The sequence below is a fragment of the Falco rusticolus genome, chromosome 2 (genome assembly GCF_015220075.1).
Source record: "Falco rusticolus isolate bFalRus1 chromosome 2, bFalRus1.pri, whole genome shotgun sequence".
Classification (NCBI taxonomy): domain Eukaryota; kingdom Metazoa; phylum Chordata; class Aves; order Falconiformes; family Falconidae; genus Falco; species Falco rusticolus.
The window spans coordinates 15,984,724-16,273,081 of record NC_051188.1 but is presented as its reverse complement, the minus strand read 5'-3'; the positions used below and the strand labels follow the sequence as shown (position 1 = coordinate 16,273,081).

The 288,358-nt window shown below is 40.4% G+C and overlaps 1 protein-coding gene and 1 long non-coding RNA gene across 4 annotated transcripts; both read left to right on the top strand.

The window, feature by feature from the left end:
- Nucleotides 1-102,769: 102,769 nt before the first annotated feature.
- LOC119142639 lies at nucleotides 102,770-115,165 on the top strand. Its single transcript, XR_005102365.1, has 3 exons — nucleotides 102,770-102,781; nucleotides 107,886-107,889; nucleotides 114,895-115,165. It is a non-coding gene; the product is annotated as an uncharacterized LOC119142639 (long non-coding RNA).
- Nucleotides 115,166-136,161: 20,996 nt separating this feature from the next.
- PDGFD (platelet derived growth factor D) lies at nucleotides 136,162-281,906 on the top strand. 3 transcript variants are annotated; one of them, XM_037378356.1, is made up of 7 exons: nucleotides 136,162-136,436; nucleotides 222,227-222,431; nucleotides 226,528-226,708; nucleotides 251,410-251,469; nucleotides 256,122-256,323; nucleotides 267,783-267,997; nucleotides 280,382-281,906. In XM_037378356.1, the coding sequence occupies exons 1-7, from the start codon at nucleotides 136,307-136,309 to the stop codon at nucleotides 280,514-280,516; spliced, it is 1,128 nt and encodes a 375-aa protein (XP_037234253.1). In that variant the 5' UTR covers nucleotides 136,162-136,306; the 3' UTR covers nucleotides 280,517-281,906. The 3 variants fall into 3 exon arrangements, with proteins under 3 accessions (XP_037234253.1, XP_037234254.1, XP_037234255.1); XM_037378357.1 differs by having other exon boundaries at nucleotides 136,169-136,436; nucleotides 222,245-222,431; XM_037378358.1 differs by lacking the exon at nucleotides 251,410-251,469 and having other exon boundaries at nucleotides 136,169-136,436.
- Nucleotides 281,907-288,358: the final 6,452 nt, after the last annotated feature.

Sequence of the window (288,358 nt, the reverse complement as noted above, 5' to 3'; positions counted from 1 at the left end):
TCTCCAGCAGCTTTGCACCCTTGGTCCATCAGAGGAGGGCTGTACCCCATGTACTCCTCTAGCAAAACATTCCTGCCACCGTGATCGGGGTGGGGGCTGGCATGAGAGTTGGTGTCTCTAGAGGTGAGAGGGGCTCTGTTGAGGGTCAGCCCTGAACTGGCTCCAGCCACCTCCACCAAAACTTGCATCTGCCAGAGTGTAGGACATCCTGCTGGGGTCCAGCAGAGCAGCACCATGATGCCAAAAGCAATCTTTGCTCCTGTAAAGCCACTCTCTGTGCAGTCTCCAGCCATGGGGACTTTCCCCTAATTTCAGTAGGAATGATTTCAAGCCTCAGTGCCACAGTGAGATGATGAGAAAAGGAGAATTTATGAACACCCAATCTATGTGCATTGTGCTGAAACCTGTAATTACACTGAAGCATTTCAAGGAATTTGGCAACATAAAAGTCAAACTGTGTAATAAAGGTGCATTAAAGATCTTTGGGTATTCATTCACAGCCATCATCAGGGCTTAACAAATTTTATTGAAGTCAACAACAAAAATCCAGAATGTGATGACTTCACTCACATGCATGAAAACATACTAAAACATTAAAAAAAAAAATAAATATTAGATTTTCTGTCCTGTATCTTTTGGCTGGTGTGCTCATGAGCTAGAAGACATGAAAAAGATGGTCGTATCTTCAGAAAATGTATCCAATGAGGGAAAGAAAGAAAGAATGGCATGCTAGCTTTCTCAAAATAAATCTTCTCATTACATTTTTTTAGCTCAGGTTTTGCAGATCCAAAACATTTTGACTCTCCTAACAACTAGGAACAGAAACAAACCCAGGAAAAGTGATCAAGTCAAAATATATGTGCAGTAAACCAACTTTGTTTCTTTTGTACTACTTAGCTAGATCCAAAAATCTGAAAAAGGACTTTTTTCAACAATCAAAATCAGAAATTTAAGAAAGTGTTTCTGTGTGTTACTGCTGCTGCCAAATAATTTGCTTTCCAAGTAAGATGTTTTTGGAAGTTTTCAGTCTGAGTAGAAGCTGCAACCACAGCCAATACAAGGCTGAGAGTTAAAAAAATAATCATTGTCCAACAACTATTGATAAGAATTTCATAATTAAACACAAATTAATTTGTATATAACATATTTTTAATGGTTTTAGTCTTTAAATAAATATTTAGCAACTATGGGCTATTTAGAATAGGGACTATTCATTAATTTATGTTACCTATTTATATTTCATTAATTTCAGTAGAGCTCTAATTTCTTGCTTTAAAATAGAAAATACATATCAGTATTTAAATATTAACAATTTTCTTTAAATATTAGTGTTCCTCCTGTGATTCTTACACCACTTTTAAAGCCTATTTTAAATAAATACATAAGTAGTCTCCATCTAGCCTTAAGACCAGTTTAAAGTTTTGACAGAAATCATAATGATTTAGTATTTATGCTATATATTTAATTTTAATGCCTAAAATTCCTTTTGTGATTGTTAAACCAGTTCATTAGCTGGATTAGTGTGGGATATTTGAATTTAAAATATCAAAAATTCATGTTAAATATGTGGTGGCAGGCTGTACATTTAAACACAAAGATAAAGAAGATAAAAATTTCAGATAGTTACTTGAAACACCAGTATCTCAGTCAAGCTGCCTTCTGTGCATATACATCTTTCTGGGTTAAAATACATGCACTTACAAATGCTTAAATTCAAAAAGAACTTTGCATCACTCCAGAAACATAAAGATTATCAAGGACCACTTGTCCTCTAAGCAAGGATAAATCTCTGCTGTTAATGAACTAGGATTTGCATGTACTGACAAATCATAGGATAGCACATAAGACATTGAGCTGCTGTGCTCATAAGGGTTGTAACCAGCATTAATTATTAGGCTGACCTACTAGACATGCTCTCTCTGCTCCGAGTGCTGTGTATTACACCAACTCAGAATGCTTCTGAAGCATATTTCAAAGAGCCATTGCTGAAGCCAGTGATAATTCTGGACTGAAAAAATACAAGAACAATCATAAATTTTCAGTAGCTACCAATCATTTCTAAGTGCTGTTTTTCCAACTTTTCCCAGTGTTTCCCTTTCACCATTGAAACTTTATATACCTATTTTTTCTTTTAAAATTGGTATTGCCTAACTACCAGCTTTTAATATATGGAATCACCCAAGCTCCAAGCATTATTATAATATTGAATATTTTTAGCAAATCTTAGAAGAAGCAAAAAGATACTTACTTATAACTAGGTTAACAGAGTTCAAGTTTGGTTATATTTCCACAATTGTATTTCAAATGAAGTCCCAAAGTAATAAGAATAAAAAGAAGAAATTCTACTAAAGCTAATTGTATAAAATTAATAAGGGTCTGGATTTATCAGTGTTAACCTCAATGTATTTGATAGATTCCCTGATCAACCTGAGCTAAGGCTCACAAGTGTCTGGAAGAACATATTATGAAAATACTTGTCTCTGCTATAAACCACAAAGCTTGTTCATGCATAGCAGGAAAAAAAAAAAAGAAAAAAAAAAAAAAAAAAGAATGCTGAGGTTCAATTAGAAGCACAGCGTACCTCCACAGAGACACTACAAACTGCAGAAGGAGGCTGCAAGTGCTGCCTGGTTAAAAGCCATTTACTTTCTATGGTCTTTTTGCAGTAGTGATATTCCTTTCAGAGTTAAATTAATAAATGCTCTGGAGCTGCTGCATGGAAAGAATATATGTACTACCGACTTGATACACTGTAAGGACTCTTAACAATTTCTGGCCACAAATGACGGTGTGCATGAAAGGTCTTCTGGAAGCTGCAGCCTCAGAGGTGACCCTTTTCAACCCTGCTCTTCTTATGAAGACACAGTAATTTGGAGTGAGATCAGAGCAGCTGTGAATTGTGTGCTACATTCCTGGCAGGAGCTGGCATGCCAAACAGAAATGCACTGTTTAGACTTAGACAGGTAAAAAAAAAAAAAGTTGCTATATTTATCTGTACCTTCTGCCTTTCTTGTTCCTCAAGCAAATAAAGACATAATCTCAAAACATTTATGAAAACCTGTACACTGTAAGATTCCTGCCAGTGTAGCTTAGATATTTAAAGCGTGTAAAGGCAAAATCTTTACAGAAATAATTTATAAAGAGATAATAGGTTGGAATATTTTTGCCTGGTTTCTAAGGAAATGAAGCTTTTACAGTCTCTCTTCCTATCAGTTCTCCCACAGCTCTCATAACTTCTAAAGCTGTCAGCCAGCTTCAACCACATTCAGTAGGTACAGATGCCTCGCATTTAAGAACATAAGAAATACCCTCCCTGCTCCCAGCAGTGGCACATGTACCCACTGGGATACTGCCTTGGTCAGTGGCAGTGGGAGAGGCAGTTTAGGGAGAGCTCATGAATCCCTTCTCCCCAAATCCACTACTGCAGGAACGTTAGAGGGCTCATCCCTGCCTGTACCTTTTAGCAATTACTATATAATTTCTTACACATTTTGGTAGAACATGCAGGAGGGCAAGAGATAGACACCCATATTAGTGCCCCCTCTAACATGCTTCTGTGCAGTTAAATTTGATTATACCTTCCTGGCAGCAGTCAGCTAATCAATATATGTGTACTGGTCGCCAGCTGGCATGTGTGTGTTTTGTGACGAGTCAAAGCAATGCCTCTGTCAAACTGGCAAAGCGGTGAAAGAGCTGATGGAAGGATTGATGGTGGACAAAAGCCATAGGAAAGTACTACCACTCTGGGGGAATTTGCCATGTTTATTTGAGCTTCCTATGTTACTCTTCTAACACACATATTTGGCTAATGTTCAGAGTTTGAGGTATTTTTTCTGCATTAAGAGAAACTAATGATAAATCTTGGAAAATTTTTCATGCAATTTTGGTTATTTGTCTACTTAAGCTGACTGTTTCTCTGGATACACTGAGGAAGCAGCCTCTCTTCTCACAGTCCTAAGCCTTTTCTTCCGGACGTAGGAGAAAGAAGCACTCTTTAATTCTTGCCATGAGAATTTATTGCTCCATTTTCTATTTGTTATTTGAATTTTCAGCTGTGTCTGTCATACACATGCAGTTGCAACCTATGCCTATACTGGTCAACTCCTAAACAACTTTGCATATTGTTGAGCAAATTCAACAGTTGAACTGTCTTCACTACTTCAGTTACTTCTCATGCAAGAAAAACTGCTTCCTTCAAACCCTGGTTTGTGTAGAAAACCAAGCCTGCTTGTAGATGCCTACTTTCTCCAGAGCAACATCAATCAAAGATTGAGCTGACTTTCTTTACTTTCTAACAAAGCTGAGCAGAACATCCAGAACAATTGCAAAAAATACCTTTTTAACTAGGTAAGGGTGGACCCTTCAGAAGCCAATCCATTTTGCAGTAGGAAATCCCCTCCCCTCCAATTAAAAACAAAAGACAACAAAGCCAGAGCACAGCAAAATATCTATTTTGAAAAATGTCTTCTAACCCATTTGTCTGAACACTTACTTTCACCAAGCACCAAGAAAATGAAACCAAAGAAAGATTAAAAGCAGCAGGTATGTATAACTTAGCTGTGAGTTGACTCAAGGGATAAGGTAGATGAGAACAGTCTGGAAACTTGGACAACAGAGGAAATCTTGGTGTGAAGAGGGAAGGTAGAAATCTAAGGAAGACAAATTATGTTGTTAGAATCCCCTTTTGGGATTTATCTTACAAACTGTCTCTTTGTGGAGTAGAAGAAGAAACCTTGAGGCTTCAGACATGTAAGTGAAATGGCAGAAAATATGGAAACCCAGACAGGAGATAACACTCCAACAAAGATAAAGAGATGCTATGGGTGTACATGTTTCAACTTCTCTTATCAGTGATTTTCCAGGTCTTTTTTTCCATATGTATTGGCATTCTTTTAAAGAGATAACTTAGAAAAATCTTGTACTCACACAGTAAGAGGGAAGACATGAAAATTGCAAAAGGACATTCACCTTCAGTTAAATGCATCTTTCTGTTGATTAAGAGGAAGAGGGAGTTGTGATTTGGATTGCAAAAATCAGTCATCAGCCAAAGTGACCCATGTCATCTGCCATGACAGCTGATGAGGGTGGGCATGATAGCTGATGCACATGGACAGACGTGCTATCTTTGAATGTAAATAAAGCCTGTTTCACAGATGTGCATCCATGCCTGATCTCACTTCCCAGCTGCCCTGTGCAACCTCTCTGCATAGTCAGATGCTGCATTGCCTTATCACTTTTCCTTTCGTATCCCCTGCCAGACAACAGAGGTCCAGGAAGAGGGGATGGAAGGAGCTACACTGACCACAGATTCACCACAGTTCATGCTGACACCTGTGATAACTCAGACCTCGGACAGAAATAGCTCAAATCTTTCAGCAAGGAGCAGTGCTTCTGCTTTTTTTCTAACAGTTTAAAAATACTGGTTGCATACATGTGACTGTAGGCAGACAAGAATAGTGTTCTCAGCAAGTTATTAATTAAACACCAATTATTTATGTAAATAAGAAGGTACTGGATTTGTGAATTGTTTTACCTGCCGTTTAAAAATGACACCTAAAATTTGGTACTTGAATTCCCTCCCCAAGGATATGGCTGAGTCCCCTGGTGTTTTTGATGAACACAGCATAACTGATTAGGAGAACATTTTCCTGTTTCCTGCCAAGTACCCTTTTTTTTCCTCAAATGCAATGCACCAATTACCAGGTCAAGGCAAGAATCACATTGACTGGATCTATTAATCTATATTACATTAAGCCAGTACAGTAATTTTTATCTACAATGACCCTCAAAGCTGCTCAGAGGCATGCACTGGCCAGGTGGGAGTGATGTAACCGTTCTGTGGCATTCCTCACCATTGCTGTGGGAACTAGTACTGTGTACTGGGTGGACAAAGACCCTTTTTTTTTTCTAGGTGCAGTTTGGGTGGCTGGTTATGAACTTTGAGGTCCAAAATGACATGAGAATCATTGATTTAAGTGAGTACCTCCCTATCGATAGCAAATATGAGAGGTGATTTTTGGAGGCATTGAAAGTGCCATTCCCTTGCTCTTATTGCCATTATTTATTTTTTTGCACCACCACAGCACCAGAGACTCTTGGTCTGAGGTGGTCAACTGATTTAAGAGATTAAGAACTGCCTGTGGGTTATTTACTGGGCAGAGGAAATCTCTCTCCACCTGGACGAAAGCAGATCTTTCCCCAAAACCACTAGCATCAGGACTGAGTCCTAGCCTCAGACTTAAAAAGAGATCCCTGAGTGTCTGGGAAAATTATCATTTGTAAGTAAAATGACAGGCTGTCTGTTTATTATAGGTTTTTTACGAGGTCTGTGGAAAGTTCTGCTTGTACCACAGTGGAAATGTATATGAAAAAATGCTGCTGCATTTTGGCATGTTAAAGGCAGTTAGATATGCAGATACTTGGGTACTTATGCATAATTTGTAAATAAATGTCTTCCACACAGTAAGTAAGCATATAAGCAAAGTGCCACTGAAAAAATACACACTGCATTAATGTAATCTCTGATGAAATAACATTTTTCCATCTGTCACAAAATTTGAATGGGAGCTCTGTGGAAGCTTTATTTTAATGTATGATTTAGCACAAGGCTTTTTATGTTGTAAACAGTTAGTAAAACCAGTCTTTCAATGAATTTTTATTGACCATTTATTTCAACGTGTAAGCTTTAATAATATCTGTTTCCTCTTTCAGAAAGACTGAGGCAGCAGTTGCTCTAGTTGGCATGACACCAAACAAGCCTCCTCTGTGCTCTTCCATGGCAGATATGGTCTTGGCAGAGGTTCAGTCATCACGACTTCCCTTGAGAAAGCATGAAGGAATACGGGGGGCAAAGAGGCTCCTGTCTTTGGTCATTCTGGGTGGGAGCTGAAACGGGAAGGCAGGCTGTCACTGTATGCAACGTCTCCGATTCCCACTCATCACTGTGCTGGAGTGGACGTCCCCCTCCAGCCTCTATAGCAGTATCTTAATGTGTTAAAACAGGAATCATTGTGCTTTGAGAGGCCGCCGTGAGCTGTCTTAATAAGACACCAAGTCCTTCCTTGGTTGTGTTCAAACACTTTTTCCAGGAGTTTTGGCATATTTCTGCTGGTTTTGCCTTACAGGAAAGCACTAAGATCTACTGCTGCACTACAGGCTTAGTGCATCCTTCACCCAAGTTACACCAGGAATGGGCTTAACCTCTTACCTTTTAGGTGAGGATGACGAAAACAGATTCATTGCCAAGAATATTTTGGTATTTGTGGTTAGACTATGACCTGGCCAGTGACAGTATGGCCAACAGCCCAAATCCTAGAACTTCAAAATCTGAAAGAAAACCTAAAGATGAACAATAAATAGAGAGAAAACACAACACTGCAGCAGTGTCACCAGGGTTCAGTTTTACCAGGAGTAAAACTCTCTTTGGCTCATTGGGTTAGAAATTCTGCTACATGTGCAGACTGTGTAATGAACAGGCTGTTGGCCTGGCTGCTAATTCAATCTGTACAGAGGCAAAGAAAGTTAAAATCTAGGATTAAAGGGTATATTTAATGACATAGAGTTGCACTTGAACCTCTTCTGGAATTTAAGTTGGAGAATTGCAGTGAGTTCCAGATTGAGATGATGAGAAAAAAAACCCCGTGCATTATGTTTTTTTCTCTCTCTTTTATATATCTTAAATATTTTAAATATTTTAAGCAGTGACCTTTTTCTGTAATTAAATGTAGTACTTCTTTGCTAATGTCCATTGAATTTGCTCTTTAAGTTTACATAGTAAGTTTCTGACTCTATCAGGGAGGCTACAAATTCAGTATATTCCGTTTTTTGAATGCCTTTACACTCCTGTAAAAAGTAAATTTCTTGAGAAATCTGGAAGGTCTAAAAATAACACTAGATTATATAAAGATATTTTAAGAACTTAAAGAAAGATGTCTATTCTAGACACTGGAAAAACTTTGTGAAGAAACATGTAGATTCATATGAGGGACCTGCTGAAGGATAAAAATAGTTGACTCAGCCCACCGGTGAGTTCTGAACTGAAGGATACAGAGTGAAGAGCTGAAAGGGAAGAAAGCCAATTCTCAGCTAGGGAGAAAGCTTTTTCAGTAGTATGAACAGATCTAATAATGCCAATGGAAGACAAACGTGTGGAACTGCTGCAGAAGCAGTTTTAGTCTAATTACAGACAGAAACAGATACCAGAAAATCTAACAGGTGAGATCTTTAAGGGAGAGTTCCATTTTCTTTGCTTGTGTTTGCTGAAGGTCTTCTTGTTACTGCAAAATCATCATTTTTCTTCCTGCTTCTGGGTGGTATGCGTTGAAAATTGTTCCTGGGTTGTAACTGTACTCCAAACCTTTGTTCTACACTCTTCTCTAGGCACTTAGCATTGGCTATTTTCAGAGCCAGGCTTTTAGACTAGACCTCAAGTCTGACATCTTTCAGCTGTTCCTACATACTTTTATTTCATTCCATCATCACATTTTATTGAGGCCCTATCCAGGAGACATATTGAGGAAAGAGAATCAGACTGAACTTGATACGATCTGCAGTGTGCATTGCAGACCCAGTCCTGCACTGGGCTGTGCCATGGCCTCTCCCTGCTGCGTACCCCACAGGACCTCTTGCAAGGAAGCGAAGATGCTGGGCAAGACCTCGTGAACAGCCAGTCCCATCCTGGTCTGCTCTTGGGACACAGCCATAGCACAAAGCCAGAACTGGGAGCTGAAAATCACTCCTGGGTTTCACAAGATGATTGTTTCTTAACACCACTGCCAGTGATTTTAAGCAGCAGATTGCTGTAAAGACTCCTTAAAAAGCTTAGCTCTGAAACGAGAGGTCTTCTAGAGGTGAGGTGTCAGAATGCATTTTATATTGGTCCCTGGGACAAAAAGACAATGAGCTACATACTCTGCATCCATCTTTGCCATTACTTTTGCTGTTGCGATGGTTAAAAACTCCAGTACTCAATTCAGAGATGTTTTCTGGGCCATTTGTGCATATAAGAGATGAGATCACCAGCTGAGTGAACAAGTGAACACCTACTGGAGAAAGAAACAGGCTGGCATGTGAAGTAAAACAGTCCTGTTAATATGGCATGGTGAATAAAACAATTTTGTTAACACAGCCCTGGTGACATTTGCACAATACATACAGTGACACACAATGCGGATGACTCATTCCTACACTCCTTGAACTCTTACAGAAGCAGTTATTCCCTTCATTAAGCTGATATACTTGATTCTTCCTTATCTTAAGGCCAGAACTTTCTATTTGCCCTTAGCAAATGTTATTTTTTTATTATTATTTTTATACATACTGCAGTTTATATTATTTGGGTTCTGACTCTGCCCTTCAAAAGTTTACAAACCTTTTAAGTTGGTATCATACAAACATTATGCAACTTTCTGAGTAAGTAATTTCTTGAGGCAGTGAATGGGAGTGGTCCTAGGACAGATTCTTCCTGAAGACCCCAAGAATTCCCAGGAAAATAAGCCATTGATACCTGTACATTGAATTACAGATCCATGAGAAGTAGCATCACAGATGCAGGAAGGATGATAGCAATGATTCAACAGCAGCCACAAAAGGCAATAGCTGCAGCAGCAACAGGCTACAGAAGGCTTTAATGATAAATAGCTTTTATTTAACAGTGGGTAGCATATGTGGAGAGGGACTCACTGCTTGGGGATGAATGTGACACACTAAGAAAATTATCTTTCCAGCAACAAAGCAAAGCAAGTCCAGAACAAGAAGAGACTGTGCAGAAGTCAAGTCAAAAGGACACAATATAGTTGCATGAGGGTTAAAGTGTTTAGAAAGAAAAAAGTCTAGCTACTTGAGATACTAGATAAGGTAAAACTGTAAGATTTACTCACTGCCTAGATGTAAAGTAATACCTTGGACAAAGCAGCCAGCTCTCTACATGTGTTTTGCTATAAACTCTTCATTAATGATACCCAACCCAATTCCAGATGAGTGTTCAATCATCACAGTAACATTCAGAGATATCATCTCTAAACCAAAATAATTTTGCAGCAATGTTTACCAAGACTGTACCCCAGAGAACTAAAACACCCATACTGTCCCTGTCCACTTCTAGCAGAACCACTACTAACCCTGGCCTCTATCAAAAGGGGGAATGCAATTGCTTCTTTAACAGGTAAACTACAAAAAGGTTTTGCAATGCTGGCAATACAAAGCCCATCTGCCAATTTAATCTGGGAAGGGAATGCAGGGCAGTAAGAAAGTTTTCTATAGGTACGTCAGCAGCAAAAGGAAGACAAGGGAGATGGTAGGTCCGTTGCTGAGTGGGAATGGGGATCTGGTGGCAAAGGACACAGAAAAGGCCAAGGTAGTCAATGCCTACTGTCCTTACTGGTAAGACCGGACATGAATTTCAGGCCCCTAAGGCCAGAGGGAAAGTCTGGAGCAAGGAATACTCCTTCTCAGTGAAGGAAGATCAGGTTAGGGAACACTTAAACTGAAAAGACACAGATCCATAGGACCTAATAGGATGTACCCAGGAGTGCAGACGCTGCTGATCTGTGTCACTGACAGGCCACCCTGGATTACCTTTGAAAGGCCTGATGGTAGATTCTTGAGGAGTAGAAGAAAGTAAATGTCACTCCTATCTTCAGGACAGAGAAGGAGGAGGATCTGGGGAAAACAGGTCAGTTAGCCTCAACTGAGTCCTTGAGAAGGTGATGGAGCAAATAATTGTAGAAGCCATTTCCATATGTTTAAAGGACAAGAAGGTGATTGCAGGTAGCCAGCACATATTTATGAAAGGAAAACCATGCCATACCAGCCTGATAGCCTTCTCAGCAGAGGTGACTGGCTTGGTAGGTCAGAGGAGAGCTGTGGATATTTTTTATCTTGACTTTAGCAAGGCTTTCAACACTGTCTCCCATCACATTCTCATTGACAAACTAATGAACTGTGGACTAGACAAATGGACACTGAGGTGGACTGAAAACTGGAGTAACTCCTGAGCTCAAATGGTTGTGATCAGCAGCACAAAGTCTAGTTGGGATACACTAGTGGTGTACCCCAGAGGCTGAAACGGGCCAGTATGGTTGAACATCTTTATCAATGACCTGAATGATGGGACAGGGTGCACCCTCAGCAAGTTTGCAGGTGATAGAAAATTGGGAGGAGTGACTGATACACCAGATGGTCATAATGACATTGAGAGGGACCTCAAGAGGCTGAAGAAATGGGCTGACAATGGCCTCATAATGTTCAACAAACAGAAATACGAAGTCCCAGGCATGAGGACAGTCTACAGGCAAGTGGCTGGCAAGTAGCTTTGTAGGAAAGGACCTGGGGGTCCTGGTGGACGTCAAGTTGGCAGCAAGGCAACAATGCACCTTCACAGCAAAGAAGGCTAAGAACTTCCCAAGCTCTATCAGGCAAAGGCATTATCAGGTCAAGGAGGTGATCCTTCTCAGCACTGCTGAGACACACCTGAAGTACTGTGCCCTGTGCTGGGCTCCCCAGTACAAAAGACATGGACAAACTAGATCAAGTCTAGAGAAAGTCCATGCAGATGATTACAGAGTGGGAGCATCTGTCATACAAAGAGAGGCTGAGAAACCTGGGACTGCTCAGCCTGGGGAAAAGAAACCTCAGGCACATTTTATTGAGGTTTATAACTACCTGGTCGTGGGAGTAAAGAGCTTGGAGCTGGAGTCTTATTAGTGGTGCCCATTGACAGGACAAGAGAAACAGGCAGAAGCAAAATATATATATACATACATACATATATATGTATGTATGTATGTATGTATTGCCATGAGAGTGTTCAGACACTAAAACTAGTTTCCCAGGGAGGTGCTGGATTTTCCATCATCCCTGGAGGAATATTTCCTAGCTTCATGACTTCTGACACTGAGCTGGAGTTTTCTTCTTTTCTTGGGGAATGTTACAAAGCTGATCACCCAAGCTGGTTCTGAAACTGAGCTGAACAGGAGGAAGCTAGAGTTCTTGGGAGACCAATCAGTCTGGGGATTGAAAGCCAGGTGTATTTTGCATGCACCAATTATTTATGCACTACAACTTTGACTGTAGATTTGAATAACCAACTATTGTTAAGTATATCTAGCTTTATTCTTCACAATTTTTCATTTCTCACTATTCCTAGGATTAGTAGTACAGTAAGTGCTTACTCTTAACCTCATTTCTCCTGTTAAAGAAAAAATCTTCAGTATCCTATTTATCACTGATTCTTTGTATGTGATTGATGGGTTACCTCAAATTGCAATGGCTTCATCTTTGATATCTCACTGCTGTTAGTGCCAGAAAGGCGTTAGAAAATGCAGTGACCGGTACAGTGATTAGGTTGCAAAAAGAAAATGCAGTGACTGGTACAGTGATTAGGTTGCAAAAGATGTCAGACTTCCTCAGCTCCTAAGTATCTGAAGTATTTTTAATTGTCTGAGCAGACACAGCCAGATGTAAAGTCATTCTTGGTTACTGTGAGTTAAACATAATGCAACTTCACTGAAGGCTTTCATTTATGATGCTGTAACACAACATTGACTATGACCTCTGCACTAGTAAAGCCAAACTGTTCATCTGAAAAAATGTTGCCAAGCATTGCATGGGAAACATTTCCAAATCAATACTCTTTGTAACATTACTGCCACTTAACAAATCATACCAGGCCTCACACACACAAACCAGCCCTAAATAGGCTAACATATAACTTTTATGGCAGAAAACATGTAATATAAAGGAACTGCAGAAACAGAACTGTTGCTGGTAAGTTTAAATGTGAATATAATTTCATTGTTACCATTTTTCTACACACTCTTTCAGTGTTACTTGGATGCAAAGATCCAAAACTGCAATGTCTTGATTTTAAAAGTAATTTGTTAAAAAAAATATTGAATCAAATAGCTTCTTTAGCCTTTACTACTTTTGCTGTAGAGCTCAAATCTAACAGAATTTATTGAGGAACCAGGTAATAGTACAGCATGGCACACTCACAAAGCATATAAATATGGAAACCTAGGGACTTAGGCTTTATCTGGACGCATAGATCATTTGGATGCATAAAATTGGCAATATACAGATGTAAGGTTTAGGGAACGAGTTTAAAATTTTTTAGTCTTGCTGGCTTCGTAACTAACCTTAAAGCTGCATGCCAGTTTTATAACTGTGCTGGATATACCTTCTAGTGCATACAGAGTATGTGCTAACTGTACTTAGTAGTGTTTACAAAGGTGTAGATTGTGGCAGATGAGAAAACTGGGCAACACGGCTTGGAAACACCAAGTGGGTCACTGCATATTTCCTGCTCCCCCTCTGGAGAATTTCCATCTGCCTGGCTGGCTGCCCCGCTGCTGCCCACCCAGGAGCAGAAGAGCCAGGACAGCTATTGCAAAAGGTGGAGAGAGCTCCAACCTTTTCTCCCATGAGCCTGTTCTTAAAGAAAAAAAGAAGAGGAAACAGAAAGCATCTAGCAACACAACTTAACTCCTTCATAGTGGCACCCAGCAATGGATGGGGACGTCACAGCAGGAAGCAGGAGGAACATCCAGGACCACAACTGATGCTGAGGCTGAAGGACTGTTTGAGTTGAGGCAAGAGGAAAGATGCAGTTGCATGCTGGTAAGATAAGTAAATGCAGTGATGGTGATGGATCCTCATGCACATTTTCCAGGCTACTTTAAACACAGAGTAAGCCCCTTAAAACATACACTCAGCCTTCTTATCCTCCTCCCCCACCCCGAATTTTCTCTCTAGAATAGTAAATAAGTACTCCTATTAGGAGCTGTGGGAAACAGATCTCTTCCCTGTGATTGTTATCAAGGTAGCTGAACACCACCTTCAAAAGCTGTGTGAGTTTGTTTCATACTCAGTCTCTTCAGTTTTTCCTCTGGTCCCTATGCAATGTTTTACTTAATCTGATTTTCTGTCTTAGTGATTTTTATTGATGTTATATTTTACATCAGGACTGCCATAGTTAGATACTGGTAGTCCTCAGTTTATGCAAGGGAAGCAGAGGCTTACTGTTCAGGTATCCCAGTAATTATATGATGGGCTAAATTATGCCCTGAATTAGTGAAAATGCATGTCTGCAAACAAGTAGAAAGTCTGTCTTTACATTCAGAATGTAGGGGGCTGTTGATTTCTACTGGTAAATGAGGCAGCATGATACACAGCCCCCCAGTAGGATGAGACAAATCCCTAAATGCAAACTATAGCTCCTAATGGATCCCCAAATGCTTGGGAATTAGGAAGATACTGGATGGTTTTATATTTCTGTTGCTGCAGGGTATTTGAATTTATATCATTCCTAGTGTAATGGAAGCAAAGTTAGTTTGAGAGATGGACTTCACTCAAAGAATTCTGAAAACTCAGGAGACTACCCAGGGATTTTATCTGCTATCTGAAGCCTTGTACTGACAGGCTACACTTAGTTTCTTTTTACTAACATTTCTGTAGGTGGCATACAATACAAATAAAATTACCCTCAATTAACCTGCTTTAGAATTTATCTTGAGACTTCCTGTATTATTGAAAAATTGCCTGAATACACATTACATATATGCTAAGATGTAGTGCAATACATAATTTGAATATTTCATAAAGTACATGGAAGTTGATGTTTAATTTAGTTTCTGCTTGTCACACAAAGTAAAGATATATTTATTTTATTTAAAAAGATTCTCTGCTAACCAGGTAAGTCAGCTGAAATTGGTCATTTATTTTTAAAGTAAAACCAGTGCTCCTTCTGCCCCTGTTTATTCTTTATTTATAGATACAGATATAATTATACATATGTGTGTGGATGAAACTAACTGCATTTTCCTGTGATTGTGAGCTTTAAAATTCTGCCATCTATATTTTGCTTCTGTGATGTCACTTCTGGGATATTTTATGCTTTCAGTAAACATTGCCTTGAGGTTTTTGAAAATACACTGCTTCTTTAAACCAAGATAGAACAGATGGAAACTTCATTGCTTAAACAAATGGCTACAATTTTCTTCAGGGCACAAAATAGTATCATGAACTTCACTGAGAGCTTAGGAAGCTTCCAGAAGCTTTTAATCTTTCTTCACTGGCAAGAGGATTGAATCCACAAATTTTGTTCAAGAGCCATTTTACAGAAATCCCTTTGTCCTTTTCCTTTGTCTTTTTTTTTTTCTTTTGTCTTTTTTTTTTTTCCCTCAGTTTTGTTTCCCTGCTTTGAAGCAAAGTACTGGAATTCCTGAATCCAATGACCTTTTGGATTAAATTGTTATGAGAGAGATTTTGCATGACTATCCATTTTCTTGTTAGCTGTTGAAATTTCAGTGCAGGCACAACAACCTAGACTATTTCAACATTCACATTACTCACTTAACAACTCTTGCAATTTAATCTGATGAAAAAGTGCTGTGAAAGTGATATGAACTACCAAACAAATGCTGCATTTTTGTAGTATTTTTCATTCTTGAAAGAATGCATAGAGCTAATTCTTGGCAATCCTAAACCAGGGAGAAGCAGGACTATCATTTTCCCATAATGTACATTAACGTAAATCGCAACACATCCTCTGAGTCAGGGTCTTTATTGATTTCAGTTCAGAACATGCTTGTATCTTTGTGAAAGAGAGAGAGAGAATAATCCTAGTGCTTTTACAGCTGTTTTAATTTAAACTCCACTGATAAAAAACATCTATAATAAGGTCTGTTGGAAGAGTTCCCAGCACTGACAGTTATCTATAAATTAATGGGAGTCATATACTTCTGCTTGTTTGGAAAATATGAATAGACTGAAGCAGATAACAGAAGTCACATCTGCTGGAGTATGTTTAGGGAATGTATAGACAAAGGTGATCCTTTTTATGAGTCTTTTGTTCTGGTGACACAGTCAAGGTGCTACTAATACAGGTAAGAATAAGGTATGGTGTTTAATTGAAAAAATAAGCTCAATAGGTTTTCTGGGATGCAACCTTAATGAGACTAATTACCTATGGCCCAATCTCTAAGTTGCTTTTTCTAGCACTGTACATATTAACTTTATTTTGGCAAAAAGTCCAGACTTGCATTTGTTGCACCCACTAAATCCACTAAAGGTGTGCACAGTTCATTCCCTTGGCATTGCTTCAGCATCTGCAAATAACTCAAACACAGATGAGTCCTTAGCATCATTCATGTAGAGCAGATTGACCTGGTGAGACTAAACCTTATGCACCAAAGGGGGTTTTTTTCCCTTGATTAATAAGCTTTGGTGGTGGAGAGGGCAACAGATATACCACCTGTGTTTGGATCCTGCTCATTTCTTAGAATTGACAAAGCCAAGACAGCCATGCAGTGCCTCAGCTTTGCTTATAAACCAGGATCTCAGTGAAGTGCAAAAACAGAGCAAGATGACTGCCTGCAAATCTTTACACATCTGGACAGAAGACCACAGGAAGGCACAAAAGAAAAAGGGAGTACAGAGCCAGTGTGGCAGTGCAGGTATGCGTGGTGAGGAGTAGTCAGAACATGGCTGCAATCCAGTCCAAGTCAAAGATGTGATTTTGGTAAGCATCTCCACAGGGTTCGGAGGAGGGACTAGAAGAAAGATAATGAGGCAGCTTTCTTTAAAGGGAGCTGCTTGCAGGCATGAAAGGCAAAATGGAGGAAAAGATATATAAGCTTGTTTGGAAAAGTAAACAATGGAAAAGGGAGGCTGCTAGCATAAATTGACTGACAATGAGAATTTGGCCTCCCAGCACCCATAGGATTAGGGAAGGCAAATCTGGGAGGGACTGTGAATGTGAGGGAGGTTAAGTTACCTACGTTTAATGAAGTGTTTGTAAACCATTGGAAGGGCTATTATAGCTAAATATCAGGCTGTTGTTGCAACAGCATTCTGTATGGATAGCAAAAGGATAAACTTCATTTATTCAGGGCAAGAGAAAAGGATATTGCAAAAATAGAGTCCTAAAATCATGTTAGTCTAGATTAATTTCAGCTGTGAAGATGCCTATTTATCCAGAAAAAAAATACATCAGGAAATAACGGAGCATGAACACTAAAGATCTACAGATAAATCAGTCTGTGACAGTGCCGCAGCTGTGAGTCCAGGTGACAGGCAGGTTGATGATTTCCATACTGACCAAGAAGACAGTAAGAAAAATGTTATGTTGATTAAAGACAGATTAATGTGAGTTTAGCTATTTTTGAGCTTTGGGCTTTGACTATTTTTCCAGTCAGACTTGAGAAGGGGGCAGATATTTTTATTTCATTAGATTTGTGCTTATTTATACTAGGTGATTAGCTGGCTCATTACAATATAAATTGGATAGTGTTAAATCATTCTTTGAAGTGCCTACACATAAGTTCTGTACCACATGAACAACAGTTCAATCCAGACATTGAAATATACTAATACACACACACTTGTGTGCATGTATGTGTATGTTTGCACATATAATGAATGGTATATATTTCTCAATGAAGGCTGTGCTATGCATATCATCTTCACATGTATCTCTGAGCATTCCTTTAAAATGCCTCACTAAATTTTCATTTACAGTTAAATCAACTTCAGTTTTTCTTGAACTCAAGGAGGACTTATTTCCAATCCTCGTTTCTCTAAAAGCTTATTGGATAATCCTGAGTACATTTTGTCTCCATTTCCCTTAGTCTGTAAAAAGACAATAATAATACTGGCCTCACTTGTAGAACATTTTGAAAATAGATGAAAAGCACTATGCAATACATAGGCTCAGCAGCAGCTTTTTCCACACATCACAACTGCATTTGCACATAAGGGGAATGTCACAGAATATGAGTTTGTTTCTCATCTATTTAATAATCTCAAAATGGAGAACAGAAAGGAGAGTTTATATTGCAGTTTTGCCACAAAAAGAGGTCTTATTCTAGTGCACATACTTATTTCCTGAAGTGCAGCCAGTCCTCATACTAAACTATCTTGCTTACCAAAGCCAAGTCTCAGTCATTCAAAAAATCTTCAGTAGGCAATGTTCTAGTGAAAACTTCACATACACCCTGAAATGCTGTCATTTTCTCTTTCTCGTCTATCACAATTTCCCAAACTTCAGGACCAGGCTCTCCATTGCCTGTGTACAGTTTCAAGTGAAATAAGCATTTTGGGTTGTCCAGGTTGTATGATTGAGGCCTTATGGGATAAACATTTATCCCTTCAAAATCTAAACAAATTAATGGCTTCAACAGACATACTGCCTGAAATGGCATGCCAAAGAATGAATAATAATGTATGATATATTCATTCTCTTTCAGTCTGCTGTCTGCATGAGAGAGCACTGGAAACGGAACCAGCAGAGTCGTGTGTGTAGGTGGTGATGACAGAAGGGATAGAAAGGTGGCAAAAAAACACCAACCATTTTTTCATGTTTTTAATTTAAATAACAATCCAAATTACATCTTTAGGCAATAGTCACAATTCATTATACTGCCTGTAATTTGTGAAAAATACTAAATGCGTCTCAGAGAGAATTATGGGGTTTATCCAAGACCAATGAAGTCAATGAAAGGACAAATGGGGGTGGGGGGGTGGAGTGGGGTTGCCCATTTGCCAAAATATTCAGAGCTTTCATATTCTTCAAACAAGCCATTTCAAGAATGAACAAAACAAAACAAAACAAAAAAAAAGAGGCAAAAAAGTCCAGATTCTCTGCAGAGGGTAAAGAAAGTAATACCATCAAAGCCTCAAACTAGCTCCCCTGGTTACAGGAAATAAAAAGTAACTTCCATTATATTTGTATAAAAGCTTGTCAATACCACAGTTACACAACTGCCAGAGCCTAATAAAGCCTAACTAGTATTTCCACATTATCTGTCGCATGTGGATGTATTGATCCACTCAACATTAATACAAAGTCTTCCTCACAGTACAAACAAGCTCATTACTCCCCAAACTCATTCTCCTGTAGAAATAGGACCAAAATAGAACTTTTACTCCTTAAGAAAGGATGAGTTAGGAAAGCCCAAAGCCCATTACATCTCTACAGCATGGAAGTGTACTTACAGCTTTATCTTGCTATCTATCACCCTAGGTAACACATGCAAACACCTATCTAAAAGCAACAGCAGCAGTGATCCCCAGGGCATTTCTGACCACTCTCTTTGCATTAAGTCAAATGTGTGTTGTTGGGAGACCTTCTTTAGAAAGAGAGGTCAAGGGTGCTTGCTCTGGGACTGCCAATTGGAATAAGAATTCCTTCATTCTTTATGAAATGCAAAGGACTAATTTTGGCCCCTTCTCTTCCACTGTGGCATACAAAATGCTGGAAGCACAATGACTTGCTTCACTGGAGCAAAAACAGGAGGCAAGTTTAGGACCTCTCTTTGAACAACTGTCACTTGTTTTGGAGGCAGGGGTTGGGTAGGAATATTCCAGTGTTTATCTTGTTATTAAATACCAATACATGTTTTTTCTTTATAGTATTAGAAATTGTGAATATAAAGTTTTTCATTTTATGTTGCATTTGTAATAATCCCCTGCATTGCTCATCAGCCAGCACAGGACTCAAGTTAATCAAAGAAGGAAGTAAATAATAACAATTAATCTGTCCAATGTTACTTCATAATAACATGAACTACTCCATGGAGCCAGGAGTAATCACCACTAAGTGTATTATACAGCAGCTGAGGAAAACTGATTTATAAACCCAGCTGTCAGGCTGCAATCTAATGGTGACTGCATCATGTTGTACAAAGCTGCAGTAATTTTGGAAATGACCCCACTGAATATTCCGGAGGAGACCCTGCTGTTATCAGTAGCTACATCTACACTGCTCTCTAGGCGACTCTCAGAAACTGCCCCCCCCCCCTCCAACACCGGCTGATGCTCTTCATTTCTGCTTCACACATGCAACTCAAAATGAAATGTCCTTGGGGGTCTCAGCTCTTCTGAAAGATTTTGCCTGCTACCAGTTTGCTGCGCAGAAACTGTATCTGCCAGAGACTCTCTAATAACTATCACTTTCTTTGATCCAGAGCTATAGAAAAGGGCATCTTTTGGCATCCTTTCTAACATGGCATGATGACATCCACACTGGACTAGTCCAGTTTGCTCAAACTGGTTTTGAATCTTTAAGGTGCAGTAGAAATCCCACTCTGTCCTGGTCTGTGATAGTAGGAAACCTCTTGTCTAGAGCAAGACTGTAATTTGAAGTGTGGCAGAGCGTGAATAGCGTCACTTGGGAACTACCCATGCTACACCCTCAGATGACATGACATTACCACCAAATGCTCCCTCTCTGCCTTTGCCTGGCCCTCTCACTGGCACCTCTGTGCTAGGTGATAATTTGGGTTCTTTGGCCAGCTGACTGTGCCTGCATCTTCCTGGCTGCTGTCACTGGTAGTAGCTCTTCTTTGGCATCACAGTCACTTTGCATTGGCACCTTCCTCAACTCTCCTTAGACAGGCTGAGGATTCTCCTCTCTGGGGTGTCACTCTGCCCTTGGCAAGATGTGCAGCTGCACAAGCACGATCACCCACATTTTCTTTATCGTCTTTTGTCATGCTTCTAGATCAGAATGCAATTTCTTTGGAGAGAGCCTATAGGTCTGCCAGGGAAATGGCAGGTGCGTGTCTGCCCAGACAGAGCCTTCCTGGCCAGAACACGCTGAGCACATACATACAGCTCCTGGAAGTCAGCAGGTGTTAGAGATAACAGTACTTTTGGTGGCTTACATATAGAGAGACATGCTATCCTGTGCATCCAGCGTACTGTCAAGGACCAAGGTCTGACAGCTAAGCCTGGGCTAGAAGAGGTTCTTTTGGGTAGCAGCAGTCTCCCATCAGCCTCAGGGCAGAGGAACCACTTCATTCTCCTCAAACAGTAGCCTGTTGGCTGGCCTAGGCCATCCATGCCTCTGTCTGATATGCCTCTCACAGTAAGCAGTGTCCTGACAGCGTGCATCTTGGCCATCTGGGAAGAAGAGGTAATGTATAGTTACTGACTCAGCTATAGCCTCCCTGTAGAGGGTCTCCAGAAGATGGGTGTTCCAGTAGGACTGGCTGGCTGTGAGGGGCATGAGAGCACTTTTTAACAGTGTGTTTGAAATCTTGTAGGCTTATCAAGGTGCAAATTATTGCATCATTTTTACAGACATGAATGTGCAGGCTACAAGCAATATGTCATCCTTGCAGAGCAGTCAGGTCTTCAGTGGTGCAGCTGGCATCTTTCCTGGCTGCTGGGAGTCAGTATATGACAGCACATGAACAGTATAATATCTGCAGCTTCTGAAGAGTAACAAAATACAATTTGGCATTGTGTCCTGGTTAGGTGGACTGAAAAATCCATGAGCATCTGTCTGGGAGCTCCTTGTCAGAAAGTCAGGCCAAGCACACTCAGGGTGAACATGACAGCTGAGCATCTGAACAGAAGCTTGGAAGGTACTCCTGCGGCTAACTGGCATGAGCAGTTGGCAAACTTGAGGCTGTTCCTGCAAAATAATGCGAATGCTTCCGTTTGAAGGTGGTATTACAAGGAACTGATGAAAGACTACTGTGCCATTGTTAATGACTAAAAATAGGTAAGCATAGATCTCTTAGCTTATGGTGACAGAATATACAGACAGTGCAGTCTCTGCAATGTGACGCATGTGTGGTAATAAGGAAAAGAATAACATACTTTTCAGACAATCCATCCTAATTGCTGGTATTCTCAAACAAAAGCAAAGTTTCTTACATTTAATTTGGGAAGGAGGAAGTTTCTTGTTTTGCTGCATCACCATGAAAAGGGGAGGGGGTGGGGGAAGGTTGATATCTATCAGCCTGAATGGATAACATGGTATCTCTCTCTGTGGCTGTTTTGCAAAGGTCTTACTGACTATTTCACTGACCTTTTGTTTCTTCCTTCAGTTGTTTCTTGCTAATGGTGCCTTTTGCTCCAGTTGAAATCTATTTTTTCTCCACTGGAGTATCTGTCTGTGCTAAGTCCATGCTGTCTAAGACAGCAGCGTATGGTGTATTGGCAGGAAGTCAGGAGATCTCGTTTTCATCCCACCGATAGCCAGCTATATGACCCAAAACACCAGCTCCCACATTCCCTCTCACATTCAGTCTTTAATGGAAAGTTTATAATGTTAGACATAGTGCTTTTTTTGTCTCTAGTATTTGCAAGTATTTATATACTACTAATCCAATACAACTTGGAATATGGTTAAAGGATGTCTGCCCTCAGCATCTTCCTTTTTTCAATGCCAATCAAGAGATGTCATAGACATTCAGATCCCCCAGTTTTCTATATGTGATTTCATTTATCAGAGTATGCGTTGTATATGTCTATTGACATTACCTATCTCTTATCAATTGCTCCCTCATGTGGGCATCTGTTAATATTAAGAATAGTTAATATAAAGCTTTTTTACATAACGCACACAAAATCAAGAGTTTGCTGGCTAAGGATCCATTTTGCATACAAATACATGAGTAGTGGGGTCTCATAAATATAACTGCTAACTCCTCAAGTGAGCCATCCTGTTCCACCACAGAAGAGATGCTTTGCAGTACTGGTCTGTCTGGGAAATCTGCAAAACAAGCAGCAATGACTATTTGTGGGCCACAGTGTCTGCTGCTGTGTTTAAAAATGGATGTTTTGTGTAGATGTGGCAACAAATTGTGGGTGCTGCAGTGAAAGTTCCTGGCCTTGTCATTCCCATCACATGCACATATCTGATAATGAACAATAGCTGCTATGACTTTTTTGTAGTCCAGGGTTGTTATCTTGGTATATATAAGAGAGCTTGTCAAATTTCAAAGGAAAAAAAAAAAACAACAAACAAAACCCAAAAAACGAAAAAGCCACATCTATAACACTTGCTCTAAGCTGTAACAGCATGTCTCATGAGCAGGTAGGATAAACAAGATGGCTGGGATGACAGGCCAGGAGACCGGTATAATGTAGTTGTCATTTCTGATCAGTGTTGCTCTGTGCCCACTGGATCAAGTCCTCCCAGAGTCACATCTGACTGCTAGCCCAGACCCACCCTCCGTCATACCCCTGTGACAACAGCCAACCAAAAATGGGCTAATCCTACCAGTGATGATGTCTCAGAAGATTTATTAGTTCCTCTTCTGCAGACATAAGACTCCAACTTCAAAAAATTTAGCTCTTGTCTCACCTAATGGATCAAATTATCAGGCATATATATGCTTTGAATCAAAGTAGGTGATACGAGTGTTTTAAACTGTATTGGAAAAAGGCCATTTCCATGCTTGCTCTTTTCTCTTTTGAAATTCTATTTTTAGATTCTTTTTTTAATCACTAGGTAAATCTCCGACTTGTAGGCTCAATCCCATTGAGGCTTTGCTTTTCTATAAGTGATATTTATTTACAGAAGATTTGGCAAAAATTAACAAAGGCCTTTTATGTACAGCTTTATACCATTGCGTGAAACGTCAGCTTTAATAAAGCAAGTCTAGTGAGAGATTAGTAAGAAAACGTTGAGTATTGAGGTGAACTCCCATAAGTATAGAAAAAATACGAAATTTTGGCTTATAGTCAAGGTTACTGAGAGGAGACCATGTCCTATAAGAAGAATATATTTGGTACAGCAATATTTTTATACATCTCATTTTCTTGTACACACTGGCATGCAATTAGTAAATTCTATACTGTTAATATATATGTATTATTTTATATATAAAGACATAAAGTAAACTAGAGATTTTGTTTATATTAAATAACTTCGATCCTGCTCTTTGGTTGGTTTGTTTGGTTGGTTGGGGGTTTTTTTTCGGGTTTGTTTTCGTTGTTTTTTTTAAATCAGATCTATATTTTTTCCACCTGGCATGATGTGTTACATTGACACACTGCATGGGACATTTCAGGTGTATCTATGTGATGGACAGCTTGTATGAAAATTTCTTTCACAGATCCAATCTGTACATTTTATTGCTCAAGTAGGAAGGAAAAAAACCCAGAATGACCTTTGAGTATCATATCTTCTTTTAAAGTTAGACTGATGGCTTCTTTTCTTTTCACTCTCCTGTGTCTTTTTTGCAGTAATGCATAAAAGCCTGGAATAAAATCTCCAGTGTGTAATGCATAGCTAATTTTATTTTTTTTACTCCAAACCCTAGCAATTCAAAGCCAAGTAAACACCAGCAGGCTGCATTCACTTTCACTATGCATGTTGATGCTAATTGCAGTTCCCTAAGCATTTTACATTGTTTGCACAAAATAGCATTGCTTTGCCTTCAAACAGTCAGTTCAATGACAGCTGGAATGAGTTTATCTCATACTGCTTAGTGTCAGGTGCATTCTTACAGCTTTCCTGTCTCCTTTTGAGGGCTAATTAAGGCATTCTTCTCTCTTGTTTAATATTTACATTTAAACAGCTGCATCTCATTTGGATATAATGCAACGACTGCACCTGGCTTTCTTTCCCTGAGTTAATTCTGGGAGTTCTTTTTCTTCCCCCTCCCTTCAGTAAAGATCCAAAGCGGTTATTTTTGTGCTTATGTAGGGAAATGAACCGAAGCGGCTGTAAATGGAAAGAGCTGCTATTCATTCACAAACAGGGTGCATCTTCCCAGGATCCTTCACAGCTAGTCTCCTTAGGATACCCAGGATGAGAGCAGAATGCAAAGCAGAGTCCTTGAGGTTTTCATCAGGCTGCTGCCTTTGTCGGGCCCTGGTCTCCGCAGGGGCTTGTGCATTGTTCCAGTTCTTTTTGTGTTTTGGGTTGTTTGTTTGGGGTTTGTTTTTTTTTCCCCACATGAACAAAGAGTTTACAGGAAAAAGAAAAAAGAAAAGCCTAAACATTATAGCACTAGGAGCATATGGCAAATGTACACATAGCAATTCCATAAAAGCTCTTACATGTTAGTTAGCATCAGGGGGTGCAGAGGTGCAGCCCACTCTGCCTTCAGAGGTCCACAAGGCCCAATTAGAATATCTATGCTCAGAGATGTGGTCAGGACTGCAGCCCAGCCTTAAGGCACTAAGCGTTTTGGCAGATTCAGCAACACCATTCACAAGAATCTTGGTGCAAGGTAAGAACCTGTCAGATGTACCAACTTCTGTTGTTCTTTCCATGTTTGCAGATCTCCATCTTTAACTAGGTGACTTCTTAACATTATGAAAAACAATGAAATAATCTTCCCAAAAAGCTTTGGAAGATCCAAGGGCAAAGGTCTAGCTCCATACATCTCTATGTGACAATCATCATCTTTGATCAATTTTTTATAAATTTTTGTCAGTAAAGACAATAGACAAAAAGACAATAGAGAAACTCTGTGCTTTAAAGCAATAGCGCACTGGACTGGGATAATCCAGACAATCAATACTAATGGTATAAATACCTATGAGATAATTCATGAAATGGGAAAACATACTGTGATCATAGGTTTAAAGGCCATACATTTACTGTTAATTATGTCATTTTCTTATTTCTGTGCAATTGATTTTCATTTCTCAAAAGGGAGGGGAAGAGAAGAGCCTTTACTTCACAGAAACCATCATAATGGGAAGCAAATGAATTCAGGAGGCATGTCCCATCTGTCCTGCCAGGGGCCAGCAGGACGCAGCACTGCTGCTACAGCCTTCCCCACTTGAGGATTCAGAGTAACTGAGGGCAGCAACAGACCCTCACTCCGGCTGCGAACCGCTGGAAGGCAGTGAGGCACACACTTTGCCAAGGAGCCTCACAGACACTGGATGACAAAAAAGCAGGTTTGGGCAGTTGGTGCTATCCCTGGGGATTATTTCTTTCCCTGCCAGGAAAGGATTCGCCTGCAGCTTGGTCTCTGTTTGTGTTGTACCATGTCTATCTCTGCCTTTCATCCTTGCCCTGGACGAACCAGAATTGAAAACCCCTTTCCATCCTTCTCCCATTCCCATACTTCTCACCCTGATACCCACCTCCTGCTTCATCAACTCTAATTCTCCCCCCATATGATGGCTCCTCGGAAAGCCTCTTTTCCCCGGCTAACACCTTCTGCCCGATGGCTTCACTTTGTCAGTCCATCCATACCTTCCTCCCTTTCTACATCCTTCTGCCAACCTACAGGCTGCTTGTGCTGGTATGCACCTCCTAACCACACCTCATGCTCTTCTGATTTCAGTGAAATAACTTCTTGCTTGCTTGCCAGGCATCAGTTTAAAGAGCTTTAAGAGAACAGGAACAGGGACTTCAGCAGGACTGGATCTCTAGCAAGAAAAACTGGAGGGGAAAAAAAGAGGAGTCCTGCCTGAATTACACTCCATATAGGATAGTACACAGGACAGGACTTTGCAGAAGACTTAATTGTGAAGCTATAGCAAGTCTCAGTTTATGTAAATTGTATTTTTTCCCAAAAGGCTTGTAAGTGGGCAGGTTTTCAAAAATGACAAATGGCACATCTGGTTTGGAGGCCAGACCCCTCCAATCCAAATTTCAACTCTATGTATGAAATTACAGGCCACTAGAGCCTCTGAAGAGGAAGGGCACCAAGGGAGCATTCATGTGACTACATATGAATGTCTTCTTCTGAGCTTGCAGTCAATGAACATTGAAAGTACTATGCAGAAATAGACAGGTACTTCTAAGTCAGGCTACTAAACCAGCCCAAGCACTCATTATAAAGGTCTCCTAGGAGGATTATCTCACATACAAATCTCTAGAGTGTAGATATTTAAAATTAGGTGAAACGGATATCAACATTCAACCTGAGCAACATCCATTCTAACCTCCCACTCAAAAACACACAATGGATATTTACTGAACCATTCTATGCACAGCAATGTGAGCCCTGAATATAAAACATTACCAAAGCATTGTATACGGAAAGTGGCAGGCAATCCTAAGAATACAAGCTGTTTCTTACTACATAGAATTTTACTATTCATCCTTTCACCTGGAAAACATCACCCTTTTATGTTACAGCAGAAGTACACTGTCTCTGAGGGACTTCACTGGAGACTGTCTGTTGGTTCTAATAACCCATTCTGCATACCGAAGTTTGTTGTTTCCTCAAAAATATTAATGATATAACCACAGGGGAACAATTTACATTGTCCATTATGTAAAAACTGAAGCTTTTTTAAAAGCCTATCCTTGCACAAAGGCTTATGAGCAGTAACTGGACAGTACTGCAAAGTTTGGAACAAGGAGTTCGTGTCACTGTCAGCTTTTATCATGAAAAAAAAAATGAAGAATAGATGAGGTGGTTGTCATCTTGTTCTGGTTTTAATGGAAATTTTTTTCCACTGGAAGTCAGCTCCTTCAGAACCTAAACTTGCCTCAGGAACATATTGATTCTAACAAACAAGTACCAAAAGACAGCCTTTAAATCTCTCAGTTTAATTCAAGTGATGTTAAAATGCTTCATTGAGAGTAACTGAATAATTTCATTGAATTTGAGTAATTGCATTCAATAAATGTTTCTCTGAGAATGTAAAAGCATTTTACCTGGGTTTGTAAATTTTGCTCCATTTCAGCTTCAGAATTATAGTTTTCATACTGTGGCTGTGCATTACATTTTGTCTATCCAGGTTGGCTGACGTCTTTCACTGCAAGTTCCTCTATTTATTATTAATAATGGATCTTGACCTGTTCTCTCTTTCTGAAACAGTTCAGCCTGCATCAAGGCTGAAACTGGAGGAAATAATACATGGTTTGACCGTGTTAAAAAATCACAGTGACATTTTCTTTGAGCAGCATAAAGCTATTCTGTGGGGCAAGAGCTTACATCCCGTATTAAAATTTAACCAAAAAGAACTTTTGCAAATTGTTTTTCACACACAATAAAAGACATAATCCTGAATTTATTTCAGCTCCTGATGCCATCTGAACCCTGTATCTTCTCCTCACATAGCAAAGTTCATTCCTCTCACCAGCCACAGGGCACAAGGGATGTCAGTGTCAGAACCACAGAGCAGCTGAACATACATAGTACCAGAAAGGGATGGTCTCTGAGCTTGAGAGGTGCCTGCTCCGCTTTGTTACTATCCTTCAGGTACCCTGGTTATGGAGAGGGAGAAGCAGGCTTTGTGAATACACAACAGCAAAAGCAAGATGAGGTAAAAGGAAACAAGCAGAAGGATATTCAAGTGTGAAGAGAAACAGCAACTTGGCTATGAAAGAAGCTACTGTTACGACTTGCAGGGGAGGATTTTGGGCAAAGAGAGAGGAAGATTAAATAATTGATATGCAAACTGGAACTAAAACCTGTGGAGTTATTCTACAGCTAGCAGCTGATAAAGGTAGCAGGATATATGTGTGGTAGTGGGGACATGGGCTCAAATCTCTGGCAGTTCATCCTTTACGATAAAATACATGGGCAAATCAGCAGAAAGCACCAAGGAGGTTCATCAAAGCCACAGGAGAAACAAGAGAGCAGATGAAGAGTCTATGGTGGAGAAAGACAATTACAGGGCTGGGGCTGTGTGAAGGGAAGAAGATACTAAAGTCAGTGATAACACTGACATAGCACCCTGAGAGGAAGATGAAAGTTGCTTGAGCCAGGAGACCTATGCTGGGATTAGGAATTTCTCCAGGGTTATATCATGATCGTCTGTAAGGACAACTGATAGATTGTGTGGAGGCAGGCCCCTTACCTGAAATCACGTGCTGAGTTCTGGTTGTCATGCAGCAAAAAAGACACAACAGAGAAAAGGTGGTTCCAGAGAAAATGACTTTCAGGAAGTGAGAAAAAAATGAAAAATAAATGTGACACTATTTCACTGTAAGATAAAGAGAAGATAAATAATAAGGTGCAAAATAGAGACATGCAAACTAATGAGGAGCAGTCAGGTGGTAAATTGAACACTCCTGTGTACTTTCTCCATTACTTTGTCGTAACAGGGGGACATCTGGGGAAGCAGAAAGGCAGCAGATGTAAAACCAGTAAAAGGAAATGTGCTTTTCCTGCCTAGCCTATAGAACATCTTCTCATGAGGCAGCAACACAGCCAGGAGCTCAGCATGACTCAAAAAGGGATTGAACATTTGAATGGATGAGACCATGCAAAGTTACAGGCTTATAAACTGTGAACAAATCTAAAAATTTGGAAAGGATGGAAGCACTCTGCCTTAGGACATTTACCAGCTTATAAACAAAACAATGAGAAAGAAGCCTCTTCCTTACAAACAGCTTGTGAAATTTCCAGCCTCCTATAACTCAAGGCAACTTCATCATATAATAACATTAAATTAGCTCTTCTCTCTTTTTGGTGGCTGCCTATATTTATTGTCAATAATTACACATTCTTTTTTGCAGGCTGTCTGTCCCTTATATGCACATTTCTGTCTGTGTTTGGACAATTCGCATAATGTGCTGTCACTGACTGACAACTCTTGTCTAGACAGATGTCTACAAATGACCTCTGACACACCATTCAAACCTGGTTTGTACCAAAAGTGAGAACTGCTATTGTTAGCACTCTGGAATAGGTGTTAAGCATCCTTTAGTTCAAAATCTGGTCTCTCTTTCACTTAAGCTAGGACTAGAGACCTCATGCTGGGGACAGACTGTTACACAGCCATCTACTGCAGTGGGTGCCTCTGCCTTACTCTGGGAAAAGTTTAACACTGCTGCAGACAGCACGCTGGCCTAGCAGGCTCCATGTTGGTATCCATATGGCAACATATGGCAAAATTCATGGTAGGAATTGATATTTGAGGATTATCACAGGAAAACATTGAATCATAGAGTGGTTTGGGTTGGAAGGGACCTTGAGTTCATGTAGTTCAATCCCCTGCCATCAGCAAGGACACCTTCCACTGCACCAGGTTGCTCAAAGCCCCATCCAGCCTGGCCTTGAACCTTATAATATACCCCAGTCTTTTCAAGCATAAATTTTCAGGGGCTCAGATTCAGCAAAGAACTAAACAATGTGAGCTGTAGGAACTGTTCATGCCTAAACACTTTATTAAATTAGTGAATCACTGTCCTTCATTCCAGCTCTCCCACCTCTATTTCTAGGTACTGCTTACAAACCGTACTGAAAGATGAATATTCCTTCCTGCCCTCCCCCCCCCCCCAAAAAAAAAAAAAGGTCCAGCCAGTGCTTCAAAATAATATATAGGCTCCTCAGCATGTGTCAGTACAGGATCTTCTGTTGAGTTGGAGACTGTACATTCCATCCGAGTCCCAGAGGGGTGCCTATGTTAGTGTTTCAGTTTAGAGGAAGAGTGAGATTTTGAAACAAATTTCCTATTATCTCTATATGCCGTACTTGGATTTGCACCATGGATGGTCTCAAGAGTGCATGACCTCGATTCCTTCTGGATGAAAGTAACCTGGAAGATGTGCTCCTGGGAGTGTACTTAATGTACTCCAGCTGTAAAGGGCACTCAGGTCATGGGACCAGTTTAGTCCTAATATAAAACTATGCAATGTGCATATTGTGGATGTCAGGCCCTAAACATCAACTGTTACTTCTATGGATCTTATTTGTCCACATGACTTAGTAATATAGACATAGAAAAAGTCACCAAATGACACAGACGAGTGTAAGCAAAATGACTACGTAAAAACTATTCCCCTGTTGCTTTTTCAGATCCAATGTTCCTAGGAGCTTAGAAAAAATCACCACATACTGATGGTCTATTTTACTTCAGAGGTACCAAGGCATTTATTAACATGATATCTAACCACTGTAAAAAAGGAAAAAATAAAAGCCCTCTAAAATTGTGGGCACTATTTTAATTATCTAGTTTTTCTTTTCCTTTTTTTTTTTTCTTTATCTCTCACTCTCTCTTTTTTTTTATTTATTTATTTATTTATTTATTTATTTTTACTTCAAGACACTTGGTACTGATGACGCTATCAGCACTCCTTTAGCAGGTAGTTAAATGCCTAACTACTAAATAGGATCCTTAATTTTGATACAGTGCTTGGGGGATGCAAACCATTATGTGACTGCTAACTATTATTAAGCTGAAGAGAAGGCTGATTAATGAGGAAGGCATTCTGCCTTTTAGCTCTGGGATGGAAGGGGCTGTGTTAGCTTTTCATGTAAATCCTTGTAGGGAAATCCTGCTTTTGTGAACACACAAGCTCCTGCTAATTTGTTTGTGTAATGCCATTAGAACTAAAACACCTGCCCTGTTCACCTTTAAGTGAATATACAGGTTACAAGGTGCTGAGACAGATGGATGGCATAGTAGTTTATAAGACAAACAGAACAGAAAGTACTGATTCTCTGGAAAATAAAGAGCAGAGCCTTGGCTTGACCTTGTTTCAGTATCGATGACACTTAGGATTTTTGTTACCAATGTTGAAGTTTTTCTTAAATTCCCTGTTCCTTTATGCTCTACTTTATTAATAAGAAATTCTAACATTCACAGTAGCAAATACAATTAGTTCAAAAGACTTAAAATGTAAGTAGCAAATAAGAAAAAGAAAATTCCTTTTAAACTTTGTGATTTTGATGACATTCCAAAGATGTTTTGGGCCAAACTCTTTGTGAACAACACTCTACTGTCAGATGGCTGTAAGAAAAGCATTTGAATTAACTTCTCACCTTCTACCTTTTGATTTCTAGAAATGAAAGCTCTGCTGTAGCTCAGTGCTCAGCCACTTCTCACCACCTTTACAAAAGTACAGCTGGGCACTGTCTCAAGTGGCAGGTCAGAACCAGATCTGTGAGGGACTGATTCCCTACCACTGTTCCAGTTTGATCCTAACACTTTCACTGGCAATGTGGAACCTGGCATAGACTGAAAATCCCAGGAGGGTTCAGGAAGAGATAGACTGCACTATACTTTTAAATTACGCTTATTCTGCACTGACAGAAGAAATATGAATATATACCTAAAATATAAGCCTATATTTACTTCAATTATATTATTGAAAAAATATAATTGAAAAATATATATTATATTGAAGACAACTTCACGATGTTAAACTGAACTAAAAAGTTCTCCAGATGCAGACAGAGCTATGGAAAGCAATTATTCATGAGTTACCCCGCATGCAAACATGTTTATTCAGCATGGAATATGTTACACAGAGATTTTATCCCTAAGTACCTTTATGTTGGTAAGCTTTTAATGAAAACAAGATGAAAGTCCCAGTATCTAAAAGGCAGAAAGTACCAGTGTCTAAATGTAATAAATTAATTTCAGCTCAGTGCTATTGGGTTTGAAAACCCAAACCCAAAGAATCCTTCTTTAGAAAGAGCAACAACGTGTTATTTGAAATGTGTGTGTGTGTGTACTCACATATTGTAAGGCCAGAAGAGGTTCTTTTGACACAGTCCTTCATTAATACAGATCTCAGGATTTTCCAAAGATATTCTTGCATTACCCCTTTGACTTCCAATATTATCCTCACTGCTAACAATGGATTGAACAATCTCAGTCTGAATTGATCTGACTTCACCCCAATGGGAACATTTAAACTCTGATACCAAGTTGTCCTTAAAATTTCTCTTGGATAGGCTAAATAGGGTGAGTTTACTATGATTCTCACCGGAAAAAAAAAGCCTCACTGGAATCACACTCTGGGTCGTTCATGGAGCCCTTTTCCAAGTGCACCTCCTTGGAGTTCTCGGCCACAAAACAGACTGTGGGCCCCCCATGCCTCATTGCTTCTCTACAGAGTAGCAATACCAGGCCTGCACTCCTTGTCAGTCATACTCTCCCTATGCATGTTAACTTCCTCAGCCATAACATCACACTGACTGCTCCTTAATCAGATGAGTCTTTTTCCAGGCTGCTGCTTTCCACAGCGAGTCTCCCGTGCTGCAAGTACAATCTGTGCTGCTTACAGATGTGTGATCTAGCACTACATTGCTACAAGTTTTCTAAACTAATAAAAGTTTCCTAGCAAGGGCTTTTATATCTTCTTCTAGAAGATATAACTCTGTGAATATTTAATAGGTATTAATTTTTAAATGGAATTTAATTAGTTTTTCCTTAAAAAAGTTCTGTATGATCTCTGACCTAAAAAAATTGTCACTGTAGAAATTAGTTTGGAAGCAGAGAATTTGTGGTAATGTCCCTCTAATACTGCCAAGAAATATATCCTTAAATAAATACAGGTTTCATTCCAAACCTTGCTTTGGGACCTCAGACAGTCGTGACTCAGATTTTCCATATTACTAACACTGATGCTGTTCCAGGGGTGCAAAGCTTGGATGCTGCTTTGCAGCTCAAGGACTAAGTCATAAAGTTTGCATTTTTCAATTGGACCAGTGCTATACCATTTCCTACAACTGTCCATTAGACAGGCTTCCTACCTGCTACAGTGCTAGTATGGGTTTTGTGTCATTGTTGCTATGCTTTTTCAAGAGACTCGTTACTACATAGTGTAGCTTCTGATTTTGCAGGCTCGATAAAGCTTGCCATTGTGTTCTACAAATGGCTGCTTCTGGCAGCTGCTGCTATCAGTTCTTAACAGCTCTGGCATTCAATTAGGCAATGAGAAAAAACATTTTCCATCACTCACATTAACACAGCAAGGTATTTCAGCAGCGGTAAGTTCTTTTGGGCCTTCCAAGTGATAATACAAAAGAAATATCAGCAATTTTCTTTGGGCATTAATTGAATTGATCTAGTTCTGATTACCAGGACCTGCAAACAGCTTCTCCAATGTATGGAGGATCTAATTATTCCCAGAAGAAACAGTCCTGTAAATCTGAGGTAAAGTATGTGTAGGGTTTAAATATTCCTGCAGTTCATAACCGTGTAGGTGTTTCTCTTATTTGCAGAAAAGCAAACAGAAACATCAGAGACATAAGCAGAAAGAACACTGAAGAAATAAGGCTGTATTTGGCAGACAAACGTACACCACGTGCTTCTCTTTGAAGCCTAAAGATGTGAGAGAAACTGAGATTTTAAGGAGAGCCAGAACAAGGACACTGGAGCGTCTCACAAGGCTTCAGCAAAGAACAGATGGATAAAAAAAGAGGTTCCAGATTATCTCCTGCTTGACAAAGACAAGACTGTTTTATAAAGGCAGCATCTAATGCTCTGTGGCTGAGAATAAAAGAACAGCAAGTGTAATTACCACAAGTAGCAACTCATCAGCTTTCTCATATGCATGTCCAATCCTTTAATCATTATTCAGATACTACATGCATACATCTTAATGGGAATTCTGCCGAAGTATAAAATGTTAGATTAACTACTACAAAATCTTGAAAAATTACAGCAAATGGCCTATGCAGGAATGGTAATGCATAAACAATATCAATAACATTTGCATTGTTAGCTGAGCCAGAAAAGCTGTGAACAAGGAAACAATAGGGAAGCCACTTGATTGTGCCATTTACTTCCTTAATACATTCACTGTTGCATGGAAAATTTTCTGAGATGGTTCAACTGTGTTACCCTACTAAAAGAAACCTACCATAAAAGTCCTGGGCACAATGTCAGTACTGAAAAGGAACAGGTTCTTGAACTTGTCAGGGTTTGATTAAGCAATCAAAATGATTTCTGTTTCATGGTTTAATAGCATGTTACTGGCATTGTTTCTATGGTAGAGCTTATATAAACCAGCATTGCATTTCTGAATTCATCAGGTACTCTGTAATGCAGGAGTGACTCTACTGCTGACTCACAAACCTCATATCAAAACCTTAGGTGTCTGAGATACACACCTCTCCAAGGCCTGACAAGAAGAGACATCTGGAAGCACTTCACAAGTGGATGATGACAAATGCTTCCCAGACTCTAACTCTCTGTTGCAGAATAGGAACAGGCTGAACATTCAGCTGAGATCCCATTAACAACCACCTCATCACATCTTCTAGCCTGCTGCTTCCCACATCTGGATTTGCTCCCATGTCCCATAGGTTACATGGTTCGAAAACCTAACTTAGTAAGCCTACAAAAAGACAAAACAATGTTCCTATTTTATGAGCTTCCTCACAAAGCTTAAAATAAATTATACCAATATTAATACTGCTACTAGTAATTAATAATTGCCAAAGGGACTAGGATCACATACCATCTATAAAATGTCAATAATTAAACTGCTGTGAGCCCACTCTTCTCTGTGCTCTTCTGTGATCAACAGCAAAGAGAACATTGGTTTCCTGAAGCATGTGTAGGGAGAACCTAGCTACCCATGGCAGGCTGATTCTGAGCATCTGGCCTCCCTTTATAATCGGTGAAAGCAAACAAACACTTTCAGGAGCAACTGGTAGAATTTAGACAACTAGTTTAGGCTTGGTGAATTGTAGTCTGGAGGTGGATTTTTCTGTCTACTGACTTGATCCTGGAATAGTGCCATGGAGCAGCACCTTACCTTCTTTCCCTTATGCACTGATAGGCTGTTTTGAAACTGTCAAAGTCTCATTCTCACTTCCAGCTGAGTTAGAAGAGGACATTTGACAATGTGTTGACTGGTGTATGTCTTGGTAAGCTTGGATAACAGTTAGAGGTCAGTTTAGAGAACCTTTGCTCACAGCTAGAACTCCTTACAGCCTGCTCTCTCTCGTATTCCAAAAATAGCAGTCAAGTGTTTGCTTAGAGTTTAATAACTAACCTTAAAATAAGCTATAGAAAGAATCATTGGGTGAGGAAGGGGCATTAAATTGTTTCACTCCTGGGATTTTGGTAGTCCATTATTCAGTGCAAAATCAAACCTTATAATAATGTTGATCTGTTCTATTCATAACAATGGCTGGTGTGCTTTTAGTTCAATTTATGTACATCATAGCAGTCTCAATAAACACACAAACTATAAATAATTTCCTGTATTTTCTGTACTGCAGCAAGGTGTCTTATTCTGTAAATAAAGACTCATGGCAGTGATCACAATGGTTTCAACAGGATTTCCTGAAACAGTGAGAGCACACAGAACCATCTTTTAAGGGTAAACACATGACTTCAATTTGGCTACCAACTATGCCTTCCCACCCAATATTTCACAGCCTGTCTGACAGGGAGAGACATGCAATTTTTACAATCCCCACCCCTACCCCGAGGCCAAAGGATGATGATGTAAGCTATTTTTACAACCTTTTTTTGAAGGTTACTCTTCCTTTAGGTAGTAACACAGTAGTATGATTGGTACAATTTGATCTGTTTCTACAGCTTTTCTTTGCTTTTCACTTACCTGTGTCTCTGCAATATAGTCACAGCCCTTCATAGGTTTCCCATAGGTAAACATAAATGCCAAAGTTACATATCTGATGGATGCAAACCCAATTAGGATCATTATCTTCCCAAACACTTGTTCCTGGACAAAAGCAATCACATTCAAAGGAAACCAAACAATTTATTCCTTTACAGGTGTTTGTCTCACATATTGCATAACCAAGGTCCAAACAATGATTTCTTACAACAATATAACCCTAAAATTGGTAAGAGAAGGAAGTTGTAGAAAGGAAATTATTGCTTGCATTTTTTCCTGCAAATAGGACAACTTGAATGGAAAACCAAGTCCAAACGGGACAAAATCAGGATACTAAAACAGGTAGCGTGGATTTCAGCCTTTCTGCATTGAAATGACAAACCTGACCCATTCCGAAGCGACAGGAGGGGAAGAGAGGATTGGAGAAGCCCACACTTGTGATATGTGCCATTGTGAAAGAGATTCTGAAGTGTCTGGTCTCACACTGAACTTGAGAATGCAAAGAATCTCTCCTGACATGTCCTCTCACCTTTCAGGGAAGTGTGAACCGAGCGTTTTGCAGCAAAATCTTGTACTGGGTCCTAGTCATTAGGAAGCATTCAGGGCTAGATTTGCTCATGTCCTGGCTAGAAACAAGCCACCAGGCTGGGGGGACAGAACTGCTGCCACTTTTGCTGGCCCAGGGACATTAGTTTCTCCCCCAGGTTTCTCATCCTGTGGGCTTGCCTCCTCCCCTTGGAGACTTCTCCTATGTTTATGGAGGGTATTTTCTTACCCGGCTACCCCGTTCTGCCTTGCTTTCCCTTCGGTAAGCTCTGCAGTGCAGGCTTGGATGGGAACACGGCCTCTGTCAGCAGCACCAAGGTTGAGCAGTCCTCACACCTTGCAAATAGGAAGTCAAAGACAACAACATCAAGGCCTTCTTCACATCAGGAGACCTTTCTCACCCTAGAAAAGCACAAACATAGATATGATTAGTTATACATATATGCAATTCCTGCTAAGTTCAGCTTTTCTTCTTCTGTATCACTCAAAAAAGTTTTACTTTCTCCATCACGCCCAGTCAGTGCTTGCTTTTTGGTGTCCAGGCAGATGTGGTCTCCAATTCCTAATGTTCTTGCTTTTTTATTTCTACAGTGACAACATTTAAGATGAGAAGATTAGCCTGAATTCTAAAAGCAACATAAAGAGCAGATGAATTCCCAAAGGTGCAAAAGGAGGCAGAGGGAAAAACAAAAAGGAGGAATATCTGGGTCCGCAGCAGCATCAGCAGCACGCTTTTATTTGTTGAAGAAGTGTTTCTCTTTAAAGTGTTCAAAAGCATTTAATAGTGGTCTAATGGAATTTCAGTCTTACCTTTGAAGTCCTCAAATATACTCTGAAGCAGAGCCAACTTTCTTTATATATGAAGTATCAAAATAAATGTCGTGTGGCTTGGTTTTTTGTTGTGTTTGGGGTTTTTGTTGTGTTTTGGGTTTTTTTTTAATATGAACATCAACTGTCAGTGTACAAAGAGTTCTGAGACAGGGCCTCACGACATGCTGCTCTCTGCTACTGGAAATTTTGTTTAGAGCTATGTTCTCCAGATTAATTTTCCAAAGTTGAATTGACCTTTAAAAGACTCTGTTAACTGTCCTTGCCATTTGATCAAAGAGGCTTTCCCTCTGTCTGGACAAGCAGAAATTCCATAGTATTCCTTTCCCACAATAGATTTTTCAGGTGTTTTTTCTGGGAAGTTCCACCCTAAATTTTCATTCCTTGCCTTCATAGGCAAAAACTGGTGTCTGGATTCTAACTGTTGACACCAGTCTTCACATCACTTCTGAAATTTATTCAGCTAATTGTGCCTTTTCAGTTAATACACTTACATGGAACTAATGACATAATCAAATTAAAACACTGAGAAATTCCGTGTAATAAAATATACCCTTGCCTCACTGCGTTTTTAGACTGACCTTGACAGTATTTTGCTTAAAGCAATTAGTTAGATGGCTACTGTTACCTCCAGAAATTCAGTTGTCTTTTGTGATCTGAGGGATGTGTGAAATATTGCTTCAGTGTTTTGCCAGTCTGTGTAAATCATTGCCAGACTTATTTTTCTTTTCTTCATCGATACTAGTGGAAGGACAAATACCTAATGCAGATGAAAGCTGCTGGGTGAGGTGGGCAGGATCTATGTCAGTGGTCACCAGGAAGATAAAGTTATAAAGAACCTGGACATCTGAACTGCAGAAGCAGCACAGATGCATCCAAATAAAAAACAAACAAACAAACAAAAACACAAAAAAACCCAAACAAAAAAACAACCAAGAACCTGAGACATGATTACGAATGAAAAATTAGAACTTTCCCCATGGAAGCTTTCTTTTAGCCAAAACTCAAAAACAATTATGCTGGCTAAAAAAACCAGACTACAGATATTAAGTTATGAAGGTTCTTATGGCTATTCAAGGCCATTACAGGGAAATGAGTCACAGTCCCATTCTCTCCTACAGTCTGAACCTCCAAATAGGACCACACTTCCCTTGAGGCACCATGAGGGAAGACGGTTGCTTGCAGCCATCATATTGTGCCTCAGAGGCACTGAACTGGTGAGGCTGCCAGGGAATGCAGATAGGGGTAACAAAACCTCCACCCTGAGGTTCTGTGGCCACAAATGATTTCAATTCATCTATGCATCTCTATCAAGGGATTACTTCCCCCCCCCCCCCCCCCCCCAGTGGGAAACAGCAACATTATCCATGCCAAAACCTATTCTGCTGTTTAAACAGTTTCACCATATTTTTGCCTCCCTGCGTTGCTCCTTCTTCCTCTACTCAAGTTTCTCAGGGGGGAGTAGCCTTGAGAAGGAGAAGATTAGCAAGACTCCTAGCAGCTGTATGTCATTGATAGTACCCTGATCATATTCTCTTATTTTGTGCAATAGATCTTGATACTCTTTTCCATTTTCTTCAGCAGCTGCTACTCCTTTCAGCTGAGAGTCTTTTAGAATTATGTTAGGCCTCAAACAAGCTATATGTCCACATGTAAACTCAATATTTTACACTCTTGCAGAGAAATTTGCAAAACATCCATTGTCAAAAAGGACATCCTCCAGAAAATCTGATTTATGAAGCATTGAGCTTTAAACTGAAGCCCCAAAATGTGATATTTTAGAAAATCCTAGCAGGCTGGACTTAGAAAAGAAGCAGTACCTTCAGTCTGACAACCTTAGGGCTAGAAAAGTACACCTCATTCTTTTTTTCCTTCTTTATAAACCTTTTTATTTTTAGAATAGCTCCTAATGTGTGACCCCACCATCTAATATTACATAACCTGAAACTAGCCCTCCTTGATATTGATCGTCTCTAGCCAAGGACTTGAGGAGTGCTTTCTGCTGTTGGATCTGCAAGGTAAATGACCTTTTTTCTCTTCCTGTGCTGAATTTCTGATACAGCTGGTGTATGTTCAGTGCAGACAGGAGAATAGCAATCTGTTCTTACAGAAAAGAGAAAAAGGTGCTGAGAAATGAAAAATGTTTTCCTTATCATTATTTTACATTAAAATGCTATGATAACAGGATATGTTAACATGCACAAAGACTCCAACACCTTTAGAATCTTCCTTTTACAAAAACATTTTTATGAAAGATGTTCTCCACCACTAAGACTTTTTGAAAGGATATTTAGAAAAGAAATCTTGAAGAGAGTTTGATCATGCATTTCAGAGAATATAAGGGTGAACAAAATTCCACATGCTGTTATTTCAAAAAGGTAATAAAATCCAGCTCATTTCCCATATTTCATTTAAAATATATAGAAACAAATGACACTTCAGATTTATATAAAGTTTGTGCCAGTAAAGCTTTCTTTCTACCTTGCTCCTCACTTATTCTATATAGGTCATATATCTTACAAAGGAAAAAAAAATTTGGAAATGTGTCTGTTCTTAAAACATTTATCAAGTCTTTTCATATACTGCTTCATATCCAGACATACCTGGTACCCTAGGTTTGCCTAGGTACACCTCTGAGAGAGGGAGAGAGAAAACAAAATTACAATTAGCATGTTTTTAAAATTGTGAACATCTATCAAAAGCCTGGGTTTTCCAAGTAACATATGCATTTAACTTTATTACAGACTTTTATGAGATAATTGTAGCATTGGGAAGTTTTTTGAGGTGTTTCATTAAACTGAAAACAACCACAACTTAAAAAAAACCCAAACTGATACAGGCAAATGTTGTCTGTTGTTGCTACAGCATTCACAATATGTAGCAATATTCATGCTTCACATTGCTGTGGTTAATGCTGGAGCACAGTGACTGAACAAAACAGTCTAAAACTAAAGCTAAGGGTAATGACAAAACCTTTTTCATGTGAGACTGAAATCTCTGGGGAGGCCAACGTGGCAAAATTTTATGAAAGGCAGAATACCCCAAACTGTTGCTCTCCAAGAGGATTTCAGTTTGTTTCAGAAATTCCACAACTTCATAAATATGCTTTGTGGAGCTTGTGTGATTAACAGCTTTGATTTAGTTTTATGCACAGGTTCACTTTCCAGCCTGACAGTCTATTATCAACATATAAAATATTAACCAGCTACTTGGTTTTGGTATAGTTACTGGCTAAGGACCTCTTCTGAAAATACTCTTGCTGTCTCATTCGGTATATAAAGAGCAACTTACACAGGTCCATGGACAACTGAAAAGTTCACAATACCATAAACAGGGAGTGTATCTCAAAGGTCTTACAAATGACTTGAACTTCAAAAATGAAAAAAAAACCAACCCCCCCCCAAAAAAAAACCCAAACAAAAAACAACCCAAATGTCTAAATGTCCTAAAAGAAACTCTGCAGACAAGCTGACACATTTTATTTCACAGATGGTGTTGCCTCTGCCCTAGCTCTCAGTCATCCATTTTCTTGTGTTGTACGTGATCTGTAATTATTTATGTTACAGAAACATACAGATAGTCCAAAAATAAATTCCAGATTTGGTGAAGTATTCATCTATTTGAAAAGGTACTCCTGCTCCCCTGCTTTCCTCCCCACCCCCAATTTCAAATTTCAATTATTAACACAGACAGATTGGTCAATCAGAAAGATCATTCTCATGAGAACTGAAGCAGCATGGCTGAACAAAGCTAGGAGCCAAAACCAGCTATCTTCTAGCACAGGTTTGTGCCTGCATGACAAAATTATCTTCCCTCTCTGACATGGGATGTGAGGTGAAGTGGCCTCTGCTGTGTTGTCAAGCTCTGATTAATTAGCTTGTGAATTTTGTAATTCCAGGGGCTTGAGCAAGTTTGTGTAATTTGTACATAGTGTACCTAGTAAAGAGAGAGCACTCTGAGCTCATGAGCAGGGTTCTGTTATTGTTGCATAAAGCTATGTGAATAGAGTGTTTATTTTTCAGTGCAGCATTATTAATGCCTTCCCTACTATTGCGTGGCGTGAGGAACAGAACGCCCTTATCTCCCTTACTGGCTGCAGGCTTTCAGCAGAGTTCAAACCCATACCCTGCTCTGCAAGTGCAGTCTGGTTCAAACCTAAATGCAAACAAGTGTGGGTTGAAAAATGTTTTCTTGAAAAGAAACTTTCTATATCAACTATCCTGCTCCCATAGATCAGTTCCCAGTTAGGACCGACTGGTCTTCACATACCATCATGAATGTTGGAGTCTGATCTTCCTCTGCCTCACTATTTTCTGTCACTATGCAGATACAAGGTTTCCTTTCCAGACACATCCTAGTATTGCTCTCCTCCCACCAAACCTAGTACAAGGCAACCAGAAGCTCCATGCCCCCAACCCTTCCCATGACCCTAGGCAGCCCCAGATCCAGTGCCACTGTCCCTGTCCCCCAGCAGGCTGTCTCTATTAGTGCAGTACTGGAGAAGTGGTACTGATGGATGAAAGGATAGCAAGGTTATAGCATTTTAGGCCTCCTGCAGACATGTAGGCTTGAGGGAAGGCTTTCTGGGTTGCTCAGAAAAGGGCAAACAGGAGTAATCCAGCCAGCTTGGCAAAACAGGAGTGGAGAAAGATGCACAAATTATTTTGGGGAATAATATAGGAAAAGAAATTCCATTCCTTCACAGAATCCCTCCCCTGGAGGCTTTAATGTTGAAGAATATCTGGATTCAAAGTTCAATCCACAGTGGCATTTTAGCCAATTGACCTTTGCACATCTCATCCAGAATCCTGCTAGTTGGGGGAGCCTTGTGTTGCTCTGATGGGTAAGTAAAATTAAGTGGCATTGGCAGTGAACCTGGAGTGACTGAAGATACCAGTAGCATATGTGAAAATGCACATTAAATTAATGGTAACCAGTGACCCTGCCCTTTCTCAATGAGATCTCTCACTCTTCTCAATGAGGTATGCGTCCAGAAAAATCTGCAACAAACCAACGTATCTGTTTAACCAGACAAAAGGTATAGGAATTAAACACCAATAGACATTTTCCCTCGGGCCACAAGCATAAACATCCCACTCTTTACCCTGAAATATATACTTTAATTCTGTATTTGGTAAGAACAGATGACAGTCTTTGCTGTAAGGACTGGGAATCATGTTGGTAACGTAATGCTCCTGAATACCAGGAAGCTGCCTTCTGTTCTGTACTGGTGAGGAAAGGACTCAGTGGGCTGACATACATTTCACAGCTTTTGCATATTATAATTTCAGATTTTATTTATCACTTTAGATACACATGAATGAGAAGAGAGGGCAGAATTGTAATGGAAAGCTCTTACAGGCATAACTTGTGCTTCTTAATGTGCTTGATTGTGAAAGAGAAATGCAAACGACGTGCACAATACCATTTAGCAAATAAGAGACTAAAAAGTAGGTGTGGTGATTTGCTCTTGGTCTTCTAGCAAAGAAAAATATATATTACTCTATTCTTGCATATTTTTTCCCTAACATTGCCAAGCTGTATGGAAGATTTAGGTCAACAATTATACTTGAACTAACCTTATGTCATGGATGACTACCACCTTTCAGTTTGTTGACCATCAAAATCAAAGTTCAGTATCTTGTGCAAACCAGGTGGAGTACAGAAGCAGGCCCAAACCATTTTCAGTGTTACTTCCTTTGCATTTCTAATGCTTTGATCCACAGATATGCTGTAATCATTGATCAAACAACTTGCCAAACTCCACATTTGAGAACAAGCATATAGACTTTCAAGGGAACTTTCTCACTCAAAAAATGAGTGGTGGTAGGTACGATGAATAAATATATGCATATTTCAAAGGGAGGGAATAGTTTGAACATATCTTTTGAAAATTTGAAGTTTGCCTTGCTTCTTTCCACATGGTGAGATTAGAAGTCTTTCTTGTTTCCATGTGACTTCTGTCATATCACGAAACAAGAATTCTGGACTAATTTTCTGTTCTTTGGTGTTTGTAAAAATAATGAAATGTGATCTCATAAAAACTGGTTTCCCTTTTCCCTTTACTTCTGCTTCATCCTACATGCACTATGAACTGAAACCCTTAAAAAGCCAGCTGTTGAATAGTTTGAGCTTACAATACAGGCTGCCAGAGCAAATAAGCAAATCAAATGAGAGGAGGAACTGCTGGTATACCTCATTGTTTTTCATCAGTTTGACATGACTTTGTTGGTGCTACACATTTTTATTCCTCACCTGAACAACAGTTACACAGCTGGCTCCCCATCCTTCAGCAAATGCATTGATATTAGCTGTGATTTGCCTGACTCATTCTGGATGTTCACAGTGCAGACATGCACATCTGAACTAGTCACCACAGATCTTTTACTGTCAATAGCCATCCAGTTAATTCAGGCAGTGGCGTTTACATGTGATTCATTGCTTGCTGAGGTAGTCAGTAAAGTTTCTTTGATTAGACCTTCATTATTAAAGGAGAGAAGGATGATTACTTCGGATACAGATCCCCAGTGCAGTTGCCTAAGTATAGATGTCTAGTGTCATTTTAGGTGCTGTGGTATATCCCCTTGACCCTCTTACAGCCATTTCAGAGAGTCTTTTGTACTCTTGGCTCAAACACATGGCTTCTGTTCCTACCTCTTTTCCACCAATTTCCTATCCTTACCCTTTTCCTGCCCACCCCGCCAGTGAAACAGCAACAACGACTTAGGCCCATTCTTCTAATTTTCCTAACTTTCTTTCCTGGCACTAGCTGTGCGTATACACCCACTTCTTGTTTTCAGGCTGGGACACGTTTTTTTTTGTGAAGTCACCCAGCTCTCCCTCAGCACTAAGCCCTTCCTGGCTGCCTGCTGCTGTGTTTGCCTATAAAGCGCACACTTCCCTGCTGCGAGTCCCAGCAGGCTAACTGCTGGCACAGATTTTCACATTTTCTCTATTGGATAATTACATGGGAGGACTCCACACAGCTAAAATTGCCTGTCTGTAAAGATCCTGTTTTTCCTGGGGTGCTGCAGCTTGAGCTGGACTTCCAGCTAGGATCCCACAGACCAAACACTGGGATCTTTTCCAGTCCCTGCCCTTCTGCAACCAGGCTCCTACAGCTGCATGTTGGGCTGGCTCCTGCTGCTCTAGGTCATCCCCTGGCACACTTGATAAGAGCACCCTCAGACACGCTCTGCTCCCTCTCTACATGAAAAGAAACCTTCTTTCTTGAATGAAATTGAGAAATCCACCCAAGCATTGGAAAACATTTATTGGAAATCCCTGGGAGCACCTACATGGGAACTACACACCTCCCCCACTCCAAATTTTGATGTCTCTCACTGTCACAGCTGATCTCCTTGCTGCAGCAATGCACACAGATGAGAGCATCCTCAGAATTATGGTGGTAGCACACGGTAAAATCATTGGACTGATACAAAGTGGCATTAATTGGTTTTATATTCACAGATTAGCCCGTGCCCCCTAATCGATACAGCCACTGTGATGTTCAGAGGTTCATGGAAAATAGGGGGGAATGAATGTTAGGGAAGAGTTACTCTGGAGAACTTCCCATCCCAGAAGTGAAGCTGAAGCACTGGAGATACTAACAATCACAGTATAAAGAAGAACAAAAATAAATAGAACAGAGAACTACTTATGAACTGTGCCTCTGTAAAGGCACAGAGTATCCAAGAGAAAGAGGGACTATCCTACTTGTCTTTAGAAATCACCTCTGTTTCTGAGTGCACTTTGGTAGTGCAAGGAGCAACAGAGGACAACACAGAACTGTACATGAAAGCAGAACAGGAATGAGAGACGAAGATGTTGAAATATTTTGTGGCCACCTTCATTTCACATCTCACCCGAAACATGACCTCTGGATGTGCACAACTTCCCCAGTAATGCACTAAATGGATCTGAGCCAAAAATTTTCAGTCCCAGAGGCAGAAGGCTATCTACTATGTCACAGTGACACTAAAGCCCTTCATTAGAACCCAAGATTTAAAAAACGTAGGGATTGTTCTCTTCCAAAGTACACTGTACCCAATTTTTAAATGCTTCCCATTACCTCAGTGCACTCTTTCTTAATCTTTATTGCCATTTTCAAAGACTTCTCAATTGTTGTTTTTTTTATGCTTTTCAGTGGATATCTAACAAAGACAATTTTGTTTGTCACAACAGAATACACACACAAGATGTCTTGTGTTGCATAATGCATGCCAATAGGTCACCTGATTGATAATTTTTAAATAACTTTGTTGTTAAATAATCCTCTTTTGGGTTTTCTGTAGAGTAGATTTAGACATCACATGTGGAACAATGATATTAAAAAGGTGACCAAGGAATAAAGTATCAGGAATACTGGGATATTTTTTTTATTAAAAAAAGAAGAAAATCTATCCACTTACCCTTCTCTTGTGATGCCTCAGGTAGCTACCTTCAATATGAGTTCCATTGTTTAAAACAAGCTGTGTGAGCCTGAGTTATATTAATCCAAGCATCCCATGGTTTCCTTCCACCCTTTTTATTCTTGCTTTTTGCAGCACTGTTTGGTCCTGCCTGGCTGCCAGATCAGTGGGGTCAGAAGGCCATAGCTGAAGTCACCAAAGACTGGAGCTCTTGGCAGGGCTCCTCTACTTCAGCATTTCTTTCTGTACACGTTATAAGGGCATGATGCAAAACATAATACACTGGCTATCACCGTAATAATAACTCTGATACAATCTGACATTAGATACATTCAGAATCATGATACGGTGCCTGTTCTTATCATATTGCTCATTGTCATATGAGGCTTTCACTTTCCAGTTTACTGAAATGTAATTATTTATCAAGAAGTATTTCTGTTAGCTACAAAGGCTCTGCAGCCTCTGAATAGGGAACAGGGTCCTGATCAGACTCTTCATGTAGAGATGGGTGGAGGGGCCTCACCACATGGATACACTAGCCACTCTGCACTCCCAACAGCTGTTAGGCAAACAGAAGACATCACCACCAGCATCTCAGTCTTCTAAATATTTCACTTCCATATCTGTTTGGTTTTGGTTTTTTTAGTTGTGGTGGTTGGTGTCCTGTCCTGTCCCCGTCCCCCGCCCCTGCAGGTCTCTCAATTAATCCTCATTGATCAACTTGTTTCATTTAACTTAGAATGATTGAAGAAAACCCCATTTTTACAGTTTCTTCTTTGCAACAAGGAAGAAAACCAGTGTTTGGTTCAGTGCAAACTGCTTACCCCCCCGGCCCCCACCCCCCCATCCCCAATTAATTTATGCTACTTTGCTTAGATCTTTGGCAGGTAAACCAGAAAAAGTGGGCAGTTTGCACAACTCTAGCCATTAGTTAATGAGTGAAGCATACAAGTTAATGAGCTTATGATGCAGCATGGATGACCTCGGATGTGGGGGTAAATGAAACCAACAGAACAGACAGACAATCTAAGAGGATATGGTATAAAACACCAGTATGATGCAGATTCATGTCAGTAGCTGAATCTCCTCCAGCTACACTTTTCTTCACCCACCTGGAGTTAATTTCTGTACACAGTTTATGTTCATGGCAAAACAAATTTCGATTTCATGCATGTAAATTTGCTTCTGTAACTGTTTATTTGATAAGCGCACACATACTTATCCAATCAGAGAACAAATACAGCCTTATATCATTTCCTTTCGGTCTATGAAATTAAATCATGTGGCCTAAATAACCAAGATGAACTAGTTTCAGATCCGTAGTCCTGATATATTTTGAGTTAGGTATATTAAAGTGAAAAATGAATACAATAAAATAAGATGTCCAGAGATGCTGTGAGGAAAAAAAAATGAATGTTGGCTAACATCATACAAATTGTGTGCAAATAACTCAGTCCTTTTTAATAAAAACTGCAGTTCAGCTATTCACAGACAGAACAGAATCACTGTGATACCATAGAGGTGAGGATTAACTACTTAGCAATCCCTCATGTTTCAGTCAATACAAAGGACAGTACAGATGTCCTGCAAAAAAGCCCTTTCAGTATCAGCTGTTTGGTGACTAAAAAAATGCACAAGAGACTCATGTCAACATGAGAATCTACTCTAAGGGATTAGAATAATGTCATGCCTTTTTGCTTTATCTTTTTGACAATGTATTAAAAATGTGGCTTAGAGATGGAATGATGGAGTCTATATAATGTTTAGTTCCGCAATGAAAAACACAACCTTCTCCTAATTTAAATTGAAAACAGAGCATACACAGATTGAAGAGAGATGCGGTAAAGCATGTTGAATCATCATCAGTTTCTTAGACACTAAAAAAGGAATAGTAGCTAGTCACTAGTCTGGAAAGCAGTAGTTTCGTTGTGATGTTACCAGCAATGATTAAGAATTTTCATGGAAGTAATTTGACTTTTTTTCCTAGCTATTTTTGCACATTAAAAGACCAAGCATTCTTTTAACTTTCTTATTCTTGGAAGATTTATTCAATGCTTTGGATTTTATAAAAGCCCATATAGATTCTTCTGCACCATTAGAGATTTCACGAGTATCTATGGATCCAAATGCATAAGGTATGCTGAGTGTTACAACACACAGGACACAGAAATCCAAGGGAAACACCATAATTTCATATACAGAAAGTGGGGAAAGCCAGACACCAAAGGGATTGCCAATGTCAGCTTTCTGTGATCTAGTAAGAAATGAGAGATTTCCTTTTTTTCTTTCTTTCAGACCCTATGAGAGAGAATTACAGCCTGAAAATCCTTCCTGAATTTACACATCCCTTCGCACTAGCTTACCTTTCTCTAACAGCTAGCCACAGGAACAAGCAATTTACTGCCACAGCTTAAGCTCATAGCTCCTGTGCTTCACATCAACACTCTTGTAGAAGGCCTGTAGGCAAAAACAACTGGTCTATTGTCTATTCGGAAGTGGGGATCGAGGCCAAAACCCAAGGAGTCTGATTTTGTTAGTTTGTAAGGATGACACCACTTTCTTTCAGAAAGGAACTCTCTTTACCCCCACACTACTTCAGGATGCAAAGCTTTAACCCCATCAGCCAAACAAATGCATCAGCCCCTTGTCTGTAGCCAGGAGCTTCAACCATCCTTCTGCCTTCAAGGAGACTTGGAAGGTCACTCAGTGCAGTGTCAGATTCTAGGGGAAAACAAAGGGAGCGGCAGGAAAGGAGGTGCACTGAGGGACTTCAAATGTAATGTAAGCTTTTTCCACCAAGGCAGAAATTACATCTACCCTGATAACAATGCTAAAAATATAAAGCTGGAACTGATGCAAGGGAAACACAAAATTCTGAATGTTTTTGCACATTTCCAGGTCTATAAGACAATTTGCTTAATAAAGAAAGGGTTACAAGAACTTCCAAGGAATTGTGATCCAGTCTAGCATCTATTTCAGCTGTACTCAAGAAAGAACTTAGCTTTCCTAAGAGATTTAAACTATTTTTTGGACTATTGGAGTTTGGACTGTTATTCTTTTCCAGAATAATTTTCTTCAACTGTTCAAATTCTGCAGCGTGTCTTTGTGAGTGGTTAAGGCTGGATAGCCGTCATGGTTCCCAGTGGCCTTGAAATGTGTGAAGTTCAGCCTTTCTCTCATCAATTTCAAAGATGTGTAAAGGCTGTTTCCAGCCTTATCTGTATTTTGGTCAACACTTGCGGGTTTACTTGATATGGCAGTTATTATATAGCATTATTATCTGTAGCAGTTGTTCCTCGGCTTCTACATTTCAAACATTTCCAGTGTAATGGTATGACAAATGACTAATCTGAAACGGTTAAAACTCTTGGAATGAGACTGTTCAACTGGAACCAACTGGAATTTGGTACTTACAGCAAATCTTGACCTGACTGTATTAGCAAAGAAAGATAGTCCACGACCTGGTGTCATGGTCAGGGAATCAGAAGGTAGCCTTAGACTTTGATTGATTTTGGCATATCACCATCCTCTGTCACACTCTTCTGCCAACAAAAGGAATGGTGATCGCTGCCTTCAGAGAAAAACAACATTGTAAAGTGCCAGATATTTAAGCCTGTACCTGAGAACCACAAAAACAGCTAGTGTAGGTTGTTAAGAAAACTTCCTCATGAGGAAAACACAGCTGTCATTAGTTCTTTCCTAACTCTTTCCTAACTTCCAAGTAAGCTTGGAGTTTATATAAGCATGAAGGAAAACTAGACAGTGTTAGCAGTGTGAAATATCTGGAAAAATCTGACAAAAGTGTCAGAGAAAGAATCTAATGTTATTTGCTATCTGAAGACAAGCAAGGTCTGGAGAGGTATATCTTTCATTAGACTACCTCACGTAGTCACAAAAAAGCGAAGATATTTGATTTTGGGCACCTAACATGTTCTTCATATCTAAAAAAAACCCCACCAAAACCCCAACGTGAAACTTCACAGCTGCAGAGTGGCTAAGACCAACTGCTCTGAATCAAAGAAGGTATGTCAATCAGGTAGAACATCTGAGGGAAAGGGAGCCTCAACAAATAACAGCAAGGCAAGAGGTTATTATGGCCTAATGGCCATAATTAATATGGCATAAAAAGCTGCTGATAAAAGTCTTCTATACTATTGAAAGGAGTGTTCAAATACAGGAAAACAAGGTTCTCTTCTGTACAAGTGTGTTTTCCAAATGCAGTAGCAAAGCAAGCTTTTCTAGACTGACCGACAGTGTCTGCAGCCGTAAAGAAGAGGAATTAAAATATTTTGATCTTGGACGCTACTCATATTGGATGTGATAGATTTAGTTATAGAGTGTGATCTGGAAACTAGGTAATAATTTTTGAATTTGGGATTGGACATCAAAAATACTTTTCTCCATCTCTTTCCTAGTGTAATCATACTGGAAATGTAATAAATAAATAAATAAATAAGTCTCCAATGAGATGTCTGGTTACATCCTTATTAACTAATAAAGACAACCCAAGAATCAGCTTTACAATTAGTACGCTAATTCATTTTCTCCTGGAAAAAGCACACAAACTGTTAAAACTATTTTTTTAACAGCTGTGCAAGAGATTTGGTTTTAGTTTCCTTATCTGTAAAGATCTTATATTTTTATTTTCTTACTGGCTTGCTCACTATCGGAATGCCACTATTTTGTAAACATCCACCTCCATAACGTATTATTACCATCATCACTATCATCATCATCTCATAGCATAAGATCTTCCAGTCCCAAACATACCTATAAGGAGTCCTTCCCCCTCAATGCAATTCAACAATAAAAGTTACTGAAATAAGAGGGTGTCTGTCAAGTAAATGATTCTAACAGTATGGGTCAGGTAAGCAATTCTAGTTACTATAGCAAAATATCAGCACAAAGTAAGAGCACGTTTAAATGTCAGGGAATGAGATCTGAAGAAGACAGAGAAATCTTGTATATGCATAGAATCACAGAATCATTTAGGTTGGAAAAGACCTTTAAAATCATCGAGTCCACAGCTCTAGTCTGTGTCAAAACTCTAAGAAACTCTGCTATGAAGTAGGGAGACAAAGTCTCTACTCAAAAGAATTATGAAGCAGACAAATTTCTATGAATTTAGTAGCATATACTCTTCCACATTCAAAGGCAACTCCTACCTCAAAGCAATCTCAAAATTTATTGAGTATTATTCCTTTGAGTTTTTTTAATACACTTAACTTTGTTCCTGACTGGTGTGTTTTGGCTGTGCCAAAAGATTCACACTCTGGATTATAAATACTGGATGCCGATAATACCTGATCCCTACTAGCATTCTGCATAATTTACACTGGTTTAAGACAGACAAAATAAGAAGTGTTCATACTTGTATAAAAATTGGTGAGAGTCATCTGGCCTTGATTTTCTTGTTCAGAAGCTTCTGTTTTTCCCCTTATGCCTCCATGAGCTTAATAAGACAAAGGCAATGTAACTAAATGGTGTTATCAGGTCAAACAGAATACATATGATTATCCATGGACCAGACAATTGTTCTGAAAAAATTTCATTGACTTCTAAGCCTGGGAGCATTTACATACCATTTTATTGACTTCTGTTTTGCATAGAAGGGAATGAATGTTACATATCGGCAGAAAGAGCCATTGAAACACTGTGGCATGGCATCCTTTTTCACAGAAATATCATTGGAAAAGACACAAGGTAACTGATAGCCCTACATACCTGAGGCATCGTGTCTCTAAACCAGCAGGTTACAAGTTCAGGATGCAACCTGGATAGGCAGCAATAAGCTAGAACTACCTTACCCAGCTCTGGCAGCTACTGCATCAGGACGCAGTCTGGAAGAAGGCGGAAACCCCCGAAGTTTCACTGCAAATCCCTGCCTAGTTTAGCAGCTGTGAAGAAGGGGGAGGAGCATTACCTGTAAGTTTGCATAATAAGAAAAGGAAGATCCCACGCATCTTCACCCTGCTTTCTTCTGTTCTCAGATAGGAAAGCATTACTTGCCTATGCAAAGCCACAGCACTTTGTACCCAGACCCCTCCCACAGTCCAACACCGTTCCTAAGCAAGAATGCATGGTGCGGACATCAGAAACTGCATTATCCTGAAATAGTTACACTTTTAATCATCCTACCCTTGCATTTTTTGTCTGCCTTAACTGCTTCAACCAAAACTGCTCTTAGGAAGAAGCAGCAGCTAGACAAAAGGTACTTTACAAGATTTAGGTCCTTCTGTTCCCTCCCACACAATGTAAGCGGAGGCAATTAGATGGCTGTCTATGAACAGAACATCTGTGTATTACCTGACATTATCTTCTACTTTGTGATCAAAACACAACTGTTTAGGTTTTGGGGTTTTTTTTATTCCCAACGCTTTAAAGAATTCTCCTTTCCCGTGAATTTTACATTTTAAAAGTGAGCTACCATTCCCTTAGGTCAGGAAAAGGAATCTTTGATAGCCAGAGACAGCTGCAACACAGCTGATATAGTATGGTCATTATGAGTTTGTTTTAGCCATGCATTAAAATTCTGTTGATTTAAGTATTCATGTGTGTCTAATTCTGCTGCATAAGAGCCAGAGAGTTTTCAGGCATCTGTGTGCAATATCAATATAACTTTCTATTTACATTCCATGTGAAAATGAGGGAACAGTTTGTCAGTCTTGATGCTGACTTTCTTTTTTCCCCCGTAGTGCTCTGTTTTGCCTTTTGCCATGTGCTCATCCCTACATCCCACTTTTCAACGTTACTTTATTTTGGCAAGGAAATCACCTCAACTGTCATTTACAGAAGCTAAAAGGACTATAGGCACTAGAAAAATTTCAATTCACATCACATAAGGCTCCTGGAAGCTTTACAATTCCAACTTAATTTGAATCACATTTCCTAGATAGTGAGTAAAATTACATGTTAATCAAGGGGGGTTCTCAGCTCCTGTTAAGCCCAAGCAACTCTGATAAAGCCAAAGCAGCTGCCCTAAATTTAAATCAGCTGAAACCTCGATCCTGACTTTTTCTTTTACTAAGAGCTACGAAATGGATAAAAGACACATAAGAACAGATTTCTTGCACAAACAGATGGAATTTTTAACCTTTAATCTGTCCAGGCATTGAGTAAATCCGCCTTAACTCACATAATGTACCTATTTAAGTAGGAGCAGTGGCTGGAAGTAACAGCACTGGTATTGCAAAGTACATTACAGGATTCACCATATCATCCAGCTGTATGCTGGACCACTGCCACTTGAGAAAAAAATGAACTTACCCGCATACCTAAGATTTCATGCTAAATTTCATTGTATTCCCCAGGAAATCAGTGCAATTATTTGCTTTGATAACTGCACAATGGGCTTTTATAGAAGCAATAGTTGTAACTTGGTAGCATGCAGCATAGACACGTCTATCAGATGTCTGTTGGCTGAATAACACCTGTGGATATCCAATTAGTAATTAACTAACTATATTTAACACAGCACCTTACATATCAATGGACCAGTGACCTATAGTAAGGCTATGAAAACTGAGCAATGAACTAAGCAAAAACATTTCTAACATAGTATTATATATGATTCCACATATGTTAGAAAGGAGTTTCAGGTAATAAAAGTGTGAAAATATGAAGAAGAGAAGGTAAAAAAAGAAATAATTATTCTAATCATCACTGTTTGTGATAGAGATTCTTTACTTAGCAGGAATTGAAAAGGAAAAAAAAAATAATCACACCAGATATGAAAAGGCTATGGAGAAAAATCCTGAGGTGCATGTTAGATATACAAAATGAAGTGAAAAGGAAATGAAAAGACAGAACAAGTGCATATAGCACCTGATACTTCCTTCAATACATTGCAGTTGAACCCTCTCATGCTAAACTAGTATCTTGCTATGGATGCTAAATATAGACTTAAAAGAGGCAAACATGAAGCTAGAGGTCTTCCTTTTCTTACTGTAAAAGAAGAGACTCAAACTCTGGTGGGTTACTCTGGGTTTGCAGTTTTAATCGGTACAGCAGCGTTGGGTCACCTCCGCAGAGAGTGACAAGGTTACAGGATTTTTAGCTCTACATTTATAGTCTCTACAAAGCATTACCTAATCTACTGGTTTCAAACAAGTCTTTTATTAGTCATTATCTTGACAGTCGGTTTCACAAGTTGTTCTATATCTTGACCACTTCGCCATTTTACTTTTTCTTTCAAGGATGATCGCTTCAGGTTCTGCACGTCTCAGTTCTGAGTAATCACAATAGACAATCTCCACCATCTCAGCCTCCTAGAGGTTAGGGTCTTCTGTTCTTAGAAACTTCTTTGAACTGTCAGGTACAGTCTTACTAATATTAAACTTTCATTTTCTAGCATCTATTTACTGAGCGCACTTGCAGTCCTGGTCTGGGGCTATACAGGGGACAAAGCTGAGGTGTACAGCCTACAGTAGCACTGATCTGGCATTTTCCTCCAACACTTACACAGCTTTTGCATTTTTTTAATAACATTTTAAATTCACTTTGACTTCATATTGTCTGGAACTTCCATGTCTCAAGTGATTTTTTTCTACAGAAGCTGCAGCTGTGAAAGAATAGTTTAAAATCACAGAATGCCCTTCCAAGAATATCCATCACATAGAAAGATCACTGCCTTTTATTTAGGAGACGGTCCGTCCAACAAGGGCTTGGGTTTTACTTCCTTTTCCTCATTTGTGGAATGAAAGTAGAGCTGAAACACATACAGTATGAGAGCTGGCCACTTCAACAGTATCAAACAGTGCATAACTTAGAGATGTCTTGAATATTCTGCTAAGGTAATACAATAATACCGGACTGTGTTCATACGATGCAACTGTCTGTAGCAGTTTCTTGCTATACCATCATTGCCTGCAACTTAGGAATACCACCACCCGTAGGGCTACTTTGTACATTCATTTCAAGAGCCTGAGAAAATTTTCAGTCAGGGGTTGTATTTTGATTGCTAAGCATAAATGACAGCAGAGGGAAAAACCCCAAAATTGTACCAGTACTAGAAATGCACATTAAACCCTGAAAAAATAAAGAGCAGTCTCTTTAAAAGTTACTGTAGGAAGTATCTTCCCTGATTCAAGACAAAGTCACGTAAGCATAGCTGTGAGCAAATGGGATTGCACATAGCTCAATTCTGTCAGCACAGTAACATAAAAGGATTGTTTTCCACATGCCATTTGGAAAGAGAACTATAGCTTCTGCCTTCATATTCTCTCAAGAACTGCTGCACCAGAAGATAAAACCTTAGAAGGTCAATCTGGTCCCAGGAACAGGTCTCCATCCCTCAAATGAATAAAGGACTTTAAGGAATCAAGCTTTTAAGCAGAAATTTCAAATAAACATGAGACTTTCATTTATTTCTTAAAAACTTTGGTAATTTTCTGGCTGCTTGATTTCCTGCATGCAGGGCTGTACAGATATGTATGACATCTGGTGATGTGTTAGAGTGCACTTACCTTTTATATTGTTCTTTAACAAGTGCTCAGAATATGGCCTGCTTCCAAATAATAAGGTCAATGTTTAAATTATGGGGTAACTATATTTATTTTTTTTAATAAATTTAATTTATAACCTTTAAAGTTAAGATATATTTTAGTATGCAGAGCTATTTGGGGTGGCCAGTAGAATTTTCTGCATCCATCCAGAAGAGCTGGAAATTGATTTTCTACTTGAACTCCCCAGGTTGCTCAGTAATTGTAAACTATTATAGAAAGATAATTTCCGTTATACTTCCAAGGATGTCAGTAAACAAGAAATTTGGATTTGACATCTTCTTGCCCCTCACTTTCGATAAGCATTCTGTGAATTTTCTACTGTATTTTTAAAAATGTAAATAATATAACAATAATTTAGAATTTTTGTGTGTACACATATACACGCAACAGCGTGTGTAAGGGTAGAAATTAATGACTCCAAAGATACAGTTTCCTATTGAACTTAAATGAGTTAAATATGGATCACAGAACTGGATTCATAATTCTGTGTGAAACTTGGCTCAGCGTTTTGCATTCCCAGCACTTAGCTGACATTGTTAACTTTGTGTCAATTTGCATCTTCCTTTTTGGGTTCTCTTTTTCTAAATTTGCTACAGTCAAAACAGCATTAGACAAACTGTTACCTATCTTCCTTGCAGCACCTTCAGGCAAACACGCAGACTCCCACACTTAGAAACAAAACTAGTGCAACATAACCAAACTGCTTCTTCAGATGAGAAAGCAGCAAGAGAGCTTCATGGCAAATGTATTATTAAATATTTCAAAGGCATGGGGAGAGTCTGGTAAGTGATGCCAAGCCATTGTCTTTTAGGACAGAGAGTGTGCAGAGATACCAAAACAATTCTGAATGAAGGACTGTACGCAAACAGCTCATTGCAGCACAGTTCTCTGTGCAATGCTTTTCCCTTGCATTAATCAGTCTGGATGCAGCCATATGCTTCCTTGGCTAGACTGCTTTCAGTTAGCCAGACTAGCTCAGTCTGATGCTCAGGCACCTCTAGCCTGGGCAGCAATGTGTGGTGCAGTCCACCTTTAGAAGAACCAGACAGATTGAAAACTAAAAGGAGCCATGGGATTAATCTAGTTAGGTGATTTTTAAAAGCTCGCCATAATTAAATTATTGTATGAATTATTTCATATATTTGAAATGCAGCTATGCAACTGTGGTTTTATTTTTTTTACACTTTCAAGGAAAAATGTTATTTATATTCAGAGATATCTGAAATAATTTCTGTGTTGAAATTATGCAGCTATTATTAAAAAAAGGAAAAGATCATTACTAAACAGACTACACCCTGCAATGATTATTTTGTCATTTAGGTGACTCCAAGGTAAAATCTATACATTTTCTCTCCCCTCCCCTGCCTTTTTATATAATTATTCTGTCAAGGTAACTTTCCTTAAAGTCTGATCCACCTAAAGTTTTTATTTGCAAAAGTAAAACAATTTAATTTTAATGCTCTGGAAAATTACCTTCATAACAGTCTCACAGCTAAAAAAGCCTTCTATTTAAGATTTGCCTTTGTATTAATCAGTATTTTCTATTTTTTTCCCTCCTCTTGCTTTTAATATAATTTTGTTATTGCTACTAAATGTTTTAAAATATGGTTCTGCATGCAGGCTGTCCACTTAAAGCAACGATTCTACAACTGATAGTAAATAATTCAAGTATGTACTGCCAAAGTCCTGGGCAATTTGTATGCAATGTAAATCAACACAATCACTTGCAATAGTCTGTCATGGGAAAAAGTAGAAGTCTAGCAGCTATTCAGAAGCCTTTTTATCTATCCATCTACCTATCTATCTATATCTACATAGTAATTTTAGTTTACAGCAGTGCTCAGTAGGTTTGCAATTGTTCAGTCTGCATCTAAGCTCCTATTTTAAATCATAGTCTTAAAGGGATGAGAACTCAGATATAAAAATTCCCTCCAGGCTGGTTTGACATAGGGTTTCTGACAATACTGCAAGTGCAGCATGGTGGAAGAAAGAACAGTTAAAATAACTTTCAGGCTGAATCTTGTACACACCTAATCCCATCTAGGACTCCCAAGTCCCTATTGGTAATGACTAAAGTAATTAGTCTTGTACTATTTGCATTGCAGTGCATGTCCCTGCTGGAGTCTCAGACATAGGCCACAACTTCATGATGGGAAAAACAGTGCAAACCTGGAAGGAAGGGAAATGAGGAAAAGAAGTCTTTGTGTACCTCAGGGTTTTCAGCTCAGTCCCTTGGAATTTGCCACTGTAAAGAAAACTGCTTCCTAAACGCATACAAAGCCCCTTTTTTGGAGGATGGTGGCAGGAGAGAAAGAGGAGACAGTGGAAAGACAACAGCAGCACAGCACAGAAAATAAGGAATTGAGTCTTAGATTGTGGTTCTATCTTGGCAGGACTGATTTTCAAAATTATGCTGGTGCTTACACACAACAGCTGGGATAGCATATGGCTAGCCTTAGTAGGGCTAGCCATGAACTCTGTATCATTGCTGGGACAGCCTTTCCCTTTCCACCTATGGCATTCTTGGCTTTGCCCAAAGCCTATGAAAATCTTAGTCCTCAAGGAAGGCAAGATACCTATACCTTTGCGCAAATCTTGCATGTTCTTTTTCCTCCATGTGGCTGGTCTTTGTAACACTCTCTCTCTTGCATCAAAGTGTTCATTTTCCAGATGCTCCAAGACTCTTTCTCACTACATTTTCAGATAAGCATTTTCATGCCTTCTCCATGTCTGCCATCCATTTTAGAAAGTTTCCTGTGATCATCAAAGCTACTTACTTATTCTTCATAGTCTTGCATGAAAATACTTGACAATGCCTAGGCATCTGCTGACAATCATTGGGAAATTTTACAGCTTCCTTGCACTCTTACACTTTGACTGTCTATTACAATGCTATGACATAGAGCTCTTTGGAGCCAGAGCACTCTTCTGTGGTGACACAGCAGTTGGGATCTGGAGCCATGACCAGGTGTTTAAGTAACAGCATGAGCAAAAACATCTTTTTCAGTGCTGAAGCATTGTGGTGGAGTTTCTAAGGCTTCTAGCAAATAGCGTGAGGTCCTCTAATCCTTCACAGGCAGAGAAATGTCACCGAAAATTTACCTTAACTGCCAATCCTAGTCAGAGCAAACATGCACTTTGCTCCCTGTATCTCACAGTTAAGTTGGCCCAAATATATGACCTATTCTGTGTATTTAATGCATTAGGAGAAGCCTGGTTTAGCCAGATGAAACTATAGAAGGCTGAAAAGCAACAGTTAAATCATCAGTAATTACAACCTCCTATCTCATTTACCCTAGAATAACAAATGACTACTCGGTCTCATGTAGCCTAACAAGCCTTCAAGTTGACTCCTTCTGAGCCAAACCGTGACTTTTGTTTCCAGTATAATTTTTAACTTGAACCTTAGTTTTGAATTATACCTGGAACATCACCAAAAATGGTTATTGTTTCAGTAATCATAATACTGTAGTCATCAGTATTTTCTTACTATATCACCTCAAAAATCTCACTGAAATACTGAGTTCTCCCTAATTCAAAAAATAATGAGATCACTTCACTGCCCTAAAGAACTTTCAAGGCAAGTGTCAGAAAGCAGACACCAGCCACAGCAGGACAAAGCAAACAAGCAAACTTTAGGAGCAGCTCACTTACCCACTCTTTTGGACAACATGTTTTGTAAAGTTGACAGAGCTGTACAGAGACTGATCAGGCTGGAAGCCAAATAATGTACTGTTTGATATTTTACCTCCAAAGTTTTGTTTTTTTAAAAAAAATTGTCATGGTTTAACCCCAGCCAACAACTAAACCCCACACAGCCATTCACTTCCCCTGGTGGGATGTGGGAGAGAACTGGAAGAGTAAAGGTAAGAAAACTCATGGGTTGAAATAAAGACAGTTTAATAGGTAAAGCAAAAGCCACACTCACAAGCAAAGCAAAACAGGGAATTCATTCACCACTTTCTATCGTCAAGCAGGTGTTCAGCCACCCCTAGGAAAGCATAGCTCCATCATGCATAACACTTACTTGGAAAAAACAGCACCATAACTCCAAACATCCCCCATTCCTTCTCCTTCCCCCAGCTTTTATTGCTGAATATGACATCATATGGTATGGGATATCCCTTTGGTCAGTTGGGGTCAGCTGTCCCAGCTGTGCCCCCTCCCAACTCCTTGTGCACCCCTAGCCTGCTTGCTGGTGGGGTTGTGTGAGAGTCAGAAAAGGCCTTTGGCTCTGTGTAAGCACTGCTCAGCAATAACAGATATATCCCTGTGTTATCAACATTGTTATCAGCACAAATGCAAAACATAATCCATACTAGCTACTATGAAGAAAATTAACTTTATCCCAGCCAAAACCAGCACATTAACCAAAGGAAATAATTTCCCTTCCTCCCCAAATTTTTTTTCACTTGACCACCAATGGGAAAAGTAGATAAAAGTACAATTAACACCACCACCCCCATTTTCCATATTTAACCATACAAAAACTAATGAAGTTGTAGCTATGAGAAACCATTCCACACAGTATAATTCTACTAAGATGTTCTCCACACATCAAAAAACTGTTCAAAACCACATGGGTCTGATTGCCATTTGCACAAAAGCCACTAATCGCCACTTTGGCAGTATAAAGGAGCTTTGAAGTGCGTATAAATTCTTTTTCTGCATTCTTATTAAGGCTCCTTTCATCTGTCAGAAATGTCTAAAAAAAGACAATGGTTATGTCTCCACAAACCTCCCACCTCACTGTAAAACACACTCAAACTCATATTAGCTATTTATCACAGTGTAAAATTCAGGGTACTTACAATTCAAGAAACTGCATCAAAGTAACTGTCTTGCATCCTCTGGCATTTTACACTGAAGTATCTGCCTATGACAAACAGTGAAAATCTATTAACAGTGAAAATCTAGTTTTCACGTAAGGATACAAAATCTTGCATCTTATTAATTCTATTAGATTTGGATGGGGTTCCAAGCTGTTATCCTTGGGTCTGGCAGCAATGATCACTCCACAGTACAATGTCAGGCTCTTTAATAGGAAAGGGGTCTAGCAATTCACCCTCATTTTAATCCTTCTGGCCCTTTTCAGAGAACTTATATGTCTCAAAGAGGAACATGTGATTAAATCTTTCTGAAGCAGTTGTGAATCAGAAATATTACTAAAGGGCTTCTTGGTCTATGACGTAAGTTGTCGGTGAGGAGCATGTATGTATCTGCATCTACAGATATCGAGGCACACACCTACATATATCAAAACTCTTTCAGATGAGGTAGGGCATACAGGTGAATAGAAGCTGTTTGTCACTAGAAATAATCTGAATGTACAAGGGCAAATAAATGCTCTTGCAAGAATCACAGGGCTGACTGTGCTCTGACTCTTCTCTCCTCCATTTTCATTATATCATCTCCTTGGCCTATGTTCACCTCTAATCACCCTGGAAAGTCCGTAGGACACAATGCTCAGTGCTGCTTCTGAATGTCCATCACCACCCAGAGGAACCTTTGCTAGTTGGACTGAAGCACTCCACCTCTACTCATTCACAGCTGAGACACCACTAAAAGAAGAAAAGAATGAAAAGGTGGGGAAAAAAAATTATTTCTCCTGTACTTCAGCAGTAAAGCAGGCTTGGAAAAAGTCTGCAATGCACTGGCCTAAGACTTTACCAGGATGCCATATAGCAAATCCCACCTATTCAAAATGGCTTGAATATCCTAGCATCACTTATCAAAAACATAGAATCAATCCATTCAGTTAACAACAACAAACAAAAAAAATTCCTGCACAACAGAACCACAAAACAAAAGGTAAACTTAAACAGCAGTCATATTTGAATGAATCTTGACAAATGTTCCCAGTGGATAAGTTAGTCCATGACTGCAGTGTTTGAGAGCATTCTGTCTTTGTACAGTTGCACAATGAATGGTTTTACTGTGCCTGTTTCGGACGGTAGGGTGGGGTGTTCATAAAGTCTAACTGTAGCTGGGGACAATGCCACTGGCCAACAGAATCTAGGGAGAAACAAAACAGGTTACCCAATTGAGAGCAATTCTGAGCATTTTAGTTTCTGCCTCCTGGACTAGTCTGGCTGGCTGTGTTTTCCCCCCACCCTTGGCTGAAGATGGAGCTTCCTTAGGCTAATTCTAGCGTTTTCTGGTGACCCTTCCCTATGTGTTCATCGATTACTGCTTTCAGTATCATCTACTCACAGCTGGCTACTTGCTCTGTAATACCTAGCCGCTTGCTATTGCTTCTGTCTGCGCAATGGATGCTTTTGAATTCTGAACAAAAAAAAGATTTTTTTAAACTGATTTTTAGCTGTTGCCAATACAAGGAGAGTATCCAGGCACACAAATGATACGGTCTATGTATGGGAATGCTCTGATGTGAATATTCTATGAACTTGCTTGTCAAGGAAATTGGTTTTGCATGAATCTTAATTTTAAGTGACTAAAGGGATTGCAAATATCATCTTGATGATTGGCTTTGTATCATTCTTGCAGCTGTATTTCTAGTTATAGGTCCCTGGATAACAGTGAACAATTCATCTCCTTCCTAGGAACATATGCTCCTCAAATAATACTTGTAGATCGTTATTAAAGGCAGAGTAATTGTAATTTAACCAAGCAATATGTATAAAGTTATTTTAATCTTTTCTTATAAATAATTTATCCTAACCAGTTAATCAATTAGGTAGAACTCCACTAAAGACCTGCTAATTTGAGAAAAACTTGCTGATACAGAGACAATTGGTGCTTCAAAGTGTCCTCCAGATATCTCTTTAGCAGAGGCAGGTTGAAAACAAGGGCTGACCCCAAGCAGGAATGCTTCTCTGTATTACTTTCTAGAGAATCTGGTTGAATAGCTCACAGCTACATCACAGCAAAAGAAAGTGAGGGGAACTGGAACAACACAGACAAACTAGGAACTGTCGTCTTCCAATGCTAGTCATGAATATACAGTATATCCCAACTGTACCTCACTAGCCATGAGCACTGTGAATTTTAATTCCTGATCCAAAACCAGTTAAACTAATACTGTACCTACGTGTTCTACACATTAGCAAGAATATAATCTTATTCTTGGAAAATATTTTGTCAAGATATACTACACAAAATTAAATTACTATTTAGACTATTTACCCATCTTTTCTAAATTTTGACAGGCTATTCTTTATTCAGAGATTTATTAATGTAACATGACAACTCTCATCACTGTGAGGGTAAGTTCCTTTTAACAACAATGTTGAGCTACTCAGGAGAGAAAACTTTAGTCCATAATTAGGGAAACAGAATGCTGTCATAGCAGCCCTGGAACATCTCACATCTTCAGTTTAAACAAATGCACGCCACTTATGTCATAGGAAATTTGTCTTTCAATTTGATTCTTCTGGACGTTTGCCAGCATGGAACTTAGGGCTAAAAAAGCACATCTTTTAGTGGTACATAATCCTGGCACCTGGTGTCTTTAAAACCATTGCCTGTCAAATCAGCACAAACAGATGTTCCTGTCTGTTTGGCAGTGCTGTTGTAGCAGGTTAAGCTGTCTGTATCTGTCTTTATAGGAAAGAAAAATCTTTATCATTTTTCTGATCATTATTTTTCCAAGAATCATTAATCTGCTTGGCAGTTTATGTAATACAGAGCAATACACAATCTCTTCTCCTTGACCACCCATGTCTTATAATGTAGATAAATGTGCTGCACATCACTTACATTAATTATCTTGGCTGCTTATAAGGCGAACAGACTTCAAAGAGTATTCCACTCTCTCCCTCATTCTCTTTCTTCTTTTTTTTTTTTTCCCCCCTAGTGGCATGGAGATGGACTTTCTACAACTTGTTGGCTCAGCCAGGGTTGTCAGTCTTATGAACTGTAGGCTCAAGCAATCACAATGGCAAAATTCATAAATTTCCACCTCTGGATAATCAAAAGCATCTGTCCTAGCATTATTAGTCCTAACAATATAAGTATTAGCTATAATCACGGTGACCCATGCACTCCTGTTAGACAGATGTTCCATTCCCCTGATCACACCAGTAACTCTTTCCTGGGCATGGTCCTATGAATGAAGAGAATTGCATCGTAAGATTTGAGGGTAGCCACAGCTTTAACACTTCCTTGCTGCTGCAAAACCAGAATCAAACCTGAATTGCTATGTTCTAGATGCACAATTGCATTTTTATAGTGCCTTCAATTAGGAATACAGACTCATCCTGGTATCATTTTCTGAGATCCACTAACCCCAGCCAGCACCCAGCTTCTACTAAAATTTTGAATTAAACCCAAATTCATTGCATCTGATAAAATTAATTCTAGAACACCTAACAAAATGGCTGAAGCAATCTCAGAGCTCTTCATCATTACCTCTAAGAACTGACAAAGGGAAAACGCAGGAAAGTACTAGGAATGTGAAAGACAGACTGAATATAGTGCTGATTTTAAAATAAGGAACAAAATAAAGATGGTGAACTATACACTGATGACTTTAAATTCGAACAAATTACGTAATAAATAATTAATCTAGATATTGGTAAATGGCTAGAAAAAGAGATGAAAAAATGGCCGTCACATAAGAACACCTTGTTTTAAATCAGTCTAATTGTCTTCTACAGGCAAGAATACAGAGATAGTATGTTCATGTCTAGGCATGAGCTATCTGTTGTTTACACATTTTGACTCCAGGTAGCTCAAACAATCCTTTCACAATCAAGTTATACACATATGATCTACATTAAAATATCATAGTCTGGGGTTTTTAACAATTTCTTGAAAATAGTTAACAGTGATCAAATAGAAGAGTGTCTAGCATGAAGTTTTACCTGATTCTGGGTTTATGTTTTCCTTCAAGGTATAAATTATGGAATAGAATTTATGCTTATAAAATTTGCAAGAAATGTGAAAGTGGGAGTGACTGCAAGTATAACAGAGGACAGGATAAGAATTTGAAGTAGTTTTGACAAAGTGGACACATGGAGTAGAAACATTAAACGAAATTCAAAGGGGGCTAAGGGCCAAGATCTACACTTGTGCAGGAATAATCCACCTAAATACAGAATAAAGAACAACTGGTTAGGAAATGCATCTTCAGAGAAGGGTCTGAGGTTACAACAGATGACAGCTGGACACGAGTCAACAGTGCCACACTTATGAAAAAAGTAACATCCCCCCGGGACACGCAGAAAGGACAACACTCCACATGACACGAAGCATTCCTTTCATGCTGAGGCAGCTGCAACGCTGGGACAAGTTTTGAGCAAAACATTTTAAATTAATAAAGTTCAAGGGAGAATGACAATAATGATGAAAGGACAGGAAAACTCTACTAAACCAGGAAGACTGAAAAAAATTAAATTGTTTGGCCTAAAGAGAAGATCAAGGAGGTACCTGGTCACAAAGGATTGCTGCAAAACAGAGAAGGGAATAATCTGTCTTTCATGTTAATGACAGGTAGCACAACAGACACAGAGTTGAAAATATATCAAGAAAACCTCAAGGAGGATTTAAAAGGCATTTTTCCCTTGGCAAAGATAGTGAAATACTGGAATAAACTGTAAGGAGGAAAGGGAGAAGTTGTTTAAGAACGAGCTAAATGAGCATGTGTCAAGGTCCATCTTTCTTAGAGGAGAGAATGAACTACATTCCCCCCCCAAGAATACCTTCTAGTCCTACATTTCTGTTGTACTTTCCCCTTGTTTTATTACATTTCTTCCAATTTTAATTGCTCCAGTCTTCCAACAATTCTATCCACACGTATTTTATATTCACCGTGATTATTACCTTTATGTGATCACCAAAAATGATCTCAGTGTTTCTGTACCAATTTTGTTAACAGCAAAATTATTTATAAAGGTTAACCAAGATCAGTTGCAAGACCAAACACCCTCTGTCATCCAGAGATATTAACTATGACTATAACCAAAGGAATGACACCTTGATGATATACAATTTGTTTCTGAAAGGATATATTTATTTTCATATATTACCTAGGCCAACAAGAGCTGTTTGGGTGACAGTCAGTGCCAGATAAAGATATAGCGACTGAGGCAGTGTGAGCTAAACAGCTCCCATTATAACCAGCTGAGATCTATGGCGCAAGTCAGTGACCACAGGAGGCAGCTACAGTCATCTAAGACACCTTAAGGTGATGGAGCTCTTTGCACAGGGCTTGCAGGTGTGCCAACAAAGTTACAGTAGACCTGCACCCCTAGCTGGCAGCCAAGGCTGCCTGGTGTACTAGGCCACCCTAAAAACTATGAGGTTCTTGTATATGAACCAAGAGGCTTCTGGTAGAATCTGTGGTGGATGGAGGGGATGGGAGGGGGAAAACACCTTCTGAGAGTCATTTATTATTAGAAACATTGACGGTGGAGTAAATCGTATTCTGGAGATACCTGTCCACAGCTCAGAGCGGGGGCCTACAGAACTAGGTTAGATTGAAAAAAACAGTTTTCAGGTACCTGAAGGTAAGAGAAAGGATGTAAGTTAAGAAGTGTTGATTTGGTAGAGCTGACCAGGGTTTTGAAAATAAAGATGGCAAACTTGAACTTTATCTGAAAAAGCAAGTCAAGAGCAGATTTAAATCTCCGGCCTTTGTGCCAAAGGTCTGTGAAGAAAACAAGTCTTATGACCCCTGGATTCATACCATTAAGAATCATCTCAGAATGAAAAAAACTATGAAATAAAAGGAACACAGATACTTCTGTTCCTTGGCATTACAGGGGAAGAAACCATCTAAAAAGAAGGCTGACAAAAGAAATACAAAACATTGCTTTGTTTTAGTGTTTTCCTCCTTCCCATCCTTTCTTTTGTGTGTATATGGATTAGACTATTTTTTCATGTGATACAGAAATGTTTTATGATATTAGCTAAATCCCATTAAATCATCCCTTAGAATGGGTTATCAATATCAGCATCAGCTTCTGCAAAGTTAAAAAACCCGCCCATTTTCTTTCAGAGATGTCATTTCAGCTTTGCAGTTAACTACCCTATTTTTGAGCACTAGTGAGCTATTTACTGTTGTATCTTTAGGATTTGATAGTTTTTATTTGATAGAGGGTGATTTATTCTTTCAGCATCTCAATGTTACTCATTTAACTGGAATAATACTATGGGCATGAGTTAAAATATCAACACCTTATACTGCTGCATGGATGAACTAATACTTTCTAGCAAACCACATTCTTGATGTAAATAGGGTAAGTTATTAATATCAGTTCCAAGTTTACTAATAATTTACAGAATATATTGCCTTAAAATTTATAGGGAGTAACTCTAACAAGTTTTCAGTATCTTATAACCATTTATAAGTAAACAATAAACTACTAAATGTAGTTCATATTGTGCAATAGAAATACCATGCTGGAAAAATACCTACTTTAAACAAGAATTTTAAAACCAGATCTCCCATTTCTGCAAATGTTTCTGATTTAGAATAATTGCAGACTCAGTTTTGCTTCTTGCACAGATCACTCCTTTCAATATCTGTTGTCTGTTTTATTGGTACAATCACACATCAATGCAGAAAGGCAATGATGCCATCAGTTACCTATGCCTATAAACACATTGCTGTAATGACTTTATAAAGGGCTACATATTGGTCTCTAGGGAAAGCTGCAGATTACGTAGTCCAGCATGTAGGACACAGGCATGAGTGGCCTTTAGATATCTTGCTTAAAGAAAATGTGACCCAAAAGCCTACCTGTTGGTGGCTGCATCACTTATCACACACAACATTAAACTTCCTTTTGAAGGCTCCCTTAAGATGGGACGATTGTGCACGTGTGGCATTACTCTTCACTCCCTAAAATGGCGTGGCCACATCAGGTGATCCCTGGCCCCTGCTGACTCCAAGACTATTCCCGGCCTCTGTCTGGAAGATTCCTACTAATCACAGGCCTGGACTACAAGGAGTCCATGCTAAATTGCACAGACTGATAGCCTTGGGATAGTGCTTGAACCAATGCCTAGTAGTCCTTACCCCGTCTTCCATGGCACAAGTCAGGACCTGGCCTCTGATCTCTGGATTGAATCTAGCTTAAACTAGGTATTCACTGAAACACAGAAAATGAACAGAGGTGCCTTAGGTACAGTTGTATGTGCTAATATACACTCCAGAACATGAGAGTCCAGAGACTACTGTACTACTACCATTTCCTTTTACTCACCCGAAGAAAGCCTCCAAACACACAGGATCTCCTCTGAAACCCTCAAATGTTCAGCACTGACTACAAAGGAAGGTTAAGATTGTATTATTGATCCTCTATATTGTCTTACTATGCAATGCCCGAGTTGGAGGTGCTTGAGAAAACACTTTAGGTCTTGCCTTAGCAAATTATGTAAGAATAGTTATTTAACAGCTCTGAAGCAGCAGGGGAAATTTTGCTTTCAGGATTACTCTCTAGAGTCATGAAGCCATGGCATTGTTGTTTACTGCAGCTGAAATATTATAGTGAAACATTACCAAACTGTTACTTGTATGCCAAATCATGCAGTCCTTCCTCATTTCAATGAGTACAGGCTTAACACTTCGGCAGATAAAGCTAACCTAAAATGTGCTTAAACACTTCCTAAACAGGGATACTTCTTCAAATACAGATCACATTTCACTGCTCTGATATCACACATCCAGACTTATGATGCATACATGCACCTACATAAAATCTTTTAACTTTTAGATGGTCAAAGCAAAGTGAGATTAATGTTCCCCATCTGTATAAAGTCAAGCACCCTGGCAAAGCTAGTCATCAACATGCTGCTGACAGTCAGTGGCGGGAATATAAGTTACACATGGACTGAACTGCTGAGTGACCCTAGTAGCCTGACAAGCCACATCAAGGACTTGAGGTGAGCTGCAGTTCCTGGATCCTTCATCATGGATCTGGGACACAGAGCATGGCTTGCACATGTTTATCACCTCATATGGTGCTAGGGGACAGCCAGAGAAAGCACTAGGCCTGAGAAAATGGGAACACTTCCAGTATGCAGACATAGCCACAGGAACTCACTGGATGGAGGTGGTCCATCCCATTTGAGCAGAAGATAGCTGAGAAACTGAAACACCCATCCCCTGGATGTACTTCTCTGTTTGCAATAACGACAGAATGAGACTACAAAACTTCAGACCACGCAGCTTTTAAATCTCTATTTCAGGTTAAATCTGTCCAATTTTAAGGAACAAAATAAATAGTAAGTTTATTCAATACACTAAGGCCTTGTTCTCCCCATTGTCTCTGTACAACCCCCATCTGACATCCCTGGCAGATTTATTATGGACTCAAAGGAATATGAAGAACAGAAATGCAACCTGTTCTTCTGAATCAGTGTGAAACCCGTACATTAATAACATACTTCCAGTTTTCCCCTAAAATACTCTGACTTTGCTCAGTTGATTTCAGTGGAGTTATACCTGATTCACTTCAGCACTTGAGAGATGAAGTGCCATTTCTGAGCACTTCATAGTACAGGTTCAGTACTGCAAACCTCACACTTTCCAATCCAATCTTATTTTACATACTGCTGAACATAACATTTCATCACCCAGTTACTAATAACCCACAAAGAATCACCCGCTATTACTTTGTTTTCAAAATGGGAAAGAAATTATTTTAAATCTATCTTTTCTTTGTATGCCTCTCCTTTAGTCAACACTCACATGCAGATGATATTAAACTTCATCATGTTATCCTTCCAGACTGCATTACCCATGGGTATGTACAAAGGAGAACTACTTTAGTATGAAAAATGAATGTAATATACAGCAAGAATCATCTCTGAATCTCAATTAACTTGGCTTCTGAAGAATCCCAGAGAAATAAAATAAAATTGTATTTACTTATTTATTGCCTACAGTTAGCATGTGCTGTTCCCATATGCCCTGGAATTGTTATCAATAAGAAATCAAAAATCTGTTTGTATGAGGTTCTATTAGGAAATAGCATGCATGTTAGGGCAGAGTTTTTTGCTGCAAAGATGGTCACACTGGCAAATTAATCTTCTAGCTTTCTGAATGATCAGGCAGCCAATAAAAATATTAAGGGGAAACTGATAATCTGATTATATCCATTCTGTTGTTCCCCTTCCTGACACTGCTATAAGCCTAGTTTCCACTTCTTCAGATGGACTCTGAATCAAAGTGACTCACGATCATGTTTGCAGAAATCACACAATTACTTAGGTGTAGAATTATTCAAGGAATGAACCTCTCATTGAAAATGCGTAAGGCTCTAAAAATACAACAGACACCATCACTAACAATTTTATGCGCTATATCAATATGATATGGCACAAAACAGCCTTGTAGAGAAGATTCACTACTGATTGGTTTTAGATACCTCAACACCAGGTTTGCAAATAGGCCTGGATGCAGTACCAGCACACGTGAGACAGTGCCAGCAGCTTTTTGTTTTCATTATTTGTTTGATGAAGTTCAAAGATGACAGCAATAACTCTAAAATGCAAAATGATAACAGCCACATGGAAACAATCTGAATTGTATGTATAATGTGCTAAACAGATTTGAACTCACTTGAATACTCTAGCAAACTGTTGAAAGACTGCTGGGAGTGGAAAGACAACATGATAAAATGCACATTTTGTTGCCCTGTTGATCCACCCTCATCCTACCTGTTAAGTCTTCCAGTTCTTCAGTTGTGTCTGTGAATCCGTGTATACCTTTTTATAAAGTTGAAGGTAGGGATTTTTTCAAGATCAATTTATCATGCAATAGAGTGTGAAGCATCGTGTCTTTCCTAGGAATTTATAGCTGGGTGACTAAGAACTTTTTGTTTTCAATGGCCAGTTCAAACTCAGCCAAGATAGGAACATGGTTAAGCTATGACCACTTGAAAGCTGGATATGAAACTTCAAAAATGCGTCGATGGTTTCAGTGGTCTACTAAGAATTGTGCTGTTCTCAGCAAACCCCATTACAATAGACACTAATAATTCAAAGATTAGACTGGGATAGCAAAACCATTCCCCTTTAAATAGCCTTAAGATCCCACATCAAAGAGATTCTACACTAGTTCTATAGATCTGACAGAATAAATGGTTCAGGTTTCATGGAAGTCATATGAAGATGCCATCTTATAAACACCGAGCTTTTTCAGGAGCAATACTTGTCAAAACTAAAGTAAATGCTGTCTTAATGTTTTTAACACTGATATTATTCTTCTGCCTGAAAGCAGAATTATGAAGAGTTCCATGGTCTTGACAATAGCCAGATATTATTTCCTTGACTAACGTAATATGTAATATGCTAGTATGTACTATCTGTGCTTAACATCTACAGTATTGCATGTACTCTTAGGGGTGGCTAAACCTTTGTTGTGCAGTACTCAATGCTTGTACAGTCCTTCACAGAGTTATACCAAAAATATTTTAACTGTCTTATGTTTAACTGTAACTACCAACTAGGTTAACTAAACCTGATAGGTAGCAGATTGAATTTTGGCTCACACTCCAATTAGTAAATGGCATTTAGATCTCGGAGACATGGGTTGTACTCCTGACTCTGCTTTTGAATCTGTGGTTTTGGACAATATTTCTTGATGTATAGTCTTCATGAGTGAAATAATTACAGAAATCTAACTGCATATGTAGGCTTTAACTTTAAGGGGCAGTGGCTTCAGCTGGCTGCAAGTTCTTCTTATAGTAGGTGCTCTTTGCAGCAGAATTGTGTAACTCCAGAAACTATCTCACTATATCCCATTAGAGCTACAGTAGTCAGTAAGAAAAATAAAATGGAGCATTGAGGAGAAATAGTGTAAGAAAAGGCAGGACACTTACAAAGGTTAGATTTTTATCAGCAATTGCACTCTTAAAAGATGCACGATTTCAGCTAATTTAATAATTTCAGTGCGATTTCTAATATTTAGGGGTTTTTAACTCTTTTGCCAATATGTTTGGTTTGGAATCTGTTCAGTTTCACAGATGAAAACTTAGATATCTTTTTTTTTCTTATAATTGAAAACTTGCTTGATATAATTTTTGTTCTTTAGAGAGACTAAGAATAGTCACCTTTTTTCTTCCTTCAGTCTCATTCACTAGATCAAATGTTTTGCAGAAAACTAGCACAAAACCGAAAGAAGCACCAAGTTGTCCAAAGTGCAGGTATTAAGGGCTTATGTGCAAGAGAGCTTGACAACTTTTCCCATGTCTCCTACAATACTGCTTATTTGTATATGGCTTATCAGGAAACCAGGCTTTCTGAAGGTGCTTGAAATTCTGCTACCAAAGACAGGCAACAGCTGACATCAACCAAACTGACAGATCCTTTGCTTAGAGTGTAAGAGACAGCTTCCCAGCTGAATGATGTAGGTACATGGTTCCAAAGTTAGCCTAGGATTCTTTCCACCTCAGCACAATGCTTTAGCTTGATTCTCTGCTGTGAAGTAGGAGGAAATGCAGGAATCAAGCTACATATTGATTGCCAGAGAATGCTCCAACTGCAATGCTCTTCTGCAAAAAACAGGCAGCAACTTGCTCTCCCCTACTGCACGCAAAACAAGATGACTTTTCACACTCATGCTTCCAGCTGTAGTGGCATGGAAATCCAGGAGAAAGGTGGTTTATTGGATAGCCTTTCCTTTGGCACTCCCTATTTGATGGTTTAGCCATTCCCTGCTTTTGCAAGCCCCATTCTTTGGCATCCACCTGTCCCCATTCACTGTATTTCAGCTTCGTATGAATTGCATTCTTGAATCCAGGCCCCTGCATCTTCGGTGCTGTAACCCTGACTGCCATGGCAGGTAAGTCCCTCTGGGGGGACCATGCTTATGCAACTGCATTGTCTGCATTTGTGTTTCTCCCTTTTCACCCCAACACTTTTTCCATTCCACTGACTAGTTTCAACCATATTTCATGGAAAGATGGACATCTTAAAAATATCTGTACATACAATACTTGTAGGAGTGATCAAGCAGAAGAATAAGCAGAGGAGAGAGAGCCTATAAACATCCCAAGTAAACACTATGGTGCTGCACGAGCTGAAGATGTGATAGATGCTGGAGAATGTAAGGGGGGCAAACTTCCTCCTTCTCTCTCTCCTTTCCCCCAGCATACTAACTGTGGGAAAGCTTCACTTGGATCTCACATTTTCTTAGACACCAAAATCAATTGGTCATGGGATACACATCTGCAGGAAGCCAAGATTTTTTTAGTTTCCTATACTCAGAATATTACTTGTAACACTCTATTCTTAATAATACCTCTACATCAGGACATCTGAAGTGGCCATCACATAAGTAGAAGGAATAATAATCCACAGATAGTTTATGGGAAAGATTTGTATTCTCTCTGCTCACACACTGTCAACCCACAGCCAGATTCCTACTAACCAGGTTATTCACCAGGTATTTTTCACTCTTTAAAAGTGTGTACAGGACACACACATTCACACTTTAAGAAATTAAAGGGTTGTATCTGTTAACCCAGTTAACTGTAGTGGCTTGTTGGGATAGAACAGAATCATTCCTGATACAACATGTTTTTACAGTGGGTAAAAAAAGTTCCCAAGGTTGTAATGAGTGATCTGAAAATGTCTCACTGAATATTTTCTCTTTTTCTACCTTAGAGCTACTGTGACAGGATGTTCTCACATAGAGATGGGAGGATGATGGCCAACACTTGTACCTTTGTGTTCTGGTCCCTTAAAAACAGGTGTTATAAAAAGATGTATGCAGCTTTATAATCCCAGAGATTATCAGCATGATCAGAAAGCAACAAATGTTGAGAAAAGTTGTAGCATATGTAGTAACAACTTCTGTTTTCTCTCTGGAAGAAAAATTAGACTTATTTATGAACTCAAGGATAAGAACAGAATGAGATTTTTGACAGCAAAGTGAAAGAATGTTACCTAGTTCCCACAGGAGAAGAAAAAAGAAAAGAAAAGAAAGAAAGAAAGAAAGAAAGAAAAAAAAAGAGAAAAAAATAAAATTATGTCATAAGGAGCCAGGGTAAGAAATACTGGAGAAACAAAGACGGAACATATAAGTTTGTTGCAGGAGTCTTTTGATTTATAGATTTGAGGCCAGACATGTGGTAGAAGATGAACAAAGATAACACTGAGGAACCAAGGAGTCGTGCAGCTATCCCTGGAAGTCCAAAGGCTTGACTAGGTTGGCCAGATAGATAAACTAATGAAAGGAAAGACTTAAGCAAGATATACTTAATGTAAACCCTAACAAACTGATTTACAAATAGACTGAAAATTTATTTTCAGCCTTGACCAATGGAAAGCACAATTTTGATAGAGAAGGTGATCCATTTTCTTGCTTTGCACATGAACATGTGTAGGAATTATGTACCCTACCTCAGATTCACATGAAATATCTTTGTTTGGTTTTCTCAACTATGACAATAAATATGTATTGAAAAGAAATATGTTTGTACTCAGTACTTGGGAGTTTTTCACCTTTATGCACTAGCTGGTACTATGTAGGAACTCATCACCGTATCCCTGTAAAGATAGGAAACCAGGTCTTTAAATGTCTCCTTTCAGCCATTGTCCTTGCCACTACACTGAATTTTCTGGAAAGACACCAGTAGCACAGGCTGATTTTTCATGTAAACAGAGCAGTATAAAAAAATCAAGGAATTACTCAACTGACTGAGGTACTGTCCATGTAGAGTAACACTTGCCTGCAATGCTTTCTTTAAAGATGCATCTTTGCAAATGCTTCCAAATGTTCAAAATACAACTCTTTTTATTATTGTTTAAATTACAGCAGGACATGCAGTACCACATTTTCTTCCAAAGACAGAGGAAAGCATGGTTGTGCCTATAAGAAATTTAGAAAAATAAACAAAACTAGGTTCCTCTGATACTAATTACATTGCACTGGTATTATTATTGCTGTTACTATGAATGAGTAAACAGACAGTGCATAATGTGATGACCATTCACGATGCTTAAGCAGAGGGTGGAAACAAAAGAGCAGGCTGCTAGTTGGTGTGCTGCTCTCAGAGGTCAGAGACCAGCATCCAGCTCTGCTCTGCCCCAGACTGAGATACAGTAAAACACTTAATCTCTCTGTCCATATCTAGTGCCCAGCTGAAAAGATCCAGGCACTGGTTCAGATCTTGAAGACAGTGCCTCTAACCAACTCATATGAACATTGTTTACGGCCAGCCTTCTATATTTATGTAGGAGCAAAGCAGTAGAAATAGTACAAAACTGGGCCATGGAAAGAGCAAACAATGAAGCAGTACAGCTAATCAGGGTCCCAGTGCTTCAAATAATTTTCTGGCTTGCTTATTTAGTATTACCAGTACATGTCTTTGTACTTCCATCGCTGTAGGTACAACACCTATACATTCCTATAGTAGAATAGTGGCATTAAAAATGAAAGGGACAATGAAGCCATCAGCTGTTAGACATAATGGCGTATGGGTCCATATGAATGACTTAGATGAGTAGTCCTTGCGTTACTTTGACCCTGATGTAACAACACCAGACACACTACCATCATGTTTTGCTCTCCCTATCAGCTTCAGCTGTAACCTCCTACAGCTACAGCAGAATTGGGAGCTCTTACATGCAGCGTATTGCTTATAAGCAGAGGCTAGAAACAATTGCCTTAGGCAAAAGTCACACCTTTTTCAACACGCACACTGAGAACAACCTGTGGTCTGCAGGCAAAACAGCAAGAGCAGATGCATGACTAGGTACTATACCTTAATGCTGTGTTACTACTGAAAACAAATATTTTTATTTTATTTCTTCCAAACCTCCTTTCCAAGGGAGTTATGCCTACCATATTGGCTGTAAGGAAAGACAGCAGGTCTACTAGCCTTTGATAACCAAGTGACCTACTGAAAGGGTGGGAAGAATGGAGAAAAACCTGTTTTCCACATCTGTTTTATCAATTTACACTCACTGCTGCAGAATAAAAAACTGCCTGTTTTCTATATCAGGCATCCCTCACCCATAAATTGTTCCAAAGCTAAACTCAATAAACACAAATGATGCAAAAGATGCGCAGGCAGGATTTCAGGCTCATGAGTTTGAAGTGGAAAGTTTGAACCCCACTGCATTTATGCCTTGATTTTGGGGTCCCAAGGTAAAGCTCTGGCAAGGGAAGCTCTGGCTCCCTCAGGAGAGAAGCAGCTCCCTTCCCCAAGAGCCCTCACCTCGGTGTTGCTGGGGAATCCCAGTTCCTTTTCAAGATCTGCTGTACAACACCGAGGTCATCTTATCTCAGCTCTCCATCTAAAATAACACAGGAATAGCAGTATGACTGTAACTCAGAAGGGCAACAGAAAGAACAGGCATTGTGAAGCATCCAGATCCTAGGTGATCACATAGAGAAAGGAGGGAAATAAATTTTGGCCTTTGTTGTCAAAAAACTGGAGGGGAGCAGAACTATTTTTTTTTTTGACAAAACATCTGGAAAACAAAGCATTTGGAAAGTGCTTTGTCCAAATTTTTAGGAAAACAAAGCAAAGGAAAACCAAGACAGTCTTTCCAATGCCACAGCTAGACAAGTTCAAAGTTGGTAAAAACATCAACCTGTGTAAAAATCAACTGTGTCTTTTCTCTATTAGAATTTCACAGTGAAGCAAGTCATGTGAGCAATGACCTTACTGATAAAACACACTTTTCTGACAGTTGAATACATAGCCTTTGAACTTTCAGTTTTAAACCGCTTGTCACTGTTCTGCCATGTTTTTCATCTTGGATGGAGAGGGGCACATATTTCTAAAAAAAGATGTGGCTGAAGATGGCCAAGGTAGTGGAGGTGAGAGATAGCTGAATTCAGCTGGACTTGTGGAGAAACAATCCCTTTGTGGGTGTCACAGCACAGCTGAAAAATACCACTGGTCATATAGCTTAGATATAGCTTCTCAGCATGCCTTTCTGCCTATGCAAACTAACATAGCAGACCCATTTTTTTCATGCCAGAAGTTCACCCAACAGCTATTTTCAAATCCTCTGCATGGGGTAGAGTAGGGGCATTGATTTATGAATTAATCATTAGAGGGAAAAAAAAATAAGGGAAGGTTTTATTCAGAGAGTTGTAGTCTGAACAATAAATGTTGAGGAGAAAGTATTTTCAAGTACTTTACAGTGACCATCTTACAGAGTTTTCATTTTATATGCTCTGCCACTATGATTAGATCTAACTGTTGAATTCAAATCAAACCAGAAATTTAGCCCGTTGTGACAGATCTTGTGATTCTCATAGTGAACTATCCAATGTTTCCAGCAGATTTAATGTCTGAGTTTATTTTGTCACTCAATACAGGATGACCTTGGCTACCAGATAACAGGGCACCTTGTTTACTTAACAGAGCTGACAAAAGGCACATAAATACACTGGAATATATCTAACACATTAACTGTGACTAAATCATACACGGAACAACTTTAAGAAAGAACACTTGTGTTCTGTAATCTTTCATTACGACTAAGGGGGTTTATTTCTTTCATGGGGTCAGAAAAAATGGAATACAAGCCTCTGTCTCTATGAAGTGTATAAATCTAACTGAAGTTTCCCTGATGTACTGAGATTACAAGCCAGGAGAACAAAAAAAAAAAAAAAAGAAGAAAACTTGGCAACTCACATAATGGAAAAGTAAAACCTGGAAAAGTAATCCCGAGATCTGCAAGGACTATGGAGAGTGTTAACTCTGCAGTATTTGAGAGAAGTCACCTAGAAAGATGGCATAGAACTTGGACTAGCAGAAGACATTGCACTGCACCACCAATGCCAGTGCTGCAAAGACACATAATATTTCTCAGTTCCACCGTAATAGGCACAAGAGTACACAACTGGATAAATGTGACCAGTACATACAGGAAAATTATTCAACAAGAGAGGAAACAATCCACTTTGTGAAGGGAAGGGTTAAAGCATTTCTCTTCCCATTACTCTTTTCACATTATTCGTCCTGTCAGACTATTACCTGAATAAGTGCATTTGAGTATCCCATGGACTACATTTATGAAGGGAAAATAAGTCTGTCAGATGTCACCACAAATACAGGGGGAAAAGGGTACAGCAGGCAGTATGTGACCTGTTTTCTGAGTGTAGAAGGGGGGATAATAACTCGGAGACACCACAGTCTTTACAACTCACATTTTTATAGCCGAAGAAATGATTTCTGATCATTCAGCTTCTGGTATAGCTTCTCTGAGACCAGTGAGATCCAAAGCAGTCCCAATATGATCTTTTATAATCTGAAAAGCTAAGTACAAGCTCCAGAGGTTCTGATGGTATTATCTGACAGAGCTGCAGAAACTTGATTTCAGGGAAAAGTGCATAATGTAACCAACTGGTTTCCTGTGCTCTATTTTCTAGATGGAAAGATTTTTCAAGCTTCAGACAAAAAGGGAAGGAAAGTGTTTATATGTTCGAGAGAGAAAATCCCCTTTCTATCAGATGTTCTTTATACTTCTATGCAATTATTGCCCAAAAATTAAAGTGAGAAAATAAAAATTATTAAAGATGCTGTATTACCAATATAATTTGTTTCCCTTCCCTAAGATTTATTGTCAATATTGCGGAAACTTGAAGCAGGTACAAAAATCAAGTTAATTTTAACAATGTTGTATTTAAAGTGAAGCAGCTATAGCCATGGGTAACATACCAGTATATCACCACAAAGAAGCTGATTTTAAAGGTTATAATTCCACTGATTCCAGTGACTCCAGCGGGTAAGTTAACACATTCTTACAGGTCCAAACTCTCCTCTTCATAAATGGAGTATTTTCTAAATTCAGTTTCCAATTTCACAAAGTTTGATGCCCACATAAAAATTAAGTAGTTGAACAAGTATCTTCAGGACTAAAGCTTAAGATGTAGCCTACATGAATTTTAACATAACACTGTTATGAGAGCTCTAATTTGCACCCAAAATGACATTGTGGGCAGCATCTTTAAAATGCCTGTTTTGAACAGCCTAGACTTTGATAGTGATTCATGCCCTTCTGTAGAGTGAAAGGGGACATTTTCCATGTAAAGCAGATGTTTACCAAAAAGCATTTTTAAAAAATTTCATTCCTATACAAACCTCTCTTTGTAGCATGCTTAGCTATGCACATGCAAACACGGAGCTTTTTTTTTTCCAACTTGTTCTTCAAAAGAGGCATAGTTACAGGTTTAACTTCCACACTTAGACCAACACAAATTGCTTTATCATTACTATTTTATTTTTACAATCCCAACCTAAGATTTCCTCTCAGCAGTGTGGCTTTTTATTAGCCTTCTGAAAACATCGGGTCAGAAAATTCAAACTATAAAGCAGCCATTACTTGGTTATTGATGCTAACCCTTTGATAGGTCTGGGGAACTCAGGTACATTACGACTGGGCCTTTGAACACTTTTTCCTTTTCATTTCAGCAAGCAATAACATCAGAGACATCAAGCTAATCCTTTCAGTTTCTAATCAGTATTGCGGACACATTTATTTCAGCAACTGAGCCTCTCTGCAGCTATTGAGAATTTCAAGTTGAAACATTAATGATTATAAAAATGTCACTGAGATGACATAGTGCTCCTTTCTGCTGCCAACAGTTCTGCAGGAAAACAAAGTTGCTGGAAGTAACACTTGTTCATCCTGGTGAAGTACAACATTACTGAAACAATATCACATGCATAAATTGACTTTTTATGTAAGAAACTATCCTACAGTACTACTAGTCACAGTCAGCATAGATCTGTCTGTTCCAGTCAGTGCCTTTTCCTTATCCTCCAGAAAGTGGAAGACTGCCTTTCTGGTGTCGGAGGATCTCATGTTACTCATTTCCATCCAGGGTGAGCTTCCTTGATGTAAGTGAGGATCTCAGACATCAAGACTACACTTTTCCTATGGCGTTATTTTTATCTCCTCTAGAAGATATCTTTGCCATCCAGCAGGCAGATCCCACAGTGAAGGCAGAGAGAGTGAAAAGAACAGTTATTTTCTGACTGAGTATGTTGAAAGTCAGCATTTATTCTTAAATTATCAAGCTTTACTTTGCTTTCTATTCCTTCTCTTGTGACAGAATGTCATAAAATAGCAGTGAAGAAGTTGCTTTAAATTACCTCTTGATCTCCATGGAGCTGGAAGGGATCACACTTTAAACACACAATTCCATACACCACACACACACCCCTGCAAAAATCTTCCCTCAGTACAAGCCGAGATTTTCATACAAGTCCCTGATTCCTAGAGGTCAGATGCCAAAGCGAATACTAAATCTTGTGATGACTAAAACTCCCAATAATATGTAAAAATCATAAGACTTGACAATACTGAAAATTTTTAAATTGTTGTTCATTACAGGGGTTTACCAAAGAGCTTAAAACCTTTTGTTCTTTTAGCAGGGAATAAAATATCTCTCTCCTACCTACAACGCAACCTTGATGCAGGGTGAGGTGAAAGACAGCTACTGACGTCTGAGATATTTAAATATGGCAGAGCAATTATTCGATGCCCCTCCTCCTAAAAGCACAATCACTACTACAAAGGAAATCAAAATTATGATAGGTCAGGATTTCTAAAACCTTAAACAAACTTCAGCATGTTACTATATTCAAATATTGGTCAAATCTTTTTTGCTTACTAGATTGTTTTTCTTGTATTAATTCCAGACTACTTCAACACCAGCGGAACTTTTGATCATCCAAAACAAATGGTTTTTCAAAGATAATGCAGTTATGGAAATGTAGATCACCAAAGCCATTATAAAATCCAGCATCTTCACCTGTAATCTGTGCTGCTACAAATACTTTTTAAAAAGTTTTATTAATCACCTCTGCAGTCAAAAGGAAAAAAAAATAAAGTAAAAAATAAGTCAAAAACTCTTTAGAACTCTTACTTCAATTGATTTGTATTACATCTGCAAAAAACTTAAGGTCATTTATACCCATCCTGAGCACTTACAAGCAGAACTAATGTCCCTCCATCACACTTATGTAAAAAATTGTCATGCACCAGTATATGGTCTAAAAGAATGTCTGGCAAAAGCTGCAAAAATAGCGAGGCTTATCTGCCACATCACAGCTTATTTTGATATGTTGAGATTGTTTAAACTCAAACTAGACATCATGTTTCAGAACTTCGAAACTTTTATACTTTCTGACAGTTTTAACTGATATACTTCCAAATAACCCAGTCCTCTTCGTGAAATACAGTAAAATGAATGATATGAACAGGTGGGGCAGGGTTGAAACTCATTATTTCTTGAAGTGCAAGTCAGATATAATCCTATTAAAATCAACAGGCATCAGTATTTCATTCCCTTCCGCTCTACACTATTTCCACTGTACAGCAGAAACCATCTTTATCTTCCTGCTGCTTCTCTTTCTAGATGCATGGTGTATTCATTTAGTCACCAAATTTTGACTTTCCCATCATTTCTTTAAAAAGACTCCAGACTTCTCAACATAATACTAGTTTTTATTTCCTTGCCTTTCTTGCAATATTTGCAAAGGAATATGGGTGCACAAATCTGAGAATCATATTGATTTGGCCTGGTGACATTTGTCATTGGAAAACTCTGCAGTAGATCTAATCATAAGTTCTCCTTCCCAAGCAGAGGCAGGGTTATTTTCCCAAACCTCCTTGGCAAAGCACAAGACACGCAGACTGGATCTTTCTGTATATATGTTTGGATCTATCACCTTTCTGAATTAGAGACAGACCTTCTATTTTTCCTGGGGTAGCTACTCTTGATTCACTTTTTACGCCAGCATCTTGTTCCTTTGTTCTTGAAGCAGTATATTTCAATTAGGCAAATATATGCATGTAGTGAGCAACTTTGTCCCCAAAGTGTTTTGAGGATATTATTTACAGCCTGTTATTGTTCCAGCTTATGAATTCCAGCCTTTTAAAGCATTAGCCTTGGGTTTTTTTATTAATATGGAATTCCACTATTAACATTTTGTTTATTCTTTTCTAAATAAGGAAAACTTCTTCAACAATCTCTATTGACTGAAGTTTCCAAAATAACTTTTACTTTCTCATCTTGGCAGTGAAATTAAAAGTCAGTACTAACACAAGCGATAGTTTGCCAATAAATGCAAACTACTTTGGCCTTTCCTGGTCTTTCTAAGACAGCTGACTCCTAGAATAAATGACAGTAGCATTTTTAAAGCTGCTAAATTATTCTGATCCTAGCAAAGCAGATATTGTCTGGCATGAAGGATCCTAGAACTGGTGAATCTGAGCAGACAGGAATAACTGAGTGAGCAGAATTCACTGTTAAAACTGTGATAAAGACAATAAAAAGATAAAAGGAGGGATTTATACTGAAAAAGAAGCTTACAGTAGCAGGTCAGTTTAATTTACTCTGCCATGTAGTGCTGCAGTACTCTTCAATCAAGCTGCAACAAGGTGCTTTACCATCTCATACCAACACAGTCTTCGTACCCGTCCCTCTGCTGCCTTCTCCTCACCTCACCCAAGGCACACTTTCTCTTCTCTTGCTTCTTCCTGGGCTGCTCTCCCTTCATTGGCTCTCAGCCCCTTAACAGAACCAGCCACAGCTGCACCTTATCTACATCGGCCAACCCACCACCCCTGAAGCCAGCCCACAGTTGTATATTATCAATGACAATTAACCCAGCTTCATTCCTATATAATGTAGTAAGCAAAAAGGCACTTAAAAGGTGGGTAGACAGATTTGACTTGTAGATCAACATTCTCTTGATCTCTGGCCACAAAACAATTCATCTCTGCAGTATGGGGCAAAAATAAAGAAGGATTTAATGTCAGATCAGTTAACCACAGTCTGAAATTGAAAAAGCATGTAGTGTTGATAATGATGGTTAGCACAAGTTCCTCCTATTAAGTGATACCATCCAGTGCATTCCTTGCAAAGTGTTAATTACACAGTGCAGTCAGCTTGATCTCCTAGGCTAACACCATAGGAGTCAATTGCAGCATGCATCCACCATTCTGTTTAGAACTACATTTTCTTAGTTGAGTCTGAACTTCTGAGAGAAAAATTTAATTTCAGCTATCTACTATAAGCTCTCTTTATCTACACAACTCACATTTTGGAGGGAACACAAGTGTTCAGGAAGTAAATGTAGGCACAATACCATAATTACATTAATGTATTTGGAAATTCCATTTGGAAACCATCTTTATTTGTCATGTTTCCAGAAAACAATCAGTAGACTTTAGAACATATATGCATTCAGTATTAAAAAAAAACACCAAAACAAAACCCAAAAAACAAAAACATGTGCAGGGACTGATAGCAAAGGGGAAGATAGCAAAAAGAAGGAAAAAAAAGGAAACAGATAATTAAGCTGTTCCAAGAACAGGCTACTTTGTCACAAACAGATATGGGCACAGCATGCGTATTAAATTGATAATGGCAGCTATTAAAAAAATCACTATGCCATGGTACTAAGAGAATACCTGTTTGAAATTAAAGGAACATTCCAACAGACTAACATTATTCTTACTTTTGGGTATCCCCTCAAGTAATTAAAACTGAAAATTCATTTAACAGAACTCAGACCTAGCCAGTTGTCTCCTGATCCTTTGCGGTTTTTCCCATGACTTGCTCACGTAACTAGTCCAAACGTTTGTTTGGTTGGTTTTTTTTCCATGTCAGAGCACAAAATCAAGACTTCTCAGTATTCTTCATGAAAATGGGAGAGACCAACAGACACACTGACCACCTAGAACTGGGGTTTATGCCACTTAATTTCAGGTACCTACCTGAGCTACCTGATCAAGAGCTGTCACTAAGGTTGCATTAACACTATAGGATGCAGCATCACCCCCCCATACAGCCATAAATCAGCCTCATGGCATCAGCTCAGTGCAAGGGAGACCCTCTCTAATGCCACATCCACTTGGATGTATTTGGAACAAAACAGCTTCACTGCATCACAGCCACTGCTCTAAACCTAAGCCAGGTAAATCAAGACTCATGAGGTGGAACACCTCAGAAGATGTCTGCTGTGAAGCTCTAAAGGCTCTCCCTGTAAACACACAAAAACGGGCATTTTTTAGGGTGCAGTTCATCTGATCTATTTTAGCAGTCTACTTTAGGATGAGACAAGCTAAATCTCAGAGGTTTCTGTTTCTCTCCACTGACTACAAAAGGAGGTTCAACAGCCAGCTTAAGTGTAAACATCTGTATAAGAAATATGTATTTGGTCAGATAAATGCACTGCCTCCTCCTTTCACTCCCTCCATGTGTCATCCTGCATCCTACTGCAACTTCAAGAAAAGTTTTTCCCGATAATGTCCTCTTATTTTTATTAAAGGAAAAGTTATTTAATTGCCACCTTTGTCATTACTGATCCCTAAAAGCTCTTGAAATGTACAAGATGGAAAAAAAAATTATTTCAGAGTGGCTAGGAATTCAGGAAGACTTTTTGCATCAGTTAAATGCATTTCATGTTTCAAACCTGCTTCCAACACATCAGTAAGATCACTATTTAGAAATAAATGAGAAGTTCTTAGCCCACCACTAAGTTAATGTTTACATCTATGATCCACCTTGTGGAAGAAACGTGAAACAAAGCTACAGATAAGATACTTGAAATGTGCAGTGCAAGACTAGTGGAAAAGAAAAAACAAAACCGACAATTTAAGTACATAAAAGGGCAGTACTGTCAATTAGAAATAATTTTTTAATGGACAATTATTCAATGTAAATAAAATAGTCACAACAAAGGCATACTGCCTCAGCTATTAAAGAGGGTATGTACATACATGTAGCTTCACTGAAAGTGGTAGAACAAGAGAACTGTTGAGCCTTCAACATGACTGGACAGAATGATTTCATTTTAAGATACTTATCAATTTGGGCAAAACACTTCCTGAATGAATCACTGCACTAGAAATCAGGGAAGAACTATTTAATCAAGTCCATTGGCCCAAATGCAGGTAGAATCCCAAACGAATAATTTTGAAACTGAAGCATATTGATTAGCCAAAAATTAAATTAATTACTTCTGAATGAATTACTACTGAAATTAAATTAATGCTACCAGTACCTGCAAGACAGTAATATTCTTAAGTATATCTTCCTAGCACAGTGATAACATGAGCCTGTTCCCACTTCAGAGGCACTTACAGTTCGGCCCTGCAGGCCTCTTTTCCCCAGTTGCCTCAAAATGTCAAAGGAGGTGCCAAAAGTATGAATACCTCCTCCAAAGTGCCAGAGCAAATGTTACTATGCGGGTTCTGGAGTCAAACACTGACAGAATTAATAGAAGAGACAGAAAAATGCATTAGACAAGTAATCAGGTTACTCAGCCAGCTCTCAGCAGACAGCAATGCCAAGCACACTGTTTTACACCAACTTTTGGTGGATAGTCAGTGACAGTTATCAGTGGTTAAACACAGCCTAGTCTTCAAAGCACTTATAGCCATACCTCTGCCAAAAGGACTTTTGAGTCAGATATACACAGGGGATTATCTGGTCACAGAAGAAACAGCCAGAGCAAACAGTTCAAAGCAAACCCCATCTCCAGCATTTCATTTTTAGACTAGATTTCAATGTCCTTATTACTTCCAAGTCTTTTCCCTTGGGTTTGCAGTGTGAGCTGGAGACATCAGAAAACATGTGGATGGTTCAAATGTTCGATAAAACTGAATGATGGACAGTAGATTTATATTCCCCCAACTGTATACCAAGCTGTTAAAACATTTGGGTATAGATTCTTGTCTGCTGTAAATCTGAGCAGCTCTATTTAATCCCATAGAGGTGCACTCACTTACACCTGCAAAACAATTTGACCTCCTTCAGTGATGAAAGTTTGCCTGCATATCACTCAGGTCAGATGCACTTGTCTGTATTTTCTTGATTTCTACGTTTTAATGGCTGCACTTTGCCCTTTTAGCCAGAGGGAGTTAGCAAGTGAACTCAGAGCAATATATTATTTTTTAATATGAATCATGTTTATGTCCCATCAGTCCAGAAACACTTTTACACTAATGAGCCATTAAAATCTGTGTGAGATTTTCAAGAGGCTAACACATAGCTCACCCAATTCTAACACTTCCATGACAGAAGTGGGAATTTGGGAACAGAGCACATTAAAAAAAAAAAGGAAACACACATGTAAAGAGAAATGTGTTGTCAAGGCTTGGGAGTGCCTGTGTTATTTTAGATATTTATACTGGAATAAAAGCTTTCACTGTGACACCATTCTTTCCACTGTTTTGCCCTGCAATGACATCAGTCTTTTGACACGATTACAGATTTAAAAATGCACAGTATCATAAGGTCAAAGATGGGGCAGAGAAGCAAATGTTAATAGCAGTGACCCATCACAACGGCACCTTGTAAGAGGCATCTGCTGTGTATCTGCCAGGCAATAGACGTGGACAAAGGGAGGCCCACTTTAGCAGAATAAGAAAAGCCCAGATCATGAAGTGGAGCCTGGTAGACTTAGATGGTGAAGCCCGATGTTCAGACTCTGTAACCTGAGTGTTAGCCACCAGGGGGAAAATCTCTCTAGTGCAAACATGACGCTCAGGGAGGTTCTACCGTCTAACAGTGCAGCAAGGGGAATGCATGTGCCCTCAGCAATTACAGCAGTATACAGCAAGAATATTAGAAAATGTAATCCTCTGCAGAGATAAAGGTAAATGCGCCCTTGCTTTCAACAGAGGAAACAGTTCTGGTCTCCTGCCCTCTCTTTGTGTTAATACCTGTTTGTGTCCTTGGTGACCTCAGCAGGCATATTTACCAACAGGCAGTGAAAAAACAGCCTCCAGGTCACAGCATCCCACATCAAGTCATAGGCACTGAAACCCCCTTTCTCAATTGCAATCATTCCTGCTTCAGCTACACCTCATCCTTTGAAATGGGCCTTTACATTCTAGCCCATCTGCAAGACTGACTGGAATCATCCACAACGTGCAAAAGAGTTCAGGATACCCAGCCATGCTGTATGCAGTATAAGAAAAAGAAAAATCAAATAGACTTACTAACGACTCTCTGCTTATATTTACAGTAACCTGTCAGCACTGCTACTCTGCAGCAAGTGACAGCAACAGGAAATAAGGGGATGTCATCTGTCCCGTGCACCACTGGGACCCCATAAAACCGGACTTCTTTCATGGCACCACAGAAGCTACCTAGACCACACAGGTGAATTCTCTAAAGGGCCTGCAAAACATTAGCAGCCTCTTTCTGAGACATTTGGAAAAATACTGAAAAATAATTCAGTGATCTCCTGCAGCCTGTATCTGACATTCAATTTGTTGAACTTTGCAGACCTACACAGAACAGAAGCACCTGTATGTTTCCTGCTACTGCTATTTGAGCTTAGCTGTATCACTGTAGCAAAGTAACAAAACAGATAGCGAATAGGTAATTGATTGTTATGGAGATTAATATCTTATACACAATATTCTTCCAAAAACTTTCAGGTCATGGTTTATCCCTTAGCAGATCATGGTTTTCACAGTGGTCCAGTCATTACCCAAAGTTCTTTGTGAAAACACGTCCTGTTTTTACTGAGTAGCATGTTGAGAGGTAACTCGGTATTTAACTTCTCAAAATTCTCTGTAATTTTATGAGATGGCCTGATTTATGCAGAAGCATAATAAACCTCTTTATGTTTCAGAACAGATACAAGAAACATCAGTTCAAAAGCCCCTGCAAGCACTTTCCATATTGACATGGCAGCGAACAGCAAGGTAGAAAGAAGCATCTGTCCCTGCTGCCACCTCTCAGTTCCTATGAGTAAGGAAAGGCAAAATACAAGAATAGTAAATAGATCAAAAGTCCCAGAAACTCATGAAGAAGAAAGGATGAGAAGGTTATCTCAGAGAAAGAGAGATACAAGATGGGGTTATAATAACGCCTTGTATTGGGTTCATGTGGCAGGGTTTTCATAGTGGGGGCTACAGGGGTGGCTTGTTTCAGAAGCTGCCAGAAGCTTCCCCTGTGTCCGAGGAAGCCAATGCCAGCCAGCTCCAAGATGGACCTGCCACTGGCTGAGCCCATCAGCAATGGTGGTAGTGCCTCTGAGATAACATTTAAGAAAGGGAAGGAGGGGAAAAGACAGATGGGCACAACTGTGCAACAAATTGCAGCTGGAGAGAGAAGTGAGAATATGTGAGAGAAACACTCTGCAGACACTAAGGTCAGTGAAGAAAGAGAAGGAGGTACTCCAGGTACTGGAGCACAGTTTCTCCTGCAGCCCACGGTGAAAACCATGATGAGGCAGACTGTCCTCCTGCAGCCCATGGCAGTAACGGTAGAGCAGATATCTATCTGCAGCCCATGGAGGACCCCATGCTGGAACAGGTGGAAGCCTGAAGAAGGCTGTGACCCCATAGGAAGTCCATTCTGCAAGCAAGCTCCTGGAAGAACCTGTGGCCCCATGGAGATAGGAGCCCAGGCTGGAGAAGGTTTGCTGGAAGGACTTGTGACCGCATGGAAGGGACCCATGCTGGAGCAGTTTATGAAGACTGTAGCTCCCAGGAAGGACTCACTTTGAAGAAGTTCACACAAAACTGTCTCCCATGGGAGGGACCCCCATGCTGGAGCAGGGGCAGAGTACAAGGAGTCCTCCCTGTGAGGAGGAAGGAGCAGCAGAAACTTGTGATGAACTGACCTCAACCCTCATTCCCCACCCCCCTGCACTGCTTGTGAGGGGAGGAGGTAGAGAAATTGGCAGTGAAGTTAAGCCCAGGAAGAAGGAAAGGGGAAGGTGCATTTAAGTTTTCGTGTTATTTCTCATTATTGTACTCCAATTTGATTGGTAATACATTAAACTTCTTTTCCCAAGCTAAGTCTGTTTTGCCTGTGACAGCAATTGGTGAGTAATCTCCCTGTCCTTATCTTGACCCTATAACAAATGAATTTTTTGTTATATTTTTGTTTCCCTATCCAGTTGAGGAGGTGAGTGATAGAGCAGCTTTGGTGGGCACCTGGCTTTCAACCAACACCAAACCACCACAAGCCTGTAAAATAAAAGTGAGATAAAAGAGGGTAGATTACACTTTCTGGTTCAGCTAATCTGTGGAGAGCACATCTTTCCTCACCATGCAGTAAGGACACCTGAGAAAACAGACCAGGCCTTCAGAGACCCCTTTTGGTCTGTGTGCAGGACACGACAACGGCACACTGCTCTTTGCCTCCCCTTCCAAGTAAAACCACAAGTCATTGTTTCTGCAAATGTCCTAGAAAAGGGACATTAAAAGAATACACATGAATATTGGGAACTGGTCCTTTGCAGTAGCTGCCCAGTTGTTGTGGCTACATTATATTGCTGCTAAACAGTTCTAGTGAATCTTTGCCAGGTGCCCGAAACAATGAAAAGAATTTGAAAAAAACCCCACCAATAAAATAAAATAAAACCTCAACACTGAGCAGGTGCCAAAGTATTGTTTTTATCTTTTGTAAGAGACAAATAAGACTACTTTGTAGGCAGAAACATCTTCTGTTTCTTGGTATGTGCAGAAATATTTTCCACAAAGCAAGCAGAAATTTCAGCCATTTCTTATCAGTAACTGGAGCTGACTGAATCATTCAAAGAATATCTGTTTTAAAAGCATCCTACATCATATGGTAGACTTCAGTGAAAAAAACCCACATTTAAAACATTCAGTTACATCTGGATGTCTAAGATATTATAAGGCTAAGAAGAAATCTATGAGGGAAGACAACTGGCTGTGGTTTAATATTGTTGCTAGTTTTGTCAATCCAACTGGCCCCTTTAACACATGCTCTGTTAGATATTGAAGTACAGTATTCCCAGTATTTAGAAGCTGAATATAGTTCTGATATGTATCAAAGGATTATTTAAGTTTATTTCACTCTAGCTGGTATAACTGTTGGAAGACTTTACCTTCAGTGTGACTGCAACAATGATAAATCATTTGACTATCTGTTCCCCATTAAAAATGATTCAAATGCTATTCTTGCTCCTAGATTTCAAATGCTACCAAAAATTTTAGGAAAAGAATGCCAAAAAAACTCTTGCAAAATGGGATATAAAAAGGGGGGGAAAATCCCACAATCTAGGTATAATCTGTCTAGAATAAAGACCAATGTGGTGAGCTGGTAACAGTTTACAGTGCAACTCCATAAACCGATGGCATAAAGAATAGTATCACTTGTTTGTCAAGCATTACTCTATGTACAGTATGTTCAGGAAATTTAAAGTTAACTATTAAAAGTACACTTGTAACTGCAAGAGTAGCTTTTACTGAAATATAAGCATTAGTACCCTCTTCCACCCACCCCAATCCACCCCACCCCCAATGAAGAAAGAAATCCTGACCCTTATACTGTGTTTGAGATGGTTTAGAATGCCTAAAGCATTTATTTTTGGTGATTCCAGCAAACTGACTAAAGGAGACACACAGCTGCTTCAAGCCCAGACACCTCCATTTACTCACCCACCTCACCTATTGGGACTTCTGCAGAAGCAGCTGGGTCCACATTTGATGTATGGGCACAACACATAAAATACTCTAATTTACAAAAAGTCATTAGATGTTTATCAGAAGCATGTGACAAGCAGACTGGAGAGGCATGCAGTAAATGAGCACTCATTACATGTGAATGGAGTTAAAGCTGGAACAAATTATATGATCACCTAATCCAATCTCCTCTAGAATGCTTCCTATAATTCTTCCTCAAATTATTTTACCAAAAGAAACACATTCACCAAGAAAATGTTCAGACTTCTAATATCCAGAAAGATTAAGAAGCCACCACTCGACATGACAATCTGTCCCAGCCACTCATCGCTTTTGTGGTCAGAAACACAAACCTTTAAATGAAGCTGGCTTTCACTTGCAGCCTCTGGTTCTTGCCTTTTCCCTGCATCACTGATACACACTGAAGGTGTCTCCTTGTCACTGTTTTGAAACCATGAGTAACATCCTGTCATCTCCTGCTTAACTCCTGCAACCTGTTAGTAATTGGAATTTAACAGTGAGCATAGGGTGTTCAGCTTCACTCAAGAGCAAGCACAGGGAGACAGATATTCAGAGCTCTTGCCACACAGGGCTCCCTCAGGGAAGGAGCTCTGAAACCCTCAATTTGCAACCACCAGCACTAAGGGCCATGCCCCCAGCAACCAACAGGCAGTTTTCACCCTGGGGTTTCCTTCCTGCAGACAGCCCTGGATTTTGCTGAAGAACAGCCAGCCAAGTTCAAAGCATCATCACTTACCTGCTCACTATCAGAGCCAAGACGTATGAGACAAATGTGGCTTTGGGAAAGACTGCTAATTGGAAGTATGTAATTTTGTCAAATTTTTCTGCTTTTCATGGAGAAGATACCAACAAGGAACCTAAAGAGATAACAGCAATTGCACTGGACTGCAGAGGAGCATTACAAGTGCTAGACCAAGTCTGCAGCCATCCGCCTTCAAATTCTTGATGTTTATACCTCCTTCAATAATAATTATTCTCATAGTTCTCCAATATCCTGCCCAAGAACCATTGGGTTACATTGATGTTATAGCTGCACACTGGTATTCCATCTTACTGTAATTTCTACTTCTTGTGCTTTTTTCTAATAATGAAGATAGAGCAGGTGTTTCAAGTTTATAAAATTCAGCAAATAGCTGTGTTTTCTGGGGAGAAGGGGTGGGGTAGGAAAGAAAAGAAGAGGGGAAAGAGAAAGACCCATATAACTGGGGGAAAGGATGGGGAAGGACGAGTAGGAAAGAGAGAGATAAGGAATGTTCCTTTATGTAGCAATCTTAAAAAACAAAGTTTTCAAAAATCACTTATATGTTTGCAAACTCCTCATCTTGACATCTTAGGGTCTCAATATAACAAGTGTTAATAGATTCAATGGCAGTCCAATTTCTAAAATCCTTTTTGTGCTTTTTAAGAGACTTAACTATGTTAGGCAGACGCAGATGTTCTCTGAAATATGTCTGGGTAAAATCATTACCAAAATGCAACATCAAATTAATGCATGTAAATAAACAAGGGGGTTTGATGCTTTTCTGTGGGGTTAACAGACTTTTGACAACACAGCTTGTCTTTTCATAAGATCTCTTTTAACGGGCATAAATAATCAAAGACTCTTGCAGTCACTAAAGCAGACAGATCTGACTCAACAGATATATCACAGCTTTTCTAATCGCAGCCCAGGAACATGGTGTTGGACACATGCAGCTGACCGTGGAATTGGAAAAAACCTTCCTTTGACCAAGGAAAAAGCAGTTTTTGTCATGCTGGGTATTTATTCCTAGCATGAAAATAAGAGTCACTCTATGTACAGCATACCAAAAGCCTGACATGAAGGCTATTAAGAAGTAATAGAAAATTTTCTGCTGTTATCAACAAGCTTCATATCACACCTAAAGTGCTTTTGAAATGCTTGAAGAGCCTCATCACTTAAATTCTTACAGAAAGACAGAGAATGAGCATAGCTTTTATAAACATATACAAAAGAGCATAAGATCTTCCAACTTTTCGGCCAAAATGTTCTAATTAGTCTCTTGTGCAAATCATAGTACTCCCTTTCCAAAATGTTTATATAATACCAGAAATTCTCTGAGACTTCTGTAGATACCTTTCAAAGTAAATGCACCATTAATACAAACTGCAACTATACTGATAAGGCTATCACTAGGAACACTCACTCTCCGTACTTACAGGATTCCTGGACTCCTCCAGGGCCCTCAATATATGGACATATAATGACATAACTCCCAAAGGGAGGTCATGTAATCCATCCTTCTGTCCCTGGGTACAATCACTTCTGCCTAAATCACTCCTGACCAATATTTCTTTACCCTGTGTTTAAAAATCCCAGCGATGGAGATTTCAGTTTCCTCAAGCAATCTATTTCAGTGTTCAACTTCCCCCCCCAACCCCCTTAAAAATATTTTCTGTTTCCTGAATTAAATCTCTCATATTGCTGTTCTGCTCATTCATTTTCTTCTGCCCAAGTCCACTGTGAACCATTTATTCCCAACCTTTTTTCTGCAATGTTTTCCATATTTAAAAGTATCACATCTCCCCTCTATTTTAACTTCTCTGGACTAAACGGATGCAACTGAAGGCTGTTTCTTGTTTTTTTGGTGTGTTTGGTTTTTTTTTTAATGAGTTAATAAACAATAATTTAAACCCCTGCTGCCAGCAACAAAGAAAAAGAAACATAGTTTGTTTATGTTAATGGAATTAAACACCCATTTTAAAATTCTTTACAAGGTTGTTCAGATGAGGAATTATAAGTCATTGTTTTAGAGCAGGAGAGAGACAAGAATGCCATATCACTACAGGCACATTACCAGTTTACCACTACATTAGCTCTGCATCAAATGAAGTCATAACAAATTTGGGGGGAAAGGCAGGGCAGGGGAACAACACAACCCAAGACACATATTTGGAGTGCTAAAGCATCAAATAGGTCACAGAGAAAGTCTGAGCCTATAATTCAATTCAGTTTTACTGTAAAGCTCAAGCAATGAGATATCAGTAAGACACATTAAATGTCAATTAGACAGCTTGAACTTGACTTACTGCAGCCTTTTAAGAGGTGGATTCAGATTACTATATTGTAAACATATCTGAATACTTCATACTTGAGTCTGTTTCCACTTTCATTATAAAAAATTTCCAAGTATAACAATGTTGTGTTTTATTTATTAAAAACAAGTTTTTCTACTGTGTTACATTTTTCCAAGTTTATTAGACAAATGGCCTAATCCATCTGAAAGAAGATAATTTGTAAGTAAATCTAGTCTAACTGTGTATGAATGCTACACACATGTGTGCATGTACATGACATGCTTGTGTATGAGATGTGTTAACTGTGCATCGATAAGAACAGATTAGCTATAAGTAAACACAAGCTCTGCAGCTCACTCCCGGCCTCAGTGAAGGTTCTCTTGCACCACTACATCACACCAAAGGAGAAATTGTGCTCTCTCTTTACAGGAACATATTTGGAGAAAGGAGAAATTGTCCTAAATTGCTGCCCTGCATCTTGAAAGCCTGGAGGTTTGTTTGTGTGGCCCCCTAAGACTGGGCAACTGCTGCACTACCAGCCAGTTGCCTGAATCAGGACCGTTCTGTGGAACTCATCACTTGACAAATACTTGAAATTGTGTTTCTACTGAAATCAAACAGCAGGCAGCTTCAGGCATGTGCCACACTGTACAGCCTGAAGCTTTTCCTCTTTGCCACTATTGGCTCAAAGCTTCTTGGCAGCAACTAAATTCATTTTCGTATTTTCCCCAAAGATGAAAGATCAGAGCCAAACAAAGGTCAGAGTAGCAAGGAAAGGAGAATGAAAGAGAAGGAATGAAGTGGAGACAGTCAAGGACAGAAACCTGGAGAGTCAGACTCACTGCTTTGGATGTGGAGAAGCAGATGGATATGGTGATGCCAGAAACTTCTCCTTCCAGGAAGCATTACAACTCCAAGGCCTTTCCAACAGTGGGAAAAGGAAGGTGGTTAACCTGATTTTCATAGCTCTGGCACAAGTTAACAGTTGTGCCATGGCTGTTATCCCACCCAGGACTTGCAATTGCTGTAATTACTACCTAGTTTGACTATATTCAGAACTACTCCTGGCAATTGAAATGCATATGGTGTTGATGTTCAATCCAATGAAGAATCAAAATCAGAGCTGTGTCCCACTTGAATATAAAGACAGGCCCTTGCCCTATGAAAGTTTCAGACTCTAAAGATAGAACCAGATTAATTACTTCCCAGGTCTTCCCAAAGCCTGAAGAGAAACTGAGGTCACCAGATGTGTCCCTCCTATTACAAACATCAGAAAACCCTTTTTGTATTTGAGGACCATCTTTGGACCAAAAGCAGTTTGATTCCTTCTCCTCCCCAATATATTTATAAACAGCACTCCCAGATCCTCTAAGCTCTTGTTTGACTGTGTTAGAAGATATGGTGGTATAGTAACTTAAGAATTTTGCTGTCTTGCTAAAGTACTTCCCTCAATGACTGCTGCCATAATTTTTTCTTATTCACAGCTTATTCTGTGATCAGTTTAGATTTGCTAGTCAATCTCCTTCTCAGTTGCTTGAACCTGTGCTTCACTTTTGTAAAGAATATACCAGTAGTATATGGTACTCTACAGTTACAAAAAAAAGGAAAAAAAATGAAAAAGACACTGCCCTTGAGCACCACACAGTCATTCAGAGAGATAATAAAATAAAAAAATTGGGAACCTACCTTCTCCACAAAATGAGTGTCTAATTTTAAAATTAATCTGTGATGAAGTTGCCATTATGTCAACCCAAGCACAGCCACACTTCCAGTTTTGATTTTGCCAGCTAACTTTCCTAGGGATTCTCTACATGCCGAGTCACTGCTAAGACTGAAATCAACATAGTAGGTGTGCACACAGATGAAGCACACAAGGGCACATCGACCGTGGTGAAGGATGTTAATAATAGTATACATTCATAACTAGACCACAAAGCATTGTGGCTCTCTAGCCTAATTTTTAAAGGTGCCACCTAATGGTAAAAACATCCAAAGCAGAAAATTTTCCTGTACATCTCCCAAGAACTTGCATTCTTCTCTATTCTTTTTCTCAAATGACAGTAATAAAATAATCCCATGACAGTAAAGGTTTTGAAGAAGCAAAAAGCTGCATAAGTTGATTTTTCAAAAGAAACAAAGATGCCTAAATTTCACATATTTTCAATTGAAACTATCTTCCTGTTAGCTTTTGAAAAATCTTACCCATTATCAGTGTACCAAAAGCTGTACAGCAAGGAAACATCTGAACTGGTCCTTAACTTGTGCCTCAAACATAAACTATTTTTAGCATAGTGAAGGGAGATAATGCTCTTAAAGTCATGTAACCAACTTTCCTATTAATTATCTCACTTTTATAATGAAGTCCAACTGACACAGCAAACACGTTCTGGTTGAAGATATCCCTTAAGCCACATCTTCACTACTTTCTCTAGGTGACATTACCTCTGGTTTCATTAGGCCTATACACTGTCCCAATAACCACTGTGTGTAGGTATGCAGAAGTTTTTGTTAACCAGACAGGTGGCTACAAAAAACCAAGAAAAATAGCTTATTTTTATAATCTGTGGTTCTGTCTCACCTAGCCCCAGAAGCAAAGGCCCTTAGACTAAAGCCTGAGGGATTTCTTACAAGCTGCTGCCAGCCTATACCAACTGCAGACTGGATACGTGCCTTGAACACCCTTTGTCTGCAACAGCTTCTTTGTGTTCATGAGATACAAGACAGGGTTTCCTGGAAACAACACACCCTCTCTGCACTCCTCAAGCTTCTTTTTCTGGCTAGGAGTAAAGAAAAAGGCTCGCTAAAGAGCAGTACCATGATGTGACTAAAGAATACTTGCTTGCTTCAAATAGCAAAAAGTTCTTCCTGTGGTGGACACCAAGTGCTCTCATTTGTGCTGTGTTCTGGACCTAAACACTGAGTATGCCTAGATTTGAACATTTTTATAGGAAGACTTTCCAAATAATTCCTTTGTTAAGATTTACTACATCCTAAGATGAAGTTATTTTAAACCCTGTGGCCAGAGAGACAAAAGTATTTGAGACTAGGTCATGTTTTTGAGAAGCAGATGCCTGCTAAAGCTGACTAAACCTCATTCATTTCCTCAGCAAATGGTAGTTCAGGCAATACCTTTGTGCCACAGGTGTGGAAAGTAAAGGAAATCACAGGCTCATCCTTAGTTGGAAGCATCCTGCTTCCTCAGCCTAGGAGAAAGCCCACAGGGAAGTCTGGTCTCACCTGGCTGCGGATCACTTGCTGAATGCCCAGCAACACATAGAGAATGTCCTCCTCAGGGCAGGAACTTCAGCTATGTCACATTAAGGTATGGGACATTTGACAACACCAGTACTTGTCTAGCACAGCAAATCATAAAATCAATCACATGCTTCCAGGCACACAAAATGACTGGTACCTAATTTCCACTGAGACACCACAGTACTGACTCTTTGCCTTCTCTTCAAAAGCTAAATTAGTTCAGGAGTGACACTTAAAACATACCAAGGAGTTCCCTAAATTTATTTTGTCATGTCACTAACTTTCAGAGTTATCACAGGCACGTTACACAGCTGTGAACACCAGAAAGCAAGGGGTTTGCTCCATCTGGACCTCATGTCCCTGAACTGCTCTCTATTGGAGTGCCTCCTGCTCTGGGGTAAAACCCCTGTGAAGATCCCTATTAACTAATACTGGCAAACAAAGAAATATTGCAAAGGGGAACTACATCGTCATCATCACCAAAGCTTTGAGAAAAAGAAGTCCCTCATCTTTCTGTAAGCACGAAGTCTAAAGGGCTTCAGACCTTAAAAGCCAGGCCTTACTACAACACATCTTTTAGAACAGCAAAACTCAGTGACTTGATAAAACACTACAAAAATAGAGGGGATATAAACAACCCTTACCTCTCATCAATAACATCCTCTCCTCCAGGCTTCTCTCAGCTCAGCAGTTTCCTCACTTGCAACAACCGACACAGTTGGTCATTTTCCAAACGCACAGAGATTATGTCTTCCTTCCCATCATGTCTGAGGTCTAGCTCCATGCTTAATGCTTGTCCCTTCTGCAAGCTCTCCGTCACTGCTATATTGCCTGAAGAGGAAAAACACCTTCCCAGAGCTCCCTCAGCTTGTGCCAACTGAGCACAACCCCCTGACCATGCTCAGTTGCTCTTAGGGAAGAAACTCTCCCACCTGAGACTTCATCTGATTTGAAGAGCAGCAGTCAGGAGCAGGTAAATGATGATATTTCCTCTCTTTCCCTAATTACATCTCCCCCTGCACCCGAAAAGAGACTGCCAATACTGTGTGTGTTTTACATAACAAGGTGTGGGCAGCAGGGGTGGGGGGTGGGGGGTGCAGGGGCTTCTGTGAGGAGAGGCCCAGGCTGCCCAGTGCCACAGAGAGCTGGTGCCAGCCCATCCCAACAGACCTACTGCAGGGCACAGTTGAGACCTCAGACAGGATGGTGGCACCTCTGGGAAAACGAGTCCCAGAAAGGGCAAAACACTGCATGGTGGTGTGAGTAGAAAAAGTGTGAGGAACAACTGCATGAAGAGCAGGGTCAGAGAAGAAGGAGGCATAGGAAGTGTTCCAGCTGCTGGAGCTGAGAGATTTGCTTGCAGGCTATAGAGGACCATGGTGGAGTAGATATCCACATAGCAGCCTGCAGAAAGATCACGCTGCAGCAGATACTCTGCATCACTTTTTCAACACCGCATACACAGAGTGATCATAGCAAATTCTGAGCAGCCATTTCTTTTAATGGAGTTAAAATGGTTTGCATTGGCCAATGGCTTTCATTAAGATCAGCTCTGGTTCAACATAAAACAGGCAAAATGCTAGTCTGAACTGTGACAGAAACACAGAATAACTGAAGATGGCATAAGCATGTGTGACATAGGGCCCCTTATATCACTCACATTCTGCTAGGATGGGATTAATTTCACTGAACTTCTCCCTTCCATGCTTGTAGCCAAGTGATGCTCAAGATTCACTTCATAGTCAGTAAAGAAAGAAAAGCCCTTCTAAGAGATTGATTTCATCCTAAATCAATGTCTGAAGCAGGTGAAATGAATGATCTCTGAAAGAATCTGTTTCTCTCACTGGCTAGAAAGGAAGCCTACTTCAGAAGATGAGAAATTTCCATTGTATGTATTGAAAAGAGATGAGGCAAGTCTCACCTCTAATGACTGCTTGGTCCATTCTGTGCTGGTTTACCACTACTTCTAACAGATGCATAATGCAACACACGTTCAAGGTCTCTAGCACAGCCAAAGAAAATGAGCATTTGCACCACGCTAGGTCATAAAAAATGCGGTTTTGCAAAAAACTCACCCAACTTCAGAGTTTATCATTTCACTCACAAACACTCCATGGCCTGTGAGGAAAACCTGCAAAGCTGTTGAGGCATTTAGTACAAGTAGCATACTAAAATATGAAAATACTGATTGGCATTAAGGGGAAATATGTTCAGATGTCACACGGGACTCAAATCCCAGCTTGGTACCACAGAAATACAAGATACTAACTTTACAGACCATACCGGATAATTGAAACTGAGTGATCAGGCATTCCTGATGTGATTAGGTGACCCGATTTCATGGTTTTTAAAAAGTAACTGAGTTGAGCCAAAATATGATTTGACTGGTTTTGGTACTTTATGCATCACAGGTCAGTCAATCTTCACTCATGAGAGGTACCCTAACCCTGAACTGTATGGGATTTGAATCAGGTTTTAACTCTGAGGAAGAACTCGGTTTCAATTGAATTCAAAACTCTCTCCTTTGCACTCTCCTTGTCCTTGGGTGACACGCTGGGGCAAGGCAGCTTTTCATTTAGCATAGTCCAGCCTCATCCACTGAGCCCTACACTGCACCTGTCCTAGCATTACTTCAACAACTCTAAGCGGTATGTGTTGCAACATGACTAACATTTATCATGACAGATCCTTTTATAATACCCTTTCTATGTTAAACCCGTACCTTTTCTCAACACTTTCTGAGTAACACGAGGATGTCACACATGGCTTTGCAAAATATGACTTTCATGCATTTCTTTGATATGCATTGACACTTCTGGGAGAAGAGGTGTGGCTTGAAAAATCAGAGCAGAGAGCAAGGAAAGAAAACACCATACGTATTAAATTGCCAAGGAATGAAAGGTTCTGAGTCTCATCTAGACAATATTCTATTCCTGTATATTGGTTGCATTGTATTATCTGGTTGCATAGCAATTTCTGCCCTGGGTTTGATGCAATAAATGAAAACATTTCAATTACTAAATTCCAAACAGGAAAAATATGCATCTTTACATGAATTTATAGGGAATTCCATGGCTAGTGGATGCTTTCTAGGAGAAAACAGTTAAGAGAGTGAAATGCTTTCCTTTGATGGTCTTAGGTGATAATTCTCAGAGACAGAGCACCGCGTACCCCAACTGTGCACTTGACAATGAAGGACCTCGTGGTGATGGTGGCATGAAGCCCACGTACCACAGGCTGACCTCTGCCTCCTGCCTCACCCCACTGACCCAAGGACATGGCTCCAGGCTCACACCCCACGTGTTTTCATGCTGCTCTGTGTTTGGGTGGATTCCATGTTTTGAAAGTGTCATACCCACATGATCTCAGAGCAGCCTCTGGTTGGCTGCCCGCTTCCTTCCCGTAAGGAAGATACAGGGACACTTTCTATACACCTGCATATAAAGACATCAATATTTTATCTATACACATATGTAAAGATCTAGACATTCAGCGTAGTAAGGGCAATAAGAAAAAGGCCCAGAAATCAAAAGGCCACAAAAAGCAGAAGAACCAGCCGGGTCATGAATCCAAAAGCTGTTGTTTCAAGGTCAGTTTCAGAGAGGGCGGGTGGCACAGACCTCCCCTCGTCCGTGCTGTGGGAACAATGCGGGACAATGGCGTAGTGCAGTCTGTGTGTGTGTGCGCTTTCTTCTCTTTACGTCAGTGCCTCTGTCGAAAGCTGTAGAAATCTCTGGCTGAGTGGTTGTGGAAAGACAGTATGGGGCCACGGTCTGCTCCTGTCCCTGTCTGGGACTGTGGCTGTAAAAGGCAAGATTGCAAACAAAGGAGCAGTCACCCTCACTCCCCACAGGCAAACTCTGCTCAGGGCTCTGCCAGAATGTTGATGCTTTAAATTGGGGTCTGTATCCTTGTACAGTGTCAAATCTCTCTGGCTGTGTGGCTGAGAAGTGGAGTGCACCATAGTAATAAGGTTCTGTCCTTGTGTGAGCTTCCTGCTCTGGAAGACAAAGGAGAGGCAGCTGCTATCTCTTGTTCCACGGGCAATCCCTGCATCCTGGCCCAGGCCCAGCAGCCCTGCGCTCCGCTCCCTGCCCACCTCGCTGCCCTCCCACCTCAGCCCTGGCTCACCCGCCTGCTCGCCTCCAGCTGCCTCACCGCACAGCCCTTTCCGTGCCTGTCCTGGGATGCCCTGACACCAGCCCCCTGTGACATGGCCACCACATCACCGCGTGAGCCAGGGCTGATGGAAGGCCCAGCCCTGGGCTGCTCGGGGAAAAACGGGCTGTAGCTCTTCAGCCATGTTAAATGCAGTGGGATGGACAAACCCCACAACTCAGGCCCATGGGGAAAATGGCCGACACGCAGAGCTGGCTGTCACTCCTGTCTGCGCGGGGACAGCCTCCTGACCCGGGGCTGTGGCCACCTCAGAGCCCCTCACCGTCCTGTCCCACCCCACGTGCCCTGGGCCTCAGCCTTGCTGCCAGGGCCGGGGCAGGGCGAGGTGGAGCTCAGCATGAGGGTGCACACAGACAAAGGGGATGTCTCAACACCTGGGAGCAATTCAGTGTTTAACAGACTGGCCTAGGGCCACTTGGGCTGTCTTACAGCCTGGTGTCGTATGGATACACGTGAAACTGGCAGATAGGACAAGGGACCTGGGGAAAATACACTAAATGCTTACTTCAATAAGCACCTAGAAGGCGGCTGTCCCCATGCACGTACAGTCAGCTCACAGCCGGCCGCACAGAGCAGGGCCCAGGTGCCTGGGAACAGGCCCCGCAATGTCACCTCAGGCGCTGCCAGGAGCCTCCCCTGGCCTGTACCCGCTGCGCTGGGGCCGGGCAGGGCTGGTGTAAACGGCACCATGCGGCTCAGCTCGGCTCAGCTCTGCCCGGGGGTCTCGGGCACTATGGAGGCCTCCCAAATGGCACTGGTGTTGGTTAGGAACTGAACACTCTCTGTGCAGAATAATTCATGTGCTGGAAGTGAGGTCTGCAGTGCACTGCAGTTGTCTTAAGGTATCTGTCCTGATCCCCAAAGGCCACTTCAGAGACCTCCCATAGGTCCTGTGTCATACATGGCAGCTCTATGTGGATGTCTCAGGGAGTCTGTGATACGGTTCTACATAAACGTTTAGACTTTTGAAGTGCTTTCCTGCATTTAGACTTCTAAATTTGGTTTTAAGTATGCTGCTGACAGGTATCATGAGAGACTCTGTGCTTGGGTGGTTGCAGTCATCTGAAGTGGTTTGGAAATGCGTCAGGGTGGGATGAACTCTCTCTTAGAAATGCTGGTTTTCTTTTGTACTTTAGCACTAGCGATGACCCTGTATTCTGCTCAGTAGAGCATTTCATCCCACGAGTTATAATTATATGAATGGGTGTTGAATCACTTTCTACAGAATTCCTGTCTTTTAGTAAATCCTGAAAACTGCACAAGATGGACTGTAGTCAGTTAAAGAACAATGACAAAACGTTATTCATTACACAGCCCTACAAGTTATTTATGTTATTTCACATAGCACTTTTGTCCTGATCCAAATCTAATGTACTTATTTTCTTCACTGGTCTTTCTGTGATGTTTTTCAAAATTATACAACTTCACAGTTGCATAATAGCTATAGTAATATAATAACAGCCATTACTATTTTTAGTCTCAGGGTTAGATGGCATCTTTAGGCAAAGAAAGTTAAAAGTATCTGCAAATTTGGGGTGCCCAGCCTGAGAATCTTAAGGCCTGGGTTTGCAGGTCTCCTGACGCAGTATTTATCACTGATCTTGTACTGTATTTCTGTAACATTTGTGTACCAACAAAATCTTTAGGGACTGGTATTTTTCTCCTTTCACCACACAGGCAATTACATTTATACATTTATAGACATCTGTCTCTATAGATATGTAGACAGTTAAGTCAGTGGAGAGTGATCAGTACTTCTACAGCAGATGACCCCTTCAATTAAGATGAATAACAACATTAAATGTTCCTGTTTCTCTCCATTGACTGTAACATAGGTCTAATGTAACCCGTCCTAGGGAGAAAGGATGCATCTTTAGCATCATAGCCTGGTGGTTATGGAGCAAGACTTGTTCCCTTACTGCATGAACTTTTCCACTTCCCAAAGCCTTGATCCTGTAGACTAATGTTTAAAACACACAAGTAGGGGAAGTTCTGGGTGTCACCAGGGCTATTTATGAAGTCTGCATGAGACATTTATTGGATAATACATATAAACATTAGCCCCAAAACCCTTTTCTTTTTTCTTTTTTCTTTTTATAATTCATAATTTTGTCTTCTGCCTGAACACGACTCTGAGTCCTAAACAGTAAAAATACATCAACACCATCTTTATAGCTCCCATGGGTTCTTGTACAATGATGCAAAACCTTTGTTAGGATAAAATTTGGGCAGGAAGGGAGTATGTCAGAATTTTAATATGAACAGATTTCCTCTCTGCTTTATTCTGAAAAAATGTGCTTTCACACAGCAGCAAGGTGAATGCAAAGGTCAACAAAAATAAGCAATGGATTGCTTCTCAGACTTGCCAAATAAAATAATAATAAAAAACCAAATAAAACCCCAAACCTGTTCTCCCTTTATCATGCCCTTGCCTTAAAAGAACTTTCCAGGAACCTATTCCATGTTTTTGAAGCCAGATTCCACACACAGAGATTCAACAGAAAATGTAAGGTGTGCATCAGTGTTTTTTAACTAGTACCTTTGATCCCAGAAAAATTGACTTCTTTTTTCTATGATCTCAATTCAAACCATCATTTAGATTACCCAAATCCAAGTTTCTTAGATTGTCTTACGCATGTCAAACAAACACAGAGTTTTTTTCCCCTGTATGTATAACATGTTATTCCTCAGGCACAAAGTATCTTCAGGATCCTTTCTTCCCTTTACATGGCACAAAGTATGTTACTGTGCATGGTGCGGGTCTTAACTGTTTCTACCTTTCCCATGTATCCTGGCAGAGTGGTCCCTGCAGAGCCTGCTTCCCTGCTGCCTGGCATCTGTCCCTTGCACAGGAACACCAGGCTAGTAGCCATGATCTGTAGCCTCTAGCAAAAGGAAATCTTATCCCAAACAGCTTTTAAGCTAAAGACAAGAGACATTAAGAGATGGTGAGTGGGAAATAATATCACTCCCACTTTAGAGAAGTCCACTTTTTTACTGCACCTTCTTGGGTGCAGCTTGACACGGATCACAAAAATTTCTTGTCCTCTCACTCCTCATAGTTTTTCCTTCCCTTCAGGAAAACCACCATGTGGTAGGAAGTAGAAAAGGTATGTGAAACCCATCAGATGCTAAAGCTTTCTGTCTTAGGGTAAGCCAATTCCCAACATTTCCAATTAAGATCTTACTATTTAATTAATATACAACATCAGTAGTACCAAATAGTCGTCTTCATCATCATTACAAACACTTTGTGGCCATTCACTTGCAACTCATTTCATGCAGGCTTATGAGAGGATGTTGACAGATATATTTGATAGTAGACCATTATGGAGACTGAAGACACCAAAAATGATAGGAGGGGACAGAGAAAAGGGAAACAGAGATAAACATCAAGTGAGAAAGAAAAGTGTGAAGACAGGTAATATATAAACAAAGGAAGAAGTTAGGGTTATTCCTTTTTCATACTCTTGCCCCTCAGATGCATTTCGTTCTTTGTAGGACAATGTCAGACAGTCCATGAAAAGCTTCTAGCAACTGAAATAATTATTTCTACTCTCCTAGTATCTAGGTCCCTGTTATCCACTATTCCACCCTATTCCCTAGTGAGCTGGCACATCACTGTAAACCAGAAGTACGTAGGCAATCAGATAGACTGTATTTTCTGTCTATTAATAAACCCTTTCGGGATACTTAAATTCTCTTCCATTCAGTTTCTTACTCTTTCATGCCAGAAGGTTCTAACTCAGTAAGGGGAAAAACAATACAGCACAATGCTAGTTCATTGCATTAATAAGTATCATCCAAATATCATTTCTTCTTCTCTAGCAATTTATCAGTGCCACTGGAATAATTATTCTAAAAGTTTTTCTCCTGGTTTTAATGTAAGTAGTGTCCTGAAAGGGCACTACTATATACTAAAATAAATATCTGATCAACACCCAGTGGTGTATTCCAGTGTCCCAGTTTCCACTAAGGAATTAATCCTGTTGTTGCTTCTGCTTCTTTGTTACCTGGCACCATGAATAACTATGCTTCCATGAAGTGACGGCAACGTTCTGACTAATTGGAATTCTCCACTCAACAACTTTGGTTAAGTAAGTAAAACTATAAAAAATGTGTCCTCTTTTTTGTATGTTCACTAATTTCAACAATATTTTATTCACGTTTTGTAGAAATCAGCTTTATGGTTATGAAGTCTGGAAGAGGAAAGCCGACTTTCCTGTGACTCTCATTTCTGTTTCTCCAGAGCAAACTGTTATTCAGTATGTTTACTGCATGCTCTGTCTTTGAGCATATGGGATATGACCAGATCCCTATCTGGAGACCCATTTAGAAATTCTAGTACAAAATTGTACATAATGCTGTACACAAATTGTACACCATTCTGAGCCTCCTCTCAGAAGACGGAAATTTTACTACTGCCATGGCTGGAAGGGATTTAATCTCGAATATCCTAAGCAATAGTGTTTCACACAAGGTTAAAAAAAAGCTTCAGAATCTGTAAGGGAAAGGTTAGAGCTGTACCTACCACAAAGACCTGGGTGACTGTTCATGCTGTAATAACTCCTTCAGTAACAAAACAAAGCTCTGGTCCTTCTTGTGATATCTGAGCTTTGTAACCACTAGGCAAAACCTATGGACATTCCAGGTCCTGCCCTGAACTTACCTATCTCAAAGTGAAGCAGCTTCACTAAAGTAGCTGATCAGGTGCTCCATTCAGGAATACTTCCAATCTACATAGGTAAGCCACTGCTACAATTCCCTCACATAGAGGAATAAACTGAAGCTGGAAGTGTTTTACATATGCTGGATGGGTACAATAATCTCATAATCATTGAGTAAAAGTATGTTGAGCCATTCTTCAGACGTGTTTTGTGAGACAAATTTCAGTGAGGCACTTCAGGAGATGTTTAAAGATTTTAAGTCCCTTTCTTCAGTGTGGGGAAAGTTTCCTAAGTCCTTGCAGAGCAGTATACTATAAAACAAACTCCTCTCTTTAGAAGGGGGAAAACCTTATTCTGGCTTTCCATAGGTAGGTTCCTGATCAGATATAGGCTTTTGCAGTTCCCTTTCTTTTTGACCAATCACTCTATCTGACTATGGATCTTCAATGGAGATCTACAACATACATGGAAGATATGAACCTGGCAACTAAAATTCATAACAATGGGAACCACAGACTGAATAGAGACTTTGGTTCACAGACCTTAAATATTTTCCTGTTTCTTCTTCCCTCTGCCCCACGGATGCCAACCAACCTTTCCTTTCAAACACTCTGTTTTTTTCTCTGGTATATAAATTATATCTCTACAAATTGTTCCTAGCTGAAATTTAGCTTGGTACTTACTGTGTTTCTCCTAGAAATGCTTGTTCCTCTGAAAGCTTGCCTGCTTTTAGATATATATAGACATATGTATATACACACAAGCTAGGTAAATAAAAATATCACTCATTCCCATAAACTTTGTTTCTCTTTTGTATGGGAATCCACATATCTAATCTAGGATTTTGCTAAGTATTCCTGTGCAAAAAGGTATGTGCTTCAGAATCTTTTTGCTAGAGAACTGTAACAAAAGCTCTATTACTTTACACAGTGGTGTTTCCAGATCAAGGTTCTTAGCATGATTCATTTTCAAGCCAACCCTCTATAAGGATGTATTTTGGTTTCCTTGGAGTTCTGTTTTCTGCACAAAGGGAAATTTTATGGTGCAGACAGGATGCTTTGGATGCTCTGTGGATTCAGTAATGTGGGTGACCCATGAATTTATACACTGACAGTTTCATTTTCTGTTTTGTTCTCAAATAATTTCCTAATAAGTCCCAGGATTTGATCTGTTGGGAATTTTCGTTTGGTTGTTGTTAATTTTGCCATCTGGAAGGTACTGAGCACATTTTCCCATTGATCTGTCTCTCGCAACCTCAAGTATCACTCATGCAGCATTAACGGTCACCTCAGATCCCATCATTTTATACAGGAAGCTGAACGTCTTTCTCCTCAGATGCATCGCTTGACATTTATCTACAATGAATTTCATCTTACATTTCATTGCGCAGTCACTCAGTCTTATAAGTTCCCTATGTATTTCTTCATAGTGAACTCCTGTCTTTTTCATTTTTAATAACTTCATATCATCAGCAGATTTTATCACCTCAGACCTCACTCTCTCTCCCACGTCATTTATGAATATACTGTCTGGAGAACAAATGCATGCTGTAAAAAGAAGAGCTCTTAGTGGAAGGCACAGTGAATCCTTCAATACTTTGACTTCAGTACAAAAGCATCCACCTGAGAATTTTGTGGCAGAAGTGGCTGTCAAATGCTAATGGAAGGAGGACTTTGCAAGCCTTCATTTGGATGTTCCCTATGGAGACACACATTGGGCTGCAATGATCCAAGCAGTTGAAAGGGTTTCCACATAGATACATTAGAGGAGATAAGAAATTAGTCATTCCTGGATAACATGGGAAGGATTGATCAGTATTATGACTGCATACAGCTTGCTTTAAATGCTGTGCCTGTAATTTGTAAGAGTGAGGAAGATGCTCTGGCCACTAGTGTAAAGTCAGAGACATATACATTGTCATCTCATTCCAGATGTTTCTTTAAAAGTATATTTCTCCCTTCCTTGAACTGTTTTCATTGGGGATTACTTTGGTTTGGGCGTTGTTAACCTGGTATCCTGTTGCTTTAAAACAAATAATAAAAATCTGGAAGCAAAGAGTATTTATCATATTGGAATAGTTATTATTCAGTGGAATTATTATAAAAAGGTATCTTCCTTATCATCAGGTAGATGAAATGTCTTTGGAAAAAAATCAGTTATCAACTGAATGTGTAATCCCAAAACAGAGCTGCAGCAGCTAACTGGGCAAATGTAAACTTTGTCTCTTTAAGCAAGACAGTAGTAAATAAGAAGATGATTTTCCCTCTATCTGGATATGACAGGACTACTTGTGAAAGGCCACTAAGGTCTTCATTTAAAAACATATGCTGGAAAATTGAAAGGTATCAGAGGTCACAAGAATGGTTATGAAAACCTGCATTGTAGTAAAAGAAGAAACTCAGTCTATTGATGTAAATAAATAAATAAATAAATAAAAAGAATGAACTAATTTGAAAATGACAATATTCAGAATCTGAAAAAAATGTAGAGAAACCAAATGACTGGAAGCTCAAGCAAGACAAAATTAAATCTAAACTTGAATTGATGCTTGAAGGGAAATAACTCGCTGTTGGGTCAAATGGATGTAATGGACACTTGCTTCATATATTTCAGTTGTGAGTAGGTATTTCTGTACAAGGATGGTCTAACTGAAACAGAAGTTACATTCCTGTTACGCAAGCTGTTTTGTAGTTGATATTGCCTTTGTCATGATTAGAGCTTTAAAATATATATATAAACTCAGCTTCAGACATGGGAACAACTGTCTGAACTAATGTTTATGGAGAGGAGTTTAGAATATATATTGATTAAAATTAATTTTAGCAACAAAAATATAATTTTACTGCATACACAGGTTCTACAAAGTGGCAAGGTATTCACAGTCCTTTACTTCTACATCCCTGTGGTCAAAGTGCAAAGTCTTCTCACAACAGCATGAAGCTCTCTACCCATTTCCATCACCTGTTTGAGAAATGCTTTCACATTGGTATGAGTCTTTGTGCCAGAATTTTAATATCTAAGAATATTTCTTTACACAATGTTAACTGTCTAGGTATACTCCAAGTCAGAAATACCTTGGGCATAACAGAGAAGCTATCATTAGTGGGGTTTGGTTGCTTCTGCTCTCAACTCAAGCATCTGTATTTTCACCTTCTCATCAGATGGCAAGATACAGTTTTTTCTGAAGAACTACATTTGAAGGATTGTCATTGGTCTTAGTGTAATGACTTATCTAAACAGTAACTGAGAGCTTAATCTCCCATTATTCCTGATTTTTTCAGAGTATCATAGACATAAATAATCGTCTTCCTGATAGCTCAGTTTGAACACAACAGTCCCAGAACTAACACTGCAGCATCTCCCCCAGCTGATCTGATTTAAGAGTTGTTCCACCTATTTACTTTATCTCTGTAGCTTTAAATATTTTGGTACAATTTCATAATTCCATAATTAGTCCATTAACTCTTGTGTTGTATGATGTATTTCTCCTGAGAAAATGTTTATCCTGTGGGATTTTGATAGTTGGGCTAATTTAACAGATGTATTATGCCTAAGTTTTTCTTTGCCCTTTAGAATTTCACTGGAATTGCCATTTGGAAAAGCATTGATTAGTTTTAATCACAGAGCTATATCACTACATAACATGTATCTAGCATAAACATTTATTTTACCCCTTGACTATTCTATGCAGGTCATGAATAATGAACAATTTGGCACTAAAAAATAAATCAGGACACCAATGGTAATGTATTTACTACACAAAGACAAATGACTACATTTTTCCCTGCTGCTATTAGTACCTGTAACAACACTTCAGCTCTTTTGCTTATGAGATTTAGGGTACGTAACATCTACAGTGCTAGACCATCACCATGGCTCTCTTTCTGATTTCACAAAGCAATCACGCACATGATTAAATCTGTGTGCTTAATGCTTCAGGACATCCAAGGGCTTTCACTGTTACATGCATTGCAGTATTATGTTTCAGTGATTCCATTTACTTGCAGGCTTAAGTTTTGCCAAATCACAGCCTTTTTTCCTATATGCAATACTGGCTTCCTAGATCTAGAACCAGTTGACATAAACTAACATAGCTCCACCTATTTCAGTGCAAAACTTATTTTTATATGTAACTGATTTTTATTACCTGACCCACTCTTTCTTACCATTAAGGCTTAGAAAGATCATATAGTAAAAAAGATCCCATATAAGGAGTCAATTCTCTAATACAGTTATCAAAAACTATGGAAAAACAAACAAACAAAAAACAACCATGTAAAAGAACACTGGTAGGCTCCAGCTGTTCAGAAAACCTTTTGTTACCATTTGGTTATGTGTTATTCCCAGGTTTCATTTATGAGCCTAACATTTCTTCTTAATATCAAATAATCCAACAGAAAGTCCACTCAACCAGATTCCACACTGCATTTGAAATAATGTTGCTTTCCTGAGGAAACTGTACAATTCCCTATAGTTTAAGGATATTTTTCTGATGTCTGACTTTTCCATTTTTTAACTTCAAACTGCTACATGGTGAACTTTGTGCCTTTTGTTCCACCCTGCATATCTTTTCTCTGCTTCTTTTGTACACTGGATCACAAAGCTAATGGTACAAAGACAACCATTGCATTGTTAATTATGCTTTTCAAAAGGCTGTCAGCTCTCAGAGGCAATGATTAAATGTTTACCTTTCAAATATTCTTTTTTCCACCTGCTCTGTGGAATCCAGTCTAGCCAGGGTATGATCCAGTAATGGGTGGTGTTACAGCCAAAGGAAGGCTTTTTTCTTTCTTTTTTGGATGTGAATTCTTCTCCTGAAATTTATGTGTGTTTTCCAGTAAATACAACTGTTTAGACATTCTTAAGAGCAGATAAACCATGTCTTGCTCCTCTTAAATCAATGTAAATTTTGATTTAAAGAGGATGTTTGCTATGAAACATAGATCACAGTGATCAAAAGGAGCAATTAGTTCACTGGATATAGGAGGATTGGTTTATTTATCCTTTGGATTTTCAGGAATGTGTACCCAAAGTACCCCAAACCAGTGCCTTTTAAATACTAAGATCATCTGACAGGTATTTCCAACAAGTTATGCAGCTAGTAATAACAAAAATAAAATCCAAAATAAATATAACTATGTGATTCCATATGAAAATATTGCTATTTAAAAAACAAAAAACTTAAAGCTCAGTGTGTATCAATAAACACAATGTAAGTCCCAGTGATTTGCTAGGAAGTAATTTAAGTGGTTATTGTGACAAGAATTTTCGGGGGGGGGTGGGAGGTAATTTTTATTATGAGGGTAAACCTGATTAAAGAAAGTAACTTGGTGATTTGAAAGTGTTTAAAAATGACTGGATGTTTTGCCTCAGAATCTGTGCTGTGGTGTCTTAGTGAAGCACTAGGCATGTATTCCATTTCCTAGAGGTATGTATCTGGTGCCATTTGAAATGCCCTTGGTATCCTGCTAGGCCTTCAGATGGTACTACAGAAGGGCACAGCTCTTCTGCAGGTTCTGAGTGGTATCATTCATCACCAATGGATACTCTAGAACATCTCTAATATTGCATATATTTAGATAACTGAATCATACCACATATGCTCCAAATAATTAAAAAAATCAGTGTAACATCCAGAGCACCTTCTGTGTCACTGCCATTTCTTTGCTGCTTAGCTGTGAAGAGCAGGTCAGCTGAGAGCAAAGGTGAGCATCACAACTCTTCAGGCGTATAGAAGATATGCTCCAATGATTAATCTGTCAGTGGGGCAAATTGCAGCTTTGGGAGCTAAAGAATCAAATAGAATGTTCCTCCCCAGAGAATCATAGAATAGTTTGGGTTGGAAGGGACCTTAAAGAGTACAGTTCCAACCCCTCTGCCATGGGCAGGGACACCTTCCACTACACCAGGTTGCTCAAAGCCCCATCCAGCCTGGCCTTGAGCACTGCCAGGGATGGGGCAGCCACAGCTGCTCTGGGCAACTAGTTCCACTGCCTCACCACTCTCACAGTAAAGAATTTCTTCCTCATATCTGATCTAAATCTACCCTCTTTCAACTTAAAAGTATTACCCCCTTGTCCTGTCACTACAGGCCCTGGTAATAACTCCCTCTCCAGCTTTCTTTTCTTTTCAACCCACCTTTAGGTACTGGAAGGCTGCTGTAAGGTCTCCCTGGAGCCTTCTCTTCTCCAGGTTGAACAACAACAACTCTCAGCCTGGCTTCATAGGAGAGGTGCTCCAGCCTCTGATCATCTTTGTGGCCCTCCTCTGGACTCACTCCAACAGGTCCATGTCCTTCTTTTGTTGGGGACCCCAGAGCTGAACGCAGTACTCCAGGTGGGGTCTCACGAGAGCAGAGCAGAGGAACAGAATCACCTCCCTTGACTTGCTGGCCACACTTCTTTTGATGCAGCCCAGGATTTGGTTGTCTTTCTGGGCTGCAAGCACACATTGTCTGGTCATGTTGAGCTTCACATCCACCAGCACCCCAAGTCCTTCTCCTCAGGACCACTCTCGCCCATTCTCTGCCCAGCCTGTATTTGTGTTTGGGATTGCCCTGACTCAAGTGCAGGACCTTGCACTTGGCCTTGTTGAACTTCAGGAGGTTTGTTCAGCCTCGCCTCTCAAGCCTGTTAAGGTGCCTCTGGATGGCATCCCATCCCTCCAGTGTATCGACCGCACTACACAGCTTGGTAGCGCCAGCAAATTTTCTGAGGGTGCTCTCGTTACTACTCTCCATGTTGCCAACAAAGACATGTCTGGTCTTGCCCAGGACAAGAACACAAAGCATCTTCCAAAACTTACTGTTAATAGGGATGGGATTAGGGTCAGCATTTCTGTACTTGAATGTCTAAATTCCACCCAGCCATGGGGAGGCATCTCAGTCTTTCAAAGATTGAGCATTAATATTCCCATTTATCAGTTCCACCTGAAAAATAATTGGGTTATTCTCTTAGAACTCCCATTTTCCATCAGAACTCCTTGAAAGCAGAGGCCAAAACCTGTGCATGAAGTACAATACTAACCTGATGCAATTCATAAAAAATGACAACCGGGATGGATTTCTAACAGCAGTGAGGCAGCCCAAAAGCTTGGATCTTAAGAGTAGCATCAATCAACCATGAAAAAAATGAAAGTTATTGTTTTTTACCACATAGAAAATTTTATAAAAAATATATAGAAAGACTAAAAAGAAAAAGAGCAGAGAGATACACTTGGCACATCTAAAAGAGAAGCTGGTAGATTTTTAGAGGAATTTGGAGTTTGCTTAGCTGTTTGTAAATAATCAGTTTTTAGTCACTGCAGCTTTTTTGTTGTTGTTTGTTATAGCACTAAACCCACATTTTTAAAACCTTCATATTCTTTAACACAGTTATATTAGTTCAACCTTTTATAATTTACATCCAATTGCAGCAACCTCTAGCAAATCTATTGTCTGCCACTTTGGTTTAGGTTAGTGCTATTTGTTGATGCTTAAACAAGACAGGTAGAAAAACATTCAGCATCATTCATGAATTCTGATGATCCTCATTTAATACTCAGCATCTTATAATCCAGTGAATGAGAAACTGACAAAAACAACTAAAATGAACTGACAAATCACTTGGTCCAATCTCTACAAACAAACAATGGTAAAGTTTGAAAAATAGTTTGAAAGTTCACTGAAACATGCAATTTTACATGCTGCTGTGTAAATGGCTTTGCATACTTATGGTAACATGAAATACCAATAGCTTTACAAACTACGATGAAAAAATTCACTGTGGCATTATAGGTTGTCTTGGTGAATGTTAAAATTCATACTCTCATTTCACATAACATCGCCATGTATATCTGAAGAAGAGGAAATACATATTTTTTTAACATGTCTTAGTAGAGATTACTCAAAATTATATTTTTTTCCCTCAATAGTTTTATGTTTTGTTTTGTTTTTTTAATGTTGGTTTACACCACTGGTGTTACAATATCCTGAGAAGTTGAAATGCAGACAAAGCACTATTAAAATCTTTTAGTAAGGTTTCCCTCTGTTATGCCACTGTGGTTTATCAACATTCCCATTCAGCAAAATAATTAAGTGTGTACCTAAACATAGGCTTGTAAGGAGATTAAGTTTGAAGATGGATGCCTCAGGATTTAAAATAAGGCTGAAGACACTTTTCAGATTCAGGGCCTCATTAGTTTCACCATATTTGAGGTATGTTGTAGCAAAGTGCCACAGAAAAGCACCCAGCAGTAGCATAACCACAGCCACCTGAGAATATGGGCATGGAAAAGCCTGTAAATAATGAAAATGCTTTTTATTAGTCCAAAGAGTATATCTGGAGAAGTAGGAAAGATGAAGAAGGACCTTTACATATAATCCTTCACGACTGTATGGCTTGCCAGTGTTGCAGAATTTCTGCCTCACTTCAGTGGATACATAGTGAGAAAACCAAGGTGACCTGGATATCACTTAATGGGGTGCAAGCTACTACAGTCTAGGAGCTATATGTGAGCTGAGGAATATGTATGGATTCCTTCTACAAACTACATTTGACTTTTCTTTGCCTATGCAGAAAGTTTCAGAATTTGTACTATAAAATTGTTTCATGCTTATTGTTGAATTTATACTAGTATGAATGCCATTTAGCATTCAGTGATAAGACACTTTGTAACTGAGGTAATTTGTACTATCTGTTATAATGCTACAAATAGAAACAGATTTTAGTATCTTTCCTATTTCTATTTTGATGCAGATAAAATGAATTTTGCCACCTCTAACCTTCGGCAGTGTCTTCCTGCTGTCATCCGTAAAGCAAAGAAAGCTCCATATTCTCTAACAATAAAGACTACCAAATCATTGGGCAAAAGACTGAAAAATAACCCCACAGCTAACAAGTTGCAATAAACTCTAGAAGAAAGACGAGCTTTGGATAAATCCCACTTATGCCTTAAAAACTGGGATTGCAACTATTTATACACCATTTGTCTTGACTTCTAGGAGTCCATCCATTTACTGAATCTCAGGGTAAGCACAAGAAATATTGTTAAATTGCACATTGTTGGGGCTTTATATCATATACAGGCACCTTTGTAATGAAATGTTGAATGTAGAGGACTAGAACTTGAGTTTGCTAGATACTTGACACAGCCTTTCTACTGATGTGCCTTATCATCCACCTAGCACATTTGAACTTGCATGTACCAGCCTTTAAAGTGGCTGTTCTGAAGCCTGCCCTGAGAATTCTCACAGGGCCCTGAGAATTTAATAAACAACGTTGCAAAGTAGATTCCTATCTTAAGATAGCAAGTGCTTGATAGATGAATGTGACTTTATTAGGAACAGTACTAGAGCACACAAGGCTAAGAATTCAGTGCCCAAATACCTTTGAAAATCTGCCCCCCACACTATATGTGTACTTAAATTTTGATACTTGCTTATATACTACCTGAGACTGGGACAGTGATGGTTTTGCTAAATGTGGCAATGTTATTTAAAAAACAAAACAAAACAAAACAAAACAAAAAAACCCAACCCAAAACAAACCAGTCATGGCAAACTGTATAAAAGGAGGGACTAAGGAACCTCTACTGCATGAACAGCAATTCATTTTTAGTTTCTTTCACTGTTCTACATTTCATTATGTATCTCATTTGATACTAAATCTGAGCTACTTCAGAAACATTTTCTAAAAGACTCGTTCCAACCTCTAAGTTTTTTATCCTGTTTCAGGGCAGGAGTTCTGTTTAACTGACCTTCTGCAGTCCTTTTGCCGTATTTTTGCAGGCACCAACCCTATCTGCAAAGAATTCTCACTTCAGTTTTGCATACTAATACCAATAAATTGATTAATGAACTAAATCAACCATCTTTGACTCAAAAAAAGGGCCAAATTCATCAACCTTTTAAATCTTACATAGAAAACTAACTGCACAGCAAATTTCTTGATGGAAAATGCTATAGAAGCTATGCTGTGAGAAAGAAATAACATTCATGCTCAGTGGGTCTTACAGAGCTTGCAATGACAGACTCTTTCTGTGCTAGCCTGATGATAATACTTTGACTACTTCCTGGTAGATAACACTACCTCTGTGATTTGTTAGTCAAGAATCATAGAATTATAGAATCATAGAATTATAGAATCATTTAGGTTGGAAAGACCTTTAAGACCATTGAGTCCAACCATTAGCCCAGCACTGACAAGTCCACTACTAAACCACGTCCCTAAGCACCACACCTATAGGACTTTTAAATACCTCCAGGGATGGTGACTCAACCACTTCCCTGGGCAGCCTGTTCCAATGCTTGACAACCCTTTCAGTGAAGAGATTTTCCTTAACAGCCAATCTAAACCTGCTCTGGCACAACTTAAGGCATTTCCTCTTGTCCTATCGCTTGTTACTTGGGAGAACAGCCCCCACCTTGCTACAACCTCCTTTCAGGTAGTTACAGAGAGCAATAAGGTCCCTCCCTGAGCCTCCTTCCCTCCAGGCTAAACAACCCCAGTTCCCTGTGACTCTCTTCATCAGCTCTGTTGCCCTTCTTTGGACACGCTCCAGCACCTCAACGTCTTTCTCTAGTGAGGGGCCCAAAACTAAACCCAGTATTCAAGGTACAGCCTCACCAGTGCCAAGTACAGGGGGCACAATCACTTCCCTAATTGTACTGGCCACGCTATAGGTCATAATTTTTAAGAAATTGTCATGATAGGAGAACTTTCCACTTTGGTATTTATTAATGGCTTTTTTTCTGGATATGGAAGCATGCTAATACATTTAATATTTTTTGCTCCAGTTCAAACTGTTTCACTATTTGCTCAATTCAAACATAAATAAGGGCAGAAGTAAAAGTAATCCCGAAGTCCCAAGCCCAGGTATCAATTCACTGTAACTAAAACTGGAACACACTGCAGATCTCGTAACTGCCAGTCTGATTACTAGACTGCTAGGCACCATTTTCCATTATGTAATTAATTTGAGCTTGCTTTGTATTTCCCAACCAGTAAAAGAAGAGTAATAATATTTTTGACACAGAATATTTCACAATTACACATACTAGAAATTACCACAGGAAAGAATCACAGTATGATTGGGATTAGGTTTTGTCTAAAGCTCCAGGCATAAAAGGCTGTATTTTTAATACTTGCTGCTATGAAGTATGAAAGATTTATTTCATGCCACAATAGTCCTTACCTCTCACTTACACAATGAGCACCACCTCCTGATGATACTGCCTCACTTTTCTACTACAGCCATGAAATAATTTAGCATAGTGCTATTCTCTCATTCACATAATTCTGTGGGGATATACTCTGAGTAATTCAAATTAATTTTTGTTTTGGATTGGGTTTGGTTTAAATTATGTTTTAAACCCAGATATTCTCATTACTTATGAAACAACCAGTGCTTTCTGTTTGCTCCTGAATTCTTACATTCAGCATATTTTGTGGCAATAAGTTATACTGGTAGTTCACTTTCCCATCTATTTTTTTTTAATATCAGCTTTATTGTTCACATGTCTGCAGCTGTGCTTGCTCTGGCATCTCTGATAGTCCTGTAAATTTGGAGTCAAACTCTGAAAATTCTCCCCAGAGCATGAGATTAGGCATCTACAGGTTGAGGACAGAATAAATTATACACAAGAGCATTATATTCGTCTCCTGTACATAATGATACTACAAGCATGAGAGAGAAAGTAGCTTATTAATGTCATCTGAACTCTAAGAGTTCTAAGAGATAGTCCAACCTGGTATCATATTCTATTCCTCTTTTATGCTGAACAGACTGTCTTCTTTGATGTAATGCTGCCAATCTGCCCTTTCCATTTTCTCTTACAGCCAGTCTAATTTTTATGTATCTCATGCCCTTTGGGTCTAAATCTGCTTAGTAGTACTTAGAAGCCAAGTTTCTAGGTGCCTTTGAAATGCTAGAGAAGAGAAAGCCAGACAGATTGTCCAGAGTTCCATTTACCTTGCATCTATTTTAAAAGAACATTAAATCAAGGATTTAAAGCACCCTTGTTAATTACAACTTGCTATAGTTAATTATAGGACAAGATGGCAAAATAGCCTACTGAGTCATTTGGATAGACCTTGCAAAGATTTGATCAGCTGCAATGCTATGTCTTGAATTTCAAGTTGAACAGAAAATTCAGATCTATGATTGGCATTAGTTAAAACACTGCAGCCTTTGGGTTCAAGGCTAATACTTGCATATACAGGATAATCATCTCCTGTCTCCTAAGAATTTTGTGAACACTAACTGGCATAGCATAACGGGCAAGTATAATTTGCTGGTTATGGGACAGAAGGCCTAACAGCTACAGTATTACTGTGGGATATGGAAATAGAGAATTTAATTCTTACTTTACCACATACTCCCTTTTTGATACAAGTCAAGTTACCTAGTCTTAGTGATGTGTCTATAATGAACCTGAGTTGCCTGCCTGGTCACAGCAATGCCATATGCTCATACAGTCTGGAGACCTGGTTCCAGGTATCTACGTTGTCCTCGTAAGCAACCACAATGAGTACTGACTAAAACCCCCACTTTCCCTTTTAAATGGTAAATCAGTCCCTTCTAAGAAGAATGTTGTTCACTCTTGCATGCACGATATTAGTCCTGTGATGTCACTGCAAAGGCAGGGGAGAAATATGAAAATGGCCAGACACATGCTGCTGGGGTGGATCTGCTGTCACTGCACATAACAGTGCATTTGTATGCACTTTACAATGCAGAAGGTACTAGAGATTTTCCTGCTGTGTGCAGCAGCTGGCTTACCTGGCCCTTGCATCACTCCTTGTGAATATCATGGTCAATTGGTGAATCTGCTTCCAACAAACTGTATACAGAGCTGATGTTTTCTAGTTCTCCTTCTGTAAAACAATGGCAGGTTATAATTAATAATGCCTAAAAAAGGTATTATGGAGATGAACATATTCTGAAGTGGCTCAGATGCTATTTTAGATGAGGACTATAAGTACTGATTGTAATTGCGCCAGTTTCACATGGTAAGTTACATAAAATACACTAAAGGCATGATAATTCATTATTATTTTAGTCCTAATAAAAAAGACAGTTACAATATATTATCTGTAAATATAAATATTTGCATGATGATCCAAGAAGAAATCTAATGCTTCTGAAATACATCCAGATGTTGTCATCTTTAAAGCATCCAGATAATAATGCTTATAGTTGGTAAATCAGATCTCCAACTTCTGTATGTATGTTCTCCAGTACTTCTAATTTAAAAAAACATTAGGGCATTAGGGCAAAAGGATTAGCTCTTAGAGTAATAAAAGATGAATCACTTATGATCTCCTGAACTGGATACAGGAGGTCTTCATTAAGTTGGTGATTGGCATCTGGCTGATCAGATAATAGATCCATAAAAATGAAGTTTGCAAGGCCCTGTTCTTTAGCAAATAATTGATCAATGTTAACCAGACATAGAAGACTATTACTAATCATGTTAGTTCAACTGACTGTGAAATAGCCACACACTTTTGGCTAAGGGAATGGTAATAAACTGTGCTGAATATGGCTGCTCTACTATCCAAAAATTAATGGCCTGATAGACAGACCACTGAAATGAGAAAAAAATAATTGTGGTTTGGTTGGGAGGCAGATTAAATACTAACACAATATGTATTGCGGATTTCAGTTATATATGATTTTGTCTTGGTCCACAATTAAATGGAATTTTATATTTCTTCATCTGTAGATCACTACTAGTGATTTATAGCAAGATACCAAAGAACTAGTTCTTGCCTATGTTTTACAGACCAAAACTCATTTTGCATCAGATGGCACATAAAAAATAGAGCTGGACCACATGAAGACAATGTATATAACCACAAAAAAGTATTGTTCAGTTATCTATGGATAGCTTTTCTCTTTTAATCTAAAAGAATTTATATATATTCAGAGCCTTATAATGCAAATGAAAACAACGATCCTCAATAAAAAAACAAGTTGCTTTTCAATTACATTAAAGTTTATTATGAATTCATCTCTTTCACAGCATGTTTTACAGAAATCATAGAATCATACAATCATAGCACTATAGAATCATTTAAGGTGGAAAAGACCTTCAAGATTATCAACTCCAACAGTTAACCTAGCACTGTCAAGTCCACCAATAAACCACGTCTACATGACTTTTAAATACCTCCAGGGATGGTGACTCAACCACTTCCCTGGGCAGCCAGTTCCAATGAGTGACAACCCTTTTGGTGAAGGAATGTTTCCTAATGTCTAAATCTAAATCTCCCCTGGTGCAGCTTGAGTCCCTTTCCTCTTGTCCTATCACTGGTTACTTGGCAGAAGAGACCAACACCCACCTCAATACAACCTCCTTTCAGGTAGTTGTAGAGAGTGATAAGATCTCCCCTGAGTCTCCTCACCAGGCTACACCCCAGTTCCTTCAGCTGCCCTTTGTAAGACTTCTTCTCTATATCACTTAACAGCTTTGTTGCCCTTCTCTGGACATGCTCCAGCACCTCTACATCCATCTTGCAGTGAGGGGCCCAAAACTGAACACAGTATTTGAGGTATGACCCCATCACTGCCAAGTACAGGTGGACAATCTTTTCCCTAGTACTGCTGGTCACACTGTTTTGGATACAAGCCAGGATGCTGTTGGCCTTCTTGGCCACCCGGGCACACTGCTGGCCATCAATGAGCACCCCAAGGTCATTTTCTGCCTGGCAGCTTTCCAGCCACTCTTCCCCAAGCCTGTTGTGTTTTGTGGGGCTGTTGTGACCCAAGTGCAGTGCAGGACCCGGGCCTGTTGAACTTCACACAGCTGGCCTCGGCCCATCAGTCCAGCCTGTCCAGATCCCTCTGCAGAGCCTTCCTGCCCTCCAGCAGATCAACACTGCCACCCAGCCTGGTGTCATCTGCAAACTTACTGAGGTGAGGGTACACTTTGACCCCCTCACCCAGATCACTGGCAAAGATATTAAAGAGGACTGGCCCCAGTACTGAGCCCTGGGGAACACCACTTGGGACCAGCCACCAGCTGGATGTAGCTCCCTTCACCACCACTCTTTGGGCACAGCCTTCCAGCCAGTATTTCACTCAGTAGAGTAGGCCCATCCAAGTCATGAGCAGCCAGTTTCTCCAGGAGAATGCTGTGGGAAACGGTGTCAAAGGATTTACTAAAGTCTAGGTAGACAACGTCCACAGCCTTTCCCTCATCCATTAAGCGGGCCATCTTGTCATGGGAGGAGATCAAGTTCATCAAGCAGGACCTGCCTTTCATAAACCCATGCTGGCTGGGCCTGATCACCTGGTTGTCCTATATGTGCCGTCTGGTGGCACTCAAGATGATCTGCTCCATAACCTTCTGTGGCACTGAGGTCAGACTGACAGGCCTGTAGGTCCCTGTAGATCCTCCTTCCAGCCCTGCTTGTAAACGGGCATCCCATTTGCAAAGTGCCTGTCAACTGGGACCTCCCCAGTTAGCCAGGACTGATGATAGATGACGGAAAGTGTTTTGGTGAGCAAATCTGCCAGCTCCGCCAGTACCCTTGCGTGGATCCCATCCGGCCCCATAGCCTTGTGTGTGTCTGAGTGGCGCAGCAGGTGGCTGACCCTTTCCCCTTGGATTATGGGGGCTTCTTTCTGCTCCCTGCCCCTGTCTTCCAGCTCAGGGGATGGGTACTGTCTCACTATTAGAAGTCTGAGGCAAAGACATTAAGTACCTCAGCCTTTTCCTCATCCTTTGTCACTATGTTTCCTCCCACATCCAATAAAGGATGGAGATCCTCCTTAGCCCTCCTTTGTTTGCTAATGTATTTATAGAAACATTTTTTATTCTCTTCCATGGCAGTAGCCAGATTAAATTCTAGCTGGGCCTTGGCCATTCTCATTTTCTCCCTGTGTAACCTCACAATATCCTTGCAGTCCTCCTGAATTGCCAAGGCGGTCCCAAGGTCAGAAAGTCTCTTTTTTCCCCTGAGTTCCAGCCAAAGCTCTCTCTTCAGCCAGGCCAGTCTTCTTCCCTGCATGATTGTCTGTCAGCACATGGGGATGGCCTGCTCCTGAGCTTTTAAGATTTCCTTCTTGAAGAATGTCCATCCCTCCTGGACCCCTTTGCCCTTCAGGACAGCCTCCCAAAGGACTCTGTCAACCAGTCTCCTAATTAGGCCGAAGTCTGCCCTCTGGAAGTCCAAGGTGGCTGCTCTGCTGACCCCCCTTCCTTCTCTGAGAATCAAAATTTCTACCATTTTGTGGTTGCTATGTCCAAGACCACCTCCAACCATCACATAACCCACCAGTCCTTATCTGTTGACATACAATAGTTCCAGCAAGATGCCTTCCGTAGCTGGCTCACTCAGAAGCTGTGTCAGGAAGTTATCTCACAGACACTTCTGTTTAAGGCTCTTTCAATGAGTCCTGCTAACTTCTGTGCAAAGATCCTTTTCCACCTTTGGGACAGGGGTACCTCATCTGTTGCCAGCACCAAGCCTGGTGTTATGTAGACTGACCCATGATCAAAAAACCCCAAAATTCTGCTGGCTCTTCCTCTTTCTTACCTCATCATTTCCTGTAACTGGAAGGACGGAGTAGAACACTACTTGTGCTCCTGATCCCTTAACCAGGCATCCCAAGGCGCTGAAGTCTCTCATGATTTCCTTTAGACTTCTTGCTGCAACATCATTGCTGTCTACCTGAAAAATTAATAATGGATAATAAGCTGAGAGCTGTACCAGGGTAGGAAGCTTTCTCTTCACATCTTTAATCCAGGCCTCAGGATCTTCCCTAAGATGTGGGTCTGGTGTGCACATTGGACCTCCTGTTTCCTTCAGAAGGGAGTCTCCCATGACAATGACCCAGGGTTTTTTTCTTTATGGAAGCAGTTTTGACGCAGACTGCAGTCCTACCTACCCTTGGCAACACTTCTGAGGTAGATGAACCACCATTGTCTTCATTATTGTTCAATTCCACTTGCACAGCTTCCTACCTATTATGCAAGGGCATCTGGGAAGGTGGGGTGCTCACAGAGGAGATGCTTCATGAGCAAGTTTTATGGGAGCATGATGATGACACAGTTTTCTGATTCTGAATCTCATACTTTTTTTTTAATGAATCAAATAGCGGAAAATACAAAGTAAAATAGCAATAAAAAATTAAAGCACTAAAAAAAAAGTTCACCAAAGTACTAAATGGGAATATAATGAATCAAACCTCTAAATGTTATCTTGTTAAGTAGATGAATGGGATACAGCAACTGCCTTAACCAAAAAGAGCAGAGAAAATATCAGAAAGGCCAAGCATGGAGATCTCAATATTTGGAAATTTTGTCCTTTGTACCTTTTATACTGCAAACGTGAGGGATGAAGGGGCAACACAAAGGCTAGGAATACGGTCTCTCAGCACAAAAAGAGGAAATTAATAAAAAGAATGCAAAAGATGACAGCATTTGGATAAAAGCCAGTCATATAAAGATGTCAGCACAGAATAATAGAAGAGACTGGCAGCCATCCCAAATCAATTACAGAAGATTACTACAGCATAGGCCAATACACTTGCCTTCAAAAAGCCTAAGATGTGGATAAAAAAGTTTGAGAATAGTTACAAAAAAAAGGAAGAAAATGTGAATTTGGGGAGGTAGGAGGAAAATGAAGGCAATGTTAATTATAAATCAAAGGATGGCAGAAATGTGCTGTGATTTGACTATGTTTGACTGCTCTGTATGACTAACAGAGGGTCTCAAATTATTGGTTACAGACTGTACCTATGACCATAATTCAGTGGGTGTGGAACTTATTGAGGCATATCATCCTGCAACAGGTTGTCACTTGAGGTTCAATACTCCTGAAAAGATACATATTGGTGTAAGCTACCAAGTGTTTAATCTGCTCAAACTGTGAGATATTCTTACCAAACCAGGCATGTCTAACATGATGGATTTTCATTTTTTAAATTAATAATGTTTAATGAAGACTAACAAAAAACTACAAGTAAATTCCTGTTCATAAATCAGTTCTGGTTGTAAAAAAGCCCAAGGCCGTTTAGATCACTCCCTCTGGAAGGGAAAAATTATCACCTTGGATATCTTAAAACTCAGGGTGAAGGTAAAGTAACCCATAAATGCTGCACACGGTAGTTCAAGATACGTTAATAATTGGTTACTTGGGCTACAGCCAATAATTACTTACTTGGACTACAGCTGATGGCTGGCAATCACATTGAGACTGTATCTGAAAATACACATCAACTGACAGGAAGTAAAGCTATTAAAATCATCTACTGTTCAACTTTTATGAATAACAAACTTAACATTGCTGATTCAGTCTTTTAAACCATAGCTCCTTCCACTGCAAATATTGACTGAATTCCAAGTTAAGAAAGTGCATCTTCCTTGTATTCAATTTTTTCTTTGCGCTTCTCAAATATCTAATATAAAAGCAATGCTTCTCATTTTTCATCTAAATTTCTGTTTACACTATTTAAAGTGTAACAGACTTAGAATAGAATTGTCAGGCAAACAAAAATCGTCCCTTACGCTTCATTTGCTTTTTCTTTTGCACCTTACACAACATATTTTAGAAGAATGTATTACTACTCCTTCTGTAGAGTTATTCTTATTTTGTTTATGAAAACACTAAGAAAATATAATACAAAAAGGATCATACTGTAAATCATAGACTGGCTACCTACCTCACAGTCACAGAACTAGGCTACTGGAGCTGAATTCCTTTTAATCACTGACTAGATCAGATGATGAACATAAAATAGGTCTCTCTCTTCTGCAAATATGCTAGAAGACGGTGTGTGTGTGTGTGCGTGCGCGCATGCAGGTAGATGCGCACAGCAAGTTACTCTAACAAGCAGTAAATAACCAGTAGTATGTGGATAGGTAAAAGTGTCAGCTGTAAGAATACAGTCAAGATAAGTGCACAACTTCCAATATGGAATCCTACACAAACACAACTGTTTTCAATTACTTAATAAATTCCTTCTCTTTTAAAACTGTGGGGTATGATCAGAAAACATTGTTTGAAAGCTTTTGTAAGATCTGCAGTAAACCTCTTTTATCCTGTTTTATCCAAGAAAGAGCCTGACCATTTCGCCCTCTACAGATTGTTCTTTTTGGATCTCAGTGACTCAGCTGATTTTGTTCCAGATTAGTTTACTCCGACAACTGACTGAAGACCAGAGCAGCAGATTCTGTTGTCCTGAAGTTTTAAGCAAGGATATTTCCTTTATAGGCAAATATTTGTAGGTTTGTTTATTGGAGGTTTTGTCTGATGTCTTAGATTTGTACCAACACCACAATGTGCTCAGTCTAAAACAGCTGTCTGTATAGCAGGCACTGTGTGGCATATCACTTTTCAGCCATGCAGATTCCCATAGAGTAAATTCAGATGTCAGACTGCTAAATACAATTCGTTGCCATCTCCACTGACTTCTGATATAGGGCAGTTGCCATTACAGCCATACAAACAGCAGATCTCTCCAAAATATCTTTCTAAGACAATAAGTAGTCCCACAGCCCTTATTTAAACTGAGGCTGGGGAGCATTAGTAATGTAAATATGCCTAATTATGTGCTGAATTGGTCAGTGTTAATGGAATTACTAAAAAAGTTCATGGCCCATTTCTTCTCTCTCTTCTCAAGTAAATTTGCAACTGCAATAGACATACAATTGTAATGTCTGGATATCTACTGTGGCTGCTGCTGATGCACTCTTCTGAAAATTAGGTTTCCAAAATTAGTAGGCAGTTTTGGAAATACAGGTCTAAATCAGTTTTCTGGTGTCCTGCAGTAAACTATATCAAGTCAGGCTTAGAAATCATGTCTTTAAAGCCCATTCCAAATATGTTAGATGTTAAAGCCCTATCCAGGAAAGTCACCGAATTCTCATATGGTGTTCAGTGGGTTTGTAACAGCTAATAAGAAGTTCATATGATCTACCCTTGCTTAATGAAAGTTTTCATTGTGATACAGCCAAAGTGAGCCTACAGCAGAACCTCTAATGCCTGATGCTGATGACTTCCACCATCCAGGGAAGCTTCTAAGCAAGCAAAGTGCAGATGAAAGGAAGTTAGGAAGGAAAGGCAATGGTAGCTAATCCTGTTTCGGAGACTGAAAGACCTCTTGTTGTTCATACAATAACCCTAAGACACCAGGAGGACACATGAAACATGCCTTGTATGTTTAATGTAAACTGCGTCTGAAGAACCGTGAATCGAGAGGTACAATCACCTTCTGCCATACATTGCAATCCCTGAGATATTTTAAGTGACAACATCGCACAAACAGTTTAAAGTGCTTAGTCAAGGTCCTTTTCCGTTTATGCAAGTCTGTAACATGAACATGCAAAGTCATTGCCCTACATGCAATGGTATAGTGCAGCTTTTCCAGGAAGAACCTGAGAAAAAAAAAATGCTAGACATTTTAGCCTAATGAGTTAAACACTGACTTGGACTGCCATTTGTTACCTGATAATTCTGTGTGATGTGACATTGGACAAATAATTTGAACCAATGTTTTCCCTATCTGTACAGTGTGAATGTTAACAAACACCTAGCTAGCTTCCAGAGAAAGTCCTGATGATTGGGCCTTTTTTGTAAAAACTTTTATAAATGCCATGTCATTACTAACTCCAGAAGAATGCTGAACAAAGGACTAGAGCTGAGACATGCACAGGCTTACAGGGCTGCCATGCAAGCTCTGTTGCCTGCCACAGAACCAAGAAAGGATGGAGTTTCTCAGGGGTAGTTAGTAAAACCACCTATTATTAATTTGCCCTCCTTTCCTACTATAAGACTCTTTTTTCAAACTTTGTTTGAACTGAAATGCAGCATTCCAAGTGTCTGCCTCAGGCTGATATCTTTTCATTCCCAGAGAATAACTATTATACTGCTATTAAGATTGCCATGCCAAGCTTTCAAAAGGCATTCTGTGCAACCTTAATTTGATCCCTCATGCATATCTATTACGAAGCCAACTAACAAATAAAATTATCAAAGTGTACTTTTTATTACAGTCTCTGCATCATTCAGTGCCCAAAATGGAGGTCATCACAGAAGGCAGGATTATTCAACTGCCCTGCCTTCAGATACCTGCAGCCCTGATGTCTACACCTGAATTAGTCCCTTTGGGCTTCCCTTAGTGTCACTGAAAAAGAAACAGGTACTTCCAGGATGCAAATCAGCTTATTCTTAGACAGACATCTAAAACACATGAATTATATTAAAAAGTTGCCAAATTTTGTCTATGTTACAGACATATCTTTGGTTAGACGCAGGATTTAGTTTGGCAGATATTTGGCAGTACCAGGTATTTGATTTGGGTGCTACAGTATATAGTGAAGTACATCAACATCCTCTTTCTCAAATGGGACTGGGGTGCAGAAAGATTAAGGTAAATAGTTTCCACTAGTTTTAGATACTAAGATTTATAATGCTTGGCATTATATAGCACTACACATATTCAAGAAATAACTTCTGTTAACTTGAAATATAATTATGCGTGCTCTGCACTTATTTGTCAGACCCTACTGTCTCCCGCTGGGCATGCAGAAAATGAGAAACATAGCACGAGAGACCAGCTGTGAGAAATCTGGATTACGTCATCCATGTGGCAACACAAACAGGCGGGTGTAGAAACCCTTTCAGAGCACTCAACTGCCTTAGGGATTCTGCTTTCTTTTCCATCCGCATCCTGCCCCACACACTTCATAACTTTCAACTCTGTGACAAAAGAAGTAAAGGTTCTACAGACTATCTCCCTTTGTACTGCAAAATCATGATTCATCTCTTCCATTATGTGTACTGAATTATCTGAAAAAAGTAGTTTGCACACCTAATAATTAAAGCATATGTCCTATATATGTAAAGGGAGGCTGATGTAAGATTCACAAAGCATTTTATTTCTGAAATTTTCTAACTCTTGATTGCTGTGATTGTTCAAGCTGAAATTCATCTGCCCTAACTTATGTTTCCTTAAGTTAGACATCTATGTCTGCGCTAATCACCCAGAGCTGTCTTGCAGTTACTAGGGAAAGAGAAAGCCACTGGAAAGGGGGGAAAGGGCAAGGGGAGCTCAATGCTTCCTAAAATAATTATGAAAATGGCATGCTGGATTAAGTACCCTCTGGTGGCACCTGTTTGTCTCAGACTGTAAAGGGAGCCTATGGGGTCTTATCAGATTTAGCCTTCTAAGTTGTGTTTACCCTTCTAAGTTTTATTTTCTAAGTCTACATTCAAAGCAGATTACTCCTACACTTGTTAATACAGCACATCAGTACTTTAAAAAGCCCACAATGATTGTAGATTTGCACAAATCTGTCTTTTGTTTGTCTTTTTTCCGTGCATGTTTTCATCTCATTCTGCCATTCCAGAGGCCTCTGGGGAGGCTTCGGTATTTAATTTAGAAAGTACTTCTGAATGAAAATGGAGCTAGATAAATGACAAAATGTATTTTACTGTGCACGCTACCTCCTAGGAATGCATTGAATTAGTATGCTTTGTTGGGTTCTTCCCCAGGAGACTGATTTGGTCTAATGATAGTGCAAGGTCATTAGCACAGTATCAGCATAAATTCTGCTTAACCAATGCCAGGTGGTTAACTAGTTTATGTTAACATGTTGTGTGCATAAAACTGTGAACTTAACTCCTCTGTATGACAACGTGATCTGAAGAAAGAGTTGGGCAGCCTGAACGTATTCCCACTAATTTGAAACCAGAGATAAATAATTCTCACTACTGCCCCTAAGACAAGCTGAAGACTCTCACACATTGCCATCTAAAGCAGATTGAATAATTTTATCTTAATGAGATGATTTAAAAACCACACATATTTAAACCAAAAAAAAAATCAATATGCTTAATGTGCTTTCTCCAATACCTACAAATCAACTCCCTTTGAAAATCTGGTTGCTTATATATTGTAGTCTATTGTATACAGGTTCTATTTTTGGTATGACATAAAATTACCTTCCCTTAAAAAAATGAACTGTAAGCACAGAGTACATTTTAAGTACACAAGGTCAAGTGCAAGGTCCTGCAGCTGGGTCAGGGCAACTCCCAGTATCAGTACAGACTGGAAGGATGAATGGATTGAAAGCAGCCCTGCCAAGAAGGACTTAGGGATACCAGTGGATGAGAAAATGGAAGCGAGTCAGCAACGTACACGTACACTCACAGCCCAGAAAACCAACCGTATCCTGTGTTGTATCAAAAGAAGTGTGGCCAGCATGCTGAGGGAGGGGATTCTGCCCCTCTACTCCACTCTCATGAGACTCCACCTGGAGTACTACATCCAGCTCTGGGGTCACCAGTAGAAGAAAGACATGGACCTGTTGGTGTGCGTCCAGAGGAGGGCCACAAAAGTGGTCAGAGGGCTGGAACACCTCTCCTGTGAAGACAGAATGAGAGAGTTGGGATTGTTCAGCCTGGAGAAGTGAAGGTATTGGGGAGACCTTACTGCAGCCTTTCAATATATAAAGGCAGTTTATAACAAAGACGGAGAAGGACTTTGTACCAGGGCCTGTAGTGACAGGACAAGGGGGCAATGGTTTTAAATGAAAGAGGGGAGGCTTGGACTAATGTAAGGAAAAAAAAAAACTGATGTAAGGATGTAAGGTGAGACACTAGAACAGGTTGTCCAGAGAAGCTGTGGATGCCTTGTCACTGGAAATGTTCAAGGTCATGTTGGATGGGATGTTGAGCAACCTGATCTAGTGAAAGATGTCCCTGACTATGGCAGGGGGGTTGTACTAGGTGATCCTTGCAGGTGACCTCCAAACCAAACCACTGTGTGATTCTATGACACAAGCTCCAGGAGGAAGAGTTTTGAGCCTCAAAGTTTTGCATTTCTGACCCTTTTGTCCTGGATTTGTCTATTTTATGGTGCCCACTTATGTTTTTTGAAATGACTGAAGAGGCTTCATTTTAGTGTATCTGTGAAATATAGGCATGTCAAAGAGGAAGTATGACAAGTTTGCTTTCCAAGCGCAAAACCACACACAGTACTAAGATAATCAGCAATGGAAAAAGGATTCTCCATTGTGTGTTGTACATTTCATACTGCAAGCCAGAAAACTCCCTATTCATAAAATGGTGTTGGAAAATTCTTCAGTGGGAAAGAAGAAAAGAAAAAAACAAGGCTGAGGTTTTTGGACAATTGGATTTAGTAAGTATCTCAATTGCACATGTGCACCCAGACCTCAGAGAGGTATAAAATTACCCATGAAGAAAAGGAAAGAAAAAAAAAAAGGAAAACAAAAGTCTGGAGTAATGGCTCAGCAGTTTTGAAACACTGTCGACCAGATGAGTTAAAGTGGTATTCTGTAAAACTGAAGACAAAGGGTGAAAAGAAAGATGTAACTTAGGAGGACAATGACAAATTTTACATAGTTAGAAGGTTCAGCCCTTTGTAAAATCCTGACAATATTACAATAAACTTTTAATGATCTAGATGGCTGAATAGAGGGCTTTATATAGAACACACATCTATGATGGCTGCTCAGAACTTTAACTCTCAGGAAACTGAGGGGGAATCTTTAATCAACAAAGGAAGACATTTAATCTCTTACATATTTTCTCAACTGAGCACAAACTGCAAAAGATGACAAGAAGTTCATGTGCCATCTTTGTGGTGCCAGGACACAAGTTACTGCTGTGAGGGTTCAGCATCAAGGTGCATTCCGGTCTTTACAACATTGCTCAGATGGTATATTCTAATTCGTTCACAATATAATAATTTACAGAATTTGAGAGTGTTCCCATGCTGAAAATGTGCTGGAGGAGGAAAATGGTGAAGTCAAGAGAAGGTAAATTCTTCCTGTCCCAGAGGAGAGAACACAGAGTAGTCCAGAGGGAATGTCTGAGCAGGATTACACACAGAGGAACCTACACCATACAGTTCTCTGTCTTAATAAAATGGGATGCTTTATTTCTTAGGTAATATCTACAATGTGCAGACAGAAAGCATGAATTATCATCATAAATTTCAGTCTGAAATCTCTGATCCTAGAGATCTCAGGCTACCAGTAATAAAATATTCCTAGAATTGCTCTAAAATTCTAGGTGACAGTTTTCTAACTCAAGTATGTTGTATCCAAGGCAAACAAAATCTGACCTCATTTTGACAGGTACAAAGGAACTGATCACAGAAATAACAAGAGTGTTTAGGTAGAAGTTACTGTGGCTTGTGAGCAGCTGTTTTGCAAAATCCAGAGAAGGAGGTTCAGATTACTTGTATCCAAATATTTTGAAAGACCAAGCAGAAGATCCTGATAAACGGTTACCGTTCATACACAGTACAAGATCCAGAGGGACACCCCACCCACCCCCACCCAAATCTTTAAAAATTGTCGTTAATCACTGTAATTACTTAACATTGATGGATAGGGGGGTGTGTGTGTGTGGTGGTGGTGGTGGTGTATTCTCTGTCTCAAGATATTGTAAAATCTAGTTTCCTCCTATTTTAAAATAACATTTTGATCTTTTTCCTAAAAGATACCATGCTAACTCTTGAGAAATCAAAGCAGGAGGTCAGACGGCAAGACATTTTGGCTTATTTATGCAAGGAGTCAAACTATATCAGGTCAGAAAGGACTCTTCTATCTTTTAAATCTATGAACCTGGGAACTAGGATACAGAAGAAATGCAGTCTTTTTGAAGGTATTATTTTCTTATTAAGAAAAACTTACGAGAAAGCATAGCCCATTATTTTTAAACCTGAATTTAAATCTAAATGCTGGTTCTACTAAAATCAATGAGGGAAAAAAATCCTACTTAACCTCAGGAGGGCAACATACTTTTTCGATGTGGTTTACCCATCACTAGGTACCAGTGGGAAAGTCTGAGTGATATAGCAGTTTGAGAAACTGTAATAAATTTGTGTGCTCAGCTTGATACATCATTTTCTTTCCCTCCTCATGCGTGCCTCACTGGTGCAATACTGGTATCTAACACTTGCAGGGGAGATCTAGCCAAAAGTTACATAGACCTGGGAAAAGACATTTAAGTGTTGGGAAGAGAAGGAGGTGTACATTGAAAGGGAGAAGGGCACAGCACCCTGTAACAGTGCAGACACAAGAGGGAAAACCAAAAGACTGGATAAAACAAAGCTGCCTACAGCTGTTCTCAAGAACGGGCCAGACGAGTGAGCACACACAGCTGGCTGCTTGAGGAGGACAAACAGCAGCACCAGTTGCAGGTCTGTACCCCAGATCTAATGTTCAGAGTGTTTTAACATGAGTTCCCATGAATCAATGCCAAGCTTGTAGCGATTTCAGGCAGCAGTGCTTGGGCTTGTGTTTGATAATCTCAATACCTAAAGTATCAGTTTCACCAGTGATTTTCTTTTTATGTTATTGAACTGCTGCCTGTAGCTCAGAGAGTAAATCTGGGCCATGGATCACTGTGCTGCACTTCTCTTCTTGGTGTCTTGGTGCCTGTGGGATATAGTGATTTTTGTTACAACACAGGAGTCTGCCCCTATATTCTAATTCCAGACATATAATGGCTTTGGTATACCTTTAACTTTCATTCTTTTCATCTGCCATCATGGTTATATTAATTTACTTAAGACACCCATTTTAGCAGTTGTGAGATGTTTCTCCATCCTACTCTAAGCATCTCTGCTCATTCTCAAATCATACACAGATTATGAACTGGGGGATGGAGTCATTGCCACCACCTGCTTTCCCTTCTGTATAACAGAAATCATGGTGCTACCCTGAAATTAATCCCTAAAGGTACACTGTGGCTTGTAGTACGGTACATATGAACATGCTTTTCTCTGTCACCTTTACAGACCTTTTAGAAGTGATCAATAGACCCCACAAGTCCTAAGTACAGCTTGAAACCACTTGAGTGGTTTTAGGAAAACATCAAATCTTGCCTTTCAAATTTTCAGTGATGAAGAATATACAACTTGGATACTTCTATAGCTTTCCAGACTGGAAAGTATGCCTTTTACTTCTAATCATGATTTGTCTAACTCCAATTTTCACCTTGATATGTCATTGTCTGCTAGGCAGAATAGCCTTCTGGAATCAATATCCTACTGCTGGGAGGTAGCTGTGACCCCTCTGATTTTCTCCTTGACAAGCTAAATGGTCCATGATTTTTAAGCTTTTCCCCGAATGGCATGTTTCTCAACCTCTAACTGATCCTGTGGTTTTCCTCTCAGTGTTTTTCACTTTATTATGGTCCTTTTTAAAACTACATTCACAGGAAATTGATGCAGCAGTCTAATAATAACAGAAGAAAGCATAATGCCCCTGCTGTAATTGATGTTCCCCTCTTTAAATAAATATCCCAAGTATCCCAGTGATAGCACACAAAAATCTTGGGTTTTGCTACTTAATCACCATATTTCCAATGTTCTAAGGGGTGGACACACTGCACATCTGTGTTCCATGGACAAGCTGTATGACGCAGGAGCATCTCCCAGTCAACAAATGGTAATAAAGGGGACTCCAGCCCATTGATTTCCTTGATAATCCACCCCTATAAATTCTCCTGCATCAGTGCTTTCTAGGCCTAACTACCTTATGCAGTAACTATAAATGTATTTGTTGCCTATGATCTCTCCATTGTCCACAGAGAGAAACTGGACCTTCCAGAAAACAATTTATCCCAACGCAGCACAACCACCTAAAACCGCTGGGCTAGAGTGCCCTCTGATGGGTATCCAATTCTCTCCATGAACAATGAGAACCTATGTGACTGTCTTACACCATGCACTTTCAGAAGACTAAAATTAGGTGAGGTGGATGCTACAGACACTGGGTAGTGCTGCCATTGGCTATTTTAAAGCGTAAGCTATGCCAGGGCGCAGCTTCACAGTTCTGTCCAGTACCTACATGTCTATCTTCATATAACACCATTACTCTAGATCAGCCTATTACTCCTCCAAGGTTTTTGTCATCTGAAGATGTCATGAGTAATGACTGCATTTTTCCCAGGTCATTGTCGGAAATGCAAATCAGTGCAGAAACAAAAATTAGCCTAAGCGGCATTCTCTCACACAGAATCCATTTAATAATGTTTCTGTTTTTAGTAAACCTTTTTAAACCTGTCATTTAACAAGTTTTGAAAACATTTAGTATGCATGACTTTCATTTCATATGATTTAAATTGTGTGGTACCAAGTTCAGTGCCTTCTGAAAGCTGTAATTGGATGCTATTTTGTTTGTCAACCAGATTTCCAAGTTAGCATGATAAGGTTTTCCAGGCTGATTAGCATTAATTATATTGTTGTTTTTTTAAGTTGTATTAATTGAGTCTCATATCAACTGTTATTTTATCAGGATCTCAGTCAGCCTGACAGATTTGTAATTACCTAGGTCATCACATTTATATATCAGTATGTCCTTTTATGCAGTAATCATGATTTGCTATAGGTCTTCATATAGAAATCAACTGATGCTTTAAATTATCTCAAATCCTTAGAATACAGATTAGCCATTGTACTGGAACGTTCTCCACAAAGTGAAGATCCAGTGATCTGCTCATAAAACTGAGCACAATCCAAACTTCTCACCTTATGACATATGGTTCTATGACACCTTATTATAAAGATACTATTTTGCTTTATAGTGGCTTTAGTGCTTTTTAAAGTGAATTGATAATCTGTAGCAACTGTCATTGAAATGCAGGCCTTTTCTGCAAAGGTCTACCAATGCATGCCTGTCTTGCTGCTCTATCCAAAAATCTTTCTGTATAACTTTATATCAAAAGGGAAAATCTGGGATTTTTTTGATACTGGGGCTAAAATAACTATCTGATAATTGATAGAGCTAAGCCTCTGTTTGGAACCCCACAGTAATATTCTCTGGCTTTTTTCTGACCTCAGAAAAAAGACTCATCCCTTCTGCTACAAAAATATTTTGGGTTTTAGAACAAAGATGGCAGCATCTCATGCCTTGTACAAGGAGAAACAGAAATGTACCGTGAAAGTATGATAGGAATTATACACAGTTCCTCTTGATATATATCAGAGCCATTGATGGTGGAATCCACCTGCTTGTTTTCATTACTGTCTAATTTATGAGGCCTCATGCTGTTTTGCTTGAGTTCTCTAAGCAACGAGTACCTCTGTTGCAGAAACAGGAATTACATCCTATGCGTCATGTACTCTTTTGAAAAGAAAAACAAAAAGTTCTGAGAAAACCTCAGTTCCGTGCCCTGGTCAGCTTGAAGAAGTTTAAACTTACACTCTGTATCAAGCCAGGGAGCACATCAGCCAAAGAACTGTGGAGTGTTTTAGGCAAAAGCTTGTTCCACCCTTGTGTCAAAGCTGAACCTGTGCAGCCAGGGAGGCATGGGGCCAGAAAGACACCACATGACTCTAGCTCCAGACACAGCACTAGGGAAGTTGTATGAATTTTATATGAGAAAACTTCTACCAGTGAAGCCATGTACAGAAAGAGAAGCATCCTTGGAAACAGTGCCCTTTCTTGGCTGGATTATGTAATTGCTCAGATACTGTCAAAATACCTTTTGTCTTCCTTCTGGTTGGAAGATAATCTGTCCTTCCTTCTCCACCATCTTAAACAGGCCACTGCACACCCCCAAGGGGAACAATTATGGGTTCTAGCACTCTGAATCTAAAAGAGAACAACAGCCTGAGGACACTGAGGAAGGAAAGACTTCACCAAGGGGTTGTGGTAAAGGTCAGGGTATTGACCACCTCCTTTTATCTTAAAAGGTACTCAGGAGAGAGCTAGATAGCTGAGATCTTATTGATGTTTTCTGCCAATTCTTTGAAATGTAATTGGAATGAGGAAGACACATTGACTGGATGAACAGAAGACATCTCCACGGCTCCCCCTACCTTCATTTGCTCTATGTCCTCTACTTGACTTTCCTCTTCCATTAGGACAATTGGATTGGCCACCTTCCCCGTTTCCCCTCTGAAATGGGCACCTAGAATATAGGCACATCTGCTCGCAAATGAAGCACTGTTGGAGCCTTTCCATTATCTACCACATGGGAGCAGGATTAGGTTCACTGTCAGTTTTGGGGAACATGAAAGGGATAAAGAACCATGAATTATGCATAACAGAATTGCACCCTACCGGTTCCTTAAGACATACAAGATGTTTCAGTCCCATTGTCATCCTAACATGCTCTTGGAGAAAATGTTTCATACAGCCAGAGGCAGTCTTCTGAGTGTAGCAGGACTCATCCAATATTCCTGATACAGCACTGTATCAACATTCTTCTTCTACTACTGGGGTGTTTCATGTTGTTAAAGGTCTGGCAGCGTATTACAATTTGTTAGACTGGCTAAGAGTACATTAAATGTCTTAAGAAATAAACTGAGTAGGTTAGGATTTATTAGAGAACTGTTAGAACCGGATTGTTTTTTCTGTGTCTTCACTGGATTATTTTCATTGCAGCTAATGGAAGGAAGGAGTATTAAAACAGCAATCCGATCACAATCCTCACGTACCTTTGGTTGAGACCTAAACTCTTCCAGGCAGTAATACAATCTTTTAATACCAGACCCGATTTAATGAGGGTCTAAATTAGTAGGAATTAACTTTTTCTGAAAAGCTTTGGACAGTGCTTGGCATGACAGAAGAGCCCATGCATTTCTCCCATGGACAGCTGTGGGTTTTCTCCACTTTGTTTTCACCAGTTACTCCACTAAATCTCTGCACCCGCCCTAGTGCAACTCAGTGATTTGAGTCACTCCAGCCCAAGGGATGAGCTTTACGTGGCCACCGCGGGCCCAAGGGTGACGGGACACTTGGGTGCGTGGCCTCTGCTGGCGGACAGCCCCTGGCACACGGCTCCCACCGGACCCCCCCGCTGGTCCCGGCAGGGCAGGTTCACTCCACACCGGGGCCAGCCTCCCCCGCACCACCCCTCCTGCCACTCTCTGCCGGGGCTGGAGCCGGCGCGGCCGGTACAGCCCAGGGAGGGCCCGGGCACCGCGCCCGCCCGCCTCCCTGCCCCGGGCCGCCCCCTTCCCCCGGGCCGCCTCTCCCCCGGCCCCCGCCGCGGAGCGCGGGGCGCTCCCGCCGCTCCAGACCCCAGCGGCGGCTCGTGCGGAGCGGAGGGGAGCGGCGCGGCGCAGCCCAGCAGCGGGGCGCGGAGCTGCTCCGCAGCGGCCGCAGGGGAGCGCGGCGGCGGCAGCACCCCCGCCTGCGACGTGGGTCACGGCGCTGCCGGCCGAGGGGAGGTGGCGGCCGTCCCGTCCCGGGGGTTTCTCACCTTTACCGAGTCGGGCCGGCGCCAGAAGCGCAGCAGAAAGTTCAGCATGCAGGAAGTTTGGGGGCAACTCGGGGAGTAACTCGGCAGCTGTGCTTGCTGTTGGGGTGCTGTGTGGGGGTTTTGTTTTGGGTTTGGTGGGGGTTTTTTGTGCCTTTTTTTCTTTACCACCCACAACCCCCCTTAGCCCCCCCCCCCCCCCCCCTACAACTCCCCCAAACACAGAAGCAATCCGCAACAACAACCAAAAAGTCCGGGAAGGGGGAGAGAACACGACAGAGGGAAGCACCCTCGGTGGGGAGAGCCGGGTTTCTTTGCAGAGACACGGTCCCATTCACAGCGGATCCCAATGCAACTGCTCATCCTCCTCCTCCTCTACGCTGTCGTCTGTGCGAACTTTTGCAGCCGTCAGGGCACCACTGCCCCTGCCCAGAGCGGATCTATAAAAGCCTTGCGGTCCTCGAATATCAGGCGAGATGGTAAGTGTCCCTCAGTCCTCTTTATTCCCAAGGGCTGCGTTTGCAGAGGAAGCCCCGAGCGCGGCCCAGGAGCTGCCGTGGCCCCTTCCCCGGGAGCGGCGGCCGCGTCCCCGGAGCCGGTGGGGGTGTCTGTCCGGGCGGGGGTCCCGTCCCTGGGAGGCCGGCGGGGGTCGGCCCGGGAGCGTGTGGCCAGGTGGAGGGTGTGGGCTGAGGGGGCGGCTCTGCCTGGCGGCTGCTCCTCCAGGCGGTCCCAAACTTCTCCGGGCAACTTCGAGGAGGTTTCCGGGCAGCCGGGGGCGCCCTCCGGGCTGCGGGCGGCACCTCGACCCGGCCGGCGCGGTGTGCCCGGTCCCTGCTGCCGTGGAGGGGTCGCCCCGCCCGGCGACCGTCGGCACCCGTGGGCCCCGTCTCCTCTCTGAGCCTTTGACGCGAGTTCGTGGCGGCCCCGGCCTGCGCGGCGCCGGTGCGCTGTCCCCGCTGGGGCGGTGTGTGCTGGGCGAGGGAAGGTGCGCGGCGGCCTCAGGGCGCGGCAGGGGCGGCGCCGCCGTCACCTCAGGGGTGCTTGGCGGGAGCGCGGCTCCTCTCCCGGCCTCCATGCGGTCTGTCGCCGCTTTCGGCTCCTGCGATGGCTCGCGGAGTGCCAGCCTCCTGGTGGAGGGCTTGCCTTGGCGGGAGGGTTTGGGCCTGGAGCTGAGTGTTCGCCTGGGTCTGCTGGGCTGTGCCCCGTGAGGACTAGCTTCGTCCCTTGTGCCCGCCGCATGGTTGGCAGGAGTAGGCAGTGCGGTGATGGTGAGCGCCAAGGAGGGTGGCCGCAGCCGTTTGGACACTGCCTGCCTGTTAGGAAGGGGGGTTCGGTCTCCCTGACCCGTGCGTTTCCTGCTGTGAGCCGCTGACAGACAACCCAACAGCCGAGGTGCTGTCAAGGGACACAAGCGTCTCAAGTGTGCGGTCAGCGTGGGCATGTGCTGTGGCCTCTCGATGAATGAATGTGGAGGCTTTATAAAAACAGCACCACTGAAATTCACATTTGGAATCCATTTGTTTGTGATTAAAGATAAAGAAAACCAGGTCTTTTTGGTTTGGGAGGGGCTATGAGCCTCTGGTTGGGGAGCAGCCTGTCGTGTTGCGACTTCCCATGAGGGAGGACCCACTTTTGCACATGGCAGGATACCTTCGTGCAGAGCAAAATGCAAGATCCTCTCCCTGAAAATGAAGAGTTACTTAAGTTCAGTCTTGCAAGTTAACGTCTTCCAGTTGCCAGAATTTATACATTTTATAAACTCTTTTCAAAAACCCAGTCACTTGAGCCTTTTCCAAGATTGTACTCTGTATTTGCCAGTGTTTATTTTTCAGCATGTATACAGTGTGTGTAATGGGTATACATTTCATTTAGGAAGACGTTTTTGTTTCAATTTGGAGCCATATTGAACTTAATAATCTTTTGTATGCCTTTCCTAGACACTGAAAGAAGGCATAGAGAAGGTAAAGATGCTTTTTCCTAGAACTGAGATAGTGACTTTGGAAACAAGACAGAGCTGCAGTTTCTTCTGCCTCAGAAGTCAAATTTAGTCTAATAAAAAAATATGTATGTGGTTGTAATAAAAGCATACATCCATTATTTCTGTTTCATTCTTTAAAACTATTGTGTATTTTATCAAGCTTCATGACTTGTTAGCCTGCCATCTTAAACTTCATAGAAAAACTGAGACCATCTCTGAACTAAGCTAAGCAAGCTTCCTTCCAAGTCAAACTCCAAACAAGCTTTTTCATGGAAAACTGCAGTGATTTACTTAGAACTTCAAAATGTGTTCTATGCTGATCTTCTCTGTAGAGTCAATGAAAAAAATCAGTAACCCCTAATATTTATAACGTTTTCCGCTTACTGGCAGTGTGACGGGTGTTTTACTCCACAGAAGACTTCCTGTAGTGAAATTGCTTCTTGAGGTGATGAAGAGAATAAGCCTATGTGAAATGATTAGTTAATTGCTCTTTTCCTAGTTGTGATCATTTGATGTTGTGATTAAGCTTTGTATCTTTAAATATCTTCCACAGCTTGTAGTGGCTGGACGTTCTAGGTGTCGGGGGGACTGGTACTGGGGCTGTTTGAAAGAAGCAGATCTATGTGAAATTAAATGCTACCTTTGGCCCTCCTTGGGCCATATGCTAGTTAGACCTACAGCCTACAGACATAGTAAAACACACCCATGCTGAAGCCAGACACCTCTGCAGTCCTTCAGTGGATGTTACCCATGCACTGAGGAGGTAGCACAGTTTGAGGAAGACCACATGCAGATACGTAGCGTGCTGCAGCCTTGCTGTCCTTGTGCTTGGGAATTTTCTTGCTTTTTTCTCTGCAAAGGAAGGTGTGTTCTCATATGGCCAGTGGAGCTGGGCATCAGGTCACAGCATCCACAATAGATCAGCTGCTGATCACTCTGATTTTACTTAAACGAATCAAACTGTTGCTTGAGTTTGTTGGCTAATGGTCTGTATTTGTGCAGCCAGAGGTTATGAGCTAGATTCCAAATGTTGTAAGCATGTGATTAGCTTACAAGCAAAGTGTTAGACCATAGTTGGCTGTAGGCCAGTAGAAGTATTTCTGTCTTTTATAATTTTCAGTGGTGTTTGTTTCTTGTTTTGGTGTGAAGTGCTGATATGGAATAGCATTGCTGAGTGAGACAGTATTTTTTGCTTTGTAAATGTTTGCAGACATGACAGTATGGAACAGGATCTAAGAAGACACAATGCACTGAGGATAGTATGTTCCAACAGTCTCTCTCAAAATGCACAGCAGGGACAAAAAACAATTTAATATTATGCCCTGGGTTGTTGATCATGATTATTATGTTGTGGAGTTAAGAGAGATACTGAAGACGAAGCAAGGTCTGTTCAGCTCTTCAAGAAAATGTTATATCTTGGCAAATCCAAGACCACCTGCACATTTTATTAAAAAAAGAAAATAATCCTTTGGATTCCAGTTTTCTGTTACCTGCAAGCAGGGTGAACTAGTGATACTGCATACACATAGCTTTAATACAGAGGCTTGGTCTTGCTTCTGGCCAAAACAAACCTTTGCACTGTGCGTGATTCAAGATTGTCTTTCTTCTTTTTGGCAAAAAGAGGTTGGACTATTTGTGATCACTCTTACTTAAGACCGAGGTTGCTCTGAGAAGAAATCTATAGATAAAGAGTAGCACATTAAAAAAAAGTGCCATTCAATGACTACCAAACCTAACCAGACTGTACTTCCTGCTGAAGATATTAAGAATATAAATAACCTGCTTACAAGGCATCCTCTTGTCCTGGTGGAAGGACAGGCATTGATGACTCAGCTGTCCAGTGTAGCACTAATCAATTTTTTGAAGTGTCCTGGAGATGCCAGCCACATTTATAGCACGTGTAGTGGTACTTACTTAAAGTGTTTATTAATGCCGTTACCTGTTAAGTCCTCTGAAGTTCTTCAGAGTAATGGAGAGGACTTCCAGATGCTTCCATTGTTCTCTTTGCCTCACTTTCCAAATTTGCAGTATGCAGATAATACTGCCTAATTACAAGAAGTCTGATACTTTGTTTCTGCTATTTTGGTTGTTTATGTGTACTTGGAGATTAAAAGTGGATATGGAAAATGCTAAGTAATATTTTTTACTGTATGGTGTCTAACTGAAACATCAATTGCTCGTTCTTATCTGTTATTGAATAAATATTTGTATGAATGCTCCACCTAGGAAAATATGTCTAGTCTGTATACTCAGATTAAGCATCACTATGCATATTTTAAAGTTTAAACCCCAAAGTTTAAAGAAAAGACAGAGAACAGCATAGTGTCAGATAATTTCAGTATGTAAACAACCGAAAGCCATGGAATCAGTATCTGCTGATGTGAATTTGAAAACATAATATCAGATGACTTAAGATAAGATTCTGGGCTCTTGCAGTTTTCATTATGAATCAAAAAAATCAGGATTTCCAAATCTTGGTTTGCTTGTGCACATGAAAATACAAAGAAAAATTGCATGTTGGCATTCTAGGGAAATGGCAACAGAATTTGGCTTTTGATGGTGTGTCCAAAGAGATGTATGCCATTAACTCTACCCTCCCCTTCCTTGTGCTTCACTGTACTTAAGCACAGTGAAAAGCATTTGATAATTTGGGTAGCATCCTCTCACCAAATAGATGTTAAATGTCTGCTCTTGGGAGAAGGCGTAATTATTTTGAGTTTTTGTCATACCACTTTGAAATGACTCCTGTATTTACTAGTGGTATAGGAACCTCAGTTTTTGGATTATTAATTGAATTCTTTTATAATAGGCTTATATACATGCGTTCTTAAAGGACTTTGGTAACAAAATTATGTCAACTGGAAAACAGCTAAAATAAATTTGCTTTTGTAAGCTTTATTTTCCTGATTTTTTTGTAGGTTTTGTAAAAAAATATGTGTATTTCAGGCTTCATCAGATTAAAAAAAACAACTTAGTAATTTACCTGTGGTAATGCACTTTGCTCTACTGTTGTTTAACTTTGATGATGTCTCTTATCAGTATAATTAACTGTTTGGACTGAAGTATTAAAGGGTATTGAGTGAGAATTCCAAACCTGACTCAGCAGCAGGCAGCATGGAGGAATTCTCCAAAGGAGCTTTGAAACATGTTTTATTGGGTAGATGTATATCATATAGGGGAAGTCAGTACAAACTCTCCAGCCAGTCTTTCAATACATGTTGGTTTGGGTTTTTTAAAATATATTTATATGAAACTTAATTAAGCCAGCTAAATCTTAAAAGGCTTGCAGAGAAAACTTGATAATTGTATTGCTCTGACTCTTAGAAATGGAGCACTGCTGAAAATTCTGATTTTTTTTTTTTTTCACTGTGATCCCACAGAGATGTTGCATTTTATAAAGCACTCAGGAACAGGCATAAATACAAAACTCACAGAGGATCATTAATGCAATAATATTCTTCATATCTTTAACTTTGAGGATCTTCATAATACCATTAAAGTCATGGGCCAAGTTCTACAGGATTCTGTGGTAGCAAACCTCAAATAGCTTAGATGTAAGTGAGATGATGTAAAGTAAAACTAATTATACCTTACAATGAAGCAAGAGTACAAGTATTTGCAAAATTTAGAATTGTTTCAGTTGGAAAAGACCTTTAAGATCATTGTGTCCAACTGCTAACCCAGCACTGCCAAGTCCACCACTAAACCATGTCCCTAAGCAACACATCTACATGTCTTAAGTACCGCCAGGGAGGGTGACTCAACCACTTCCTTGGGCAGCCTGTTGCTCAACAACCCCTTTGGTGAAGAAATTTTCCCTAATTTCTAATCTAAACTTCCTTGGTGCAACCTGGGACTGTTTTCTCTTGTCCTATCACTTGCTACCTGGGAAAGGAGACCTGCCACCACCTCCCTACAGCCTCTTTTCAGGTAGTTGTAGAGAGCAATAAGGTCTCCCCTCAGCCTCCTTTCCGCCAGGCTGAACACCCCCAGTTCCCTCAGCTGCTCCCCATCAGACTTGTGCTCCAGACCCTTCACCAGCTCCGTTGCCCTTCCCTGGACATGCTGCAGCACCTCTACATCCATCTTGCAGTGGGGGGCCCAAAACTGAACACAGTATTTGAGGTATGACCCCATCACTGCCAAGTACAGGTGGACAATCTTTTCCCTAGTACTGCTGGTCACACTGTTTTGGATACAAGCCAGGATGCTGTTGGCCTTCTTGGCCACCTGGGCACACTGCTGGCCATCAATGAGCACCCCAAGGTCATTTCCTGCCTGGCAGCTTTCCAGCCACTCTTCCCCAAGCCTGTTGTGTTTTGTGGGGCTGTTGTGACCCAAGTGCAGTGCAGGACCCGGGCCTGTTGAACTTCACACAGCTGGCCTCGGCCCATCAGTCCAGCCTGTCCAGATCCCTCTGCAGAGCCTTCCTGCCCTCCAGCAGATCAACACTGCCACCCAGCCTGGTGTCATCTGCAAACTTACTGAGGTGAGGGTACACTTTGACCCCCTCACCCAGATCACTGGCAAAGATATTAAAGAGGACTGGCCCCAGTACTGAGCCCTGGGGAACACCACTTGGGACCAGCCACCAGCTGGATGTAGCTCCCTTCACCACCACTCTTTGGGCACAGCCTTCCAGCCAGTATTTCACTCAGTAGAGTAGGCCCATCCAAGTCATGAGCAGCCAGTTTCTCCAGGAGAATGCTGTGGGAAACGGTGTCAAAGGATTTACTAAAGTCTAGGTAGACAACGTCCACAGCCTTTCCCTCATCCATTAAGCGGGCCATCTTGTCGTGGGAGGAGGTCAAGTTCATCAAGCAGGACCTGCCTTTCATAAACCCATGCTGGCTGGGCCTGATCACCTGGTTGTCCTATATGTGCCATCTGGTGGATCTGCTGGATATCGTCTGGATATGGAGATGATCTGCTCCATAACCTTCTGTGGCACTGAGGTCAGACTGACAGGCCTGTAGGTCCCTGTAGATCCTCCTTCCAGCCCTGCTTGTAAACGGGCATCCCATTTGCAAAGTGCCTGTCAACTGGGACCTCCCCAGTTAGCCAGGACTGATGATAGATGACGGAAAGTGTTTTGGTGAGCAAATCTGCCAGCTCCGCCAGTACCCTTGCGTGGATCCCATCCGGCCCCATAGCCTTGTGTGTGTCTGAGTGGCGCAGCAGGTGGCTGACCCTTTCCCCTTGGATTATGGGGGCTTCTTTCTGCTCCCTGCCCCTGTCTTCCAGCTCGGGGGACAGGGCACCCAGAGAGCAACTGGTCTTACTATTACAGTCTGAGACAAAGAAGGCATTGAGTACCTCAGCCTTTTCCTCATCCTTTGTCACTGTGTTTTTGTGAAATGTATTTGTCAAATATTTTGTTAAATTAATGAAAAATATGATGCATATTTATCATAGGCATTAATATTATGTATATTCATATGCAGAATAAATATATATCTTTTACATATTATCTAGGATATATATGTGTACATATTTAAAACATGAATCAGAGGACAGAGGCACAGGGAAATGAGAAAATGTGTACTTCATATAATTGGTACCAAATCAGCATTAAAATCATAAAAATATTGTACCCCAAGCATTGTTTTTTTTAGAATACTAAAAAAAAATCCCCAAGTTTTAATTTAACTTTTCAAATTCCTAGTTGAAGAATGAAGTGTTAGGCAAATATTTGAGCCTAACCATTTGAGGTAGTTAAGATACTGGTTACATGATGTCATTAGCTTTATAGTGTTTTGGGTTGAAAGGAACAGTTATGTTTAAAAATGTTTGTCAGTATTCCTGGTTGTGAGTGGAAGTTCTGGAAGTAATTTACATGCTGTTATAATTTATATTAAATAAAAAGGAACGTATAGGACAAAGAATTATTGAAGGCACAGATTCTTTCAAAAAATAATATACAAATTCACAACATTATATTTCTGGCACTCCTTCTTAGGCTGGGTGTAAATATTACATAAAAGGAACAGATCTGCAAAATGTGTATTATTTATACAGCAAGAAACTCCTTTGGAGAACAGTAAATTAGAAGGGCAGGGAATGGCTTTCGTTTCATACCTCTAATAATACTATATATACAAAAGATGCAGCAGAATTTTTTATGTTTTATGCTCCAGTCTTTTTTACATGGATAGTCTTGCTTACATTAAAATATATCTGCAGCAAATTACAGAGTGAGCTCTTTTAACAGCAAATAAAATACCTCATAGGACTGGCTCTGAACACAAGAAAAGTAGGCAGCGGCCTGCGATACCAGAGTCCAAAAGGCTTCAAAATGTCCAGTTCCTTTTTGGCTCCAGAGCAATAATTATGACCTCCAGAGGTCCCTTCCAACCTCAGCCATTCTGTAATGGCACCTACTGCAGCTGACAGAGGGGTGGCCATGGTACCTACCCTGCCTCAGCAGCAGTGGTCACCTTCCTTGTCTCTTCTGTCCTGCTCTCCCTCTTTCCCACTCTAACCCTTTTCCATGTACAGCAGTAGCAATTACATGTATTCTCGTTCTCTGATGTATCTTAGCCCCGCTGTGTCCCTTCTCCTTGCCTTCCTCCTCCATTCCTTGTGTAGGAACATTCAATTTTGCCTAAGCAGCTGAGAAGTTTTGAGCTAGCTCTCAATGTTCATAGTATGTTCCCAACCCTACAGAAGGGGTTTCTGCCCCTGCCTGCTCTGGCTTTTCTGGACCTGCAGGGGTTTGACACTAGGATATTAAATGAGTCCTAAGAAATACCATGAAGGCTCTGTGTTGGCATTCTCATTAGTAAGAATTTGCCCACTAATGCAGGAAAAATTAGTAGTGCTTCTTTTAATTAGTTGAGTCAAGTTGTATTCAAGAATTGCCTCTAAAAATGCTGCTATTATATTTATGAGGCTGATTACATTATATCACATTTTGGATAAAAGAGACCACTTAATCACTGCTTCTGGTGAAGATCTCTTGGCTAAAATACTGGATTGTGTTAGATCACTTGGCAGTTTGTTTCAACCCAATCCTGTTTACAGAGCTAAGGCAATGTCCTGTTTATAGGTCAAATTGGCTAGATTTCTTTAGGGAGTTTGGGTTTGACTCTAATGTTTTTGGTAGTGAATAAATCCTACATGATCTTGAGCTTCCCATTGTACTTGATTAATCTTCAGTTTCATGCTTCCCTTTTGATCTGTGTCCCGTGCCGTGAAGGCCAACATCCCATATTTCTGCTTTGGCAGTGAGAGCTCTGCACATTTGGAGATGGTGCAGGAGAATGTACTTTTTACCTTCTGTACAAACTTCCTGCCAATGTATTTTAGCCCTGCTGTGCATTGGGACTTGATGATGTTAGACTCTGTCAAAGTATTTATTAAACACTAGGTCCATGAAAAACATGAAAAATAGCTGTCTTGACCTTCATTGAACTGAAATCGATGACAAAACTTTCATCAGGTCTTCCTGCAGCAGGGTCTGGCTCACAGTTTAGGTGAATTAATCTAGGATAAAAGTAGATCCTTAGGAGTTCAGTGATGAGTTTGTTATTAGGATCACGGAATCACAGGTTGGAAAAGACCTTCAAGATCATCAAGTCCAACTGTAAACCTAACATTGCCAAGTCCACCACTAAACCATGTCCCTGAGCACCACATCTACACATCTTTTAAATACCTCCTGGGATGGTGGGTGACTCAGCTGCTTCCCCGGGGCAGCCTGTTCCAATGCTTGACAAACTTCAGTGAATAAATTTTTCTCTAATACCCAATCTAAACTTCCCCTGGTGCAAGCTGAGGCTGTTTCCTCTTTTCCTATTGCTTGTTACTTGGGAAAAGAGACTGACCTCCACCTCGCTACAACCTCCTTTCAGGAGGTTCTAGAGAGCAGTAAGGTCTTCCATGAGCCTCCTTGCCTCCAAGCTAAACAAACCCAGTTCCTTCAGCTGCTCCTCCTAAGACTTGTTCTCTGGATTTTTCACCAGCTTCATTACTCTTTGGAAGTACTCCAGCACCTTGATGTCTTTCTTGCAGAAAGGGGCTCATGTAGGTAAGCTTTACAATACTCAGTTAAGATATTCAATTAGTGTCCATACACTGGAAGAAAACCCAAATCCTTTGCACTGAGAGAGATGAAGGGGTAACTGATGTAGTTACATATTGTGTAGCTGAAGTACAGAACAAAGCCTTGTGAGTTCATGTATCTGGCTGCTTTTTCTCCTATACTGACAATCTCGTGTGTCATCCACAGGATATCCTGCAAGAAACTTCAGCTGCAGTACATTTCTAAACAAGACCTTAAGGAAACCTGTCAGTATTTCTGTCTTACATTGTTTTTCTGTTTGGTTTTTAGTTTTAAAGAGGCTCCAAGTCTAATATGCGTGGGCTTTTGTTATTGTTTCTTCTTGGAGCAATTGTAGAAGATTTTTCTCATAGTTGAATGTATTTCTAATCTGATGTGACTCACAGTAAAAGTGTATTGAGAATAAAACAGAGACCCAGACTGGTGAGAGAGAAGGAATAAAAATAGGTACACAGAATGTTGATTACCAGAAGTACTGTGGAATTTGGAAACCCTTTATGTACCCTTTTGCCCTTAATTTTTGAACCAGGAATTTGCCTGAAAGATAAATCCTTTTCTTTAGCAAACAGTGACAGTAGTGTTGCATGAAAACAGCAAGTAGGTGGTAATAATGCCTTGAGATTCTTTGTGGAAATGGACCAACACAGCTTCTTAATCACAATGTCTCAGCAGGGATAAACACTGATAGGAATGATTTTGCTAACACATCCACATGTCAGTGAAAGTGTTTAAGACCTCATCAAGAAGCCTGCAGAGAATGTGCTGCTTTGAAATCGATAGAAAGCCCCAAAGTTATGGTACTGTTTCTTTTCCTGGACCAGGTTGTATGTCTGTTCCCTTGCTGTTGTAAGCCACCCTTCATGTTACTGTTAGGTTGCTGAATATTTGGAAGTCAGCACAGGGGGTGCTGGTTTGCTTTATTGCTGACCTTATGGTGTGACCTGGGGCTACCAAACCCCTATGCCTGTGTGTATCATTGTTGTTCTGGTAGGATGGCTATGTAGTTGTGACAAGAGGAAATATATTCTTTGCTCCTTCCATCCTCATAATGGCAGAGAACAATTCTTTGCCTAGGTAGGCTTGGTTTCATTTTTAACACTTGTCACCCAAGAGACCTTAATGACATGATACGCATTTCTCACCAATTCCCATCACTCATTAGATCTTAGAAAGCGGGAGCCAAAGTTAACCTCTTATTTTGAGCAAGAGATAAAATTCTTGCATCGTATAGTAGTCATCTGTCTGGTCCTAGTATATATGATCTGCTTTTACGTAATTAGCATGTGCAGATGTGTCTACCTCCGAAGTCAGTTCTCTGACGGTGCACACCATGTTTACTGTGCAGTACACTCAGGGTGTCTTGAGTGCTGTCTGAGAAATGGACACAGTGACAATCCCACCATTGCAGCAGGTTGTCTTAGGACTGTCCTTGGACCTGCATGGCAGAGCCAGGTTTTCATGTTACATCCCCATCTCCGTACTTACAACCTGCCTCCCAACAGACTTAAAGAACCAAGTAATTCCCTTGGCCACATGACAACACAGAAACAAGCATCTCCAGAAAATAAACTTGTTTGCACCACAGAGGAACCTCATGCCATACTCTGGTGCACATCTGAGGACTCATTCTGGACCTCCATCATTCCCACAGTGGCAAGTGGAAAAGGATGAGAAGTGGATCAACATGGCTGTTCAGCCTGCTCTTTCCCCAGTTCCCTAACTGGTCACAGCACATGTACTAGGCTTCTGCTGGGCAGTGCTCATGCATTTGATGACATTCTTCTGTGGGCAGTAACACTATATGGCAATACCTTTTGTTTCACGGTAGAGGTCAAGCCCTGGCAGAAGAGGCAGAAGTGCTATCCAGAGCAGTCGTTACATGTGGGCAAAGACTGGAGATCCTTACCAGGGTGCAGCCATCCTTAAAAATTCTGTGGCCTTGTTGCCTGTGCTGTCCCACCTCCTGTCTACTTTCCTGCTCAGAATTGCCACTGTTTTTGCAGGCTCAGAGCTGGGTGACATACTGAGGTAAAATAACAGGGCATGTGAATAACCACTTTTGGGGAACAAGAGCATCATAAAAAGCAAGTGCGATGTCCTGCATAAAAGTCAAATATCTTGGCTCTCACATATTGTCTGATAACTTGCGGCATGGGAGTTAAATAGCAGTCTTCCCTCCAAAGAAACACCAGAACAAAACAGGGAAAACTATTATACTTGTTTTGTTTCTTTGCACATTCCTTGGGTTTGATTTCATCTAGTGCATAAGGAAACAGAGGAAGGCCATGAAGAAGAAATCATAATGACTTGATATGTCAGGCCAGTTTATTTTTTTGAAGAATGGGTTTAAAGTCTTTTTTAGCAATACATGCAGGATATTTTTCAAGGCTTGCAGGTGCTGCCTTTTATTTTTGTACAAGGATGTTGTCTCAGGATTTCTGTCTGCAGCCTTATAACAATGCCTGATGCTACTGCTGTGTTTTGTGCCATCACCAACTCTCGCAGGATCTAAAATCAAGCCTTGTCAGGCAGATTGCTTTTCAGCTTACCTTAGGCAAGCCATTAGTCAAAATACTGACTGAGGAAAAAAGTGTCACCTGTTTTTCTTATCAGAAGACAGACAGGATATATTTCCATGTATGCTTTTGAAAAGTGATTGCAAACTGAAGTACATATTATCATAGTTTTGACAATGAATTTCTATCATTTCATTTTCAAAAAGACTTTCAAAGGTGATTGGCCAAACCAGAACAGAAATACCCAAAGCTGCCTTGTTTCTTTCTAGAGAGGATAGCCAGCCTGGTCACCTAATGTGGCTTCTGCTTCTCTGCAGTTTTTATGGGTAGAAGACAAGTATTTCCTTTGCTTTTTTATTATAAATCAGTATTGTCATTTTTTAATTTTTATTTTATATTTAAGGTGGCTAAAGCAAAGCCTATTCTTAAAGAGACAAATCAGCATGAACTTCACTGTATTGTTATTTTGTTGGCTTGATGTTTTTGCCAGTTTAAAATTTCTTCAAATTACCGGATAAAATACAGTATCTGATGCCAGCACGTGAATCCAGGCAGTTCTGTAAATTTTTTTGGCAGAGGTTCCTACCCATGCTGCAGCAGCTGGCACAGTTTTTCAGAGAGCAGGAGTGGGCCTGCTGAAAGAGGTGACCAGAAGAAACCCAGGGAGCTCCTACTAGGAATTTAGCTGATATTCTATAAGAAATCTACATGCCACATCCAAAATCCACTGTGTTTGCTTATGGTGGATACTAATAGAGTTCATACCCATAATGGTTGCTGAATGGTTTCACATGGAATGTCTGTTTTCTTCCCCCACATATGCACCATTTCTGTTAAAAAGTTAGTAAAATGTGACTTCTCGATGCTGACATCTGAGGCCTAGAAAAACAAAGTTGAGAATAGACTGACAATACTGGAAACTGAAGAATTCTGGTATCTGTCAAATCCCCACATTTCTATATTGAAAAAAAATGCACTGCCCTCAAAAACTTTTGCTAAATGTTTGCTCTTAGAATAAGGCAAAGGAAAGCAACCAGAAAGAAAGGAAGATAAAAACGATTTTAGCAACAGAGACATTTTCATTTCCATTCATTTCCATTCTTGCCAGGACAAATAAAAAAAATAAAATAAAAAAAAAAAGACTAAACGTGGGATTAACCTGAAGCATATTTTTAAAATGAAATCCAAATTCACATGAGGTACAAAGTGAAATTGACTACACAACATTGTTAAATGTACAAAATAAAAACAGAACTAAAAATTTTATCTTTCTTTTTGTTAGATTCATTGTAGGGCCAGACATAACAGGGCTAAAGGGTAAAATTATGCAAGTTGAGCATGTGCATTAGCAGGCATGTACTGAGTGTCAGAAGGAAGGTGGGGAAAGGAGCTGCACTCTGTCTCGGGTTTCCCAGTTAATCTTCCCGGTGGGTGTACAAACACAGGGCAATAGAAGGGGTGTTGTCGTAAATAATGACTAAGGCAGAGAAGCTGGAGCAAGTTGGATAGTGTGTTAATAGTCCTTACTCTGTGCTGAAGTACCTACTCCATGTCTGGCTGATGAAATGGAAGGGCATCCCCTTGTTTCAGGGTGTGCTGGACGGGGGCTCCCTCCTGCCTGAAGAACTGAAGTCACAGCTTAGCCTTGCACCAGTAAACAATCTGATATATTGCCAGATTTGACTTTTTTCTGTTCCTCCACATGGTACTGCAGCTTTTGCTAAGAGAAACAGATGATGTGCTCAGTCTCTGTATTCCTTACTGAGCCGCATGGGAGAGACAGTCCACATGCACTTCATGTGAGGCATATGTATTTTTTGTGTCATTTTGTGTCAGTGTGTGCCATTTTGTCTTCCCACGGAGGATGGACACTGGGTATAGGTCCTGTCTTCACCTTGCTCCCAAGAGAGAGAATAATGCAGTTTTAAATATTATGTGATTGTGCTCAATTTGTGTAAGAGCGATTTACCGTAATTGTCATTTTATTAACGTAGTGTGGTTTCAGCTGCTGTTCACCTCTTACTAATGACTGGTAAATAAAATGCTAATATATTTTACAGCTTTTGTGTTGCAAAAGTTCAGGTATTCAGATAACTTAATTAGCACCTAATTTCCACATACACTTAATAGTTAATCTGAGAGTTTTTAGATACCTGCTGAGAATCAAACTGTACTGAAGCTGTTAGCGCTGCTGAGGTTTGATTGAGGTCCATGTCTGTTGTTAACTGGTATTCTTACAGTAATACTCTACAGATTCATATTTGACTTTAAGTAGAGAAGAGATGGAATAGAACCGGTTAAACTATTTATAAAACAGTTACGGTTTTTCTCCGTTGTGGTTGGCAGAGGAGGAAGGAATATTACAGAAAACATGAGAGGCAGCATCCTCATGTGCGCTTTCCTCCAGATCTGGTGGCTAGAGACCGTCCTGTATGCAAAAAACATATGTTTGAGGAATCTTGAGAGGAAACAGTTCTAGCATTGTGTCTCATAAATCCATCAGGATCACTCAGTCAACACCGGTGCAGCAGCTGATACCATCTATTTTGAGTATGAAAATTATGAGTTATTCTTTTATAGGCTGTATTATCCTCTAGTGGTTACTGTCTCTCCTTGTGACTATACTGGCAACTTCTAAACTGAAATGTAACTCATGCACCTCAGACACCTTCAATTGCTCTGTCTGTGGAGAAATCCTCTGCTGCAAAGGTGGTTCAGACTTGCATTCATGCTGCCACTGATGGGGGTGTAAGTGGAGGTCTTTGGGCATCTTTGAAGAGACTTCTGGTTTCCAGCACTCTTAAGAATTTAGGTTTGAGACCTTAACCATGTTCTGTAACCTTCTTGCCACAGCCTGTTTTTCTAAGAAAGAAATGGTGGTTCCTGGTCTGTGTGATTCTGTGTGTGCATGTACCTGTGTGTGTAGCAGCTAGCCTATCTATGGAAAGGTAATCAAACGCTATGCCGTACTACTTGATTCTACTGTAAATATCTGCTTCCTTAGAGCATTCTAAAGATAATATGCAGCCTCTGTGCTGTAACATTTGTGTTATGTTCCTTTGGCTCTTCCTGCCAGAATAATTTCAGAATAACCCTCTTCTATATTTCTATAACTCTGTTTTGGGAAGAACCCCTGATATGGAACAAATGACTATCAGCCAGTGAGAATGTTCCAACATATGTCACTTATAGTTAGGATTTCTTACCCATAAGTGCAAAGTGTAGTAAATCTGTTTAGTTCCACTCTCCCTGGTATTATGCATGGCATCTAAGCTGATGCTCATCTCTGAGTATCTAGGACTTAACTCCAAATTCAGGTGTCCAAATGCTACAGTTTTGTTAACAGGCTCTGCAACTTTCCGTATAAGCTCTATACAGGACTTTTTATTGTTCTGATAGGCATAGAAAAGCAGGTCACGCTTTTTTGCTTCTACAGTTTTGGAGCTGTCTGGACATAAAACTTTTATACTATGCTAATAAATGTGTTGTTCCTAGCTATAATAATGTTTTATATTTCGATGAAAATCTTTCTAATATATGTTGTTTTGAAGAATATGATCTTGATGAAATTAATAGTATTGTGAAGGTCTTCTTACTTTTTATATTGCTTACATCTATTGCATTGCAAACTACTGCATGCTGCTGGGACTGCTGTGCCCTAGAGACTATTCTGCACAAATCCTCATAAAATCTGCAAAGTTTTCTTTTATGATTAAATATAAATATATTTTTTCTTAAATATAGGACTTGATTGTGTAGTAAAAACATTATTAATCAAACAACTTTCTCATTTGAAAAAGAAACCCATTTGAAATCATGACACCTTATTTGAAGATTTGAAGTGAGCAAAATGTAATACCTTGCAAGATATAACACATGGTATTGGATAACTGAAAAATGCTGTTTCATTGAGATCTGTCAAATTCTACTACTTGAAATACTGCTTTCTTAATTATGCGTGGAATTCAAGAACTATTTTTATGTTTTGAGGTCAGCTCAAGTTTTGCAACCATACCACAGTGGGATGTAGTTCATTAAATACCTGTATATTCTATATTTACAGTAGACTGAATGCTGATGTTGGCATTTTTTTCAACTTCTGAGACTTGCTGTACAGAAATTTTGGTTTTGTTATTCCTGGTTTCAATTTACCTGGCAAGTGCAGAGGAAATACTCTTTTTTCGTTTTTTTCAGTTCACTCAAAATTGAGAAATCAATCTGGGCTTATAAAAAAACCAAAAACTGAACAGAACACAAACAGAATTATTTTCTCTTTCAGTCCGTAAGTAAAAATTAACTACAAGTGTATGAAGTCAGCATTGCAGAGAAAAACATTTGAAATACAAATAGGAACATACCTGCACTGCTGCTTTCAAAAAGGTTTACATTTTCATTTCATTTTATTTTAGGGACCATGAATAATTTCAGAAATATGGCTGCTGTTGTGTGTGTGCACAGGAGCAATGGGTGTTCATTAAAAGGCAACATTTCCTTTACTTGCTATGTCAAACTTGAATGCAAAACATGTTATGGTACTTCTTTTTCTGATGCTTTCAACACAATTAAGGTAATGTTATATAAATAAGAGCTATTTTAAATGCTGGGATATGCAAATTTTAATTGAATTCTAATTTCTGTCCAAATACAGCTTGATGCACATCACAGTCAAAACAATAATTTTCATTATTATGAATATGTTCTCAGACATCTTAAAAAATCATGACATTCAGGATGTGCAGTAAATGTATGGTGAGACAAAGGAGCTTTAAATGTTACTAGACATAGCTCGTCTTCCTAGGGAGCAGAAAGAATTATTTGCCCTTGTGCTGTTATATTTAATTGCAGACAAGTATGTTCTGAATGGTTGTGTCTTTAAATATTCTTTTAAAACAAACAAACCTGAAAAGTAAAAATGAAAACTCAGATTAAAATTAAAGATAAAAAGCTAGGTTTCTTGCTAGTAGCTTGAAATCTTGGATGTCAATCAATTAATCTTCCCAATTCCACATTAGGTTATAAAATATATCATAAAGTCACTTTATCTCAGGTCCTGGCTGCAGGCCTTTGAAAAGTGTGTGTGTATATATGTAAGTACGTAGATATGTACGTTTGCCTTGTGCTTAAGGGATTCTTATACATTTACATTTAGATTCAGTCTGACTTACTGTGTGTTTAAATGAGGCAGAAACATAACTGGTAGAGAAAAAAAAGTTTATTTTACCAAATATAGTGGTTTGAAAAATGGGGCATCTTGTTAAATCTTCTTTTATAATTGAGGAGGAAAGAAAGGCACCTGCAGAGAACTGTTCATCCCATTTGTCTTATATACCTGTCTTCAGGTGAGATGAATTACCTTCTGCATGTGCCTTATTTTTGCACTCAATACAGAGCAAATCTAGGGCAAGTAGGTCACTAGCACAGCAAGCTCAGAGAAGTGCCTAAAAATACTCCAGTTTTCATCACTCTCTCAGAAATGTAAGTTGGGTCTTCTTGATTTCTTTAAAGTGCTGCATCTTTAGGAAAAGATTAAAGTTTTTTATAGAGCCATGAACAATGGCATTATACAAGTTACTTCTGACTAGTAAGTGATATCAGCCTGTCACTGGGAATGTGAGTTTCAAGAACAATGTTCACTACCACTGCTTTGGGGATAAAATGTGAAGGGTTGACACTACTATTAGAATAAGAGCAGGTTTAGGATTGCATTTGGCTTCCCCTTTTTTTCAGGATCACAGGCAGTTATTAAATAGACTTCGATTGACCGGCATATATTTGCGCAATATCTTGTGTTAGCAGTTTTTTATATGTGCAGAGGTCAACTGAGATTCATATGTGTCACCCTGCCAGCTGTTGTAGACCTCATAATGGCACTAGGTTCTGACTCATGGAGAATGAATTGGTCAGAGGTTTCTGGCAGGGTCTGAAATCACTGTTTGTAAGGAAGCAGCTCTCAGCAACGCCTGGTTGAAGGTACACAGTCATCAAAGTTGAGCCAGAGGTTGCTGCAAAGTGTAAGTACTGGAGGGAAAATGGGTTGGTTGGTTGAATGCCGACTCCCAAACTGCAAAGAACATCAGTAATTCTGTTGCGGTGCTGTTCCTAGGAGGAAACCTTTGGGTGGGGGCTGGTTGTATGAACATGTAACTGCAAAAATGAATCTACACTTTTTGAGCCCATTAGCTGTCTACCTTCTGAATCTTTGCAGTTGTGTTTGTCTCCCTGCTCATCTGAAGCCTCTTTCCCCTTTCCCTCTCTTCCCTCATCCTGACCAAACCCACTCAGGCATAATGCTGGCTGAGACACCTGCGCCTGCAGATCTCCCTGGACCTGCAGCTGTAGCGCATGTAGTCATTGACTTACATGTGTTCCTGCACCTCAGACTGTATAACAGGAGATACTTGGTGGCTATCTACGTTGTAAAACACTGTTTTCCCTAGGTGATCAGCAGATATAAAATCAAAGAAAAAATAAATAACATGTGTTTAGAATGTATTTAAAAATGTATTTTCTTGCTTAAACTTACCTAAATGCAGATATAAACTGTCTATAATCTTTCTGTGTTAAGGCCTAAACTTCATTTAATATCTTGAATTCAAATAAAATGTAATTCTTTGGACAGCAGAAGTAATGCAACCTGATCTCTTAAGGCTTTATACCTCATTGGTAGGCTGTGCCGTGAAATGTGAGCTGCATTGGAAACTTTCCCCAGTGTTAAGGCATACAGTAACGTTCTCCCTCTGGATTGCCTGCTGAACAATGAGGAGGAGGCTCATGCTGCTTCCCTGCTCCCAGGGAGGCATTAATACTCTCCGTTTTCCTGCCTGTCTTCAGAAAAATAACAGAAATCAAATACCTTTGAGGCTTTTATCCTCAATTTAGCCAACAGGTTCAGTAGTTATTAGGGAAGCTCACAAATGGGGATATAGGCATAGAGCAAATTCACAGTGGTGATGTTATTGAGTGCTTAAGTATAAAAAATAGATTTTGTGTATACCTAGAAGTCCTTTTGTGGAAGCACTGCAACATGAAATCAGGCCTCAGCATTGCCTGAGCTCTCATCCCAGTGGAGTGTGGAATAAAGCTATCAGTGACTTCAATGGGAATGGAGTATTGAGAGCTTTCAGAAATCCCCATCCAGTCATATTTTTTATTTCTCAGAGAGTTATGAGTATTTCAGAGAGTAGAATTTAAACACATGAAAGGAGAAAGTCAGTCATAGGAAGTAGGGAACTTCTTTTCTTGAAAAAGAAAAGGAATGTCTCTTCTTGAAAATTATAATAGCCAAAAGAAGTTAATGAAAGCAAGGGTCTGGAGAGATTCTGTGCCATTAAGAATGGACATAAGGTGTGTACATCTAAACTTGCCAGTAAAGGTAGTTAATGTGTAATTCCCATCTGAAAGTAGAATATATGCATAACACATATCATAGATGACAGACTGCATAGGAGAAGTAGAGAGTTAAATCACATTTTGGGTAGAAACACCATGAGTCTGTAAGGTTTGTTTAGCATTTTGCAATGGCTCTGTATCCAAAACGACTGCAACTAGAAACCGAGTATTTTCTGGACATCCAAATACTGTTTCTGGTTCACATGTACTGCATTTAGAGCACAAATAAAACACTGTAGCTTAGGATCCCCCATTTCATCCTTTCCAAGAAAAGATCCCAGCCCAGTCCTTTATATTATTCCCTTCCAACTACTGGTGTTAAAAAAAAGTATTTGCAGGCTTGGACTTTTGTCTTCACAAATGACTTGCAACTTATGTGGTATAATTATTAATCGGTTGTCTTTTCAAAGTTAAACCTGAAAAGCTTTAGATTCTGAAACACCAAAAAGCCAAAGAAATACAGAGATGTCCAGAGGGGACTTTAAGTCTTGATTCTTTCTCTTACAGCTGTGAGGCATCTTTTATTTGGGTAAACAAACTGCACAAAAAAAGAGACGTAAGAGCTATTGAATAGAAAAGCAGAAGTGAGAGGGTGTATAAATTACAGTACAGAAGAGCTAAGATGGGATTCTTTCTTTGACCCTCTTTGGAATAGAAGATGGAACCCAATTTAACTGAAAAATTGTGTTTCTGTAGAGGTCTTGTAAGGATTTATTTACACAATAAATTCACTTGTGAAAGTTCAAGTGGTAGAAGGCTGGATTCAGAATATTTCTAAAGAGTATTTGATTGCATCTAATGTGAGATGAATGGTTTAATAAGTTTTGAGCAATGCTAAGACACTTCTGGATTTGACCATATGCCCTGGAAGATAATGACATTGCTACCATTGCTTCCAATGTGCAGAACTTGGCCCTGAATGAAATGAAATAGAAACCACCACTAAATTGACTGAATATTTATAGGTCTATGAACCCAAAGAGTTTTAAAAATGTATAATCAAAAAGATGTTTTCTTTTGTTATCTAATATTACAAAGTCACTTATGCCTATTGTAGTTTTAAGTTGCCATCTGAGAAACTTAGCACAAGTACTATCAGAAGAAAAATATCAGACTGACTGACTGATTTGGCCTGTTCCAGTAGTTCCTACCAAGACATACAAATCAACAATAACAAGAGTTCCTTCTTGGCTCTTGTTATTGAGCTTAGATTAGACAGAGAAGCAAAGGCAGATGTGCAGCATATTTTGGGGATAATGATTTGGACAAGCAGTGGCTCTTTGTCCTTTCCTCAGACGGTTATCTGTTGGCACACTGAAAAATCTTGCTTGGATGTGATCTGAACCAAAGGATCTCAGCATCAGTCCTCTCTTCGTCTGAATAGCAGTCCATTTGGGGGAAAGGCTGGTTTAGAAGGAAGGAGCTGAAGGTATATGAAATAGCATTTCGTACCTTAATCTTAGTGTGCACCTGAAGGCTTTTAACAGGCATTAAAAATTAAGCTAAGGTCCTCATTCCTGTTCCTGCATCTCTCCATCTTTTCATTTGATGTCTTCGAGAAGTTCCCAACTGTTAGTTTGCTTTCTTCCCCTCCTTACTGGCTTGATCTTAAAAAATGCTGAGAATTATGGCTCAGATAGAGCTACAAACGTAAACATCTTTAATCCTGGGAGAGGACTGTTCAGAGTCCTTTACATTTTGCAAGCCTGTGGTCTCTCTACTCAAAGTTATAGTGCACTGTCAGGGGCTTTTTTTGCCTTATGACTGGAGTCTTCTCAGCTTGATTGTCCTCTCCCATTTTTTCACAAAACTATTTTTGTCCTTCATTTTGCTGTGCAGCTCATTCCCCTTTCTAGCCTTCAGTATGGGTAAGTAGTGCTTCACACTGCCCACAGTTTGTCTTTCACTTCTCATGCCTTTCTTTTTTTTTTTTTTTGGTATGCTGTATTCTGCTGATTCAGCATTTTTCTGAGGCCTGAATTTTTGCCCGTTGACAGACGACCTGTATCTGTCTTCCTGCTAAGCAGTATTCCTCACATAATATACTGCTCTTCATGCTTCCTATGAAATACTTTGCTATTATTCATATATTTTATTCAATGTAAAATACATGCTGGTGCTTCCCCTCTGTCCTTTTTTAGCTCACACTGCAGCTGGAAAGGCTGCCTCGGTCCAAGTCCCTGTATAGTGGTCAAGTGGTCTCCATCTTCAAAATAGTATATCCTGTTCTACTGCTACTACTACAGGGGGGCTGTACCAAAGCTGCTTAGCAACCTTCCTATAATTCTGGCCATAATTTGGCTGGGCCAGGTTTATGTCTGCTCCCAGATGAAGTCTGTCCTCTAGCTAGGGTGGTTCTCTTTCTTTGGAATTAACTCCTTGGTGTATTTATAGAAAGTTATCACATTACATATTGATAAACTGACCCTTGCTAATAGGAAGATGTTCCAAGTTGTTTTGTTTCCTGTTCCCTTCTGCAATGCAGGACTAGCATGCTGGTCTCCAGTTGTAGTACATGAACACTATACTGCTGTATAAGCAGTGCAGCATATTGGGAGTGGTGGAAAATTAATAGAGAGGACAGATAAATTAGGTTTTAGGTGCTAAGTTATTAAAATGTTTTTCTGAGTAACAAGTTGTTTTGTGAGCAGCGAACCAACAAAGATTGGTTTCTTAAGGGTTTTCAGTCTTTATGGTGACAGCCAGTATGGATTCCCAGATGCCTGATAAGGGTGCTCCCATTCTGCAGCCTTTTTCTGAGTGGTGTGATTGTTAACAAAGTCCTTTTTTCTAGCTGGCCTCCTGTTCTTTCTTAACTTGTAGAAATACTATATCTGGCAACCTCTCTTCCTATCTCATATTGGTTCCAGTTAGCTCAAAGGTTAAAAATCCAGTAGTGGGAATTGACAAGCAGACATGTAGACTTGGTATGTTCACACCGTAAACCAGCTCTAAAGCTCTGTTTGCCTCTAAATATGCTGACTCCGTATAAGATCCCTTTGTATATTGAATATTACTGTGCATGCATTGAGCATAGTGTAAATACTAAATTATAGCTCATGATGTGCAAGTTTCACATGCTTAAACATACTGTTTGACGAAAAATATATGAGTAAAGAATTAATGTGGAAACTGTTTAAAGGCCAGTATCACATCTATATATAGGACTAGCTCTGTCTTGTTTGCCATGCTTCTTTGCAGAAAGCAGACCTAATGTTGATACTCTTGAAATATCAGGCATATACAACCCATTGAGGTGCTAATGAAGTATCAGGCATATAAACCCCATTGAGATGGCTAAGTGTCAGAGCTCTAAAGCTTTGCATCTCTTGGGTGTTGTGTTGGCTTGTGGAAGAAAATGGGCAAGAGCATTTGACTCTCATGATTTACTGGATATTAAATACTTAGCAGAATTCTCCATCAGAGTGACCCCCATCTCTTCTTTTTAAGAGCCTTACTTTTTGGCCTTGAACTAAGACAACACTCAAGCATGTACTTCCATCCTATTGACTTCAATAGTATTAAGCTTCTTCGTGTCCATGCATGTACATTGTAAACAGAGGTCTGATGTTAAGGTCATGAAGATGGTGAACCTTTGATGAAATAAAGGTTATGTGAAGCAGTTGCCTAAAGGTGAAAATCTGCTTCCAAGATGCACTGTCAAATTTTCATACTTGGGAGATCACAGAGTGTGCTGCTACGTGCCACCAACTAGAACTAAGGAGACTCTCGGCAAAAGTTTCCTGTCACTGCAAGGTGAAACATGACCAATATTTGCATTTCTTCAGAATAACCTAGTATATTCAGTGTGATTAATCTTTGGCTGTGTTTTTGGTTTTGGTTGTTGGTTTTTTGTTTGCTTTTTTTTTTTTTTATTGAGAGGTTCATTATGATTTAAGATCGAATAAAGCTATCATAAACAGTACAATAAAAGAAGCATGAATACTTTTTAGGGTGTAAAGACTTTGAGGAATCTTTCTCTTACACTGAAGGCTATTTATACTACATCTGTGTGTTATCATTATTCCCATTGTGGTTGCTGATCACCATGTAGATGTTTTGTTGGAAGACTGCTCTCACCATCTCTTTCATCTCTGAGGTCTCCAAGACCTTTCTCTTGTTTCATGCCACTGTAGCTTGAATGATTTCAGCAGAAGTAGGATGCTACAAAGGAATGGCCTGATGTGTTAAGAGCTGTAATGCTGACAGTGGCCTTTCAAATAATGGCATTGTGGTGGACTTATAATATTGTTATAAATGCAGGTTTATTTATCTCAGGCTTATTACTCTGCAAGAGGAGTTCCTGCAGAACTTGTAAGCAAGTTTTAAATCAGAAGAAACCACTAGATTTATTCTGCCATTCTTCATTAAGCAGACTATGATATTTCACTAAATGATTACTTCATTGCAGTGCCACGTTTCTGATTAAGTTTAGAGCAGATTTTTGTTTCATGACTTAAAAATCCTATTTTTAAACACTTAGACTTGCTAGAATCCATTGTTAAGTTATGCCACTGGTTTATAGTTTAATTTGATCTCATTTTCAGTCAATTTGTCTAGACTTGTCTGAACAGTAGCAGCTTGCTGTGCCTCAGATATAAATATTTGCAGTAGTGGCAATGGGAACAGAAGATGTGTACTGGCTAAGAAAATTTTCAATGTGAATTTGCTCTAGTGTGAAAAATTACTCCCAGCTTCTTAAGGCAATAAGACAAACTTGTTCTTTATGTCAGTTTTATACAGTTTTGTCATCTATGAGACTTACTAGAATTCAGATTTTTCAAGATAACTTTGCACTTTATTACTAAACTTTAAAATAAGGTATGACATGAAGTCAGTTAGCCCTGCTGTACCATGTGAGGTGTATCCCAGGATGACTTCCAGACTCAGAGCAGCATATGATCTACTGGTAAGAAGCATTGTCCTAACACAGCTCCTTTGCCAAAAGTACATACTTCAGTTTGTATTTTGGACCCCTCAGTGGAGGTAGTTGTTATGAACAAAATTTCTTGTCCCACCACTTTGCTGGGTCTGTTCCTTTCCATTTGGGAGAACTGTGGAATTAGCTATTTTCAAGCTGGTAAAAGAGGGTATGTATTTCCTATCTTTCATCTGCTAGGGTGTGTTGTGTTTCTTCCGATTCCTGCACCTCTGTCCCCCTTAATGCTGAAAAAAGTCCCACATAAAACTTTGAAAATGTGGACCCTTATAATTCATGCCTATCAGGCCCCAGAAACCTGGATTGCTGGGGGACAGCAGCGGATCGACAGTTGTTTAAGCCATGGGCTCGGGAGGACATGACTTTATGTGTAAAGTCTTGGGTTTTATTTTGTTGTGGGGGTTTTGTCTCTTGTCATGCACAGAGCTCTCTAAGCTTGGGGAGTACCCGCATAGGACCTCTCGCTCCAGCATGGTCATCTAGATTTGGTGTGGCTTCATGAGTCATGGATATTCCCACATCTAACCACTTTGTGAGCCGTTAGCTCTTGCTTAACAGAAGCTTGGGGTTATGATAGAGTATAGGATGTCATTATGGAAAAAGGACATTGTGAACTTAACTAGAAATTAATCTATGTAATATTAATTGAATATTAATCTATTACTTGTTTTAATGAAGTTTTCAAAGATCAAGATAATAATCCAGAAAGCTTGAGACTTCTGCAGATTCTGGAAAGAATGAATATCAAATAGTTTGTTTGGGGGGGGGGGGGGCAGGGAAAGAAGAGTAGACTCTGGTGATCGCAGGCTTTCTGGCAGGATAGTATTTCCATTATTGCCTAACATGCCAGTGACACAGTGAAACCTTGGCAGAGATACCTCTGTGTGCAATGTTAAATATTATGCTAGAAAATGCTAGGATGTGTTGTCAGTGTTTACAGGAGAAATGCTGATGAAATAGTGTGCCAAAAAGAAAGAAAAATAGAAAGTGATATCATCTTGTTTACGGGGAGATTCGGTATAACAGACTTACAGAGGGTTCAAAGGCACATACACACACAGATGTTCCTTGAAGCTGCCTTACAGCTGTTTTGGTTGGGGTTTTTTGTCCTTGTTGAAGAATGTCCTGCTGAAATGGAGTAGAGTTGGTAACACCTTTGGATTCATCTCACTCAATGATTTAAGCAGTGTGTATGTGAAGCTGGTTATCTGGGTTCTGTCCGTAGGCAACGAACAGTGACAGGCTCATCCTGAGAAGGCTTTACCTCACATCAGAGTGATGATAAAGCAAGGTGATACTAATCCCCTCTGCTTTCCTGATTTTTTGGCTAACCTTCTGACTGTCCCGTGGGACTGTTTTTGCACAAAATAAGTCTGCATCCCCCTAACTATTAGCGTTTCAGAGTACACTAGCTGTTTCTTAATTTCCATTCAATGAAAAGCTTTGGTTAGGGCATTTCCTTGATCTGTGACCTGTCTTCTTCCTTCTTTTCCTTTTCTATGTAATTTTCCCTAGTCTCTAGGGAGAATATATTAGTTTACATTACTTTTTTGACTTAATTTCTGGCTCTGTGTAAACTAATATGCAACGTCATATGTTTCTCTGAAGAGCCTGTAGCACTTGCTAAATGTTGCACAACTGAGACCAAAAACGTCCAAGATGGAGGACACATGGAAAAGCTGAAAGCTACCGTAAGCTGCCAATTTCTGTTTGTGCCTTGCTAATATATTTATTATTAGATAAAGATTTATTACTATTATTAGATAATATTATTATAGAGATATTATTAGGGATGATAATATATTTAGTATATGATAGAAAAGTCTGTGAAAGGACAGAGAGAAGAGGATGCATGAGAAATAAAAAAGAAATAGAGATCCAAAATATTTACTGAGAATCCACTTCTCCCCACAAATGATTTTAATAGCTCGCATTAGATTTGTCTTTCCTTGTAATTCAGCAGAAGTAACTCTGATGCCTTAACTCTTGCACAGCCCAGGCCAGAGAAGATCATGGCAGTAAAAGTGGTTTAATGTGAGTGCTAGCAGAGGTTGCACAGTGGAATGAAGGGACTCAAGTACATGCGATCATGAGTGACCTCACTGCTTTTATTTCTCTTCCCTTCACATCCTCACAAGAGCTATGCTGCAATGTCAATGGATGCAACACAGTTGCATAAAATTTGTTCTTAATATCTTTTTTTTCCCCTAGGAAAATGTACTGACCTTTCATTTAGAGGTGCCTATCTTAGTTGCTGGTCTACTACCATTCTGTAGTACAGGTATATTTCTTTGCAAGTACTAATGATAATAACAAGTGACAACATTCAGCAGAAGGTCCCAGAGGTCAGGAGGCAATGAGCTGCAGAGGGAGAAACAGCTTGTGCCGCAGGTGGGCTTTGTGAGAGAAAAGTAGTGTCAGGAACAGAGCAGGAGCAGAGGGGATCTCCTTTACATGCAGTTGCATGGGAGATATATGTTAGACCTGTTTGTCAGCAGCTTGAGATGCCAGGTCCGGTCAGCATCAGGGCTGGGGGGATCTCTGCTGGACAGAGGATTTGCTTTTACAGTGTATTTCCTACAGTCTGATATTGTGTGCTAGGAAATTCACTGAAGGTAGGTTTGGTTTGAAATACTCGAAGTTCACTAAATGGCTGCTGTGGCAACACTTGTGCTGTGAGTAATAGACGTGCCTTTTGACATCATTCAGTGACACTGCAGCCGTTCAATTCTCTTCTTTCCTTTTGCATAAAGGAGGGGAGATTTTAGTGCCGAGGGGATGAATGTGAACATTTCTCTGTCTTCTACTTATTGATTTCCTGTTATAACTTGTAGCATAATAGTGATAATAGCTTGAGCACACTGTTTTTCTCAGCAATAAACCATGTGATAAATGACTGCTCCTTTTGTCTCTTAATTTGCCCTGTTGGCGGCCACATTAAGGCTTTTCGCATAGCACAGTGATAGTTTTATTACTTTATTCAATTAAAACAGCAGACAACCTGAATGAAGGATGGAGGTACAAATGTAGTTCACATCTGATGCCCAGAAGATCTGGTGTCCAGAACTGAATATTGATTCTTACACACACAGCATTAGCTTTTGGTCTGTGCTTGGTCATTCCCACCTTTGTGACTATAGAGAAAACCCAGAAATTTAATTTAGACTGGGTAGGTAGCTTCAGGTTGTTTATGCCAGCTAGTACACCCATTTCTCCTTGACTGCAAGGATTGCATTTGCATATACCCGATGTAATTTTGGACTGCCTTGATTATGCATTACCACCAGCATAAGTATAGAGCTCAGAATAGGACTGTAAACTTCCCCAAGGACCTGTGTAAATGCTTTGGTAGTTCAACCTTACCTTTATGCTGCTGCACTTCTACTGTTACAGCTATCCAGTTTAGGTACTTTAAAGATAATACAGTAGTTTCCACAAGCTGCCATTGCTGCAGCCCATGTTATAGTCATGACCACATTTTTCAGTCTGTGAGATGAGATCTGTCTGGAAGATACTGCATATGTAATACTTCATCTCTAGAAGTTTGTGACACCTAGCTTTTATCTATGTAAACTTAATATTGTGACTCTGAAGCTGAGTAGGATTGGCTATGTCATCAGTTATTCCATCTCACCCTCAAGGCTATACTGTGTTAATATGGTATTTTAATACAGAGATATTTTTTTTTAATGACAGCTTGCTGTGCTAGAAACTGTAACAGCTACTTCTTTTTACAGGTTCTTAAAGAAATAGCTTTTTTAATAATGTTTATCTTTTAGGTTTGTTAAATGAGATTGATGATATGTAGCATATGACATACAGCATCTTTGTGCAGGAGTTAGCAAGGTTCATTGAAAGAGCTTTAAACTAGATTTGAAGATTTGAAAGGGGAAAGGAATAAAACTCGCTAGAGATAAGCACGGGGGCAGCATGCAGATGTTTGAGAGATGGTGTGTTAGCGAGGTGCATTGGAGGAAGAGGTAGGGGATGGAGATCCAAACGCATCCAAGATTACTGATGCGTTAGAAACCATGGTAGCAACTGAGAATGGCCATGAAGGAACTGAGGCTTCTCCCCCTCAAAAAGGTGGTGGGACTGATAGCCCAACTGAAGTGCATCCACATCAGTGCACACAGTGTGGGCAACAAACAGGAGGAGCTGGAAGCCATCGTGCAGCAGGAAAACCAGGCTATAGTTGCCATAACAGAAACATGATGGGATGCCTCACCCAACTGGACTGCTGCAGTTGATGGCTACAAACTCTTTAGAAGGGACAGACAAGGAAGGAGAGGTGCTGAGATAGCCCTGTATGTTAGGGAATGTTTTGATAGTCTAGAGGCTTAATTATGGTGATGACAGAGTTGAGTGTTTATGGGTAGGTATCAGGGAGAGGGCCAACAAGGCAGGTATCACAGTGGGAGTCTGTTACAGACCACCCAACCAGGATGAAAAGGCAGATAAAATATCCTGAAAGGAACTAGAAGAAGTCTCACAGTTGCTAGCCCTTGTTCTCATGGGGGACTTAAATTTAGCCGGTGTCCACTGGAATTAAAATACAGAAGAGAGCAAACACTGTAGGAGGTTACTCAAGTGTGTGTGAGAGAACTTCCTGGCATAGCTGCTGAGTGAGCTAGCTAGGGAAGGGGCCTTGCTGGAACTGTTGTTTGCAAACAGAGAAGGACTGGTGCATGATATGATGGTTGTAGGCTGTCTTGGCCATAGTAATCACAACTTGGTTGAATTTTTTATTCTTAGAGCAGTAAGGAAGGGGGGTCAGTAGAAGTGCCACCTTGGACTTCCAGAGGGCAGACTTCGGCCTAATTAGGAGACTGGTTGACAGAGTCCCTTGGGAGGCTGTCCTGAAGGGCAAAGGGGTCCAGGAGGGATGGACATTCTTCAAGAAGGAAATCTTAAAAGCTCAGGAGCAGGCCATCCCCATGTGCTGACAGACAATCATGCAGGGAAGAAGACTGGCCTGGCTGAAGAGAGAGCTTTGGCTGGAACTCAGGGGAAAAAAGAGACTTTCTGACCTTGGGACCGCCTTGGCAATTCAGGAGGACTGCAAGGATATTGTGAGGTTACACAGGGAGAAAATGAGAATGGCCAAGGCCCAGCTAGAATTTAATCTGGCTACTGCCATGGAAGAGAATAAAAAATGTTTCTATAAATACATTAGCAAACAAAGGAGGGCTAAGGAGGATCTCCATCCTTTATTGGATGTGGGAGGAAACATAGTGACAAAGGATGAGGAAAAGGCTGAGGTACTTAATGTCTTTGCCTCAGACTTCTAATAGTGAGACAGTACCCATCCCCTGAGCTGGAAGACAGGGGCAGGGAGCAGAAAGAAGCCCCCATAATCCAAGGGGAAAGGGTCAGCCACCTGCTGCGCCACTCAGACACACACAAGGCTATGGGGCCGGATGGGATCCACGCAAGGGTACTGGCGGAGCTGGCAGATTTGCTCACCGAAACACTTTCCGTCATCTATCATCAGTCCTGGCTAACTGGGGAGGTCCCAGTTGACAGGCACTTTGCAAATAGGATGCCCGTTTACAAGCAGGGCTGGAAGGAGGATTTACAGGGACCTACAGGCCTGTCAGTCTGACCTCAGTGCCACAGAAGGTTATGGAGCAGATCATCTTGAGTGCCACCAGACGGCACATATAGGACAACCAGGTGATCAGGCCCAGCCAGCATGGGTTTATGAAAGGCAGGTCCTGCTTGATGAACTTGACCTCCTCCCATGACAAGATGGCCCGCTTAATGGATGAGGGAAAGGCTGTGGACGTTGTCTACCTAGACTTTAGTAAATCCTTTGACACCGTTTCCCACAGCATTCTCCTGGAGAAACTGGCTGCTCATGACTTGGATGGGCCTACTCTACTGAGTGAAATACTGGCTGGAAGGCTGTGCCCAAAGAGTGGTGGTGAAGGGAGCTACATCCAGCTGGTGGCTGGTCCCAAGTGGTGTTCCCCAGGGCTCAGTACTGGGGCCAGTCCTCTTTAATATCTTTGCCAGTGATCTGGGTGAGGGGGTCAAAGTGTACCCTCACCTCAGTAAGTTTGCAGATGACACCAGGCTGGGTGGCAGTGTTGATCTGCTGGAGGGCAGGAAGGCTCTGCAGAGGGATCTGGACAGGCTGGACTGATGGGCCAAGGCCAGCTGTGTGAAGTTCAACAGGCCCGGGTCCTGCACTGCACTTGGGTCACAACAGCCCCACAAAACACAACAGGCTTGGGGAAAAGTTGCTGGAAAGCTGCCAGGCAGAAAATGACCTGGGGATATTGGTTGACAGCTGGCTGAACATGAGCCAGCAGTGTGCCCAGGTGGCCAAGAAGGCCAATACAAGCCAATAGCTTGTATCAGAAACAGTGTGGCCAGCAGGACAAGGGGAGTGGTCTTCTTCCGTATTCAGCACTGGTGGGGTTGCACCTCAAATACTGTGTTCAGTTTTGGGCCCCTCACTGCAAGATGGATGTAGAGGTGCTGCAGCATGTCCAGGGAAGGGCAACGGAGCTGGTGAAGGGTCTGGAGCACAAGTCTGATGAGGAGCGGCTGAGGGAACTGGGGGTGTTCAGCCTGGCGGAAAGGAGGCTGAGGGGAGACCTTATTGCTCTCTACAACTACCTGAAAAGAGGCTGTAGGGAGGTGGTGGCAGGTCTCCTTTCCCAGGTAGCAAGTGATAGGACAAGAGAAAACAGTCCCAGGTTGCACCAAGGAAGTTTAGATTAGAAATTAGGGAAAATTTCTTCACCAAAGGGGTTGTTGAGCAACAGGCTGCCCAGGGAAGTGGTTGAGTCACCCTCCCTGGAGGTATTTAAGAGATGTGTAAATGTGGCATTTAGGGACATGGTTTAGTGGTGGACTTGGCAGCACTAGGTTAACCGCTGGATATGATTATCTTAAAGGTCTTTTCTGACCTAAACTATTTTATGATTCTATGATTTTATTTCATGTTTGAAACATATATAACATTTGCTAATTAGTTGACCTCAAACTGCTTGCGAGTTGGTGACTGCAGAAAGAGAACAGAAGCCCAATGCCTTTCCCAGGGCCATAAAGGGAGTCAGTGCCTAATACAAAGTAGTTCCTGGCTTTCCTGCTGTAGTCTCTTGCGTGCAGAGAGGTTACTTGGAGTTGTGCAAAAACTGCAGTAACACAAGTGTAGAACCAAAAAATATAAAAATTAGAGGAAATGGAGAGATGTTCTCTGCTACACTCTTCCAACTTTCAGTAATCAATACTACAGAGACTTGCTGAGCCGTATTTTGTGTCCAAAAAGTATTAGCCAGCTTGTGATGAACCCATCCTTTACAAATGTCTAATCCTGTTTTGAACTCATGTAAACTGTTAAGACTTTTCCATATCCTGTTACAATGAGCATCATGAGGTAATTAATTACATGCTATATAGAAACTGTTTGATTTTGCTGTCTGTAAATGTGTTGCTGTATTCCACAATATCAATTTTCTTTACTGTGATGTGATTTCTGTCCTATCCCTGTGCAGAGGTATGAGATGTCAGAGACCAGGGCTCAGGGTGCCTCGTTGTGCTTGTGCACGTGGTGACCATCCTTTCCGCTTCTCGAGAGCCAAACAGCACGTGATTGGAGTGACTGGGCTCTTTATTTGAGAGTCCCTGCCTATAGGAAAATAAAGGAATATCCCTTTCATTTTAACTCCACCCAACCGTTTCCCGGCCTGCTTTCTTTTGGCAGAAAAGCTCTCAGTGGCACTTTTGATGACTTTCTGGAAAGAGATTGTGTTTAGTGAAGTGTCTGACCTTCCCCACAACCTGTGTGTTGAAACATGCCGTACCTTTTTCAGCCTAGGATCTGAAAAGCACTGAATTCTTAAAACCATCAGACAGTTATTTCAGTTAGTTTCAATCAACCCCTCTAAACCTACTTCTGCAAATTAAAAAAGAGAAAACTAAAGTCACATATAAACTATCTTTAATACACAACCACGTGTACTTTTTATGTTGGGTAATGGTAGTATACAAGGTGAGGATTAGTATCCATTGAGATCTGAATGGTTTCTGTGGTTTCTCTTTAGTACCAGATTATGGGATGGGTGTGTGGGTGTGTGTGGGTCTGTGTGGTACTGTGTTTTAATGCTGGATCGGTTTCTTTCCCTTAACCTCCACAGGAGAAAGAAGCGGGGAAGAGGCTGCATTCTTTGTTAAACCCACTGTGACTTTGGTGCATCCCATAGAGCTGGTGCAGGTCCTTGTGTGGTAAGAGGGTCCCTCCAGCAAGAGAGGGACCTTGCAAGGGCAACAGCACCATCTCTGCAGGACAGTGTCTTCCTAGGTTTGCCAGCATTGCTCCAAATCACGCAAGAGCAGTTAAACACAAATTTTCAAGGTCTTCCCTTGTTCATTTTTTAGGCAGAGTTCCTGTTTGTCTTAGGATGGCATTTTTCCTGATTCCTCTGGATTTTTCATTGGAGACCTTCCCCCATGCCTTCCCACAGCAGCTATAGACAATAGCATGGCTATGCAGCTCAGCTGGTGCTTTTCAGGATAGATTTCCTTTTTCTCTTTTCCTTACAGAAATAGGAGGGGAAGTGGCAGGTGCTTCATCTCTTTACTGGGCTGGGCAGCTAGCCAGCTATTTGTGGAGAATTTTTCACCTTTTGAAAGGATCTAACAGTGGAGGGAAAAATGTCATTGTGAGACCTTTCGAGTGTTTTTGGACCACCACTGGGCTAACAGATGAGAATCTGAAAAAAAATTCTCTAGGCATAAAACGCCTGCTGAAAACTCGCGTAACTTTTAATAGAAAATAAGGGGGAAATATGTGTTGTGTTTGGAACATGCTCTACACTAAAAAGCTGCATACCTGTTGTATTTTATATGTGATAGGTCAAAATGCTAATAGAAGGTTTAGTACGGTCTAATAAATCCTGTGGCTTTTTAGAGTAATTCCTGTTGAACTCCTAACATTTCTATAAATCCTAGATGTGGAATACCTGTTCTGTAGGACTGCTTTGCTACAGCTTGTCTTGCTTTGTACTGTTTTTTTTTACGGTGCACTGATTATCCATGGTGCTATCTCATGGCATCTCCCCCAGTAACTTTTTCCCTACCCTAAAGACTAAATTCTGCCTTAAGATGATGATTCTTAATGAGGTAATTGATGATCTTGCTGTGGGATAGCGCTTGGCCTCGGGACATAATTGCTTTGTCAAGCTTCCAGCTGGGAGGAGCAGCTCGGGTGTTGGCAAGGGATAGCTCCACACCCACCAGAAATAGCAGCAAAGGCCCAGGAATGTTGTTTGCGTCTATAATGTGCTCAAGACACCCAGGGCCACCCTGGAAGAAGCAAACATGATAAACAAAACAGCTAACTCCTGCTTTGCCTTGGGAAGCCAAGATGCTTCAGCAGCTTCTGTTTCCTCACTGAGGACCTGGGAATTATTTAAGGTTACATGAGTTCAGACCTCCGGCAACATGTGGCTAGTGCTACAGCCACTGTGATGTTCAAGCTCACAGGAGCAGTGAGTGAGACTGTACTGGGTACCCCGCGCTGCTGAGTGCCGGTCCCCTGTGGAGGCAGTGTAGGGAGGCGGGGAGGGGCTGTGACCGCCCAGGGTGCCCAGTTTGGGGGTTGTGACCAGCTCTCTGCACCGGGAGCTGGGGGGATGTGGTGAGCCACTCATCCTACTCCTGACCACTGAAACCAAGGTGGGCACCTGAGTGCACGGGGTGCATGGGCACCACTACAGTATCTCAGGAACAGCAGTCTCGCTGTAGTCACGTGCTGTGGCGTAAAACATCATTTTACTTTTTTTGGCATGAAACATTGAAGTACAGAAGGTTGTTTATACAGGTAAGGCCCTGAATAATTTCCTTTTTATGCTAATGGAAATAAAGCACACCAGCATTGTTTCAGCATTCGTGCCTCACCACTGACAGCAGTAACTCTTGCTGCTGTTTCTTTCCCTACGGTATGGAAAGGGGTCGTGATTTTCTAGTGCCAAACCATGCAATGCAGGCAGACTTTCTGTCTGTCATAACAGCAGTCTTTTTCTTCTGTCCAAGCAATGATTGATATGACCAAACTTCATTTATATACTGAAGTTTTTATGAGGTGGCATTTTTGAAGAAAACTGTTTAGAGTATCTCCAGACATTGAATTGCTGCAGCTGGTGGCCAGGCACTCCAGACAGGGAGTCTGCCAGCCCTTCATTTCCAGCGCAACATTCAGAGAAAGCTGGTGCAGTGAGTCAAATGTGGCTCTGTTCAAGGAGATGCACCCAGGAGGCTGTTAGCTACATCACAGCATGTAAAGCTTCCCCAGTGATGGTATTTTATCTCTCTTGTGCAGTAATACAGCAGAACTAAAAAAATGACTGCTTAACCGAGTGTCAGGTGATTTTTTTTTCTTTTTTTTTTTTTTTCTGCTGGATACAAATTAAGCAGCATAAATTTGTCTTCTCAGAGTAATAAAGGCCCTGTGATATTTTAAATATACAGCTTGAAGAAATTTAACAGAAAGCAAATATTACAGTACACAGATCTCTTCTTCACACTGACTTTCCTTATTTTCTTTTTTTTTACCTAGGCAGGGTGATTTTTTTCTTAGTCGTAGTGAGTATTTACAGATTTGATTCTGTGATTCTGAGAGCATGAAGCAGTCTTGAATGCCTCCTCCCACCGCCTTTCCCTGTTGATTTTAGTACTAGCTTTTCAGTCAACTTCATTTAAGTGTATGACATTTTCTGTAGTCAAGATGTGCCCCCCCAGCCTCAACTCAATTGCTTTTCTTGCATGGCTGCAAGGAAGGTAGGGAAACATAGCTCCCATCAATTCAGAAAGAAAAATGAAGGTAGAAAGTCTCCTGGCCAGTGTGCAGGTCATAGAAAGCCTGTGACTTTGCTGCAGTTCAAGTTGGTGGCAAAGGTAGGGCTTTGATGTCAGGAGTACTACACTCATGCATTGAGCACAAGGTCTACACAGCTGACTCTTGGCTTACACTTCACAATAGCTAAACCTGCTCCTTGTGTATTTGCAGTGCAGAGCTGTGGCCTCTGTCCCTTGCCAGGACTCTGTTGGTCAAATGCAGCTTGGTCTGTGGTCTCTGCATCTAGCAATCCCTGCTCGAGGACTAGAGAGAGGCTGCAGGGTTGTGCTGCCGTTCCCTTCTCTTCATAGAAGGCACCTTCCCCAGCAGCAGTTTTGCTTTGTGAGCAAAGCCCTCCACTTTTACAAGCTGTCGTGGCAACTTACAGTTAGCATCTCTTTTGCAACCCAGAAACACCAAGTTCACTCAAATCCTTCATCTATATGTTTTAATGAAACAGACAAGCAAAAAAGAGTAATTCATCTTTCCCTACTTGTTGAAGTCACAATTTGCATAAGGACAAAACATCGGATTTACTGAAAAATGTTAAAAAGCAGCATTCCTAAAATGTTGTTAGAGTCATAACTAACTTATACATGTGGAATACATTTTGCCATTTGATATTTTTTCCTGCAAGTTTTGTCATTTAAACCCAAGTAATTAATTAAACAAAAGAGCTTTGTAATTAATGACTTGTTCTGTTTATTTCTGATAACTGCATTCAGGGTTTTAGAACTTCAGTGCTCATCCTGTCACCCTGTGCTCACCCATTCACAAGATGAAATTAGAAAGCAAGCTGTCTCTGAAGCTTTTTGGTTTGTTGTTTTTTTTACCCCCAACTCTTAGTTGGTTTCAACTTGGAATAAATTATTCAGTGAACCAAAAATATTTAAATAAACTGTCAGGAAAGATACATTATCTGTATTTGCAGAAGAGACTAATGCTGTCAAAATCTGTTTTAGCACTACTTATTCTAGGTGCTTAACCACTGTCTTCCATTTAACTTGTTACTAATAAACCACTTCAGGTGTCTGACTCATTTTAAAACTTTGACAACAAGCATGTACCTTTCAATTATTCAGTGTAAGTAAAACTGTATTAATATTTTATGTTTTAATAGATATAATTGTTTTCAATTTGCCTTTAAATAGGTTTATTAGAGACAGATGCATTCAAATGCAATAGCATAATTTAAACAAACAGTGCTTAGATTCTATTTGGTCTTTTCTTAATTGATCCTTACTCCCCTGTAGTTGGCCGAGAGGCATCCTGAGAGCCAAGGTCTACTGTTTTCTAGTTCTTAGGCCACAGACAGCTGAAGCTTGTGCAGAGGCACAATATCCCTAAGTATCCATATAGCTGACGGTGATTTATATGGTTTTTTTAGTCAAGTATTTTTTATTTAGATCTAGTCTTCATTTGAGACTTTCCTAGGATGTGATTATGAGGGCAACAGATAGAAACTGTGTGTTCTTGGCTGTCTGCCCTATGTATGTCCACACTACCATGTCCTGCAGTATTTGCAATATCCACAAATAACTTCAGCCAACCTTTATGAGGATTTAAAATTGTTCTGTTTCAGGGATTCTGTAGCAACTCCAGCTCACATTTTCATATGGCGCATGAAAACTAATCTGAAACTGTATGTATTCTACAAAGCAGTCTGCAGGGTAGTGCTCATTCAAGGTAGCTTTTTAGCCTTTCTTCTTTGCTTGTGGGCAGGGAAAAGAGTTTCTCTGTCTTGCGGTCTACAGTCTGGATGTCCCCATGTCATCTGCCATTTCTTTCTCCTTTGTTTTGAACTCTGTGGCATTCTTTCTTCAGCAATACATTGCTGGGGATCCCAGATGTTGGTCAGGAATGGTTGTGTTGTCAGAGTCCCTGCAAAACAGCTGAGCTGGGGAAACAATAGTTGAATAAATGTGATGGATTGAGCAAACATTTAATGAGGATCAAGGGAGCAGGCAAGTGAGGCTATAAGGAGCTCCTGAAGTACTGCATTTGCCCTCTGGCTCTCATCTCCATCACTTTGCTTGATACAAAAGAGCTGAAGCCAGCTGCCTTCTAGCCCTGAATGCAGCAAGTTACAGCAGCTGATTCTCATCCCTGACACAGTCTGCGTATGCTCTCCTGTCAGCATAGGAGTGCCACAAACACGCTGGAGAGGGCAAGGAGAGCAAGCCCCTGACACAGGAACAACACAGGCCTGTCGTTCTTCAGTAGCCTTGTCACATCCCCACCACAGGCCCCACCATGAAATTCAGCGTGTGAGCCCCCATTCGCTGCTACAGGAATTCCTGACCTCAGTTGAAGGCAGGGATTGCCCTGAACTGATGCAGACCATTTTTATTTTACCTTCGTTTTGGCAGCTGTTTTGCATTTTGCAATTGTCTTGAACTTCTGTAGGGAGGAGGATACATGGAAAATGGTACAATAGTGGGAATTTATGTCATCCAACTTTGTTTATTTAAAAGCAAGTGCATCCCTGTCTAAGATACATAGGGGATGAACTTTCCAGGGCAGCCTGTCTTTGCTGGCTACAGAAGATCCTTGAGGTGACAGAGATACCTCTGTTTTGGATCACTATACTTGGATGAACCCCACCTTGGGTGAAGTAACATGTATTTATTTTCTGCTTCTTTGGAGGATAGAGAAGAGAGAATTCCCTGTGTGGGTTCAAGCTGCTACCGATCTTGGACTCAAAGCGGGAAGAGAGGGCAGGAGTGGTCCCTTCCCCTCAGGGGGAGTTTTGGGTCAGGAGTACTTGCATGACACAAACAAGTCAGTTCAATCTTTCTGATCAGCAAGCATCAGCAACCAACTAAGTGTTAGCTTTGCCTTGTTGTGGAATTTGTTACTTAGAAATCCTAGATCTTTTCAAGAGCTTGCATTCATCTCTATTGCTCTGTTGATTTCATTGTGGCTTTTCTTGTTGAGAAACTTTATTGATGATCTTTCTGTTTCCAAACCTATGAGCAAACAGCAGCCAAAATATCTGTGTCAGATCTTGTTCACCTGCAGAAATGCCAGCTTTCTCATCCCAGTTTCTCTGGAAGGTCCAACCCTTCCACCCCTATCATACGTCCTAGCTGTCATGCCTGCTGCTGAGGTCTCTCCAGGGGTGTGTGCCAGACCTGAACCTCACTGGGGCTGGCAGCTTCTCCTCTGACACATGGAGCCAATCTCTGCCTCCAGACTCAAGCCCAGTGAGTCCAAGAATGAGGAGAGCTCAGCTCAACGGCAGAGGGTGAATTTCCTTTGGCCTGAAGAAGGCTTTTGGGGATTTTTTTATGAGCAGCATACCTCTTGCACATTTCAGTCCCTGGATGATACCAGATAGCTGCAGTGAGTGAACCTATAGAAGTGGCCAGCGTTGTGAGAAGCCTGTTGAGAGCAAAACAGTATCGAGTTGTAATACTTTTCCAAAATGCGTTAGGCACAGATTTTATAAAGCTGCCTTGTCTGCTAAGGCAATATAAAAGATGAAAGTGAGGGTGACCACAAGGTCAGGCACGAGGCTGGAGGTTCGCTCCAGCTGAGAGGCAGCAATTACACCCTGTCCATAGGCAGAAGGGACTGCCAGACCATTCAAAAGCTATATGAACAACCATGGCTTGTTCTCAGACGAGTATATGTTACGACTCATATTTATTTTTCATTACATTCATGAAGTGAGAGACTCTTCACATCTCGGTGAATAGTTGGAGCAAATAGTGTGTCTTTGGTTTTTCTTTTTGCTTAAATATATTGAGCTAAACGTGTATATATTCAGATATAAGAAAGTTGGTACTGATGTAAGGCACTTTCCAGTCATCTAATAACCTGATCATAGGGCTCTCACAGCCTGAGACAGCTAGAATAGCTGTACTAGTCTTATGGGCTAGTCTTTTGCATCTGGGGTCAATTAAGTGACCTGTATTCATATGAACAACTCCTACTGTAAGGGAGTGGCCTCACTGACATCGTGTGAATTAAGTTTATTTGGAGGAAACAACAGAGATACTGCAGGATTGTATTGGTGCCACTGATGTCCATTACATACAGTACCAAAATACTGGTGTCGGTGGCAGAGCAGATCAGGTGAGTCACAGTCTGTTCTTCAGACATCTTTCACATTGGCAGTTTGGAGAGGGAAGAGATTGCAGAGAGGAGACACAGTAAAATGATTTTGGATAAGCAGGGAAGGGTGAAATTCACTTGAGGTGTAAGGGTCACTTTTGATGACCATGCACACCCTTTTTATTTTTTGTTGTATCCACCTCCCTCCATGACTTCCCTTAAGTAATTATCGAGTTGTTGCTGAACCATCTGTGTTTCTAAGAATCAGAGCTGTAAATGCTTCGGTAGAGCTGGTCCGTTCCCCATGAAAGGGTGGCCCAGTGCCTGTCCTGGACTTCTGCTGGCCAGGGCTGCTTGTGCTTTGGGGTTCTCTTGGGATGGGTGCCAGATCTCTCTCCTGGTCAGACTGGGATCCATTTGGCCCTGGAGATTTTACAATTAAGCATTTAATCTAGCAAAAGCTTTGGTCATCTTTCTCCACAGCTGATGGAAAGAGCTACTCAACTTTGTAAGGTGGTTAATCGAGTCTTAGAGGTGGTATCTCCATTAGGTGGTGTGAAACATCCATTGGGTATTTATGGTGCTCACCGGTGACAGCAAGAGAAGCTTCAGCTTGATTTCACAGGACTAAGGTTGAGCACTGGTTCTCTGGCAAGGGCATGAGAGTGTGGCTGTGTGGGTGGTGCAGAGCAATGATTTAGATACTTCCTTGCACAGAGAGAAACAAAGCATAGTCATACTTAAGAGCTGCTGGTTCCAGAGATAGATAAACAGGTTTCCTTTGCATTCCATCAAGTGATAACTGACCTAATGTTAAATATATTCAGTTTTCTTTCCTTTTTTTGAACCCTGGTAAGATTTTAATTGTTTAAGGAATTAAATGCTTAAATGGTTTTATTTGTAATTTAGTCTGTTAATAGGGATAGGGAGAGATGTTATCATTAAGTTTTGTTTGCTTCAAGAATTTTTCTCCAATTTTTACATAGGAAATATTAATAAGTAACTGCCTTACTATTTCTGTAGTAAAAGTTTAATGGTTACCTGTGCTCAAGAAGAAACTGCACCTACTGTGCAAAATTGTTATTCTGAAGCAAAAGCCCTGGGTACTTAGTATCTAATTTATGGAATTTACACATTTAGAAGGCGGTTTATTTACATGACATTTTATAAAAAGAAACATTTCCCACTTACTAGGAAAAATAACCTTAACTTGTTTTTATCATGAAAAAAAAGAGGAGGTAAATATTGTAAATATACATTGATCTTCATTTGAAGGCAAAACTGTATTAGACATAGGATAGTAAAAATGAACTCTTTTATTGGAGTCTGAAATTCTACAGCTGCATGTAAAAATGTGTGCTAGAACTGTGTCACAGCCCCAGCAGAGGCATCCCCCTGTGCCATGGTGGATGAATCTCCTCTCTGCTTGCCCCAACTTGTCCCTTACCCCTGTAGGTTTCGTGCACTAATGCAGTGGATTTGCAAAAGCATTGTGATTGTACAAAAATTCTAAATGTTTGAAATATCTGCATTATATTATAGTGGAAATAACTTGTGTGTTGTAACTGAGACTGCCAATGTCTCCTCTGCAAGAGTGTTCTGTTTTACATTCCCAAACACATGCCAGACTTCAACCACAATATGTTGTTATTTGATCCTTAACATATAACCATGCTATTCAAATGTGTACTTTTTTTTTTCTTTTTTTGTTTTCTAGCGAGCTAGCTTTTGCCATAGTTTTTGACACTTCAGGCAAAGTTCCTGACTCATTCAGCATTTAGGCAGTAGACTGTAACTGAAGTGAGCCCTTTTTGTTCTGTCATAGTGTAGGTTCAGTCATAAGGCAAAAGATGCCAGGCATAGACTGGAAATCAAAATATGGTTCTGTATTAATTTCCTGAGTTCTTTCTCCTTCCTCATCAGAACTTCAGGAGGCTTGAATTCCTGACATGAGTTCTTCTTTCTTGTCTTAAACTGATAATAATGGGGGCATCAGGCCAGCACTAGTTCTGTAATAATAGTTTGCTGTTAAGGCCTATGCGGATGGCAAATAAAACCTACAGGAGGTTTGAAGGTGGTAAATATTTGGTCTGAATAAGAAGAGTGGAAGAGTCTGATGGCTGCTTGGAAAACACATGGGCTGGATGGTTGAACTCGAAGAGTTGCAGTCAATGACTTGATGTCCAAGCGGAGACCAGTGATGAGTGGCATTCCTCAGGGGTCAGTGTTGGGACTGGCTCTGTTTAACATCTTTTTTGGCAATGTGGATGCTGTGATTGAAGGCACCCTCAGCAAGTTTGCCAACAACATCAAACTGTGTGCCGTGGTCATCATGCTGGAGGGAAGGGATGCCATCCAGAGGAACCTTGACAGGCTTGAGGTGGGCCTGTGCAAACCTCCTGAAATTCAACAAAGCGAAGTGCAAGGTCCTGCACTTGAGTCAGGGCAATCCCAAGCACAAATACAGGCTGGGCGGAGAATGGGTGAGAGTGGCCCTGAGGAGAAGGACTTGGGGTGCTGGTGGATGTGAAGCTCAACATGACCAGACAATGTGTGCTTGCAGCCCAGAAAGACAACCGAATCCTGGGCTGCATCAAAAGAAGTGTGGCCAGCAGGTCAAGGGAGGTGATTCTGTTCCTCTGCTCTGCTCTCGTGAGACCCCACCTGGAGTACTGCGTTCAGCTCTGGGGTCCCCAACAAAAGAAGGACATGGACTTGTTGGAGTGAGTCCAGAGGAGGGCCACAAAGATGATCAGAGGCTGGAGCACCTCTCCTATAAAGCCAGACTGAGAGAGTTGGGGATGTTCAGCCTGGAGAAGAGAAGGCTCCAGGGAGACCTTAGATCAGCTTGACAGTACGTAAAGGAGCCTACAGGAAAGCTGGAGAGGGACTTTTTACCAAGGCACATAGTGATAGGACAAGGGGGAATGGCTTTAAACTGAAAGAGGATAGGTTTAGATTAGATATGAGGGAGAAATTCTTTACTGTGAGGGCGGTGAGGCACTGGCACAGGCTGCCCAGAGCAGCTGTGGCTGCCCCATCCCTGGCAGTGCTCAAGGCCAGGCTGGATGGGGCTGTGAGCAGCCTGGTCTAGTGGGAGGTGTCCCTGCCCGTGGCAGGGGGGTTGGAACTAGATGATCTTTAAGGTCCCTTCCAACCCAAACCATTCTGTGATTCTGTCATTCTAAATGAACATTTTAAACCCCTGCTTCCCCTACAATTTCCATTACAATCCTTATTGACCAATTCTCTTTACAATATTAATAATGATGGGTATTTTGGGGACTGTTGGAGGGTTGTCTTCTCTCATTAGTACGAAAGAATGCTATCTGATGTGGTAACATCCCTTTTGTAGCACAGACCTGAATCTTCTGTTGCAATAATACTCCCGTACAGGAGTTTTGTGAAGATACATGTGTTAAAAGATTTTGCAGTACTATGGTGGTGCTGGGCACAGGAGTACCATGGATATGTCCTTACAAAAATCTATGGGGACTGACATTTAAAGTCAGAGTGTTCTTGTTCAGTTATTGCTCTATATGGAGTGTGTTCCTGAACATATAGGAATATAAAATGCATTAAATAAATAAATTGATATTCAGCTTTTGGTGGATTTGGAGATGGTGGGATTTTGTCAGTTGAAGAAGTTGAGTCTATCAGGGGTGTACAGCAATAAGCTTGGAGGCAGTCATATCCCTGGGTTGGGATTTTCTCTTTTTTTTTTTCTCATTCTTAATTTACTAAAAGAGATTTTGTATAGATCAACATACTCTGAAAGTTGTGATTTTTTTCTCAATATCCACAGGTCATTTTTTAAGAGGCCAGTCTTATCCACCCACTAGCATGTTTTCTTTCCTCTGGAGCAGGATGATTTTTGTCTTCTCCATTGGTAATATGGGGCACTGCTGGTATGAAGGCAGGGTGAGCCAAAATTCTGAGACCCTCAGACCCCCTCACCCAGTGCTTTAGAAAACCTCATTAGGGGTAAGTTTCTTAGGATTAAATTAATAGCAAATGTTATCCAGCTTGGCTGGTGGGAAGCTTCAGTTGAAGCAAGTATTTTCTGGCCTGTTCCTACTTTTTCCTGCCAAAATATCTTCTGAATCCACTAAATTAGGCTCTTTACCAGGTTTCCATGCTTTGTCTGATGTCAGATCTTCCAAATAAAAAGTGAAAATTATTTTCCTGTAGTTTTGTATAATGATCTAACTAAAACAATCCTTAAAAATTAAGTGTTTGGTGTCAAGAGCAAATGTACATTTAAAGTTGAGATAATCTCAGTGCCTGACCTATGGTGTATTGTTACTGTGTAACATAATGCCTTGCAATAGGTCCAGACTGGTTTTATGCCATCAAAGTAACTTAACTGATGCATTTATCTGCAAGGTTTTGGTGTGAACTAAGCAAATTACAGTAGGGGGTCATGACATTCAGAAGCTCTAGGTTAGGTTTCTGTTTGAAGCTTGAGAGCAGATGAAGCAGTTCAAGCAAGCAAAAGCATTCCTGTGTTGTAGTTTCTCACGTCATTGATCTTAGTTTAGTTGGTAATTGCTTTTAATGCACTGAAGACTCCCTCATTTTTTTCTTCATACTCATATAATGTTCAATATTACAGTTTTCATCACCCAAAATTTCACTGATATCCTTGTGGGACATTGTAGCTTAGCATCATATTGAACTAGTATATCATTCCTCATTGATATTTTTTAGAAGATGAAGGTGTTATGTGAAAGAAAATAATTCCGTTTTCTCCAACAATAATCACACAACATTTAGCAATTTTAAAAGTGTTCTCAAACCAATAGATACTGCAGCTTTTATTTCAGAAGCTTTTGCAATGTTAAAGAGACAATGCCAGCTTGAAGTTCATGCTGCAGTAAGGTGGTTCACCTTTTACTGCTGGTAGCAATGCACACTTTAATCCTGTAGGAATTAAGTTTGTAAGTTGGCTACATTCTGCAAATGTGCTGAGACTGAAAGGATCGAAGAGGAGGATCAGTCCCTAGTCACAGGACTGGTCTGTGGTTCCTGTGCAGGAAAATAATACTGCTGTGCTCGTGTTCCTGATACAATAGAGAGAAGGTTAATAGGGTGCAAAATTTCTTAATAAGAAAAAATGAAAGCTGTTTTGCTGAAGTGTTTGAAACAAGTTGACATGAAAATGTACCCAGGTTTTATTAGACCTCCTCAACTTCAAATACACTTACAAACAGACCTTCTGGTTTTACTGTGGCAAGTGAGTGCTTCTGGGCTCTGATTGGTATATTACATGACATGTCTGGAGGAGTTACAAGCTCTTGAAATGTGAATTGTTTGGTCTTTCTTATGTGTGTATGTATTGAGGGGTGGAGGTAATGAAATTGCACATTGACCTTTTGATATAGCAGCCCTAGCAATTGCTGCTGTAATAATCATCCACCTTTCAATTACATGGGAGAATGGAAATTACAATTCTACAGATTGCTTCTAATTTTATGCATGAGCTTGTTTAGAGCCATCTATCAATGAAGAACATGTTGTCTCCTCATTGTGGCTTTTAAATAGCCTGTAGCATGCCCACTGTATTTGATGGTGTATGATGCTGAATCCAGGCTGACCAGATCAAGCCATCACTGCCATGTGCATCCTTGCATCATCCAGACTGAGTTGCTTTACTCCTCTACCCACAACAAAAGGTGGTGGTGAGCGCTGCTGCTTTTCCCAGGGGGGGATGAGTGATGGTCCTACCCTGAGCACTGGCCAGGGACGGAATGGGGCTGCCTTCTGTAAGGATTGTTCCTTACCACCCTCTTAAATTAAAACACTGTGATGACCTGAAATTAATCAGCTGATGATGATATGATGTGGCTTGTTGTGCTCAAAGGCACGATGGTACCTTTAGGGGCAGAGGTGTCTTTGAGAACAGTTTCTGACTTACCATGTGTTTGCTTGGGTTGGGTCCAGTTGGGTTTGGTTGATGAGTTTGTTTGTTTGTGTTTTGCATTTGGAATAAAGAGAGAGTGTGTGCTGATGTTTATGGTGAGAGAAGTCAGTGTCCCTCTGTGGAACTAATTCAAGAAATAGTTTTTATCCACTTATGAGGTTTCATGTCTTGGCACCTTGCCTGAATCATGAACTGCTTTCCTCCAGAGGTGTATGACTTCAGTGAGCCAAATGTGGGGCTTTTTGCCAAGCCTTTATTCAAGCAATAGTCCCACAGCCTTTCTGTGGATGTTTGCTCAAGTGAAGTTGTGCTAAACCAGCTAACAGCTCCAGGAAGGATCAAAGTGCCAGTGGGCTGGCATGGGGGTCCGTGGGGCTAAAGGAGGGCTTGGGGTTGCGCTGTGACTGGGACTGCGCTATATGGAAACATGAAAGCAGAATTGTTAACATGATGGGATCGAGGTCAGGGAACAGAAAGCTGTGAGCAGATTTTGAGAGGGGCCAAAGATGAGGTCAAAGGGTCAGCCATGCGAGAGGACTTCTAGCAGAAGTTAGTGGTAGGACAGAAAAAAAGTAATGAAAATGTTGTAAGACTGAAGTTAGCGGGCATGGTGCTGCATCACGCTCAAGGCATAGTGATGGTGACATTACCATGTGTCTTACCTCAGAGGCCTCAACCTGAATGCTTAGAGGCATTGAATTGTCTTTGTGCTCCTAGAATTGATTGCAGTGGATCCAGGAGATAGTGTGTTTGGAGGATATCATGGAGAAAGTTGCATTGCTACCCATACACATTGCCAGTTTAAATACAAGCAAAAGCAGTTAACCAATTTTTGCAAGTTATTATTTTAAATTTCATGTTATTTTTCTGTCTTACCTTTCTGTACATCCACCTTAGGACTCCTGAATCCAAAAGAGCAGAATTGGTCTTTGTTTCCCTGGTATGTAGTGAGCGTGTTTGTAACAAAGAGATGGGCACTGCTAAGAGGAATCCTGTGGAACAGCTCTTCCCATGCCCTAAAAATACCTAAAGCAAATTCATATCAAAAAGGAGGCTGAAAGCAATGTACGGGAATCAGAAGATACGAGTGAAATTTGGCTTCAGTGACATTAGCGGTAAAACTTCTTGGATTACTATGGAGCCAGGGTTGCAGCTTTTAATTTCATTTCCATCCATTAGATGTGCGGCCCGTTCCCCATGTAAGATGAATAGTGACACTTTCCCATCACTGCACAGCGCTGCAGGGGTCACTGGAAGTAAAGTCCACAGTAAGTCCGGGTACTTACTTGGTTTACAAAGTATTGTTTTATTGCTGGCTTATCATGGGGTAGAAAGTGTGGGGAGGTTTCCCAGCTGTTTCCAGACACCTCCTGCATGGACTCTCCCCTTCCTGACAGCTGAGGCCACATCACCCTGGCTGCCATACCAGTTGTCCTGCCAAACAAGACAGATAGCCACAAAAAACCTCAATGTCTTTACTGTGTGGCCTTAATACCCCATCTGTCTAGCATCTTGCAGCTTTTAGAGATGAACAATTTCCCTGCGGGATAGAAAATTCCCTGGACTGTGGATCCTAGGGGATTAGGGGTGCTAAATATGGGGCCACTAGCTGGAGAGGCTGTTTGCATCTTAGGCAGGACTTTTTGTTTGTTATCAGAAATGCACAGGTTTTGAAATGTATTTTCTGATATAGCTTCTCTTCATTATATGTTAAGTTACTGTCTCTTAAAGTTTTTCAAGCAGCTGTTTATCATTGTGGAAATATATCTTCAGCTGAGAAGAGCAGATGGGCACCTCACTCCAGACTCGGTGGGGAATTAGCTTTGTGAGTCTGTCTTATAAGCAAACTGGATTTAGGACCTGGAGTTTGCCTTTGTTTTGGAAGCAATATTATGCATTCAGCCAGAGTACTACCCTGTCAGTGAGTAGTAAGGCTAGCACAGTAGTTTATGTACATATATGCAGTGCATAGAATCTGTGCATCAAGTACATTTTCCTGTGATTGTCAGTGTCCAACACATTCTCTTTTGGGTCAGTCAAGTTACTAACTACATTTTAATATAAATTCTGATGCTTGTCTCTTCTGTCTAATATTGCATATGTCTATGCATATAGGCATATCTGCATGTATCTGGGAAAATTACATTAGAATTTTGCATGGATAAAGAACATAGTAAAGTAAAATTCACCTGGAAAATTGACTTGAGAGGACAGGAGACAGCAAGTAAAAGTTACTAGCGTGTGTGTTAGTAGACAAAAAGGTAATGCCCTGCCTCCCTGTTTATAGGATTCTTCCTATTTACAGGATTCAGTTAAAGCACTGGTGGTGCTTAAATGCTATCATATGTCAAAGAGTATGTAAGGAGGGAACATGCAGGTTTGGAAGAGGCTGGCCAGATTGGTAGCCCTGTCTGTGCAGTCTCCCTGCATGCGTGATTACACTGCAGGGTGGCTGCAGCTGTGCACATACCAGAGGAGCTGGGCATCACACCTGGGCAGGGAGGCAGCGTACTCGCACCTGGAGGGGGAAGGTGGGGTTTAGGCAGTGTAGGACTGCGATATTAGAAACGAGGCATTTCATTGCTAATGCCGTTAAGAGGGATTTGTGGAGATGCAGCTGTGCAAAGTGATTTTGACAGCTGGATCCATTCTGTGTTACCTCAGAGAGGGCTTCTCCCATCCCTCCACCTTAAACACCATCTGCTCTTCTACCACGATCTCTCTATCTTCACCCTCCCTACACAAGCACCTGCCTTCCTTTCCACTCCGGGGCAGCAGCACCGCACTCCCACCTTTTCCCTCCCCAGGTAGGCTTCTCACACCATTGGCAACCAAAGATTATTCCTTCCCTTTCTCCCTCAGAAATAGCAGCCTCTTCCCATCCGCTCCCTCAGAGCCAGACAGCAGAGCCCAGAGGCCTGTGAGGTGGTGCAGGAGGAGGCGTTTGGCTGCTCGGCCAGCCATTCTTTGTGCTGCCTGGGGAAAAGGCAGCAGGCTGAATGGAGGCACTGGGTTTGACTCAACATCTGCCAGTTAGGCCATGCTGCTTTAGCACATTCCAGCCATGAACAGCGTAAAATGATATACCAGGAGTACAGATGTGGTTTGCTTGCTGGCACTTAGCTTCCCAACATTCCTGATCCATGCAACATGCACATCATTCTTTTTTTTTTTTTTCCTTTGATTGAGAATGATGAATAAGGGATAAATGCTTTTCTGCTATGTAGGGAGTTGGGTCGATTCTCTCTCTCAGCCAAAGAACAGAAGTTGTGGTACAGCTTCCACGCAGTCAGAAATGCGAAGTGTTGCATGCCTGTAAAGGTATCTGCTGCACTGCTTGCATAGACTGCTGTGTATATGCAAGCATATATGCATTTTTAGCTGTTGTGCTCTTAAAATGCCATGTATATTCATGCTGTAGAAAGCCAAGTATCAGGATACTAGGAAAAAGAGTCACAGAATCACGGAATAGTTGAGGTTAGAAGGCACCTCCGAAGACCATCTGCTCCAAACTCCCTGTTTAAATCAGGGTCAACTACAGCGGGTTGCCCAGGTCCATATCCAGTTGCATTTTGAGTATCTCTAAGGATAAAATTCCTGAATCTTGTGGGCAATGCTTTGCAGCATTTGACCATCCCTAAGAGTAAAAAATGTTTTTTATGATGTTTAAATGAAAATCCACGCATTTCATTTTGTGCCCATTACTTCTTTTTTTTTAACTGTACACTGTTGAGAAGACTCTGGCTCTATGTTCTTTTTACCCCCATCAGGTATTTGTATACATTGATAAAATCCCCCAGAGCCTTCTCTTCTCCAGGCTGAACAGTCCCAGCTCTCAGCCTTTCCTCATATGACATATGCTTCAAAACCTTAACCATCTTTGTGGCCCCTTTGCTAGACTTACTCTAGTATGTCCATGCCTCCCTTGTACTAATGAGCCCAGAACTGTGCAGCACTCCAGTTGTGGCCTCATCAGAGCTGAGCAGAGGGTAAGGATCACCTCCCTCCACTTGTTAGCAATGCTCTGCCTAATGCAACCCAGGAGGCTGTTGGCTGCCTTTGCCACAGGGGCATATTGCTGGCTTATGTTCAACTTGGTGTTCACCAGGACCCCAAGGTCCTTGTCTGCAGAGCTGTTTTCCAGCTGTTTGATCCCAGCCTGTGCTAGGGCTTGGGACTTGGTTTTATTCCTTCCCAGGTGCAGGACTTGTCATTTCCTTTAGCTGAACTTCATGAGGTCCTTGTCAGCCTGCTTCTCCATCTTCTTGAGTTCCCTCTGAATGGCAGCATATCCATCTGGTGTATCAGCCAGTCCTGCCAATTTTGTATCATCTATGAACTTGCTGAGGGTGCACTCTGTCCCATCATCCAGGTAATTAATGAGGATGGTAAACAGTATTTCGTAGGCCCCAGAACCAACTTAAGGGGTGCACCACTAGTAACCGGACTTCCGGCTGGTTTTCATGCCACTGACCCACAACCCTGTGAGCCTGACAGTTTTCAGTCCAATTCACTGTCCAGTTATCTTGTCTGTACTTCATGAGTTTGTCAGTACAAAATGCAGTGAATACCTCAGTTGTTTCCATGTCATTTGTCAGCTGGTCCCCATTCCCATTCAGCAGCAGGCTTGCATTTTCCCCAGTCTTCCTTGCGCTGAGGATCTATTCATGGAACCTCTCATTGTTGTCTGTCACATCCCTTACCAGATTAAACTCCAGATGGTCTTTGGTTTTCCCAACCCCTTCCCTGCATGCTCAGACTGTTTCTACATTTCCCGTGTCCCTGCTTCCATCTCTTGGACACTTCCTTTTGTGTTTGAATTCGGTCAGCAGGTCCTTACTCATCCATGAAGGCTGCATGCCACTTGTGCTTGACTTCCTGCTTTTAGGGATGGGCTAATCTTGAGCTTGGAGGAGGTGATCCTTGAAAACCATCCAGCTCTTGGACTCCTCTTAACTCCAGGATGCTCCCATGCAGTTCTTCCAAGCAGATCCTCAAACAGGCCAAAGTCTGTTCTCCTGATGACCAGGGCTGCGATCCTCCTGTGTGCCTTGTTCTGTCCTCTCAGGAACCTGACCTCCACCATTTCATGGTCCTGCAGCCAAGGCTGCCCCCAGCCTTCACATCCCTGATCAGTCCTTTCTTGTTGATGAATATCAGATCCAGCAAAGCTGGTCATAACTGGAAAACTCTCAAACAAAGGAGTTTTAAAGCTTACCTGTGAATAGTGCTGGTGGTAGCTTTTATTTATTCATTTTTTTTTTCTTTCTTGAATGAAAGTTCACATCACCATTCCCTGTAAGTCTTGGTCCAGGCGGTTTGAAGTGTGACCTGCTCTGCTTTTAGGGGTGCCATTGCATGAACACTCCTCTGATCCACTAAATAGTATGCTATAATTCTGTGCAGGGGCACCTACAGTAGCAAAGCCACAGTATAGTTACTCGTAGCCAAAATTTTAAACATCATTTGGAGAAAATATGGCTTTGAATGTGGAGTATGCAAGCACCATTCCTTCTGAAAAGCCTTTTTAAAGGTACACCAAAATTAAGGACATAATGAAAATAATAATCTTGTTCCCTCACTTTGCAGGGAGGTTAGGTTGCTTTTTTTGACTTTACTGCATGCTTGTGACATTGATCTTACTCTGGCCTGTTACCTGTACCAGTATGGGCATATGTCTTCCTGAAACTTGGTATTGGGAAGAGACATCACTTCAGAACTGCCTCAGGTCTCACATGTAATACTGCTTTTACCAGGTTTAATTCCACTTTGTTTCCTAGAGCTGCATTCTTTCCCGAGGATGAGCCAGTGTTTGGCTCTTAGCTTTTTCAGAAAGTGATGGTGGTGATATAATCAGTTCCTTACTGCCAGTGTGTCAAATCTCAGTTGGCTAGTGCAGCAATAGATTAAAAACTTAAGTGGGTAGAAAAACAGCTTTAATTAATTAAGATGGCTCATAATTATATCTAATGTTACTGTTCTCTGAGGACATAGATCGTCACCCACGAATATGCTGCATTAGTTTGAAAAAGACTAATTTCTCCAAAAGGGAAAGATAATTTTATATAAAAAGTTAACCAGTAACAGCCTATTTAGATATTTCCATATGTGTCTTTTATTGCAAGTGGATGCTGTTATCATGGTTCATAAATGATGGGTTACAATAAATAATACAATTCTGCCTTTCTCTGCATCTGTCTGAACTCAGAGACCTCAGTTGAGTGGCCTTGGTGAAACTGGGGACAATATTTGCCCCAGGATATGTTCAGGTAAGTAATTTTTTTATTGATAAGAAGCTGTGCAGACCGTAGTACAATGCTAAATGTTCATGTTCTTCAATATCATCCCTTTCCCCCAGAGCATTTTTATGACTATCCAAGCTGTTGATCACAGTCCTTTTACATGTTCGAATTAATTTTCTATCTCTAGAGGCTACAGAGACTAAAAATCTGATATCTCTTAGAAAATTAAGTTTCAGCATTCATCTTTATTATCTCTTTCTAGATCTGTGGCACTCCCTCTGGTGAGTACTTGCCAGGAATGCTTTTCATGGGTATTTATAGCAGTATTTCTTTTGTAAACTCAGTCTTTTTTGATAGACTTTGGCTTTTGGGCTTGTTTTTATTTCATATCTCTACTTAGGTTGTATGAGACCTCTGACATGCAGTAATCCACTGGAATGAGAGAAGAGGGGTCAGTTTACTATAGGTTTACACAATTTTCGGGCTTTATGCAAGTTTTGGGGTATAACTTAAACAACTTTTTCACGATCATTATTGTTCAAGTCTTCCAGATATTTTATAATATATTCTAGTAATTCATATTCATATAAATATATTCATAATATATTTATCATATGAGTTATCTGGCCGAGCAAACCATCTGGGTGAAAATGAAGATTAAGTGCGTGAAATATTGAAAATGCATTGGTAGGAGTGTTTCTGTAAGCTGTGTATATAGGAGGAGAGGGAACTGATTGATGGCTCGACCTGTCTATGTACATTCCCTTGCATGAAGATCTCTGATCCAGAATTTTGGGTTGCTCTAATAATAGTTTAAGTTAACCAAGGCTGACCAGTAAGAGAGTTCAAAGTTTCTTTTGTAAGTCGTGTTGTCCTTTTGCTGATCTTTCTGTTGCTGTTGTGTACATGATGCCTGATATGACTTTTCAAATGTGGGCAATTTCCCAGCACTAATTACTTGGAAATGTCCTTATCTTGAAGAAATAAATAGGAATGTTAGGTGGTGCTTGTGCATCATACCTGAGCACCCCTGTGCATCCATCCTACTAATCAGGACTATATCCTTCTCTCACCCAAAACCAAGCATATGCTCTCTTGCTTTCCTGTGAGGGAACTTCAGCAGATGTGTAAGAGTCCATTACACAACTGCAAATTTAGCTTCTTTCAGAGTCCTAAGCTTTAGTCAAAATTGCTGACTGACTTTCCCAAATTGCTGGCGTTTGTCATACATTTTTGTGCAGTTTTAAGCCACAGGAAGTGTCTCATAGCTGATAGCCTCATCCCATTCATTATTTTTTTTTACTCCTTGACCTCAATTTCAGCAGATCTAGGCCAAAAAGTTTGTTTTACATGGTAATTTGGTAATTAACACTACTTAATAATCACTGAATAACTTAGGGGATGAAGGTGGTGAGCCTGTTTTTGTTTTCTTCCTTCAGCTGATTCATGTTGGTTTTCATCCCTCTTCTCTTCCTTTTATTTCATTTTCCTCACTTCTTCATTTCTGAACTTGTGATGCTTACAACTAACGTGAAAAAAGAGGGCCCCGCAGTGCAAATGCTGCTGAGATTACTACTACCTGTAGTAACTTCCAAGCAGCTGCAGTATTCAGCGTGCTATACTGTGCTATGTGTTATGATAGCTACCCAGATATCAGTAGTGAGATAGCGAATTTAACAATAGCTCAAATATGTTCCCTTGAGCTCTAGTGACTGGAGTGTTGACTGTGAATAAGTACTCTGATTACATGGTGATTAAGCATTCTATAGTCTATGTGAGGTATACCCAACAAGATAATGGAAAATGGAAAAGGAAGACTGCTTTTCTTTGTTTGCAGGTATTCAGTTTGGCTGCAAGAAATGAAAAAGGTAAGGAAAATTATGGGAGAGAAGGTCAGGACACTCTCATGATAAGGATCACAGTGTTTGTTTCCTCTTGTGATTGGGCAGCATTAAAATTCTGATCATCACAGCAGCACGCGTGGCATCGGTGCCTTCCAGGAGCAAGCAAATACAATTCAACAGTGGATCATGCTGTTGGGAAGGAAGGGGGAGTCCACATTAAAGCTCTTAGCATTTCTGCACTGACTTAGGGTTCCAGAATAGTGTATTGTCTCACAATTATTTCCTTTAGAGTTGATCCAGTGAACTTTCCTCCACTTCTGCTATCCCACATCTGTTTTGTTAGACAGCTGTAACTGGTTTAGAGTCATCATCATAAAAAAGAAACCTTTTTATTTCAAAGCATTCTGTAGTTTTGGCAGGGAATGAAATGGCCACTTCAGCACTGGTGACAGAAAAATCTGCCTTTAATTGACAGAAATAGCTTTCTCCAGACTCTTGTTTAGGCACACTATCTGAGAATATGTATGCCCTGCAATACCCTGGGGGTTAGCTTGTAGCATAGAAATACAGTTTAATCTTTTATACTTTTGTAGTTGTCTTTGCTGTATTTCTCCATGAATTTTTCTCTCTCTTCTGCTGTAACACTTCATTCAAGTTCATGCACTGCTATGCTGCAATGCTCTATTGCAGTTTCTCCTTCTCTCCTTTATCTTTTGCAATAAAGCGCTTTAAGTTTTTTTAAAATAATTTGAGTTTCTCTGCTAGTATTTTTTCCAGGATCCTTGTTTCCTATTTTGAACATAAACTCTGTGGAACAGAGTGCTTTTACAACCCAGGAAATTCCAGAGGCTCAGATCTGACCTGCAGCAACTTCAGGTCTACTGAAATAACTTTGGAGAGCAAAATGTTATTTGATGAACTAAACATCATCAGTGCAGCCTCTGAATGCTCTCTTCCTACTCTTAAACCAGTGTGGAAAACAGGTAAAATGCATTTCACCGTTTTTGTCAAGCATCGTGAAATATTTTCCAAATCTCTAGTGCCTTCTGAAGCTGCAGACTCAGCCTCTAGTAAGAGAGAATGTAGAGCTGCCTCTGGGCAGTGGGGATGGCAAATTTCTGCAGCAATCTTCCTCTACAGACATTCTGCCTCCCTCTGTTCTCCACAAATCCACGTCAAACCATTGAGCATGGAATTTACAAGCCATAAAACTGTGTTATTCAGTTATGAAGTAACAACCTCATCACTGTGACTTCAGCAAGGGCTCATAAAAGCCAGCATTAGATTTATAAGCAGAGGAACTGCCGGCTATGTCTAACATATGGTTCACAGTGACAGTTTTGCTGGTTTCTGTCACTTGATAAGGTAAAACTCTGGTTAGGTATGCTGTGGAGAGTCTTTCTTTGTAAATGATTAAATGGGTTAAAAACAAATTCAGGCATTTCATATGGAGCACTTTGCCTGGGGAGATAGTATTGCCCCCTTGGATGTGGTTTTCGACATTTCAAATGAACTTTCAGGTTCTTTTTCCTGAAAGCAGGTGTGATACAGAAAGCTGCTGTTCTTCCATGTGACGGTTTGGTCACTGTCCTATGGATAGTTTAGCAATTTTCTCTTCTTTGATGCTCCTTCAGCATCAAAGTGGTATGTTCACCCTGTGGGTAAAGTAGAGGACCAGGGGCTCGGCCGGCCTGCCTTTGGAAGGGCCAGAGTCACACTTTGCTTTTCATATTTTTTGAAAGACAGAGGCCACATTTTCCTTTATCTATTTCTTCAGGAGCTCAGTAAATCCACATGATCTTTCAAAACTAATTGCCAGTGGCTCAGAAAGTTCATTTATTCCTCTCTCACTCGAGGCTGCATTTCATAGCATGTATTAGTGGCCTGCAAAATATTGATGAAGACATCAAGCAGTTTTTTTCCCTGCAGGAGTATAAAAAGGGTGAAAGACACTGAGATCCCATATATCACCCACAGATATATATATAGCTGGAGAGTAATCACACTGATTATTTTGAATATTTTAGGAACTGCTCTGAGGCAAAAAACTGTTACTGTAGTCTGGAGCCTGTTATTATGAACAAGCTGTAACAGGGATGTTGAGAGGTCTTTCACATTACTTCAGAACAGCTGTTGCCCATTAACCATGCCAGGACCCTCTAATATTGCAGAAGATTTTAAAAGGCATTTAAAGATCATTTAGAAGGCGTTGAAAGTCACCTGCGTGACCCTGCAGATCTTGCTAGTCCGTGGCTGCCTGCTTGGATACTTCCGTTTTACAAATTAGCCTTGTCCTATTTCAGTAGTCATGAAATTATGATGTTTGTAATTTAAAACATTGAGACTTCATGTTAATACTGGCATAATTCCTATCCTTTTGTCTGGCTACATGAAATCCTGTAGCTCATGGAAAAGTGGGATGTGGTCTCATTTTTTCTCAAGCAGTGATCTGTTGACATGAGTCAGCAACAGTTGAAGAGAGGCTGTATCTGCTTCTGTTTGCAGTGATTGCCTAGCCATTTCTTCTCTATCGTTTGCAATTACTTGTCTCAAAATTAAGGAAATACAAAGATGCCTGTTCTGGTTTTGTAATGTTGTTCAAAGTCTGATTCCACACCATTATGAAAATCATATAATACCGAGCATAACATTATACAACACAAGTTTACAAATGAGAGTATTTCCAAGAAGAACATTCATAATGAACTTACCGAAGTTAATAGTTCCTGACATTAATGTCTGCCTGAAGGTCAGAGTGCCATGAGTCTGGTTTGAATGAGGGACGTTTTGTGTTTTGTCAGATGCCTGGTGTGGCATGGGCACATCAGTGCTGCCAGCATGTGTGTGTACTGCAAATAATTTAATTCTGAGGTTGTACTGAGCATTGCAGTGTGGGAGTGATGCTGAATTATGTTTCAAAATGGAACAAGATGTGGAACATAAAAGGGGGAGTGGAAGCAACTCTTCAGCAGGCAGCTTCAGGGGCGGGAGCTGTGCAACAAGGACAGGGCAGCGCTCTGTACTTCTCAGGAGTGTTGTGAACATTAGCCATGCCCCCTTGGAAGTGGTCTGAGTATTTTGTTCTCCTCTTGATGGATGCCAGGAAAAAAGGGCACAACAGTCTTTTCTTCTAATTGCTTCTAACTTTTCCTCCAAGGAATGCCTTTTGAGTGGCAATGTCAAAAAGACACTTTAACACATAAAAAATTAGGGTATTAAAAAAAAAAAAAAGAACTGTGTGAAAACATATTAAGACGGTGACACGCATCAAAAAATATGTCACAAACACTTCTTACTAATGCAGCATGAAAATGTGGTGATATTTGAAGCAGCTAAAACATTAATTTTATCCTTATGAGTACCTCGTAAGTGCCGTGATAGCTCTGGAAACAGGGGAAGATGTTGCTGAACACGTGAGGAGAAATGGTGAGCTTTCATTGCATGTTGTAACTTTGCAGTTTTTATTTAAGAAAGGGTAACAAAAGTCTTTTGCAGCCCTATTAGGCAGTATTATCACTTGGAGGTTCCAAATTACTCTAGTAGTCTGCATGGGCTTTGTGATTATTAATCATTGATTAGGATTAATTGGGACTATACAATTCTGTAGATACCATAGCACTCCAGTTTGTGGCAGGTACACAGAGTGCATTTGCAAGGCTGGAAGCTAAAGCTTTTTGCCTTTTGTACAAATTGATGAATGCAGCATGAGCGTGGACCCTGCTGCGTGTGAGTACAATAAAGGATAATGATGCATGCTATTAAAAACTGAAATTAATTAAGCACAGACTTCTGTGTCTGCTGCAGCAGACTGCTGTGGGCTTGGGTGTGCCCTCTCCTGCGGGATGCGTATGATCTTCCTGAGCCACACTAGCATCGGTGGGACTGCAGAGAAGGCTGGAGGCACTACCAGCAGACCCCTTCAGCTCTCCAAGAAAACTGGCAGAACCCTGGGAACTAGGAGCTCAAAGCCTCCTTTCTCCCATCCAAAATTCCAGGTAGATGTTGAACACATACCTCACTGAATTTAATCAGTTTGTTTCATCATTATCTTTTTTAAATGTTTACTGCATGTTTTAATTTTTTTTAGCCTCTCGAAGCATTTATCTAAAAGATGGTATAAGTTTTCTATTGATTTTATCATGGCCTCCATTTCAAATCAGACAATTCCTACTTATTTATTTCTGTAAAAATTGCTCAGAAGTCAGTTTTATGCTGGCACATCAGAAAATGAGACCAGTTGTACTTCAGAACAACACTTCAAAGATTTTATTGATTTTTGGTTTTTTCAGAAGAATGTTTCATCAAGGGCTTTCAAGTGAAGTTCTTTCTTCAACACTTCTTGTGATATATCATGCTCTAAAAAGGCAAAATATTGTCTTCTTAAATGATTGACCACCTAGGGCAAAGGCATCAGTGACTCAGGAGTTTCAAAAACATAGAGTAAGTTGAGACGGAAGTGTATTAGTAATGCAGATTGTTCTGCCTATAGCCTTTAGAAGTATATCTTTGCAGGAAGCAAAATATGAAGGCAGTTTTTAGTTAAAGATATCTTCTCTGAGAATATCTGTGTTCACCTCTTTGTGTGGATGTGTGCACATTTTAATCAATTTCTATCAGAGAAAACTGAGTGTCGTAATGTGATGAGCATTTCGTGTGGGTCTTATTTTTTAAAAACAAAGATCAGGCAATGTATTTTGTGAGATTATATTCATTACACCTGAAAAAATAATGTATATGTTTTGTATAAGATTACACTCATAAGTCTGTGGAAATGCTCTCAAAGTCGTATGTGTTTATGGATAGAGAGAAGGGTGAAAGGGAGCAAGGAGGGTTGAGGGGAAAAAACAGTCTACTGTGAGATATGAGTTAAGGGCTTTATTGTGCATCCTCAGGGTCTGACTGTATTACTGGAGATGAGCCATGACATAGTTCTGCACTTTTTCTGGAGGAGTGCTGATAAAACCTTGTCACACCAAAGCAGAGGGGTCCACGATAGAGATGGATTAGGGAAGCTCCTTGAGAAACATTTATAGTGCTCTTAAAAAAAAAAAAATCTATAGGATTATTAATCATATCCATCTGCCTTTAAAGCTAGACTTGATTAACTACCATGGCCTGGAATTTATCCTTTTAATCCCGTGCCTGGAGTGAGAGCTCATGGGCTGACCACCATGCCTCTGGGGAGGAGCAGTGGCAGCTGCTGCTCAGCGCACTCCAGGGCTCTGGGGCTGGGCTGGCACACCACCGAGCTTGTGGTGAAACGTGTTTTGGGAGGAAGGATCAGATCTGCTCAGTCCCATTCACAGTCCTATCAAGCATCCATAGGAATAATATCTCTTCCAAAGACTTCATTAATTTCTTCCTTTTTTTTTTCCTTTTTTTCTTTCTTTTTTTCCTTTTCCTTTTTTTTTTAGATTAATGACTACACTGACAGCTTGGGATGAGTTTTTCCAAGATGGATATCTTCCCTAAGCCATGTTCTTTTAATTATTTTCTTTGGGAAAATGGTGACCAGAAAATTTCAGGCATTTCTGGGAATAAAACAGGGGAAGAAAATGTTTGTTTTCTGATCTTGATAAATGTGGTGACTTTTTTTTTTCCAGTAGCTATTATTCCTCTGTATTTTGATGGGGACTTGAAATTTGTCAGGGGATGTTTGGTGCTGGGGTTGAGGGGCTGAAATTCTGATAAGAAAGTGCTTTTTTATGTGCCCCTCTTAACGCTTGTCTGAGAGAAAAGCTGTGTGTTTGTCCATGTTCAGTGGATGCTCCCTGGATCTCCTGCAAGTGCTGCCGTGCAGAGCACCTCCTGGTTGAGGCTGAAGAAGACTTTCCCTGGAGTGGCACCATGGCTTCCATGGGGAACACAGGCCTGCATGTGCTTTCCATAATATCGCTGCTGACTCAGTGGTGTAGGGGATCACCGATCTGTGTAAGAGAGACACCAAATTGACCAGCAGACCTAATAGGAATGGACTGCTTAGAAGGGAGCCGTACGCTCTACCCCTCCATCTCAAAGTAGTGGGTGATGTGGAGCCTTGCTGCCTTAGGAATGTGAACTGGAGCGTGCACCCATGCATCACTGGCTGCTACGGCTTTTGGGGTCTCTGGTTCACTCCTCTCAGATTCCTGACTCATGGGTCATAGTACTCAGAATACCCAGAACTGGTGGCATGAAGTTGGAAATCACACTCCTGTGGTTAAACGCAGCCAGCAGTGGCCATTAACAGCGGGGGTCCTCTTTTTTGTGTGCCCCCCATTTAGGTTTGTTTCTGAGCTGTGAAGTGCCTAGCGATTCTATCTACTGGATGTTTGAGGGCGAGGTAACTGATACACACCTCTGGAGAGATTTTAAATGAACTAGGCACTTTGTCTCATGAAATTGAAATGTATGCAGATGGCGTTTTTTCTTACATAAAGGATGATCACGTGACGGTGCCCTGGCAGTCGCATTTATCCTTATTAAAAAAGGGACAAAGGGGCAAGCTTGGTTGTGGCCCCACAGCAGCACCAAATGGTTATAGAGGGGAAAAAAACATCAATCAAATCCTACTGTGTTTTACCTCTTTGTTCCTCTTAAACTGTACTAGCTTGGGAAGGGTTTGGGTGAGGAACAAGGAGAAAGAAATACCTGCAAAATTCAAGCTTGTTCTAAAAGGTGAGAGCAAGCAGTCGTACCTTCAGGTTTTTGAAAAGGAGGCAGAAACAATGCATTCCTACAAAATTGGAAGAGTTGCCAGTGTTGTCAAGTTGCAGCCTGTAACAGCTGATGTCCAGCTTGTGGGAGGCACATGAGCGCTGTGTCTCTGATTTTGAGTGAGCTGACAGGAAGAAAAAAGATGAAACATGCAGTCTTGTCCAGAAGAAAAAGAATAGTGAATATTTTTTTTTAAATCCCACCCCACGCCCACGCCTCAGTTAGGAGGAACCAAAGTACTCCCGAGCCAATTTAGCTCTCTGCCTCTCACTAAAATGTAGTACAAACCGCTTCAAGCCATGTATGAGAAGCCCCCATTACTCCAGTGAGGGCAGCGTATTGACAGCAAGGCAGGCAGACCAGGAGGCTGATCCATTTTTCCTTAAATCCAACTTGCTATAGTTACAGAGGTGATGTTAAATGCCAGTAGCTGGTTAAAACTTGTGGCAGTTGTCCCCAAGATCCTCAGCCCTCTTGATGAGATCAGATGCTGTCAAAGTCTTGGTCAAGTCTTGGTTGCCAGCTATGGCAAGGGGGAATGAAATTAGGAAATTCCTGCAGGTTGTTGGACCTTGGCCGGGTGTGAGCAGGTCCTCAGTGGACCAGGGTGTGTGATCCCCAAAGTTCTCAGACAGGAGCTGGAGAAATGAACAGTCCCAAGCCCTCACTTGCTGCCTCCTACTCCAAGGTGGGTATTACCATACCAAATGATGGGCATCCAAAAATGAGATAATTCAGTAGCTCCTGACAGCAGATAAACATCTTAATTAATTCTGAATCCGCTGAATGTAGATGGAGCCTGTGTGACAGGTTTAGTAAGATGCCTTATTTTCAGGCAGCTAAAAACCAAAGACGTGACCCTCTTCAGCATGTTCACATCCTAGTCCTGAATTTGTTTACATCACATTCCCCGAAGAAAAAACAGTCTTATCTTCTGCGATCAATACAGTTGGGTGTCTTCTTTGTCCTGGGTCCTATGTGCATGAAAAAGAAGAGGAGGTTATCCTGACAAGATGACATCCAACACATGCAATGGCAAGCTAAATTTACAGACTGTTGAGAACAGCCCTGTGGAGAAGAACATGGGGGTAGTGATGGATGAAAAATTGGACATGAGCCAACAGTGTGTGCTCACAGGCCAGAAAGTCAACTGTATCCTGGACTGCATCAAAAGAAGTGTGACCAGCAGGTTGAGGGAGGTGATTCTGCCCACTTGTGAGACCCCACCTGGAGTACTGCGCTCAGCTCTGGGGTCCCCAGTAGAAGAAAGGCATGGACCTGTTGGAGAAGGTCCAGAGGAGGGCCACAAAAATGGTCATGGGGCTGGAGCACCTCTCCTATGAGAAAAGGCTGAGAGTTGGCGTTGTTCAGCCTGGAGAAGAGAAGACTCTGGGGAAACCTCATTGTGACCTTTCAATATATAAAGGAGGCTTATAAAAAAGATGGAGAGAGACTTTTTACCGGGGTTGGTAGTAACAGATCAAGGTGTAATGGTTTTAAATGGAAAGAGGGGAGGTTCAGATTAGATGTAAGGAAGAAATTTCCTACAATGAGGGTGGTGAGACACTGGGACAGATTGCCCAGAGAAGTTGTGGATGCCCCATCATTGGAAATGTTGAAAGTCAGGTTGGATGGTGCTTTGAGCAACCTGATCTAATGAGATACATCGCTGCCAATGGCAGGGGGGTTGGACTGGATGATCTTTAAAGGTCTCTTCCAATCCAAACCACTGTGTGATTCTGTGATTCTAAAACAAGTTAGCATAATAACCAGCCGCTGAACTGACTTGGCCATTGTAAATTTCCAGAGGTATTATATGCAGGAGGGAGTGAAGAAGCATGAATGAGTTCCTCAGGGGCTGATAGGAAGATGCATCTTTGAAAGTTAGGTAGCAGGCTAACTATGGTGGTCATGGACTGCAGATCATAGGTCATAATTTACCACTGTAGTCATCGACAGTTTGATAGCACGTAAGAAGTTATGAGTGAACCGTAATAAATCATACAGGTTTTGAAAGTCCTTACATTTGATATGACAGAGCAGAGCGGGTCAGTAAGTGACACATAGGTCAAAGGCATGGGCCTGGAAAATGATGTCTGCAGGAGGCTTCAGGATGGATATGAATGGTACAGAAGTCCACGTAACAGGTAGAGATGACAGCTTAGGCTGCATTTCAGCTGTACAGATGGCTGTGAAACTCTGTATTCTATTATCCAGAGAGAATTGTTACAGCTTATGCATGGTGTAACAAATACAGCAACTGGAGTGAGAGAACGCTGCCAATACTATAGGCCAGAAATATGGTAACAGGACCCTAGTAAATCCCATTTCATTTTCTCCATATCAATACATCTTTTGTCATAGATACCTGAGCTCACTGGATACAGTGAAGCCCAGCATTTGTCAGCTATTAATCGAAATTATCTCAGGTCTGGAGTATTCAGCAAAGCTTTGATGCCTCACTGCAAGGTAGTGACAGTTTCTTAATGGCTGCTGTTGGGTTGCATGAGGAAGTATGCAGAGAAGTATGTGGGCATTGTGACAAGGTCAGGTTTGGTGATTTACTCCATTTTCTTCCTGTTTAGTATTGCAGAATATCAATCTTTTCAGTCCTCAGAAATGTGGCACTTGTACAAGGTTTGTGGCGGTCACATTGGTAAGGAGCTTGGCACACTGTTGGCCCTGCAACTTATTCTTGAACAAGGGAAAGCAGGCAAACAAGGAATTTCAGACTCTCACCCCTGAAAGCCATGAGCATGGCCTTTTAAAATAAACGATTGTCATATGTTTGGTTTTAAGGCACCTCTAAAGAACTTACATGAGTAATAAAACTTGAAGTCAATTTTATTAGAGTTCTAGCTTTGGAACAGAGCAAGGCTTCTGTAAAGGTCATATTTGTTCCTGAAATCAAAAACTGAATCCCCTTCTCTGGCATATTTCTTACCATGGAAAATCTTTTTCTTGTGCTGTAACTCTGAATAACTTTTTCAAAGCTACTCTTTTCTTTCTGACTACAGTATATCAGAGCTGCCTGACCTGCAGCCAACATACCATTCAGTTCCACTTCAGTCTTGTTTGCTTTGTGTGTGTGTGGACATGGGTGTGCAGGACAGCATACTTCCACCAAGACAGCTTTGTCAGATTAGCATCCTGACCTGGGCTCTGGACCTCGGGACCCAGAGCAAACGAGATGAGTTGTGAGTGGCACGGTGCCTTTGTCCCTTGGTCCATTACAGGGCTGGCAGAGCTACACACAGCCCTTGCCCAGGGCACAAATTTCAATTACAATGTAGCCCATTATTTTTAACAACCAAATGCACACAACATGCTTGTTAGAAAACAGAGATAATGCAGTGATGCTTGTCTTCTTCCAGGCATTTAGGTCCGTATGTAACTTCAGAGATGTGAGGGTTTGCACCAAGTGCTGCTGAGGAACTTCAAATCCCTTTTGCAAATGACAGGAACTCCCTTCACTTCAGTCTCTGCCTGAGGGTAGATGAAGCCCTATGCATAGATGCCTCTCAAGGTCAAAAATGCTGCTTATTGAATAGAAATTTAGGAAAATATCGATTTAAAATAAAAATATTTTCTGTGCTATATTCATGAGTACGTGTGATCTGAATGTCTCAGAATCTCAAAGAGTAGCTGCTGCATCCCATAGCAGTTTTCTCCAACTCACATTATGAAGCCAAAGTGCTGCTGCAACTGAAATATCCTGCAAGGTTCCTGGAATTCTTCTTTTATAGGGTGACAGAAAACTACCTCCCCTATTTTTGAACTGTACATATCCATCTTCTGAATTGGCAATCAGCAATTTTTTCTTTATTTATTTAAAATGGAGGGTTTGGAAAAAAACAACTAAACAAACAAAAAAACCCAGAAAGCTTGCTCCCCTTACAGTAATGGGCCTCTTTTATTGCATATCTGCTCCTACTACTGGTGTTTTAAGATGTTTTCTAGATTGCATAAACCTTTACAGTATTGCCACCAAAACTGGTACCTAGATTATTCATTCTAACCCTCCTTTCTTTACCTAGTACTGCAATTGCCTTTTTATGTTAATTTGACCCTTCCATTTTTCAAAATGTATGTTCCATTTTTTTTCCATTAAAACTGCCTGTGACAGAAAGATTATACAACATTGTGTTAGCTACTCTTTCTTTCATACTTGTCAACCTTTTCCATCAACTGAATGAGCTTTGACAAACATGCTCCTTCCAAACCTTAGGATTCAGAGTTGAATAAATTGATATAATTGTTTATCTGTTTTTCTGATTTTTCAGTATGTGTGTACTTTCAAAGCAGGGTGTGGGAAATGGGGGTGGGATCCGTAATGAATCGTAACAAGTAATGATCATTGTATCTGTCAAACACATAAATGTGCTGTCACCCTGGATTAAGCTGAAGGAAAGACGCTGACCACTTTGCTAGATTAACTAATTTCTGGGAAAAGGCAGGGTTAGAAATTAATGCAGCTGAGAACTCTATTCTCTGCAGTCCTTTCCATTCATAATTTTGCTGATTTGAAAGATTGCTAGTTTAAACATCATGTACAGTCCCTGAGGTCTGGTGACATCCTATTCGGCCAACAAGAGCTACTAGTCCTTCTCAGAGTGCAGATTTGACAGAGCATTTGAAGAATTAAATTAATGTCTGAATTTAGTAGAGAAAGAATGCCATTACTTTTTTGATGGCATTTTAATTAGTTTTGCTCGTTATCCCTAGAGGCATCTAAAAGAAATCTGATTCATTAACAGATACTCTATATTGCTGCCCAAGTCAAGCTGGGGGATACCTCTGTGTTTAGTTATTAATATTTCCCTGTAAGTAGCCAAAGTGCCATACCTCTTTCCCATACATAGGTATTGGTTACCACAAATATATCTGTATATACACATGTATATATACTTACAAACATGTTATCATTTATCTCCTGATTTCTGATCCTCACATTTAAGGTTTAGAAAAAGCAATTTTCATGTCATCTGATTCCCACGGATCTTGATCCCTCCTTAAGGACTCAGTCTGAAACTGAGAGTGGGAATGTCCTGGGGAAATGCTCACCCTGAGCTTTTGCCCTGGCTGAAGGTCAGGTGCTTGCTGTTCATGTTAGGTTATTGTACCCATTCTGCCACTGTATTACTGCATGATCTTGAACAGGTTAGTTAAATTCTGCAGCCATAACATCTTTGGGACCTGTTTGCTGAAGTAATCTATGGGACGCTGCAGAATAGTGTGGGGTAAAGTTTGTAAGGAGAAAGGCAGAGGTAACAGAGTTTCTCAGTATAATTCAGCTCAGAAGTTGAGCAAGCAAGAGAGAGACAGTAGGAAACCAATCTTCATTTGTTCTGCTGTTCACAGAACCGTTGTTTCTAACCTAATACATTTTGGCTTTGGGCTATAGCCTGTATCCTGCTGCAAGTTATAATGGATGTTCATGATGCTCCCTTCTGGCTTTATCATCTGTGAACTGTTTGTCTGACAAAAATTTATTTGTTGATTCCTGGATACATATCAAGATCTATCCCTTGTCCACATTTTTCCTTTTTATACCTTTTTTTTTTTTTATTAATGATATTGTGAGTATGACCTGGATACTGATCATGGATTTAGGCAATGATTTGGGTTTGGTGTGATTCAGTTATTGGTTAATTTCTGTATTAGGTAGCTAACTGCTGCCTGTTATCTCGAAACTGCTCAGAAAACAACTCTTCAGTAACTTTCCGAATGAGGGTAGTCCTGCATCGCCTCGAGACCTGTCTAGTTATTACCGTAGTGTGCGTTAGCACCTTTAAGAACAACTAGGAGACATAAACAGTAACTTATTTTCTCTCCATCCATTTTACAGTTTCCTTTTCACAGTATTCTTCACCATCTTTCACATCAGTGATGCATATAAAACACAGGTAAACAACTTAATACTGCTCTAAGTTTTGTTTGCTGCCAGATTGTTCTCCACAGAAACCATTTAGTTTTGGGAAATTGTTTATCTTAGTACTCCGTACAGTTGGTTAATTGTCACAAAAATAATTTTTAATCACAATTGTTAACTTTTATTTCTGGAAATTTGGTGTTGTGCAAAGGCTTTGCTGAAGCAAACCATGTGAGAGAGTGCATTGGGTTTGGATCTTGAGATCCTGGATCCCCAGTCTCTTACTCTAATATAATTGCAATATCCAGGCATAGAAAGTTCATAAAAAATGTTGCAGAAGAGCATGACTGTTATCAGAAAAATGCTCTGAATCATTTGAATCCGGTCACAGAATGCAAATACATGTTAAGACAATGCTACACATACATTTTTCGTATTTTGGTCATGGAGTTAGGAAGACCAAAATAGCATTGCCTATGTTTTTTTCCTAGCAGGAATGAAGTATTGTATAAAACATTGCATCCTGAGGAGTAGTGAGTCCTTGCTCTTAGATTGTGCATAATGCTTACACAGCATGAGTAATTTTTGATAATGAGTTCTGTCCTCTGGTTCCCTTTTCTTTTGTTTCTTTGCCTATATTTTATGTATGGGTTTTTTTAAAAAAGAAAATGTCAGAAGTTTTTAAAGAGGCATTTCAGAGATTAATATAGGTTTTTAGCAACCACTTTCTAGTGGTAAACCCTCCATAAAAATTGAAAATAAATTGAAATACAACTGATCGATAATTGATGCTGGAGTTGTTTGCTCCTTTATGGGTTAGATCAAAATGTCTATTGAAAACACAGAGTTATAAATAACAATTGAATCTTTATGTTCAAGTTTAGATGTAACTTTATAAGAAAAGCTTTAGCATTTTTTCTCCCTCCCTTTCTCCACTACTTTTGCACTGATTTTGCCATAAGCACAGCCCCACTTTTAGTCTTTTTCTTTCAAAGGAATCAAAGTCAAAAGTCTGTTGCATCCGTACTGTTGCCACTGCTGGAATTTTATTTTATTTTATTTTATTTTATTTTATTTTATTTTATTTTATTTTATTTTATTTTATTTTATTTTTTTCATTTTAAGCATGTGCTGCTACCTCTAAATGGACACCGATTATGAAACAATAGTAAGATAATGCAGAGAAATCTTCAGTCTGTCTGTGTATTGAAAATACTAGCTTTCTTCTGCCATTAAAGATTAATAGTTTTGTTGGGATATGTTCTCCTTTGATGTTTAAATATTAGATGCTACAGCTCCTTCAGACAACATTAAACAGAACTGATATTTCATTTCAAATCTTGATGGTTGGCAAAATTCTCTCACTAATATGTATGCCAGCTGAAGGGATTTTGTGCACCTTTGCCTGATTCTCGCACTAAAACACTGGGTCCAAAGAATATGAGGTCTATATTGCTTGCATTTTAAATGTGCTTCATGGACAAGATTTTGGGTTTGGTTTGGTTTTTTGGGGTTTTTTGTTTGGGTTTTTTTTTCTGTTTGGTTGGGGTTTTGTACATTGTTTTTTGATTCTATCAAAACCCCAAGGGATGTTTTGCATTGACTTCAGTAGCATTTGAACTGGGCACCTAAGACTCTTAAAAACAGTTACTTTGCCAGGAAGTTGCTTTCCTTGATCTGTGTGGCCAAACATTGATTTTGCTCCCTCATGCACTCTGAATGCAATTTGGAATTAATGTCTGCTTTTATTAGACAGCAGCTTTTAAGGCAGGGAACAGTGTCGTGTCTTTCCTAAGCATCTTTACAGAACAGCAGCATCACAGCTGCTAGAAGAGCTTTGCAATCTATGTGTGCTAATTACGGCTAAGAAGTGCTCAGAGTAAAGTAGGTATGATTCTATTTATGAATTTCCTTTAAAAATGGGGTCCAGCCCTGACATCTCATTTACATGCAGGAAGGAAGCCCATTGTTTAAACCCAGACTGTTTTGACACTTCTTGGTTTTCCTCAAGGTGTTCATTTGAAGGAGACCAGTTCTGGTCCCAGTAGTCTGGAAAGTGTATTTCATCTGTCCTTCCTGCACTGCCAAGTCCCTCATAAGAAGCAGTGAAGCCTCAAAACATCCACTTCTAAACCTCACGGATGGGACAGAAGAGAAGACCGATGAAAATACTTTGTGCCCAAAGGCATTTTGATTTTTTAAGCCAATTCAGCTACTCTAATGAAAAAAAATTACCTTTTCCAAACTTCCTTTTCTACCCGCAGACCACATAGCATTTTTCTACTGGCAAACACTAGACATATAATCAGTAATGAACGTGAACGTGCAGTGATTGTTGCTTTTTACGTATTCTGCTATCACTTATCCTTGTTGCAGTTGTCTGGGTTTTGTGTTCCTTCTCCACTTCTTTTCCTATCCTGCCTGTTGTCATCACAGCAGCTTTTGCAGAAGGGTTTTGCATAATCATATGGTGCCTAGCTCAGGAAACGCCTTGAATCCCGAGGACTACAAGTTGCTGCCATAATACATTTTAAGAGCAACAGACGTTATGAAGAGACATCTCGTCACTGAAGGTGTCCCCAGGCAGTTGTGGCATGCTCCTTTGCCAACCCTGGAGGAAGACTTCCAAGAAGCTGTGGGCACATATGCCCTAGATTGTACAAGGCATAGCAGAAAATAGCACCAGGGTTGTTTTTTTCTGAGCATTGTGCGTCTATGGTTAAGTTACATATAAAAACCTTGTGTAGACCTTTATGTGTTTGTGACCAATGATATACAAACAGTCTGGTGGTTTTCTTTGTGTGTCTGTAGAAGGAGGGGAGGGAAGGAAAGGATGGCTCGCACAGCAGATGATGTGATTGATCAACATGTTAACTAGTGTAGCAAAAACCCATCTGTTTATATGGTTTACATCTTTCTCAACCATGAAAAAGGGATGGGGAGAAAAGAAGCACAGACATAAAATCCAGCATGAATGAAAACTTGGAGCCCAGTCCTGTTACTGATGGAATTAATGCAGCTTCAAGGAGAATAAGATCACATCCTAAATGAGAGGCTACATGAACATCCACAAATGCCATCCTCCCCTAATTCTGCTTGGCAAGAACAGTGGGGGCTTTTCTCTCCAGATTTCTATTTTTCATTTGGAATGTGCTTTAGCCTCTGGGTGTCTTCTGTAATAATCCATTCCCTTTATAATGACAAGTAGGATCTAGAATAAAGGATATTAAAACAAGGGTGCCTTTCATGATAACTAATTGCAACTTGATTGTGGTTTGAGTTTTTTCAGTTTCTGTGTGCTTCCTTTCTTTTATTCATGCTGGCAATGGCAGTGAGGGGGATAATAAAACATATTGAGATCCAGGCCTATTCTGATAATTGTATTATTTCCTGAAAATACAAAGGCACTTTAAAAATACTTGTGAGCAGATTCTCTGCAGTAACAGCACCCTGTCTGCCTCACTTCTTTCTGTAGTTTTTACGAAAGAGGTAGCTGAAGTAGCTTTAATTCTGAATGAAGCAATGTTTATGGTTTCTTTAATCACTATTTACTTTCAGGAAGAGAGCTTTTTCAAGTAATGGGAGTAAAACATATTCTTCTATCAGTCGGTCTAAACATTAAGAAAGCTATGTAGAAAACTACTATAATTTAATCATAGACATACTCATTTAGGAGGAAAAAAAAATCACCAGAGACATGCATGCAGAAGTGTCTTAACTGTGTATGCAGATTTTCAAAAAATGGCTGTGAATATGTAATCCCTCGTGCACAGAAATTCAGACTATCAACATTTTGACTTCTATCAAAGTATGCAGTGTTCCATGGCATGCCTGATGAAAAGCTGTTGTAAATCTGCCAGAAAATACCTACTAACTCTCACAGCCAGAGATACAGGAGTAATTTGGGCCCAGTCAGTCTGGTTTTGGGACCTCCTGGATGTGGGCTGTGGCAGAACATGGAAGGTAAAGCCCTGCGGAGGTATCTGGTGCTCCCAGACACCTAAGAAGAGAGGCAGAGGTCTTACGGAGTGTGCTGGTAGACTTCAGAAGTACAGTTCTGCCAGAATTGCAGTACAGATAGGATGCCCAAGTGGTATTTTTGGATTTATCCACAATTTGGCATACAAAGAATGAGTAATAACAAATGTATTGATTCTCCTGATAAAGCAATCCAGTGTCTGTAAACTGTAAAATTTTCCTGAATCCCAAGATAATTTAGGTTCCCTTGGTGATATCTATTCAGTATGTAGCCTCCTAGGACTGCGGTCTGTTTCCCGTATTTGTCAACACCTGCCATAACAGAGCCTTGGTCTTAGTCTGCTGGAAGTTACTGTGTATTACCAATATTGCTGCTACTACAATGATGCTAATAATTTATAGCTCTAACATGTCTCTTGTCTTTTCCAGCAGCCAGGAAAACTCCCTTCTCTTACCTGCCACTGTTGAATTTGGGGAGTAATACTACCTTTAATGTCCTTCCACTAACTGTAGATACTTACGGTGACGTCAAACACTTTGAAAGTCTTTGCCTCTTGCTCCTTCAGTTTCTGAGAGAAGATACAGTCTACAGGCTTCCTCATAATCAGCTGTGCATTATGTTCTAATAGAAAGTAATTATCTGTAAATTTTTTTCCTCTTTAATAGTTGGTCCAGCTTGTGAGTTCTTGTCTTTTGGGGGTTGAAGAAAATGAAACCCTACATCTGTGCTGTACATTCTCAACTAAGAAAATAAATCCCCAATTTTTACATTTCTCTTTTCATTGTTTATCTTGTTTCAAGCCTGCAGTTTGCTTGACTTCTTGTTCGTTAATATTCCTTTTAACAAAGTGCTGTTGCCAGTGTTCTTTTTTGGAACTAGCTTATCCAAAAATTCTTTTTTTTTTTTTTTTTTTTTTTGAGTTGACTCCTTCTGCCCTTGGATTTCTTGACTAATTGTTATATTACAAAAAGACTGATAATTCTCCATCTTGACATAAACAGCAACCTGTATTTGCAGAATGTGAAGAACTCAGCACATATCTAATTGATTCATAGGCTTTTAATGACTAGCTGGCATTTCTTTCAGGACTTGCTTCTCAAAATTAGTCTTTTTATGGCCATATAGAAATATTTCAGATGATTCAAGGAGGAGAGAAATAAACCCCAACACAACAATGTCAAATACCATGCCCAGGAATCCACTATTGACAATATTTTAGGTGAATTTTGAATCAAGGGCATGCAACTATCTATGTGTTTATGTAAGTTACACAATGTTAAAGGGATTACATTATTTTTAAGAATTCAAAAATGATACAACATCTGAGTAATTTTACAAAGGGTAAACTATGCATTTTAATATCAGACTCTTACTTTAACATCTGCGTTCTACCTCTGTGTGCAGTAGTGGAACTTTTGTTCAAAGGCATGACCAGGAGAGGAAAAAACAGAACAGAAATTACGTTGTCTGGGTGAAGGCATTGATCGTTGCATTCTGGTAAAGGGCTCAGTGTTTTTCTTTGCTCTCTGGTAATGGCAGGGAGCTCCAGAGGTCTTGCTCCTGCAAGCTGAATAGCAGCTGGCTTCACTTGCTGCTCAGCCCCAGCTCCAGGACCATAAATCAGACCAGCTCCATTTCAGTCATCTGAACAATACAGATTTGTACCGGTTGATGTTCTCAAGTCATATGAGAGTCCCCAGTGCATGTGGGTAAGACTTTGAAGGGTGCCTTACTGACACCAGGATATTATAACTCTACTAAAAATATGAAAAACAATGAATGAAATTCACAAATTTGGCTGAATTCAGCCATTATTTTTACGTCCAGAAGATAACTCAGAAATGACCAAAAAAACCCAATCATTTAATAATGTTTTCCTTTGGGTCAAACAGCTCATCTCTTATTGATACAAATAAGAATATTCTTCCCCCCAACTCAACCTGTGAATGAAAATCATCCATTATTTCTTCAGCTCTAATTGATAAGTGAGAGAGTCCAGGACCAGTAAAAATACCTAATGCAGTGCATATACTGGGCTCAGGTGAAATTGAACTAAATCAGCTCATAGTGATTTCAGGGGAAATTCAAGGAGTACTTTGAATACTGGTCCTGCTCCTTCTCAGATTCTGCATCCTGCTCTTAGAGTTTTCTTTTCCCCTTTTCGTGTGTTGCCCTGTTCAGATCTCAGCTGGTGTAAGTAGCTGTGATCACTGTAAGGATGCTGCTGATTTACACAAGGGAGTGATCTGATTGCAGGTTGTCTTACTGCTTTAAGGAAATGGCTTTGGTGAGTGAGCTTCATCTGTAAATGTCTGATCTGAGTTTATTTGCATCCTAATATGCCTCAGACAAGTGTTTTTAAAGGTGTTTTCATTTTATTTCTTAGGAGAATTTTATGTTTATTCTTTCTTTATTACTTCAATGCTGCACTGAAGAAACAAATTGTCCATTGAGATGGGTTTAGTGGAGCATTTGTTTCTTTCTTGAAAGGATGGTTCTCTGCATCCATTAAAAAGTAGGAACAAAACAGAAAGGCAATTTATTTAAAGCTTTATGTATGAAATAACCAAGTAAATGTGTATATGGGTAGACTTGAATTGGCAGATGGGGGATTACCAGTCCCTTAATTAAAGTGAATGAATCAGGAAGACTCACGGCCTTTAACTTGCAGCTGTGTATCAGACAAACCCTTGGCGGGCTGTGACATGCAGGTCTGCTGGGATTTCAGGTTTTCCTCTTGCTTTTTGGGAATGCAAACACCTTCTGCCAGTACATGACAGCACTGACCCTGCTGCACCTGGGCAGGGATGGAAGGAGGGAGGACTGCCACGTTCTTCCCAAATATTTGCTGCACAATTCTTAGTGTTTGCTCATGTTAGTGTGGATTGGAAAAGTACGTACAGACCTGTAATTCAGAGAGGGAGTGTGGATGCAGTCAGCCTGTGCCATAGCATGACCATCCTACCCGTAGCCCTTGATGCCCTTGGGGAGCGCAGTGAGGGCAATGGCTCCCAAATGCTGCCCCATGTCTTGTGCGCTGTACAGGCAAGGACTGGGTTGGCAAATCTGGTGTGTGGGAAGGAGGTGGGGTGAAATGCCTTGTGTGATTTCCCCAGTGCTCCTGCAGCTTTCCTGAGCTGGTGTCGGCTCCCCTGCCCTACCACCCTAGCCAAGTCCAGCATCTCACCCATCCTTGCAGCTGCCCAGCTTCAACTGTGAGCAGAGAGAACAAGTGGCTGAGTATGGAGCAAATCAGTGTTCATTGCAGCTCATGAGGTTTACTGTGTAGGAAGTTTGTTTTAGTAACAAATCAGAAGTGAAGGTCTGAGAAAGATGGAGGTGTTGTGAGACAAGGAGCACCCTGAGAATGAAAAAAAAAAAAAAAACCCCAAGGAAAAAAACCCCAAAAACCATTTTAAATCAAATAAATCAATACAGAGGCCAGCAACTGGTAGGTGAGCAGTGCTACTTACGCTACTTAAACTACTCACAACTGATTTTAGTAACATACAGTGCAGCTGTTCTTTCACAAAGATGTCAGTTATTCAATTATAGTTTATACTAGCAGATATTTAAGGTCGTAGTTGTGGTATTTTCTCAATTACAACCTAAGCTATAAAAAAAACCAGAACATTTCAGTCTAGGGAACCCAAAAATGGTTGTTGCCATTCCATCTTACTGAATACTCTGGGGCACCTGCTGTAAAGTAGGACTTCTGAAGTCTCTAAATCAAAAAAGGTTTAAAATGGTTTCCTTTGATGGACTATTCTACCATGCTTTCCATGGAAAACACTGAGATAAACTCAGCAGGAATGACTGAAGCATGTTGGAAGTGCAAACGGGGTGTGTGTGTGTGTGTGGGGGGGGGGGTGTCTGTGTGTGTCTGTGTGTGTGTCTGTGTGTGTGTGTCTGTGTAAGTGTGTAACGGTCCCTGGAATTCTTTCCAGGAAATAGAAACCAGAAAAATGCAGTTTTCAACCCCAAATTTCTCCTTAATCCTGTTTTCATATCTGTTCTGCCAAGCTAATGTTTTTGCTTTTTTTTCTTATGTCAAACACGTGAACTTTAACATTTTTCTGCTTTTGGACAAGGGTTCAAACTGGCAAGAGTGAAATGACTCGTAACTTACTTTCTGAGCTCTAAATGCAATGAAGGAACATTTATTATTCCTCATTTTTTTTCCTAGAAACAGACCAAAGCATTGTATTAGGCAGTACTGTCGTGAATTTTTCTTTTCTTGGTGCCATACCTGGTAACATCTAGCTTCAGGTTGCTGAAGCTAATAAAAAAACTCTGATACCATATATTCTGGCTTTTTTATGACTAGAAATAGACTGATGCTAATCCTTTTGCCTTACTCGACTGGCATCCTAGATGCTATGAAAAAATATGCAAAGCTAACTGAGGAAAAGTCACTCGTCTGGGTAGTCCAAGGAGTGCCAAGGCAGCCTTCTGCATTTCAAGCATTAGTATGGAAAAAAGTTTTCCTAGGAAATGGTGCAGTATGTCCCTATCTCTGTTCAATATTTCTGAAACAGGGTGTTCACAGAATGAAATGATGTGAGAGTACTGTGTTTATTGGACTTTCTCACCCTTTTTATCTCAGTCACATAATCCTCTTATTGGGCTCCTCTCCAGCCAAACAGCTGCTAGAGCTGTGTTAAACAGTCAACAAGCAGCTGTACCTTTCTACTGGACAGGACCTCAGCATGCGACGTTCATCGAGATGCGCAACATCAATACCAGCACAGAGCTGGGGTGAGACAGCGGTGAAATAGTCCCCTTTGACTTGCCAGCCAACGCAGATGGTGGGTAGACCTTCTCACCCTAGGGCTACCCACAGGCTGCGAAGCCTGGTGGCCTGGTGGTGGTCTCTACATGCTGGGTCCTGCATGCTCCCAGGGACCTGCTCTGGTCACGCCCAAGCCAAGCATCCAAGTCCCATCTGGTGTCCAGCTACGTGCATACTGCTGTTGTGTGCTTTTTCTGCTGATTTGTTGAACTGTCTAGGTTAAGAGGAGCAAGGCACAGCCTGAGATTTCTCTCTTAAATCCTCTGCCCTGACATCTACAGGCATTCCTCCACAGCATTAGACTTCCAGCAAGGTAGGGGCAAACTGAGTTTGGCTGGTTCACCATGTTTCTCTGCAAGCTTTAAGGTGAGGGGTTGCTGATGGTGTGTGCTGGTTAGTGTTACATCATCTCACATGTCTTCTCAAAGCTGGTGGAGTGAAATGTGCTGCTTCGTGTTCTTGCTGGTGAGATCTGCAGCCAAAGCTGGCTGAATTTATCATTGCAACTGCTCGATTCTTCTGTCAAATGTTTTACTGAATCCACAGTCAAAGGACAACATTGAAGTTTGGCTTTGCTTCCAGTGTGATTACGCAGGGGATTGCAGTTTTCTGTTTAAAAGTGAGACTTCATCGAAGGCCCATGAAAGTGAAGGATTATTTAATTACTTCTTGATTTGCCAACAGTATACTCAGCTCTGTTCAGAACATAAAGATACATTATGTCTGATCCCCATGGAGTCTTAGCAGAGTCCTGAATATCGTTTCCTCCAGACAGTTTTCAGCGTGTTTTCATCTGCTCATGCAGCATCCGTCGTGGCTCTAACTTAACAAACCTAAGAGTAGGGAAACATATTACAAAACGTCTGGGAACATGTGCAGTAGAAAGCCCCAGTCCTCCTCTGATTATGTTTTTCAAATGAACAGAAAACCTTTCTCTCAGGAAGAAAACTTCCATGCACATCTTCATTGTATTGTGACCTATTTGCCAAAAAAGGAGAAAGTAACCTACTGATTTTGATTTTGATTTTTAAATTCTTCTTTGTATTTTCCCCGTCCCATTTAGGGAGCTTCTGGGTAAAGAATAAAACCTGGTTTTCTAGGGGCTTTGCCCAATGAGGGCTCTGGAATAGAAATCTGGAAAGATATTTAGTTCTTTTTCCCATCACTGCTTTGCTGAACAATATAAATAATGTTCCTCTGGAATTTCTAGTTCTTCTATCCTTTATCTTGTAAACTGTAAACTTTTCAGAGAAGAAGTTATCTCTCACTTTGCCATAGTGCACAACACACATCTCCAACCACCACAAAACTGGTGATGAACATGTCAGGTTCATGTAGACAGGGAGCAAAACCAAGGAAACATCCACTGTTAAACAGAGAACTGGACCACAGTTGTCTTCTGACCTCAGAATTACCTTTACCTGTGTATGTCTTTACACTGTTAGGGTTTTTTTACTTTTTTTTTTTTTTTAATTGCATTACATTACACTTTACATTGCTCCTCTAGTGTCGGGCACTACAATGAGAAAACAGTAAGAGGACAACATTTTGCACTAGATGGCTCGACTCATGCAGTAAGTATCCCTAAATGGCTGGCAAATTCCTCGATCAGAACTAAAAATTATGTGATTCTCATTACTTGACATCCTTACCCTCCCTGCAGAGCTGCAACCAGCCAGTCGCACATGAAGCCCCGTGCTGCTGGGTCTGAGTGCAGGTGGGACAGCTGCAGCAGGGACAGCATGGGACAGCAGTACAAGTTGAGCCTGAATGTTGGCTTAGCTCCACAACTTCTTAGGCTGTTCTTTTTTTGTCAAACACCCCCACACAGCCTAGAAAGAATGTTTCCAATCACTTCCTCTTGGTAATTAGCCAAACAGCTGTTCTTCCAGAAAGGACTTGGGAAGCTGGGATGTGTAAATCAAGCCTTTGGAGCCAACTCCATTTCCAATTTTGGTTTCAGCTTACAGTGATCAGGATGCGGCTGTGCTGGTGTGAGAGATTGTTACTGCATGAGGCACAGCAGCTCCTGAGCTTGTGGGCTGTGCTGGATGTACACCATCATCATCATCCCAGCCACTGGTCCCTATATATTGGCAGTGAACGAGCAGGACTAAGGAAATCTCTAGATGATCCTTTGGTGCAAGATCATAACAATAAAAGAAGACCACAGCCAAGAATTTTATGAATGTGCCTGGAAACTTTGTTAAATTGCAGTATCTATTCACATGACAGTTCTGCAGTGTTCTGATGCCAAACCTCCAGAGAAAATCCTAAGCATTTACAGGAAAGGTCCTCTGCACTTAAAGTACTCAGTAATTCCAGTATGTATGACTTAAATCGCTTTCCAGACTGGGGGGTTTTATCTAAATGATGGAAAGCCATCCCTGTGTCCCTGTTTGTGCTCTGTCTCCACGCTGGGAAAAGACCTCCGTGTCTATTACCCTCTTTGCCCCAGTGCTGTGGTTTTGAGCAGAAGAAAACTGAGGCATGAGGACAAAAAGGGAGCTGTTGTGTGATCTGGTCTAAACTGTCAGAAACCCAGGGCAGTGTGCCTTGGAGTAGAAAGCAGAAAAGCCTCGGGATCTTTACTTTGTGGCTAAGTCTTGGGTTCTGGTCTCTGCTCCAGGAACTGCTTCTGCATTTTGCCTATAACCATTTCTTGGAAAATGGACAACCCATCTTTGAAGCAGCATCCAGAACCCATCCATCCCTTGAGGGGAGACAGAAGTGGTCTGAATTCTTTCAAGCAAATAGAAGAATCACAGCACAGGCTCCTATTTCCTTGGAAGGGATTTAGCTGTTAGGCTACTACAGAAAAAGGAAAGTTGCTATGATCGATCAAATTTTAATACAGTGACATCTGACTTTAAAAAAAAAAAAAAAAAAAAAGACTTAGGTAACGTTAAGGTACTTGGATCTTTAACACACCTTCCTTAAAGGCACTGAAGTATCCCCACAAGCTTTTATCTTTGCGCAGTCAGTTGATATACAGACCCTAGGAGACTAAAAGCATGCCCATGGCAAACTCAGTCCAAGGAAATGATGTCTGCTTGAATACTATTGCCAGACTCTCCATTATAAGAAGCGACCTTTCACTCCTTTCCAGAGATTTCAGATATTCAGTACTGACATAGAGGGTAAGGAAACCCACGCTACAAAAGAAAATTGTCTTGATTTGTCTTTTGAAACAGCTTCTCTTTTTACTGCCTAATGTACGATCTTCCACTCAGTAATTGCTTGTCTATTTGCTACAGTATATTTAACATGAGAAGCCTTTCCCCCTTTGACTGGATTTTCTTTCTCCTTTTATCAACAGTTTTCTTTCTTTAAGGAAATTCCACATCTTGTTAGTCTTAGGAGTGCTTGACTGAAACAGTTTCTAAAACAGTATCTTAAAAGAAATTATCTTTTAAGACTTGAGCCATGCCAGACTTCTGAGGCAAGAAGTCCATGCTTGGTCATAAAAACATGAAAAATAATGAAGGGGAAAATAAAAATGAATATATTTTCATTGTACCAGGAGGGTTTGAAGGCAACTTCCCACAAAGGTCTGCTTACTTGAAGCCACTGCCCAAACAGGAAAATTGGGAGTGCCTAAGTCCACGATGCACTAATTCTTTGCAAAACAATATCAGCCAAAGTCTGGTGTTGATATTCATGTTTAGTACCGATTGTGTTTATAATTGGCACCATCTTGTCCGAGGCACTACACAAGTTTGATATGTACCCACCCTCTTCTTGAGGTGCTGGTGCTCACTGCAAACGTCTGCTTCAATTACCAGGTTTTCCTTAAGCTCTTTGCAGCACCAGGAGAGTCATTTCCCTCTTTATTATTTTCTCAGGGTTTCTCAAGGTTTTATGTCTTTTCATTCTGATCACGGGGTTATTTGCGTTAGTCTTACTCCACAGCATTACAGCTACACATTGTTGATATGCAGACTTCCCTTTTTCATACTTAATTATGGAATCCCAAGAGAAAAATACACTCAGTTTGGTGTTAGTTTAAGAGTCCAACAGAGAGATGCATTGCAACACTACCACCCATGAAACAACTAGCAGTTAACAAAGTGTTTTATATGTTGGCCTAACATATGTTGCTTATCTATAGACACTTCTGCTTTAATATAAGACATTCAGCATGTTCTTTCATATAGAACAAAATGTCTGTCAAGAAGGCAAATAACAAAACAATCATCATAGAGTTTGATACTACCTTAAAAATAAAGGATTTTTTTTTTCTCAATATTCATCTGTGGAAGTCTGAGCAAGTATCCACCAAAGGGGACAAAGGTGATAGCTTTCATCCCACCAAAATGCAGTCCATCCTGTTCTTCATTTTGGGACTTGTTCTTTAGTACCACATTCAAAATGCAGTTATGATGGTAACTGTTCCACAGCTCAAATAATAGTAAATACAAATAAAATAATGGTTATTATAGTGAGAAGCATTGTAACAGCCTGTCTCTATGAATTATAAGCCTGGACTTCCTTATCAATTGCCCACTTAATGAGTGGTCTTTGTTGAGGTCCTGTTCAACCATATATTGACTATGTAATGCAAGACTTGTGGAGTTGCTCTTCACAGAAGCACAGGCAGACTATTAACCGTTCTGTTATAAAATGGATGGTGGCTCTCAACTGAATTTTAGATGGCTGGGTTTTTTTCATACTATAATACTTTCTGTACTGGTATTCAGTTTTGCTTTGCTTTCGTATATCCGATACAGATATAAAAAATATTCTTCTAGCAAAGATCTCCACATGGCTCAGAGACTCAGGAGGAGCTGAGTGAGTGCATGTGAGGTCTCAGTTTGACTAAACATACACACATCTTTTGATATTGTCTCACTGACAGAATGGGTCATGCTTTGGATTTGAACTCTGATGATGCCTGAAGTATCTTTCCTGCTCCTATATAAAAAGAAAAGGCCTGTAGATCAGAGAAGGAGAAGGTGAGCAAGCACCTAGAGATACTCCTTTGAAGTTCAGTGGCAAGCCAACTAAACAGAGAGTTGTTTGTCAATTCCAGTGGGATTTATGTCCACTTCTTAATTGCTTGGTGGCTGGGTGACAAGTAACACATAGGGTGGCGTTTAAAATGCTGCTCTCTTATTTGGGTCTTGATCCAGCAAAGTCCTTAAGTATGAGCTTAACTATAATTTAGTTTGTAGTCTCCTTGAAAGAAGCGGGACTGCTGAAGTTGTATAAAGCTGAAATCAACCTGAAGTAATGCTTTGGACTGGATCCACTGGCCCGATACACTCTTACATATGCATCCTTGTAGCAGAATGACTGTTTTCTCGGCTTAGTGCCTTCACAAGAGACAATTTACAATTTTTAGCCTGACCAGGGCTGTGCTATTCCTGTTTCATTGCTGGTGATCCCAACCCTTTCCGTCCCTTGGTCTGCCTTCTTGGAGAACACCTGGTGAATCGTGGTGGGAGCAGAGCTGACCTAGGTGTGTTAGGTTCCTATCCTTAAAAGAACAGAGATGTCTAAGACATGTACTACCACATAGTATTATTTTCTTCATTAGAGAGCAGAAATATGATAATGTGTTCACTGACTAGGATTCATTTTATTGTTTATGTTCACTAAAAAAAAAAAAAACCACCTCATTTTTAACAAGGTAAATGACCTCACAGTTTTACATCTTCCCAACAAGTTGTGACCAGGTATGGAATACGCTATTTCAACCGTGAACTCTGTCATCTTTTCCTCTGATTTACACAGAACCTTATGGATAACAAATAAAAGTTTCCCCTTACTGCAGGAGGGTGGAGAAATAAAAAAAAGCTGATAAATATCTGAGCAGGCAGCCATAAATACAGCTTGCTTGGCATGCCTGTCCCTGAGATGAACTGATTTGTGGCCTGGATTCAAAGATGTTTTACTGTTCTTTGCTCCTCACTCTGTGGATTCAGCTAGTTAGATCAGGCTAATTTTCAACTGAGGGAAATGAAGAGCTATTATTCTCCCTGAAGGTTATCTCATTTGTTTAAAAACTGGTGGCAAACCATTGACCACTGTATTTGTTTCAAAGAGCAGCAGTGGGGGAGGAGGGTTATATCTGGAAAACTCCCACATGCAAACTCATGAGGACCTTCCCTGAAGTAACAAATAGTTTCATGAGTGGTAAAATGAACTTGACATGGTTTTCAACAGCTCTCTCTTCAGCTGTAGCAGAGGATGACCTCATCAGGTTATGGTCCATGGGATTTAAGAGGGTATATTTCTTGTCATAAAATATGTCAACGTATGGTAGCTTTTCAGTGTCCACCACTGTATCAAAGTTGTTGAGGTTGGCCAACCACTTGTACAAGTGGAAGAAAGACGAAAGCAAACTTGCACACTGGACAACACCTTAGGAAGCGAGGATAAAATTCCAGAAAACTTAGAAAAGTGAAACTAAATTTTCCATATTATTGGTTAGATCCTTAGACAGGGTCATTCTCTGAATTCTTCTTTCTGCAGGAATTTTCACTTTGAGACTGTCTTTGCTCAATCGATAGCCAAGAACAGGTGTCAGATTAGCTATTAGCAAGCAGTAATTACCTTTTGTTTTGTTTTAAAATTTTATTTTAGTGAAGGAATTCATTGTCTGTTGAATGCTGATAATAAAGGCAAACTTCTTTCTTAGTAGGTCATGAGTGGGAGTAGCTTTAACAAGAGTGTGTTGATACACTGCTCAAGTTTGCAAGTAAATGCAGGCATCCAGAGCAAATGCAGGATGAAATCCGTGTTTCTGAATGTTGCTGCTCATGCAGCATGAATTGGGAGAACAGGCTCTAACTGGGAAGGAGAAACACTGGTTTTGCTGGGCATCCATGGTGGAGAAAGTCAGGAGACAAGCACAGTTTTCTGAATATTGAGCTGAAGTTTCCAGTTCCCAGTTTGACACCCAGCTGCCCTCCGTGCAGGGAGGCAAGCACTTCTGAAAATGCAGCTGCTTTGACCACTTAGATGGGAGCTCCTCTAACTTGGACAGCTGGACTATCATGTGTACGATTGTGTTTAAAATTAGTGGTTGGGAAAGAATTAAGCGGAAAAGAAAAGAGAGATTAGTTCAGATGAATAAAATATAGAGCAAGCTGCTTCCCAGTCAGTTCAGACTCTCTGCAGGGAATTGCCTTACTGCAAAGGATGTCTCCCAGCCTCCTTCCCACTCATCTTCCTTATGAGATCGTTTCCCTCCCCCAGTGCAAGGATGTCTTTGTAGCTCCTGCCATCTAGAATATCCTCCTTCTATGTATTGCTTAAATGGCCTTTTTGCCTTATGACTTAACACCTACTTTTATTCATTGTGAAATGATTTTATATGCTTTTTAGTAAATGTGACAGGCAGTGTATTACCCACTGTCGTCTTTTATTTGCTCCCATAAAACATTATGGAATACAGTTAGTATGTGACATTCAGGACACTGTGTAATACTGCCTTGCATTGCATCGCAACATGGAACAGTTCGGTGCCTTGAAAGAGGCACTGCCTTTTCCTTTGCCTCCATCTTTTCTCAAGTGTCTTTTTTTGCTGATTTTCCCCATGGCCAGCATCTGGTTTCCACGAGTTCCCCCAGTGTATCTGATGGACACAATGTTTGTTTGCTTGGAAAGGGTTCGTCATTTTAGTCTCACATCTCAGTTGCTACAAGAAGCACAGGAGTTGCTCACATCTCCTCAAGCTGTTTCTCAGACTGGGTTTGTGTTGACTGTGTTCCTGTGTCTGTCTAAACCAGTTAACTCTGAAAAATCCCACTGAAAATCCCTTTAGAAAACTCCAATGCTTTTGGTTCCAGTCCTGACTACACCGCTTCAGGTTGTAATTCAGTGCGCTGGGAGAGAGGTAAGAGGGAATCAAGCTGTTTTAGAGCTCCTGAAGAGCCTACTCCAGCATCAGGTGAAGGCTCTGAGTGGCTTTTCATTTCATCCCATGTGAGTTACAGGAACAGTATTTATGGCCGTTTGTGACAAACATACTTTTTTCATGTGTGGAAAAGGCATATCTTCATGTTTTAATATTTTTATATCCTCTGTTTTACTATACTGAGCATTCTCTCTCCAGTCTTTCCTCCATAAGGACTTTATAATTACTGCATTTACCATGATATACATCACAAGACACTGTGCTTCGCTTTTTAAGCTTTTTAACATGTGTAGCTTTATTTCTCCACTTACCTGTTCAACTTGGGTGCTGCAGAGCTGCACTAGCCATTACATTTCAGCACTGATCTTGGTCAGCTGTGAGTGACTTGCTGGCAGAGCATCTCGGTCTGTGGGATTCCAAATCTAAATTGAATGGAAAGCTGTGACAGAGCCTGTCTTCTTGGGGTACAAGAATGCTGGTAACATACTTTCTTATCTGGTGTGCTGAGTTAAGTGCACAGAATTTTTGTTTGGGGGTATACATATGAGTACATTTAAAAGGTACTGTCCCTAGCGCTCTAATCTCAGCAGCTGACAACTCCAGAATAAAGCTTGTACTGGGACTGGCTGGGAAAAGGGAACCTTTCACTTAGAGGCACGAACCACACTGAACCACACAGTGAAATGCGTGCTGATGGTGGGGAAATGATGGGTGACAGCTTGCTGTCCAAGAAAGAGCAAAGTACTCTTAGATATGGGATGAGTTCTGCCATGTTTTACTGTGGGAAATTTTGTTCTGACTTAGGGAATGGTTCTTTCATTCAAAAATTCAGAATTTGCTTTCATCAGAAACTGGTTTATTTTTATCCCTTTTCTTGGGCATTTTGGACAAAGTGCTGTGAAATATCTTGTCCTCGTGGGTTTGCTGGGTGTTCTCAGGGTCCAAAAGTCCTCAGCATTTCAGTACAAACTCAGGAGTGTTGGCAGGACATTTTGTTTTGTTCCAGATTAAGGGAAAAAAACCCGAGGTTTATTTATTTATTTACTTACTTATTATTTATTTATTTATTTATTTATGGGGAAAATAAAATAAAATAGAAAAGAGACCTGAGTGTAGATGTTCCTGATGAAAATTGCAGCAAAACTGATAGGTGGGTGGCTTGTATTTTCACTGAATTGTCACTTCCTAATGCAAATTGTTTTGTCAAAACATAGCAAAACAAAATATAACAAAACAAAACTGGCTAGTTCTGCCCTTGGTGAGCTATGGAGTCAGGGCTATGTTTGCTTAGAAAGGGTGGCTCAGGGTGTGAGAACATTTCATTTTGAATGAAAGCATTTTAGAAAGATGTCACAATTAGATCTTTGGAGCTATCTTTATCTTCCAAGTTTCAGGTTGTTTGGAAGCTAGAATTATTACCCTGCCAGAAGGGTACAATGAGCTGTTGACACACAACTACGCTTTCCTTACAGCTGTACGCAAGAAGCCAGGAACCAGTGAAAAGCAACCTGAAAAATAGATGTACTTACCATGAAGTTTGTACCATTTCTCTTGGTTCCCATTTTCCATGAGCATTTATGAAACAAATATATTTCTTTTTATAAGGAGCTTGGAAAGCTTCAGTCAAACATTAGATTTTATTTTAAGAGAGAAAAATTTTATTACTGCGAGTGACAGATGGCTGTGGCTGGTTGCTTACTTTGGTTTTGTATTTCCAACATTCATAGAGTCGCTTGGTGAGAGAAATTTCCTCCCCCCATTTGCTCTTCCTCAGCAGCCAAATTCAGAAGGCAGTTTTGTATTTCTGTTGCTTATAGTGGAACTGGAGGTTGGCCTGACATTCAGCAGAGTACCGGGGGTGTTGTTCAGTTTAAGATTTAGATGCTGGTGTTTAGGTGTTGGCCTGAAAGCAAGTGTCCAAGTTCCTGCAGTAAGCAGAAATTCGGCCAGTGCAGTTGGGTGACTGCCTCAGGACCTGTTCACGTGTAGCTCCCACCGGCTGTGCTGAGAAGGTGCTCAGCTCGCCTATGCACAGAGATGGCTCCATGAGACAGCACAGCTTCCACGGGGACTTCTGCTGGGAGCTCCTGGGTATGCTGCTGGACCTCCCTGTCCTCATGGAGGCCAGGCAGGAAACCATGCTATGTCTTAAATGGCGTTAGAAATCTCTCTGTGAGTAACTGAACAGAGTCCTAGATCCCCATGCACTATTTGGGGAACACAGATAGTTGTCTTACAGGTGGAGGTTCAGATCTGAGTCCTAACTGGGAACTGAATCCTGCCGTGATCTACGTATTGAATTAGAGCCTTCTAATCCTCCATATTTCACCACACTGAAGTTGTCAATGCACAAACAAATTAGTTGTTTGCAATTCTTTGATGCTGGGAGCCCAATTCCAGTGTCAGTTACAGCTGGACAATGCCAGTGCATGGTGCAACTGGGAAGATGTTTTGACTTTTAAAGAGCTGGGTCTTGCCACAGTTCCTGTTGTCCTTGGAGTCAGGGATTTACAGCAGCTGAGGCTTTACCTCAGTATAAGTAAACTTCAGGAACAATTGAGTTATTTGCTCAGGCAGAAGTTGTGGAATTTTAATTAAGTAGAGGCTTGGCTGTTTGTCTGGAAGTTACTCAATAAGGGGGTTGGTGGGACAGTTTCTGACTTCAGTTACATTGGTGTAAGCATGGAGCAGCTATTTGTGTTAATGATCCATTGACAGCAAATGATTCACACCATATAAATAAAATCAAAATGTGGCCTAACACATGCTTCTGGGAGGAAACACTTAAGCACAATAAACAGACTCACTTGTATGCACTTTCCTGCAGCCTCTTAGTGCTGCTTTTGTCCCGAGGTCATTTCTCCCCAGAGCACCAGATTTGGGAAGCAGGGCTGTTTACCTTTTTACATTGCTCTGTCTCACTTCATTGTTCTCAAGCTTGCAGCTTTTGTTGAAGTTTAAAATCTGTTTTAAAACCAAAATGGCGAGAATTAAATTATATAATTGATATCAATGTAAAAGTAATAATATATTTATCATAAAATAAAGAGTCTATGTGGTTGCGAACTGTTGTTCTTAGTGTTTATGGGGGGTTGAATTAAGAGGAAATACACTGTACTTCCTATTCAATATTAACTTTTCCTAGACCCAACTTTTTTTAGACTTTAAATGCAAATTATTTGTTCTTTGTTATAAACTGTTGTGTTTTTTGCCTTCCTGTAACTGGAACAACATACTAATTTCTACAAGTTGTGACTACTAACAGAGAGCAATCACCTCACAGACTTGTACCGAAAAGAAGAGACCATCAGCGTGGCAGGGAACGGCTGCATCCACAGTCCTCGCTTCCCCAGCAGTTACCCCAGGAACCTCCTGCTGACGTGGCGGCTCCACTCGCCGGAGAACACCAGGATCCAGCTGGCTTTTGATAATCAGTTTGGCCTGGAGGAGCCTGAAAATGATATCTGCAGGTGAGTGGTTAGTGAAAGCTTGCAAAGGGCTCCGTAGTGCCACCTTTGAGCTCAAGGATGTGGCCGCTGGCCTGAGACTGCGAACCGAAGCTTGGGTGTCTCTGACTGGGTCTAGGATAGCTCTGCTTGGAAAACAGACCTCCAGGGGTCCCTTCCAACCCAAACTTGTCTTTGAACTTATAAATAAGCTGAGCTGTCCTGGACTTGGAGCATTTTTGGCAGGTTTTAGTATTTCTATAACATTTTAAGCATAAGGCACTTGTATGCTCAAATCCAGCTACCTAACAAGGCAGGTACTGCTTTAAAAGAATTCTGTCCTCTGCTCCCTCTGTCATGTTTCAGCCAGGCAAAAGCCCTCTTTTACAGTAGGTAGAAGGCTCTGGGAGGTGTGAGTGAGTAGGTATGTGTTTATATTGGAGTGTGAGGGACAGATAAAAATACATTGAAAAGTAGAACTATGTTCTTCAATTTATTTGTTTCTCTTTATTGTTACTCCTCACTGGTACAGTTTCTTTTAAAACCTTCAAATATAGGTCCACAAACATCAGTGTACACTGCATACTGATATATCTAATAAAGTATACTCTACTATATCCCGGTTGCTTTGATTTCCCTTTTTAAGCAAAAGTGACCATAATCTCAGTTGATCTGGTTGATTAACCCAGATGGATAAACTGCTTTGCATTAGCAGAGCAAAGGGGTGAATCTTGCCAGCACTCACTAAAACGGTGCAAATCCATGGAGTTTTTGGTTTATATTTCTTTGATTCAGCTATCTGTTCTGTGGGAGAGAGCAGGCTCAGGATTCCTCTGTGATACTACTTACATAAAACGCGCAAGTCTCAGCTACCAGCTGTCTGCCTGATCATGTTATTACTTACACTTTATCTATGCAGAGAACTGGGTTGTTAGGATTTCTGCACACCCAGCCTCTGCTTATCTTATCTTCTTTGTCAATCAATTTGCATTTATAGGGTTTGGCAGCTCTGTGCCGTTTCACAGGGTGGATTTTTTCTTTTTTTCTTGTTTTGCTTTGTTAATTTTCTAAGTTACCAATAGGGAGAACCATTTCTGCAGGTTTGTTTTCCATTTAGTAATAAAAGAGTGCAGGCAGAAACTGGCTCTCCTTCCCCGTGCCTTGATGGTCTTGGCAGCTGCTGCTCTGCTCTGGTACTGTTGGTCCAAGATCAGCAGCAGCAGCAGTCGGTAAGGACAGTTACCTCCTAGCACCGCAAACGCTTTCCCAGATTGAGAGCCTAATGCATACAGAAGCGGCCTGTTAATATTTACATAGTGGATAAACTGTGGCTGACCTTAAAGCATTGCAACTTTGAAACAGAAGTCTAATTTACTGTGGAAAAAAAGATGAAGTATTCTCTGTCAAGGGCCATTAAAGACTGTGGCATGGTGAGGGGAAGTCAAGCTGTTAGTGGCGCTATGGGTTTGGGGACCCTCTTGGAAGACAGTCTGCCTGCTTCTCCCAGAGCAGCTAATTTAGGATGCGGAGAGAAGTGTCTATAGAAGCTGGAAAAATATCACATCGTTTATTGCAATAAAGCTTTCCCTGGTGTTCCTGGAAGACCTGTATTTGCATAGTACTACTTCCAGAGTGAGGAGTTTCTCAGGCAGACAGCTTGTGATGGCTTTAAGCCTGTTAAGTACTATGTTCATGGTTAGATTTTTTGCTAATGCTCACTATGTTTTTCAAAACTAGGTCCTTTCTACAACTCCAGTCCCTGACAATCCCTGCAGTGCTCCTTTAGAGAGACAGACAGGCACGTTTTAATTTAAATTAATGCTGAGAGCTGAACATGTGCTTGAATGCTGTGCATATTGGACAAGTAATTCAGGACCTCTGCACCTTACCTTCCTTTTGTACTTGCTTTTCACCTTAAACTATTTTTTTACAGAAACTTCCTAGTGTTTGCTTTCAGTTTTTCATTAATGCTAATTATTGTAATTTGCATACTATTAAGACTGAACTGATTGAAATGCATTCAGGCTGAGGAATGAAAAGTTACACTTTAGCAGAGCTGTTTTAGGAGGAGGAGAAATATTCAAGGTTTTACGGAATTTTCTAGAAGTGCTCTTAGCATTTCCACAGGCACTTGATAAGAGATGATTCTGAAAAGCAATTAAATTACCCAGCCTCTGAGGCTTCTTAGATGCAGCGAAACAACTGAGATTGCACCTACTTCTGTGACTATTGCAGCAAATCCTTTGCTATTGAAAATATAAATAAACCCTGAAAGCCCATGGATTTTCCCCATTTTTGCTAGCAGCTAGTCTGGCTCCTGGCCTCAAAGAGTGGGGAGGTCAGTCAGGACAATTTTCACCAAAGCCTACAAAGTTATCTTATGGACTCAGTGACCTTAAAGGTCTTTCCCAACCTAAATGAGTCTATGATCCTGTGCTGAAAACTCTGTAACCCCTCAAGTTAGAATAAGCATTCTCTGGCTGCTGTGCTGGCCGTGGGTAGTGGTGGATGCTCAGGCCGGCAGTGCAGAGCGCTGCCCGGGTACCATGTCCATCACCATGAGGGAGGGGGAGCAGAGGACAGTGGAGGGAGCTTGACACAAAGTTTACCTCTGTCTGAAACTAAACTTTGTCATGCTACAAAAAACATATGTTTCAGCAGAGCTTGGGCAGATTTAAGTGATTTTGTTATGGCGAGTCTGTTATTTTCTGTTCTCTGCAATTTGAGGTGGGTGACTATAAAAGCAGCAGTGCTGATGTTCTCAAGCCGCATAGTACTTGCGGGTATTTTTTTTACATGGGATCTCAGCAGAAAAAGAAAAGCAGGACTGTTATTTACAGAGCTATTCAGCTCCCACAACTGGGCAGGGAGATGGGTGCTTGGCTCACAGACCCAGGGGTAGGGAGCAACAAACACATTGCTGGTAAGAACTGGTTAACAGTCTTAAACTCCATTTTTGGAGGGAGCATGCGCTTTGATAATAAAAAACTTTCCTGGTAAAGACCTCCAAAGTTTTAAGGCTTAACTTTACCATAAAGATGGCAGCTCTCCTCATCTCTCGCTGCCTGCACTTAACCTGCCCCTCTTGTCTTCACCTCTCCCTCACTGGCCACAATGTGTGGGGCCTAATTCTGGCTCCACAGATATCGAAGAACTGGTTTTCTCATAGACATTGTGAGACCATGACTTCATTCTCTGCCCTCCTTATTCTTCAGCTCAATAACTGAACTCAATATATGACCCAAGCAAGCAAATACACAGGCTGCGGCAGTGAGTGCTCTCATTGTGTCCCCTCATGCCTGGGGTTCAGTGCCTGCTGCTCCTGGCAGAGCCCTCTTTAGGCTCAGGGTACCACGACTGTGGCACGGGTGCCTGGCCAAGGTGTGACCTTGCAGAGGGGAAGATGTGCTGTTGTTTTTCCCCTGGTGACGGCACCCACACAAACAGCAGAGGACTCCCTGCTGCAGCACACAGAGTGCCAGCCTGCCCTTTTCTGCTTGAAAGCTTGAAATGAGTCTTTCCAAACCAGCTAGCAGAGGCACCGTGACACCTACAAAGAAGGTCCTAAAAAGCACCTTTCAGCAGCATGCACTGCCCTGTGTCCTTCCAGCACCTTCCTTTGCTCCTGTCATGGCAGCAGCCTGTATCCAGCCCTCCAACAGGCATGGCAGGCAGGAGCCGGGGGCTGCTGCTGCAGGGAGTTGGGGGCCCACCAGAAAGTGCACAAGTGCTTGCAGCTGCTCAGCTTGGGCAGCCTGCCTTAAATAATATTATATCAGATCTCTAAATTATTTATCCACCACATGAAATGTAATGCCTGTGCTTACTGTGTACTAAACACATGCAAGTGCCTCTCATTAATATTTTAACGCGGTGGCAAATACTGTCTGTCATGTTCCAGAAGCCCAAAAATCAGCCATTTGAGCACTCAGGCAGTAACTTGCAGCTTAGCGTATTTTGTGCTACGTGAGCATGTCCACCATTTGCAATATTTAGTCTGATGTTTTGCAGTAGAAAACAGGGGACAGTTGTCTTTGTGTTTCCAGCTGTGCTCCTGTCTGTTTGCAAGCATCTTCTGAAACCAGAGTTATCAAAACTAATCCTTCAAACTGGTTCTCAGGTATGACTTTGTGGAAGTGGAAGATGTATCAGAGACCAGTACAGTTATACGAGGACGGTGGTGTGGACACAAGGAAGTACCTCCAAGGATAACATCAAGAACAAATCAGATAAAAATTACCTTCAAATCTGATGACTACTTTGTGGCTAAACCTGGATTCAAGATTTGTTACTCCCTGGTGGTAAGTCACTTATCTGTATCATGGGTGAGAGACAGACTGTAGTGTAAAAGAGCATCAGTACTTGAAGCTGAATGGCGTAGCTAACTGCATTGGATCAAAACACTAATTGACTGGAAGTATTTTCATTCCAACAACTACATTAAAACAAAGTATTTTTGGCATCCTGTCATTAAATATAAAATAAAGTCAAGTCCGGGCGAAGATTTACACTAATAACATGTTTCAGAAGCACTATCACTTTCTACACTGAGGCTGCACTGCCAGTGGCTTGACAGATGCAGCACAAAGAGCAAAAAAATGGCTGCTCTATGAACTCCTTTTTTATGTTCATTTGAGGTCAAATAAAAATACCTTAGGGGTTTATGGCTGTGATTCTGAGTTAGATGCAGAGTAGTTTGTTCTACATGCAATAAAATTCTACGTGCAAGACAGTATGCTAAGGCTCAGGCTGTATTTTCAACCGCGTATAAACATGCATCTTTGTATATGCAGTGGCATTAGCAGTGTATCATGTACTGTTTCAATGAGATGAAAACCTCCTCTTTTTTTATTTTGGTTTTGTCTTTAGGGAGCAGGGATGCTCATTGCTCTAAGTAGATTTTGATAAAAATATCTATTCCTTTGTATTGTCCTGATTAATATTATAATGCTTTTGGTGCAGTGTAGCTCGAAAGAGGCAGACTTTGCAAACACTCAGGAAATGGTAAGCATTAATTTATTATACTGTCATAATTATGTTTTTATATCCGTCACAATTCTTATTCCCTTTTTATTCAATCCACTGTTATTTAACAAGAATAAGAAAGCCTGGAATACGAATAACGCTAATGCTATAACAGGAGACATCCACTGTTTGAGTCATTACACTTCAACCTCTCGGCTTTGCATGCTTATATGCCTATGTATGCTAAAAAGAGTCCATAAACAGCACATTGTCAAGGCAACTCTAAAGCTATAAAGACTGTGCTCCCTTGCATTTAAATTGCTAGGCTTCTAGTGGAGTAAGGCATTGCACTGTGAGTAAATCCTGAGTTATAATTTACTCTGATTTGAAGGTAATCTACTAAAACTAAAATGTAGGCAGAACAGTCTATGAGACCACTGGGCATAAAAATGAGACAGTGAAGCAGTCTCTCTTTACACTGCTTGTGTTTCAGTGCAGCCACAAAAACTCTGCTGCATTTAGCAAGCTTTATTCCAGACCACATACAGCTAGTCTGATAGTATTAGACTTTCCAAAAATGAATGTTATCACTCATAAGACACAGGAGACTCTGCACTAGAAGCTCAAAAAGGACTACTGTATTTATCTAACTTCAAAACTACGAGTAAACAGAGAATTTTAGTGTCTAACAAATCTATTCAAAAGAATACTCTCCCGGTACAGCCTCTGAATGGAATGCTGTTTTATTTCTGAGAGAAGAGAACTGTACAGGTGATTAGTGGCATTTGTGAGATGGAGGATGATACGTAGTTAGCCGGTCTTCAGATTCTAAACCATCCAACCTAAAACTGCAGGATTAATATTCAGCAGTCTGCCCTTATTCGACAGTCCCCACAGTCACTTAGAGCTCAGTTCATAGATATGCTGAGCACTGCTGACCCCTGAAGGTTGAACTCATTGTGCGTTTCTAGGTGGCAAACCAGGGAGCATTAATGAAGCATGCAAAAACATATGGTATTTTGTATCAGATGAAAAGAAAGACCTTTACATTGATTTTTTTCTTTGCTTTGTAACCTTGTCCAGTACAAGGCTATTTTGGGGACTTTATTGGAAAGTGGTGCACAAGATATGTGCAAATCTTTTAAGTCCCTTGTTTTTTCTTATATGTGGAGTTTAAATCTGCATGGCAGTGGGGTTTTTTTTGTATATAAGACTGATAATTTTGCAGAGAAAATTGAAACAAGCAGTTTGGAGAGTTTGCTTAAGTTTATTGATCAGCTGCATCTCCTGAGCGTGGTGCCAGGATGGCTGCATGAATTTCTCCCCGTTACACATGCAGCCAAACAGCCTTGCTCTCTGGCCTTCTTATTTATGAATCTTCAAGGAAGTCAGTTAAGATCACTTCATTTGATGCAGATCAAGTTTTTACTTAGTTCAGCACTCTGCATGAGGCACAAATGAGACTTCGCAAAGCTTATCAGAAACATACTTCATTATTTTCATGTACTTGTGTTTTTGCATTAACTTCACATTTCAGTACCATTTAGAGAAACAAAAAGGGTTTATTTTGCTAGAGAAGATATAAATTAGACTTGTATCCACGAAAGTCACGTTTGCCCTTGTAAAACAAGGCAAAGTAAGCAACCCATGTCAAATGAAGGGACTCAGTCACTCAGGACGGTGGGATTAGAATTCAAAGTGGCTCTGGAAAATTAGACTGAAAAAGCCACAAGGGTGATCTTTAGCAGGATGAGGTTGAAAGCCATATGGATGGATGGGAGTAATTAACTGTCCCAATATAAGATAAGGGACAATGGGCCAGGGAGCAAATCTATAAAATAAAGTCAGACCATCTAAATACAGCATTTATCTTTTGCTTGCCAAGGCTGGCTTTCCTCCACCTTCTTCTTCCTTCTCTCCGTGTCTTCTGCCTCTTGGCCCCTTGGCCTCTGCCCTCCCCTCTGTGGGTCTGAAGGACTAGTAACACTGGAGGCAGAGCCATGAGGGTGGTTTGGAGAAAGGGGCAGATCCAATGTGCTGCCTGTTGCCTGTCCCTGATCCACTCTTTGCCCATGAAGCCGTAGGACTCCCTGGGTTGGGAGCTCCAGGGTGGACCAGACTCGAGGAGCTTATGTGTTGAGTGTACCCCACTGCTTATCCCAAGTTGAGTAAGAGTCAAAAGTGTCCTAACATGGCTGGAAAAACTCATTCCTACACTGTGCTGTCTGTAACAGTGCAGAAGTACGTTAGTACGTGCAGCCGGTGGCTCGTGTCTACAGACACTTCACATTCAAAGCCCCCAGTTGTAGCTGTGCAGTTTGTTGGCTTAGCCTGGGTATCCACACAGAGAAATATCTCCCTTGAACCTCTTTAAAAATTGTCTTTTCCTTCAAGCTTCACAGACCTGGAACAAAAATGGTCTGGAGCAAGCCCTGGACAACTATTAGGCATGAGCCTCACTTAACTGCAAATTTGTTTGAAATTCCTCCCTGCCATTATCACTTAAAGTGCTTATTTCTCAAACATTTTTTTTTTCTTGATTGAGTTGCCTTAGAAACATTAATTTGCAGTATAGAAAGCACTGAGGTGTTCCAGTCTTTTTTTCTCACATGTTACATAATTTCTTACTCTAAGGACACAGCGTTTCACAACAAACACTATAGAAATGTGACACAGAGGAAGATGAGTAATCTTAGGTTACTTACACCGTTGCTGGAAGGGAGGTAGGCACTGTCATGAGAAAGGCCCCCTGGGTTGCACACTTGAAAGTAGGTGATGTGAATATTCCACATTGCCACAAATGTAAAATTTTATTCCACCACCGCTTGCAGTGCAATTACCACAACCGAGGGATCTTGCGTGTAGCAAGTAAGTATTTATAATTACTGAAAATACTGCATCCATTATTTTGAGATGTAGGAGTGCAAATGAAGTTACACTGTTACATATGGAAATAATCTTCGCTTGACTGATGTCATTTTATACAATCTTTTTTCTTCTGAAGTGAAATTCTTCCAATGTCCTAATTCTGGAAGGGAATGTTAACAAGATTGGACCCCATGTTTTACAAGTACATTAGCATGGACATTTACTAAAATAATCTAGGAACTCATTCAGGAACATGTTCCAGCAATAAAGGTGAATGTTTTGAATTAAAATTCCCAACCCTGCATCTAGTTTCATTTTAATGAGACAACTAGAAAGTGTTGGATTCCATTTACTCATTAAAAACATTATTTTAAGTTTATTAGAAAAGGCACATACCTGTTATACAATTATAACAGTAAATTGTTATTGCCTTACTAATTGTTCCGTTAATCCTAAATGAAATCCTTATTTTGGAACTTTGACTAAAGTCATTAGTGGAAAAAAGGGCTACAAAAAAGCTAGGAACATACATGTATGTATATGTGCAAACATGCATTTATACAAGGATGTAAGCTTTAAAAAATATAAATCTTTTTACATGTATACACATATATATGTGCTTTTACCTTTCATTTCTTTCTAATACAGTGCGTGACTAGGAAACATCACATGGCATTAAGAGCAATCTTAGCTTATTTGGGAGTTGCAAACCAACAATGGTGGACATGCGGTGCTAAAAAGGACAACATAAGTGCATTTGTCCCAGGATAAACTTATGTGCCACTATGCGTATCAGTGTGTTAGATCATGAGTAATTTTTGCTTGTTTGAAATGACATTTTTTTGAGTGAAGGAGCCATAAAGAAATTAATGGAATGGAGTGGGAGGAACTTTGGGTTTTGATCAATCATGTGGAAATTCTATAGAGAATTAGCTTTCTGCTAAACAACCAGGCTATACGCTACCACTCTTATGATCAAAAACAGAACATTGGTCACAAAGTGGGGTAAGACATCACAGTCAGTCTAATAAAATTAAATTACTTTCCCATGCAAAAAGTATTGACCAGTCAAAGTTGGTTCAAATACTGAAATAACTTAAACTCCTTGATATTTGCCTATTAAGCTCACAAGAAAACACAAGAAATTCAAAGCACAATTGGAAAATGAAAATGGGCAGAATAAGAGCCTGATCCCGATCCTTGTACTCACAGTCACTCTGAATTACGCGACAGGCTCCCTGTATTTTGCCAGTTTTGTTTGCACAAGTACTGCAGCACCAGGCTGCAGGATTTTTAAATAAGTCAAGAAATAAACTCCCTTGTAAGAGTGAACATGATCGGAAATTGATACAGCCATCAGCATGAATACAAATTCATAAATACCACAGAAAATGATTAATTCTTTATCATTAGCCACAGACCTGAATCCAGCCTGGAAGCTGGATGAGTCTTTGCTGCTGTGCTTCTCTTTTAGCTTGTCACTTCTTTTACAGAATAGACATTTCATTTCTGTCTTCAAGACAAAATATTCTGCCTGAAAACCCATATAATATATCACATGTGACAACAGGCATGATAATGATGCATGAATACCTTCTCCGGTTTTAGATAATCCACAGATGGAATCCCAGTAAGTTGCTGGGGGTACAAAAGGAGAGGAATCGGGGTGGGGTGGGGGGATGTCTTGGTTAGTGAAGTTGTTGTACATGAAATAGATCTCACAATGAAGAAGCAAGAATTTAGACATGGAAGCTTTATCAGTTGTTCTTCTTTCACTTTTCCTCTGATTTCAGTTTTGATTGCCCGTCTATGCTAGACAGCAAAGATTTTTTATAAATACAACCCATGTGCAAAACTCATAACAATGAAACTTCTATTTTCTTAAATTCCGGCAGAAAACTATTTTCTGTGGGTTTGCTCAAGGCATACAATCCTCATAAAATTATCAGCCAGAGGCTCATCTTTCAGGAGAGAAGTTATTAAGTCCTTTCTAATTAGATAAAAATTGCTCAAGATCTTTAACATTCCTTCCCAACTTTACATAAACAGAGGATTTAAGAGATTATCTGTGCACAATTTTTTTAATTTTTTTTTTTTTTTTTTTACTTTGGAAGGTGTTTGGAATGTTCTAAAAAGCAACATAAAATGACAGCATGTTAGAAAGAGAGATTGTGCCTCATTGTATCTTGAGACATGGAGCATCTCAGAGTAATTTTATATGGGGAGGAGGAATGCTTTCCATTTAATGAAGGTTCCTGAGAATCCAGCAAGCCTCAGTCTGCTGCTTGATTCATCTCGCAGGATCTAACCTGTCCTTCAGTAGGGTTTGATGAAGAAAGGAAGGTGGCGTGGTAGACAAGCCAAGCAGTATGGTAGGCAGGGACATCGCAGTTGTCCCAGAACTCAGAGCAGAGGAAAAGATGGTGAAGGATACAAAAGAAGCAAAACTGGGTGTCAGATAGGTTGGTGATAAGGAAATGGCATACTTGGGTTGAGAAGGCACGTCTGGAACAAGCAGTTTCACAGGCAGCATTGGCTGCCTCAGGGGTAGCCGAAGTTCCTAACCAAAAGATTCTTTCCAACATTTGCATCTAACCAAGAGCTATTTCTCCTTCCAGTGTCCTATCACACCTTACAAAATCCCAAACATATACCACCTAACTCCTAAGTCTTGCCCATCTCATCTCCTCAGGTGGAAAAGCTTGCAGGTTTTCAGGTCTGAGACCCACCAGCTGAATGCCACGTATGAGTGAGAGGGAGCCTGGGGGCTGCAGCGAAAGCTATGACCTGACCTGGCCCAACACTCTGCAGTCAGTTGTCCCAGACTACATCTCCTCCCAGTTTTCACTAGACTGTGATCCTTCTCTTCTGAAGGTCTCTTCTGAAGGTCTGATGCCCCTTCCACGTTTACTCTTGTTGTCTTAGGCACAAAGATTAGTCCAAATCCTTCTCCTATGTGACTGAATTTTAAGTTTCATTAGGATTCTCCCTGTCTTGTGACCTAATTTCTAAAGCCGTTTGTAAGTCAGAGGTGACACTGATAAGAGAATGGTAAAAAAAAGTAGGTTTCAGGGAGAAGAGGAATCACCTACCAGCTTGGCATCAGAGGATGCTACAAGTACTAGAGGGAAGGACTGTTATAGGATCACCCAGCTATGGCAATGAAACATGGCAGCAGCGAAGACCAGAGGGGATAGTTTAGTCCAAGTTCAGTAATAAAAGTAATTGTGGGTGAGGCAAGCACACACAGGGGAAGAGGCAAGTCCGCAGAGAGAGAGAAGGCAGAAGGCAGCAGAAATGCCAAAACAAAATGGTCAGAGAGGCAGAAGTCCCCAACAAGCAAAGATTCTTGAAAGCTGAAAGGAAAAATAAAAAAGCCGAAGGACAGAGAGGTTGTGACTGACAATATCAAATTTAGCAAACACATCACGAAAGGTGAGGAAGAAGCCTTCCCTCTCTATATATCAGATGTCCATGTGTCAACATTTCATGTTCATAGTAACATGAAAACAGTTTCAGTTGGACTGAAGAAGGTTGAATGCCAATTAAGGAAACATTTTTAACAAGGCAATGAAGAGAAGAAGGGATTTGTGGAAACAAGTGGAGTTGTGGCGGCATGGTTAGGAAGGAAAGGAGGCAAATGAATTGGAGGTTTTAAACAGGCAGTGGACTTGACATAGGAAAGACTGCATTTAGGAGAGGAGGGAAGGCAGGTGTGGATCGGGTAGAAAGCGGAGCAAAAGTAGGGCCATTTCACTACATGAGCCTCTTTTGGTAAAATCTCTGACTGTGAGCTTGAGGAGAATAGGACTGGGTTTGGGGATGTTTCAAAAAAGTGAAAAGATTCAGCGAGGGACGTGGGTAAGAAATTGAGTTATGGCCAGGGAAATACAGACCTTCTAGCAAGGGAGCTACCAAAACCAGAAGCAGTGGGACCCAGTAAGCACACAGAAGCTGCTGGAAGCTGTCAGACTTCAACTGATAGAACAATTGTTTTAATCAAAAAGGAAAATAGACTTTAGTGTCTATGTTTTCCCAGCTGCAAGCATGTGTGCCTGGCAGTTTTGCTGTTTGAACAGCATGGTGGAGAAGTGGCTATTTGCTCTCCTCTGTCCCTGATTTGTTGACAGCTTAGTTAAAGTGTGGCTCCTTCACAGGACATTGTCATCAATCTGTCTTAACGTAACAGCAATCCTGTTGATGTCCAGTTCCTTTTGAAAATGCTACATCTTTAATCCAGTAGTGTGTTACGCAGTCTCTGAGAATTCACCAGACTCCTGGTGGTGGCCAAGGACAAGAAAATGTAGCACTTTATGTCTTCAAAGGATTATACAAACACAAGTGTCATTTTCATTTGTTATTTTCAAATCTAGTATCCTGTCCCAAATAGTTGACTCTAACAAAAACTTAGAGGCATTGTTCATGTAGGACAGTTTTAGATTTTGAAGGACTGCATTTCCTGTACTTACCTGTTTTAAGAGTTCCTGAGGATGTCAATGACCCACAGGAAATTCCTACTTTTCCAAGGTAAGTTAGAAATACAAAGAAAAAAATAATAATAAAAAAAAAGACCATTGTGTGCAGTACAAGAGGGTTACCCATGTTAGACAAAAAAAAAAAAAAAGAAAAGAAAATTGTAATTTTCTCCTTGTAGAAGCTCAAAAGCCTTATTCAGCATCAACATGATTTCTTGCAAAACACATCAGAAACAAACTGGAAGATGCAGATTCCAAGAAGCGTGCAACTGTATTAGTAATGAGATCAAACAGCTACCTAGCGAGTAAGAATAGTGGATAAGGGCCACAGAAATATTGCTGGGTTTGGGAAGCATGTAATACTGACAGAATACTGACTTGGTTTTCTAGTTAAATGAATGAAGAGGACCCCATTCTGATAGCAACTGGCCACGATCTTGCCACTGTACTTGGCTAAGTAAGGGCATGTGTGAGGACTCATGGTGAGTTGTTTGTCCCTTTATCTTGAATGCCCATGCTGCTTCCCAGTTCATAACCAGTTTCTAGTGCTAACATAGCTGGATACATAAAAGAATTCTATATGAAAGCTAATCTTTTCTCTGTTTTTCGTTAAATAAAATACAGAGTACACTACAAGTAGACTTCCAGTGAGCCAGAGTTCATGAATTATTGGCCACTGGCAAAACTGTGCTATTAGACAAGTAGGAAATGAAAGCCATCCCCAAACTTGCTGTAAAAATCTTAAGTAACCATTGATAATTAGAGAAATAAATCAATGATTCCTAACAGTCTGGAAGTCTTGTGAATGAGTGGTAGTTAAAAAATTGATGGAGAATATTAAAGATATTTTTGTATTAAAACTACCCTAGGCAAATCAGTTTGTTTTAAAAAGGATTCATTATTTCCAGCTTTTTTAGAGTTTGCCAGTCTTAAAATCACTAATGCTACTTACCATGTATGTTGGACAGCTTTTTCAGGTTACCCATAAAGCAATATTCTTAGTTAACATCAAATATATAAAGGTAGGAGAAAGTTAGGGTGGTTCCAGCACTGAAAATTGTAATGCATGAAAGGAAAGGGTACATTTTCTGTGCCATAATGAGCCTAACCTGGGAGAGAGCAATGGCCATCCTGTTCCCTGACATTGCTTCCCATGTGTAACCAATAGAAAATATCAATAGCCCAGACATGGTATCTCGACACTGCAGTAGGGACAGACCAGTGGCAGCCTTAGTACAGCTCCTGTTAGAAGACATGGAGACCTTGTAGCTCATTTGTCTGCTTAGAGTTGACCGTTAAGAGGGCAGCAGAAAGACAAATGGGAAATACAGTAGTGAAGTGGACATGCCACAAACACCCCGTCAGTGCTGCTGGTAGATGTGTGGACCTCTCTGTGTTTACACTAAAAAGGAAGGTTAAATCCAACCATTCTCGCCTTAGTTTACCCTAAACCACACATCAGTGTGTATGAACATAAGGTGAATTTACACTGTCAAACTTTTTGAACAGCACTCATTAACTTGTCCATCACATTAGCTGTTTGGTTGAAAAGTGGGACTAGTTTAGATTGTTGACTTGAGGACATAATGCTGTCTTTGTAAATCCATACTCTGTCCTTTAATTCCACTTCAGCAACAGCTGAAGAATGTTAGCATGTGAAATGATGATAATGTATGAAGAACCTACCTTTTATTTTGGCTTGGTAACTCTGGAGGGTGTTTTATGGAAATGTAGTTAAGGATGACAGTTTGTAAGGACAACAGAGATAACATGTATCCGTAAAACAGTTAATTAGGCACTAAGGCTGTACTACATTGCTGCAAAGAGGTGTTAACACCTGGTGCTGCACTGTGGCAAGGCTGGTCCCTCCCACCACCCTGTCCACAAGGGAAGAGGAAACGGCTGGTTCTTCCCAGGTTCTGTGCCTGTTGAGCAGCCTCTGCTCTAGATTTTCTGCAAAAGCTGAAGGTGCAGCTTAACTTTAGTGTGTGCCAACTGTGTTGGAGAAGAGTAGGAAACCAGTCTGCTTTCAGGATTTTCTTCTGACAGCTTTCCAGAGGAAGTGGCTGGTGAATTGAAGCATGCTAGACCTCCAGCCTGCACTGAGGAACTTGTGAAAACCCATCACAGCAAGTGTTGGTTGCAAGTTGTCCTCTGAATCAAAACAAGAATTGCATGTCTTCACATTTTTGTGGAGCGCTGGGCTCCTAGGCTCAACTTCGTGTTTTATATTCCACCAATACTATTTTTTCGACAATGTGTCAACAGTATCTTACACAGCCTGGCAGCACAGTCCTGATCTTGCACTGTCCTAGCCTAAGTTTGGGTTGCAGGGTCTCTTTCAGCCTTAGCACTCTTCAGTGTGGTTTTGTCGTTCCTGGCAAGCCAGGGGAAACAATGCGTTGTGTATAATGTGTGTTTACTTGCTTACAGAACAAATCTTTGCCTTATTTGTTGCAACAGCTGTAACTGCTGGAAAATACTTAGAGCCCTGGGTCAAATGATACTGATTGTTTTAAGATTTCTGAGTCTAAATTTGGAGGGGTTGTAGGGTTAGGGTGTGTGTGTGTGCAGTAACGTGTAATGCAGCGATACCTAGAATCTCATAATTTAAAGATGTGAGGTCATTCAGCCCATTTTTCTCTAAGGGCAAGATTTTTCTGTATTTAAAATTCATCGGTTGTTCATCTAGCATAATTTTTATATATAACAAACATAGGAACATACCTCATGGGAGATTAAACCATAGACTAATAAATCACTGTTGCAAAGACATTTTTTCTTTGATAATCAGTTTAAATTTTCCTTTTTTTAATGCCATACCATTGCCTGCAATTATATTCCTTCCTAATTTATGATGAAGTCTGTTCTTTGTGTCATGGGTGTCTATCTCCTACAGATATTTGCAGAGTTTTCACACTTCTTTGCTTATTGCTTAGTCATTGCTTAGTCAAGCAAGGATGCCTGTACTTGGCTTTTAATCTTTCACAAAAATTCAGGCTATCCAATCCCCTCAGAGTTTTTAATGTTCTTTTGAAAAGTCCCCCAGATTTTTCCAGCTTTTTACAGTGACACTGTGGTAGTGATGGGAGCTGAATCTGGGGGTTCAAGCATCACTAAGGCTGTGTTATGGGTGGCATGTCACCTGCCACAGTACCCTGCTTAGGCAGGTCTATATGGCAGTGGCCAGCTTGGCTGCCCTAACACTGGAAATGTGTCTTTTGATGTGTTTTCCTCTGTCAGCTCAGTCCGTCTTTGAGCTCCCAGGTTTCCTAGGTTCCTCCTTCTGCTCCGCATGTCATTTAGGAACATATTAGGTTGCATTTTTCCAGGGTGAACTTTCCCCTTGCTGGGTTGCCATAGTGTTTGTGATTTTTTCCATGTCCTCAGCGAAGACAGCTGTGCCCGATTGCGTTGCCTGCAGGTTTGGATCCGGCATCATAGCCTCAGGGAGGGTGCTGGCCTCACAGCTGCGGCAATGAGGCAGGCTTCACCACTACTTGCCCTGACAATTTCTCGCAGTCTCAGGTCTTCCCACCTCAAAGACAGGCACCATAAGCCTTTGTAAGATGTCACAGGATTGACTTCTAAAACACACTACAGAGGCACGCTGTGTTGTTTCTTCCTGCAGTCTGGGACATGGTGCCAGCAGGGCGAGATGCATGGCCTTGCTGAGACTGATGAACAAGAGGGTTGTCTGCTATGCTCATTTATTTGGATGCTTGTTTTTTCTGGGCCTGCCAGACTTACCTGAGGTCCTCTCTAGTTTAAGAAGTTGTATGATTACAAAATGGAGAACAGCAATCCCAGATTCCAAGCCTGGAAGGTGAAACAGGAAAAATCATCTTCAGACCATGCGAAGTCACTTGGTTTGGTGCGTGGGAAAAGGCTGGTAGCTATCCTCATCCATCTCCTTCTCCTTAGGAGGAACATCATAACTGAAGCTCTTAGTGTCTCTGCACTTACTTTTAACAATTCTTAGGCTTATTCTGACTCTGCAGTTCCAGGCACAGATCATCAGAGAAAGTCCTTCCCCCGCGCTGGAGAAGCTGGTGTGCTTACAGGTTGGCACTCAGCACATCGCTTCTAGCTTTAATAACCGTCATGCTATATATCACATCTCTAAAGAAAGTCACAATGCTGTATAAATCTGATCTATATTTTCTATACATATATCTATATCTGTTTTTCTTTGAGCACTCGATAAAGGCCATGCATGCCTTCATAACAACACAGATGGCAGATACATCGCAGAGTGTTTCTCTTTTTCCCTTACACATGCATATTCACACACACATCTTGTATTAGTTGCAGGGTTCTTGTCACTTTAGACTTGATAGGATAAATCTTACCAGAAAATATTTGGCTAAACGATACTGTTACATAAAATAAGCCCCTGCCTGGTGCTGAGCTTTGTGCTACTGAACTGAACACCTCCTCAAACCCAGTGCCTGCATTGTTAACACAATCCTTTGCCTACAACCCCCTTTCTGGTTTTCAACCCACACGTTTCTCGCCATGCTGAACTGCTTTTGAACGTACATGCCATGCCAAAAAAAAGTTCTATCACATTTCCGATCTCTTGCATTACCAAGAAAAATGCAGTTCTGTTTTCCTCAGTTGTCAGTTTGATGACCAGTCAGTGCTTAATTAGAGAAGGTCTGAGCTTTTAACTACATAGGGTCAGATTTTGCAACTCATCTGCAGCACTGGAAGCTAAAAATAATTTTTAGATTGTGGAATTTGTGTATCTTGCTGTCAGATGATTTTCAGCAGAATCAAATAACATCCAGTTTTTCTGTGACCCTTGATAACAAGGTGGGGTTTTTTTTTTCACTTTAATAGTTTTTGTTTGGAGAAATGTTTTAATTGTACAGATTTGTGTTTTGTGGCAGACAAAACTTATTTTCCAGGTCCCCTTCTTTTCATAAGCTGTAGAAGCCTTTTTATTTAATAATACTTCTAATCCTGGCACATCTAAAAATGCTTTATTTTAAACAATATTTGTGGTAAAAAATACTCTGTAATGAAAATTTCCCTCAGACTGGGAACATCAGGCACCATGTTGTCTCATTACACATTCTTGATTCTAGGCACTCTTGTTGTCCAACCATCAGTCATATAACGAAGCATAAACACAAGCCTTCACAGAATCAGACTCTCTAATAAAGAAGTCTGTGTATCTCAGTTTTCAGACTATTAGACTATTAAACAAGCTAGATGTGACCCAAAGCATAGGCACAAGGTTGTTTGCACTCCCACATTTTTAGCCTGGCTCGTTTGGGGCCAGCACAGGCCTCAGGCTGTTTCCAATATGCAGTTTGTTGTGGCCACTCTGTTTTGCAGGGTAGTAGGTATGTCTGAGGACATAAGTAATTTCTAATCAATAGCTACCTTTTTTTATTTACTACTATAGATGTAGCCCAAAAGTTCTTAAGTGGAGGCTGGTCTTGTCTTTCATTTTCTCATCACAGCTTGACAGCGCCATGAGTGACAGAGTTAAGGGCATCTGTGAGCCCTGGCATTCAATGTTTGCAGAATGATGGGTAATTTTAAAAGAGAATCTTACATTTTAGAAAAAAAAAATATGAAAAGAACAGACAAACCCTTAAACTTTGGAAAATGGCCTAGAAAGAATGAGGTTAGTTTTTCAACTGCTGTAAGGCAGGGTTAAACAACTACCTTTAGGCCACAAAAAATAATCTCACAACAAGGTCTGGCCTATAAATTTGAAACAAAAAAAGTCTTGGAAGAACCTGGACACTATGAGGACAGGTAGTCTGACTGCTTTTTATGGGTTTTGTTGCGTGCTGAAGGGGCTACTGGTGATGGAAATGGGCTGCTGAAAACTTTACTTTCACTAGAAGTGGACAGAAATTGGGAATTATGTGTAGGTATGGCCACCTAAACTAAACAGAAAGCAATTTCTGTTCTTACAGATGAGGTGAAACTTTTGCACCTGACTGGAAACGAGATCCTTATTTCAAAATGTGCATTGTACTACATGTCCATATTAGCTCTGAGCTGCCTGTCCTCTAGGCAGGCATGATGAACGCAAGGTCTTACGTACTTACCTTATGCTCATGGTTAGTGAAGAGCCTGGATATATCAGTCATATTTTTATTCAGGCATTCCACCCCGTTTCTGCATATGCATGAGTTTGTACAGAAAAAATGGTATTACTAAGCTCTGAAGGGAAAAATAAAAAAAAAGAGCAGTCAGGGCAGATAATATAAGGCAGCAGAAAATAGGACACTGTGCTTCCTATATATGTAATTTGTCTCCATCAGAAATATGTGAAAGTAAACACTTTGCTCCCCCACCTTAGCAGCAACTTTGTGTGCTGGCATTGCTTGCTCAGTGCTGGTTCAGGTAAATTTTCCAGGTGTATTAAGAAACAGATTAAAAGCAGAGAAAACACGTGGAATACCAGCAGCTGAAATCTTGGGGGTTGCATGGCTGCTGGTCTTCTGGTGGTGCAGTGGCTGTCCAGGAGGGTTTGGAATCCTGAACAAAGGCGGACAGGGTGTCCAGGAGCACTGTATTAAAACCGGCAGGAAAAACTCAACAGACTACATTTGGAACGTGAAAAATGCTGTCTGGTGTTCAGGAAAGACTCAGAGTTTTTGAACCACAGAGCAAAGACTTTCTGTCAGAGGGTGCAAGAGCGCTCTCCTGGTGTTTTCTCCCCATAAGCCTGTGTTGTTGACGGAGGTGGACAGCATAAAAACCTGCCTGCTCAGACAGGTACTGCAAGGCCAGCATGGCATGGATTTGGTGCCACCTTGGTGTCTTCATAGATGCTGGATCAATTTTTATTGATACTGGCATCACACCCAAGTAGGTTGAAACTAAGTGACTGTGCCTTTTGTCTGGAGAACACCTCTCTTCAGTTTTCAGGGAAGCCACTTGCACCCACAGACACACATGCTCTTTTCTGAGCCCAACACTGGCCTGCATCTGTGGGAAGGTGGTGAAGACATGAAAATGTTCACACACCTGCACCAGTGAGGAGAAGCCCCACCTCTGCTTGTGGCCCCCTTGGAGGTGGTGATTTGTGGTGTGGTATCTCCTTGGCATGGGGAGAGAAACTTCCCCCACCCTGGGAGATCTCTGCAGGCATAAGTACCCTGCATGCTGTGCCACAATGTCACATTGCAGTTTAGTTGCATGTTTTTCTTCTTTGCTCAGCCCGGGCTCTCAGCACAAGTTCCTTTCTAAGTCCATGTGTGCCATCAAAGACTTTATAGCTTGTACCTTTTTCTCCATTTACATTCTTCTGAATGAAAACTTATTTTTCTTTCCTGCCTCTGCTTCTGACCGCTGGTAGTTCCAGCATATTTCTTTGTATTAAATGGTGTTTACAACTTCTTTTTTTTTTTTTTTTCCCAACTTTAAATTATTTTTTTTCAGCTTCAACTGCTGTGACATTTTCCAGGTCATTAGTATAAAAGTGAAATAAACTGTTCCTCTTGATTTTCATTACTTGAAAAATATTTAGCCTATTATAATTCTACAACCATCATTCTTGTATTTAGTCCGAATTTAAATAAAATATGTTCACACACTGTTCTGACCCAGTACACACGTTCATGGTCCTGAGATCATGGTCTCAGTTTGGTGTTTAGAATGATTTACCAGGCTGGCTTTTGGTAAGCCGATCCCAAAACTGATAACATGGTTTAGTCAGATTGTTTGCAAAAATGTGGCAAATGTAAGATGTTTTCTTTTTCTCTAGTCTTCATTCATAGTGTTCCTTATAATTGGTATTTTTCAGAATAATCATAGACTCATAGAGTCATTTAGGCTGGAAAAGACCTTTAAGGTCATTGAATACGTAAAAGAAATGAGAAGGGTGACTGTTTCTAAGGTACTTGTATTTAGCTTTAACAGCAGTGGCATTTTTTAGGAATAGATCAGAGCTGAAAGTCCAGTCTGAATGGGTTGTGGTTTTTTTTACTCAAGCTGTTTGATGAAACTCAAAAAAAATTCCCAATAAGCAGTATCCCATGCTGTATGCAATAAATCAGCTGCTTTTGATCCCATGAAAAATCTGGAAAAGCTAGAAGAAAGTGATTCTTCTATTCTTCGGAGATTATGTATTCTTGCTATTTTTGTTAATATTGTCATCATCTTAGAAAGTTTCTATAGCACTCCTTTTTTGTTGTCCTAGAAAATGCAATGCCTTCGAGTCAGAGCAGGAGGGTGAACAAATTGTTTTGCTTTGCATTATCTGTGAAACGTAACACATGCTCCTGCTGCATGCTTACTGCAGAATTAAATGGCATCCTCTGGGAGAGAGCTCAAAAACAAATGGATCCTTCACAAAAAATCAATAGGCTAGGATTGCTGCTAGGACAGCTAATGTCGCTTACCAGTACCTTTCTACATTGTGTCCTCAGCTTTGAAATTAAATTTGCTTAGCTCCATTAGAGTTTTTCATAATTATTACTATTATTATTCCTCCCAGGTTTCTCCCAAATCATATCTGAAAATGTGAGCATTCCTGTCAGAGCACTTAGCAGAACCTCCTAGTAGAACAATGGAAAACTTGGAATAATAAATGAAATTAGGCTGTATTTGTTAATGATTATTTTCCACTTATAGAGTGTGGTTAAATCTATAAAACACAGGTAGAAACCCAAGTGGAAAGAAGACAGAAAATTAACAGCGAGCTCCTGGGAAGTTTTACTTCATTAATATTTTTCCTTCTACCCCTAGTACTGGGGCCTCTCAGTACATTCCCATTTGGTATAAGTCACACCAAGAAGGAGGACCTGAAATAACCAGCTGTCACTGCCTTCTGTTAACTCTGAAGGACTTTTTGGCCCACCTGGACACTGCTGGGCAAGTGTCATGTCAGCTTTCTCTGTTTTGCTCAGGGCAGATTCACCTATTACCAGAGATGCTGCTTCCAAAAACCTGTCAGTCACCATGGCAGAAGTTCACCAAAGTCCTGTCAAAGGCACTGGACTGTGGCCTGGGAGCGAGATTTTTGCTGCTGGGGTAATTCCTCCCAAGCTCCTTTCTACCTGGCAGTTCCCCATCACCATTCTGATATGCAGCACTGCACTGACCAGGATCCTTCTTGATGTCCCCTCCCCATTGCCCTGGCAGAGCCAGCATGGGGCATCACAGGGGGACCAGCAAGCTCTGTGAAATGGGCTGGTACCATGGCCCAGGTGTGCTTAGACACTGAAACAAGGGGGACAAGGAGCCCAATTGCCTTCAGCACCCTCCACTGTCACTGCCAAGAGATGGACACTGCAGCCCATGAGACATGAAGAGTCACAGCTGAAAGCAAATCTCCATTTCTATACAATAATAATAAAAAGGGAGCAGGGGGCAGCTGCGGTCATAGCTTAATGCCCCTGGCTTACGTCCCTGGATAGCAATAAGATGAGCCAGCGCTCACATGGAAATGGCGAATGCAGTGACAGTCTGTAACCCCAATGGCAGGAGATCGGCTGGGGCAACTGCACGCTCATTAGTCTGACCTGGAAAGCTCACGGGGCATTTGTCAGCAGAGAAGGTGGTTAAAGATAGAGGAAACTAGAAAAAAACTCCATGGCTCTTTATCCAAGGAGCTTATGTGAGACTGGAGGATAGTCTGGAGAGGTAGGAAATGCTGTATAGCAAATCTAATTGGATTTCAGAGGAGCATCTCACCCAGTGCCATGCAGGAAACAATCACTTACACTGGAGAATATGGCAATTAATAAAAGAACCACAAGGCAGTCGAAGGGGTGACAGTGTGCTCTAATGCAAGAAGGAGTATTCAGCCAGGGAGAGCTTGTTAATGGGAGTTTCTAAAGGGTCAGTCTTATGATCAGTTTTATTTTCAGGATTTTTTAGGGACCAGAGCAGAACGTTTCAGGGTGGCATTTTAATGGCTTTTCCAGCACACACAGAGCTGAAGTGCATTGGGCATGAATGGTAAAATTGGATTATCGGAGATGAGAAGTGGGTGACCTTGAGCACCAGAATTGATTTGCAGTGAAATCCAACAGCCCAAAAAGAGCAAAGAGGTCACTTACGTAGAGATTAGTAACAAAAACATTTGCTGTTGAATGGCATCTCACTGGTTAGGAAAGAGGGGAGAAGAAAATTTCTGGGTGTACCTAGGCATAGGACCAACAAGGCTGTAGTTGCATCTTTTCTGGAATACTTTGTACAGTTTTGTTCCGCACAGTACAGAACAATCGCATCTTTTTTGGACTGTGTTCAGGGAACCGCTACAGGACAGTCGGGGGGAAAAGAGGACACTTCTTACTGAAGGCCAAGACAGCTTGGCTTGCTTAGCATAATAAAACGGATGCTGAGAGGAGATATAACATCTCCTCAGAAGTACTGCAGGAAGCAAACTCAGGAGAGGAAGAAAAGGACAAAGCTGGCAATTACATAAGTGCAATAAAGATAAATTTAGCTTGGAAACAGCCAACCAGTCTGAGGGTTTTGGAAGTAACGACTTGGAAGAGCCTTCCAAGTTTTGTGTCCCAGTGTTTAATCAGAGAAGTAAAATTTGCCATTCAGGTGAAAATGGCAAAGGAGGGATTGCAGAGTATTTGCAATGAATGCTAGTTTACTTGTATTTTATTTACCTTTGCTTAACTGTGATATGCACCAGAGTAGCTATTAGCAACTGAAATCCTTTGTACGTGGAGATATAAGTTCAGGCCTCTGTGATAAATAGAAAAATTAAAGGTAATGAACAATTTGCACAGCACGGCGTGAAGTTGTGCACCATCTTGTGGGTATATGCATTAGATGGGGTGCTCATGGGCAGTGTACTGTTAGGTGACATCTGATTTTTCAGAGGCATAGCTGTTGTCTCTTTTGAGCAAGTGTTCTCTGACCTTGTAGAGAGATCCTTTAAATGTCAGTCTTGGGCAATCTTATAATATGCACCCAGCAATGCCTAATTCCAGAAGTAGGTGAAGGATGAAGAGAAATATTGACCAAACACAGCTCATATTAAATATATTTTTCTGCTTCAGTTTTACTTCAGCTTTTCCTAAGTCGACATATCAAACTGCAGTTAACCTAAATCATTATTATAGCCTTAAACTTTTGAAATTTTAAGTATTTTGTGCTTCCCACTCAGTTATAGGTAGTAAATGTGTCAGAACAAATCAAGAGTGATTTTATATGTCATTTTGCACTACTGTTAACTTAGTCATAACTGATAAGGTTGTAGCTACTGATATGTAGTGGCAACTGGGCTTCAGAAATTCAATTAAAATCTTTTTTTAAAGGGCAAGCATCATACTGTCACATTTGGGATCAGACGCTTTGGTGGCTGTCTGGCCTTTTGTTACTGACTTTAAAATAGTGGTGTCATGGATGTCCTGCCTTTATGGGACTACACCAAAAATAGAGAAAAGAAAATTCAATATGATTAAAGTTATTTTTCCATTTCCTATCTGTTCCAGAAATAGTTGCCATCAGTGGTAAAATTTGCTTGTACTTCCAGTTTGAATATTACTACCTTCAGTTTACAGCCACCTGGTTTTATTAAATGCTAGATAAAAGAGCTCGTTGACATTGGTAATGGCCTTCTGCAGCTGACTACAGGTTATTATCTGGAGAGTCAAGGTTAAATGACCTCTAACCTTCTTGAAACACTGGCCTCCATTTAGTGTTTCATTGCAAGGCATGAATTCCAGATTACAAATAATCATTGTTGCATGCTTTCCAAATTCATCGTCTTTTATTTTAAAGCCTGGTCACCAGAACTGAAGAGATCAGTGGTTCGGCCATTACTGTAGGTAAGAAGAATGTAGCCACTGACTCCCTGGTGAGTAGCCTGCTGTACAAAAATAGGTATCTTACAGCATCCTTAGAAGTAGTAATAATTATCATTCTCTTATGAGAATGAAACCTAGCAATCTGATATATTAAAAGTATGTTAAAATGAAAAAGATCACTGTGCTTTTTTTCATCTTTAGGAATATAAATTGGAGTGTAACTAAAATGCTACATGAGAAATTACAGTTAATCAGTGGAAGTATACAAACCTGAGTACTCATTTATCACAGTATTTTTTTTAATGGAGCTGTGACTTTTCTTTTGCCTCTTACCTAATGCTGTTGCTGTTACACAGTGTGTTCTGAATTTGGGGTTTATTTGCTTGAAATACCTGTCATTTTGTATATAAAAGGCAATAGCTATAAATTCAATGATCAGAGACAATATTGGTGCTATTGCTTGTTGACAGGGAAAAAAGGAAAGACCTTATTTTGAGATTATTTTAGTTTTATTACTAGGTAGAAGTTTATCTGCTTATCAGCTACCTGTCTGCAAACAGATAAGCATGCAATAGATGCATGTTGACTGTTCTTCAAAAATAACTACCATTGAATTACCCTTTATTAATGTAAATATTAGGATGATGTCATCTCTTTTTCTTCAAGTTGTGATTTATCCTAGGTTTCCCTTAGAGATCTTCCACTGTCCTAGTCCCTAATTCTTACGTTCCAACGAGAGATCCTGACTTCTTTTTGTTTCTGTGCTGCACCTCTTTGGACATGCCTCATTTAACCTCTGATTTGGTTTTGCAGAATCTGCTTTGTGCCTCAGTAAATCCCTTAGCCCTGTTCTGCAAGTTTCTAGAAACGGCTTCATAGTTTACACTGTGGTCTCTAAATACCACAGATGAGGTGACTGCAGACAAAGCCCCACACATTCAGCTGTTCTGTGTTAATTTTTCCTTTTGTTTCTTTCTTTCTCATGTTACTTGCCGGAGGAACATGCCTGCATTTTTACCTTTCCCCACTCACTTAGTTTCTACTGGCATGACAAATTCCCAGTAGAGAAGGTTTCTCCTTCAGGAGACTTTATTAAACCGGTAGGTCCTAAATATCAGTCTAGGATGCTGTCTGGGCTCTTCTGAACCTGTGAACTTTTCCCACTTCCTCCCTGAAGCTGAAAGCATCACCTCAGCTTTTATTAGCCATAGTTTATAGTTGTTCTGGCAGCAAACAATCTTTTACCTAATCCAATCAACCCAGAGACCTGTGGATTAGGAGACAGTTTAGAGAGGAGTTTATAGAGGTATGGAGCTGTTTCTTTTCACTGGAGAGAGCTGGCAGTGGGTTGCGCCCATCCTGTGGCAGTCGTTGCCTATCCCAGGCATCATGCCTCATCAATGTCAAGCACCGAGGTGACAAAAGGCTGGCCTACAGTGGCAAAGTATGTAAAAAATTAAAGAGTCAGAGAAATGTTAGAAACTGCTTCTTGCTTTTAATTTGAAGACCAGGCAGTAATTCAGCATGGCCAAGAGGACTCGTGTTTTGCCATATTTGTGGTACAGCAAAGTGAGTCACGGACAACATGCTTCTCAAACTAGTGAGCTTCCCAGCCTCATCCCTGGTGGCTTCCTGATGCCTCCCTGTTCCTACTGACTCTGCCAAACCCTGTGGCTTGAGCCCAGCAGAGCCTGTGCTGCTGCAGGTCATTGTCCCTCAAGCTGCAAGCCATCTTCCTCAGCAACCAGTGCTATCGGGCTCTGCAGTCTCATGTACCCTTGACAGCAGTGATTTGCCTCCAGATCTCCACTTGTGAAAGCCCTAGGTGAAACAAAGAGTATTCCCTGTGACTCCTTTTCACTTGCTGGAGATCAGTGGCGGGACACAGGCTGTAGACAGAGTCAGTCTGTGAAGGAAATAGTAGCTTATCTTTGTCTGTAACAGAGCCAGGAACAATATGTCAATGTCCATACGTATTTAACTCAAAGGACTGACTCAGGATTTGTCTTGCTGAGGTGTAATTTTCGAAGTTGAGGTATGGAAGTCATTTTTTCTTCAATAAAAGTAACTGCTATCAGAAGGTGATTGGTTACCCTGTTGTTTTGCCTGTATTTTTGCAGCTTGTGGAACAGTTAATGCACTGCTTTGCTGAAGTCTCATGTAATGTTGTTATGTTACCATGACACATATACGAAAATAAAAGCACTGTTGTCAGGGTGACGTAGCCAAGTTATTACCACCCTGTTTTTCCAGTATTCAGTTAAAAAAGATGAAATTTTTCAAATGTTTTAACTAAAGGTTCTAATGTCATTTTAAGTAATGAAGAAAACAATAGGCAAGTGATCGTATGCAAATTCACATAAACAAGGTGGTATGAATTGGATAGATAGCATTTAAAATAGATTTGTCCTTCATGTTCTCCTAGGGACAATGGTGAGGAAGGAGTAGAGGATTTTGTAGTGATGAGAACCACTTCGATATTATTACTTGAAATAGCTGCAAGCAGAAGCCATAGATAATAATAATCTCCAAACTGTAGAGGTTGAAAGCTCCAAGAAGCCAAGAATGACTACAGCTGTCTTGAGTGATGGTGGAACAAAGCCATATAGTTGTGAATAGTTTATGCAGATGAAATATAATCACAGAGTCAAAATGTGTAGTCATCAGGTTTGAGATCCAAGAAGCAGGTGGTATGCATGTCTATCTCAGGGTTTTGGAGGGGTTTCCTGGCATCAACCATCTCAAAGAATCATCGACTAAAGAAACAGTTTTGGTATCTACAATTAGATAACACAAGGGGACCGTCACTTCAAACAAAAAAATTATTCCTTGTCTGTGGTCTTATCCAGACATTCAATGAGGCAGATTGTTCCTGTTTTAAAATAATGCCTCAAAACTCAATGGCACTTTTTTTCTGGAAGTGCTAAATGGAAGCTAATGACAGAGAGGAAATGATTTCCAAGTTTTGCAACTGGCAACCATTACCAGAGGATCCATGAGCCTTTAAAATCCATTTTTATGTACTTTAAACCATGGCTTGTCAAGAACTAGGCAACCAAATATGTAGAGAATGTGGCCAAGGTAGCCCATTGCTCCTGAATTATTTATGACCTGATCATAGCATTTGCAGATCTCTTTACTGTTTGCAAAAAAAAAAAAAAAAAAAGCATTAAAAATTTCACCACCAATAATGTTTTGCTTCTGCATTCCTAGAAGAAAATGACCAAATGACCACTTTAATTAGTAACATATTAATAGCCCTGCAGCTTCAGTAGTCACTTAGTGACCCTATAGCATGATGGGGTTTCTTACCTTTTACTAAAGTACTGAAGTACTAGTTTTGCTGCCTCAGATTTGAGAGAAGGGAACATTTTAAGGGACAAGAAACAGTAACAATATTGAATCAAAAATCTTTTGACTTCTGAGACATTTCAGTATTTTTCTATAGCAAATGAAAAACATTAAAATACTATGTATGTTGAGTGTGGATCTGAAAACAGCTGTGTTCCTTCTTGTCTGAAAGAGAATTTTATTGATGAATTAGCAGATTTTATGTCCAATTTTTCTCTTTTCTGTTCCTAAGAAATAATTGAATATAGGCACATGTGCGTAGTCCAATGCAGCACTGAGTCAAGAACACAGCAGCTGAGCACCTACCCTTCCATTTTCCTTTTCAGTTTCCAACTTAAAAGATGCATAGCAGATACTGAGTCAGTGTAAAATGGTGATCCCAGGCATTGATCCGTCTTCTTTAAATCCTTTCATTATAAATTCTGTTATTAGAAATGAACATCTTGGTATGCTTTCACTTCAGTCCACTTTCCTTACCTACCTATTTGTGCTGATCATTAGCTATTCACTGCATGTGTGTGTTTAATAACCGTTCTGTAATGCTTCCCTTTTTCCATTTTTCATGGTTTAATTATTCCAGCTGGAAATGAGTAAAACTGCCAAAAGTCTAAAGAAGTGGCTTCTTCATTATTTAAGTAATGATTGCTCATCACTGGTCAGACAAGTGGATTGGGACTCGGATGACCACATGTCAATATCTACAATTTTGGTATTTGTATCTAAGCTAGTCCTGCCAGGCTCCCTTTATAGACAATGCAGAGAAAAAAACCCCAACATTTTTAACATGCAGTGTCATCCCAAACTAAGCTTCTAAAATAGATCCGATGATTTGCACCCTAAAAATGCTAGTTTTAGTTGACTGTAAATGGAAACAAGGGTGACTACCTTAGATGTTTGCTTTTGAGGTGTCCAAAGGTAGATGAGATGAAACCCATCCCTGTGCTCAAAGTGATCATAAATGCCCAGAGGTTTTGTGTGATTACACTTCTAATCTGAATATACTGTGCCTGTTTTTTTGTTGAAAAGGGCATAGTGCCTGTCAGCGCTCAGCACAGATGAGCAAGTTCTGTTCAGCCCAAGCACCAAAAGCAGTATAGTTGTGTTAGGACTACATTTCAAATATATTAGATTACCCTACTTGTCACCTTAGCTAAGTATTACCAGGGTATTAGCATGTCCATATTCATTCCAGAATGTATCAGTTTGGGGAACAGCATTAATGCTCTGATGGTAGACATACAAAGGTGGTGTTTAATATATATGTTGGAAGATAAATGTAACAGCCTTGACCAGATTAGGTCCTGCTATGCAAAGCAGCATATATTTATCATATTACTACTAGTAGTACTCCTACTGATAATAATAATACCTATTCTTGCTGTAACAAGCTCACAAGGAACTACTTTATAGACAATGAAAAGTGAGGAGACTGAATGGAAGCAGCATTACTTAGGAATGACACATGGCAAGGGCCTTTTGCATTAAAGAGGGCTGGAAAAGGTGACAGATGTTGAGGGCTGAGACACTTTTTAGGTTCTGCAGTTAATTTAGGACATTGCCTTAATGGTGATTTTCCCTGTGGGTTTTTCCCCTTAGGATGATTTCCAGCATGCAGCCTCAGAAACCAACTGGGAGTCAGTCACAAGCTCTGTCTCAGTAAGTAATTTGTTACTATTTTGCCCATGGATGGATTGATAGGATGGCTTGAATCCAACTCACTAAGATGGCACCCACACAGAGGAGCCATGTATTCATCTTTGGCAGAGGATGCAATAAATGTTTATCCAACTCATACTGGAGTCAACCAGTATGTTTTTAAGAAAAGATTCAGAATAGGCCATCAGCTGTTGTAACCATATGAGACAGCCATTGGGAAGCATTTCTTGCTTTCAAACTCATCGTGCCAAAATGAAAAAACAAGATATAAACTCCTTAAAATATTCAATTGTAAAATGTCTTGGCCTAAATAGAAGACTACACTTAAAACAGGCTGGCAGGAAAATGGATCTAACTTTTCATTGTCAATACTGAGGGTTCTTAAGTGTTTTTAGTAAAATATTGTATCTGAAGTCTCCATATTCAGCACTGAAATGCAACTTGGGGGCGGGGGGAGGGGGGGGAAGAAAACAAGTAATCCAGTATAAAATTTTATTTATCTCTTCATTATGTTTGTGTCACAGCCAAAAATATGCCCCCTCTTTAATTTCCCAAGTAAAGTTAAATTCTGTGTAACAGCAATGTAGTATCAGACTTTGTATCATGGGCATTCCTCTTCTGTGTGCTCTGTTGGCTGGTCAGCACCATGTCACAGCTCTTGTAATCTCCTTTTAAAATACATGAGATGAGGATAAGTGCTTAAAGCAGACTTGAGACCAGTGTTTGGAGCATTCATCAAAGGGGGCTTAGTGGTAGCGCCTTTGTTACAGTAGCTTCCAGGACGTGCCAGTGGAGGAAGAGTAAATAAAATATGGGTAAATTCTCCTGACTATTGTCCAAGCCAGGCAGTGAGTAGAGAGAAAATTCTGTATTGCCAAAATTAGAAGAGGTTAAGCCAATTTCACTCATGTTTACCCTTGAGTTTGCAAATGACACTTGCCCTTCATGATATGATGCATTGATAGCCATGAACTAATTGTGCTGAAAGTTCTGAGTAGTAATGTCAGCAGGGCTCAGATCTGCTGGATGTGCCAAGCAGGAGATGCTAAAACACTGTTTTACTGAAAGACATAAACTCATTTTTCATTCTAATATGGGGTTGGAAAAAAACACCTATGTGATAGAATATTTTGTTATAACAACATGGTAGGCGGACGTTTGAAAATGTAAGCCTGGGGCTCCCTCATCAGGAAACTATGAAAATAAGATGAAGTATATGGTAAATGCCATGTTAGTTATTCTCCTTAACATCATAAAACACACGATATGCCAAACAATAATCCAGTATTCTTTTCATATTGGGAAAAAAAAAAAAAAAAGTGTATTTATCTTTCACATCTCTTTGTTTCAGAAAAGTTGTTGTTAATATGTTATGGGTAGGGAAGTTCAGTGCAAATATCATAGGTAGCAAGCTGATGCCCAAGGTCACATGGAAACTTACAGCTAAACCAGAAGCAGAACCCTGGTTTCACTAGTTTTCCCATGCCATGCCCAATGTAATAAAATATACCTTCTTCCACTGGGCACGCATTGCACCCACTAGCCCTTTCTTATCCTTAAGGAAAGTAAGTAGAGAGGTTGATTAATTTTTCCCAAAGACACCAAGGAAAACGCTGGAAGACATCCAAGTTCTTCAGGAGAGAAAGGTTCAGGAACTCTGCTGTGATCCTGAGGGACAGAAGAACAAACTCAGACCTGTCCATTGCTGACATGACACAGTATTCTGCTGATACTCAGCATGGCAGAACTAAGTTTTGCCTCTCAAACACACAGGCAACACAAAGACTCATTTTAGGATCTGGATACATTACAGCTCTCAGAATGAAAATTTGAGAGTGCGCAAATTCTTTCTTCCTTGTCTGAGGTCATATCACAGAGTTATATTTTGTTGGGGTTTGTTTTGGTTTTTTTTTTTTCTCAGAAAGCTAAAATTAGTACCTCTGCCTTTAAACCAACACAGCAAACCCAGAAAAAAAGGAAACAAACTGACTCCTTATTGGGTTAGCTTCCATTATTTGTAAAGTAATGTTATGACAAACAACTGTGATGTACATTGAACTGCCCGTCAACTTCACAATACAGGTTTAAAATAGAAAAGAATGAGGGAACAGAAATTAAGGGTAAGAGCACTGACAAAACCCGATAGCTTTGTGTCCCGTGAAATTAAAAACGCATCGAGTGCTTCTAAGAAATGTAGAAGAGGTACTTAATGTGGAAAATCTTTGGTCTTCATTACTTCTTGCTTTTCACTCTTCCTCTTGCCCTCTCTTTGGATGTGATCTCAGAAGCCAGATTATGACAGCACAAGCTCTTCTAAAGCTAGCGCCTCGTTCTTGGCAGGACAAAGGGGAGGCTGTTGGGTTGGCAGCTTTGAAGTTGCTTTTGGGCCTGTCACATGATGTCGCTGCCAGTAGGTTATCTGAGCTGTTGAAATAATTCCTCTTGAATTGGCTGTCACTGAGAAAAAGTTAAGCTTTATTCTGTGTGCGAATGAGGTTGCACAAATCTCTTGAGTAGGAGCTTTTATATGAAAAGAAATGGGGAATCCCTGCTGCCCTGCAAATTCACAGCCTGACCTGCAGATCTGTAATGAAATGCACAGTTGAGCACGTGAAAAAAACCTCTTGCATCCTCTAAGCCGCACACGTATGGCCTGATTTTTATGCTGCTGTTTCTTCAGCATCCTTGGACCATCTCCCTTACTTTTGAGAGGCAGTCAGGGACTGACGTTTCCCTGTTGGGCTGCAGTCACAGATGAGCCATGAGCAGCACTGAGCTCTCCTCAGTAGGCAAATAGCATATGGGTGCATTTTTCTTTTGTAACCTCAAAGACTGCATTAGCACACTGCGTGATGCCCGCCCACAGTGCAGTCTCTCCTGCAGCATTGTTGTAGATAACAACACTGTGTTCACTTTGCTGGTGTGAGCTTTTCAATTCCTAGGGCTCCTGTTTCTCTGATGGTCTCTATTCCAAGCCACTTAGAAGTCAGAAGAGGCGGTTTGATGTGTGCCTTTCCTTTTAGTGGGTCATGAATTTTTACAGCCATCTGCACTGTGTCTTATTTCGCACTGCATTGTAGAGGCATTGCAGTCACAAGTGGGCCCTCTGAAACTTCTTGTGCTGTTGGTGATAAGTAGTAAAGCACAGCTAGGCTTTCTTGACCTCGCTATTGGAATGTTTTCTATTTCTTTTTCTTGTTTTAAATGATTTGGATTCTCCATACTTTCAGCAAATATATGCAGTAAAATATCAAGGACTGTAACTTTTGTGATATAACTTACTGGTAAAGACAAATGTTTTATTTAAAAGACATGTATACTTCAAAACTATTTAGTAAGCACTGAAGGACACAATCCTGCAAACAAGTGAGTAACTTTACTCAAATTAGTTGACCTTTTCATTGCTACCCAACTGAGTGAAGTTAATCACAAAAATTAATAGTTTAATATATGCACTTACATGGGAGATGAGGCAAAAAAATTATTAGGGGAGCCATTAATTTTAAATGGCATATTTCTGCTACATTACTTCAGAGCTGGGTTTTCATGAGAGAATAGGGTTTCTAGGGGTTTTTCCACAGTGTTTTAATTTACAAGACCAAAATCCAAACAACTCTTGTGCTGTATTAAGCTTCTTGTTGGACAAAATCAGGTATTTTGATTGTAGTCCTTCAGAAAGTAACAAACCTGGTTTTCTTGCACATACTTTATACATACTGTTTGGCTTTGTCCTCAGACGAGAGAAAAAGTGATACAGGGTAGTGAATATTGTGATTTTAAATAATTATTATTAAAAATGTTTAACATCCTTTCCAGTAAAAATTAAATTGCTGCAATCTGTCAAAAGAAAGTTGTGCTGCAAGTTCAGTGGGAACCAAATATGCTCAGAGAATGGTACTTGGCTATTTTGGTGCAAAATAGTATTCCATTTGCTATTATGATATAATTGTGAGGATATCACTGTGTTGGTAATCCAAATATTCATTGTTACGTTGCTGAGTTTCAAATATCCCATGTTACGTCATTTGCTTAGTAACTTGTTATTTTTGATAAAAGGGTGGGAGAATTGGCATTCACTGGTGTTGGTATTCTTGGGAATAAAGAGCCATCTTTTCAAGTCTTTAAGCAAGCCAAATTTGTTGTCCAGCTTGACCAGGGAAAGAAAGACAGTCTGATGGACTTGTTGCCTTTGTCTTTCTCTGCTGTGGTTTCTGAACTGCCTATTACGGATTTGCCAACAGAGCTGGCAGAGCAGTGAAGGCACCACAGGCACCACCCCAGCACTACAAGGCACCTCCATTCTGTGGTCATGGCCATCACAGTGGTTTCAAAAGACATTTCCGTTACGTATTTGTAGATGTGCAAACCATCATCCCCTTTTAGGGGTGGGTGTGCATGTTGACAGTCCAGCAGTGGCAGTGCTTCCACTCCCTGTGTCTCCTCTGGGATTTCCTTAGGAATTCCTTGGTGTCTTCTTCTTGCAAAAAGAAAACACAGGTATAACAAAGCCTGGACCAGCTAAGGACTTCAAAAGATGGCCCAAGGCAACTGTTTCAGTCAATAATGAGCCAAGTTTCTCAGTAACTGCTTTCAATTGTTTTAAGTGGTGCTGTAATTTGTTCCAAGTACACTGAGATGTATGTCACTCTTAGGGGGTATCCTATCCCTCTCCATCAGTGACTGACCCTACGCTCACGGCAGAAGCACTGGATCAGACCATTGCTGCATTTGACACGGTGGAAGATCTGCTCAAACACTTTAACCCCGACTCCTGGCAAGAAGATCTTGAGAATTTGTACACAGACAGTGGCCACCATTATCGGGGCAGGAGCTACCATGACAGGAAGTCCAAAGGTAGGAAAAAACACTGTGTACATACTTTGGGGCAAGAGTAGGATATTTCTTCACTCCTCATAGGAATGTCCAGTGGTCAGCTATTAGATTCTGGTGCCCGTATTCCTGCTGGAGTCAGTGGGCAAAGTACCACCTATTAAAACCAGGGCTAAGTCATTTAATGCTTAATCATTTTCTGACTGAGTAGGATCTTGCCTGCAAAATCAGACTGAAAACTGCCCATCATTAAGATGAATTCACAAATAAAACATAGGCCCATGTGTAAAGGACAGATGGTTCTCAGCTTCACCCTCTTAAACATTGCTTTATGTGTAAAGCATGGGGCTCCTAATTACCTGCAATATCATCCTCCTTTAAATACCCTGCTTAGGGATTGTTCTCTGTTGAGTGAGGAATAATCACTTTTATCACATTGTGCTTAGGGAAGCATCTGGTGCAGACACCTGTATGTGCAGCTGATTTTTTTTAGGATGTGAACAACTCACAGTTTTTCATTATGTTGGCGGGAAACATTATTATGGTTTAACATCTTTGTCTGTAATTGAGCAAAGCACACATTTCTGGGTTGTGTTTTTTGTTTCCTTCTGTTAGTTCAAATCATCCACCAAATGGTAAAGCAAAGAGATGTTAAGCTAGCAGTATAAACTCATAATGATAAATGATAAAGAAACACTATTTAGAAGAGACAGTCATGCTCTGGGGTAACCATGCACTGAAGGGCCTGTTGAAATTGCCTTTATGTGTAAGTGCGGATTTAGGGGGTTCTGTCTGTTAGGGTTCTCCAGGATGATAGTTGCTGTAGTTTTCACAGAAGATCTGGAGTGAAATATTTTGAGTTCTCTTGTTAACAGTCTTCCTTTTCCAATTATATGTATTCATATGCATTCTTCTTTATAACTTTAAAATTATAATGCCCAAATCACAGTTCTGATTCTGTGCAGTCTAGCACTTATTTGCATCTCAAATCTCACCCCCCCTACGTTAAGCATGTGCTAAGCAGGGAGAGAAGATTGTAATTCTATGTCCGTAACCTACTTGCTATTAAATGATGAGGCTTTGACCTTAACAGGGATATATAGGCTGCACCTGTATGAGGGAAAACAGTGTCAAAGGGTGTTCCCAGGCCCTGAAATTCAGTCACCATATTGCTAAATTGTCCGTCTGGTCTCTGCTTAGTTTTCGCCTAGGCCAAGTGTCATTCTCCCAGGTCATTGCTGGGCGTGAACCAGGAGTTGCAGAGGCCAGCTGCCGTTGCGGGTGGGTAGTCTGCATGTGGCCACCTTGTCTTGTAGGGTGAGAGATAAATGGTAGGGATGTGGGCTGTCTCATGGCTGTTGACCTTTGTGCAATGTATTAGTAGATGCACAGCCATTTTGGCATATACTTTCCAAGAGATGTTGGCTGTCTCTGGTTTTGGGCTCAGCATTTCAAAGGAATCTGCGGTAAAGCCTCAGCACCCATTCACTGAAAACTGAACCCCTTTATGTTGTTCCCTTTTGGCATGTTAGAAATTTTAGAACAGCCCATGTTTTGTGAAAAACATCACCTAATTGCCACTGCTTCACATCTGAGATCAGTTTGATCTCATTTAGGGGTCTGTGAAACATGATCTGTGTGTCCCTTATTCCCAGGCTGGGTTTGGCATCAATAGACATGTATACAAAAGAAAGAAAGGGTCTGTTTTGATTTTAAGAGAAGCTGATTAGAAACTGGGATCCTATACTGGTTCTGCTCTCCAGATTCTCAGTTTGTATTTGGCCTAGTACCCTATATATTTAAATGACCACGTATATATAAAATTTGCTGCTCTGTTCATGCTGATCATGTAGGCTGTAGGTATCAGTCTGGTCTACCAGTGCTCAGAAAATTCCAATGTGCAAAGGTTTCTCCATTTAGTATAAAAGTAATTCAGCTTCTTGCATAACAAAACACTGTAAAAACCATAGAGTTCTCCAGTTATTATTTTAACACTTGATTTATTTTAATAGTTTTTTTTGTCGGTGGTGTTTTGATTACAGGGATAAGAAAAGTTTTATAGCAGTTATGTCTTTTGTCTTCAAACTAAAAGGCAAATTCCCTGACTGTTAGCAACACTCTGGACAGAAGTACCTTACCACAATCAAATCCTTAAAAAAATTCAGTTAAGAATTTTTATTTAGTTATAAACTTCAGACAAGATTAAAGGCTTGTTCTTGCATGATGTCAGGAGTAGGGAATAGCTTTAACAAGTCCTTAAATTAGAAATGCTTGGAAGCTTTTAAACAGAGACACTGTAGATCTCTGAGGAATGTTTATAGGCACTGGGATAACCTTGCAGCAAAAAGAGCAGTAGATTATATCATCATTTATTACAGATATCTATCTGTTTCTGCTTCCAGCTTGGGTTTTATTTTTTCTCCTTAGTTAGAACAGCCCTGAGGCAGATAAGAACAATTTGATGTAATCTCTGCCTATCTTTCACAGCATTTTCAGAACATGACATATAAATGGTATAAATGAATCAGTAATGATTTCACTCATATCCAACTCTCTGCTCATACCAAATTTTGCCACAAAATCGAGCTTAAGAGGCGGCATTGCTGAATACCAATTCTGACAACACTGATCTGTGATAAATTATATTTAAATGGTATGTTTTCTTGATTTTTCAATCAATAATCTACAAAGAATCAGGGTCAAGAAAACAGGAAGTACAGTATTTTAGCATAACTGAAATTCACAGAATCACAGAATAGATGAAATGGGAAGGCACATCAGCAGTTTATCTAGCTGATAGCAGTTTATCCAGCCCCCCTGCTCAAGGCAAGGTCACCAGTAGCAGATTGCTCAGGACCATGTCTAGTCAGGTTTCAAGTATCTCCAAGGATGGGGACTACATAGTCTCTCTGGACAACCTGTGTCTGACCACTTTCTGGAAAAAAAAAAAAAAAAAACAAAAAAACCCAACCCAAAATAAAGTTGACGCGTTTGGTTTTGTTGGGGGGGGAGGGGGCGGGGGTGTTATATTTAAATAAGTTATCCTATGTTACAATTTGAATCCAGTACTTCCTGTCTTTTCAAAGGCTTACTCTTTTCTTTACTCCCTCCCATCATGTGTTTGTACACATTGATATACACATACACAGATCAGTTCCTCCCTACATACCTCCTGCAAGAACCTTAAAGATGAAGAGTGTGCTGATTAAATCTATATGTATGATAACTCCATTCCATCTACAAAATCTGATCTCACACCTGTGCAACACTGATGCAACTCTGTTGAGTTAAATGCATTTCATTCTATTTCCACTATTGAACTGAGATATTGGTATCAAGTATGTCTCAGCAATAACCACATGAAGTTTGAAATTTAATTCTGCATATGTTCAGTGAGGTTTGCTGCTAACCACTGTAGTCAAAGTTAACTATGGAATCACAGTGAAACCCAGACTGGCAGAAATGGACAGAAAAGAAAGGGGAAGACACACATTCACACTTTCAAAATTCTTAAATGAGAGGCCTTGTATAAGCTATAAACTACAGTATACACGTCCTGTGTGAAATTATGACAAGTAGATGTTTCAAATAACCTTTGCAGCAGTTTTAAACATACTCAGAAAGGTTTACTAGCCATTGCTACATTTTAGAAACTCTGAAAGTATGAATATTCAGCCTTAAGCTCATCCTAGACTTAGGAAAAAAGCAGGTCATGCCAAATAAAGTGTACCCTTTAAAATAATTCCTTTTGCATTACTGTAATATGTTGTACCTGACCTCAGTGTCACAGTAATTTGGCTATTACAAATATAAAGCATCTCTAAAAGGATATCACTAGCTATTGGTTTATTTAATACTGAATTAAAGTATTTAATACTGAATTAAAGCAAGAATACAAGTAGATATAAAAAAGAAAACAGCCATACACTACAATTGTGTTAAACTTCCAAACAAATAGGTTTCGATTCTGTTAGAGCGTCGTAAGAAGCATTCAGATGTGTTTGAAGGAAATCTTTTCATCCTATAGTTTAAATTTTTGAAAGCATCAGTGTACCTGTTTGATAATATTAGAAGTGCTCAGAGATACTGTTGTAAACAGTTCCAACCATCAATTAAGCATTATTTAACTTTTCCCACATGATTGTTTGCATTTATCTGTTGTTGTTCACTCTGAAGTTTTACATGCCATTGAAGAAGGCTTTATAATTTCAGAAAGACCTCTGCTTGTGAAATGGCTTGTGTACAAATGGAGAAAGAAAGGAGAAAGAGAAAGTTCAGTTTCTCATCATAGAAGTAGATCCAGATGTTTATGGGATAGTACATAGAGAAAGGGGTCATTTTTAGAAGAATGTTTGTTTGGGGGGGGGCGGTTGGGGTTTGATTTGGTTTGGGGTCGCCCCCCTCCCCCCCAAATAAACCTAGGAAGCAGGAACACATGTAGATAGACACACTCTGGTAACTAACAAGACTACATATGCCTCTGAGCTCATTTTCATTTTTGGAAATAGTATGCAAGAAGCCTTTGGCTATCAGAGGAAATTAATCAGGTGGAACATTCTTGCAGTAACATCTGTCTGCAATGACAGCTTTACAAGTTAAATAAATAAACATTGCTGGCATAGCCACACTGCTCTCTAGAAGGGGAGTAGCAAGATGAGACCACAAGTCTTCATGGGCTGTTTCTGCTGTCCATTGCCAAACAGGTTCCCAATATCAGGCAGGTTTCTCCAAGTCCTTAACAATAGTTTTTAATTGTCACTACTTACAATGGTCTAGCGAGAAGTTAAAATTTTAACTCAGGAATGTAATTTCTCAGGGGGTTGCAAACAGTGGCCAATAAATTACTGCAAACATCCATGTACTCTTCCTTGAAAGATTCTGGGATGGCTGCCAGCAAGTTTCAGTGCATCAGCCAGGGAGTGCAGTCATCACAAATGCTGAATGCCCGCTCATTCACGGCAGATGTGAATATTCCAAGTAGATGGAAAACCTTCTCAATTAGCTGCTAATTTAAAGTATTCCCTACCTAAAAACCAGGAGATTTCTTCCATCCTTCTAAAGTTGAGAGCCACATTGTCTGTTGCATGCAAACTACAAACATTCATTCATTTCAGTCTAATTCAGATCTTCATCCCTACTCTTCCCCTTCTTGACAAATGAGATTTTCTCTCATGCTTTACATGACGTGACTGTCAGTCACTGCAGTGAAAGCTTTTCTTATTAAACCAGTTTTTAGAATGCTTGCGAAACTTGCAGCATATTGTTTATCACTGGAATAAGCTGTTCAATGTCATTGATTTCAATGAAGCTATGTCTATTTACGACACTGATAGTTTGGCCTGCTTTTGGTACTTGACCCATACTACAGCTGATAATTGCTTTGCCAGTGTATAATAGGTCTATATATTGTGAACTTTGTTTCAGGCGGACAGTTACAATCCCATTGAAATTCTGATCTCCATTCCTCTAAAATAATAGTTGCTCTGTTGAGGAGGTTCATTTTGTCATTGTGATTCTGTAGTGCAGCATCTTCCCCCCAGCTCCCACGAGAAACACTTGGACAGATCCCAAAGTTTTCAAGGTATATGTAATAAAATGTTTATTGTGGTATCCCTAAACGTGTGCAGTGGAACAGTGAAAACTGTCAGCCATATTTGTTGCAGACTGAAAGCCACAGGGTTTGGTCAACATTCAGTATGGAAAAGAATAATTTCATCACTGTCAGTGCATTTAGATGATTTAACCAGTGGAAGATGTGACTTCATCATATGTATGGGACTGCATTTTCCAGCTCAATTTCAACCATACCATAGCTTCAGTCAGCTACAGCACTACTCAGAATGTCTTTGACTTCTTGTACAGTACTTCTGCCTGACACAGCCCTGGCTTTATGTTAGTGGAGCATTTTAACATCTTTGCAGATCTAAGCCTTATAGTCTGTGTACACACAAGATGATTCTTAACATGACCTGTATGACGTGTTGTCAACATAGTCTGGTGCTGAGTGTCACGCTGAAATCTGGTTCCACACATCCATGTTGCCTTCGTAGACCACAATCAGTATTTTAAACCTTTTCTGGCCATATGGATAGTGCTGTGAACAACCTTTCAGGAAGGAGAGCAGACATATAGGCATTGTGGCAGTTTAGTATCAATCATAGATTAATAGCATAATTTTGTTTACAAAAGTGCTCTGTGGATCATCTCATCCAAACCTCTGCACAGTGCAGAACTAACCTCAAAGTCAAATCAGGTTACTTAGGGCCTTCTGTAGTTAAATTTTGAATATTTCCAACTGGAGCGATTCCACAAGCTTTTGGATCACTTCTCACAGTGTTTGACCACCCTCATGGTGATTAATTTTTTTAGAGCTCAATAAAATGTCCCTTGCTGCAACTTGTGATTTTGCCCCTTCTGTTCTTGTTGTGCACATCCAGGAAGAGACTGGCTCCATCCTTCCTGTAGCCTCTTTTAGAAAGCTGGAGATTATTATTAAAACCCTCTTTAGTCTTTTTTGCCAGACTAAAGAAGCCTGGTTCCCTCAGCCTTGCTTGTGGCTGTTTTGGACCAGCACCTTAAGCATCATGGTCACCCTTCACTGAACTCCTATGTTGTTCATCCTTCTCTTCTGCTGGAGGGGGCTCAAAACTGGACACAGTATGCCAGATGTGTGCCACAGTTTGTCCCTAGTCTGGACTGATGCATAGAGTTATTCCATGTCAGACACAGGAATTTTCATTTATCATGAGTGAACCTTATGAGGTTCTTGCCAGCACATTTCCCCAACCTGCTGAAGTCATTCTGAAACGCAGCCCTGCAGCATGTGGACAGATTTCCCCAATGTGATGTCACTGGCAAACTTGCTGAGTGTTCACATTATTCCATTGTTCAGATCACTAGTGAAGACCTTTTAGCAGTACTGACTCCAGTGTTACTCCCTGGGGAACACAGCTAGTAACCAGCCACCAGTTGTACTTGGAGTTGCCAACCGTTTTGCTCAAGCCTCTTCGACCTCCCAGTTACCTATCAAATTTGAAGTCCTATCCCATTATATATCAGCAGCTTGGCTGCAAGGATGCTATGGATCACTCTCAAACATCAGCAGATGTGTCTACTGCTTTCATCTCATTTAACAAGACAAGTTGTCTCATCATAGCAGACTCTCAGGTTGGTCCATCGTGATTTGTCCTTGGTGAATCTATTCTGGCTGTTCCCAGTCACCCTCTTGTCTCTCATGTGCCTGGACTTTGCTTCCAGGAGGATTTACCTCTTAATTTTACCATGGGCTGAGGTTAGGCTGACTGACCTGCACCTGCCTGAATCCATCTTGCCTCCCTTGTAGGTCTTGACATGGGGTATAGGAATTCCATGGCAAGGTGGCTGCCACCTGTCTGTAACAGAAGCATGAAAAAAGTTGTAAAATATTCAGATATGACAATGTTAGGCACATGTATGAATTTGGAACAGATAAAAGTGTTAAAGAAACCCTAACAGACCACCTGTCTTTTTAAAATTCATCAGTGACCAGCAGCACAAGGTTTTCTCTCCAATCTTTAAGGCGGTCCCTTCTGAATAAAACACAGTATTAGCTGCAGTCCCTGATTTCAGTGCTTACCTCAGATTAAGATCAATGTTTCAAGGTAAGCACATGCCATAGTGCTATGTAAAATGAGGATGGATTTAAGCATAGGATTTAAGAGGGAGGAGGGGCAAACACTGTACCCCAAGTATCCAGCTAACAGCTCAAGTGCATCTTTTTATGTCTGCCTTGCCTTTAAATTGAATCTCTGATGCAGACATTCTGTAATAATACTTCGAAGTTATTTGCATCCAGCCCACAGAACCTTTTAGTTCTCGTTTTAAATTAAGGACTCCAGTGGTTTCAGTCCTTGATAAGTAAAGCAGCAGGATTTCACACCAATCACACCAAGGCTCGGTCTCATTTTAGTCACAGCAGTGAAGTGATGCATGAAACTGACTGTACTGTAAAATCTCATTGTTATATGGATGAGGAAATGGACTGGCTCCAGACAGTAAAACAATCCCAAGACAGGGAAAAATACATATCGAAGGTTTCAGCAGAGCGAGCTGTTCAGAGCAAAATGTGTTCTTTTGTTAGGGGGCTGCAAACCATGGTCAAAAGCTAATTAGGCAATGGGAACTGTCCTTGGGTGTTCGTGTGATGCTACCAGAGTACAGTATATGCTGTTCACAGAAGACATTGCATACTCACCTTATCCCACCAAGCACGGGACTTCTGTAGAGCAGGAAGAGTGTTGGTGTTTACCTCCAAATGAACTTTCATGGGGGATGACTTGTGTATCTCTTAAACCCTTTATTTAGTCTTTCCTTATCTGCTTGAAGATAGTTATTTTCATGATTTCAACATCACTAAAGTAAGGCTTTTCTGCTACTGTATTTGTCCATTTCAACCTGGACTCTGATACTTGAGATGTGGAGAAGTGAAAAGAATTCACATCTTTGTTGATAAGTCTGGGATTTATCAAAATCCCAAAACTGCTAATGGTCCCAAAAACTGCTAATGTGAGGATCAGAATGCCTTGAGTATGACACAAAGGACTATTCATGCAATTTTCTATTGGGAAGTTTCCCATAGGTTTTTCAAATGTAGTTCATCATAGGAAAATACACTAAATAAAATGTATTTTGCTACTGGTTAATTTTAGAATTCTTGAAGAATGCATCCAAAGAAAGTTTTGAGCCCTCCCTGAAAACAGCTGATTCCTTCGTAGTGCACAGAAAAAAAAATATATTCTAAAATCTGGTTATTCCTTCCTATGCTTCAAGCAAGTCAACAGCTCTTGACAGTACTGACTCAGCTACAGCCTAAAAGACCCTGCAAATACTTCTGAAAGTCATTAAAACTAGGCTTTTGAAGGCTAGTGAGCAAAGCCTTCCCTCCAGTGAAAGCCCTCATCCAGGTCACCCCTTGCCATTTAAATTGAGCAGCTTAAGTACTGAAGCTAATATGTGTAACTCTGATGGATATAATACGCTCTCTGCAGGAAAGCCCCCCCACTCTGGTCCTTTAAATACTGGTGCTTTCCCTCTCTGCCAGTCTTGTTACAAAGACTCATTCCTGTGTTGATAAGGAAGCAGTGATAATAGGTATCAGCTCAATGCAGGAAGGAGGACTGTTGAGCCTGAGGGGAAATTTCATCTGTGATAGAGCAAATTTTGTTCAGTCCCCCAGACATCTTCTCCTGGACGCAGATGTCAGTTCATGTGACCTGGATCCAGGCCCTCTTTAATGACCAGTTTGTTACTGGAAGCCTCATTTCCTGTGCTGCCTCAGCGGAATTAAGGCTGAATTAAGCTTTTGAGCATTTTCTTCTAACTCTGTCTAGAGATGCACCATCAGCAAATGCCATCCTATTCCGCATCCAGCCTGTCCTGATAGGAGCCTGCTTATATCAGTATACATTCCCCTGGTTTGTCGCAGTGCCAGAGTGTGGATGATCCAGGCTTTCCCCTCAAGAAATCTCATTAATCATGAAGACAGAATATTTTCTGCCTTCTTCTTTTGGTTAATTTTTACTTTGCATCAACCAGCTGAAATAAATAGTAGCCAGAAAGTTCTTTGCTCTATGGTAAGGATAGCTGATGGAAAAGGTCCTGATGAGAACATTCAGAGGAGTGGGAAACACTTCCCTGTGAGAAGAATTAGTCTGAGAGCCTGCAATGAGAAGGGGTGGCTTTGGAGGATGACAGCAGGGAAGAAAATATCATCTGTTAAAACAAAGAAATCGATACTCTCTGGACTTCTAAGTCCTGTCTGTGGACATCCAGAGTGTATTTTCCTCCCAGTGCATGAATATATATACCAGCAGTCCCATTGATTTTGTGCTTCTATCAGGAGGATGATCTATACCTCTTGTGGAGACATGCTAGCTCTCTGGAGAGAACCACTGAGTCTTCATGGTGAGATGTATCACAATTGCTATAAAATCACAATTTATCTGCTAAATTCCCATTGACTGAGATAACACCTTGCCAGAAAAGTGAAGCTGCTATGATTTTCTATAATAGCACTGGTGACATTTACGTACCCTTGCCTCTTGCATATCTGCTTTGTGAATATCTCCAGGCCAGAATGTGAAGGTGCATGATATTTACAAATCACAGCTTTTTCCACAATCTACTTTGTCATGTTGACAAGGACTGAGTCACAGAAGGTATGAAGTGTCTCTGTTGGAGATTTTCACATGTTTATAATAAAGTACAAGCATAGGAACACTCAGGACCAGAGATGTTTGAGCTATCCAACACGCCCATGAAAATCTGATTATGTTCATAAACACTACGCTGTTATCTCAGTTCTCATCTGAGCCGTTTCTGTTTTCCTATTGATGTTTCTGTTAGCAAATACTGTTTGGGGTGGGAACTCAACACAAGTTCACATGTCCTCCAGTCCTGAATGAATTATTGAGCTTTTGAACACATAGCTGGTGGACAGAATCCTAAGGAAAAGAAGAAAGCAGAAAAGGAGGGGAAAAGAAATCAGAAAGCTTCTATCAAAATAAAACTCATCAAATTTGCTACTTTTATCTGTATTACAATTGTGGAAAATGCATTTATGGAAGGGTTGTTTTGGGGTTTTTTTAGCTTTTAACAAGATAAATCTAGAAACAGCACTTAAACTCACAGTTGATAGTCTGTAAGTTATTTTTATGGTTGGCTTTACTACATGCTTACATGTTATACCTCACAGAGATACCAGGCATTTAAACATCAACCAACTACTGGCATTCAATCGATCTTCTTAGTTTAAATTGTATTTATTTGTATGCCTATTATAGTAGCATTTACCAGCTGAAATTAATATTGCTTAGATTGATTTATCTATCTAAAATAGAGTTTTCTAGACTCTATCCATAAGCAATACAGACAGGCAGCTTGAGAAAGCAAGTCATGCCACCTGCCTTGAAATGCCCTTGTGAGGAAGGGATGATTCACTCTCCAAAGATGTTTCTCGACTGACCCGCAGGAAGAGCCTTGTTTAAAGGGTTTGCCTTTTGTATGCCTGCAGTTAGGCAAAAGGAGTTATGCCCATAATAACAAAAAAGAGCTCATCATCTAAGACAGGTATAAGCAGAGGAAGAAAGAGAGCAGCAGAGGTGGAATCTCTTACCCAAGGGTCCAACATATCAGTGACAAAGCAAATAAAGTAACCAGTCTTCAGCTTTCAGGCCAATATTTTACGGCAAGCTTTCCTTTCATGTTTATAGTCAGTGTGAGCTCTACAGTGGGAGTCAGTGGGAGCAGGATGAGAGCCAGGATGGCCACCGGTAATGATCGAAAATTGGCAGGTTTACGTTTATCTGTTCAGAAATCACTTCTATGCTTCACATATTTTCCAACCAGTATCACATCACTTCGTGTTATTGACTGCCTGGGGAGTAGTATAAACCAGAGAAATGCCCCACTCAGACCTTACTAATGAAACTTCTTTTGCATTGCAGTTGACCTGGACAGGTTGAATGATGATGTGAAACGTTACAGCTGCACTCCAAGAAACTACTCTGTCAATTTAAGGGAGGAACTGAAGCTGACAAATGTAGTTTTCTTCCCCCGCTGCCTCCTTGTCCAGCGCTGTGGAGGAAACTGTGGCTGTGGGACTTCAAACTGGAAATCCTGCACATGCATGTCAGGAAAAACAGTGAAAAAATATCATGAGGTATTTTCACTCTTTCTTTTCTTTGGTACTGTTTTGGGTATTTATTCCTTACGTGGATTCTGAAGGCTTTTCTCACAGCCATGTGTGCTGCTTATGTTGATTATCATGTTATATGGATCATGCTATATCATTATCATTATGCTTTATCATGTGATATTATCAATATCATGTTATATTATCATGTTCCATCTGCAGGGCAAAAATCAATGGGCAAAAATCATTGACCGCAGTGAAATGTCATAGGCAAAGATACTATCATTTGAGAGAGACCAGAGTGTTTTAAGTGAATGCCTGCTGTTGCCACGACTCTTCTTGAGGTGAAGGATCTGCTTAGGCTTCCAGACAGGTTCGGGTAGCCTTAGAGTGGAGCCTAGACTTAGATAATGGCATTGCTTTTGCTGTCTGTGCTAGGTACCAGCTTGGTTCAAGGAGAAGCCTTCATAGCTTGCACTGCAGTAAGCCATGGAGAGACACACACCCATGCAGTCATCCTGCAGGAAGACCTGATTTTAAATAAATTTAATATTAACACTTTAATGCCACAGCATTGCCCAATTATTTGCATTTAGAAGTGGTGAATGAGCAGAGTGGAAGGAGGTTATATGTGTGTTAGAAAGGGGTGTTAACAGGTATTTGTGGGTAAATTAATTTAGAAGAACTTGGAGATAAGTTTTGCTTGTTATTTTCTGTCTATGTGGATGCTACCACAGCATCCTAGAGAACATTGTTGCAAGAATGAGGCTTAGATTGAACTGAATTTTGCCCAGTGAAGGACTGATATAACATGAAAGTATACACCACTGGAAATACGTTTTTTTAGTAACACAGAGACATGTGTTCCTTGAGATATCTGACTGTACTTCCTCTTCTTTTGTGCTATATCTTTTAAACTTATGACCATTCTTGAAAATGACAATTAAGTCACTTGTAAAGTCTCTCCCCTTCTAGATTTATTACCTGTAGGAATCAGCTGAGTCTTTTGGCCTTAGCTTTTTTCCCACTCGGCACTTGTTTAGGAAGGCAAAATTTTTGCATAAGAACAAAATCCATTATATTTATTTTTAATCCATTCAGAACACATTTAAAGAAGGAAAAAACCAAGGAAAGAGCATTTTATATTCTTTCCTCCAAATCAGTATTTTCAGAACCACACATGGAAATCGTTCACTAAAGTGAACATATCTAGGAAGGTTACTTGGCATTACTTGCTTTCAATTGTCTGAAAGTAGGTAGCTGTGTGCCGTGCTGACTTAGTACCTGACACATATCAGGATCATAAGAGCCTGGTTTACCACTTGGCTTAAGTCTCAAGTGAAAATTAACTTTATGGACTTTAAATGTGGATGTGATGTGGACTCATGCCATAAAGGCATTAACTTGGCTAGGGCTGCAATAGCAGAAGGCCGTTGAAGGTCAGACCTTTGCCTGGCTGTGAACAGTGTGGTTACTCTTATCCAAGGTAAGAGATTTTTTCTCACCAAGTACAGCATACTCCACATCAGCTAGGACTAGATAATAGTTAATATTTTATCTAATTTTAAACAAGATGCAGGGGATGACCCTGGTAATTACAGAGCGGAAAGCTTTATCTCAGTGGTAGAAAAGTTAATTGGAAAAAAATTAATAGGTATAAAACACTTAGATGACTATGAGCTGATAAAATGAACTCAGAATGCCTCATGTATGAATAAATATTTATACAGCACCACAGCATCGTACAAGAATGCTAAAAGACCTGACACCTCCTTCAGAGAGCAAACAGTCAACCAGACAAGATCAGGCATGGATTAGAAGCTGGTTAAGAGATAAAAAGCAAAGAGGTGGAAGAGATGAGCAATTTTCTGCATAGGAAGTGGCTACCTGTGGGTGCCCCCAGCACACGGATTAAGTGTTATTTCATGTATGATCAATCTGAAGGGAGGTGAACAGAGAAGTCGCAAAAATGACAGCTAGCACAGGAGATAACATACTTTTAACAGCAGAGAGGGCTGTGAGGGATTTCGGGAGGCCTACGTAACTACTTACAAATGCATTTTAGAAAAGCAGCAGTCAATTGGGATGAGTAGTCTCAACTATTTATTCATAAAGCACTGGGTGTGTGAGGAGAGGAGGGAGAAATGAGTGGTGGAAGTTGGACTAAAGGTTGCATATTGAATCACTGTGAAGAGCTACAGGAAAACAGTTGTTTAATGCAGTGGTGATAGGAAAAAGGTAAGTGACAGTCTTCTGCAGGAATAGAGGTGAACAGGTAATAACAGCAAATATTATGGCCTGAATAAATTGGCGGGGTACTTATACTGGTTTTGACTGTTGGTGCTTAGAAGGATACAGGCAGGGATAGAAAATATATATAGAAGCAGAAAACATACATCAAGAGTGATACAGGAGAAGATACAAAAAGCATTTCTAAGGAAAGTTGCTCAAAAGTTTTGGATAATTTCATTTAGGAAAAAAAACTGGGAATAAGAGAGGACACAGTGAAAGACAGAAAATAGTGAATAGTACCTACAGGAAAATTTGGTCTTCCTAAATAACCTTTTATTTAAGAAAAGAACAAGAGAGAGATTGAAAGTGAACTAATTTAAAATTACAAAAAGGATTTTTTTTTTTTTTGCACAGCAAATCTGTATAGAATTTAAACCCTTAAATATGAGTGGTGCATAATTCAGAAGGATTCTGGGAGACCACAAAGTAACATATAAACTGAAGAATGCTGGGTCACATCTGCTTCAGAGCTTAAGCCAAATACTGACAGTAGCTAGAAAAAAAATTGCTGAATATAAACATGTTATCAAGCACTTACTTTTATGAGATGTTTGGGAGCATCTGGTGCTGGGACACCAGAATACTACGCTAAGCAGGTAATGGCCAGAACCAGGATGTCACTCACGACTTATGACTGCCCCGATTTAATCACGAAATTTAGGAAATTCAATATTCACACTAATACATCACTGCTAATTTATTTCACTACTCCTTTGTTCTCTGAAAACCATATGAATTCAAGACAGTGTTTCAGCTTTAACATTAAATGGCTTTTGTAAGTCTAAATTTAAACTTAATCCCTTAGGGACGAATTAGCAGCTCACGGAGCAGAAATTTAACCAAGTGGCTCCCATTAACATGAGTGGAAGTCATGCAGATAAATTTATGTATGACATAATAAAGATATGTCCATTAATTTTACTCCAAAATATTTTCCACATTCTTATTATTATTAGCCACGCACAGCTAATCAGTTTTATTCTTTATTCCCCTTCGACACTTATCTCTAATATTATTTAAATGCCTGGCAGTAAAGGCACTGAGGACACACCTCTCAACATGACAGTTTTACAACCGTGGAGCTGGTTTACTTTTTTTGAAGCCAATTTGAAACCCACTAACCTTAAACAAAAAAGCTTTATTTGCATAACTAAGGAGAGGGCTTCACACTTTATGAAATCTGCAGTGCTGTCAGTATAGTTAAAAAACTCTGCCTTCTGCTGCAGAAGAATGTAGGCCAGATTCAAACACAAGTCTCAATTACTTTGATTTACTTGCAAAAGGCACCAGATGGAAGTATAAGGTAGTGGAGCAAAGAAGGTATTTGTAGCAGCTGAAACTGAATCCTGCAGACCCCAGACCGCTTCTCTTGCTGGGCTGATTTTGCTGACCGCTGTCATGGAGGTTCATCTGCTGAGCTCCCGGACCCGCCAGAACAATTTGTCCTGCACGTAGATATGGTTGTTTTCAACAGTAAAAATGCGATTTGAAATCACTTAAAAGTTGTCTGGCATTTCTGAGCTACCCAGTATTTCTGGGTGAGAAAGGTGGGCAAATTTTCCAGGAGCGACAGGTTCCCTTTTTGCTTTGTAGTCAGTGCCTTGCAGTGCCGGAGTAGCTCTGTGACGGCAGCTGTGGGGACACTAATGCCCAGTGTTTGTTGAGAGAGAGTCTTCTAGTCCAGAGAAGCTTCAAGGTTATCGTCTCCTTATGCTCTTAACATTTTTTAGTTCCCCTTTAGTTCCTATTCAAAGCCTCACACTGTACCCATCACTGAGTGCTCCCTCCGAGTATCGCAGGGCTAATAGATATCACGTGTAGCCTTTAATTTCCCCAAGCTATGAGTGCTGCTCCAGTTCCCTGGGCACACTGTACAGCTCTTTCCTATCATGTCCAATTTTAAGAAGTAATATAACAGCAGGGAAAATGAGAAAATAAGAATGCCACAGTAAGGGGTATATTTTTCTTTATTAGCATTTCTGGGAAATGCTAATAATGAGATCTCGGGTCTTTTTTATAACCTGGAAATCTGCCATAACTTTACCAAAATACTCAGCAGTTTCCAGAAGTAAACGGGTTCATGACTTGAGTAAACAGATAGTTTTATGGGTGGGTTGTTTTGTGGTTTTTTTGTTTTTTTTTTTTTGCAGGAGTCTTGTGATGCTCTGTGGTTTTCCATGGCTTCTGGGTTTGCTGGAAACCAGAGCTCATGGACAAATACTCATGACTCACCACACATAGTGTCACAAACCCTGCAAACTAGTCTAAGAGCTGGCAGTGTCTCAAAACATCTCTCAGGCACAGTCTACCATAAGTGATACTGAGTTATGTCACAAGGCTCTGTGCAAGGGAAAGAAAAAGCAGTATGTGGAAATGGGTGCAGCACACCTTAATCAAATGCTCACATCTGCTGCTGACTTGCTATAGGGCAGCTGAAATGAAAGCATGTTTTCCATTGCAGTGCATTTCTTTGGAAATGTCTGGAGCTGCACTTTAAGGAGTGGGGGCTTTAAATCTGGAGATCACCCAGCCCAGAGGAGTTGTGGGGGATCTCAGGCCAGGACCCAGTTCAGCTTGGGCTGTGGCTGTGTGATCTGCCCAGCATGCACATGCCTCAGAGAAACAAGAAATCGGTTTCCCCGTCTCATTGCTGTAACTGATGAGATGTGAAATGAGTTTCCGTGAGGAATAAATGCTCTTAAGGTAGCAACCAGAATTTGTCAGAGTGTATAAACCTCTACACAGTGCTGAGCAACACAGCTAAAAGGCATGTAAAGAAAAAAAGCCAAGTGGTGAAAGCTGATTGTATCTTTTACCCACTTACTTGTCTCTCCTGTAAAGTCTGATGCATTTTTCACTGTGTATATGATGATTCTTTTCGCCAACTCCCACCCCCTTTTTGAAGCATTATACCTCCATTCAAGTTTCATATAGACTGGAGATTGTCTGGTGCCTTCACAGGACATACATGCAATTAATTTTCAACAACAAGGTTTAGATTAGTGCTAATGTGGCTACTTCATAATCTCTTGCTGCCCTGAGAGAGGCAGCAGGCACCTCAAACCACCTACACAATACTAAGTCTTCATACAAATTACTGGGGCACAGAAACAGCTTTAACTGGACCCAACATTGTAAAGGGAAAACAAGACAGTAGGGAATATTATTAGGGAGAAAAGAACAGGGGAGAAAATAAAGAGGTGACATGGCACTTTACAAAACAGAGGTGTTGAAATGGAGTTGAGAAATGTAACTAATACAATTTGTTGTTGTGAGGGCTTTTTTATTATTTTTTCTTGCTTATTTTTTCAGAGAAATTAGAAGCAAAACTTAAGGAGGCACTTGAAAGAGTAGGTAATTGTCACCATGTCTTTACACAGGGAAACATAAGACAACTGGACAAAAATTGTACAAATGCTGCTGATATAACAAAGGAAATTTGCTAAGGGATTAAAAAGAGCTATCATCATCAGACCAGTGTGCAAGGAATATGGTCTGACGGTTGATTGTCCTGGAGTTGATAGTACATGCATAAAGGAGGTAAAAGGTTGTTACGGTAATAAAGGCACAGAATTAACCTGACAAAAGAGTTAATGCATAGAAATATTATACAAGAAGCAGCAATGGGATTTATTTGGGATACAAATACAAGGAAACAGAATGAGTCAGAAATGACTGCTAGGTCACAGGATGTGCAGAGAGGGCACAGAACTGCAGTGAGAGAAAAAGGTTAATTTTTTACTAGATGAAAATGAAAGTTCTTGGAATGACATCTGGAAGTTAAGAAAGTGAGACATCCTGTGATACATGTCTGAGCAGAGAAGCAATTTGGGAAGGGGAACACTTGTATCTGGTCAGTGAAAAAGCAATAGCTGGAGCCAATAATGCATGACAAGATCACCAAGTGAGGGTCTTGTTGATGTCACATATGTCAAAAACATCATAGCTTTAGCAACTGTTTCAGATACCTGAATTTAAGCCAGTTAAATTTTTTCCCATGTTTGCTGTGTTAAAACTAGGTGTTTCTTATTCATACAAATGAAAAAAAAAATAGAATCAATAATCCCATCTACATTTAATAATCCCTTAGTTTAAATGCTACCACTGATCAGCAAATGAACTCCTTTTACTTGTTCCTGATATCCTATAATTATCTTTGGTAAGAAAGAATAGAGCTTTGGATCTGTGTTGTTATTTTAGGCTATGTTCCTACTAGAATAAAGGTCCTTGTGCTAAATTACGTACCAAATTCCCATAATGCTTGGTTTCTTATACTCAGGGCCCAGCTAAACTGTGTGTGACCTTTGGATTAAATAACTTTCAAAAATTGCAGAGTAAGATTTTTCATCTGTATCACAGCTTGGATCTGTGTTGAATGTTTTGCACTTTTTATGCTTCCTCTTTCATGAATCTCAGACAAATATAATTTGGTTTGCATGCTAGAATGATGGTATTTTTAGATGAGCAGAAGGAGATTAGATAATGCTGCATAGCAGGATTTTAAAATAAATTCTGCAAAGTACAAATTTCACTATATAAAATAGCATCCAGAGTTGCTCTCCATCCTCTGCCACTGGAATATGAAGCTAACCAGATACTTGATAAGCCATAGTCATGTCATTATCTGTGGTCTTCTTAAGCTAATCAGAACAAAAAAGAGCCAGTTTTTGAGTGAGGCTTCAGACTTCTATTGGTGTTTAAACTGTTGGTCAAGAATTTAACAAAGAACATTACTGTTCTTCCTAATAAATAAAATAAAATATAATAAGTAAAAAATAGCCATGAGCAACTAGATATGCCTTTTAAGATTATTATTATTATTATTACTATTACTATTACTAATACTATTACTATTATTACTATTACTATTAAGAAGTGTTGAGTGCATTTCCTACTGCTCTGCTTGGTATTAAAACAGGAATCAGCCATCGTGAACTGACATGACTAAATGTTGCCTGGCTTCAAAGGTAAATGATACATGGCTAGGACCATCAGCAAATGCTGGAGGGAGTGGTTCACTTGCTCTACACATCTAAAGCTGTGAGTCCATCCTTTGGGCTCCTTACCTATTTATCAGAGTTAGTCCCACCAGAGGTGGGTGTTTGGGGTGAATCGTTCTCTGGAGTCACCTCTTTGTTGCTGCTTCTACTGTAGAAATGCCAAGTATGGGTCAGGGTGGACACGTTATCTCCGGCTGGGTCCTTTCCCCAGCAGTCATCACCACTCTGCTTTCCTCAGCCCCTGATCATGAAGTGCTCTTACAGATCTGCTGGGATTAGAGGGGCCATTGGGCTGTTAGCTCTGACCTGTGTGCCATAGGCCACTGGAGAGCACCCAGCTGCTTCCAAAGCAAACCCAAACTTGTACCACATAGCTTCTGGAAAGACAGCCATTTTCTGATGTCCTCAAACAGGCTGGAAACTCCACAGTTCCTTGGAAGGCTGTCCAGCCCATGAGTCAGCCTGGCTTAAAACAAATGTGCCCTAATTCCAGTTTGAATTTTTCTGGCTTCAGCTTCCAGATACCAGTTTTTGTGGTGGCTTTGCTCTCTCATTTAAAGAGTCCTTTAGAAACAGTCATCCAAATTCAGTGCACGGTCAATAAGCAAGATTCCTGGCAGGGAAATGCGTGTAAGCATTTTCTTTATGTTTCTTTCACCTCTGCCCCCAAGGAAAACTATGCAGTGGCCACAGTCACCTCAGCTTGAAACCTCTCAGATGCCCAGGCATATCTACAAAGTAAAATGCCATCTAGTGTATTGGTGTGCTCCTATGGAGCTGTCTGCACAAGAAATGCTGCAAAGTCCTGATACCCCTTTTTGTGTTACCTATAAACACCAATTCCAGCTCAGAAACCAAGTCCTCTGTCTTGATTTTTTTTAATTGCTTTAATATTTCTATGACCATAATTCACTCAATGTTTGATGAAGGAGATACGGATGTAGTTATATACTCTTTGTGAGCCAATGATCTGAACAGATAAGGCCCACATTTTTATTAGTAATGACAGACATTGGTTCTTTAATTTGAAATGGCAAGGTTATTCTTTTTTGCCCACACAAAACAAACCTATTGAGTATTTCAGACCTGACTCATCCATATTTTCTTACAGCTACTGATCCCATCAAAAAAAAAGCAGTAAAGTGTCCTGAACATAATTTTTCGAACGCTTTTTGTTAGTTCAGTACTTTCTCACCTTTAAGGACCAGATCATGTAAATGAATAAAGAGCAGCTATTTTGAGAATAAAGGGTTTTCTTTCAACTACTTGATCACTAGAAATGGCCTTACTTCTTCATTCTTTTCAATTCCCTTGTATTTAGCTGAAACTAAAAATATTAGATGAATATAGAAAGCTTTAAATATCAGTTCTGTGATCGGCTATTAAAGCAGCCCTGCAGAGGGATCTGGGCGGGCTGGGCCGATGGGCCGAGGCCAGTGGTGTGAGGTTCAACCAGGCTCAGTGCCGGGCCCTGCCCGTGGGTCACACCAGCCCCAGGCAGCGCTACAGGCTGGGGCAGGGGGCTGGGAACTGCCCGGTGGGAAAGGGCCTGGGGGTGCTGGCTGACAGCCGGCTGGGCATGAGCCCCCAGTGTGCCCAGGTGGCCAAGGGGCCAGCAGCGTCCTGGCTGGTGTCAGAAACAGTGTGGCCAGCAGGGCCAGGGCAGTGACCGCCCCCTGTACCGGGCACTGGTGAGGCCGCACCTCGAACCCTGGGTTCAGTGTTGGGCCCCTCACTGCAGGAGGGACGTCGAGGGGCTGGAGCGTGTCCAGGGAAGGGCAGCGGGGCTGGGGAAGGGGCTGGGGCACAAGTCCTGTGAGGAGCAGCTGAGGGAACTGGGGTTGTTTAGCCTGGAGAGGAGGCGGCTCAGGGGGGCCTTATTGCTCTCTACAACTACCTGAAAAGAGGTTGTAGGCAGGTGGGGGTCAGGCCCTTTTCTCAGATAACAAGCAATAGGACAAGAGGAAATGGACTCAAGTTGCACCAGGGGTTTAGACTGGATATTAGGAAAAATTTCTTCACCAAAAGGGTTGTCAAGCACTGGAACAGGCTGCCCAGGGAGGTGGTGGAGTCACCGTCCCTGGAGGTATTTAAAAGATGTGTAGATGTGGTGTGTAGAGACAGGGTTTATTGGTGGGCTTGTCGGTGCTGGGTTGAGAGTTAGACTCGGTGATCTTAAAGGTCTTTTCCAACCGATTCTATGATTCTATAATTTCAGCTGTGTTCAAACACTGCTTTCTTTCCTGTCCTGTCTGGGGAAGTGTCTGCCAATTCATTTTTCTAGTCTTATCAGCAAAGCCATATACTGTGCTCATGTTTCTTAGTGTAAAACACACGGAAAATCCCCAAGCTCTTGGGAGGTCTACCAGCTTGTATCCAGCCCACATCTTTGCTGTCATCCCATTGCATACCTTCATTTGCTTTCTAATGAAGAAAGCAAAGGTACCTACCCATGATCTTGCAAAGTGCCAATCATCTGAATTTGTCATATTTTGATGAAAGGCTTCATTAAATAAAGAATTTTGTTATGGCTTCAAGTGTCAGCAGCTGTACTTGATTTTAAAAGTATGTTTCCTTTGAAGATGTGGTCTATTTTCAGCTCTATAATAACTGCAGCAACCTGACTGGGTTCAGTTCCTCTGTGTTTTGGATGACAGTGTAGTACAATGAATTGTCCTAGGGTTCATCAATATTGAGGCGGTCAATGTTTGAAATCAATTGAAATCCATTATCATTTTCTTGCTCTAAAAAAAAAATAAATTGCATGTCTCTGCATTTCTGACAGGGAAAAGTAATTATATCTTCCCAACACATTAAAGCAGCATGTCTGTACCTTTCTTAGGCACAGTCCTTCCTCTCAGTATTACATAGGTTAAACAAATTTTAACACAAAAGGGAGGACAAAATAAGAGACTGTGTTCAGTGTTTATCACTTTTGTTACATCCCATGGCCTTCATAATGTCCAGGCATTAATGGGAGAGAATAAATGGTCTCATCCTGAAGGCTGCTCAGCTGCCTGCCCTTCCCCACCTGCCTTGTACAGCATCCATGGTTAACCTTTGGTGAGTCATTCACACTTACTTTTGGGGACTTTCTAATTCTGTTAAAATTGCTAATATTTTGTTGATCTGGTATGCAGCCCCTTATTCCCTCTCCTTCCTGAGACCATCTCAATTCTTGTATGGTGTTACAACATGGAAGTACAGGAAGTACTTTGTAAAAAAAAAAAAAAAGAGGATTATTAATTGAACAACAGTATGATCTTTTAGTTAGGGAGCCTGCTATTCAGGGCAGAAGTGTGGGTGTTTCTGTGGTTGAGAGGCTGAAGATGTTTACATCCCACTTGAGTGGTTTTGGCTGGTCTTAGACAGGACAGATTTCTCTCCATCTTTTGAACAAGCAAGACAAATCTAGCTGATTAGCAGTTACTTGGCAAGCTAGAGTGAGTCCCAACAACTGGCCAAGAGGTGGAATATGTTAGCTCTAGTACCTTAGCAGTACCTGTTTTCTGGACTCAAGTGCTTGAGACCACACAGAGCAGAGCCACCCCACCTGTCTGCCACCAGCTGTGGAGCCGCAGCCTTGCTTTCTCCGTGTCCTGCTCCCCATCAGTCAATAAGTGATTTCAAAAGGGAAAGGACCATATAAAGCCACTGGCATTTTTTCTACTAATGTGCTGCAAAGCCTTGAGCAAATCAGTTTCAGATTCTCCATCTATACAAGTCTGACAATGAGGCATATCTTCCTGTGCAATGTGCTGTGAGATTTGGGAAGAAAAATGCTGTAGAAGAATTAAAGTGTTCTTAGTCTTAACTCATTTGTTGAACCTAACCCAAACTAGTATTTGAGCTTCAGGGCAGAAGCTGGAAAGTAATAGCTCTTTTGTTAAACTACTGCAGGCCCATCAACAGCAAATTAATGAAAGAAAAGAGGAGTTCCTCCCCTTAACCTGCACCACTATGTGGAGTGGGGTTATGAGCTCTTACACAGCAACTCAGTCTACACCACTGGGCTGGCAAAGCATGCCCCTGCAAACCACCAGGCTCCTCAGCTTTTTCCAGTCCATGATTTACATATTTACACTATCGCAGATTAGATACGATGCAACATTATAGCTGTTTTCCACATATCCACAAGACCATTTTCAGGGAATGAGATTCATATAAGAATACGGGTTGGAAGGCAGCTCTGGGGGGCATCTAGCCCAATTTCCCATTCAAAGCAGGAGGAATTTTGAAGTTAGATGAGGTTGCTTAGAGCTGTGTCCTGTCTTCAAGGCTTTTGAAACCTGTCTGGGCAACCTGCTCCAGCATTTAAACACTCTCAGTATTCTCTTCTATATAACCATACAGGATTTATTTAGTTGCAGCTTGTGTTCGTTGTCTCTTTTCCATCTTCTTTATAACCTACAACCCTCTTTTTTAAGTTATCAGGGCTATCTTGCCTAGATAAATGTTTTTTAGAATGCTCTTACATGATGTGTACTTCCCTAGGAAGTATTTTGGTTGGTTGGTTGTTTCACATTATTCACAGCAAATTCTTAAGAAATTATTTAAATTGAGGCAGAGATTTTTAAGATAAGCCAACAAAAGTCAGATTACAGAGCAATTCGATGCAATCTGGCACATATTTTGCACAAGCTTCATTCATCTTCAGCTTCCCACAGGCATTTCATTTTTGGACCAATGCTAATGATATGTGCTTCAGAAATTTCAAATTGCATAAAAAAATGTTCCTTGTTCTTTAGAGCAGAAATACTATACAGATGAGAGAAGGCGCAGAGCAATTCAGATATGTATGAGACTGCAAAGACGAGCCAAAGGAAACATGCTTGATAATTCATATGCGAAGGAGCAACTCTGGACATGGTTAGGGAACTGCACGATATAAAGATACCTGATGTAGGAAATAATCCAATCTGTCAAAGCTCCAGGATAAACAGTACAGCAGGATGTCACAGAGTGGTAAGAAAAAGCTGGAAGTAAACCAAAAATGTGTCCAAATTAATGCTGGTCAGGGCCATTACGAGCTGGTTTGTGCCTTCAGGGCCCCAACACTCTCATCCTCAAAACTCAAACAGTGTTTTCTAATCAGAAACGTTTCTCTTGATCCTCCCAGGTGCTGAAATTTGTCCCCGAGGCTGGGCATCCCAGAAGAAAAGGCAGAACCAGGAACAACATGGCTTTAGTAGATATACAGCTGGATCACCATGAGCGTTGTGATTGTATCTGCAGTTCAAGACCACCCCGATAAAAAATAGATTTAAAAATGAAAAAAAACAAGACACACTAATTGCAGCTTACTGGACTTCTACTTTTAAGCAGGATTGCTCTGAGGACCTTTACTCGCTAATCATTTGAACTTTGCTACTAGCCTGCCTTTGCAATTAGCAAAAATGATTGCTGTGTTTCAACATAGCTATGCTGATTAGTGCCATGGCAGCTAAACAAGTATATCATAGATTTATATATCAGCATCCAAGAATATAGGATTATGGTTATCTGTAGCTAGATTCTGAGGGCTGCGATTTTCAAAGCTCACTTACAGTCCTTAGACACACAATGCCACTGAAATTAAACACCAGTTGCGGTAGCTGGCAGTGAAATAGTGTTGTGTTTCTGTTTCTTACTCACCAGTCTCAACTCTCAAATTCTGCTGCCATTTCTACCTGCTTAGCTCTCCTGATGGTCAGTAAGGGTTTGTGGGTATAAATGAAGAGAGAATTTGAGCTCATATGAGTGTAAAATGGTTTGCCCCGCTTTGAGAGGGAACTTTCCAGCATTCTGGCCCAACAGAGTGAGATATGATGAGGAAAATCCATCGCAACATGAAATAAGACATCAGTAAATCCAAATCTCACTGTTTGTACTGGAACAAATCATGTGCTGAAATTAATAGATGCTTTGCCTAAGCCGGAACACTGCTGGCAGTAGTGGAGTGCTGAGGCTGGTACTTTTGCCATGGTGACTCCACAGGAGCCATCACCCAGGCGTTTCTGCAAGAGGGGCTCCTGCCAGGTCCCCTCGTAAATTCCTGTGGGCTGGAGCTGATTCTGGTCTCTACCTACCTGGACTGGATACTTGGCCCCTTACCCAGAGCTGCCCACAATTGCCTGGGAGGAGCCCCCTCTACACTAAAAGGGAGAGACAACCCTCCCCTGTATCCTTCTTGCTGCAGTTCGAGGAATTCCATGTTTCCCCACACAGGCAATGGAGATAGGGCACTTGTTTGTTGAAAATATTGATTTGTTTTGCAGTTTTGTTACTGGGAAACAAAACTGTGCTTGAGATTTAATTATCGTTGTTTGGTTTGGGGTTTGTTTGTTTGTTTGTTTTAAATATGGATTATTATAACTTTGTCATGTATGCATTAATCTTAGTTATCTGAGGTTAGTTGTCTCATTTCAGCTCTGTGTATTGCGATGGTTAAACTGTTGACAGTGAATTTCTTTTTCATTGCATTTTGCTGAGGCATATTAACTCATTAAGCAATGTCTGTTTGTCATGGAAAATGTGCATCATTTATTAACTTCCAGAAGAATATTATTAAACAACACCTCATAATAAAATAAGCACTTTAAAAGCTACAGCATAGCTTCATATGCCTTTTAAAATATTATGAAAGTGCTCTATCTGGAAAAGGGAAAAAAAAACCCTCCAAACTAGCTTTAAAGGTTTTTAAATGCTGCTCCAAAAGCGTAAAATACAGGCAGATTTAAATCTGGCAAAGAATTGGATTTTTGATCATGAATGTAACAGAGGGAATGGGGCAGCACATTTAATGGCTGAGGTTTTATATTTAATAGCAGGCATAGGCTTCATCATCTTATGTTGCCTCTTGTGTTTCTGTCTCTGGAAGAGTGAAGTAGTTTGACAGCAGTGTTACAATTAGTGGAAACAGGCATGTGCTACAATATAAAATTGAGACACTTCAAGCCAGTATGCTTTAGCAATCTATGATTTTGTTACAAAAGCGCCCTAATGTTCTGACTTACCCTTTTTATCAGCTCAAGTATTTTATAAGTGCTCCTTTGTAATTTTAGCAAAACTTTACTGAAACTTCCTTTAGAAATGTTGTGTTACTTTCTTTCCTGTATTATAACCTTTAAGATTCAAGAAGTGTGGGGGTTTTATTATTTATATTAATTTTTCCTCTCTGACTCCCAGATGTCTGTTTAAAAAAGCTCCTGAATGCTGACCTGGGAAGTGATTCATCATTTTTCAAAGCGATTCACATTAAAAGAACAGCACTGGAACCAAAGATTGCCGGATTAATTTTGTAGTTCAGGACTGTTTAAAGAAGATTTCATTCTTTCTCTGTCTTAATAACAAGATTGACCCAGCCCTTCTATAATTTTTAGCTAATTTTGGAAGAAATTTGCATGTGAAACCTTGGCAGTACTGATTAGTTTTGAGACAGTGCACTTGAATGTATACTCCTAACTGAATTATATCTGAATCATGCCTAAGCCCTTTGGCCTCATAGTTAGCATTGGTTGTAGGAAACACCAGTTTCATACGGCTTTGTGCTTTGAGTGGTCCTTTTAATTCCCACCCCTAAAGTGAAAATATGCACCAGGCACCCACAGCACCTGTCGTCTCCCACGCACCTCTGCCTGCTTGCCTACTCTCCATCCCAACAGCCATGTGTTGGGAGGGGTATTTACGCCTCCTAATTTGGGGGATCCAGCCTTTTCAGGGAGCCTGAGTTATTGCTGCAGGCAATTGAGAGAAAGAGGCTCTTCCAAAGTGTACCTTAGCCCCCAGGTTGAAATCACCCAGTGTGGGAGCTTTTCTTTCTTCTGACTGTGTAGAAAGATCAGAAATTAATTGGGACATCTAAGCGAGATACATAAAGGTAGGTGGTACGAATACTCATTTTAAAGACTGAACTGTTAATGCTTTAGCTAACTGAATTAGATACAGGCAGCAGTGGATGTCAGGGTCCAGCAGAAAAAATCAGCTGTAAAGTAAAAAGACATTGGTATAATAGGGATTATCCTCTTGCTTAATATTGGGTTTACTTTTGTAAATATAGGCTAAACTTATCAGAAAATTTAAAGTATTACTCCTGGGACACCTAGTAATGAATGGAACCATTCACAGCTTCATGCTGCTGTCTGCCATACAGACAGCATGCTGCTGACCAGTGCAGGATAGTCAAGGATGGGCTTTATTTGTGGTGTGGGGATGACAATGTACATGTGAACCAAGAAGAACTCCCAAAACCTTGAGCCCCAACCCACAATGACCTTGGTGAAAACAAATACAAGCAAAACTTTTCATTTATTAGCAGAAATTGCAGAGATGTTTTCCCATACCTTTATTTTTTCTTTTGTCTATGTAATAATTGTTATGTTGTTTACATACTGTTTTAACTTAAAAAGCAAAGCTGTTAAAAGAACTAATCTGGTTCATTGTTATTGGTGGAATTGGAACCCCTCAAAATAAATATATTTTCAAAGGAAATTCAGAAAGATTCCTAATTTCAAACCACTCTCTAACTTTTTATTTACTGTATTCTTCTGGGATAGAGCCTACTTTCTCAAGTGCAATCTATATATATATATATATATATATATATATATATATTTGTTTTTGTTATTTCAGTTAAATGCAGCTTTCCTAGCAGTATTGTTTACTTTATGCAGTATGTAATGTGTCTTATCTTGATGAAAAAATAAATACTGCTTTTGAAAGAAGATACTCTGAGTGATTATTCAGAATTCAGATGAACTAAAACCTGTGATTTGCTGGAAGACACTTCCATAGCCCGGCACCATCCATGCTAGGTGTCCTTGTGAGTTTCAGCAGTCATTCCCACGAGCATCAGGGAAGTACCAAAGTGCAGTTTTGGGATATTCGGTTTGAACCCCCGACCTGGAAGAGCTGACGGCTTCCTTGTGAAGTAGCAGCAGTGTGGCAGCAGCCCAGCATTTCTGGTAGCCAGATTAGGGCACTCCCCCAGACTTTGGGCTGGTCTCAGCCCCCACGGTCTTGGCTTGACTCCAGCAGAGACGTCCTCACTGAAGCTGCTCCTTACTGGTAAGGCAAGCTCCTGCTGAAGCTCTGCATCTCACCTGAACCAGGGCAGAGTTAAGCATCCTATTACTGTGCACAGGGCAGCTGGAGGAACCTAAAGCACCTCTCAGGATGGGGAAATTTAATCTACCTTTGTGAGTTCAGGCATTTCCCCCAGCTTTGGCAGAAGCAAATTTTACTGTGTTCCATCTGGAACATAAGTTTCATAGCTGTGATAACTAACTTTCAATTTAAGGTTTTTGTGTTAAGCTAAAGCTGCCTTAGGCCTTCACTGGATCTTGGACTGAATAAGGACATGAAATTTATGCCAAATTAATTCTTCACTCACTAGACATCCCTGTCTGATAAGGGAAAAATAGATAGTGTGCAGTCCAGGGACCCAGCTTTGCAGCCTGTCCTCATGCATGAGCACCTTGTTCTGTACGGTGCCTAACAGTCGGCTGTTCAAATGAGCATATTTGTCCCCTTGGGTTTGGTCCTTGTTACTCAGAGAAAGAATTCATATTTCTTTTTTCTTTTTCTTTTTTTTTTCCCCTAAAAAAATACAGAGGCAGAAGAGACACCTCCTAACAAAGGAAGCAGTTCTCTTCTTTACAGTGAGCAAGGACGTATTTAATGGGTGGAGGAGACATCTTTTGCCTTTCGGAAACGCATTGAATACACTGTAGAGAGCAGCTTAGCAATTGTTAAGTGTTCAAGGATAGCATAAAGCCCCTCCCATCTGGCACTGCTATGTACCTATATAACAGCTGGCTAGCTAACATTATCAGTTTGTCTTTGTGCTAACATGACTGAAAGCTTTTTTAAATCTGTAACATGAAAAGTAGCTCTGTGTCTCTTCAGCTGAAAAAGTATATGACTCCTGAGGTCGTTCAGGAACTCACCTTTTTCTATAAATAATGTATTTTTAAACATTCTTCTTCCCATTTTTGAAGATCACAGAACCTTTTTCTAGCTGATTTTAAGATCTGCAACAACTCTAAAAATACTTCCTTGCAAATTCATTTTAAATTTCCCTTTGTCTTCTCTGGAGTGCATTGCCCAGTCACACTGCTGTAATGCAAATTCAACAGATGTCCAATTTTTACTTATTCTCCTAGGGACTCCAATGCAGCAGCTAATGAAAATGCAGCAATTAGTATTCTGGTTCCTCATTCAAGGAACTTTAACTTTGTTTATTGGTAGTCTTGGTCAAATATGCTGAAATACATAACATTCATAATTTATTTGGCCATTCATTGATAGGCCTTGAAAAACTGCCTTGTGTTTAAAGTGCAAATTCAATTTTTCATTTCTTTTCAAAGACTTCTTCAAGAAATGGGATTTCCAAACTAGCAAATATTCTGCCATGAATAGTAGGAAGGAAGTATTCTAGGTTTTAGACTATCTTCTAAAACTGATTTGACTTAAGATTTGGACTGAAATTCTTTTATCGGTAGAGAAAATGATATTTCAAAACTGAATTGTTTTAGAAAAGAAAGTTGCTGTAGCACAGACATGCCTTAATAAAAATGGAACTAGTTATGTAATAACAGTTACTGTATTAGATGCTCCAATTTCAAGCTGACAAAGGATTTTGCTTCAGTTGGAAGAATATCAGTTTCAGAACTAGTATGAAGAGAACAGGATAAAAAGAACTGCATACCTTTCAAATATTTTGATATAAAGGGTGATGACATAAGAAAAAACCCGTAACCTTTATTAATTGCATTTTATTAGATAAGTAATAAGAGCAGACATCTTACCCTTTTTGTTCTGTGTTTGAGTTTGGAGAGTATCATCTCAAGTAGCAGGTGCACTGAGATAATCGCGCTCTGAAATCTGTTTACCCTCTCCAAGGTGAAGGTGGTCCAGACAACCACATTTTGTATCAATAAAATTCTTTCGGATCTTTCTACCCACTGCCATAACCATAGCCTGTTACCAAGCAAAGAATAAACAAATCCTTTTGGTTTGGTAATACGGTATTTCCACTTACACCTAGCACACAAAGAAAGAGGTTTCCCGCCCCACCCCCCCAAAAAAACCCAAACAACTACAAACTATCATGCATTGAAGAGTCACAGACTGGCTGAGGTGAGAAGGGACCTCTGGAGATGGTCTTGTCCAGCCCTCTACTCAAATCAGGGTCTGATATAGCAGGTTGCTCAGCCAGGTCCAGTTTTTTAATTTCCAGATTTTTAATTTCTCCAAGTGCTGAGACTCCATCGTATTACTAGACTTTGTGTAGACCAAGGGGGAGGCATTAGTTTGTTTTGACAATCTGTGTGGAAAAAAGAGACAGAGAAAAGCCTTACAAAGTCTTAGACATCCACTGAGTGCTGTGGCTCAAGGAAGACTCTCCAGTCCTTGGTGACCATGCCCTTCTGCCTGCCAAGGCAGGCAGGATTTTGAGCTTCTAGCCCCATGCTTACCCAACAGTATCAGAGGTATGATACTTAAAGGACCATACAGAGCCATGTATCTTAGGTGGTGTGGGGAGAAGGACCTAATGTCCCTACAAGAGGATTCCCCCCCCCAAAGCATAGTAAATGTCTTGTTCATTGATAACACAGACACAAATTGTTGGTTTACATGACTAAAATCGTGCTCCAACAAGAAGGAGCAGAGGGGAACACCGGCACAGGAGGGACCCCCAGTCACCTCATCAGACCAGTGGAGCCCCCAGCCCACTCAACCCTGGGCTGCCCTGGGGAGCCTCAGCCCATGGGCCAGAGGACAGCCATCATGAGCCAGCAGGGGAGGGTCCCCATCACCCCACAGACTGACAGGTGGTCACTGCCAGCAGTATGGGGGCCACTGTGGGAGGGCAGGGGCAGGGTGTTTCAAGATTGCACAGGACTTATCATGGGATGTTCCAGGGAGGATGTGGAAAGGGAGGATGAAGGTGTTTTGGGGAGGGGAGAGATGGAACACAACAGGAGAAAGGGGCAAAAAGGGTCGGTGATGTGCAAGCGGGGGCTGGTCAGTGCACCTGCCTGGCCATGCCCTGGGTGTGACCAACGCAGTCTGTCCTGGCCTCTCACTAAACCCCATTTGTAGCCATTTTCCCGGGTGAGGGGCTCTGTCCTGTGTGCAGGGTTATGTGAGGGGGGGACCAGGGCCTGGAGACCCGTGTGTCCATGGTGCCAGAGACTGAAGAGACTGGAGGAACCAGAGGCTCCAGACTAACTGCCTGAGAGACTGTGGGATCAGGGGGTCCTCTGAGACCCACCTGCACATGCGTGTGTGTCCCACCTGCACATGAGTGTCTTCTATGGAACACATGCTTGGCCCTGCTGCTGGCTGGATGTGGGCACATGGAGCTGCCGCAGCTGCACCTCCATCAGGCCACCAGATGCAGCTGCTTCTAATACCATTCGGCAAGCCATCAGAGGGAAATCTTTCATACATGGTGAAAAGATTGGAGACTGCAGTATTTTGCAGCTTCCAGATAGATTTTATCATTAAGTCACAGGAAGGAAAATTGTCCAGTTTTACTGGCATATACAGACTGGGCTGCAGTACAGCCCCCAGAGCATCCTCCTGAACTCAGAGAGCACCTGATGTAAAAGAGGCCTTCATTAAACTGTTCTGATACCTGACAGATGGCATTCATTGCAACCTTTATATCAAAATACCAACCCTTGGATTCCATTGCTAATTTATTCCAAAAGGTCAGGCAAGGATTTGTGTGCCCTCAAGGAATCGATTGCTTTATAGGAAGCTGCAGGTTCAGTGTTCAAATAACCCCTCATAGGCAAAATGCTGCAGTTTTCCCAGTTAAATTGTATCTGAACACCAATTACACAACTGATTATTATATGAAGATAACCCATGTAGGCTTCCATGAAGAAGACTAATTGTTTTTTTCAATTAAAATGAAGACACTTGGGTCCAAATTAAGATCCTCACAAGAAAGGTAAGCAAATTAGTTTTACTGAGAAATGCAGCTACTGCATACCTGAAATCTTCAGGATTGAACAATGCAGGCTAGGTCAGAAATTTTAATCATCAAAATGGAAATATCCCTTAAAAAGTCCTTTTACATAAAGGTAATTCAAGAAGCAAATGA

Bases quoted from the DNA above. Each gene is read 5' to 3' on its own strand.
- PDGFD (XM_037378356.1), top strand. From the start codon at position 136,307: ATGCAACTGCTCATCCTCCTCCTCCTCTACGCTGTCGTCTGTGCGAAC. The intron at 222,432-226,527 runs GTGAGTGGTTAG...ACTGGTTCTCAG, and splicing joins CCTGAAAATGATATCTGCAG to GTATGACTTTGTGGAAGTGG. The intron at 226,709-251,409 runs GTAAGTCACTTA...TTTTCCCCTTAG, and splicing joins AGATTTGTTACTCCCTGGTG to GATGATTTCCAGCATGCAGC.